General features: G+C 47.4%; 2 protein-coding genes across 7 annotated transcripts; one reads left to right on the top strand and one right to left on the bottom strand.

Moving 5' to 3' along the window:
- The first annotated feature begins 25445 nt into the window (after nt 1–25445).
- Nucleotides 25446–235465, top strand: RNF220 (ring finger protein 220). 5 transcript variants are annotated; one of them, XM_088169535.1, is made up of 15 exons: nt 25446–26186; nt 108737–108811; nt 155615–155744; nt 168892–168937; nt 178285–178380; nt 182388–182430; nt 189903–189946; nt 191025–191157; nt 206611–206707; nt 207725–207811; nt 209110–209165; nt 210881–210959; nt 225785–225893; nt 227025–227099; nt 234686–235465. In XM_088169535.1, the coding sequence occupies exons 1-15, from the start codon at nt 25562–25564 to the stop codon at nt 234755–234757; spliced, it is 1767 nt and encodes a 588-aa protein (XP_088025661.1). In that variant the 5' UTR covers nt 25446–25561; the 3' UTR covers nt 234758–235465. The 5 variants fall into 5 exon arrangements, with proteins under 5 accessions (XP_088025661.1, XP_088025660.1, XP_014727585.1 ...); XM_088169534.1 differs by having other exon boundaries at nt 189903–190024; XM_014872099.2 differs by lacking the exon at nt 108737–108811.
- A 6978-nt stretch (nt 235466–242443) lies between these two features.
- Nucleotides 242444–246873, bottom strand: TMEM53 (transmembrane protein 53). 2 transcript variants are annotated; one of them, XM_014872096.2, is made up of 3 exons: nt 246760–246873; nt 246159–246268; nt 242444–244348 (listed from the first exon to the last, which is right to left on the bottom strand). In XM_014872096.2, the coding sequence occupies exons 1-3, from the start codon at nt 246815–246817 to the stop codon at nt 243686–243688; spliced, it is 831 nt and encodes a 276-aa protein (XP_014727582.2). In that variant the 5' UTR covers nt 246818–246873; the 3' UTR covers nt 242444–243685. The 2 variants fall into 2 exon arrangements, with proteins under 2 accessions (XP_014727582.2, XP_014727581.1); XM_014872095.2 differs by having other exon boundaries at nt 246159–246271; nt 246760–246872.
- Between the last annotated feature and the right edge of the window lie 952 nt (nt 246874–247825).

Below are 247825 nucleotides of genomic sequence, written 5' to 3'. Positions count from 1 at the left end.
TACCTGCAATGACACCTAATCTTTAGCCTACTGACACATCCATAACTCCTGGAATCTCAGCTGCAATGACAAGTGTTCTAGCTGGGGCCATTCCCTGCATTGCTTCCTTCCTTGCTTCTCACATTAATTCACCTCCACATTTCAAGCCAGCAGCTGCTTTGCAAGCCCCTGGTATTCCTCATATGCATGATGAGCAAACTCAGAGCACTGACTCATGCAAATAGGAGTGAGGGATTCTAGAGGCCGCCTTACCCATCCTTTGCCTGCAGGCAGGAGCAGTCCTACCTGTCATCTTGCTCTCCTCTACAAATCATTCCTTAAGCCATTCTCTGGCTCCATGTCTTAAAATATCGGACAAAGGTAAGTACCAGAGTGCAGAGATCATTGACTGATGCTCCACAGAAGGTGGGCTGGCTGCCTGACTGAATCTTCCTGGTTCTCCTGCCTTTAATTGAGTTGCTGGCTCTTCAGGCTGGATTTCTCCTTTCCTCTGTTTGTGCCCTTGAACTTGAGAGGCCTGAACCATGAAAGTATCATGTCAGAACTATAAAAATACCAACAGCAAACCATTTAATAATAGTAAGAGTTCCTTTAAGCCCTCTTAGATTTGGCATCTCTCAGCTTCCCACCCACATAAGCAAGGATAATGTGAAATTTTACTTCTAAGCTTAGCTATATTGATGTGATTTGTCAAGTCCTTGGTGACTGACGTATGGTTTGCCAGGAGCCCAGGATAGTGAATTGAAGGCCTTTGCACTGTGGTATTCTTTGAGCAATCTGTCCCTGGCCTTCCCTTAGCAGGGATGGAAACTGACTGAAATTACACTGCAGCCCTAAAGCTTGAAATTTAGGGCTCACAGCCTGCCTGTGTTTCTAAGAGGATGAAAGAGAAGAGGCCTTTGCTGACCTCTGCATCTTGCACTAAAAAGTAATTCTTGGGTCTAGACAAACAATGAATGACTCATAGGTATGTGCATATCCCTTTTTCATCAGCCAAGCCTTGTGCTATTTTCCAGGCTTCCCAGGCAGTACAGCAGGCAGATTTCCTCCTGCCCAGTTTTTTGGGAAAACCCCTTTTCCCAGTTGAGTTATCTGTAGTAACTAGGGCCCACACCTTGGCTTCTGACAGCCTCCGTGACCCTTGCAAGACCCATACAAGTTGTCCACCAAAGACTGCAGGACAGCAATGAAATTCCCTTCAGCAACTGCACTTTCAAAGAGAGCCTTTTTTCTGGCACAACTATCAGCACCCAAAACAGTTCAGAGAGAGCCATATTTTATGAAATATTGTCACTGTTTCTGTATTGTTCATGTCTGAGCCTGCCTTATGTGGGCATGCATACCTCAAATGAACACTGCAGGCCACTGAAAATGTCACCTACAGATTAATCTGGCTCACTCCAGGCTTCTGGAAAAATAAATGAGGGTGATCGATAGATACCCTGTGGCGTGCCCATCAATGCACATGGCCCCTGTAGCATCCTCACTGGGAACAGCTCCCCTCCCCAAGGGACTCTGCCAGTAAAAGCAGTCAATTGCCATGGGGCCCTAGGCAAGGAATGCTGACAAACTGGGTCATGCAGGTGGGGAACAGTGGTCAAAAGGGCTGATAGTTGCTCATTAGGGCCACCTTATTTATTCCAGGCAGCACAGCCCATGTCAGTCCCATGACGCCATTGCCTCAGGACCAGCTCTATCCAAGAGCAAGAGAGCATGTTTCAGGAGTCACTCTAGTGTCTTAATTGCTTGTCCTACTTTAGAGATTTTGAGATGGCTAGAAGAAACCCATAGGAAATAGGGTCCATGCTGGGCAGTGTCTGCTCTGTCCTAATTTACGTGAAGGACTATCTTCAAACCTTGGCTGGAAATCAACTCAGATTCTAGCTGTGACCTTCTCTCCTCTGGCAGGATCCCTCTGCTGCTGCCAGCAGATGCAGAAACCTGGTCTACAGTTACCTGAAGTTTTATTTGTTTTAAAACCCCAACAGTTTTTTTCATTCATTTCATTCAGCACAGATGTTAAGCTACCACTGGACTGATGGATGGACAGAGCTTGATTAGAAAGCAGCAAACCAATGGGGCAGGGTAAGGAAGAAAATACAGAATACACCCCCCCGACCCCATGTGGCAACTGCAAGGGATCCTCTGTGTGAAGACAAGGCTGAGCTTTTCCTAACCCAAGATCAACTATCAGGTCTCTGCTTGCTGCTGAGTCAGCACAGAGAAGGAGGTACATTTCCCAGCCCTTCTCCCAGTGCCTCCCTCCCAAGGGTCCATGGAGCACGTTTCCTTTTATAGTAATAGGATTTTACATTATTATGGCACAAAGAAACATCAGATCATTTTAAAGGCAACTCTTTTAATACTGTTCAGCTGCTTATGCTGAGTGAAACTTTTAAATGTCTTATAATACACATGACAAGTAGTTTTGTATCACTGTTTTCTACTTAACAAGTTAATAACGTGCCAACCCAAATCCTTCAGTTACTAACGCCACCGGTGGGACTCATTAACCAACGTGAGTACATATTTAAGGGAATACTAATATTCACAATGTACATTTTTATATTCATGTTGTCATTCTTGAAACCACAGCTCAGTTCATGTATTCTGTTGAAACATTTGTTTGCAGAGGATTTCTCTCTCCCTTTTCCTCTAAACACAGAGACTATCACTGGGGTATCATTCTGGTGAATGATATTAATGACAGCCTGTCATCATGGAAAGCTATTTCTAGCTGTCAATTAAAGGGTGTTTTGAAAGAAAGCAGCTCATTCAAACCCCATGGGAGCCAGTGTGTCTCATTGTTTGACAGTGACCCCCTTGATGAATTTGGGAGCAACAGCAGTTCTGTGGGGCTTGGAGCTTTGCAGATGCAGCACAGGGCTCTTGGATGACAATGACAGGAGATTTTAAAAGTGCCGATGTCCTTAGCAAAGAAAAGGCAAAATAATATTTCAGATGATAAAAGCAATCCACAGGTAGGAGTATTGTTCAGAAAAGAAGTCCCAGGGATACTGAGCCATTCTCCTCCACCTTGTAATATAATTTCCTCTCCAAGATCCCAATTTATCAACCTCAGTCTTCAAATATGTCTTTTTATTTTCCCATGCTAAATCAAGTAGAAGGCTTCTTCAGCTTTTCTCTATCCAATAGATGGAAAAACCTCTAATTCCCAGAAAAAATTTATTTATAGCTAGTTTACTCTAATTTTTTTCTGGAAAAATGATCCTTTGATTTGACTTGTTGGTTTCTTTCCCTCTCCTGTTGTATTCATAGGCAGCTCTCAGATCCCATTTTTGCCATCTTTGCTTTGGTGGCCTAAACAAGCCATTTTTTCTTGTATCTCCTTAGCATCTTATCTTTCCATTTCCCACTCCATCTCAGTAGACTTCCTCTGCACCTGCTTCAGTTTAAATTAAATTTTCTTGAGCATGAGTGCCCAGACTGGTATGTGGTATTCCTGAGCTGTGCTCCAAGGCCTCATACAATATATGTCATTTGACCTTATAAATATCACTCATATAAACATGCTTGATTTCTACATTTCCCCCCTCAACAGGGTGGTCCACTCTCAGGGCTTTCTCGTTCCTTTTATTTTCCTAAGCACTCCTTGTGCAGTAATAAAAATGTACAGACTCAGTGGGGATCTGTTTTAACTTCAAATGTGCTGATTCAGTTCAAAAACCATTAATTCAGCCAGAATCAGGGCCATGGGGTGGAAATCCTTTTCCAGTTAAAACAGAGGTGAGAGGGACAGCCTTTGGCAGGCTAGGAAATAAAGTGCATTAGAAAAACATTGCATGGCATCAGAAAGTGGGTATTGACTGGTCTATGTTAACAGAGGACGAGGGAGTCTTGGACATTTCACATCAGGATGAGATGTCTCCATAGGAGATCTGCTTGGATTTGAACAAACTTCTGGGGTTTGATGCATTGGGAGCACTTTATTTCTCTAGTCTGTGCTTTGCTGGAATGGTCAGAATGGTCCCTGCTGGACGTTATATTGATTGAGCACACACACCTAGTCAGACAGGCTGCTCCTGTGTCCAAAAAAATCCCACTTTAATCACAAGTGCAAGAGGATGCAGTGAAATGCAAATCAAACATAAGCAACTGTGTTTCTTGGGTTGTAGATCAGTGTTCTTCCCCTTTGTGTGAGTCCCAGTGAATCCAGCTTTTCCCCCTCACTCCCACTTTGTACATGGGATGAGCAGAAAAGCTACACGTCAGGGAGGTGTCAGCACCAAAACACAAAATAAAATGACCCATCAGCAAAGGATTTCCCCAAGATATTTGACCAAAGGAAAACATAGGCTGAGCATCAGAAGAAATTTCCTAAGGCTATGATGCATTAAACTGTGGGATCACCTTCCGAGAGGAACGGTGGGAATCATGAAAGCAGTCACTTACAGCACTGTAAAATGTCCCATTGGTGCCAGCGTGATTCCAGCTCGAGGGAGCTGCACTGAATCATCTACCATGCCTTTTCCAACTCTCGCTCCTAAAAATCAGACCCAAGAAGTACAAAGAATGAAGGGCAAACAGCGATGTCAATTTGCTAAAGAAATACAAGCTCTTCTACATTATTGTATGTCGTAAAACCCTTGTGCTTAGACTGTATAGTTAATCTTGATATTCCAATGCCATCCACAAAGAAATTCAGGCTTAACCCTGGTAAAAAATACTGTGCAATTGGGTGCAGTTTATTCTTTATATTTTAATAGTTATAGCAAAGCTCCATTGCTAACCAGTAAAAAAAGAAAAAGGAAAAAAAAAGGAAAGAAAAGGAAAAAGCTGAATGTGTTTTACAGCTATGTCGTCATGGGAAAGCTGTGTTTCAAAGTGAGGGCATCAACAGCAGTGAAATGGGACATTTTAAAACATTTTAAACATTTTTAATGCGAGGTTAAAAAAAACCCACTTCACCAAAATCTCTTTGCCAGTATTTTAGCTAATAGGGTTGCAGTGTGTAAAGGAAGGGTTCTGACGCCTGCACAGGCCACCCAATACTGAGCTGCTCCTCAAGTGTCTTGAACTCTAAGTGTAAATGGAAAAAACATCTAAAATTAAGCATTTCTCCTGGAGGAACATATTGCTGATAAAGCAAATCTTCCCACAGGACAAGCACACCTGCTGGAAGGTAGAGACATTTTTATGTGTGGGATTTTAACTTGAGATAAAATACTTTTCACGGGCAGTCATATGGAAGACAGCTGGCCAAAAATAATAACAGAGGAATTTGTGTCCCTTGAGAAATTCTGAGGTTTCAAAAAATATGATTTTTGACCTAAGTTGGGACAAAAAGTTTAGTGCTGGAAATTTTGTTGTTTAATGACATATTCCCAAATAAAAATAGTATATTTCTTTTCACTTTACCACTTTGACATTTCTTTTGTTTTATTATTACATCATTCTAGAAGCCCAAACCATCCATTACACCACACTGTTTCCTTTCCTCATACTGTACATTACATTGACAGGCATAATCCCCACCCTTTTTTAAGATTCCTATTAAACCAGCTAAATGTCTTTGTGAAACTCAATATCAGGAACAGCAAGGATCCCTGCCCTAAGCTGGGGCAACAATGGGTTTTAACAATTATTTTTCAAATATGCCTTTAAAAGATGGACATAAGAGACTAGAGCAGGGGGAGAAGTGCCTGGCACAGTCTGAACAACTCCAGGGAACGTGACTGTTCCTGAAAAACCTGAACTAGCTCTTGGTCTGATGGCTGGCAGGCAAAGGGCCTGGCACAAGCTTGTCATTACTCGTGGTTTGATTTTTGCTGTAGGCAGGGAAGCAAAGCTTCACAAAGGAAAAATATTTGACCCAGAGAGCACTTGGTTTCCCCCCAGCTCAGGAGAGCCCATGCTTTAGGCCAAATACTTGGACCAAATGGGGTATAAATATATAACAGGAATAAAACAATACTGTCAGAAGGAGATGAGGAAAGGAAAAAAAAAAAAAAAGAGAGAAACCCGACATATGAATATTTTTAATAATTTTTCAGCAAAAGCTTGGGTAATGTCTATATACTCTAGTAAATGTTCCCAGTTACTCCAATCACTGTTTTCTGGTAGAAAATTGATCTGCTGGAAAAAAACTTACTTACTCTACCATGAAATCTCTTAGGTTCATTATTTATTTGGACTCAGTTGTGATGCTTTGTGGTATGGAAAACTTCCTGGATTCAGCATTCCTCTAAACTGCCCCTTTGAAACTAAATAATTACTTGGATAGCTCTAGCCCTTGCTGCTGCAAGTGTCCAGAGGCCAAGTCTTTGAAAATAGTTCCTAAACTCCTGAGCAAAGCAGCTCCTTTCACCAAAATAAAGTCTCACCTTTATCTCCAGAAACACACACCTCCAATGGACAGCTAAATTCACCAGGGAGGGGAGTAGGGGGTTGCTGCCTGGTCTGGGAGTCAGACCCTTGCCCTCACATACCTTCTGCCTACGCTGCTTTAATTTTCCCACTATCTCCCACTCTGTTTATTCTATTTTCTGCCTCTTTGTCTTTCCTCTCCAGTGTTTGGAGACCTTCTTTCCTTTTCCAGCCTCTCTCTTCCTCCCATCATTTCCCCTAGCTCACTCCTGCCTTCCTTCCTTCCTTCCTTCCTTTCTTTCTTCTTTCCTTCCATGTCAGCATTCTCCCAGAGTTTCTATTCTCGCTTCTCTCCTCCCTCTCTTCCATCAGGACTTCCCCTAATGCTGCAGGAGGTACCTAGTCTGCCAGGGCTAGAGAGGAGAAGGAAATGCCATGTCTAGAAAAATCTAAGACACAGACATCCCACTTGCCAGGGGACCATTCACAGACCCTGCTTCTCCTGCTGCTTTCACTCCACAGGTACGAGCTGTGTGGATTGTCAGAAGACTGGGAACACCTAAGGGGTCCTGGGAGACACAGCACAGAGTTCAAAGGCTGGAGACCTTGACCTCTGTGCTTGCAATTGTCCTTGGAAACTCAAGAGAAAGAGCTTGTGAAAATGAGTGGTGCATCCTCCCCCAGCCTCCTCCTTTGTTACAGCCCTGAAAGTAACTGACCTTGGAAATATCAAAATTCCTTTCCTTTCCCAAAATTCTCACTCACATTGGCTGCCATCAGAAAGCACAGCTGAGACCACTGAAATTTATCACACCTGTGACCCACACTGGATGGTAGGGAAAGCTCCTCCAGCTGAAGAGGCCAGCGTAGTAATGTGCTACCTTATCTCTACTGCCACTGACTTCAGTCTATTTAATTTTCCCTTTGATTTTAATATAGATTTATTGAAAACAACAGTTATCAAAACAAACTGCACTGGCAAATTGGTGTTCGTCTGTAGCTGTACAAGCACCTATAAAGCTGCCAGTGTATGAAATAAATGGTGCTATATGGGAGGTCAGTTATTGCAATAGAAGTTCCCCAAGGATTTGCACTGGGCAGTTTAATATTTTTCTTATTACCCTCTTTTCTTTTCTACTATTTATGCCTCTCTGTTTAAATTTAAAGCATACAGCCATCTGCCAAGGCAAGCATCTTTGATAAAATCATCTCTGGTAAACCTTTTCATGAGTGGGCTTCCCTCAGAGTACTAGCAAATACTGTTGTGTTCCACTTAAAATGCAGGCAAATGGAGACAGGGAGGCGAATTTTTCCAAGAGTTTGCCAGCTAGGCCAGCTCATTTTCCCCCCATGCTTTTGAAAAGATTTATCCTTGCCTCATACTCCTTGAAAAAACCCTACTGATTAAAGCCCTGCTTCTTGCCATGTTATTTAACCTCCATTTAAATTCCATGGCTGTATCCCACCTTATCACATCATACCTGGTATCTGTGAGCTCCTCCCTACACACAGTTCTAAAAAAATCAAATCCAATCATAGTCTAAACCCGGCCATCAGAAGAGATAAAAGGGTTTTTGCACTGATCTCCACATCAGGAGAACACAAATCAAATAACATAACTGTCAAATGAGGAGATGGGGTGTTTAAATGCCTATAGAAACAGGAACTCTAATTACAGAAACATCTATAATGTAACTAATATTATTTACATTAGAGCAATGCTAATCCAGATGAGGGTTAATGTCCCTGCTCCTAAAACATTACAGTTTAAATAGACACGAGACACAAGTGAGAGGATGGAAGGAGCATCAGTAAGCTCATCCCTGCTTGAAGATCAGGGTTGGAGGCAAACTCCCCATGATAAAAGAGGATGAAAGTGAGCCAAAATGTGCAGTAATGAAGACAAGTTTAGTTGCAGCCAAAGAGAGCAAGTGACTTGCTCAGCCTCACACAAGCTGCCTGGGGGGGTGGCAGAAAATTAATAGAAACCATGGATGGCTTATATGAGTCTCTTACTCACAACAATATTACTCGGCAGTGGGCAGTGCTTGGATCTTACTGAGTCTTGCATTGTGCCCTGCAAACATCCAGTTCGCTGGAAATGAGCTCCTACTGCCACTTCTTAAAGTCAGGCTGTGGGTTTTTAGACCAGGCTGCTCCACGTGGACCTTTTTCTTCATGTGAGAGGCACAAGCCAGCATTTTGGTGGCTCCAGGGAACAAGGCATCTTGCTTTGGTAGACAGAGAAAGTGTTGAGCTGATGGAGAGCTATAAAAGTGCTCCATCCCTTGGACTGATTCACTGGTCAACACATCAACATGCAGACAATCCACCACACGCTCAGAATTGAACCTTTGGGCTTTAAAGTCCACAGAGTGAGTAGACTCTAAAGAGTGAGTCTGAGGAATTCACTCCAGGTCAAAACTCTCCTACTCTTTATCAGTTGGTACCCATTGAGTGCAAAACATACAAGTGTTTTGTCATTATCCTCTGTGGTGTCCAGCTGTCCTGTGGCAGCTGTTTCCCAACTTCACAGAGTGCTGATGAGAGGACATACTCTCCTTCTCCTCCGTCCTGCCCCTTCCCAGCCTCTTCTTAGTGCAAAAGCTCAATATTCAACACTTGCAGCTACCAGCAGTTTAGAGAGCACTTGTGAATCTTCCTATCTGGCCCAAGATACCCCACTTCAACCTAGGGTTAGAAATTGTCTGTTTAGACCATATTCCATTTCATGTGAATTGCTGAATATGAAAATATGAGCTTCTCTAGATCAAGCTATTGCAATATTAAATATAGCCCTGATCTCTTAAGGGATCTCAAATATTTCTCATCCCCTTCAGAAATTTCCTGTAAGAATGGCAGTCCCACACACCTAAAATGAGACAAAATCTTCTGCATTTGGAGGGAAAGGATCCACACAATTTGGCACTGGACCTAGCAGATTTCCCAAGGCTCTGGTAACAGTTCATCACAAAAGGGAAAGACAGCAGGTGAGAAACAGAGCATTAACAAGTCTGAATGACACATGCAGCGAGATTGTCTGCTTTGCTGACAATTGATGCCATCCCTATTACTAGAAAAATCCTGTAAGCATGCTTCCCTAGTGCTCAGCAGCTTATTGCTATGGATAGCCAGTATCTTGTCATGGCTTACAGCTTCTGTGAGCTGGTGTAAAAAGGCTTGCTGTCCCCAAGTTTACTGGTGGAGGCAGTCACTGTACAGCCAGAATGTGCCTCTCCAACCATCTCACATGCTTTGGGACTCTGCACTGTAGCAACTGTATTATTAACACTCCTCTGGCACAGCTAGAGAGAATGTCTTCTAGAGAAGCTCACCATTATGTCTCACTGCTGAGCATCAAATACCAGACAAGGCAGAGAGAATCCCACGAACAAGACCTTCTGAACCTGCACAGGGGGAGCGCACTGATTTCAGATGTTCCTCCAAACAGGACCACTAGCAGTTCAGGACTGAGGTATTTAAGTTGGACAATTTATTCTTACCCTCTCAAGGAAGAGTAAGTGGAAGACTGGGGACAGTAGCCACTGGACAGCAGAACTGTGAAGTTTAGGACAGCAGCCTTGGGGCAGGCAGTGGATGGCTGAAGGAGTGGATCCAGACAGGGAGGGACTGCAAGTAAGGATCTGCTACAGAAACAGTTGACAGAGTGCTAGAGCACTCCCCTTGTTTCTGCTAATATTCCCTCTTCACTCTTGCTCTCCGTTTCTTTTCTTTTCATTCCTGAAGTGTCTCATGAGGAAAGACATGCAATTTGCCTCTCCTGACAGAGGAGATATGACACAAGCGTGTGGCTTCACATCTTTACATCCTTCTTACATCCTCCACCTACAGTCAGAAGTACCCTGTAGCTGTAATGGGTAGGCAGAACACGGATGGAAGGGAGAGGAAGGAACAAGAAGAATTGGAGGCTGAGGCAGAGCATCACTGTGAATCATTGCAATTTCCTCTGATCCTGTTTTATCATTGGGGGTGGAAATGTAAAAGATGCAGAACCTGTGTGAACAAGGTCAAATTAAATCACATTTCCAGGCTGGGGAAATTACTTTTGCCTGCAGCAAGAGAGGTGCACAACACGAATGAAGGAGGGGAGGTTCATGCCACCAGGCATGCTGTATCCAGCTATTGCAAGGCAGAAGGAATTTATAATTAGCCCACTGAAACATATCCCTGCAGGATTTCAGTGGAGGGGGGAATCACGCCAGTTGAATGTGTAACAGAAAGACCAACTGAGATCTGATTCCAAACCTTATGGGAGACAGCTCATCCTTATCTCAATGAACATGTGTTTCTGTCTAATGGGATGACATTACTCAACAGGGTCAACTACCCACATGCTCTGAAGACATAAGAAAAGAGACACTGAACATCTCCAGGACGATTCAAACCTGACAACTTCAAGAAGATCACTGGGAGAAAGACTCAGATGCTGCTGAAGTTCAAGATTTCCTACAAGAGCACACAAATTGTCAGGTCTATTTAACACCTCTTGGTCAAACCTCATCCCTGTCTCTCACTGCCACAGCCTGTGGAGGGAGAACAGTGCTGTGCGTGGGTGGCTTGATGACCTGATAGAAAGATGGGTGCAAAGGAGTCTCCTGAAAACCAGCCTAGAACACAGGACTGGAAGAAGTGACTTTCACATACCTCACATAGAATTTCTCAGGGAGAAATTAATACATGCAGCCTGACTGGATATACATGATGCATTGCAGGCACCTGGGAATTCGTGCATTTGCCTTAACCAGCTCACTGTCTCACTACTAACAAAGGAAAGTGGCTGACATGGTGGGTGCAGGTGAAGGCTCTCAGCTGTGAGATGTCAAATTTGGAGTGTTGCTGTCACATTTTTTAATTTTGACCGGAGTCAAAAATGCAGGAGTGTGGAGAAGGACCAGACCTAGAGCTCACCTAATCCATGTCTTGCCCCTGGTGCCAGAGGGCACAGCAGGCATTCAAGAAACTTTGCAAGGGAAAACTACACTGGCAGGTCAAGACATTCCCTGTGCCAGTTTCCTCTTCATGTCAGCTGCTGGTCCAACCTGTACTGGAAGGCCTTATGCCTTTTCCAAGTCTTATTGTTGTTATTTGCTCTTAAAATTTAAGCTATTCTTGTTATTGGAATAATTTTCTGAATTACAGTATTGATCCCATGGAGGGGTTGAGCCTACAGGAAAACTGCAGAAGCAATAAGATGTTCCTCCAACAATCAAGACAGGAATCTGAAGGGCTCTGCCCTACATATATAGGGCACTGGGACTGTATGATGGGATATGAGGCATTTGAACTGGATAGCAGAAAAGGCTAGCTCAAGATAAAGCTGGGCCAAGATAAAGAAATTTTGAGTGTATCAGTTTCTGAACAGACTCGTGTCTGACAGAAAGCTGGCTTGTTGCACGTATTTGCCTGCTTTAAATAATTTACTGCTAGAGTAATGTAAGCTGGATTAAAGGACAAGAGAGGGGCAAGAAAACAGAATGGGAAATGCATGTGAGAAGTGACTTGTGAGAAAGACTGGTAGAAAGAAGATAGATATTTCTCAGAGGAAGATGGGTAATTTCTTGGGAGGAGAATAGTGACAGCCAGGCACCAAGTCCTGGAATTCAGCAGCAGGAGTTTATTTCTGTATGAAATTTAAAAAAATAAATCCAAATTTTTAAGAAGAGATTGTGAAAATGGATGCTGAAGCCAGGTTTGGTGGCTGAGGTAAGGAAGAGCTGAAGCTCTGAAGCACATCAGCCCCTCAGAGAGGGAAGGGATGATCCTGAGGAGTGATGCTCTGTTGGGTCTGTAGCATCACCCTTCCTACTGCAAGTACCCTGAAGGGTGTTTCAGAGCTGAACTCTGCTGGGGCAGCACAGAGTGGAAGGCAAGTTAGGCAGGTTGGGTGCTGCTGAGCAGTGTGGCAGCCATAGGCACAGGCTTTCCTTGTGCCATGTCCCTGCTGGGGCCACACTGCCATGGGACCAGGATACAGGGGTTCACATGGAAGTCCTGAGCCTGACCCAAATCCCCAGAGAGAGACTGGTTAGGCAGAAATTCCTGCTCCCCCAGCCTGCCACCGGAGGGGTTTGCTTCACTGGAGAGGAAGCTTTGCACAGAGTATTCTGCACAGCACAGAGGGGATGGAGAGGGAGAAAGATGTTTTGCTCTACTCTCCTGAACAGAGACTGGTTTGTATTTCAGCTGGGATTTTTCTCCTTTGAGCTTTAATCTTCAACTCCTATTAAACAGACAGATCAGTCTAAAGAAATAAAGTATTTATTTATTTGGTTATTATTATTTTTTCTAGAGAGGAATACCATCTCGTTGGCATGACAACGGTGCTGTGGGCCACCATAAACACTGGATCATTAGCACCAATGCATTGGGCCATTATGTAGGCTTGGCCATCAGCACGGCTAAGGTGTGTGAGTTTATGGTGCAATCCCATTCATGTGACAGCACGGGAATTATCACAGCAGTCACAGTAGTGAGCACTACAGCTGATGCTGAGGTCCAGCCTTATACAGAATTACTTACTGCATTGGCAGAAAGCATTTTTCCTTTGAAAGAAGGCAGACACAAAGCATAGGATTGAAGTCACCTATGGTGTGTGGGCTACCTCACATCTAACACAGCTCCTGGGATGGACCACAGACATCATCATACTCCGCACTTTGAACTCTTAAACAACATCCTTGTGTGTTATGCAGTATCATGAGAAAATGCACATGCATATAAGATACCTATTGTGTATTTTCTCCTAAGAACAGGCAGTTCCCACCATTACAGATGTGCAGGGTGCTCAGCATGGCCCTGAATTACATGCACAATTTGTATGTTCTTAGGAAAGAGCAATTTGTCCTCCTTTTTACTGTAAAGCCCCATTTCAGCTTACATATCTGTAGTAGATATTAATAACAATCATGCCGCACTTGGCTGCTGCAAACTCTGACTGATGAGAGCAGCCCTAAGTCACACAAGTTTCCAATTGATTTTATCTCATGTTAAGCTCTAACTAATCACACCGGAGAGCTGCCTTAAAAGCTCACTACCTCTGTCCTGCTCAGGTTTGCTTGCCTGGCTAAAAGGAGAGGTGGGTATTTTTTCACATCCTCTGTTGAATTTGCCTTCCCCGCTGAACTGGGAAGGGAGGAGGAGGAGCCTGGAGCCACAGGTCCAGGCTGTGGAGGTAGAGTGCCCCTGCCCAGGCTATGCAGCTTGTTTGGGCCCCAAAAATGAACCCAACATCTTCCCTGCAGAACAGTCACATCAAACACAAATAAATAAGAAAATCAAAGTGTTGCTCACCCCATGCACTTTCCGTGGGCCAAAGCAGGAGCCACCACTCTGAACTGCTCTCAGACATGGCTCCAGCTTCCCCTGGCTTCTGTGGCACAGTTCAATAGCTCTGCCTTAGTTTTACTTGATCCCATTAATGACAAAAATGACAAACACATATGCGTTGCCTTTATAGCTATTTCACGCTTTGACATGATCTCGGGCAAGTTACCTATGCTGTCAGCGTGATGGATGGTGCACAGAAGGGGGGTTGGACAGGTGTAGCTCTTCTCACAGGGAAATATTTTTCCACACCATTACCCTGTGGAACTCCTAGCAACAGGATATTGCTCAGAGAGGGATTTTAAAAAGCCTTGAAAAAAGAGTGGATGCTTGCATAAAAAACAAGTGCCCAGTGCTGTAACCAAATTTTAGAAACAGTTGATAGGGAAGGGTTTTGCTGCATGCATGTGCTTAAATCCCACACTGTAGCTACCAGAGTTTTGGAGAGAACTTTCCTCAGGAGCCCATGTCCCAGAAGCACCTCTTTTAGGGCTCTAGCTGTGTCAGGCTTCAGCTGTAGAAATGATAATGTGGTTGATGTTCACATAAGAGCAGTCTTCCTAAAACACTTGATACAGTTACTTGTCCGACATCTGCCATCCAGTGTACAACCTCTTTTTCGGAGAAGGAATTTTCCAAGGGGAATGTTGTATAGGAAATTATACTGCAGGACAATTACATATAAAGAATACTTGTTTGCAAAATCCCAGGCATGGTCTCCATTCTGCTGTAGAGACTCGGTGATCAGCAAAGTTTAAAATTATACTGGCATCTTGCAGCGTGTTATGAAAAGCAAAACCAAGAGGTTCTTCTGTGTTAGTCAGCAGAGTTTGGAAGAGATCTTGGTGATGGTGATGCTGATAATGACAGCGGTGATGATGATGATGATGATGATTAAGAAGAAGTAGAAGAAGAAGAAGAAGAAGAAGAAGAAGAAGAAGAAGAAGAAGAAGAAGAAGAAGAAGATTAGTTTATCTCTCAGTCATAGAAAATTTTTGTAGGCTGAAGAAAAATTTTTTACTATTAGTCTTATGAGTTAACAAGTCATTTAAAGGACTGTTTTATTCATTCTGGGAAGACTAGTCACTGAGACTGAGCCAGCTCTAAATTTCTATTTTCTGGCAGATAGTATGATTTCAGCCCTGCTTCTGCCAAATTCTTCCTTTGAAGAGAGAGGGCTCTGGCAGAGGGCAGCCACAGATGGCTCAGAAGATGAAGAGATCCCATATTAGTTCTGAGCTCTGGGACAATCCTTATACCAACCACTAGAGTAAAGCCCAGATCAGCTGCTAAGACCAGAATAATGCTCCCAAACTCATAGGTCAACCTTCATCTCAGATGTCCTTGCTAATAGCATCAGAGCGAGACATGGCTAACGGCAGAGCCTCCAAACTCCTGTCCTTCTGGAGTGTAGCCACCAGCTTAGGGATGCTTAAACCAGGGTCACAACTCTGACAAAACCAGGGGATAAAATCATTTGGACAGCAGGGACTTCTGGCACTGGCAGCCCTGCCCAGCACCTCCTCCCCAGAGTGGCCGCGGTGGCAGCGGCGAGGGCAGGGTGGCGGTGGCACGGAGCTGAGACGCGCTGGCTGTAGCCAGCAGAGGGCATGGACATTACACACGGCAACCAGACACCCACACCCCGCTGGGAGCGACTGCAGCCTCGGAGACTGACTGCGAGAAAAAGTTTAGTTTTAATTAGTTAAGTAACTCGTTTGCCTTCTTTCTCCCCTCCACCCATACTGCAGATGAAGTGGTACGAAGAATGGTCTGGGTCTGGCTATAGGTGATAATGGTGCCAGTGACTTCAGGACGTGGTTCCATAACTGGAGAATTTCAGCACTTTCTTGGGGTGTCATTTTTGGGGGTACCAAATAGGGCACACAACAGGGCAGCTCCCAAAAAATGCAACTTCTTGTCATAAGATCCCAATGTGCTGCAGGTACACACAACACAGTCTGTCCTTGCTTTCTGCAGTTGCTGCTAAAGTTTATCACATTTCTCAGTCTTATTTTATACAATAGCAGCTAGAGGACATAATGATGGGCGAGAGGGTCTCTTGTTTTAAGGATGCACATTGGTACCGTAAGAATACATCAGATTTCCAGTCAAGGCACTGTTCATGGTGGAATTTACATGTGTACTTGACTTTATGTATTATTAGTAATCCTATTGAAATCTGTATGCATAAAGTTAAGTGCATCCAATCAACCCTGTAGGTTCAGGATTGTATATATTAACTTTGACTTCAGTATTTAGAACAGTGTTTGCAATGGGAAGGGACAGCACTGTGATAGCCTGCAACAATCTCAAATTTTGTTTTAATTTTAAGTGAAAAAACCCCCACAACTGGAGGTGTACTCTATTACTCTTAGAGATGAGCAACACAGTCAAAGTTAAATCAGATGTTCAAAGTTATTTTAAGGTCCAAATAATCAGTGTAGCATATATATTTCAGTGGAAAATTTTCCTATGGGCCTCTGTGCATATCACAGCTCCATAGTGGTGCAGGAGTCCATGTTTATGGATCCATTTTCAGGATCAAAATCCTCATTAGTAATACAGATTAATGGTAATTACAAATATAAATAACTTGAGTGTATCTTCTTATTTTCCTCTGAAGACATTGCTCACAGAAGCTAGCTAAATGCCAGATTTGTTCCCTGAATCCAAGCTGTATTAAGTTTGTGTGTGATGATGCAGTAACATAAAGTTAAATAAAGCTGCCTTTTTTTTCAAGCCTTAAAACACGGAGCTTGGTTCTCAGCTAACATAAATTGGACACTGGCGCAGGATTCAGATCCCTTTTTTCCATACTAAGAAGCTGAAAGAGTAAAAAAAAGACAAAAAAAGCTTTTTGGATAAGAACAAAAGAAAGAAGTTTAAATCTGAGGGATCATTTTTCATGATGTTGTAAGTACTGAAAATATAGCTTTATAATAAGAGCACTTTTTTCCCCTGGAATTCTGTAATTTTGATGAATCTGTAGCACAAGATGGGCTGAGACTGAATGTTTTCCCCAGGATCCCTAGGAGATAATGGATGGTTTTTAATGTGGCTTCCTGAAGGGTGTCAAACTCTGATGTTATTTAAAATGTGGCTTCTCTACACTACCCTGTGGAATATTTACTGAAGTCTTGAACTGTTTATGCTTTTGGTGATGAGCAAGCTGCAGGATGAGTGCCTTGGAAATGTGTGCGGTGCCAAATAATTCTGGGTCCCCAGACAAAATGGCAGGACTCAGGTGTTGAGACATGTCTCTATGCACAGCCTGTGGGGTAGCTGTTTCCAGAGAGGTGTTTGAAATCACCAGTGCAAAAAAATTATAACTTTCAGTCAGAGGGTAACTACAAGCTGTTATTGATGAGCAAAAATACACGCACAATAATGTTTGCTCCAATTTGTGATAGATTTTTACCTGAACTATCCAAATGCCAGTTTTTACACAAAACAGAAAAGGAGTTCCAGAATCCGAGCTCACATTTACCATTGTGCCACGGCCGATCCATGGCAGAAGGCAGCACTTGCTGCCTGCCTTGCCATCCTCCTTGCTCTTGCACACAGTGTGCAGGAAAGCAACAGTGGAGCGGATGCCTTCAAGGGAAGCAGGCTCTTTTTGGTGGCTATCATCAGCCTCTGAGTGGCTGAGCTGCAGGTGAGAGCAGGGAGCAGAGCTTCTGGTGGTTGTGTCAAGAAAGTATATGAAGCTCCTTCACCCCAGTACTTTCTTCCTGAGTTGAAAAGCTTGAAATGCACATTGTTTTATTTTGAAATTTAAGAGTGAAAATAAGGAAGGTGTTTATTGTTATTATTATTATAAACATTTCAAAAGATTTTGTCATTCAAAAGTAATGTAAGCATAAGATCTATCTGCATAAGACCTATCTCTGAAATTCTGCAGGAAAGATGGGTGGGTTTCAGTCCAGCAAAAAGCAAACCATCACAGTCTGCATCCAGTTCAGGCCTGAGGAGACACTTCATGCTGTGCCTGTGGACAGTTTTATAGGGGCTGGTATATTCAGTGATCCTGGAGTAACAGGTAAACCCAGTCCATACACTTTAGTTATGAGTCACTGCTTGCACAAAAATTGTTGGATGACATAAGCATGTGATCGCTCTTGCTGTCATATACAGAATACAGCCCAAGTGGTTGATTATGCTGACAGAGAGGACTTCTTTCATTGTATATCACACAGCACAGTCCTATTTTGAGAATGCCAGTGCAGGGTTAGAGAAGAGCCATAAAATGCTGCCCATACTATTTTTAAGAACAACTTGAAATTATTTAGCAGTTGAAGAAAAAAATGCAAAACATTTTGCTCTTGAGCAAAGTAACTAAGTCTCTTGGATCAATGATTGGTGTACTTCACAAGAAACAATGAGACAAGTGTTTCTTTTGAGTCCCCATCTAAAACTGGCTCTTCCATTTCCTACGACGGGCAGTTTTTGCTCGGGACACTCCTACGGCTGGCAGGGAAGTTGCCTGTGGCCGAGGTGGAGCGTGTGTGCAGAAGGGCTTGTGCAGAGCTGCGACGTGCATCCAGGAAACATTAAAAGAGCAGTGTGAGTGCCGTGCGTGCATGCCGCAGTTGGGAAACACTGGGAGTGTGAAGTCCCTAATTTGCTCTCTGGCTCTGCTGCGGCTGTCCGAGGCAAGTTTGGGGATGATGCCCACCAGCCCTGGAAAGCATGCCCATCCCATGCCAGAACATGCTGCAGGGTACTTGAGGGAAGGCTGCGTTCCCATGGACATCCCCGTGGAGGGGAGTCGGCTGCCTCAGGGCCGGAAGGGTACGGGGCTGCCCCGAAGCGGGGAAGCTGCCGCTCAGGGGGCCCAGCAGCGTCCCTCTGCAATTTGGGAGGGAGCTGCACGGTGGAAAATATGACCAGTGCCAGGCGGGTGGGTGAGGTCGTCACGGCGGGGCTGGGAGGAGAAGCGGCGCTCCCGGGAGAGGAGCAGCCCCCGACGCCCCGTTTTGGCAACTCCGGGGACCACGGCTGGCGGGCAGCCGGCGGGTGGGCGCCGGTCCTGGACTGCATTTCCCATACTGCCCGAGTGCCCTAATGTATGCAGTGCTCAGCCCGGCTCCGTGTGTGTGAGAGTGTATGTGTGCGTGTGTGTGTGCGCGCGTGTGTATGCGTGTGTGTGCGGCGGGAGCCCCTCGGAGAGTGGAGGCTCATTCACTGATGAGAGCCGGCACTGAGAGGCAGCACTGCTCCTTCCCTCGCACCCCCGCCGCCTCCCGCGCTGCTACATGCGAGCGGCGGGCGGGCAGCGGGGCCAGCACGCCCGGGACTGCCCCGCTCCCCGCACGCCGCCAGCTCCGCGCAGCGCCCGCCGCCAGCCGCACCGTGAGTACCGGCCACCGCGCCCGCCCGGCCACACGCAAACTTTGCAGGGCAAGTTTCAACCCCCCCTCCTACCTCCATCCCAGCCCCCGTGCCCTTTCCCTCTTCCTCCTTCTCTCTCCCCAGCGCCGGGGAAGCCGGGCGGCTCGGCGGCGGCAGGGAGCCGCGCCGGCCGCGGGGAGGGCCGGGTGGGTGGGGATCGGCATGGTAATGCCGAGGGGAAAGGCAGATAAAAGGGGGCCCCCCCGCACCCTCGGCGAGCCCCGAGCTGCCCGGATCCTCCCCCCCCGGTGGCTTTCCGAGGGGGACCGGTAGCCACCAGGGGGATCAGGTGCCGGGGACCGCCGCGGCAGCCCGGCTGGGGACCGCGCACGGCGAGGGGGAGCCCGGCCGGACCCGGAGACCGGCACAGATCTCTCGCTCCCAAATAGATACCATTTTTTAAACTCTTTTCCCCCCCTTTTCTTTTTTCTTCCGTATTTTTCGGTGGGGCAAGCCGGGCAGTTATTTCCTCGCTTCCCACCGCTGCTCCCGGCGCTCCCTCTCTCCGCGGTCGCTTTGGGCAGCTACAATTTCATTTCCCAGCCGCTGCAAAACAAAAACTTTTTTCAAAGGAAATAAGCAGATCCACGCATCCACCCAGGGGTTTGTTGGTTTGGGATTTTTTTTTTCTTTAAAATATACAAACTTAGTCTTTTATTTGCAATAAAAGTATCGCGGGAAAAAAAAATACAAAAAAGAAAAACCAACCAAAACCCAAAACACCCGCCAGTGTTTCTGTGCGTTCAAGCAACACTGACCAGACGGCAATTTTATTTGCTCCGAAGCTTTCATTTTTGCGATCGCGCAGTCCCCGGGTGAACTTTAGTTTTAAACCGTCCCCAAAATGCGCGATCCCCGCTCAAAGACCGATAATTTCTTTTTTGACCACTCGTTGTTAAGTCGCACTTAGCTTAATTTTGGACGCGGTTGAAGTTTGTCCAACATCCTCGCCCCTCTTCGGGTCCTTCATCTCTAAAAGATTGCCGCTTTTGCCCCTGGCTGCTTCCAGGTAGGAACCAAGTGCCTGGATCTCACATGCGATGTTGTTCTGGTTTTATTATTGCAGATAAAACAAAGGTAGAGAGGCGGTTTAAATTGGCAGCGTTTTTCAACGAATGAGCTAAAATTACTCCACATGTGAATGGCGTAGCTTGGAAAGCCAGACGAGGTGAAAGGAATTATCCCTGTTTTTGCTTTAGGTTCTTTAGAAAACTTTCTGGATCATCCAGCGATGCGATCGAGAAATTGCAGGATTTTCTTTCTTTTAACCAACAACCCCAGCTCTAGACCAGGGAAGTCTGTAAATAGGTTGGAAGCATGGAAAATAATTCTTCACCTTCAGATCTAAATACATAAAAACCATCTGGTTGACCACAATGAAATCATTAGGAACTGTCTACTTAAAGAGTTGTATTGAATGCTTATCCTTCCACACAGGAAATGTGTATGGTAAGTGATTGTTGCAATAAATCCAAACAACTCTGGGCATCTTCGCGTTTGATGATCTTTGTAACTCGGGTTTTAAAAAGGAAGAAAAAGTGGAGGGGTGGAAAGGCGACTTAACGGGCTGTACGGACAGGGCTGGCGGTGCCCCCTCCCGCTGCCCTCCCCGGGAGTGAATAATTCCCGAGGCGGCAGGAGAGGAGCGGCCCTGGCTACGTCCCGATCGCCGGTTCCCGGCGGGACGTGCGGGGCCAGGCGGTAGCGAGCCGAGCCTAACCGGGCCGGACCGTACCGGGCTGGGCCGTCAGCCCCGGCCCTGCCGAACACCTGTTTAATGCGCCGCCGGGGAGCGCGGAGCGGCGGGCTTGGCGGTGTTGGTAGGCTCCAGCCCGGGGCTCACCCCCGACGGATTTTATTTTATTTGGGTTTATTGAACAATCTCCTCAGGCGGGAGAGAAGAACCGGGAGCGGGAGGGAGGGGGAGCGGCGGGCGAGTGTGAGCCCGCCTGGCCGCCCGCGGGGGGCGTGAGGGGCCGGAGGGGCCGTGAGGGGCCGGGGCCCGGGCCCGGGGCGCGCCCGCCGCCCGCGCTGCCCGGCGGAGCGCGGCTTCCCCCGGACCGGATTTCGTTCGGATTTCGCCAACTCGGGAGCGGGGCCGGGAATGCGATCCGGGGGCGAAGCGGCAGCAAACCCATGGGTAGGCTGTGGGTTGTTTTTTTTTTTTTCTTCTTTCTCTTGTTTTCCTCTTCCCAAACCCCCGGTGCTTCCTCCCTCCGGCAACCGCCGCCGCGGGAGCGCCCTCCAGGCCCGGGGGATTTTCCCCGCATTTTTTTCTTCAAAAAAAAAAAAAAAAAAAAAAAAAAATTAAAAAAATTAAAAAGGTTTTTAATTTTTTTTTTTAAGAAGTTTACAGCCAAACAGAAGCGGGGCGCAGTCCAGGGCCGGGACTGGGACTGGGGCCACTCCACCCGGCCCCGCCGCCGCCTCCTCCGCTCACCGCGCTCCTAATTTTTTTCCTTTCCCCCTTAAACCGGTTTCCACGGCAGCTGTCCGGGTGTGCGGCTGCAGTTGGCATATTTCACGCGTTAGAAAAAAAATTAACTGTTTTTCCTTTGTATCTTAATCCAGTGATGAGAGCTCTCCTTTGTTGGCTTTCGAGCTTGCATTTGTTTTATTTATTATAAGGAAATCCAGTTTGGTTCAAATATATAATCCATTTGAGCACTTAAATCCCCAAACAGCTGGCATTATTTTGTTTTATAATCTTTGGCTTTTCTGCGCAGAACATATTTCTAAATTCCTACTTGACATTTATGGGGAAAAACTTTTTAATGTAAATGGATATTGTGATATTTTTTGCCTGGGTATTTCCTAATTTACATGCATCATCAATTTTCCTGGATTTCTAATGTTTTAATATTTTTTCCTCCCCTGTATCTTGTTAATTAATTTTTTTTTCCCCAAGAAAACTTTTTTTTTTTTTCCTGGAGGGAGAAAGACGTTAATTTGCCCCATTACTTTAATCTCTGGCATTTGGAAATGGTTGAGAGACCACAAAAATGCAACCTGTTGTAGAAACCAGAATGGTGTGTTTTATTTATTTTAATCGATAGCAGAAAGGTGATTTAGTAATAGGAACTCTGAGTAACATTTAGTAAAAGATTTGCAGATCTGGTGGCTGTGTATGGGGTGTGCATGTGCGTGCATATGAGCGCGTTTCTTTGCAGGCTGATTAGCAAGTGGGTTTTACACTTATAACCAGTGGTCACTGCTGTTTTCTTCACTTGGTGAGTTTTTGTGATGCCTGATAAATGCAGCTCTGTCATGGCTTCTCCTACTTTCATCAGACTTTCCTTTTAACTTATGCAGCACCATGCTACAACCTTTGTAAGCAGAGGATTCAAAACTAAACCAGAGAGAACTGATTACTACTTGTTTCTTGGTGAGAGATTTTTTTTTTATGCTTCGGAGCTAAACGCTCTTGATACAATTTGCCTTGGTCGTGGAGTGTTTTGCCTCGTTAATAAGAACATACACGATTACACAGGTAATTTGTGTACACCTTTAACAGGGTTGCTCTAAAAGCCAGTAAGTATGCATATAGGTAGCCATAAAAAAATACTAAAAAAACAGAGTTAGTTTTCAGTATGTCCATCTAACCTTCATACTTGGTAGACAGTTTATACAGCTTCCTAGATTGATCTCCACCCTCCCTCCCTCTACTCCTTGTTTAGTTAATTCCACAAAGACTTTTTGCAATCTGTTTGGAGTTTGTCTGATGCCGTGGAAAAGTAGCTGCTGATTTATTTGGTTGCTTTTCGATTTCTGTCTCTAGCCCGTCTTTTCTCCTCCTTTCAGCGGGGATGTCAGCTGTTATTACTTCCTATTGATCCCTTTGCAAAGTGAGAAGTGAACTAAAATTAATGTCAATTCCACTGCTCAGATCAATAGCTGGAGTTATTTTAATCTGGATTTGCGTGAGGTGCTAAATTAAAAAAAATCAGCATAGAGGCAGAAAAGTAGCAGCTCCTCACTCCACCTGTGCCCACTGCCTTCCCAGCACCCAAGTGTTCCCTCCAGCTGATTACCTTACAATCCATATTTTTTTAATTAAGAAGGTCAGTTAGTTTTCTTATTTTTGGGTTCTGTATTTAAACCTATGACATTTTGACATTGGGAGTGTATTAACGATAGATTTTCATAATGACTGGTCCGCCGCAGCCTAATCTGTCCATATTGCTGGGGGGTGGGGAGGTGCTGGGCAAGAAGGGAGCAAGAGAGAACGAAAAAGGAAGTGGGAGCTGAAAAAAATTAAATTTGGCTGGCTGAGATATTGTAATGTGTTGATTTATTCCTGGTGTAATGAAGTTTGCAAACGAATAAATGGCCATAGTGATTCACAGTATCCTACAGGAGTGTCAAGTGTTGCGGCCAGATTACTAATTTATGAAATACATTTAACGTAATGGTGTGAAAGCAAAAGTAAAAATAGAAAAGCACGCAGAGGTGGTTGCCTTCTTTCTTTTTTTCCCCCTGTAAATCTGTGTTTTTCTGTGATTGCTCAGTTTTGTTTCCATGTGCATGATAGTTTATTTCTGAGAGCAGTGGCTTATTTGCATGCATCTCTTTGAATATATAATTGTGTGTATATATATATATATGTATATGTATAATGTATTTATTTGCATGGCTATACAAGCCCCCAAAAACTCCTGATTTGCCAGTGGCTGCAGTTTTCTGACCTCCAGATTTTGATCAGCGTCATGTGAAGCAGCAGAGCAAGTGTACCCAGGACTGCAGTGCTGACCAGGCTGCCCTTGGCATCCCTCACTCTTCCTCTCCCCCTCACTGTCTGTGGCAAGAACTCAACGAGAAAGTTATTTAAAATTTGGAAGAGAGCAAATCCGTTAATGCGAGATACATAATCTGGTAATTTAGCAATGATGTCTGTAAGGATGAGTGCCAAATGAGGAAGCAGAGAGATGATGTCCACTCATCTTCACAATTCATAACAGTCAGTGGAGCGGCTGGGTACAGGATGGGAGAGAGGAAATGCTATCACTGAACTGCATTAAAGCCCCAGACTGGATTTCATACACTTTGTTAACCTAGGCTCCCTCATTCATGGAGTACAAAAGGCACTCCATTAGGGAGACACTCTTTCACTAAGTTTTATTTGAGATGTTTGACCCTCTGGATTTAAGAGGCACAATTTGTAACAGCTTTTTATTATTATATGATTTTTCTGGCCCTTTGAGCTCCAGCGGCTAGTATATTGTTTCAAAGTTATAGTCCTTGTATTTTAAGCTGGGTTGTGGGGCCTGAATGGCAGGCGGCGGAAGCTTAAAAGAAAAGGCATGAGATTGATTGGGGGAGAAAATAACACAAAAAGGCACTGCGAACTGGGGGAGATAGAGAGAGAAGGATTTTCCCTTCTTTCACCCTGGGAGGGGGTTGTGGCTGAGTGGGTGGTTGCAGCCAACCTGGGAGGCTCAGCAAGATGCAAGGCAGAAATTTTGTTAACATTTTCTTCTAAATGTTAATGGCACATCCAGGGCAGTTTACAAATCTACTTAAGAGTGAGTGCATTAGGAACTAAAATTACTGATCCATCCTCTCTTGTCCCCGATCCGAAAGGCAGATGCTTGCAGAGATCAGATGGCAGAAGCACCCATTATGATTTTAAATATTGTCAGAGACGCCAGGCATTTTACTGGGGAAGTCTCTTCTCCTTTGACTCACGGGGACCGTGTGTGCACACGTGGGTGTTTGTGTGTTACACACACACACACACACACACACCCAGACACAGCCACGTTCTTACATTCCAGTGGTGTGTATACATATGTACGATGGTATTGAGTACTGTGTGTGTAAGTATACATCTACCCATATGTACTGTGAGAGTGAGAGGAAATACCTGTCGGTTACGTACATCTCGGGTGTCGTGCACAGTTAAAACCATGTGTGCTGTCTGATTTGGGTAGCTGTGTACAATGGATATTTTTATGTTGGTTCTACACCCCCAACCCTCAAGCAAATTGCAGGGTGTGTGTATGTGGGGGCTTTCTTAAGTTTATGGCAGAGATATATATATACACGTGCCACTTGTCATATAAAATTCCACTTACAATTTGGAGTTACTACGTTAATTTTAGACTGAACATTTTTTATTAGTGCATTATTAAATCTGCATGTTATGATGTTTGGTTTGCCTTTCATCTCTCTGCAGTGGATGATACCCTTTCACCTGGAGAGCCAGGGCTGATTCCACTAGCGTGTGAAGTTGTCTATTGATTTTCTTGAATGAGAACAGTGGTGCATCTCCAGCCGGTGGCTTGTAACACATGTGGCCACTCTGCTGCTGGAGCATCCCAGAGAAATGAGTGCAGAAACCTAATTGGCTGTGTTTTCTTTCCCTTTCTGTTTCCTTGCAGTGTTCGACGGGTGATGATGCTCCAGTAATTTTCCCCGCTCCATTCCTAGGCATCGCTTTGCTTTCCTTCTGAGGAACATCGTTCTGCTTGTGATCCTGCTGAGGAAAGACACTCCGATGGACTTACACCGGGCAGCATTCAAGATGGAGAACTCACCCTATCTCCCCAACCCACTGGCCTCCCCAGCACTGATGGTTCTCGCCTCCACTGCCGAAGCCAGCCGTGATGCTTCCATTCCCTGCCAGCAGCCAAGGCCTTTTGGGGTCCCTGTGTCAGCAGATAAGGACGTGCACATTCCCTTTACCAATGGCTCATATACTTTTGCCTCCATGTATCACCGCCAAGGTGGGGTGCCGGGAGCATTTGCAAACCGTGACTTTCCTCCATCCTTACTTCATCTTCACCCCCAGTTTGCACCCCCCAACCTGGACTGCACCCCGATCAGTATGTTGAACCACAGTGGCGTTGGGGCTTTCCGCCCCTTTGCATCCACTGAAGACCGGGAGAGCTACCAGTCAGCCTTTACGCCGGCTAAGCGCCTCAAAAACTGCCATGACACTGACTCACCCCATCTGCGCTTCTCGGACACTGATGGGAAGGAGTACGAGTTTGGCACCCAGCTCCCTTCCAGCTCCCCTGGCTCCCTCAAAGTTGATGATACAGGGAAGAAGATCTTTGCTGTTTCTGGCCTCATTTCTGACCGTGAGACTTCATCCAGTCCTGAAGACCGAAGTGACAGATGTAAGTACCTCTGTTGACTTGGTAGTTCTTTAATTGTGCCTTGTTGAGATATGCGACAGGTGATTGCCCCAGAGTGCTGTGAGACTTGCTGGAGGCAGAGGCAAAGCTGCCTTTCCGTCTGCTGAGCTCAGCCATGCAATATTGCCTTGTTCTTCCAAAAGGATATTGACAGATTTTAAGGTGAGGTGCTCTTGAAGGAAACTTACCTTCTAGCACATAGCTGGAGAGGTGAAGTTGACCGTGCAGAAAGCTTTCCATGCACCAGTGTGAAGCCATAGGTGCTGGTACACGTATGTGCGTAAACAGGGATGCAGCTGGAATGTGTAGCCAGGAACTTTTCCAAAGCTTGCAGCAGGCATGTGCCCCCTGCTTCTTCAGGTGTTTCTTTCTGACCTTTTCTTCATGCACACCATTCTTAGAGCAAATGCATTATCGACCATCAGGATTCCTGCCTCAGCTTAGGACAAAAGTATCTTTTCCTCTGATTTACTTAAGAATATTGTTGGCCATTGAGCTCCCTCTTTAAGACAAACACAAATTGTCTTTACAATTGAATAAGCTGTTGCATCATGTGCTTTCTCTGTTTCCCCCATTTTGGTGCTCGTTGAAAGGTGATGTGCCCTTTTGCAGGCCAGTGATTGGACTGAAGGAACCCACTTGTTCATGACTGTAACTCCCTGTTCCCCCATTACCTTGTCCATTGTGGAGTTGCCTACACAGAGGGTCGGAGCTGTCCTTCATGAAGGGTAGGCTTCCAGGTTTGCAGAGCTGGGAGGTGACCTGCCCTGGGGAGTGGTCTGGGAGAAACAGAATATGGTACCCCAAGGAAAAGCACTAACTTATGATTAGACTTCTCCTGTAAACCCAGACATGTAGTCAAGGAGCGAGTGGTTTGCTTTTCATGTGGGCTCCTTTGTTCTGTTGAATTTTATTAATAGAAAACAGTTTTATTACTGTTGTTGTTATTATTATTACTTTTTAAAAAAACAAAAACCTGCTGCACTGTTGCTTCCTCACCCTTTCAGATGTGATTTTTCTTCTCCCCTTTATGATACCGAGGAGAGTAATAGAGACATTGTGGCTCTCTCTCCCCTGTCGGCGCTGCTTCCTCAGGCTGTCTCCTTGAATTAGGCACTGTGCTAACTTACCGGTGCTAAAAGACATCTGCCTAAACCCAGCATACCTTTTCAATAAAAGTCATCATAAAATCAACCTGCCTTTTAAATCCATCGCTCCTTGGTTTTGAAATATGCTGCAAGTGTGTCTTTTATTGTCGGCGTTTGTGAGGGTAGGACAATTCCCACTGATGGCAGGAGCCGTGTATTTCTTGCAGTACCAGTGTGATCTCTTGTGTCTCTCCCCCCTCTCCTTCTGATCCACCCCCGACCGTGCTACTTTTTTGTGCTGTAAGCTCCTTTCATTGCTCAGCATCTCCTCTCTCTCCTTTCGGGTCTGTAGGGAAAGTGGCTGTAAGTGGGAGTGCATGTGGATATGTGGAAGCTGGTAGTGTAATTACCCATGGGGGAGGCAGGTGAGATGGCAAGGCTTAGAGACATCTTTGTTGATGCTCTTTCCCTTATCGATATAACCTGGCTGGGAAAATGAAGCTTGCTCGAAAGAGTACTCCGAGAGATAGCGGCGGAGGAGAGGGTCCGCTGGCTAAATGAATTTAGAGCGCATCAGCTGCTATGGATCTTGCTGGCAAAATCCTGTCAGATACCACATTTAAAGAAGTAAATCTGTTAAATGAATTAGACCACATGGAGCACAGCTGCGGACAGACAGACGCATCCACATCCATCGCTGTGCCTTGCCTTTGCCAAGAGCGTGTGCCGGACGCCGGTCTGCTCCTTCTGGGAGCAGACGGGGCTTTGCACAGACACAGGCAGGTTGACACCAAGTGCCAGTGCTGCTGCCAGTGCCGTGGCAGGGGACTTGTCAGGGAAAGGAAGCAGAATAAAAACTTTGTAGGCAGCTTGGAAAACTTGGGCAGAAGTGGAAGGTGTTTTGTTGTATTTTTTTTGTTACCATGTTGAATTTGTTTAAGATGCTTTTTTGCACGATAGAGCTGATCAAATGCAACATCCCTGATACTTCACCAACATTAAAATTTTTCTGTAACTACCAGGGTGATGTACACTAAATATGTCTGTTGACTCTGTATCATATTCCTATCACGTGTAGATACTGCACCACGGAAACTTCGCTCCATTAAGACGGCGAGTTTATTTGGTGTGTGCATACCCACGTACGGGTGTGTTTGCTGGAGGCTGAGAGTGAGTTGTGGAGCTTTTAGAGGATCCTAATGGTCTTTGATGCTGACCATCAGAAAACAGAAACTTCTGAAGTGAAGAATTCAAGAGATCACAGTTTGCAGATAGAATGGTGATCCTCTTTTGCATTAGCATTTGCGATATATTTTTGAAGTTTCTGTAGGAATGTGTACTTTGGGGGTTTGTTGTCTGAGAAGTTTTATGGATTCCTTGTGTAACTTATATATAACCCTTTGTAAAAGCTGCCTATTTGTGCTCCTTATGGAGCAGGTAGGTGGCTGTAGCTTCAAGGTAAAAATGTAATTAGGCTTTTCTACAACTGCAAGGAAAAATTGTAAAGTTTTATTAGATCAGGAATGCCTTCCCATGTCTATCGGGTGCTTTTCAGGTTTGCAGAGCTTCACCGTTTTGGTGTGTTTTTCAGATTGCTGAAAGGGTTTGTGTTACATGCAAGCTGAATTACTATGATTGTCCTGTGTAGTCTTCTGTTCCACTGCACAGGAGCATTTTTTTAATAGACCATTAAAATACTTGTTTCACCTCATAGCTTAAATGATGATTTTCTAGAGAAATTCTCCTCCCTTTTCTATTTTTTAAAAATAAAAGGTAATCACTGAGTTTTAATTTCCCTGAAAAATAGGTTTTTGCTTGGAAGACTTTGCAAGAAAACACGGATCAAAGTGAGACATTTGCATGTCAAGGAGTGTTTGGAAAGTGCTTATTTTGTCCTCTGCAGCATGGGAGGAAAGTTTCAGCCTGCTTTCACCAGTGGAAGAAATGAGCCGAATTCAGTACAATTATTTGTGATATGTTCTGGTGTATTCCAGATTAGCACCTGGCCCCATAAGAGATGTGTTCATGCAGTAGAGGTTGCTCAGCCCTTTGCATAAACCTTTCCTTACTTTTAAAGCAGGATAATGCTTGGACCCATACCCTGCATCCCACAAAGGGACAACATCTTTAGGCTGCTTTTGAGTGGGACTACTCTCTTTATTAATCAGCAAATTGAGCTGAGATGTCTGCATTTAGGTAAGTCATCTCTTGCTGTAAAATGTGAGTATTTAGGACATCCAGAGCAATGGAGTATACAGAGAACATGTGGAAAAGTGAAGCCTTTCCAGGGATAAGCAGACATACCGTGTACTGAATGAACCCATTCCCTCAGGTGCGTGCTGAGAAAAATAATGCCATTTGTTAGAGTTTAGGAGCTTCTTGTAAAGCATGTGTTAAAGGCACTGGAAGATGTATTTTATGGGTTTGCTTTAATAAGCGTACAATAATTGAGATTCCTAGAAGGAGTGGACATAAATGGCACGTTCCTTTCTGCAAGAGAGATCTATAGCCCTATTTTAAAATCGGGGAAAAAAAGATTCCCGTTTTTTACTTCTAATAAAATCTGTCTCAGTGTCCTTCAGTCATAGTACCCAGTTCATGTGGCATTGCTTTCCCACAGAGTGACAGGCAGAGGTCGGTGCCGAAGCCAGGACCTCATCACAAAGAGCTGGACCTTGTCAGAGCAGAGACCTCTGCTATCTCTGTGAGGCAGCCCATGCCCCCAGCCTCCCTGGGACCACGGAAGATGGTTTCTCACTACTGTCTGCTGCTTGGTCTCCATCACGTATTGTCTGTGACTGGTGGTGGAGCACAGACCAATGTGTGAAGGTGATCCTCTACATCCTGGCCACTGATTCAGTTTCCATCCTCTGGCCAGAGTCTGGTTCTCCAAGTCTCATATTCCCTGCTCTTGGTGGTGGCCCTTGCCCAGCTCCTGCTGTGCCCAGGGGATGAGAATTTGGGTTGGGAGCAGACTGGAATCCTTGCTCATCCCTTGTGTCTGCTGAGTGTAGACATTATTTTGATTAATATTATTTTTGATAATCATATTTCACCTTGGATATAGTTTGTTGCTGCAACTGATTTCTTTTCTGCAGGAGACATCGTGTGATGTATTTATGAGCTCTTTGTTCCACTTTGGGGTTTTAAAGATCATCTCTAGCACAGAGTTAGTTTTCCTTTTGAAACAACTGGTTTGTTATTGATCAAATGTAAATTGCACTTCAGGTGATGGACATCAGGGCTATGATGACCACAGCATGAATTCCTGAATAATGTGGTACTTTGGAAATCAGATCGAGGGCTGTCTGTGCAGTTGCCCACTCGCTCAGACGTGTTGGGATTTGTGTTTTGACCTATGTAGAGAGCTGTGTGTGTCTATGTACATGTTCTGGGGGGAAGAAGGTTTGTTTTCTTTTTTTTGTGGCGGAACAATGGATTGGAGGGGGAATGCACATGTTTACATATCCATTGCTCACAGCTCTTCCCTCTGGGATGCACCACTTCCAAGGCTGGTAAAATCTGGGGTCTAACATGAAGTGATGCTTGGTTGCTAATCATAATCAGCCACGATCATGGAAAATGGCAAGCTTCACTCTGCTTGTGCAATAATGAAATAAATTGAGTGGAATGTTTCTTTCTGTTTTGCAGTGCCCTGCATGATGTAGGGGTGAAGAAGCAACAGTGGAATTTTGGAAGGGCTGGGTAGGCAGATGGGCAGTAGCGGGGCTGACGGCCATGCATCCATCCCTGTTGCTCCACCAAATACACACTATCCTTTGTGGAGTAAAGTGTGCTGCGTGGAGGTCTTGGAGCACGCAGCAATCACCTCCTTTTCTGGCAGCAACCTTCCCTCTCCCTCTGCAAACTGTTACCGAGAGTCCTTTCCATGCTGTTCGGCTTAATTGTCTTGTCGGGATAAAGAAATGTTTGAACAGTTAAAAGTGGGGAAGGGCTGGATGGGAGCAGCCCCTGCCGGCTGCGGGGCCATCTGGCCTCCCTTGGATCTGCCGGTCTCCAGTTTATATTTCTCTTTCTGTTATTTGGGGCTATCTGGCGCACTCGGAATACCTAATCACCATGGTGAGAGGAGGGATAGGGCTGCCTCCCCCGGCCTCCCCTTCCCATCAATTGTCATGCAGAGCCCGGCCGGGCGCTGCTCCTCGCAGCCCTCATTTGCTGTCCTCGCCCGCTCTCGGCAGAAGGATGGCTTTTAATTGATCGTTTGAGGGGGAGGGCTGGGGCTGTTTTCGCCTCCAAAATGTTTCCCCGTGCAGCCGCTGCCATCCGGCCAGCCTTCATGTCATCTCTGCCATGCCAGAGATGCCTCGTGCCCTCTCTCTTCCTTTTTGGACTCCCTGGGAGCTGGTGTAACCACTGTCTTCAGAGTGCTGAGCAACACCGAAATGTTATATTTATCCATCTCCTGCTGGAGAGATGGGCACGGATGTAGTAAATATTTATTGCTCCTCTTTTGCCCTGTGTGCGTGGATGCTGGCAGGAGGGTACTTACTGTACAATTGCAGGGAAACTCCCCCACCTTGCTCGGTATTTCCCATCAAAACCACGGCCCCCAAACCACTGGCCAAACCTTGCTTTTCGAGAAGGAATGAATCACATTAAATCTTCAGCCCCATCGATCAGACTCGACTGCTGTCAGAGGATTGCGGCAGGAGAAGTGCAGGCAGACTTGGCGGCTGCCGTGCTGTGCTGGGGATCGGGAATCCTGACCTCGGGCATGGCTTGGAGTCACGGTTTCCCGATCCCGAATGGGGGAGTAGTGATACCTCCCTCACAGCAGAGCGTGCCGCTTTGATACCTTCTGACAGAAGACGCTAGGCAAGGGCAAAGTATTAGTATTATTAATGTAGTACAGTTAGTAGAATATTATGAACTATTATAAATCATTACTACTAAACTACAGTTATTAAAGGAAATGACCAAAGTGCACTTTGTGAGCCAGGATCTCTGACAGTTAAAACATTGTTTTATTATTTTACTTGCTAACTTGCAAAATTCAAGAGTTAGCAACAGTTTCCTGGTTGATTGGTGGTGATTGCATAAGGAATTGGGAGAAGCAAGGGGAGGGCAAACATTTCAGGAGGGAGAGAATAAGCATTAGTGCCCCTGTGATTTATTTTTCTTTCCTTGATATTTTGAAGTTCTTGAAAGAAAGAGGCGTACTCAGGCAGGGGCCTAATCCTGCTCTGTAGGACTGAAAGTGTTCAAGGCAGCAAAGCCTTAATGTTTTTGGAATTCCCCAATGAGAAAAATAGAAGTGAAGGTGTTAGTGAATCGCTTCTGGTTGTTATTTGTTTGATATCATTTAGACAAGTCCCATTAAATGCCAGCAGCAGATTCATTTTTTTCTCTTTGTTTGCTTTCCAAGGAATAGAAAACAGACATAATTATATTTTACGTGAGACCGTAAGATTTCCTCTCATCTCTTTTTCTGGCTAATATCTGCAGCTATAAAATAAATTCTTTTTGTGCATACATGGTGCTAGACTGAGGTAAATAACTGTCATCTAAAATCTGTCTAACCTTAATCTGCATCAGGAGCACTGTAGAGAACTGTACCCATTTGTATAATATTAAGCTTTATTTTTATTATGGATTTCTAATGCAAATTCATAGTGAGAAACAAAGTTATTTCTTTTTAATACTATATTCCAAGAAAAGCAGCCGTTGACAGCAAATTGTGATGATTTTTGTCCTCTGATTCATGTCACTGGTGGTCTTCTATCATGTCAGTGTGCTTGATAGCCTGTGAATGTTTCCCTTCTCTTCAGGGTGGAATAGCAGATTTGGGGACTTTTGAGGACACTTTTCAGCTATGCAGAGCAATTGAAATTCTTCAGAAGTAATGAACTTCTATTTGGGAAATTTAATATAGGATAAGATTCCTGTAAAGCATCCTCTGAAAAAAGGCATGTGCACATTTGTAAGTCTATACGTGTAAGCTGTATATGTGTCTTTCTCCCGTTTCATGCAACATCACTGTTTGCCTGCTTGGCTTTGCTGGCCTGAGTATAGAAACTCACAGGTGACAGACATTTGGAACAAATTCGTCACCCCGAATTCATCTTTGAATTTCATCTTTGTTCTGTCTTTTAAAAACATAAGGGTGGTTGTGATAATCTGGAGGTTCTTCTTAGCCGTTGCTTTCTTCTCTCCTTTGACCATTTGCTGGCATCTTGAATTGCAGCAGTGGCCTGAGAAACAGAAGAGGGGGGAAAACAATGGTAGGGAGGAGCAAAGCAAGGAGAAATTTATTGTCCTAAACGCAGATAACAGGGGAGGGAGTCCTGCTGAATGCAGAACTACTTTTGGAGTTGGAAGTGTGGGACACTTCCATCATATTTTTCCTCACTTGGGACATAGTTTCTAATCAGTACTGCTTTAAAACCTTCCTTTTTTGCTAACTTCAGGCTGAGAGCAGCTTTTGCACTGAATTGCAAAGCAAGAATGTGTTTTATGCTTTTTCTTATGAATCGTGGGCTTCTCTCAAGTGGGAGAAGGAAGGCACCAAATGTCTCTGGATATTCCTTAAAGGAAGAGCTGGAATCAGCAGCACTGATTCTTAAGAACTGTATCTCACCAGAGTAACTACATTAAGTTTTCGATTTAGAAGGACGCAAGAGCTTTTGCGCTTGAGCTTTTCTCAGGTGCAATCCTTCAGTGTTACCTGGGCTTTCTACATGTGCAGTGCCACAGTCCTGGACAGGGTGAGGCTGGCAGGACACATCCAGCTGCAGCTGCTGAGCTAGCTGGCTCCCCAAGTACGGACTTGTTCTTTGGGAGGCAGGTGAATGCTTCCTGGCACTTGTATGAAAACTAAACCAGAAAGCACTGGGAAGAGCAGCTGGGGTGAAGGCTTCCTGTGACAGCCTCCCCAAAATCAATTTGTTTTGTAAACAGAGCAACAAGTAAAAAGGCACTGCCCTGAAGGACCTCTTTCTTTCTACTGGGATTTTTGGGACTTTTATTTAAATTAAGGTATTTTTAATTAAAAAGGACTCAACCAACCTTTTCATCTGATTTTTATATTGTTTCCCTGCGCTTTAGGAAACAACTTGAAAAGCCATTTAGAATGTGCAATTGTCCGTCCTGTAGCATCCCTCGCTATCAGGAGGCATAGGATAATCATCCCTCACTGCAGAGAGCCTGCTTTGGCAGTTGTGCAGGGATGGGAGGAGACCTGGTACCAGATCTGCCTTGTTCTCTAACCTGGCTCTCAATATTGAAGACTTTTTTGGTATCAGTCCTGTTCGAGGGGATGCTCCACAAAACTTCCTATGAGAGGCCCCAAACGAGCTCCCATGTTTTTCAGGAGGTGATGCGAGGGTGTTTGTGAGTGAGGAAGGAGGAGAGTGAATGGCACCCTGGGTGCTGCACCTCTGGCTGGGTGAGTGAAAGCCTTATCAGGGTGGCCTGGCCGTGCTGCAGCAGAGCTGCCCCGCACCCAGCCCAACCTTTGGCCCATGCAGGCTAGAGGGAACCTTGTCTCCTTGTCATTGTTTGCAGTGTGGGGAATCTTGCAGGGGCCATCTCGTGATGGCTGTGGATGGGTGGAAATCCTGAGAGTTGGGTATCAGTGCAGGTCAGAGGGATCCAAACTCAGAAGCACCATCCAGGGGGGCTGCAAAAGCTCGCTTCCTTCCCTTGTTTATTCTTCTGATTGCAAACCAGCCTCACTTCATATTTCCAGCACTATAGATGGGCGATAAGCCTCTAGCAAAGTCCTTTGCCAAGGTGGCAGCTTTTACCTCCTGAGCCCTTGTCTTCAGCCTTCCTGAGGAGGCAGCTTGACCACTGACACTTTTTTTTCTGATGGGGAGATAAAGGAGCAATCAGTGACCTGGATAACCCTGTGCTAAAATGGAGCAGAGGAACTTAATGGTTACAATCAAAAAGTTGCCAGCCTGAGTGGATTCATACATCAGGAGGTGCCCCTTAGACTGGAGAAGGGGAGAATGGGCAGTCAAACTCTTACAACCCTGCTTCTTTGCCCTCAGACTTGCACTTTGCTTAGCATGCAGCCTGTACAGGACAGCTGGCATTGCTCCTGCCAGCTCTGCTCCTTGGGACTGGTTGCTGTAGTCTGTGCTGCTCCTTCCTTTCTGCATATTTAGGTTCGTGCACAAAAGTGTTGCTCTCAAAGAGCTATTTTGATTATGGAAGTGGGGAGGTGATGGGCAGCCTGCCTTCACTCGAGATTTGGGGCTAATGTGTTCAGGGAAGCTGTGTTGAAGGCGTTGGGACATTCAGTAGTGCAAGAAGCAGGGCATCTGCAGACCAGAAATTTAATGTCAGCAAGAGGTGTTAGAGTGTGAAGTAGAAAAATGCTACAAGTTATTTCTGTCTTAATTTGGCCAATGTGTTGTGTCCAGTCCCACATTTGGTCCAAGACTGAAATAAGTATGATGATATTTGGATCAGGACTAGGATATACTGGAAAAAGTAAGCTATGAAAGTCTGCAGATCTCTGTCTCCATTAGCCAGAAGTAATGTTCCCACCATCTCATTATTTTCCCCTCTTAAAATGAAAACAATGCGTTAACTGTAGAAACAGGGGAGGATTGTATTAGAGCAAGACAGAGCTGGGCAGAGAGAGCTTGAATTGGCCTTACTTGCATGTAACAGAGATGTTGTGGGTGTAGAAGCCTGGGGAAGCAGAGTATGGTGTGGTCCAAATCAGCCCCATCTCAAGGAAGAAAGGAACTTAAATTAAAGGGGAAAGGAAAAAAAAAAAGCAAAAAAAAAAGCAAAAAAAAAAAACCCCTCCACCTTTGGTCATCTCTTTGGGAACACTGTGAGGACCCAATCTGTGTCTCCCACCTGGGCATCCAGCCTGGGTCGTGGGCACGTGCTGGTGCAGGCTGGGGAAGGTTATGATGTCAATGAGAAACATCTGTGTGTGTGTTCTCCCAGGTGTTGCCAGTTGTGTCTGGGTTGTTAGCTGCACCTGGGCAAAGAAAAGGAAACCCCCGGGTGGTGTGATGGATTTTGCAGAGCCTGGAAGGAGAAGGCAGTTAGACACCACTTGCTGATAGTCTTTCTGCTATGTACTCAGCTGGCTCACTGATATTGGGAAATCCAGGACCCACATTTTTCTGCACCTAAGGAAATGTGTCATCAACTTGTCACATACCGATTCTTGTGTCGCTCGTTTCTAGCCTGACTGCTGGGGGGGGGTGTTGAAGGACACTGTTACTGGAAGAGCTGAGCGTGCCTAATCCTCGCAGCCATGTAGAGCAGGAAGAGGGAAGGGCTGCCTGGGCAAAGCCCTGAGCATAGGTTCTGCTTATGTTGTGAACTCTATTGACCTTGGACAAGCAGAGTAATTTCTCATCATCTGTCTCTAAAGCAGGGATTATGATATTCTCCAGCTGAAGGTGGTTGTGGTCATATTTTGTAGTGCCTAGATCCTCGAGCAGTGGTCATAACTGTGGTGCTTCCCCCCGCGTAGGGGGAGGGATGGAGGCTTGTTTAATAAACATAACAACTGAGAATTTTTTTTCTGAGGAAACAGTTGCCAATTTTTTTTTTTTAATGAAACTTGGATGAAAGCTGAAAACAGTGGCTAGGAATGGTAGAGAAAGAATTGGGGGTAAAAATTTGGAATAAGGTAGATACAAGTGAGAGATAAAAGAAATAATGCAGGGAAGGATGAGTAATCAACATTCTTGGAGTGAAGCGCAAGCTCTGGCTTCCTTCCTGAGCAGTAAAATAAAATTTAAAAAAAAGTCTTTAGAACAACAAAACTCTGGACGCGCTGGTTTCCTTCCTGACAGGCCCAGCCTGGTGGTGTTTCGATGAGTCCTCATTGGCAACCAGGGCTGATCTAAAGGCCAAAGGCAGAAGGATGGGGGGGAAGGGAGAGAGATTTAACTCCTTGAGCTCTGCTGGAAAAACAGAGATCTCCTGCTTTGTGTGGGTTCCTTTTGCCATTGCTGGAGTATGAACAGTGTTCACTGTGGCTCAGAGGTCTGAGAGGTGATGGGGTGACAGAGTGATGGGTACATCTACCCAGGTGCTTGGTCACAGTCAGATTTTACAAAACAAAAGTGAATATTTTTAATCCTTGTGGACAAAATTCCTAGGTCTGCGAGTGGTACAATAGGACACAACAGCACCAGTGAGCAACAGAGGAGTGGACTGGTGACTCTGCTGTTGCCATCTCGAGGGTGCTCAGTTTACTTGTGGCACCCAGTTTAGAGTAAAGTGCTGCTTCAGTCCCTTTTGTCAGCATGTTTCTTGGCTGGGAAGGAGCTGCTGGATGCAGGAGAGTCTGTCGTGCCCCAGAGACTCTGGGCAGCTTGCAGGGAGTATGGGAGGGGAGGCTGTGTGTGTGTGCTAGACAGGTTGAATGGCTCAGGCAGAGCCTGTTTTGCAACTAACTCTCTGAGCCTCGCTGCTCTCTGCAGGGTTCCCTTCTCTGAAAGGTCGAAGCTACTTCTTAATTCTCAGCAGCTGACAAAATATTTATTTTCAGGTACTTAAAATATTATAATTTGAAGTGGAGTCCAGCCCCTGGCTGGAGCTGAGCTTTTGTACTAACAGCTTCAGTGAAATGCCTTTTTCCTCCTACAACTTGCCAACAAATGCTTGGAAAATACTTGTGGGACAGTCATCCTTTTAGTGAGCAGATCAAGAAGATTTGAGACTTGCCAGAGACTTTCAAAGGACAGGCCAAAGGTTCAAGTTGTTGCCAGTTCTATTTGTCTTAGCCTTTATACTTACTTTTGTGTCATTAATTTCATCAAATGTCTGTGGGTAAAAGGCACCCAGCAGGCTGCTGCTTTTGCCGAGCTCTCTGGGTGTATTTGGACACCTCTTGGGAAATAAGCCCACCTTTTTGACTAGAGAAAGAGATTAATCCCACCACAGCTGTAGCAGAAAGAGGCTTACCCACTAACCTGACACAGAGACAGCTGACCTTGGGGGGGCAGGATCCTGCTGTCTTCTCTGCAGCCTTTTTTTAACTGGTTGTGGCAGAGACACATGAATATGGATGCACATATAAATGATGCTACCTCGGTGGTACTGTACCTACAGCACATATAGAGACCTACAAACATAAAATGCCACAATTGGATTTTTTGGAAGTTACTGAAATGAGAGCTCAGCAAGAAGGAAGAGTGAGCAGAGGCCAGGCAGAAGGGACCTCAGTGTCCTGGGTCTCGTTCCTGACCCTGCTATTGGGTCCTTGGGATGATTATCTGGATTTTGGGCTGCTGGCAGGTCATCACTGTTGAGCTCTTTGCAAGGGCTGTTCTTGCTAGATTAACAACTCTGTTGGCACTGTCCTCTCCTGGGGGCTGTGCAGCAAAAAGAAGCAGGGAGAAGGCTGTTTTCCCATCAGGGTCCCTGCAGGCAGAGCTTCCTTGTCCTTCTCTTGTGCTCTTGTGCCACAAACCTCTTTCCTTGGTGCTCCCATCGCTGCCTGCATCCTGACAGCTGCTTTCCTACCTTTTCTGCCCCAGTGCAGACGGCCAAGCACATTAATTTTTCGGCAGAAGTGTTGTAATAATTAGGCAGCTCGTCGGAGGGTTCAGCAGTACTTAACCAGATGTGAGAAGACTCTTCCCATGGTCCCTGCTCTCTCGCTGGGCTCCAGCCAGCTGCCTTTTCCCGCCTGCTCAGGTTGCCTAGAAAGGGCTGTAGGAGATCTCCTGGCTGCCCTGGCTCCTTTTGCCTCTCTTCTTATGTTAAACACTCATTTGTAAAGGAGAAAGAGGGAGGGTGGAAATCCTTGGGCTGTTTGGGAGAAGAGCAGCAAAGAATTAAAAGCAGACACCTGCAGTGCTTGGATTTGAGACCTCCACCATTAACTCTTCCCAGGCTTGTGGCCCTTCTTTTGGTGCCAGCCAGGGACACATGGGGGGATGCAAGGGCTGGAGTGGATGGTGCTGCTCTCTGGGGCTCTAGACAGCTCCTTGTTACACATAATTTCCATCAAGTTTTATATATATGTAAATATAATATCTTTTTATATGTGTGAAAAAAATCTCCATATTCCCTGCCTCAGTTTCCCTCCCTGCCCTATAGGGATGATGCTATTTCTCTGCACTCTGTGCTCTATAACCATTTATACACAAGGCATTAGTATTATCGCTAACGTGGTTTTAAAACTAGGTTGTAGTAAACTGTATTGTCTGCCTAATCCATATTAATGGCAAAAACTGCTGCAGACAGGATATTGGCCTGGATGGCCTTTGGATTAAGTCATTCTGACAATTGTTACAATTCTATGGTAAAGTTTTATAAATATACACTGCCACCATATATTACGCTTAAGAAAATCTATATACAACCTATAGGTTTCTGGTTATAAAGAGAAAAAAAAATGTATTAAATCAGCAAGACCAAGGCAGAAGACAGGATATAAAAATGATACTGTATTATGCTGGAACTTATTGAAAATCCCAGTGCATCTTTTTTATGTAAATGGTAAATTCTTTTCTATGTTCTGAATATGTTTCTTAATGTGTGTCACGTACCAGAATAGTAGCATGAACACAGTTGCAAATACGGTGTGTGTTTTATTGTGAGTATTATACTGCATAGCAGAGTGAGGGTGTTGAATGCTGCAGTCAGTTATATACAGCTGTAAATGGGAGCTACCTGCTGTTCTGTATACAGCCAGCTACATATTTATTAGTAAATACCAGTCTAGGTAAAAGAAAAATAAAACAGGAAGTTGTATTAAAGACTTCAAGGCTTAAAACTAGTTTGTGCAAAGCTCCTGGGATCCCACTGCAGGGAATGGTCCAGCATTTTCCAGCATTAAGTATTTTCCATCTGATTTTTCTAGCTCTGTGAATTTGAAAGTCTCTTCTGAACTCCCCCTGCTCATCAGTTTGTGGAATAATTTATCAGTGTTTCAAAGAAGGGTAAAGATTGGGTTTGGGGATGGAGAAATTACAGGTTGGCTCCTTCCCTGGTGTCGCTGCAGCTGAACATATTGGAATCATGGAGTCACCGAATCACTTAGGTTGGAAAAGATCTGTAAGATCATTGAGTCCAACAATTTATTCAGCAGTGCTACATCTGCCACTAAAGTATGTCCCCAAGTGCCACATCTCAATGTGCTTTAAATACATCCGGAGGTCAGAGCCACTCTGATGGGTGAAGTTCCAGGACTGGTGGCTCTGGGCACATGTGGGGCACGTGTGTCACACACGTGTGTGTATGTCACATGCATAGCACGGGTGGCCAGTGCCCGTGGCAGGAAGGCTGTGTTGCGAGGGGAAAGCAAACCACAGATTTTCTGGGGTGCCTGTGGGCTTTCTGACTGACAGGCACTTCTCCAGAGAAAGAGATCAGGTCCAAGCATGGGATCCCAAACAAGCGATGGCTCTGAAATACCCGAGTGTTTGACCTAGAGGGAGCTCTCTTACATGAAGAATAAGACTTGGCACTGCCTGCCCGAACAGCTTTTAGCGTCTGTATTTTCAGCAAACTTCTGCTTCCTGTATTCTGAGCTCACACTGCTAGGTACTGTATTTCCCTGAGCGATGTACCAAGGGTTGGAGAAGTCCTCTGTGTAATTCCTGTGGTCCCAGCTCCGCAGGGAGCCAGAGCCTCACTCGTTCTTCAGAATTTGCTTCTTGTGGAAGTTGATAGAGATTTCTTCTGGCAATAGAAGTTTCTTCTAATTTTTTTTCTCCTAGTAGCACCATCGCACCTCACAGATAAGTCATGGCTCTTGGTGTGTCAGGTACCTGCTCCCTGCTCTGGTGGGAGGAGGAAGAGCTCCTTGGTGAGGAAGGGTCTTTTGTTGGCAGCCTGAATCCAGCAACTGGACATACTGATGTCACAGCCCAGTACGGCTCAGCTTTTCCCTTTGGGTCTCTTCTTTTAAATGCCTTCATATCCCCTCACCCTCCTCGGGTAGGTTCTTCTGCCTGGATACAAATCCATAATGTTTTGGATTTTGATGAACTGGTATTTCCTTCCCTGGAACCTGGGAGATGCTGGAGGTCTTACAGATGGATGATGCCAGGGTGCTTCCCAGTGCACAGGCAGATCTGGCTCTGACTAATTCCAAGTCCTTGAAATCCCACCAGTCCTGCTCCCAGTAGGTGTGGGAGCTCCAAGCTCCACGACAGGCTGTCTCTGGACACTGCAAAACATCAGTGAGGGGGATGATTGAGCTGACAGGGAGCTCACAGCCTACTGTACCCACTGGAGCAGGACAGAGGGGATGTGGCTATCCAGAGGCCACAGGTCTAGCTCTGCACCTCCAGGCCACCCACTGACTTAACAGAGTGAAAGAAAAACTTGTTGAAGTACTGGGGCAGAGGTCTGAGAGAGCCCACAGTGCCTGACAGCTCTTAGAAAGAGGACTGAATAAAAGCAGGATGGTGCCATTCTTTCCTGGGTCCAGAAAGCTGCTGTCTGGGACTGGGGCCCAAAGGAGCAGGTTCATGGTGCAAGGGTCAGGCTGGAGAGATTTAAAATTGGTTATGCTGCTCTATTCCTCCATTCCATTTCTGAGCAGTCCAGGTCCCAATGAGGCTGGGTCTAATTTTTCCAATACCTGATCCTTTGGCAGCCCCAATGTCTGATGGCTGGGCTGCTTTAAAAGAGGGTTGCAAGCTAATCTGGGAGGGAAATTAAGGACAGATGGGGTGAGGTAGCACCATTTTTCTTTGGATGCTTTTCTATTTTTTTCTTTTCTTTTTTTCGTTTTTTTTTTCCTTTTTTTGTGGAAGGAAAGAGTGTGTGTGAAGGTAAGGAGCTGTGTGGGAAAGGTAGCTGAAGGGACGAAATTGAAAACTAAAACACCTTTTACATCTAATTTTTAAATGAAGGATTTTGCAGTAACATTTTGCGGGCTTTAATTTTGTAGTCAGTCTGTGTTTTTTCTACAGCAGGCAAGAAGTGTGAGCAGCAGAGGCAGGAGAAGTTACTTTGGTTCATACCCCAGATTTGCCTTGAAAAATACCAAAAGAAAGTGAGAAGGATTAGAATAAGCACTTTTCTTGGGGGTAGCTTCTTGTCTCTGTGTCTCAGATGGTGGCCATTCCTTCCCCATCTTTCTGTCCTTGCTTTGGTGGCCAGCAAACCATACCTGAGTTTCCATGATATCCTTCTCTGAGTTGGCACAAGAAGATTATGGGAATCTGTTACAAGGCTGTCTCCCTTGGACCTCTAACAAGATTAGGGGATGCTGCAGAAGAGTGAGCCAGGTGAGTCAGCACAGCCAACTTTGGGATCTCAGCAAATGTGTTTTCATGTCAGTAGTGCCCAGGCCTCTCCTCATCCCATTTCTGCCTTCAACAGAAGGAAGCCACTCAGTTTCCTCCTGCAGTACAGCTCCCACAAAATTCAACTTTCTAACCCCAACCTTCAGAAATCCTGAAGCAGCAGCTATTAGATATAAAGGTTCTTGCAAGAACCTTGGTGAAATGCCTGAGGTAGCAACTATGGATGTTTTCATACAACAGAAATGCTTCATCTTCTCTTCCTTTCTTCCTTGTGGTCATAGGTTCATGGCCCAGCTGGGTTGTTTGAGGGCCTGGCTAGAGCAGTCTTTTTATTCTACATCTAAATTTCTTGAGAGTGGGTTCGCTATGGGTCTCTGTGCTTTGCTCAAAACAAGCAGCTCTTCTTATGTGTTTCACCTTGTTTCACCTTGTGTTTCACTTATGAGCACCAGGGCAGGTGGGTGGCTCTTCAGGTAATAGAGCAGGTCCTGTGCAGGGTGATGCAGAGACAGCTTTAGGGGTGCTGGTTTCTCATCAGTAGTTCCCACGTGTCCCCAGCTGTTTGGAATGAAATGCCTTGACTCCTGAGAAATTTGTGGGAATCCCAAAGGGTTCAAAACACCTAGTCAGAAGCAATCCTGGAACTTGAGTACTTCAAAGCAAGTACTGAGAATCTTGCACATACCTGTTAGGGACCTGTGTGTCCCTAATAAAAGTATACCTCTAAATGTGGGGGAGAAAAGGGATGCTGGATGTGTCCTGAACATGCAGAGAAAGGGGAGCAGAAGAACAGCTGTTTTCTCCTTCCGGATCCAGTTTGACTTAGAGCAGGCAGTGGGGTGATGCTCCGCTGCACAGTGCAGAAGCAAGGACACTGCTAGCTGCTACCCACTACCTGGTGGCCCTTTTGGGCCCTTTTGTGATGCCTAGTATGCGAGAGGAGGATCAGAGCATCCTAAACAAATCATTTTGAAAAGGCCTGTCTTTATTCACCTCTTACCTAGACTTTACACTTAAGACGTCCTTGCTTGGTAAGTCAGGAGAGATGCAACTTTTACTCGGAAACTTCAGGATTGATCTAAACAAGGACAGCACTTTAAAAAAAAATCCTTTTTCTCTTGATGCCCTAAGATACATCCAGGTAGGGTGTGCTCACTTCTGGCTTAATGCTCCAGTTTAAAGGATAATTTTGGCCAAAACCATCCTTCTGTAGTAGCCTATAATTAGCAATTAAAACATAAAAAATATTTCCATCGAGTGACTCCTAAATAAATGCTTGTCACTGCTGATCAGAGTTGGTTTATTTCCATGTGTGTTTTTCTTCTTTCTTTTTTTGTATAACTTACAGCCCTGTAAATGCTCAGCAGCTGTTAATATGATTCTGTCGATACGTTTACCATGGTGATTTGGCTATATTTGGCGAGCGTGTGAAGAAATCACTCACCGGTTAGAAGAAGGAGAGACAAGCTGTCAATATCAAGGGAGAAATGCTAATAACCCCGGTGACAAATCATTCCTGGGAATCTCAAAGGGTTAAAAACAAAGCAGCAGCACTTCCCAGAGAGAGGGGCCTTGGCGAGTGAAGGTGACTCATCCGGAGCTGCAGACACCAGCTGTCATCTCCAGCTCCTCCTGTGCTTAATCACTTCACTTTTCTAAAGAAATGTTTTGTTCTAATTCAAACAGACCTGGGCTTGTTTGTCTTTTATGAATTATTTACTGGTGAGGAGAACCTCTTGAGGTATCCATCTTCACTCAGAAATAAGTGGACTCTGAGAGCCTGCTGAAGCACTTTAAAGCACACAGTCCCCTCCGTGATGATATTTTTTTTTTTTTTTTTAACAACCACTTAAAATCAAGAATAAACCCTAGGAAGTCAGCTCTGGGCTTTGGACTATACTGGAGAAAAATGCACACGGACTTTGGCCTCATCTGGTTGCTCTTTGAAAGGCATCCCTGCCCATAGATTTGCCCCAAGTGACCCCTGGGACTGCCTCGAGTTTCCCAGTAAGGAGGTGGAGATCTGCCCCCATACCTGACTTGTTTCTAGTTGCATTATCATAGGAATTATGATCTCACTATGCATGGAGCAAGTGCATGAAGGAGATTGTGTGTGCCCCTGACCCCTGTCTGGGCACTGACGCCCTTCAGCTTCAGGAGATGTTTCTGTTACTTAATAAACCCAGAGCCAAATTCCACCTTGGCTGTTCCTGGCTTTGGCTCTTTGCACATTTATAGCTCTTCTAGTGGAAAGAGAAACTTGTATGATATTTTGCAATCCCAAAAGATCTGATCCAGCAGCCATGGAAGTAAATAAATGTAAAAATTTGCACTGACTGGACTGGGCATCAGATTAGTCCCTAAATGTTAGTTGATCTGCTTTGGGGTTATGACAGACAAATATTTCCCCAAGGTTACTGCTACAGGAATAATCGATCTACCTGTCTTGGATACGTCTGGGCTGCCTATCATCACTGTAGTGTCTAAGTGAGTGTTACCTCCCAGGAAGTCTGTGTCTGACCAAATAAGTTGGCTTTTCTTTGTGTGGTTTGAGACCAGAGAGTGCTGTTCTCAGTATTTTAGATCATTGCTATTTGGCACTTATCTGATCCACAGGATGTTGGTACTTGACTGCAATGCCTTTATTACCTATGTCTTCCATTTATTTTAAAATTCTGGTTTTAAATTAATTTTTTCCTAAATAAATAACATAATCTGTAAATAAATTACTTGATCCTGAAAACAATTTAGACAGACAGAGTGTCTTGAATGTGATTTAGCTTGAGTGGTGTAAGTCGCATGCTTATACAAGCTTCAAAATGATGGGAAAGATAATCCCATCAGGCAGTCTGTAAAACAGAACAAGCCTGGAGAGGGTTTTTCTTGTATGCAATTACACTTAGAAACACAGGTTGAGAAGGGATTCAGGACCTGGGGAGGCTGAAAGAGGCAGCTGGTTGTGTCCTCGGCACTTATTTGCACTAAGATCCCTCATGCAAGCCTCCACAGCTTGTGGAAGCTGGAAGGGAGATGAGCAAATGGAAAGAAGCTCATACCTGCATGGGTTTGGTTTTGCACCAATGCCAGCTGCAGTGCTGATGTACTGCAGATCTGGGAATGCCATAGGTGTGTGCTGCCTTTTCTCCATCCCATAGGTTTTGTGCAATGGGGCACATTTTAGCTTCATTTCAGGGCTGCCCTGGTGTGAGCCAGAAGCCCACAGCCTGCCAGCTGCCCCTGAGCACAAGAGACAGAAGTTTCCAAAAGTCTCCTTTGTGCCTCATTTCTGTTCGAAGAATGGGAACGCCTCCTGGAAAATAAGACACATCAAAGTGATGCCCTTCCCAAACTCAACAATATCTTTGCTTTTGATTCTTCTTTTTTCTTTTTCCTTGCAGAAGACCCTTTAAGCAACACTTTTTTTTAAGGGGCACTTTTGACACTCAGGCCTCTCCTTCCTGCCTCTATCCACCTCCTCCTCTCTCCAGCCCACACAATCTACTGGATTCCGTTGCTGCTCCCTTCCTGGTGCACAGATAAGACATTTGGAGTGAGAATTTTGTGTCATATTCATTAGTTATGTCTAAGTTAGCAGAACTTTTGGGGGATTTTTGCCACTTCCTATGAACTGTGGGATCCCACTCTTTACAAAGCAGCGTCTGGTAGAAGGTACAAGATAAAATAACTGAGGTTCATTTCCGAGCCAGTTTCTTGCCTTTCTTCTTGTGTGAAAAGTTCCTGATTCTGTGTTGATTTTCTTGAGATCATGTTTATTTAAATCAGGATAATAATCTTCCAAATATACCCTAAAATTATATAGCCATATAAATCCTGTCATAATATATTCAGTAAAACTGTCAGGTGATCATTCTTAATGTAAAATGAGACCTTTTCATTTTCATCCAGTCAGTTAGCACTAAATTAACTCCTTGGAGCAGGCTCAGAGTCGTTCATTTGAGTAAACACCCCAGTTATTTACTGAATATACAGCATTGCTGTCTGTCTTGGGGCTGGGACCGAGGGGCTCCTGTCCTTATCCCAGCTCTGGTACCAGTCAGTCAGGAGGCTTAAAAACTTCAACAATACCCACAGAAACATGCATTTTATTCCTAATCTCAGTGCAGCCATGAGATGGTTCCCAATGACAGGTTCAAGCTGGGAGCTAGGCTGCAGGCTGGACTTCCAACAGCTCGGGAGCAGGAATTGCCCCAGGCTGGCTCAGGTACCTGAGGATGTGGGCAGGAACTCTGTGTTGCCCATGCAACTGAGGATGCTCTGCCAGAGGGCTCCTCAGAGGCAGACTGACACCCCAGCTCTGTTCTCCTGGGTCTCCTCACTTCAGAGCATCTGTTCTGAATGGTTATTTCCCCCCAAATATTTGGTGTCCAACTAGGACAGATCTTTTAAACTTCCAGTCAGGAGCTGGTCTGGGCACATCAGGACCTCTATCTCTTCCTGGTGGGATGGAAAGCTGCCAGCAGGTGTGGAAGAAATTTGCTGTGGGATTTACCATGCATGGCTGTTTGGAAGAAGCATTCAGACTGATGCTGGAGTCCCAGGAGGGCTGTCACTGAGATAAAGACCTTCAAAGAGCTTCTGCTCATACTTCAGTAGGATGGGTGTGAGGTGTTACAGCCTCCTTTCAGCCCCCAGGAAGGCAAGGTCCCCTTGTCATCCCTCCTCTGACTGCCAGACCAGCGGGGAGCACAGAAGGTCAGCAGAAGCCTGTCCCAGAGACTGCCACAGAACAAGTTGGAAATTGAATTGCTCCCTGCAGGGGAAGACTCAAATATCTTATCAGCATATTTTGTTTAGATGTCTAGTTTCATGATGGAGCGGGAGGGAGAGATGAGCTTCTTTCTTTGCATTCTTACGCATACAGTGGAAGTATCTCAAGAGATGTGCTGGCACCCAGCCCACAGCCTGGAAAGTACAGACTCAGCCAGGTTCAGGGAAGCACCTTCCTTCTCTCGAACCTAAGGAAAGAGCCTTATTTGCAGCCCTGTATTCAGCTTGCCAAACACAAAAGCCAAATAAAAACAAACGAATCGATGAATCAAATCCTGACTGTCCGGAACTGGGCTGCCAGGAGACACACTCATCCTGCTCTTCTGGGAGATCAAATTCACTACACAGATCAAAGAAAGAAGAGGAAAAGCTCTTCAAAAGTCAGGAAACAAAATCTCCTCAGCCTTCCTTTAAAGAAGGAAAGTTACTGGACTGCAGCCTAAAAGATCCAGAGGAGAAAGCATCAAAGGGAAGCTCTTAGTCACACATGGCTCTGTGAAAGGTGAGGTCTGCCAGGTACTAGATGTCCAGTTTGAACTGGCAAACTTCAGCTCCCAAAGAGCAGTCTCTTATCCTGCCTACAGGAGATCTATGTCCCCTTTTCCTAGAAAAAATGAGAATATTAGAGTAAGGGAAAAAATAAATTAAAAGGCTTGCCGGGTTTATTCATAAATTCTTGGTAGTCTTGCAGAAAATTGAGGGCTGTTTGCTTTCTTACTTCTTCTTCTTGATGCCCATTTCAGCTGTAGCCTGCCTAAAACAAAGGTTCTGAGGGTGGTCAGGCTGGTCTCTCCTTGGGAGAATGGAAAAGAAATCCACCCTCATTTAAGATTGTGACAAGTGAGTATTGCAGGTTGAGGAGTAGGAGGATGTGCCAACTGCAGATAAGGCCTGAAATTTGGAACGTAAACTGAATCCCTTCTGTCAGCTCTTATTTTCTAGCATGGAGGTGACAGAGCAGTGCAGTAGACTGCCTAGGCAGTGGGGAGCACTGATAAGTTTCAGGACCAAATGAAGCAGAATTATTTCAGGAATGTGCTAAGTTTAGCTGTTTCTGCTTTTGGACAGAAAGAAAGAGAAAACCTCATGTTCACCCTTCTGCATGATTCTATGACTGTCCAGGTATCAGGTTCCCACTATTTGGCAGACACGAGGTGTAGAGCATCACATATTCTCTCAGAAATGCACTCCAGTTTCTGTGTGATCTCAATTCTGAGGTAGCCTGGAGGCTTGGGGAGATGAACAAGAGACACAGCAGGTTAAAGTGTGCGATCAGCAGCTGGCAGTGAAAATGGTTCCATGTAAGTTTATCAGCTCATGGTCAACCAGAAGAAGGGAAAAAACAGTTCCCTCTGTCAGAAGAAAAGGAAAGGAGATACAAAGGGGAAAGGTGTGGACAAATTGTACAGGGATTGGAAGCTGTAAAGATAGCCCCTGTATCCTTCAAATGGAGGAGCTGCAGGAGTGCAGTGACCTCAACCATCTAGTTGAGTCACTTGGACAAACTTATACAAACATCAAGACGCTGTGTGTGACTGCCCGAGGAGGACCACTTGTTCATAGGTACCAACGTCTCAGCAGAGAAAACTTCAGGGCTCAGTATGGCAGGATGCTTCAGCCTGTTATCTCTGTTTTCTTAGTCTGGCTGACCCAAGGTGATTTTGACACCTGACTGGGATTTCATGCAGTTTGTTTTAGTTTTGTATGACGTTGTTTAGTGTTTAAAGGTTAGCTGTGTTAAAAATTTTACTGTTCTATTGATTGACCGGTCTTTTCCTTGTTGCTGAAGAGGAGAATGAATTGAAAAAACATGTTCCAAATTCCCCCACCAAACTGGAGCACTCTTTGTTATGGATAGCTGGGAGTTTTCTTCCAGCATTTTTTTCTCTGCTGCCATCTTGCTATGTGCAAACATGCTCACAAGGCATGGGCTTCTTCCAGGATTGCATGATATGCTTGCAGCTCACATTTCCACACTGCTGTGCATTGCTGCCAGTGCAACTTCCACTTCTGCATATGTGCAGCAAGGTTTTAAAAAATCCATCAGTAACAAACATGCTCTTCTTGAAAGCTGGTCAGAGACCACAGGAGGATGCCCTGCTTTGCTGTAGCCTAAGCAGGGTCTTGCCAGCACTACCTCTCCTGCAGAGAGCAGAGCTGATTAGTGGACAGACCGTGCACATTCAACCGCTGGAAGGAGGTGTCCTTTGGAGGACTACTGTTACCCAATTCTGTCACAGCATCTGTTGCAGATCTGGTCTTTTTCTACTCTTTGGATAAATGGGCGATTCTTCACTGCCCCAAGTGCTTTCCACTAGGGTTGGTGTGTGTGATCCTGCCGAGGAGGATGCATTGATCCCACAAAGCATGTCTGGGATGCTGGTGCCATATTTCCTCTGTCCCCTTTACTATGTTTATTGATATCCACATTTCTCCATTTTAGTGCTTTAGCAATCATGGTGATAAACAACACCATAACAATGTCCTGTGGGCACCTCTATCATTGTGCTGCAAGGTGCTGCTTAAGTACCTGTGCTGTAGAGTATCTCCAGATGGGAGCTGGTTTGGGGGCTGTACCCCAGCACCGGGTACCTCTGGAGGTCATGGTCCAGGGAGGCAGGTGGGCAGCAGGCATGAAGTTCTGCCTCTCGTCTTTCACTCTACTCACAGAGTGCTGGAAAGCACAAATTCTGTTGAGATTAAGTTATAATTTAAGGCAGTGAACATGTGCTCTGCTGGCAGCTATAAAGATTCAAATCATAAAGTTTTACAGTGGAATGGTTTCTGTAAAAGCATCGTTAGAAAGGCGGAATCGTGCCTTTAATTCTTACGACTTATGGGGCTGCCTGGTTTGTTTTGGTTTTAGTGGTGCTTAGTGGGACATGAGGTGGGGTCCCAACCCCATCTTTCCATTTAAAGTCAGGCCTTTCTTCCCCAGGGCTCTGCTGTTCCAATGGCTTGAGAAGGACTGGAAATGGTGCACAGTTTTCTGTGCTCACCCCATCTATGTGAGTTTTGGGACCCCTAATATGTGCAGAGATTTTGAATTAGCAGGAAGAAAGATGATCTGCATCATCAGGTGTATGCTGCATAGTTGTGGTGTGGAGGCTGGGGAAATCCAGGCTGGGATATGAGTATCTTGAGCATGTTGTATGTTCCCAGCTGAACTGTCATTGTAAGATTAGGGTTTGGCTAGCCAGCCTGAGTGCTGTGAGGCTGTTGAAACACAGAATCGTAGAAAGGTGTGGGTTGGAAGGCACCTTAAAGATCATCTAATTCCAACCTTCCATGGGCAGGGACACCTTCCACTAGACCAGGTTACTTAATGCCGTATCCAAACTGCCCTTGAACACTTCCAGGGATGGGGCATCCACAACTTCTCTGAAATGTTCTTCCAAAGGACAGGTTAGCTTCCTCCTTTTTTCAGACTTTAAAAGTAAGGTAGACTTAGTCGTGTCCCATAACACTGGTTAGCATCCAAAAGGAGGCACCAACACACGTTGCTTTGAGCTTTTGCAACATGCAGGGTGATGTTCTCCACCTCTAATGCCTTTGCTCTGGTAGCACTGGAATGGAGACCCAATTGCTTTCAGCACATGAGGGCTCCCAGGTCTGGACTTCGGAAATGGTCTGACACAGATGGTGAAAATCTGCAGCTGCTGCATGAAAGGCAAATGAATTAAATCATAATATGAATAATACAGTCAATACAGCAGCCATGAGTTGTTTATTTTTATGTTAAATTCAATGCATTTTTGTCTCCCTCATATTTTTAGTGATCAATAGGCCAAAGATTTTCATATTAACAATACTCAGTTGCATTGTAGAAGCAGGGGGAGGTGGGAGGATTTGGCAGCTGGATAGACACCTAAGGTTTTTGTCACCTCTTTGGGACATGTGGAAAGTAGTTTGAGATTATGAATAAGCATCATAGATACAGATATTTGCTGAAAAATTAGCAGTGAAATTGTTGGAGGTATTCTCATTGCAATGGTAATCTCCAGCTCCCAGATTTAGCACCCCACTGGGGTGAGTTTTCTCTGTGCAGTTATAACGAGATGTTTACAGGGGAAGGAACACACCACTTGTGTGACTACTCTTGGTTCATCTTTCATTTTATTTATAAATTAAACCACAGGGTCTTATTCTTAATGAAAATTAAGGGTTTTGGTGCAGGTGGTGTATGTGCAATATTTAGACCTTTGACCTTGTGTTCTGCTGAACTTTGCAGCTGGACCACTGGGTGAAACTGAGAAGGGAATTAAGCTCAGCTTTAAGTCAGCTGGGTTTGAAATGGGGAAGTTTTACGGTCCCAAGTCTTGGGATTTTATGAGATTCTGAAAAAGAGCTCAAATAGGTCACATGGAGATAGGCATTTCCCAGCCTTCATCTTTAAAATGGAGGAGCAGACAGTTAGCTGAGGTGCTGTTGGTATCTTATGGATGGAAAGGAGGCATTTAATCTCTTTCACTGGGTGGTGGAAGTGACTTTCCAGCCTTGGCTGGCAGCTGGCGGCTGGCAGTATTGCCTTTAAAGCTGAGTGTCATGGGATTAAATTGAGTCCTGTGGCATTATGGCCAAGTCTTGTCCTGCTTTTGAATCGTTCCTTTGCCGAGCCCATAGATCAGCTCGGCTCAGGCTGTGCAGTGGCAGTAACCCGGCATTATTGAACCTGTCCTCCTTGCTCTCCCAGGCAGTCACACGAGCGTCTGGCCAGATTTGCAGGACTCAGCAATGGACAGCCTGGGCCCCACTTACTCAGAGGAGCAGATCGATAACAGAGGCGGGTGATAGATGAGGAGAGTTAGGGATGGATAATCTGCTGAATTTACATGACCCAGGGTGGTCCAGGGAAGGCTTGCAGCTTTGCTGAGAGACTTTCAATAGGAGACAGAAGTTGCCTTAGTTTCCAGCTGCTGACTGCATTTTAAAAACATTGCGGGGTCTGTTTGGGTGGGTGGACGAAGCTGCCAATTGTGAGCAGAAAATAAAGCTGCGTGTCCGCCTCTGCCCCCCGGGCTGCAGCCCCCAGTCCTGCCCAGAGCAGCCGAGCTGGCACTGCAGGAAAGGGAGCCTGCAGTGCCATGCACCCATCTGCCCATGCCATCAGGCTCCATCCCACCATGGAGGTTCAAGAAAGAAAATACTGTCAGGATGGGCAGGATGAGTTTTGAGATGTTATTTAGATACTGATTTGATACCTATGTTAAATTGGCAGTGCTTGGTAAGAAGCATAAAATTTCAGGCCCAAAGCTCTGTATTTCCAGTACCTGGTTAGCAAACACATCATAAAAACCAGCACCAGTAGGTAGAAAATAGAAGCAAAAAGCTTTGCTTTTAAGTAATAATAATATTAAAATAAAAGATACCAGCTTTTCAGTCCCATTGATACTGGAGAGTGGAGTTTTAGGGCTTAATCCTATAAGATGCTGTTAAATGCCTTCTGCCATTACCACAGAGCATATGCCAGTGGCCAGCTTTTGGGGAGGAAACTTCCCTTGAATTGAGGCTGCTCTGTAACTGTTTACAGTGGTGTCTTCCTTTTGTCTTACTTCGTTTGATCTTTCACAGAAGCATCTGGTCTGGCCTTTGCTGAAGACACCATACTGGGCTGGAAGGACCACAGGTCACTTCTTCTACCCACAAGTGACATCTCTGGTGCCCATAAAATTATAACCTTCCTGCTGGCTGGAGTGCACTGCTGACAGATCAGCACTCTTTGATTTAAGTGTTTTAGCTTTTTCTGTAATGTGTCTATCTCATTTGGTCTCAGGTTCAGTTTTTGGCAAGAAATAACATTTACAAAACCTCTAAAGGAAATAAAAAGCCAAACCAAACAGTTATTTGAAATAAAAATGTACACAAATTCTTTAAAAGCTAACCTTCCCTCTTTTCCTTTTATCTGTTCATCTTGGAGCTCAGGCCTTGCAGTATGCACAAAATGCTAAAAGATAAGGCACTGCAGAGCAACTGGAAGCAAAAGTGAGGACAGGAAAACTGTTTTCAATATGCAAACTGATAAAAGAGCCCAAATTCTGGGTAGTAGAAAATAAAATAGATTTTCACGATTCTTCCCAGTGCAACAATAACAGAAGTTTCTAAAAGAAAGATATTATTTTTTAAAAAATACATATGATTTTAATCGAAGTATCTTTCTTTATTATTTTACTGAATTAGAACCCAGTCCTGCAGTTAGATCCATTTTGGATGGAGCTGATTGAAAATCATCTTACTGCTTCTGATATGAGGAGGCCTTTGCTCTTTGTAGAGTCTGTTTCTCTGTATATCCAGCTGCAGAGTTGATGTCTTGTGATGAAATGGTCCACTTCTGCTTGCAAATGCCTGTCTGCAGGTAGAATTAATGTTCCAGAGTCCAGGCAAGATCTTCTCGGGGGGAGCAGTGCTGGAAAAAAAGCAGGACACTAAGAGCTGCCTTGTGCAGAAGTGCACGGTGCTGGCGTGGATGTAAAATTGCTCACCAGCTTTTTTCTCTTATTTTGCTGGATATTGTAAGTAATGAGAGGTAGACCATGGCTAAGGAGGAGTGGTTTTCATACCAAAAGTCAGACGCTGTCAGGGGGGCAATAAGGTGTCTTCACACCATGCAAAAATTGCTGTTCTAATGCAAAAAGTCCTTAAAGGAACTGATTTTAAAGGCTTTTTCCCTTCCCTTCCCTTCCCTTCCCTTCCCTTCCCTTCCCTTCCCTTCCCTTCCCTTCCCTTCCCTTCCCTTCCCTTCCCTTCCCTTCCCTTCCCTTCCCTTCCCTTCCCTTCCCTTCCCTTCCCTTCCCTTCCCTTCCCTTCCCTTCCCTTCCCTTCCCTTCCCTTCCCTTCCCTTCCCTTCCCTTCCCTTCCATTAGTAAATATGACTAAATGCTCAAGTTTTGCCCTAGGTCAGGCTGTCCTGCTGGGAAGGCAGGCACTGAGCAGGGATGGTGTGGGCTGATGGGCTGTAAAGGAAGGCTGTGGGGATGGGAAGCTTTAAGCTGGAGGAAGCCTGCAGCTCTGTAAATCATCTGTTTGGGTAGCTGTGCTGGGTGCCACAGCACCCCAGGTGATTGAAAGTGATTGAAAAGAGCATCCTGGAGAGGGAAAACTACCTGTGCAAGTGCAGGGAGTTTACAGGATAGCAGTGGTACCTAAGGGGTACTTGTATAATGGTGTTAGTAAAATATGTGCCCTCTAAAGCACTTGTAATGCTACTCTCTGTAGGCAAGGTTTGTATCTGAATTCTCTTCAGCACCTTTGGCTGCCCTGGCCTTCTTTCAAGGGAGCAGAAGGAGCATTGCTGGGAGCCTGGCATGGGGGTGTGAGCCCATACCTGTGAGCTTGGATGTAGGAAGCAAGGGTAGCCCAGCAGTGGGAGATATGCTCATGCCATAGCAAACCAGTGCAGCGTTGGTGCTGGGGACAGCTTCAGAGAGGAACGGGCTGTTCTACTGAACAAGTTGTATTTAAAGCAAAGAAGTCTTGAGAAGGCAAAACTTTATGTTTCAAACAATTCTGTATAGCAGTGAAGAAGAGATGCTCTTGCACAGCTGGGTCTCTGTGCATGTTATGTATATACACACTGGCATATATATCTGCATACAAACACAGCATATGTGTCTTCCAAAAAACCACAGGAATGGACGTATCTGGATACGTGTACATTCACCCAGAACAGAGCCTTTATACATTTGTGTTTATCGAGTGGGCTTTATACAGGGCAAAGTTCCCTTTGCTTTCTGCTTTTTGACATTTCAAGGGAGAAAAACGTCCTGCCATAGCCTCAGGAAAATAACTGAGCGAATAACTTAAAGGAAGAAAAAAATATCCAGGATTGCTCCAGTTAAGGAATTAGCCTGCCTTGCCTCTGCAATAAAGCTTCTCTCCCTCTCCCTGTCAGCCCTGGGCACCCTCCTTGCTCAAGTTTTAATTCTAGTCTCTAATCTCAGCCGCTCCTGTGATAAATTAATTGTAATGATAGAGGCCTCAGTTACGAGGTCTGCACCGTTTGCTTGTAATCTGAGCGACAGGTTTAGGGCCTGCTTTATTTAAGATTCGAGGGTAATTACATGGGAGTTAGCATATGCAGGCAGGGAGATATGATTCATTCTCCCAGCGACGGCCATGACACAGCTGTTTGTCGGATAAAATAGAGGAACCGTGTTGTTACAAAATGTTCCCCTTATTATACCTCATTAAAAACAAGGCTGCGATAAGTCAGACCTGGCAATGAATAAAATGTATTGCCCCCTGTAAAAGCTGATAGGAGAGAAAGAGGGTCTTCCGAGCAGGCTTGGGTCATTTATTTATTTTTTGTTTTCTTTCATGCTTCCTCTTCTTTCTTTCTCTCTGGTTTTCTGCCTCTCACTGGCTGCTAGAGGAAAGAAAAGGAATGTTTTGCCTTGCTTTCTCTTCTTTCTTTTCTTCTTTCTTCCTTTCTTTGAACCTGCCTGTGCCCTCCCCTTCTGGGAGCGATTGCCGATAAGGCAGGGTCGGGCCAACGGCAATTAGCGAAGCCTTTGGCAGGGAACAAAAGAGGAGATTTGTTCCCATCGGCCTAACACGAGTTGTGCCTCTTCACCTTGCCTGAATGCAACAGGCTGAGAGGGATGGCGAGCTCCCTCTCTAGCCCAGGGGCCGGGGTCTTCCCAGGCAGGTTACTAAAAAAAAAAAAACACAAAAAACAAACAAAAAAAATATTAAAACTTTCAGGAGAGAAAATATCTTTTTCTTTCTCTTTCTTTTTAAATAACCCAAGGAATGTAAGGTGTTTCTCTCTCCCTTTTCCTCTGCAGTGAAACAGTGAAAGTTTAAACAACAGAAGCCAAAAGTGGGGGAGAAGGCCACAAGTGACTCTGAGAGCCCATCAGGGTGAGATGGATAGAAAGGGTCTCTCTGAACTGGCATGCCGGAGCAGAAGCATAAATCCGTCGCCTCTGAGAGTACCGGGGCGCGGGAGTTCAAAGGATGGCTTTCACTCTCTCACCAGTGCTTTTTTCTTTGTGTACACTTTAAGCTGTCAGACTTGGTGGGTTTCAAGCATTCCTGCTTATTTATTTGTTATTTTGGTGTCCTAAGGATACAATTTTGTCTTACATTTTAAAAAATTATTATTATTCTGGGGAAGATAAGAGTAGTTTTAAAGTAGTAGGAGTAGTGAGAGGTCTTGCCCACTCTGGAGGGCTGTCAGTTGGGAGAGAGGCACCCACCAACTTGAGCAGAGCTCGAGGCGGGCAGCTGTGGCCTTTTGGAGCTGTTTGTATGGGTTGCATTAAAACAAATGATGTGTGTCTGGGTTTTTCTAACTTTTTTTTTTTTTTTACTCTGATCAATACGTTCAGCTGCCTCTTCTCAGACCATTTGCTTCTCTCTTGCGTATGTTGTTCTTTTCTTCCCACAATAGCTGAGATGAATGAATAAGGCTGATTGATAGATTGGCTCGTTTACTTTTAACTTAAGCTATTGAAGGAGATTTGTAAAAGTATCATAATTTCTCTGGATGGATATTTAAGTTATAAATACCATAACATTTAGCTAGCAAGATATTGAGCTGCATTCGATTTAAAAATTAGATGCAATATCTTAGAAATAACTTAATTAAAGTACTAGACACAGCAAGTTAGTCCCATTTTTCCCAAGATCTGTTCCCTTGGGAATGAGTCCTGTTGGTAAAAATGCATATCTGGTTTGCATTCAAAACACCAGGTTTTTGGAAGGGTAAGTCATTGCTTGCCTGGGTTATTGGCCTCTGTGCTGTACCCCAGTCCTGCACTGCCATGTGGCAGGTGGTGGGTGCAAGCAGTGGGCTCAGGAGTTACAGTGATAGCAGAAGGCATTGCAGTACCATGGGTGATCATCACGCTGTTAAAACAGTTAGGGACTTATGATGGTAGAGCTGGTGTCCTGGGCAAAGAAGAGCAGATTCCTGGGTGTAAGCTGTGTTGATGTCCTGTTGCTGCTCATGGCTTCTCCCATGCCAGCCAAAGGAGGCACAAGTACTTCTGAGTCTTGTCTCTGTCTGGTGGTAGTACTGTAGTGGAAACAGTGATTTCTGGATTGGGGCAGTATCAGCTCATGGCACTACTGGTACTGTGCACCTGCTGGACTTTACAAGCTTATTTTAGCTTAGAGAGATCAGTGCTGTGCACTCAGGAAGAGCCTATTCACATCTCCTTGATCCAAGGACAAGGAGTACAGTGATGAGAAGGTTTCTCTAGGCAAAACATCTCAGGCCCTTGTACAGCAGCCTACAGCATTGCAACGGATGGCAGTAGTGCTGCAAGTTTCAGGATGTGACTGAAGGCTGATGTTGGAGTGTTGGGGAAAGTTTGAATGCAGCATAGGCAGCTCTTGAACAGTTTTTTCCAAATTCCTGTGTTAACCACACTTTCCCAGACTGACTTGTTTGTCCCCCCACCTCCTTTTCCCACTTCTGTATTGATCCTCTGCACCAGTTCTCCTTTCTGGGTAGATCTTGTTTACAGAGATGTAATGAAGTGTCTTATTTCCAAATAAAATCCTGAACAACGAGGAGTAATGGTTCACAGATTCGACCACTCCCACACTGTAATTTACTAAAATTAAAACTTAATTAAGCCAGGCTCACTCAAAGGTTTTGCATAATTTAGTAGTCTGTCTTGGATAGCCACAGTGCTGTGCAGCAGGCAGCTGAGTTGGGAGCCAGGTCTGTCATCCAGCTCTGGAGCTGGAGCTATTGCTTGGCAGTTTGTACACCTATTTCTTCTCACTTGTAATATCTTAGAGCAGCTTAAAGGAGTGAGCTGGAATCACTGCTCCCTTCTACTGAAGGGGAAAATGAGATCCAGAGAAAAGCATAAACTGTCCAGATTGGTGCTGTGAATACTAGTAAAGAACCTGATGTCTGCACTCCCTCTTCCCTGTTCATGCATCACATCAGCCATTCTCAAGATGTTTTAAAATGGATTATCACGCAGTAGCAACATCTGAACTGGATATGTCTGCCAAGGGATGCAGCTTGCATTTTAAGGTCACATCATGCAGGAATATGTCACCTTTGAGCACAGGACCACTTAGTGTCACTTAGGGATGACAGCTTGGGACTGTGTGCAGCCAGGTCTTAATGAGGGTAAACATAGGACTTGCTGCTATGGATTAGGGCTCCTGTGCAGGAGAGCATGGAGCAGGGAGGAGAGCTGCTTCCAAAGACCTTACAGTCTAGGGAAGGAAGACAGGGAGCAGGAGCAGTATTGAAAGAAAAATGGAAAGGCTTGAGGTGTCTTGGAGCAGAAGCAGAAGTGCTGAGGAGAGTGTGGGAGAAAGACCAAATCGATGGGCTTCTATCAGTGTGTGTGTTAAGCTGTACTGTCTCCCTGCCCCAGGAGATGCCCTGTCAGAGCCTTCTGTTGAACAGGGAAGAAATCTTTGTACCCACAGTTACCTGGTTTCTTCTTTTTTTAATTCCATAATAAAAAGGGACAATTTTTATCACTGGAGCCTGCTGCCTCTGAGAGAGCTTTGGAGAGTCTTAAGAGCAGAAATGCCAAGACTCTCTGATCCTGTGAAATGGCATCGGTGGAAGCACCACTGTGGGAGATGAATAATGTCTGAAACCCATGGCTTAAGTCCAGTGCAGTTTTGCTCTTCTGCTGTGTGCAGGTACCCAACTGCATCAGAGACACCTCAGCTGTGGAGCACTAAAGCCTATCAATCTCAGTTGTCCCACTGACAACATGGGGACAATGGATGGGGCCTGCCCAGATGGGTCAGCCCAACAGGCCACAGGTGTGGTGGTGTCTTTCTAGAGCCTTTGAGAGATGTTGGCTTGGCTGCGAGGGTTGGATGAGCTAGTAGAGTTGGCTTCCTGCATAACCATGTGTGAGCAGGGCTTACAGAGAAGACATCTTCTCTCTGCAGAGAGAATATGGAACTAGGGAAGGTGTTTGAGAAGGAATCTGAGCAGCTCTTGAGCTGAAAAGGCATAGAGGGGAGCTCACTTCAAAAAGAGAACTCTGAAATGTCTGTCCCAAAGGTAAGGAAGCTGCAGAACTCAATGCCTGGCCCATGAGCACTAACTGGGACACCCAGCGCTGGTTTGGAGGGGAGGGACACCAGCGAGCTGCGAGGTTAAGGATCACCCAGAAGATGCCGGCTCAAGAGAAGGGGGGATCAGCAACAAAAGCCGTATGTGTGCGTGTGTGTGTGTAAAACCAAAGCCCTCCCCTCCCCCTTGCCCCATAGAAACCCACCGGGGGCCGGAGAGGCAGGTGAGTAAATCACCCGCCCGGCTCCATCAGCGCCGGTCTCTTCTTTGTGTGCGCACAAAGGCAGGAGCGGGTTATTTTGGGTGCGTGCGGGTGTGTTGTGACGCTCGGGACCCCCCGGCCGAGGACGAGCGGGGCGCGGGCAGCGGGAGCGGGGCCCCCGCCGGGCTGGGTGCCCCTTGTCGCTGGCCCGAACCCGCCCCGGCCAGACAATGCCGAGGGTGGGCTGGGGGAGGCTTTTGTCTCCCAGTTTTATACACTCTCTTTTCAAGGTGGGGAGGAGGGAGAGGAGCTGAAAAAGTTTTTGAATTTCAATCAGGTTGGGCTTTGAAAGCCTTTCGCTTTTGTTGCAGGGAGAGGAGGGGAGGTTTACATTTCAGCTGAGCCTGGTGGCCGGGCGCTGGGGAGGCTAGGGGGAGGGGGGGGCAGCCTCTTTAATGACATCAGTTTGGCTTTGGATGTTTGGGGCTAGGCATCCAAAAAAAAGTGTCATCCCAGAGCCTGTGGATTTGGCAGGCACAGGGAGAGGGTGTCGCACGGGGACTGTGAGACACTGCTGCGGTGGCTTTCTCAGTAGCTCCGAGACAGGCATGTGCGGCCGGAGAGCTGGGTGTGACACACAAGCCCGCCTGAATGGTCTGTCCTCCCGGAGAGACGGCCACCCCCCGCCCGGCTCGTCCCCCCCACATCGGTGGTAGCTTTGACTTGTGTAAGCTGGTGAAGAATGGACCCACCGATGCCTAGAAATCCGCCTCCTCCCTCCTTCCCTTCCCACCCCTTCTCCCCGTTGCTGGGAGGTGTAATGGAGCAGATCTTACAGGGAGCAGCTGCCTCTGCCCCCGTGCCTGCCTGCCCTGCACTCTGCTTTATAACCTTGGGGTGAAAGGGGGGCACGGGGTGATACCATGGTCCTCTTTCCTGTGCGGTGCCACAGCTGTCACCGCAGCACAGGCTTTGGAAAGGCTTATTCAGCTGGATGCTGACGCACCCCTCAGTTGAGCACCGTGCAGTTTCCAATCTCGCAGCGCCGTTTCGGGGTGAAAGCAGCAAGCTGTGATCTCCATGAGCTGGTTCATCTGCCTCCCCACCCTTCTCACCCCCCCCACAGTGCAGAGGCAGCAGGGGATTACCCTCTCTGCACGGCCAGCCCTGGGGTAGAGAGAGGAGCATCACTCATGCCAGCCTGTCATCATCTCCAGGAATATGTTCCTTGCACGTGTTGATGCCGTTCTTGTCCCCCATCTGCCCAGCGGTAGAGGGGCACTTGTACCAGCATCCCTGGTTGAATCAGATAGTGCAGATGGCCCTTCCTCTTTTGTGTGTGGCACATTTGACTCTCCCATTCAGCTGCAGAAGAGCTTGTTTCCTTTGTTTTGGGTAGATATAAGAAAAGCACAAATCCGCACTTCCAAAAGCAGATCTCAGCTCTCCTGAGGGACTGTTCAGGTGCACACCTCTGATATTAAAAATCAAACACTGCCCTCTTCTTCTAGTTGCTGCAGTTCTTTATGGGACAAACTTGGAGTCAAAAGTGTGGAAGCTCTAGTTAAACGAGGAGTATGCTTTCACATGATGATTTGCCATTTTTGAGGAAAATACTTAATCTTAGGATATGGATCCAAATTCTCAGGTCATAGAAAGAGTGGGACATTTCTGGTTTAAAGAAAATAAACTCAACAACCTTTGGATTTTGATCAGAAACATTTTGTGTCCCAGAAGTGTGTGTGCTGCCAGACCAGTGTGCCCTTGGCAGTGAAATAATTTCTTCCTCTTGTTCATCTGTCAGAATAGCAGAGCAAGGTGAAGAAAGGTTGCCAGGAGCAGGTCTTAGCTCTTAAAAAAGGAGGTCTCCTATTCTACAAATATAAAGAACCCATTTCTGTTCCTAAAAAGCCAGAAGATCCAGAACTTCGATCTTGCCCCAGGGGCAACACCTTTTCCCAAGCTTTATTTCAATATAATTTGGGAGGAATTCCCACAATACAAAAAATGGTTTGGAATTAGCGTAATGTAATCCTGAATCTTTCTTTTAAAGTTTAGTTTATTAACAAATATGGGCAGCCAATTGAAACCCCAGCAGAGAAGTGCCTGGGAGCATTGCAGCATCACAGTGGCTCTGTGAGGGTCAGGTGTCGTCCATTGCTCCACATTGTGTTTGTGCGTTTTCAAGAATACATTAGCTTTACCCCTGAACTGTACTTACTAGGTAGAAATTCAAAATATAAATCCTATTTCTTAGAGTAGTCTTCTTGTATGCCCTTTCTACCTTGTGTGGAGTTTCCATTGTCTTTATAACACTTTGAAAATTCACACTGGTTGCCATGAGAGTTATAAAGCAGCTTCACAGAATCACTGTGATGCTTGGCATAGAAGGACATGCCTGAATTTTTCCTGCTTTCTATCTCTGATGTAAGGCCAACAACTTCAGTTGGGTGACTGATATGGTGGCCCTGTTCACCATCTCAGCATCAAGCTGTAAGGGTCTGTTTTAGAAATCAGTTAGAAGAAGGTGTTGGTGGACAATGAAGACTGACCATCTCTTTCAGGAACATCACCATAACCCAAAGGTGTGCCTGCTGTTGACTCCTACGCTGGGCAGACATTACCAGCAGCTGCAGGTGCTTTATATCCCTCATCATCAGGAACTCTGGCAGTAATTCAGGGTTCTGTGGAAGATAGCATGCAGTGTCCTGCTTTCCATCTGTATGTCTGTCACCCTCTGTAGGACCACAGAGTGGAGGTAGGAGCTGCTGCACCACTTGGGAGCAAGTACCCTGTTGTGCTTACACAAGGCTGGCATGAGGGTGAAGGAAGTACCTGTACCTGCCCAGGCTGCTGGGGTTGACCAGGGTGGCACAGCAGCCAGAGTGTGACTCAGCATCGCTCAGAGGTTGAAGATTATCAAGAGAGGGAGAGGTTCAAAAGCGAAACAGGTTTGGAGAAAAGCAGCTAGACCTTGAAAACAGAGGTGTTGAGATGTTTATTTCTGAACCTAGTCAGCAGAACTTGAAGGGCAGATGTTGTTTCCTGATGGGGTTGTGTGGAAGTACAGTGAGAGGTGGAGATCAAGTAGGGTAAATGCCCTTTGTACATTAACCTGATCCACAGCTGTGGGAAGTCCTGCTGTGACCTATATTTACATCCATGTTTTATTTTTATCTATTTACCTCTCAATTTAAGTAAGATGGGACTGGATGCCTCCTCATCGAGGACCCATGTCTGGTCTCAGCTATGTCCTGCAAATGTTCAGGAGCTCTGGGTTCCAGCACCATTACACCAGGATTTATGCTGGCAAGGTGAAAGTCAGAATCTGGCCCTGCCAACCCTCCTTCTTTTTGGAGAAACATTTTTGGTTTGTGGCTTGCCCATGAACCCATGTAACTCCATTTTGCTTCTCTCTTCTTTGAAAAAATCACCACAATCTAATTTTTACTCTGATCCCAGGGCCTAAGGTGTCACCCCAAAATAAAAATGTGTCCTCCCTTCCCCAGGTCCAGGGAAGTTGTTTTCCTCTGCCTTCTGCAGTGCAGGTTAAGCCAATGCCAGCTCTGGTCTCGGGAGATTCCCTGCAACCCCCACTTGCCTCGCTCCGTCGCCGGCAGCTTTTTCATTATTTATTTAATGTCTTGTACCGTAAATAATGGTGACTTTATGGTTATTAGGAACGGGTTAAGGTACATGCGGGCAGCACCAGGCTGCCTTCAAAAGGAACAGGCCCGGCATAAAATGTTGCGATAATTGCTTTACTGCTGAGTGCTTGGTCTTTATTTTGTGTCCGATTTGTCTCTTAAGCCAGCGTAACATTCTCCCCGCTGCAGGAGAATGCAGAGAGCAAATTGAAGGTCTGAGCGTGAACAATGCAACATGGTGCACTGCTGGGTTTTTCTTTTCTTTCCTCTTTCTTCGTTCCTCTCTCGACCTCCCTCCAGTCATCTCTCCTCCCCCTCCCCCTCCTGCCTCCTCTCCCTCTCTGCTGCTCTGACTCTTCCACCTCTTGGCACCCTGTTTATGGCAGGTGAGATGGGAGGTGGGAAGCTGGCAGATCTTCTTCAAAAGCAAAGAAAAAAATATAACAGTGGAAAGTATCTTCTTACACAAAGCCAGGCATGTCCTTCTGCGTGAAGCACATGTCCCAACCCCAAAAAAATTATGTCTTTTCCACAGTGCTGAGAATACCCATGCTCACAGCAGCTAAGAATACTCCTGAGTGCCCACACCTGCATGGCAGCTGCCCTTGCACCAGGTGTGCCAAGGAGGAGAAGGGAACAGGTCATGGAGGCAGGTGGGCTTTTAAAACACAGCTCCCAAGGTACTGGGGTTTGTAGTGTGTTTGTGTCATCCTGCTGTAAAGGATAATTACCCTGTTGGAAGTAATTGCACATGATGTCCTGGTTTCATTTGTGATTTTTCCAAGGCGAAGCTCTGCTTTCCCTCCTCTTAACCATGAAAGGCAGCTGTGGTTGCACTGCTGACAATGAGCATTCTGGAGCAGGGCAGCTGTGGTTGGTGCATCAGCCACCCGAGGACGAAGCAGCACTTTTCCCACGTGTATGCCCTTTCCTGGCCTGAAACCATCAGAATTGCTTTTCCCATAGATTTATTTTTGGTGGAGGGGTAAGCCAAGTACCAACCTTGCTCCTGCATGGCCCTGCAGGTTGGCTCTGGGCTACTCCTGTGACTGTGACAAAGCTGTTTAGTTTTCCTTGACCTCAGTTACCCTGGCTGTGAAATGCTATCACTGGCCCAAATTTTCCTGATTCTGTGTCTCTGTTTAATAATTGTCCAGAAAGTGCTGTGCCAGAGGGACAGAGATCTGTCAGAGGCAGGTGGAAGTGAAGAATGCAGTTTCTCATCTAATCTTGTTGTAGAAAAATCATTGCTTATTGACATGGCCTTGTGGACTCCTCTGAAGTGCCTGAGTCTCCTTCATAATGGAGAAACTTCCTCTGGTTGGAAACTCAGCAGTTTTCTGGTTATGCAGTATGTGCTGGCAGGATGGGATGGGGTGATGGGAGCTGACCTGGTACAGAGCAGTTGAACAGTCCTTTTTTCATGCCTTCCTAGCAGTGTCGGGGACAGTGAAATACTTGTTTTACTAGGAGGAAACAGAGAAATGGGGTTCAATTGTAAACGAGTCCACAGCCTTCTCCTGAACTCTCAATCAGGAGTTTTCTGAGAAGTTCAGAATCTCTCTGTGATTGGACCTTTATGCCTTATATACCTGGAATGGAGAATTTAAACCAAAATATGTCCCCCAGGCAGATGTCATCTTCAAAAAAGCTTCAGTAATAATTTCACTCTGGATTTAAGATTTGGCTGTTACCCCAAGGGCAACAGCTACCTGCTGAGAAGTTCATGTGGGCAAAAATTCAACTTTTTGCTTTGCCCTCTCTTCATGTCTTAGCTAGAAATAGGATGTTTACCTGAAATTTAAATTGAAGGAGTTTTACCTTTGCTGGGCCTCTGGAAAATAGGATTAGCAGAGCAAATTATTGCACAAAAAAAAGGTTGTTGGGTTTTTTTCTTCACAAGGATCCAGGAATTATTTCACTCAGAAAGTGCAAATCATCAGTTTAACCTTAAGAATCAATGGTTTGTAGCTGTGGCAAAAGCCAAATCAATGCTGAAAATCTGACCCATGGATAGGTTTGGTCCCCTTTCTCACACTCCCCACCTGCCTTCCTTCCCCCACCCTCTGTCCCCTAGAGCAGTGATAGAGGAATTAATAAGGCATAAGGCGAAATATGAATGAATTGGGCTGAGCGAGAGAAGGAAGAGCAGGAGGAAGGATTTGCTCTTTGTAACTGAACAGCTTTAATTAGCTGTTTCTTAGTCTCTTTGGTTTGGTTGCTTGTAAGGGTAATCCAGTTAAAGAGAGTGCCTTTCATCTCTGTTAGACTTTTCTCAGCAGTGAGGGATGGGTGAGCTGTGCTGGAGCACAGGGTGCTGTGGGCGGGTGGGAGTCGAGGCCACCCCAAACCCCAAATGTGATTGTTCCTACAGGGCTGCTGCCTTTAAAAACAACTAAAATAACCCAACTCGGGTGCAGCCTTCTAGCTAGCCACGAAAGTCAGCGGTAAAATGGCCAATGTGCTTCTCTGGGCTTAATGTGTCCTGTTTTCTGACCCCGAAACGTTTTCTTTATGAAAGGATCAAGTTGGGAGCATTGTCCCAGCGCCTTGAAAAGAGCTGCACAGAATGCTCTTTTGTGTTAAGTTGCTTTTTTTTTCTTTTTTTTTTTTTTTGAGCCACTGCCTGCTGTGTTTTTTTCCTCCCCCTCCCTCCTGCATGATGGGGGGAGAGGCTGGGACGGACAGTGGTACAGACAGAGACTGTCTTGATGAACCATCTGTGCCACAGTGTAATCCAGTGGAGCTGAAAAATTAAACAGCAGTTTCAATTAACTTTGTCTCTCTGGCTCTTTTTTCTTCTTCTTCTTCTTCTTGGGGTGAAGTTTTATTTTAACCCCTTGGAAGCTACTGATAGGGAGAGGATATCAGTGTGGGCAGGGCTCATGTGCAAACATACACCTGAAATCAGGACAGTGTCCATGAAACCAGCATCCTGCCTGGTGCAGGACACGCTGGCTGCAGTAGAGGGTGGTTCAGCAGGGCATGTAGTTTTGGAATAAATGGATCACAGGGGAACTTTTTCTTACTTAGTTGAAAGTGTGTATACTCCTTTAAAAAATGATACTGACAGTTTTTGTTTACTCTTGTTGCTATAACCCAGGATGTTTCCATTATCTTGTTTAAGTGGGTTTTTTTTCTCTCTTGGATTGTAGCCTCAGCCTTGCAGCAGGGAGTCACAGGGGTTAACTGTGCATTGTCTGAAACTATTGCCTTTTTATCAATTGTAAAGGTTTTTTGCCATTCATATTTTTTATTTCCCTTCTTCCTTTACCAGAGGAAAAGTATAGTAGGTGTTATTTTATTAAAACTACTCCTGCTCCCTCTTTCATATGCCCTTTGTGACCATTTCTACTTCTCCTCTACAGAAGAGTTAATTTCATTCTTTTTGGGGAAAAGATTACTCCCAACTTTGGATGGTGGCTGTGGTTCATGTGAACATTTCTGTTTGCAGCAGAGTTGGCATCCCTGATACTGGTCCATGTATGGGTCACCCAGCTTGTGGTAACCATGGCTTTTTGGGGATGATCTTGCTTTTTTCCTGTTGATGACTCTGGCTGTCTTGTGTGCATTTAGAAAGCCCAAAAAAGTTGTCAGCCAGTCATTGAGCTGAGAGTATTTGCTTTTAGAGGAGGCTTCCTGTGAGGGATTTGTTAAATCATGGCCATCTGAACACAGTCCTTCGTTTAGGAACTGTTTCCAGCAAGTTGCTGGACACTGAAATGGGGCTTTGCTCATCTGTAACCCCCATGGCTGTCTTTTGGCCTCTTTGAGAGATATAACCAATGTTTTGCCCTCCAATCCTCTGGCATAACAGTTGTGACAATCCTCATACTATTTTGTTCCTACAAGCTCCCTTTAGATCCAAAGGACTCTCAATACTTCACTAGGGAAATGAACCTTGTTAGTACTTTATTTTGAAGGAGAAATAAAGCACAAGGCAGCCAGAGGACAAGCCAGAGTAACCACATAACCAGCATCATGGCAGAGTCTGGTCCATGAACTGGAAATCCAGGCTGCTCCTTTTTTTCAGTGGAGCTGAGAAGGATGTCCAGCCCTGTCACTCACACATTCCCTCATTTTCATCTCTTCTGGGCCTGGAAACTTGAATTCTTGTAACCTGTGTGCTTTGCACACATATAGGCAGTCCCTCAGCATCTCACTCCTCCAGCTCATCTCTTGCCTCCCCCCCTCAAACATGCAGCAACTTTCCAGAGCCCTCCCAGCTCTACACCCTCCTCCTCCTCAGCCTTCCTCTTCAGAAGTTCTCATCTCCTGCACTTGTAGCACAGCAGCAGCAACTTTTCTCCAGCAGTGTTCTTAGGGAAAGATCCATGGGGATGGCCCCACACCTGCTCACACTGGGGGCATGGAGGTGGCAGAGGCGTGGGGTGCAGAACCTGAACCCAGTTATTGTCCTTGGCTACTGAACACTCCAGGATTCCATCTACAGCTTTGTCTGCTGAAGGACAGAGAGGGAGGGAAGGATTTGCTTACCACCAGAACAAAATCAGGTGGTTCCTGGACCCAGGCTGCTCTGTCCCACTCTGTGGGAGTTGGGACAAAGGGTGGGTGACAGCAGAGCCATAGCTCTGCAGCCTGTGCACCTCTGCCTCAAGTTTGCATCGTGCAGCTGGATAGGTCCAGACAAAGCAAAAAATATGCCTCCCCAAGCCAATGTCCTCAATCCACTGACTCCTGCAGCCAGAAGGGGAGGTTGCTGAGGCATGTGGGTCCCCTTGAGTCCCCCATTGCATTTGAAGCTTGTCACTTCCTAGGCTGGCAAACAAGCAGGGGATGCAGCCACTGGCGGCAGCGTCCCAGTGCCCGCTTTGCCCTCCGCCCTTCACCCTCAAGTCAGCCGGAGGGTCTCCCCCTCCATGTGGGCAGCTTCCCAGTTACCAGGGGCTGCTGCTGGCATGACAGGGGGGAAGAATACTCAGCAAATTGCTTTGCTGCACATCTTAAAGCGACCCTTGATTTGATTTAAACAAAAACAAAAGGGGGCTGGTGGAAAGCGGGGCAATTGGCGGGCGCAGCCCTTCTTCTGTGTCTCACACACACAGACTCGCATAAGTGACAGCTCAGTGGGCCGCTGTTGAGCGCTTTCATTGCACTGGCTCAGCCTTTAGCTCAGGAAAGCCAAAGTGTCTGTCACTGTGTCCCTCTCCGGCCCCCCCACGCCTTTTCTTTTGCTTTTCCCTTTCTTTCTCTCCCTCTCTCCGCAGAGGAATGGGCGAGACCTTTGCATTCAGAAGGAGGATGGCTCTGTGAGGTCTCACCGAGGGTGGAAATCGCTTTAGCAGAGTTGATGTTTCTTTGTTTAGGGGCAAATTGTTCCTCTTCTCTGTGGCTCCAGAGTTGCCAGATGCTGTCATCTGCAGGGGGTCCCCAGAGAGGGGTGCGGGAGCCATGAGAGGAAGGACTCTGGTTTGGGAGGGGAGGTGTTGCCTTTTCAGTGGATACAGTAGCAAGGATATAAGGGGGAAAACATAAAGATTTGGGCGATTTGTTGTCGGTGTCTGGGGAACTGCCTGTGAGCAAGGGCCCAGAGAAGTGCAGCTGGTTGGAAAGGACATGTTCCTTCCTCACATCGTGGGGCTGTGAGCTCCATGCATTTTGAGTACAGGCTCTCTCCGGATGCTTTGGTCGAGTTTCTGCTGTTATATGATACCACATCAGATTCCCATGCTGCTTCTACCTCCAGCCTTGACCAAAATTGAGCCCTAGGACTGAATTAACTGGCACAGAGGGAGATGGATTGGGTATTTCATTTCAGTGTCTCTAGTTCATTTTATTGGAGCTGACCATATCCAGCTCTCATAACAAACTAGAGTAGATCCATTCCTTGGTTTTCACATGAACCTCACACAAAATGCAGGATAGTGGGTTCAAGCAAAAACAGTGAACAGCATCAAGGAACACACAGGGTGTTTGGAGATGTGATGATGAATGTGATGGGGGAGAGCCTCTTTCTACTCACCCTGGAATCACCCACTGCAGACAAGTGCCTCTGCTCTCCCTCTCTCAGCATCCCAGGGAGGAGCTGGACTCGAAAGCACCAGCAGAGTTTTGAGAACATGCCTTGTAGCCCTCTTCTGATGTCCAGGCATGTGGTGTTGCCCAGTTGTGGCCAAGTGTGAATGTGTTTTGGATGATACATTCTCCTGATTTCCAGGGCCAGGGCTGCTCTTACTTTGACAAGTGAGCAGCCTTCTCAAGCACCTGTCCCTCATCATCCTTCATGAGCTGTCGACACCCTTGCTGAGCTCTCCTCTCAGATGTACACACAGTCTTGTGTACTCTCATCCCTGAGGAGTCAGAGCATGGTCATCTCAGCTCTCCTCAGCTAGTCATCCTTCTTGGACATGATCCTGCAGGCTCTGCCTTGATGGCAGCAGATGTCAGGTCTGTATACCTCTGAGGATGTTCTCAGATCACTTCCAGGCTCAATGCCAACACTTTGGGTGAAGAGGCTGGTCAGTATTTGGAATCAGAAGGAGTGGGTGCTTTAATTGCAAATTGCTGTAACGCGTGGCATGGGGAGTATGATATGGAACATGAATTTTGTCTTGTGTGCTGCTCCCAACAGTCATTCCCTGTGTTCTCCATTCCCATGGGCAGTGTCAGGCTCACCACAGGTCTGCTTTGGCAGATGTGAAGGGAAAAAAATAGCTCCCCTGTGAGGGTTAAGGAGACTGGATTGTGGGTGATCCTGCAGAGTACTCCTGCCAGCCCTCGATTCATACGCCTTGGCTGTGCTGAACGTTTTTTCTTGATTCTTTTGGCAACCTCACAGTTAAAAACTTTACCAGTTTCTTTCTCTTTTTCCCTTCCTTCCTTTTCAGAGTTGACAGGGGCAAAATAAAGGCTTTATTTTTTTTTAAACAATTTTGTTCCTTCTGGGAGTGATGGAGCGAGAGTGAGTGAAGATTATAGCTCTGTGTGCCGAAGACCTTCATAATGGGGGGAGAAGCAGTGACATAATGGGAACCTAATGGCAGTAATTGGCCCTGGTTTTGACAGGGCCTATATCACAGCTCAGGAAAAAAAGAGATGTTTAAAGTAAAAATTTACACAAAATTATACGGTTTGGGGGGTGAAAACGGCTGTTTGGTTTTTATCTCTCCTTTTTTTCCCATTCCTCTGGGGACATTGCCTTGCACTGTGTTTGTGTGTCTGTGTGTTTTCATGTCCATCACTTAATCAAAGTCAGAATGCGGGTCCCTGAACAAGAGAGCCCTCTGCACGGCGCCCAGGTTTTTAAAGCTCTAGGTCAGATGCTGAAAGCCAGGACAGCTGTAGTCTCCTTCAGGAGAAGTGGGACATGGGGACCCCATGAGATTTCTCTGATGCTCAGCCATGCCAAGGCTAGTGGCACAGAAAGCAGGGAGCATGGTGGGGCACAATGCCAGAACAGAAAAGAGGAGCTATGTGCAAGGGTCAAGTCCTTCTTGTTGCCTTGTACACCATGCAGTGAGATCCCTTCTACCTTTCTCCACCTCCACTTGTAGAAGCTTGAAGAGCTTCTAAAAGCCTCAGTCTCTTGTAAGAGCCCGCACAAGCAGAGGACAGTGAAAAGGATATATGTCCAGCAAGAAGGATAGATGTGTAAAGGATGTACAGTGAAAAAAAATGTACACCCAGGGGAGGGCAGCCCTGTGTCCGAAGGCTGCTCTGCCTCTTAGCCCTCGGCTCACTGTGCTTCCTTTAATGTTTATTCTGGTATGCAGAGAGCAGAGGTCCGCAATATCTCACCCAACCTCAGACCCTTTGAACCTCCTTCCCTGAATGTAGCCACAGTTTTCCTAGCCCTAGGCAGCTCCTTGATTATCTCCCACAATCTCTAGCTGCTTCAGTCCAGGTCATCTCTTCCTCCCTCCAGCACTGTGGTACTTGGGGACAATGTTCTTTCTCCAACATAGCCATGTGAACACCAGCCAAAGTAAAATGCTGGTCCAAGCTCTGATTCCTTTGCAGGCTTGGACCACACTTGCATGTTTTTTGTTGCCATTCACAAGTCCAGCTTGATGTCCTCTACCGTGCTCCAGTTTGATGTCTCCAAACATCACCCATGTCTTCTCTGCTGTTGCAACTTCCATGCACATTTTCTTGCTCAACACATCTTAGTCAGCTTTTCCCTTGGAATAGGAAAGGATTAGTGTGTGCTGATGAAAGGCTCTGTACCAAGGGATTGCACACGTAGCCAGAAAGAGGCCACAGGAGCAGAGCTGTGACTGCAAACAGAAGTTTGGAAGTGTGGCACCAAAAGCATTTGTGTGTGTCTGTGAAATTTCTTATTCTCTGCTTGGGACAGGGACTCAAACTTGTACAAGATCCTGCAGTCGCCTTCAAGAAGTGAGTGCACCACACGTGGTTGTGCCAGCTCAGTCACAAAGTGCATTACTGCAATTTGGATCACAATGCTATTCTAGAAGATACTGAGATGTTTACAGACGGCACTGAGTAACAAATTCCTCTGTCTTTAAGCTGGATTTAGCACAAAGGGCTGGTGGTCTTACGAACAAAAGATGTTCACTTGGGATGCAGTCTGCACATTGGTTTGTTTGTTGAAAAGGTCCCAATTCTTTCACTCTCCTATCTTTAGGACCTCCAAGTGTATGTAGTAATCATCTCAAGGCTTACCATGTCCACCACCCAGTAGAAGTTGGACAATATTCTTCAAGCACTGACCCCAAGGGGGCAGCCTGAATGCACAGCAGGTACATTTATCCCATGGGAATAGCCAAAGGGTGCTTGTACAAATGTCTTGTCCCCATTCTGATCAAAATGAAACCAGTAGTTTTGTAGCAGTACAGTTTGAAAGATAGAAGGAGCTTAAAATGAGTTCTCTCAGTAAAAATGCCTTAGGGCTTTTGTTACTGCCATGTTAAGGGATCAATAGCCATTTGGACCAAACTCAGCAGAGGAAAAACTAATCTCAGCAAGCACCATAACCTTTGCAGCTGGGTTGGAAGTGGTGTGCCATGGTCCTGGAGAGTAACCTGGGCTCACTGAGCACTTGGTGAATTTGCAGACCTCAGGTCGCCCACTCTGGTGTGATGTTTTGGGAGTATATAAATTAATCTATCCTCTCAGCTGTGAGCACTTGTCTACTCTTCATTGAAGTCAGATGACAGTCATGACACAGAAGCTCTGTGTTGATCCAGGCCCACATAGATCACCCACTGCTGTGGTCTGCCTGGAGGAGGTCTTACCTTGGTCAACTCCTTCAGCTGTCTCAGCTTCTCACATCTACCAGAGAGGACAGAGAATTTGCTTAACTCCAGTTGAGAGATGGCACCTGTACTGCTGGCTGGTTGTGGGGAAGAGAAGTCCTTTTAACACTAAAGGCTGAACATAGCTGTAACTGTTCCCAGTGCTTGCTTTCTTTAGTCTGGGGTACCTCTCTGCCCACCCCACTGTCGAGCTTATGTGTGCGAGAATGTGTGTGCCTGTGCGCATGCACCTGACTGACCTTAAACAAGTGTGCAGAACTCGTTTGCCTTCCAAGCTCAAAGGCTGCAGAGCTGCTGGGGACCTTGGGGGCAGGGGGAAGGCAACATCTGTTCAAAACAAAACAGTGCCTCCTGCTAAATGGCCTAGAAAGCTCCTGCGAGTGGGGTGCTGGGTGGAGACTCCAACGCTGGGAATGTTTTGTCTGGAGGAGCTGGGATCGGAGGTGGGTGTCCATGGGGGCTCCCACATCCTGAGAATGAGCCACATCTGGGGAAGTCATTTGGCTGGTGCTGATGATTCCCCAAGCGCTCTTGGCTTTAATGACTCGTGATGCCGCAAGAAGTGGTCCTGTAATGGCCATTCCATGCTTGGCCGAGGGGCACGTGCTCTGCCCCCCCACCGGTGAATTTTCTCATTCCCACATGGGACCAGCACCTTCCGCTCCTCAGCTGCCCCAGGCAGGGCCACCTGGAGACCTTAGTGCCTTTTGGGAAGGGTCTGGGGGATTTGCAGGTTGCAGTAAGGTGTGCTGCTGGTGGCCATCCAGGTGTTTGTTCTGGCTCTGCTGTAGCCATCACCAGTGCTGGACTGGTGTTAATACTCCCTGCATGCAGAAGGTTCAGAGGTGCTGGCTAAGCTGGGAGGTGAATGCAGACCCAGGAGCTTAAGTCTGAGCATGGATCTGCTGCTAGTACTGGGAGGGAGTAGGGCAGCACCCTGACCTGGAGCAACAGTCTTGGCAGTTCGATTGCCTGGGAGATGAATTTTCAGTGAAGATGTTATCTACGTGTCATTGCCTATAAGGAGAACTGGCAAGCCCCAAGACACCAGCACCACATTTGCCTTCTGGAACTCATATGGGACCAAGCACCTGCAAACATGGCCCTGTGGTCACGTAGCTCTTCTTACTGTGCAGCTGAGAGGCAGTGATGGCATTTTTCCCCTTGTCCCTGCCAGACGTTCACAGATTTCCTTTCAGAAAAGTTCCTGCTTTTGGACTTTCACATTCCCTTCACATGGCCTGTAGAAATTCAGGCGATCTTGACAGCCCAGCATCTGGCCAGGCCCATCCCCGTGGCCATTTTCACTGTTCTCAGAAAGGAGAATTGCTCTGGGACTTGTCCTGCTGGGAAGCAAGTTAGTGATCTGTTTAATCCAGCACCTTGCCTGCAATGGTGAGCAGAGCTCAGTACTCCAGCAAGTCTAAGTACGCTGCAGTTGACAGTTTGGGGTTATTCCCCTCCAGCCCTTGTGCCACTCACTAATAGACTTCAGCTGAAATCCCCTGGCTGTATGGCAAAATCTAAGGTAAAGTTCCCTCAGCTGGAAGTTGCCTGCTTCTGACTTGTCCAGTCGTGCTCCTGTGGCTTTTCTACTGTCCAAGTACCATCATTATTCCTCCTTGAGAGGGTTTTGGTGGGCCTCAGTGTAGTTTCCAGTGATATGTGCACATGGGAGCTGGGACTCTGCCTCCCTCTGGTCAGCCTTGGCGCGGAAGCTGAAGCCCAAGAGGAACCGAGGATAATGGAGCTGGTGCTACACAAAGTGTGCATCCCAGCTCTCCTGCAGCCTCTCAGCATGGTGCTGAGCTTGCCAGGTGTGTGGGCTGCAGTGGGCTGATCCTGTCTCACTGCTGCAGTCTCTCTTAACCCCAGAGAGCGGAGTGCCATGGTTGAGTACCCACAAGTCATTTTGTGTGCAGACACAATGTTCTTCACGTTCCAGCTGTGGTGAAGGACAGAGAGGCAGGGACATTCTGCAGTGCTTCCATGGACTTTCTCCTTGGTTGCACTGGTTTGAAAGTCTACTGCAGTCTGTTCCCACTGTTGCTGTCTTGACAGTGTCCAGATCTGTTTCTGGAACAGTCAACCTGCACTGTTTACTATTTCCTTCTTCCATGCCTCCTGCCCTTGGTGTGGATCATCTTCCTTTCGTGGGTTCTCCTCCTTCCCACCCAGACCGTGGCAGAAGGTTTCTTTTCATGCCAAACCAAATGCAAAGCCAGGACAGAACTATCACTGAGCTTCACTTGTGCATTTAGGCCACTTGAAGGGATCAGACCCTGGTTAGCCCCAGGTTGCAGCATCCAGTATCCCATCCTAGCAGGATGGCCATGCCAGTGGGGAGCAGGGAATTCCCTCCCTCTGGCTGCTTTGCGCAGCAAGCGCTCATAAAGCCGCAGGTGTGGGATGTTTGTTATTTAGTCTACAGCCTGGTATGTGACAGTTTCTTTTCTACTCAGAGTGGTTTCAGATAATTAGTACATTATGATTCCACCACCTTGAGTGGGGGAGAGGGGAGGGGGCAGCCCACCCTCAGACTACTTGTAATTTCACATCCTGTGTTTTATGGACCCGAACTGTTCGGGGCGGGGAGTTGGATGGGGGGGGATCAGAGACCAAACAGCAAGTCCTTCCCCCACCTTCACCATCCACCAAACCCTGGGGTTGTTAGGGTGGCCAAATGTTATTTTGCAGAGTTGTAACCGGCTTAATTCAGGGATGTTTGTTTGTACTTTCCCCCCCCCCCCTTTTTTTTTTTTCTTTTCATTTTAAGGCTTGAATGCCTTAAAAAAGGAAGAATGAAAAACAAGATGCTCTTTCTCCCAGCCTATCCATGCTCCCCTCTCCCTTTTTATTACACGCTTATCGCTTCTTTCCCTCCTGCTTTTGAAATTGATTTCCTTTCCTTTCTCCCCTATTCAGGGCCTAAACGCTGAATGTTCGATATTTCATTTGAGGCCGCTAATCGCATTACCACCCTTGACGTTTTACAGATATCATATTATGGGCGCAAATTTGGCAAATTATTAGCGTTGTAATGTATAGCTTGTCAAAGGTATTTAAGACACTAAGAGCCCTGGGCTTATCAGGGTTCGCAGAGAGCTCTCGTTGAGCTTTTGAAATGCAGAGAGCCGGTTATAAAACACACTGTGACTCTCTTTTCAGCTTGTAAAAAAAGAGAGTGTGAGAGAGAGAAAGGAGGGGGGGAAAATATCATCCGTCTATCAGGGTCTTCTAGGGCTGATAACAAGCAAAATTCTTCTCTGTGGGTTTCACTGGAAATGTGAGAAGCTTTTAAAACATTTCACAAGCTGTCTGGGAAAGAGGAAAAAATCTTTATTGAAAGGATGTAGCAATCTTTTTACTGAGGTCTATTTATCTCCAGGGAATGAGCTATAAGTAGGAGTTCCCCTCCCCGTAACTGGAGGAGTTTGGAGAGGGAGTTTGGGGTGCTTCAGTGCTTCTGCGGTGACTCCTCCAGGCCCAGCCTGGGATGCTGGGGTTGGAAATGGGTCCCAGCAGCCCTCCTTCATCCTGATCGGCCAGCATGCTTGTTCCACGACCTGTTTGCCAGCCGCAGGAGAAAGGATGGGGGAAACCCCTTCCTTGGTGCCCCAGAGCATCTTTGGGGTAGGCAAAACAGGACAGAGACAGTGTTGGCATTTGCTCAGTGACCCTGTCCCAAGGGGAGGTGTTTCCTCTACCATCAGTTTATTAAAATGGTTTTAAGTCCTTTTAAAGCCCTGTAGGGGATTTGTGCCTTTCCTTGGTGTGGAGATGTGAGCGTGTGTGTTCCCCCCTCTCTCTTCAGACCGAGGGAGGAGGGGGCATGGCAGCTCTGGGTCACATTTTGCTCCCAATATTGTGATGCTAACAAGCTGCGGAGTTCGCCAAGGCGAAGCGGGGTGACAGGGTTGGCGTGATTCACTCCCCGCTGGCAGCAGAATGGATATCATGTGTCTTATTACGGAGTTAGACAGACAGAGCCCCACCACTGAGAGCTGTCAGTCCTGCCTCCGCTTGACAAAAACAAGCCATAAATAAGCAAATGCTTCACAGCAAGGGGGCGTGTGCGTGTGTGTGTGTGTGTATGCGTGTGTATGTGTGTGTGTGTGTGTGTGTGTGTGTGTGTGTGTGTGTGTGTGTGTGTGTGTGAAAGAGAGGAAGAATGGCTCTGTGTGAAATACCCATGGGAGGCTGCATTTGTAACCCCTGTTTGTAAGAGGGAAAATGGATGGGATTTATGCCACTGGGTCTCCACAGAAGAGAATGTCTGGCTTCCTATTGCTTTGTGTGTTTGGAAACATAACCTTGTGTACACCAGGCAGTGCACATCTGGGTCAGAGCATGCCAGCACAGGGGCTGTGCAAGCATGGTCACAACTGTTTGTTTGGGATGCAGTGCCAACAGGAGGGATAGCCGGGGGGTTCCTGTTGCAGAGGTATTTCACTGTGAGGACATAGGGGGATGCTGAGGTTGGTAGAAGCTTTAAAAGTACCTGTTGCACACTCATATGGGCCTATCTGCAATGCTGGTGTTCTGGGAAGATGCAAAGCAGTAGGTTAGGGGAGCACAGAGCATCTCTGAAAGGAGCTGAGCATGGGGGCTGGTTGTGCATAGGCATGGATGAAGTGCCCATCACGTTCAGCAAGCTCTGACAGTCCCATTAAGATAGGAGAACATGCAGCTCTCAAGGGCAGGGAGCCTATCTTGTCTGGGGCAGGAAGAGTCCATGGTCTTGTCAGAGATATTCTAAGAGAGCAGAAGTGAAGGACCCCGAGTCCATGCTCCTGCATGTGCCCTCTGATGGCTGCAGCCATGTCACCTATCCCTCCCGGTCTGAAACAGGGATTAACACTCGGTGCCCTGTCTCTTTTGGTGAGTGCAGCAGTTTTCCTGGCAGCCCCCTTCCGCTGCTGCGGGTGCTCTGCCATTCACATCCTCCCAGCAGCTTTCAGCCTCTTCCCATTTTGTGGTGCCCCGGGGGTTTCCAGTGAAGGTGTAGAGTCCACATGCAGAACACTATTTGATCCTCAGTTCACTTTTCTTGTTCAGCATTCCTGGGTAGCTGAGAAGTAATCCCTGGACCCCCGGGGGTCACAGACCAAGGGTTGCAAATCACTGCGCTCCACTTAAGTCTGTCAGGTTTTGTTACTGCCCCTGTGCCTGTGGGAGAGCAGGGGATGCTGTCCTCTGACCAACCAGATAAAGCAGTGAACCACAAGATTTCCATGACTTTCAGTGCCATATAGAGTTGGGCAGCAGCCCTGTGCCACGGAGGAGTTTTGGGGCAGTGGTATGGGCTGAAGGGGCAGAAACATCAGCCACAGGGCAGGCAGCAGTGCACAATCCAGGGGTGCTGGTTTGTGGATTCTTGCAGACTGCTGGTGCTGTAATGGGAAAGAGAAGATCCAGCAGGATTTGGGCAGGGATTCTGGGATGGATTTGGCTCCTCTGAGAAATTTGCCTCGTTGCTGGCAAATGTGCCAGGCAAGCCCTTTCCGCATCAAATGGAGCTACTTTTCTCTGGTCTTGGTCCTTCTACCTTAGAAGAAGACAGTAGGAAAAAGATACTGCCTCGTCCTCAGTTGGTTTCTGCCGGGTTGAAGTCTATCCTTAGGGCTCTGCTCCCATTTCCCTAACAGGCAGAAGTTTGTTTGATTTAAACGTGGAGCCCTGGGCTCCCTTCCCGTCTCAGCCTCCTAAGGATGCAGCATTCCCCCTCTCTCTCATATGAAATGGCGCATCGGTAAGTGCTACTTAAGAAAACACATGTTTTCCCCCTTGAAAGCAGCCCCCCCACTCCCCCCTCACACCAACACCTTTCTTTATTCGACCCAAACCTCACCAAGGGGAATTTGCAACAACTGCGGTGATAAATCCGCCCGCAGATAATTGGCAAGAAAACAACACTTGTGCAGTATATAACGTTTTATGGTTGTTTCATGTACTTTATTATAATACTAATGAGCAGTTATATATCAGGAGCTAACTGCACGCCGGATTAGCTTGTTAGCATGATATGAAACGGCAGAGCAAATAGTCCAGTCCCCCTCACCCGCGCGCCCTCCCCCTACCCCTCGTTCCCATTTGCACTGAGTAATTAGTATGCAAATTAGACCCTGGGACCACACAAGTTCTAGTATATTACAAGGGCTTTATTATGCTCTTGTGAGTAGATGATGGAAGCGGCCCATGACAGTGTTTATCTCACTACCTCTCTCTCTTTTTCTCTCTCACATACATTGGCAGAGAGTAAACACACACTGAGCCGGGCCCCGTACCATTATGACTCCCTGAAGATGCCACCAGCTTGCCTTTATCCCGACTACCAGAGTTAAGAGCCTCCTCTGGAAACACCATAACAATGATGTTAATAATAATAATAACAACCCTGATGATGGTGATGCTAAGAGCAGCCTTGGCTCTGGCAGTCATGGTGATGATTGCAGGAGCAAGAAGAAGGATCAGAGTGAGCCAGAACGAGCTCTTTTTCACCTGGATCATGCTGCGGAGGAGCAAGGGTTGGCCTCAGATTCCAGGCCTGCAGGGATATCCTGCTTTCTTGAGTACAGGATTATGGTGTGTTAACTGCTCTTGATGCGTGATGCTCAGAGCAGAGCATCCTTATAGTCTTTGGTGATTTCCAAGCTACTGAGCAATAGATCTCAGCTGAGGTATGCTCCTGGGCTCCTCTCCCCTTAAGTTTTTTGTACACCATTCTTGATGTACTATTTCTCTTTTTCCTTTATTTCTCACTGAGGTGGTCTCCAACCATGTATCTGATGATGGATAGACCTCCCTGAGTATAAGTGCCTTCCATTTAAATTAGACTGAAAGGCACCAGCAACATTCTCTGTCTCTGCTACCAGCATGACTCATGTCACTGAGGCACAGACTGAAGTCAGTCTGCATCATCCATGGGTGCTGTGCTGGGAGATTGAACATGGTGCCATAGGGTTGTATTCATGCCCATAGGAGCTGAACCTACTAGCTTGGGTGCCCATCACTCTGTTGAGCTATGAGTTATAATTCCTGGTTGTCGTAACCAGGGCTGATGCCAGTCTGGTCACCTGGGTGTGCATGCACACAGTATCTTTCCTACCCCTGACCCAAACTGTTCTCTCACTTACTTGGGGGTTGAAGCAATGAGTATTGAGGAGCTGGCAGGAGGAAGGAATGGAAGGAGTCTCAGTGAAACCTCATCCCTACTTACTGGACCTTTGTGGCGTGCAGTCACCTCCACAAACATATTGGGCTCCATTTCAGAAACAAGCAGGTTTTAGCCCATAGAATTTCCTGAGGTAACTCTGGCTGGTCTTTGACTAAAAGAAGATGTGTGAGTAGACATATGTACTCTGTGGAAATGGAACCTCCTGCAGTCACTATAGTGCTTCTGCAGGTGCCTAAGGTGTGGTAGAGTGGTAGAGTCAGATGTTGGGCCTGGGGTGGGGGCATAGAGACCAGGATCTGTTCCAGACTCTGTGCTGGGCTGCCCGTGGGGCAGGGCAAGTGTGGCAGACATCAGGTGTTAAGCTGTCTCTAGGGAGCTGCCTTTTTGAGGATCACTGCCAGCATTCACTTTGGTTTGTTCCCATTCATATGTTTTTTTTTCTCATCCTGAGAGCTGACCGTCCTGGATGTTTGCTGTTCTAGGGGACAAAGAGAAAACTAGAGGGATGGTTTGCTTTTCTAGGAGGTGTCTTCTCAGGGCTTAATGCTGAAGAACTTTGTGCAAAAGGAAAGAGAGCCTGAAATCCCAAAGCAAAAAAAAATTGGCTACATTTGTCCTGAGCATAAGCGAAGGGCAGAGGAGGATCTGTAGAGGCGGCAGTTTTTGTAAAGCACTGAAGTGCCCCACACATCATGCCCTGACAGGCCCTGATGTTAGCTCCCGGAATGGATCACAGGAGACTCATTAGAAAAAACAAATATTATCACACGCTGAAATGATTTATGGAGAAAAATGAAAAATTTTGTGTTGTTGCGTCCTCGCTCCCTGGCTCTCCTTTGCTTTCGCTCAGGGAAGTTATTTATGGCAGCAGGCCCTTAACAAGAGCAAGGCAAAGCGCCGAGTCGCTCGCTCCTGCAAACTGCCTGCATTTGATTTTTATTAGTGAGTTAAAACTTCCTTCTTTTCACCTCCCCCCTTCCCCTTGCGCGCCTTTATTATCCCGGACTAACCGAAATGCATTTTAATGCCTACTACTTGTGCTTTTAATAGTGATCCTATCACCACCCCAGCAGCAAATAAAGTGACATTGACAGGGGGAGGAAGGCCGGACAGACAGCCGGGCAGACAGGAAGGAGTTACAGCCCGCGTGCTCTTGCTCCTCGGCTGCTCGGCGCCGATACCTTCCCAGTAACCCGAGAGCTGTTTTATTGTCAGACCAGCAAATGCACACCCAACCTATTGCTGCCGATGTGTTCACAGCTCTGGCAGCTGCCGCTGTTGAGGCCAGGAGTGGGCAGTGCCCCAGGTGTGGCATTGGGTCCGTGAGATGTGGCTGCTCCTCTCCTCCCATTCATGGCCAGAGGTGGTGGGTGGGAGGCACCACAGTTTCTGTGGGAAATGGTGGACCCTTTGCATCCTATCTGTGACCAGATGTGGTGGGCACATCTGGAGCTTCCCCTAGGCTTTGCAAGTGTCCCTGGCTGGAGTCTCCATACCCTAAGCTCTGCTGACTAGGGGGAACAGCCCTACGACTTCCTGATCAGTGCTTGGCTCCTAGCCTCACACAATGCTCCTTTACCACGGCCTCAGTTGGAGGGTGAAGAGGGGCTGGTGCCTTTCCTCTCTGGTACACATTCTGGCCACTGGAGCAATTTTCCCAGTCTCCACTCCGCCAAATTACCACCCGGAACTGTGCCCAGTAGGAGAACCCTAGCAGGGGTCAAAGCCAGCCTCCAAGCTGCCATCCCCTCCACTCAGTTGCTAAGTGTCTCCAGGCCCATAGTGACTATGCCAGGCCTTGGTCCCCTCAGGAACTGTCTGGGTGGCTGGACTGATCTGTTCTTCCCTGTCCAAGCATCCCCAAAGCAACAGGATAAACTTTCCAGAGCGATGGTTATCATTTGGCCTTTCTCTCCTCTCTCTCTTTGTGTGGGTCTTTTCACATGAGCCCAGTCTGGGCATCCTCCCAGTCAAGGGGTCCTCCCAGCCTTGGCCACAGCCCTTGACAGTTGCCTTCTTCTTGGTGTCCAGGGCTTTCAAAGGAGCTGGGATCTCTGCACTGGCTAATGCCTGCTGACACCTGCAGCTCCTCAGCTGGTGCTGCTGGCTGGGGGAGGCGCAGGGAGAGGGGATCGTTGGTGGCATTATTATGAAGAGCTCAGCAGGCCTGGGGCCGTCCATTGTCCGGGTGGCAAATAAATAAATAGAAGAAAGCAAGTCTTTCCTATGGCTCGGCAACGGGAGGTTAACAGCTGGACATGACATGACAAATTGAGCATTTTTTTTCCTGCAGGGGCTGATCCCAGCAGCTTGGTGTGAGGAGGAGGGATGAGGGAGAGCAGCTGAAGGAGGGGAGGGAGAAATTGGCTGGCTGAGGGTCCCACTGCTTTGTGGAGAGGCTTTGTCCCAGGCTAACCACCTCCCTCCCCACCAAGCCAGGGCCCCAGGACAGGTCTCTAGAAACACACTACGGGGGAACTGTCCTCCAGAAGGGAATCCCCGTCCCCAAAACACCCACCTTAAACTTGCGCATCTGATTCACACCACGACAGGTCCCTGCAGCCAGCCCCCGTGTTGTGTCCCCCCTCTGGCGCAGCTCCGCTCCGAAATCAGGCAGCACAGTGCCTTTTAACGGCCAATAAAACCCGGAATTCTCCAGCAGGAAAAGCAGGGAAATTAATCAAATCGTGGATCTGCTGTGAATTACGTGCTCACCTCCCATCTGCCTGTTCAACCGGATCACCTTCCCCTCCCTGCCTGCAGCCCCTTCGGCTTGCGGCAGGAGGGAGCCTTTATGGCTGCGCCTGGAGCCCTTGCCATTTGTCGTGGGCTTAATAGAAAATGTGTTAAACATACAGGAAATGGCCCAAATGTTACCAACACATTTAGTTAGCTTGATTTGTTTCTTCTTTTCACGAGTGGCAGGGAGTGGTTGCTTTAATTTGGAAATTGTGGGATCCAATGGCAGCTGGCTTTGTCCCAAGATGGTCCTTCCTGAAAGACTCTGCTGAGATGGTGCCCCTGGCTGAGTGTGCTGCTGGTAGCAATGATGCCTGTGACACCAAATGCCATCCCTGGCACTTTTTTGAGCTATGGGTTTTTTTGAGGTTTCTTCTCAGGCATTTCCACCAAACTCAGTCTCCCTCCTTTTTGAAGGGCTGCTGCACTGCATGTCCATTAATGGGGTCTGTGGGCCTCTCCTCGTGCTTTACAGCATGTGGGCACCTTGAGCCTAGCCTGCCTCCATGACTTTTACTTCCACCCTTGTGCCTCCCAGGACCTGCCAAGGACCTTGATGCCTCCAGGAGGGACAGCTGCAGCTCTTTGGAGGGTCTCCATGTCCAAACACTATTCTGTCCAGAGTTGCTCCTCAGCCCTTTCTGTACAGTCACTGTTTGCGGTGCGTTGACTTGCTGAAGGCTTTGGGAGAGCAGGAGTCTGTTTTGTTCCACCTGTGAAAGCCAGGAGTAGTTAGGGACTTGATGTCACTCATATACAGGCTTCACTGAGTTCCCTTCATTGCATAGATGTGGCTGGAGAGGAACTGCAAGCTCTCGCCCATCCCAGCTGATGTGTCTGGGACCTGAAGAAAGTCCTCTAAAGCTACCCAGTCTACCCAACAGAAGTAGCCAGGATGATTTTTTTCTGTGTGGTGGACATCACTGGAGAGTCATTGCTGTGACTGTGGTGTAGACAGGCCCAAGGGAGCTGGAGCCATGGTGGGTGGTCAGGAGGGAGACTCTATAAACCCCATCAATCTCCTCCTCTGGCTCCCATACATTTGCTTGCAAAGAGAGGGGGAGGCATTAACCTGGCTGTCCGCTCACCAGTGGCGCTTTGGGAGGTGGAAGGGGGAGGAAGGGGGGAAACGCCAGCCCCGATCCCTTGGCAACTGCGGGCTGAAATATTAACTGGAAGAATGTGCCCAAGACTTGGCCCCCACACTGGCCTGCTCCAGCACTGCCTCCTTGGGGGGGAACAGGGAGGGGGCAGCCTGTTTGCACAGTCCAAGTGTCAACTAATTAATAGGAGTTTATAGGAACATTTCCAGGGCAGCTGGCTGAGGAGCAGTGGGGGAAGTGCCCCATGTTTCCTGAATCCCGCCTGTCACCCAGTGCTCTTCAATGCATCTTAGACGGACAGTAGCTAATTGGATGTGCTTGGGGGTCTGTATGACCAAAGCAGCACAGGTGGTCCCTGCATTGCTCCTTCCTGCCTGTGCTACCACCATGCAAAGGGGTGCCCATGGCTTGTTCTGTAGACCTCTTCATTGCATGCACACACTTCTCTTCCCAGAGCTTTAAAGTCTCTGTTGTATGACTCAAATGAGTAAATTTAGTTCCCTGAGCACCTATGCTCAATGAAGAGCAGCAAGTTTCACATCCTGCTCTCTGTCCTCCAAGGTACAGATGTGGACGTGTCCATGCCAGACCATAATTTCTCATGTTTTCTTACACAACATGAAAGATGCTTCTTGGGAAGTGAATATGCTCCCAACAGTGTATGTGCTGGATGGTTCCCTCAGAGCACAGGTGTTGCTTCTCCTCTTGTGTTGACAAAATGAGAGGCTTTGTTTGTAGATCTGTCCCAAAGCATAACATGTTCCTTGGGACAGCTCCCCTCCTGTGCTTTGCATGGTCATGGTAGGGATCTTACAAAGGCAGTCAGGATGGAGCTGTCCTGGGGTAGGGAAGGGCACAAGCTGTGGCATCACTCTGGGGTGCCCCACACAGAGCAAGGCTAGAGACCCATGCTCCGAGTGTCCCTGAATTTAAGGCCTACCTGGCTGTGATCTTTGAACAAACCAATAAATGAAGTGTAATAACCAAAATAGTGATTGTTTTCCTCACAGTAGCTGTGGAAATCTCTCCCGGGGGAGCATAAAGCTGCCAGCCTCAGGTTTTAGATCACAATCCCACTAACCTTCCTGTCCCCTGGGCAATAGTGTACTGCTGCTGCCCTCAGAGCTAGGCTCTATTTATTATATATACTGGCCTCTGTGTGTGGCGGTGTGTTCGTAAAGCCTGATTGAGCTGTAAGGAAAAGTGCACTCAAGGGGAAGGAGGAGACAAATGCCTGATTTGGCCTGCCCTAAATATGGGCTGATAACCTCTGTGGGTGCTGCAAGAGGGTTCAAGTTTTTAATTCAGATGCAGCTCCCACTGCACAAAAGTGTTCTTTGATAGCCATCTTCCACAGAAGACTACAGTTGTCCCTGCCATCGTAACCACCCCTGAGGTGGCTGAAGGGCTGCAGAAGCACAGCAGGACTTCAACAACTTTCTCTGAGCTGGTGGCTTGCCCTTTGCAAGGATCCTCAAAGTCTGGCTTGCAGAAATCGAGACCCCTGACCATGCAGATGCAGCTTGAAGCTGCCAGCAGATGGGACCCCAGCACTTCTGGGGATGATGAGTCCAGAGGCTGCAAGGTGGTGTAGCCACTGGGTGGTAATGAACCATTTTGGGAGTGTCTGAAATGTTAGTTACATGTAGCCTGGACCAAAATCACCTGCAGGTATTCGCCTTCAAGTCAGCATAGGAAGGACGGTGTTTTGATCTCCTGATTGTGAAGATCTTTGGCCCTGGGCTTGGCAAAGCCTCATCAGGATGGCAGACACTAACAGGGACCCATGTACCATGCTGTTCAGCATCACTTGCCTGCGCTGGAGACCTTTACAGTTACTGTGCTGGAGGGTAAGGATCTACAGAGAAAACCTTGTCCAAAGAGGGAAGAGGGAATTCTACAGGGATGCTGTAGTGGCTTGTGGGGGGGTGTGTATCTGTGCACAAGTATACACAAACATGCCCAACAGTGCTCACTTGTGTGTTACAGACTTGGTATTCCTCAACTCAGGGAGCAAATCTTCTGTACCAATGCCAGTAGCCATCTGGTGTGGATGGCTGAGGATCACAGCACTGCTTCTCCGTCCAGTGAGTCGCCATGGAGCTCAGCAGAGCCTTGACTGGACGATCCCATTTCACTTTGTCCAGTTTATCTGGTTTTGTACAAATGCGAACTGAGGCTGTGATAAAACAGGAGACAAGATAGACTGGGCTCAGTCAACCTGCTGGGGGGTGGCATGACCCAGGAAAGCCCCAAAGAACAAGCAAGACACTGTTCTCCATTCCAAAACCTCACTGTGAGTTGAGCATTGGCTGTAATTACTTCCAGCTTCTGGAAGCATTTACTCCTGTATCAGGGATTGGTATTTCAGAGCCATCTTCAGACCTACATCTCAAAGGTCACCCTCCTGGTATGGCTGGCAGCAGGAATGCACTCCAGCAAACAGTGTGGCTGGCAGTTGCTGGAGTGATCAACGTTTCCCTGCTTGTCTTGCTCTGGTTTCTATTGCAGTTTCTTTGCTAGCTGAGAGCCCAGTACAGACTGACATGGCAGCTGGCAAACTGAGAATGACAAGGCTGCCCCAGCCAGTCAAGAAGGGGCACAGTAACAGACATAGTTACTCTTCATTGGGGTAATAGAGAGCTAAAAGATCTTTCATTTTCCAGGAATCTGCTCCATCCCCCTACATTTAGCTTTCCTATATAATATTCCATGCTGTAGCCTATAAATGCTGCTCTGAGCCCACAGCCTGATTGAATTTGGAAGCCTTTGTTTACAGATGTCTGGCTGTACAGGGGTATTTATTGAATTTTCCATGAAATGTTGCTCCTCTAATGCTGTAAAGCACAAGCTGCCCACATCAGAGGAGCTGCGTGTTAAGGGATCGGGTTTCGCAGAGATGCATTGCTCTCTCCATTGCTCTCCCTCGTCATCCTTTCCCTGCCAGGGAAGGAAGGTGGGTGCTGGAGTCCATGCGTAGCAGGGATTTAAGGGGACTCTGGCCCTCAAGAAGAGGAGAGCTGTATGTCTTGTGCTCCAGGACTGGATGGTGCATTTGATCCTACGAGGCAGCAACTCCAGCCACATGCAATGCAGCCCAGCCAGTGCTGAGGGCAGAGCAACTCTGCAGGGCAGAGCAGCAGCCAGGCCTGCTGATGGGACTGCAGGTGGGTCTGACTTTGGGCTATTACAAGTACTGTACTGGCTATTGGTGGCTCTAAAGAGACCTTGATGGTAGGCAAATGTCCTCAGGGCTTTTTCTTGCCTTCCTTTGAGGTCTGAATTGTTGGGAAACACTTAAAATAGTGGATAATTTATTAAGATGTCTCTTTGGTCACTGTCCCTTCAGTCCATCTTTCCTTACTGATCTGATCCACTGGTGTCCCACAAGAAGAAGGCTATTTTCGGGAAAAGAAACAGGACTTTCTTACTTTGTGGAGCCCCTCGGAGCATCCTCTGACCTCAGTGTGTCATTTTTAACCTTTGCCTTGGGAGGGAAATGAGGGAGAGCCTGCTCTGTGAAGGACACATCTGGGACCTGCCATTCTTGCAGTAGTAGCTGGAGGAATGTGTCTTCCTTCCTCATGAGGAAAAGTACAAAACCATCTTGCAAAACTCTGGGTCAGGAGCCCCAGGATCTCTGATGTAAAATAAATGATTCTCGGGAGAGAGCATGTGTTCACCATGTTAGAAAAACAAGCCCCCTGCAAACAGCACATACCAAACTCTGCCCGGAGGACGGGACTTCAAGGGTGGATGGAGGGAGCAGTCTGAGCATCAGAGCACAGCCTGCCCCCCTCTCCCAGGATGGATCTTCACACTGGTCTGAGGAGGAGGCAGGAGGGATGGGGGCTTGTTTTCTCAGATTTGATTGGTTTATTTATGTTTGGTCCAGGCTCCCATCTGGTCTAACTTCAAACAGGGGCTGCTGCGAAGTGTGGAAGCCACCAAGAGAGAATCTGCAAACAACAGTTGTGCAAAAGTATATAAATATTTCTGGACATAAAAATTACTCTGTCTGAGGGGGGATCACATTGAGCTGTGGTGGAGGGTTCCCTGTCCTGGTTGAGATAAGTCCTGGAGAGTGGCTGGTGCAAGGAGAAATATGTGCTTATCTACAGTTTACATGAACATGTGCAAGGGCAGAACCAGGCCTGCTGAGTGCTGCTATGCTGGGGACTGCAAGGCAAGGAGAGGACAATGAGGAAGTCTGTCTGTGTGTTCCAGATATAATAGTCAGTGTAGAAAAATACCCACTGATTTGGGGGGCCAGAATTGGATTTCAGGCTTGTAACTCATTGAAAAATCCAGCATGATCTGTCTCAGCTTCCAAAATATAGCAGCTACATTTGAAAAGTTTGGTGTAGGTCCTGGACATAAACCTTTAATTGAAGACAGGGAGAAAATCTGGTTCTGTTCGCAGTGGCATTTTGTGCTGTTTGAACAGGAACGAGTTCGTGGGCCATCATCCTTGTGCATCCCCAAACAGTGCATCTATGGGCTTCAGAACTGGCTGCTGGATTCTAAATCAGATCAACTCAAATATTATAGTTTAGATGGCATTCCTTCACAGAGAAACGGCAATGGCTGGCATTATACCTGGCCTAAGACAATGTCAGAGTTTGTGATGCTGAAGAGGACATGAAGGCTATGCAGAAGAATTTGTAACTTTTGCTGCAATGGAGGGAACTGCAAACACCACTGAGGGCAAAGAAATAGTGTCAGGGTAGAGAGGGAAGGGATGCTCATGTGTAGGAGCAGTGTATGGCATTCCCAGAAGCACTTCTCAGTATACAGGTAATGGCCCTTCCTTATGTGAGGTAATGTGTATTTCTTTCTGGGATGAGGAGAGGAGCAAGGAGAGCACAGCCACCTCTGTGGACTCATTGATACATTTGGGAACATTTGGGGGTGATGGGTCTTATGTGTTTCACCAGGAGTGTTCCAGCCCCAGACAAGGCATTCTCCGTGCTCTGCAGTTCCGCTGAGGCTCAGCTGTCCATTGACCTCTGACCACAGGGACTGGAGAAATCCAACCAGGCTGTTCATTCTCAGATGAGATAAAGAAAAGCCCAAAAGCAGTTATTTCTTTAGCTGGGTCCTGGCTGTGGGATACAGGGTCATTCCAGATCAGTGAATTGAAATCTGAATGGTTTATGTTCTCAGGATTCAAAGGTTTTAATCTCTAAGATACCTCTTAGCATTAGCATACCCAGACGTGCCATAGGCAGCAGAATGCATTTGTCCCTCCCACAGGGAGAGCCAGGTGCTAACTGCTAACCATGGACAGGAGTGACATAGTGCATGGTTGGATGCTGTCCTTTCCTCTGCTATGGAGCTGCCTGGTTGAAGTCCCAGCCTTGCTTCAAGAGGAACACAGCAGCCAGAGCATAGACTTAGTCAAGGGAAGGCATGCAGCTCTACCAGACTTGGGGATTGTTAGAGACTACATCAGGCAACAGTCAGCAGTGAGTCAAAGCCAGGGGCCCCTTAGGAGCAGAGACAGCATGCTGGAATTCCCAATTTGCCCCTTTTCCTCTTAGCAAGGACCAGGATCAGCCCCATGTGAGCGCTAAACCCCATCACCCTACGGTACAGGTCTGCTTCTCCAGGAGCCGTGACTCTCCTGCTGTGCAGGCACCACCAGCTTTCCGTACTGGGGCTCCCCAAAATTGGCAAAGACCTGGGGAAGTTAGCTGGAAATATCTCAGAGTTTAATTCAGCTGTTTGAGATGGAGAGCGTCTAAAATACGTCCTGCCCACGCAGAGCCCTGGCCCAGCCGCCAGCAGCCGCTCTCTGCAGCAGCCTCAGTTAAACCTGATCCCTCGCTTTAAGGGGCTGCCTGGTACTTAGTGGAGACCATAAATAGCGATTTATAAACGATCTTCACGCCGATTCCTCTGCCGCTGCTCAGACATCAAAGTCTATAATTCACGCCCTCCCGCGTCCTGAGCCTTGCAAAACCGGAGCCTTTGATGTGAGCCCCCCTCGGTACCTGCGCGCAGGGCTGGCCCTGGCTGGGCTGCGGGCATGTGCGCTGCGTGCAGCAAGGCGCCAGGCCCGCTCGGCCAGGCGTTTTATAAGGTGTCTGCTGTCACTCAGCCTGTTCCTGAGCCTGTTATCCCCTTTGGCGGGGCTGCGTGGGACAGCTCTGGAACAATGGGAAAGGACTGGGGGGAGATTGCTGGGGGCAGCGTCCAGAAAGCACCTGGCCTCTCCTTCCCCCCTTCCCCCCAGCACCTGCAAATTAATGGAAACTTCTCCTTCCAATAGTGCTGCCTGTGCTGTTTAACAAGTCCAACCGCATGCTCTGAGGGCTAGAAACCAGCCTTGCTCCTCGGGGTGCAGATGGCTCCCAGGATCCTTGCCCAGCCCAGCTGTTCTTCAGGCAGGGGCAAACTCTGCTGTGAGAACAGTGTGGTGTGAACGTCAGTGATTATATGTAAGGTGAGGCTAAAAAGGAATTTCTGTAAGAGGAACAGTTTTCTCTTCCTCATACATGTTAAACTGTAAAATGGAAGCTCCATGCTGTGGTCAGGCTGACGTCTAAGTGAGCTTTGTGGGACAGGTGTCCCTGGGCACGTGTCACCAGCTTGGCAATCTCTTCCTCTTTCTTCTGCCTCTTTCTACCTCTGTTTTTTAGTTCATGGAGCTGTGGAGAGTAATTTCAAGATGTGAAACCAGTGCAGACTGGAGAAGACACATATCTGAAGGCACATATCTGTGGTCACATTCCTCTTAAACCAAATGATTGTTCAAGTGCAGCATGCTTGACTGTAGTAGCAAAGTGCTGTGAGAAGGGAGAGAGAGGGCTTAGGTCTGTATCCCTGATCATCCTCATCACTGCCAGTTCAGCCTCATGGTCCCCAAATGAGGACCTGCAGAGTCAGCCACCAGAGTTGAGTAAGTCACATGTAAAGCACAAATGAAACTGTCCATAAAAAAAAGCTGCCTGGTGTGGTGTGAAATACTTTGTCTTACAAGCCAGACATTGCAAAGTTGATAGAGGCATTTAGGGTATTGAGAGAATTTAAATGTATTTTGCAGCTGGGATGGTTGTGGTTTTATTTATTTTATTTTTTATTTTTATTTTATTAATTATTTTATTTTATATGAATGTCTGTAGAAATGTATTGAGAGTCTTGCATATGCTGTAGGCTGGGAAGTGGGGAAGAAAGGGCATGAATCATGTCACTCAGCTCTGTATTTAATCATATCAAACTGGTTTGGTTCTTCAACAAGTCAACATATATTATCTGTGTAAAAAAGGCATTTTACAGGACTAGAAGTCTAAATATCATTTATAAATATTTAATTCTACAAGTGATCTTTGCAAAAGAAGAATAGCTCTTCATTATCATACCTGTGTCTATTGAAATATCACCATTATTTATCATCCATGTTGGTGCAGTGTCCCACTTGGGCCTGGAAGAGTTATTTTCTACCACAGGAGGCTACCACAGGACTGGTCTCATCCTTCTCCTCGTGCAAAGCACTGTTTGAAATAGAACACACAACTGTGGCATGAGTCCACTCTGCCCTGGCCCCTGACTGCACCAGCAGAGCAGCAGGAAGGAGGTGTACAGTGACACACTGTCTAAGCTTGGGAGAGCCTCATGCCATCAGGCTTCTTAACCGTAGCAATCAGAGCTGGTGAAACCCTCTTGGTCAAAGAGCTTACCCGGAACACTGGTCACCCATCTAGCTGTGAAAATGCCCTGCTCTGCTGCAGTTGGACTGCTCCTATGGTTGCCAAAGTGAACCATAAAAAGCAGTGGCCTCCCCACTCATCCTGTGCTCATACCCATCCCTGTGGCTTTCTGCCTGTTTAATCTCTCTGACATTCAGCCCAGCTTTGCCCTGCTCTGTTTTGACTCCTGACAAGACTTTCAATTTGCTCTCCTCTCTGAAGAGCTGAGAAGCCATTGATAGCTCTCCCCCTGAATTATTGAACCTCAGTGTCGGGTTTCAGGCCCCAGGGAGCAGCCCCACGCACCATTGATCTGTAGGTCTCAGGTTCATCCTGCTGCTGGCATATGCCTGTCCCTGGATCCCCAGGCAGACATGGCTCCCTGCATTCATGGCTTCTTGCTCTGCTTTTTAGGGACAGGGCTTTAAAAGATGGCACCTCTGGAGTGTGCCTCTTGCACCAACATCTTCCCTCTATTGGACAAGGATGGGAGAAGACAGACTTGTTTGTGGCCATCTTCCCATATGTAACCATGAGCCCCATGTGTCCCCTCCTGTGAAACAGAGGTGTGCTGTCAAGGTAGCACCAACATCTTCTGTTGGAGCAGAAGGCCAGGAAGGGACAAATGATTAATCTGATTAGAGTAGGGGAACCTCTGACTTTTTCTTGGATGTGACAATGCAGAGCAATGCACGGTCTCTAGGCAGTGCAAAGGAGAGCTGGCTTATTGCAAAAACCAGGCCTTTTAAAGCAGTTAGCTGGTTACCAGTTTACATAGTTTTAAGGCACAACAAGCCCAAGTCAACCAACCACCATCCACCACTATGTGGACATGCGGCAGTCATGCAGCATGTCTCTCAGGTCTCCTTACCTCTATCCCAGCTAAATCACTCTCCCATAGCTCCCTTATACTTTAGCCTAAGTAGCAGGCCTGAGCCATGATTTTACAAGGTAATAAGGCCCTTACTTTATAAGGCTTTACCTATATGCAACACTTGGAGAAACAGCCCTCCCTGGAGAAGACACAATGTAAGGAAGTATCTCATTTAAACCCCACTGGTGTCTTGCCCTAACTGCCCAGGACTTTTTTCTTGTCTCTGCTGTGCAGGCTGATTAGAAAGCAGACACCTATTTGCACCAGAAATATCCTCAGTGTTTTCATATGCTGTAGTGAATTGTTTTCCAAAGACCACGGGAATGTTTCTTGACAGGCTACAGAAGACCGATGGTGTTTTTCACCATATTTTCAACAGGAACATTATTCATCTTTTATCACTGCCATCCTTACAGCCACTGCATCATGAAAGGAAGCAGGGAGCAGGTAGCCCTCACACACCATCCTGTGTCACCATGTGTGTCCCCTGGCACTGCTGGGCAGTGCCGATTACCCAGGAAATAACAGATTTTCCATCCCTCCCTTACCTAGACAGGGCATTATTAGACCCTGGCCACTCCATGGTCCTTCTCCCAGAGGCTGCCAAGATGCAGGGGCATGGCAGAGCCAGAGTGCAAATGCATTTCAGTAGAGAGGGAAGAGGAAGGGCAAGTGTGGATTTTATTAAGTGATAACACATCTTCAAATCAGATTATGGGAAATTTTCGGGGGCACCTCAGCATTGATTGGCTGGGCCAGCATTGGCGAGGCTGTGTGGGAGCACGTCAGAGCATGTGCAATCGGATCCCTTCCATTAGCCTGATCGATAGCCACCGTGTGGGGGGAGTGGGCAGGAGTGTGGATAAAACTGCATAAATATATACACAGGAGCCAAGAAATCACATTACAGCCAAAGAATCTGAGCACAACATGGGTAACCCTTTCACCCCAGGCCAGGGGGAGCATTAACGCTTTCACAGCAGCCCTCTGGCTCCAATGCTGGATTGGAGAATGACCAGGTTGTGTTTTGGTGTAGCAGTAGGAAGCAGTGAGGTACCACTCCCCTGTGCCTGGCTATCTGGAGGCCAGGTGTGTTTCTTTGGCTGCAAGAGGTCTAACAGCACATGCTCTTATATGCATGATGTGGTTGGGCACCAGGAGCTTGAGCAGCCTGTGCATGGTGTCTCCTCCAGTGGTGTCCCCTCCAGCAGCTTACCCTCTCTTTGAAATGGAGTGCTTGTGGATTAGTATCAGGCACCACATCCCTGTGAAGCACAAGGAAGAGCTGCTAAAAGGCTCGAGAGTCACCATAGAGCTGAGCCAAGCCCAGCCTGCAGGCCACATCTCCCTCTATCACTTCTCACCAGCAAGTTGCTGTGCAGCCTCAGGAAGGTGGGAGTTATGAGTCTCCCTTCTGCATCATCCATGGTACTTGCAGGCAGGCAGAGCTTGGTGCACCCAGTCCATGGCAGCCTGAGAGCAGTGAGGGCGAGAAAGGAAGGAAGAACAACACCATGGGACAGAGTAAAATTGGATGAGGGGATCTCAGAGAGAGAAAGACAGAGAGCTAACATTGAAGAGACAAATCACACATTTATAAAATCTTCTCTGCTTCTTACAATTCTAAGAATTCATAGGAAATGTGACAGAGCTTGTTGTCCTCTGACTCCGTGTCCTTTACATCTCACATTTAGAATTTCTGAACAAAAAAGTACCAGAGAAGAGCAATGCAGCTGCAGGAGCCTTCCCACTTTCACCTGCTGTGTGGTCTGGAGACCCAAGACTTCAGCTCCCTCTGCACCAAACCCCACTTATCACATTTCTAGGCCCTCCCCACCCATGCTGCCTTTCCAGTCCTGTTTTGACACTTCTAATTAGCAGACATTTAACACCTTGTTTTGCTTGGACTCTGCCTTCAGCCAGACAACACATCTATGGCCTTTGACTTCTCCCCTGACCTCGGCGAACCTGGCAGTGCAGAGCTCTTGGCATCGCTCTGAACACATCCTGTCCAATTTCCTCCGGCTGCCCTCTGCTCCCCAGTCCCCACGGCCCTCCCCAGCCGTGCTGGGGTGAAGGCACGGCAAGATGTGACGTTCAGCCTTTCCCTTCGTAAGCGCTTTCCTGAACATGATTTAAAGCACTGAAGCAAGAAGAGGGGGGAAAAAAAAGGACCTGTAATAAAGTCAGCACTCTGCTTATTAAGGGGAAAAGGCTGTGCTTTACTTACACTAACATTAATTAGATAGATATATAGGGAGCAAAGAGGCGTCTAGGAGATTTATACAGGGCCCCTAAAGATGGATGGGAGGACTGACAGACAGCAGCTCCCTTAGAGTGCCAGGAACGAGGTAACTGGGAAGCAGTGATGGAGAGTCAAACGGCAGTGGTCTCAGAGATGCTTGAGTATAGTAAGTATGAGGGTAGATGAGGATGTTTGGACCTGCCAAAAACACCTGGAGGTGCTATGAAGCTGTGAGGAGATGCAGATGGGGAGTTCTGGGGAGGTTTCTAAGAGCATCCTGAGAGAGGAGCGTGTCTCCCTCTCCTGTTCCCCTCTGCTCTACAGGCAGGCAGGCGTACTGGTAGCTGAAGCCTTTTAAGCAATACTTCGTCTTTCGTTCTCCAGAAACTTGTAGTCATCTGGATGCCATTACCAAATTAAGGAGACACTCAAAGCTGTTTATTTTCATTGTGAGACTTTTCTCCCTCTGCCTCCTTCCTTGCTGCATCAATAAAATATTTTCTTACATTTTAAACATTGGACAGACAGCAGAGCAGCAAACCCATCGTGGCCTTTCCATGATCCCCTGCAGAATAGTGCTCTGTTAGCATGTCTGATAAGAGCTGGTCCCATTTTTCTCAGTGCATCATGTCGAGGTGGAAGAGCCGTCCCTGCCCCGGCTGCCCCTGCTCCCATCCACGCAGTGGGGCAGAACCATGTGCATGCCACTAACACAGCAGAACAGGTGACCATCTTCTTGGTTCTTCTTCATCTTCTTTATGGCCATCTAGACTTCCTTTTCTTGTGTTTCTGTCTGGGGAGGTGACCACAATCAGTGGGTCCAGCAGGGGTAGCTGAGCCCATAGTACCTGTTTGCTCTATGCTTTTCACCCACCTTCCTCCTTCCTCGTGTGTCACGTTGCAGAGAGCAGAACTCAGTGGCCCTTTCCCAGAGGTGCTTCAGCAAGGACGTATCTGGAAGTGCCCTGTGACACCTTTGCAACTGTTGAACTTTCTACTTTGCCAAGATAGTTAGCATCTTTGGGCTTTCTTCACTCTTCTCTAAACATTTCTTTTACCTGCAAGGACAAAATGTGATTGAAACAGAGAAAGGGAGCTTAACTGTGTGTCCTTGCAGCCCCAATAGAGAGGCCTCACTCATCCTAGGACTGCCAGGCACTTGCAGACCAATGAGAGACTTCCCCAGCCTGCAGAGCTGGCTGTCTTGTTAAGTCTCTGTTCCCATCCGCTTTGCACAGAAGCTTCCACACAGGAAAGAGCCCAGGGCTACATGGGAAGGCTGCGACAGAGGTGGGAGTTCAGCTGAGGTTTCTTTGATCTGTAGCCTTGTGCTTCATCATAAGCCCATCCTGTTTTTGGATTAGGGCTTGTAAAAGGCTTGTGACTGCTGCTGATGAGTGGAGGGTGAAGGCTCTGGGGTTTTTATTTGCAATTGCTGAAGCAGGCCCTTGTCTGTGTCTGTGAGCTACGTCAGGGCCACTCATCAGCCTGTCCTGCCTTTGCTTTCTGAACTGGATATCTCCATCCTGCCCAGGCAATGTCCCCTCCCCTCTTTCCCCCAGCCTGGGTTAAATATAGCAGCTAACTTTGGTGGTGATTAGTAATAAAATTTTAACAAGCATCCATATGAACGTCGTTCTGTCACTTTTATGAGGCCATTTACAGCAGGGAGATATAAGAGCACCTTAAATCTCCCCCTAGCAGGAGGGGTCATGTCAGAAGGGTGAAAAGCAGAGGGCCCAATGTCCCATGTCACCTGCCTGGTGGCGCTAAAGGTACTCCCTGTCCCCTGGCACAGGTGGCTCCCCTTTGTGGAAATGGTTTTGGCTCGACCAATCACTTTCTGGACCAGTGGGTGGAAAATCAGAGAGAAGCTGTAGGCTACTGGTGCCCACAGGCACTGCCCATCTACAGAGGAGCATGGTATAGGGATTTTGCTGGATCTGAGGAGAGGCATAGTGGCCTGAAGTTAGCTCAGGCCCTGTGGTAGAGCAGAGGCCTCAGTTTTAAGGCATTGCACTTAAAAAAAATAAACTCCAGTAGGAAAAAGTGTTCACATCAACCATTTTCCATTCGCCTCCCAAGCGAGCTAACTGCAGAATGTGGAATGAACTGTCTCTTTGCCTAAGCCTAAATTTGGGGCCTGACTCTATTCTGACACTACCTACCTTTTTTTAAGAAAGGCTTGTAAAAGCCATATACCCTTCCTTGTTTCCGATCTGTTTGGCTGCACACCAAGGGCAGGGTTTGCTCCTGCTTCCAGCAGTGTGGATCTGCCCTGTTCTCAGCCACGTCACAGCCTGCGTAAGCAGGATTGGAGTCAGTCTCTGCTCTGCAATATACGTGTGAGCAGCTGAAGGGATTCTTTCCAGGAGAACAGTAGAAGGAATAAGCCTTTGTGTTTCCCACGTAGTTACCATACCAGCTCTGCTACTGTCTGTTGGCCCAATTTATGTCTCTGAAAACTTTCTGCCACTGGTGTTGCTCAGGATGGCAGCTGTATCAGGTTAGGACAGGTCTCACGTCTGGCCAGGCTCTGGGCAGAGCACCAGGGACAAGCACAGTTTCTGAGCAGTGACCAGCCAGCAAATTCAGGATGTGAGATGGCACAGCTGGTATTTCATGCTGGGAACCTCCTTCTACCCCAGATGGGAGGCAGCAGCTAATTTCTGCACTTATTGAAATCTCCATCCACCCAGAGGAGGGCAGAGGGGATCTGGGACAGGGAGAGATGCTGTGCCTTCCTCAGAGTCACAGAACCCTTGGAGTGATGGCAGACCCCAAAATAGAGCCCTTCTGTCCTGATAGCCACCAAACCATGTGGCTTCACAACTGCTCTGTGACACTTCGTGTGGGTGCTGTGCTTCCTGTGCCAGCAGCACCAGGTCAAACACAGCTTCACCAAAAGTTTTAATATTAAGAAAAACACCAAGACCTGTGGTCTGAGTTACGAGTGGAAGTTTAGGTTGTTCCTTTTTCTAGTTTTGTTTCTTGAAAAAAAAGGAAACTCACCTTTGAGTAGTGAAATCAGAAAATAAGGAAGCAAAAGGTTTCCAAAAGAAGGTCTTGCTTGTTGTGAGCACTGCCTGGTCATTATTATTATTTAGTGTAAATAGTAATGTCTCTACATATATATTAATTATGTAAAGACACCTGATATCCAACCTGATGTACACTACCCAAGCACTGACTGTGCAGGGCAAGTACAAAAAACCACCTGTCCAAAGGCAAGGAAGCAGAGCAGGGAGCAGATGCCTTGTTCTGGGTCTAGAGCTGGAGCTACAATTTGCTGATGTTAACTTACTTCTTTCCAAGGAGGTGAGACAGAGAATCCAGCAATCCAACCTATTTTTACATAATGATAAAATTATATCAGTGATATCATGGCCAATGGTAAAAGTAAGAGGAAAGGTCACTGTAGATTATTATGATTTTCTGGTGAGGAGGGCAGAAGTCAATAGGTGGCTAAATCAGACTGCTTTTTTTTTTTTTAATCAGGAAAGGTGAGTTTTCAATGTTTGAAAATTTTATTCTGGGGATTTATAGGACACAGAACCCTCTGGTTTTGACAAAGTGGGAAAGTGATTTCACTCTGGTGCTGTTTCCTGTGAAAAGCAAGGCTGTGTGAGCCAGCAGCTCAAGCAGACAGCATCTTCAGGATTCTCCCTGTATTGATTGCAGGCCACAAAGTGAAGCAGGGATGAGAGCACAAGACAGCTGCTGGCAGCTTTTGGGTGAGAGGAGGCAGTGGCTGCTGCCAAGCCAAGATGATGCTGGCACTGCCTGTGCTTGGCAGCAGCAGGATGACCCCATGTCTTACTCCCGCACCGCTCTGTTGAGTTTCACTTGGAGCCCAGGCTTCCTCTAGGCTGGCATTTGGGTGTTTTTCCTGATTGCTTCCTTGGGTCAGATGAGATATCTGTATCCCTGGGAGCAGGAAGGACCCAATTCTCCCTCTGTGCATCACTTCACATTGCTACTGAGAGAGCCTTGGTACCCCAGATGAGGTTAGTGAGCTGGGATGTCCCGCACATCCTTGGTGCTGTAAATTACATTCTCCATCCTCTGCACACCCACGCATGTGCCACATGTTCACTATGCATGTCAGTGCAGTTATTGATAAAGATTGTGATCCTGGGATCACCACAGTGACCTGTTTGCAGGGGCAAGTTGCCTGAGCTTGGCAGAAGAAGGTACCTCGAGGCCCCTGGTAGGTCAGGGAGGCAGGAGATGATGCTGAGGGAAAGTGAGCCTTTGGATGGTGGTATGCAGGGGTAGCCCTGCTCCATAGGGTTAGAACCTTCTCCAGCAGGAGGTCAAAAAGGCAAAGTTTCTTGGGAGGTGAATTATCAGTGGGAGCAATATCGTCAGGTCAAGCACATCGGTGCTGGGGTAATACAGTTAAGGTGCAGAGCCTTGGAGGGAGCCCGGCCGAGGAGTGCAGCATTAAAGCAATGAGCCCAGCTTAATCTGCCCCAAGTGAGGGTAGTGGGGTCTTTAATATTGTGTCAAGCTCGCAGGCCCTTGTTGGCGGGTTATTCTTCACGGCAGCTAATGCCACTGGGCTAACTGAATTAGCCCCTCCTTCCGCGGGGTGAGCGTGGGGTTGCTGGGAGGGCGATTGTGCCTCGCAGCTGCAGGGAAAGCGAGTGATGGCCTGGAAATTCAATCAGGTGAGGAGCCATTGCCATCCCCGAAGGACAGGGAGCAGCCCGACTGGGGAGGAGCGCCTGGACATGAATGCCAGTGACTGGCTCCATGCGGTCCCTGGGCAGGGTGGTCCCTCCAGGAATTGCTCTCTGCTCTGGATGGCATGGAGTGCTGTCCTGCAGTCTGCTGCTCTGCATCCGTCAGCCTTCTGGGAGTGCCTCAGTGGAGAGTTCATCCATACCTCTGTGCTCATTTCCAACTTGCTTGTGGCAAGGTGCCATATTCCCTTGCATATCCATAGGGAACCATGGCACAGGGACATGCTGGGTAGGACATGCAGTGTGTCTCTAGCCAAGGTGGGCATCCCTGGGGTCCATCCTCCAGCAAATTTGCAGCATTTCTGTTTGACTAGAGGTGAGGGTTGACCAGATGGCCTGGCCCAAGGAGCTTGCAAGTGGGCCTTCTTTCTGGCTTTACTGTTGGGATGAGGTGCTCCCCAAACAAGCCCCACTGAGTGATTGCATGATGATCTTTGTAAAGCCCTGAGGGAAGTGCACCTAAGGAGGACAGCTAAGGGGCTAGGACAGCAATGGCCTATCAGGTATCCTCCGCCAGGACTGAATTTCTGTCCTTAACAAATGGAAGGAAAAAAATAACCCTGAACCTTGTAAACATTTGCTTGCTGTCCTCCAAACCTGTCCCTTTTTTTCTTTCCCTGTCCCAGCAATAGCTTTCTTCCTCGTATCTAATTACAAGCACATTCCTGGCGAATCCTGCAGCACACCCTGAGTGGGTGATGGTGGCCCTGTCCAGCACTGCCTGGATGGTGCCGAGCTCACCTGTGTGCTGGGGTCCAGGACAGCCTTCACCCAGGTGGTGGCACTTTGTCAGCCCCAAAGGCAGGAATGACTGGCAGAGGCCACAGAGAATGCTGTGGTCTCAGGGACTGGGACAGCAGAGCCGTAGCAGAGAGTTGCTCCATTCCCATAGGATGCTCCATTCCCGTAGAATGCAGTGTCTTGCCCCACCACACCAGCCCTTTCTGCACTGAAGCCTTTGCTTTGCCACTACTGCCAAGGCAGAAAGAGTCTCCTTTGCTTTCCCAGATGCCCCTTTGATCTTCAAACCTGTCCCGTCTCTCTCTATCCCCTCTTCCCTCACATTATTATAAATGGAGTCTTTGGCTGCCTTTAAATAATCATATCTCTCAGACAAGCTCATGTCAGCCATAAATTTTACAGTAATGATGATTTTCTAAGTGGGTTGACTAGAGCTATTTCCGCTTCAGCCTCAAGTTACTGCACATGTCCCCCCCCCAGGGTCTGGCAGCCTCATTTGTTGTCCCCCTAATTGTCATTTCTCCCATACCCACTTGGGCAGAAGCTGGAAGGAAAACTGATTCTGCTGCTGGCCCTGGCCTTCTTGGTTTTCCCACCTGGGAGGAGGTTTCAGAGGAGGGGAGGGAGCTGCAGGGGTGAGACAGCACTGGCTGCCTCTGACACAGGCAGGGGGAATGGCTGCAGAATGCTACCATATGGATGCCCTTACTTCTCGCAGCTCTGCTCCCCTCCCCAGCTGAGTGGAACCAGCCCTGATGTGTGAAACCTGTAATTGCAGGTAATCCTCCTGCATTGTGCATGATTTGAATTTAGCAGAGCAAGAATGTGGAAGGGAGAAGGGAAATTACTGCCCAGATGTGCTGCAGGGCCAACATCTGCACGAGTCATCAGTGCACATCTGGCTGCAGCAGCCCAGCCAGCTTGTAGCCCAGCCGGTCACTTCTTAGCCCATTAAGGGCAGGACATGGATGCACTGGTACTGGGAACCTTAGATTGTTGGAGGAATTATTCCCTTCACCTGCTGTTGCTGTTGCTGCTGATGTTGAGTGGTCAGTCACACTTAATGACTTAGTTTTTCTATTTGTAAAATAGATTTAGGCTGTCTGACCTGCCAGACACAAGGGTACCCATCTCTAGCTCTTCCAGAGAGAAGAGTGCCTGTGCCACCCTCTTCCAGGTTTGCCTAAGGCTGGCACTGCTTTACAGCACCTCCAGTGAGATGCTGGAGCAAAGGAAGAGATTCCTGCCTTCATGTACAGCTGAGATCAATGAGTTTTTGCTTACTTTTTGTTTCTCTTGAGCATGATCCCAAGAGACAGCAAGCTTTCTGAAGCATTTCTGCCTTGCAGAATCTGGCCTTTGTGAAGGAAGAAACAAACCAGGATGTGCAAAGTAGGACTCAAATGCTGTCAGTACCAGAGGGCCTTTGTTGTGTCCAGGTGCCCTAGGCCCCAGTGATCTGTTTATACTGGATAAGGATGGAAAATTTCCATCACACTGACAAGATGTATTCTTGGTAATTCCTTACATTTTCTGGCTGTGGCTGCAAGCTTGTCCTGCACTCTAGGAAGGTTGCTGGGACCAAGGAGGAAGCAAAAAGAGTGGTGGACATGGAATGGCTCAGGGCACAGACTGAGGCTGAGGTCTTGGTGAGGGGAAGCTGTTTTATCCAATGATTGTTTTCTGTCGCTGAGCTTGATCTGATCTCCGGTGTGAGAGAGGTTAGAGAGACAGGAAGGCAACTGAAGATTGACCCATGGCTGTTCTATGGGTCAGGGCTGGCCCTGGAGTGGACTCTGGCTGTCTCATCCCTGATTGTCCCAAGCCTGCACTCTCTCCTTGACAGAAGAGACCTGCTGAACTTTCTCATGCTGACCCTTCATCTCTGAGGTTTTGTTGGGAATGTGCATTGTCAGGGAGTAAATCCTTGGTACCAGTGCGCCTCAATGTGCTGGGGGGCTTTAAGCAGCAGGTGTGTGTTGTGCATCTCCTCACAAATACAGCTGAACACCCTCCCTCATAAGGAGCCTGCTTGGGACTGACCCACAAGCAAAACCACCTTTTGTTCAGTTGCTTACACTCCTCCCTACTCTCCCAGCCCTCAGGAAAGCAGCCTGACCTCGTTCAGTGAGACAGCAAACACAACCTCCTTCCAGGCAGGCACGGATTCCCAGATAACCCCCCGGCTTTCTGAGGGCAGTGCAAGTTTCAGAAGCATTGTCTCTTTGGAAATTAATTTTCCTGTCGATTTCCTTATTTCTCTTAATTGATGAGGGGCAAGTCTTAGGCGTGTTGCCAGCGGCACCAGCCACAGCCTCCCGTAGGTATCAGTAGAGCCAAAAGCACTAGCGCCGAGGGTTGGGGAATGTAATGAACTCTCAGAGGACTCGTTGCAGCTCAGCCCATGCTCTAGATTAGCTGAGGAATCATCTGGCCCAGCTATTAACTGTCCCATTTAACATCATAAATTATTAACCTAATTTTGAGGAGGGTTGGTGACGGATCACGCTGATTTTGTCCGCTTTTCTGCAGCCTCTTGCACAGCCTGCTGGTGTGGAGTAAGCCGCGGGCAGGGCCTGAGGGTCTGTGCCTCCAGAGAAGGGGAGAGACAGGGCAGCACAGTCAGCTGGCTGCAGAAGGAGCAGCTCTAGCTCTTCCTCCAGTCCAGTGGAGAGCTCAGGGAGAAGCCTGAGCAGAGGGAATCCCCCACTATGTAAGGGCTGCCCAGGGAGGAGCAAAGCCACCCACTCCTCAACACATCTGCACTCATCTGGGGCACATCTGCACCCCTGTGCACGGGTGTCCAGGACCTCTACCCCTTGCTGGGTACTAGTATGTGCTGGCCACTCTCAGTGGAAGTCCTTACCAGAGGTATTTTTTAGCTAGCTGAAGCTCTTTAGTTCATAATGGTAAAGGCCTGGAGTCAGGAGTTTTTCTTCCTATGCTTGTTGTAGACTAGAACTTGTTTGAAAAGTTTCCTTCCTGGGAAAAGTTTTAAATAGAATTGTGGGGGAAAGTGGATTCTTTGCTATAAAAGTTTTAAACCTTTCAGAAGGTTTTTTAAAACCAATTGAAGTGTAATGAAAATTTAAGGGTTTCTTTCTCCTTTGTCTTTCTTTGAGAAGAGAGATGTGTGCAGAAGGAAGGGGCTAAGAATTGCACTCAAACCAGCATTTCTTTTAATTGAGTGGAAAAATTTTGAAATCGTTTGGTCTGTTGAAAAAAACATACAAAACTGAAGGAGAGCAAGCTCTGAAATCCTTGTAAAATGCCTCTTTCATTCTGGCGTCACCGAAAGGACTTTTTGTTTCTCTGCAAGCAGCTGTGCTGCTCGGTGCTGCCTGTCCGTGGTGTGCAAGCGCATGGCCCTGGGCTGGCCTCGTGTGTGTCCCCCGGCTCTGTCCCACAGAGGGGGAGGGGGTGGATTTTGGAAGTCAGCATTGCCCCTAGCCCCACCTCACTTCAAGGCTGCACAAGATTCAGTGGCTCTAGGACCAAGCATCACTGCCACACATCTCCCTGGATGGAGGTGTTTGGAGGTCAGGATTAGCAGGCTGAATTGGTGGTAAAACACATCCCAAAAAACCCCAAACACAAGCTTAAAGAAGTGCTTTTGGTTATGGTGAGAATATGGAAATGTGTCGGAGTCTGTATTAAATTCACAAGAGCCTGTACCACTAACCTGCTCATCCCTGAGTACTCACCTACTAACCAAAAGTGCCTGTAGCTCATTGTTTTGAGCACTGTAGCTCAGTGCTTCTTGCCACTCTTTCTCTTAAACAGGGAAACAGGGAGTCCTGAATTTGCAGACTCACAGCATTGGTGCTCTCATACTCTCTGTACTTGATGTCAGGTTTTACACATAGAATAGAGGAGGAAATCGCCTTTGCCAGAGGCCCAAACCTTGTTGTGCACGTGCAGTACAGACCCACACAGGACTGATGGCCAGCACACGGATATGAAATACAGCGCCCTGCCATAAAACATGCACTGCTAGTCTATATATTTTGCAATCCCTTTAAAGATTTTTTTTCTTTAAACCCCTCACCCTAGCTCCCTCCCCATTCTCCCCCCAAAAAATTATTATAAAGAATTATTGCCATTAGTACGTCTTTCCCAGTGAAAGGAGAAAATCGCCTCATTCATAATTTATACCCTCAATTACTATTAATAAAGAAATATTTCAGCAGAAAATCGCCTGGGAAAATTACACGTAACATTGCATTAACATTCTATTTGAACATTTTCATCACATTTGTTATAGAGTTAATAAGAGGGATATGCTCCCCTGACTTCTTCATGAAATTATGGGCTGCCTATGATAGTTTAATCTTTTAGACTTTATATAATATATTCACTTTACTAATTGAGCTATCCAAGGAGCAGTTAGGGATGTTCTTAAACGTGGAAGACAAAGTAATCAGGGCCGTGACTTCCTGACAAGAAGATCTTCTTCCGGAGATGAGGAGCTGCACGTGTGAGGGGCACACACATATGTGTTTGTGTGCAGACGTGCCACCCCATTAGCCTTTCCTTTAATGTCCTGCCTGTATTTGGAAATGAACATGAATGAAGAGTGGAGGTGATTTTCTGACTTTTGAAATATTTCCCAAAACTTCCATTTGTATTTCAGAATGAAAGAGGGTCTAGTGAACTTGAGCAAACAAAGTAGTGGAGGTTGCCCACTCAATAAGCCTAGGTGGAGGTAGCCCCTAACAGGTGCAAAGAGGGATTCATCACTTCAGAGCAGTGGCCCTGCCACTGAGGACGAGGTGAGCATCTGTTTACTGCCCTGATGAAGGAGGCTGCAGTAGCACAAGATCAGCTGCTCCATTTCATAGACGGAGGCTCTCACATCCCCTCTGCATCCACTGAGACCAGGTATGGACCTAGAAAAGGTGACAGGGCAGAAGGTGGCACATAGGCTCCTAGGTGAGAGTTTTCAGTCACTCCTGAAACCACTCTTGTGACTCCCAGCCTCTCCAAACTTGTGGCCAACGCTGACAGCAAGCCAGAGGTTTAATGAAAACCTTTCATGTGTTTGGATTAATTAGCTGGAACTCATTAGACAGCAAATAAGAGCCTGGATGTTGCCAACTGAGTCCTGCCAAAAGGAGCTCCGGCAGGTGAGGCAGTCTGGGATGGCAGGAGACCCCCATGCTGGAGGGCAGGCAGGTGAGGTCCCATCACATCGCAGCAGACCAAGGCCAGTGCATACCAGCAGAGATGGGAATCAGTGTGGGAAGAGTGCAAGGGGGGTTGACAGTGATTACCCCTCCTCCAGCTCCCCAAGATTAGTCTGTTCACAAAGCCTTCAACCCATCATGTCTGTCCAGGCTCAGCCGTTCAGACTCCTAGAGTGACACCAAGTTCTGTCATCCAGAAGGGGAGCTAAGCTCCTGCCAGCCTTGCCCTCCCATGTGAGCCCACCAGGAGGAGAGGGATGGATGAAAGACAGCAAGAAGACAAAAGTGACTGCAGTGTAAAGTATGGAGACCAGAGCATCCATGCATGGCTGCATAAGCCATACGGCTCCTCTAATGCTTTCATGGTGGAGCACGGTTGTTCCCAGCTGGCTTCACACGGAATGAGCTGCACCCTCATTGCTGAGCTTGCAACCAGTTTTTTCCTGGGTGGTGGTTTGCCACCAGCCAGCACCAGTGGAGGCTGTAGCCACCTGGACCACCACAGAACTATGCAAGCCCACATCTCCTCATTGCTTCCCAGATGGGCAGGGGGCCACAGAGCTGCCATGTGTGCAAGTACATGAGGAGAGCATGGAGTTGGGCATCTTTCCAGGGACCACATGGGCAGCCTGGGAACAGCAGAGGCCAAAGAAGGTGAGGCGTGAACTGTCCACCCCAGAGATGGCCACTGCCTAGCCCTGGGCAGGATGGACCATGCTGTAAACAGGACAAGGCTTGTAAACAGGACTCCAGCTGGGATAAATTTAGCCCTTTGGGGTTGCAGCCCTGGTGCGGCAGGACACAGTGTCAGGGTATTGTCGAGAGGAGAGAGGGAGAAAGAAGCTGAATAAACAAACACAGCTTGTCCCTTTTTTTTTTTTTTTTTTTTTTTTTTTGTCCCAGCCAGACAATTGTTGTTTCAGCCAGACAATTGCCCTGCAGATTGAGGGAACAGGCTGGAGTTCAAGTGAATTTGGCTTCTGGTGCCTCCCTTTTCACATTGTGTTTTCACATCAGAGTGTATCCTGATATATATGGGGAGAGTGTCCATACCTGTGCATGTGGGTAACTCCATGGATGCTCTGCACACATCTTTGGGGTCGCCTATAGGGATAGGGGCTGCTTTGCATCCCAGGTGAGGCTGAGCAAGTTGTCATTGTCTATCATGCAGGACTTGGCTGTCTCTTTATGCACCAGACTAACACTTGTGGGTGTCCAGGAGCACACGTGCAAGTGATCTGTGCTCCACATACATCTGTATGTGCCTCTATGGGTAGAGCAGCTCTGGAGGTGTACCTCCACAGCTCAGTAGAGCTGAAAGTCTTTGCAGAATTTTAGAAACAGAGATCAGGACTCGAGTTCCTTTTTCTCGTTTTCTGTCACAGGGTTTGGACAAGTCATATTCTCTTGACAAAATCATCTGTGATCTCTCGAGCAAAGGGCATGGATCTTTTCTTCCAGTCCTGCTCTGTGAGGACCCAAGTCTTCTTCTAAAGGCCATGTTTAGAGGCAGCCTAATTTTCACATCTTAATTTTATTTTCCTCACATCTTTCTCTGACACACACATACACATGCATGCTTCTATTGGAAAAACGATTTTAATACCCATGGTACATTGTCCTGGTGTGATATAAAATCCAATGACATGTGGCATTTGGAAAAGGTCACTTCCCCCATCAGGATTCATTATCCTACCTCATCCTGGGAAGCCATGGGGTTGCCCCCTCCTCTGCAGACCCTTGCCCCCACCCCAGCTACAGGAGGCAAGCAGGGAGAGGGGATGAGGCATTGGGTGGCCGTGCCATGGACCTTGGCAGTGTCAAGCAGTTTCTGCAGAGAGGGCTCTTTTCTCATTTGATGTCCCTGCACTTCCTGATGCCTTAGTTTTCCTCCTGCCACACAGCAAGAGGACTTACAGAGATGTGCTGCTGGCAAAGCTCTCTGGGGTGCATAGGGCTGGGTTTGGCTTTTGCTTGCTTCCTCTGCTTACTGCTCCCTGTCGAGTCAGAGCTGGCACTTGTGGAGCCTTTGCTCTGCTCAGTTTCATAGGGGAAATGCTCCCTTTCCCTGTTTCACTTGTCCAAATTTTTGGCTGGGTTGACTGGGAAGTGCCTATTTGTTTCGGTGCTCGCTGCCACCTAGACAGAACTGAGAAGAGAAACTGGAGAACACATGGAAAGCCCAGCTCCTAACCAGCTTCTCCACCAAGCATGGGGATGCTCACAGCAAGGCACAAGTGACAAGCTCTCCTGGGGTTCTTGCATGTTTTTGCCTTTCCTTGGACTCATTTCTGCCCATCTTTGTCCAAGCTGTTTCCAGCCCAACCTGGAGCTACTCCCTGGAGGGCACAAGGGAGAAGGTCAAACTTGCTGTGGAGGTTGTCTAGGGATTCTCAGGGGATGCAGTCCCTTGGAGAGCAGAGCATGGACTGCTCCCCATGGGCTGTTCCATAGGAAGGGAACTGCGAGCCAGGACTTTTCCACTTGTTCACTTAACTACCTTGAGGCTCCTTGGCTAAGTTGTAACCCTGTTCCCTACCTAGAAGGAAGGGGAGAGGTGAGGGTGGGTTCACTGAGCATGCAGTGGGCTCCAGGCTTAGTGGGAAGAGCAGGCAGAGGGAAACAGGAGCAGTTTTTACTGGTGGGAGGATTGTATTTGCAGCGGGGTGTGGGATTTAATGCTTGATGAAGATGGCTTCTCAGAGTGCTGAGGGTGATGGTGACTGAAGCCCCTTCCTACCATATAAACGCCTATGAGTTATGGGTACCCCAGCCTCTAATTATGCAGTCAGCCCCAAATAGGCTGTGTCTAACAAGGCTGACAGACTAATATCTCAAGAGCCCTTAATGTGTTATCATCTCTTGCTGTATGACCTCATATTTATAACTGCTCTGGTGGGAGGTTGAGAAATGTCCTTCTCTTCCCCAAGCCCCCTCCCCAACTTTCCCCCCACCAGAGCAGCAGCTCTACAGCCTCATCTGTTAGGATCAGGAGGAGAGAGGCGACTTCTCTCCATCCATCATCAAAAGAGTTCATGCTATTAGATGATTAAAGATATTTTTTATAATATTTGGAAGAGGCTTTGAAATGTCTCTCAAACAATGTGATTAATGCCTGCTTAACCCTTGCCTGGCTGGGATGGCATGGTGGGGAGGCAGGTGCTTCCCGGGGCAGGACTCCTGGGCATCTCAGTGGTCACCCAGCCGTTGGGCACCCCAGGCCCTGACATGCTGTGATTCATGAGTGTGGGGCACCTGCAGGAAGCTCCAGCCTTCAGGCAGTTCCTAATGCACCCGGGGACTTTGTGGTTTCTGAGGCTACAACGGTTGGGGCGGGAGGAAGCCCTGTCTCCCCCTCTCCAGCACTTACACAGGAGGCCCCAGGGCTGTGCTGGTCCAGGTCTGCAAGCTGAGCCATTCTACACTGATGCTGTGGGTTTCAAGGAAGGGCAAGGAGAGGGGGTGAACAACTCGTGCCCATTCCAAACTGGCCTGAGCTGGTGGAGTGCTTGCTTTCCCCATTTCCTCTTCTTTTTTTTGAAGTCTCTCACAAAAAAATCATTGGCATCTTAGATGCTCCAGTAGGATCTACCTTTAGGGTGTTGCAACCTTGCTCCAAGTTTGCCATAAAGACCCATGGGGCTGGTGGACACATTCACACTAAAATTGGTGTCAGCATTGGCTCATACCTGCCAAAGACCAAATTACTGGTGTTCCCTGCTGTTGGTTCCCATGGGGGAGTGGAGATTTGGCCTCAGATGGGGGAAGTATGCCCACCTCCTTTGATTATAGGCACAATGTTTCATAATCTCAATTTCTTGTCAATTGATTGCCAGATAGAAGCGACAACCAAAGAGGGCCCCAGGCGTCTGCAACTGCCACTCATCGTATGATTTTAACTCTCCCCCTCTGTAAGTTTGCATTATTTTCTTCTTCTTGTTGTTGTTATATAAAGAAATCTCCTCTCCCTCCCCCTCCGAAAAGCCTCTTAGAAATTCGAACACCCTTGTTGATTTTGTATTCAATGTATAAATAGCTAAGAAGGGTTAATGCATGATTAATAGGTGTTTTATTAAAATGCTTAATCTGTCATTATAGAGTCAAAAGGATCAATACAGTTCTTATAATCATGGCTTAAAATCATCCTTAGCACCAATGCTTATGGGCTTAAAACCCTGGACAGGGCATTTAGAGGACCTGGGGGGGTCTCCTGTTGACTCCTTCCAACTCTTTTGTCCTCTGAAGTGTGACTGTTCAGATGGAGAAAAGTCAACACAGGGCTGCACATGCTGTTATGGTTACCATCCACCTTGTTATTGATGGGTATTAAAATTGTCACACCTGAGTAACAGGAAAGGGAAATGGAAAGCAGGAGAAACTGGGGATGCAGCTGGATAAATGCTCTTTGTTGTAACAGTCAGCAGCACCTGAGAGGAGCAAGGTTGGGGCATGGGCATGGCCAGGCTGTCTCTGATCCATTAGATGCCTCTGCAAAGCAGCAAACGTTGGCCAAGCATTGCCCACCACAGCCTGGCTCCTTCTCTAAGTTTCTCTGCCTCTACACCAGGGTGAGGTGGGGGCATTCCAGCCTTGTACAGAGGTGAACCCACTGGTGCCTGTTGTGAGGCAGTGTGCAGTGGCCAGGGAGGACTTGCCCAATGCCACCTGAGTCACCTCAGCCCCAGGGGCTGCTTTTCTGGCAGCTGGATGGATGATGGTGTGTTTGGTTGGCCCAGCCCTTTGGGATGCCTGTTCCAAGCTGCTGTTTAGTAACTCCAGGAACACCGTGACAAATCCCAGAGATGCTGAGCTGCCAACCCCCAGCACAAGGTCTCTTCGGGAGGAGGTGCTGTTTAGACAGGTTGACGTGGGAGCATCTGAGCCAGCCCAGGCAGAGGGAGTACAGCCTCCCTCTGCCCCCTCACTGCCTGACACAGCATCCTCTCCCCCAGCAGAGGAGAGATCCAGAGGTCATGCAGGGGGTCTGTGGACAGCAGTGCAGAGTACTGCAAGAGCAACTGGTGCGGCAAATGTTTCCTAAGTGATTTTGGCAGCCTTGGCTGTTGATGTTGGCTACACCACTCATGCAATGGAGACCTAGATGTTGGTGTGCTGGGACCAGTCTTGGTGGCCTGAAACCCCTCCCCGTGTCTCCATTTCTTCCTCCCACATGCATTTGTGCCACTTTGTGTAGCCTGCCCAAGGTTGGAGTTTCTCAGTCAGAGGCTGCTGGGAGATGGTGCTCTCTGATGATTTGGCCATGCAGAGTTACTCTGCTGCAGCCCCCTTTCCTCACTCACTTGCCCTGCATGGGGCCTCAGCCCCACTCCCCCCCAGCTCTGCTCCCTGCCCAGCCCCACAGCCCAGACCAGCCAGCTGGATTCAAACTAGTCAAGGTGAAATAAAGGCAAAGTCATCCTGTTACTTTCTTTTTCTCTTCCCTGCCTGTCCTGCACCCAGCTGCTTCAGGCTGGCTTGAACAACTCCTGCCTCACAAGAAATCCCAAGTTTGTCCCATCCAGCTGGCAAGTGTGTACCTGGCAGAGGGATCTCAGCCTGACCAGGAAGCTATTGCTGCCTCCACGTCCCACCCCCACCAGTACTCTGCGTGGGGTTGGGCAGAGATTTTCCAGACTCCCTGCATCCAGCCCTCCCCATCCCTGTCTCATTGCTTGTTTCTGGGCTATTATGTTCGACAGGAAGAATTTGTTTCTGGCCTGAGCAGATCACCAGACAGTCTCAAACCTCTGAGGATTTATCATCTTGAGCTTTTGTTTGTGGGTCTCCAGGACCCTCTGCCCCACAGCCAAGCCCAGATATTTCTCTGTCTTCTCCATGGAGCCTGGTGGCCCCCAGGAGCACTGACCCTTCTCTTTCCCAATGGATGTCCAGGCATGCAGCTTCCCCACACCCTGGTCATACAAATGTATGCAAAGGCTACTGCTAGGGGCAGGATGCTGCAGTCACAGAAGCAGGGGACACATCCATCCTAGCTAGCAGGAAGGTGATGGCTGTAGCTCTTTCTGGCTTTGCTTTCCAGGGCTGCCAAGGGAGGTAGCCCAAGGTGGAGCACACTGGGCACAGGAATCTCCTGGGATCTTCAGATCATGTTCAGCCCACTCTGGGACTGGTGGGGGGAGCCTGGGCTTGTCCCCTTGCAGCCCCCAAATAGTATCCCTGCTTGCATCCCTGCTCCACAGCAGCTAAGCAGCTGGGAGGGCTGGGCACAAGCAAGGTGTGACCCCCCTGCTTGTCTCAGGGGCCAGCAGGGACGGACCGTCATGTCTAGTACAGCTGAAACAGCAGCAGCCGCCTGTTCTGAGTGACAGCAGCGTGACAGGGCGACTCTTCATCTAAGCAGCTGCCCTGTGACCAGGGTGAGGAGTTTGGGGTCCCTCTCAACAAGTTCAGGTCTGTTAGGACAGAGCTATTGACTGGCATAGCTAGCAACTGGGGTTGTGTTTCCAAATCACCACCACTGAAATGTTAGATGGAACCCCGCTTGTCAGCAGCCCCTCGTTCACTCATCCTGTCCCAGAGGCCACTGTGTCAGTGACAGAAAGCTGCTCTGGAGGGCAGTGGAGTGTGACAGAGAAGGAAAGGGGTGCAGAGCTGGTCCACCAAAGCACCACCCTTGCAGTCCCATCCCCTCCCTGGCTGCCCACATTCCTCTGCAGCAGCGCCAGGAAGCGGGGGGACCAACCTTTGGCATGTTTATTGACACTCCCTGAGTTCATACTGTGACTCTACAATCTTTCCCTGAGATTATTAAGAATTAATTGATCACTTTTATATTCCCCCCGATACCCAGTGCTGCTTTGCGACAGGCGGCAGGAGGAGGGAAGGGAGGCGGGAGGAGGGTGGGGTGTGTGTAAAAAACACACTGATAAATGTTAATTACTCTTTTACAGCCCTTGTCAAATTCCAGAGCAAGTCGTAAATTCATTAAACTCTAACGGATTAAGCACATGCAGCTTATTTAGTCGCCATAAACAAGATCATTTGGATGTTGATTTTCCCCTTTTTATTGCTGCAGCAGAAAAGGGGAAAAAATCAAATGAGGGAAGCAGTTGGTGGTTACAGGGGAGTCAGAAAAGTTTGGATTTATTTCATATCTTGTTTCCTTGCTCTGTGGCAGCTCTTTGTAGTGCATCAGTCCTTGGGTTGTGACTGGGCAGCATCTTTCCAGGGAGTCTGGCCATCCCAGGAGCCATGTCCATACCCCAGGTGTCATGGACTGCCCTGGGATGGAAGGGCCGTGCTGTACTAAGGGTGTCCATGTCTCTCCATGCTCCAGCAATGCCTCTGTAGTGCTGAGGCTCTTAAAGACCCAAGCAAGACCTGGATGAGCAGAGGTGGGATGCTTGAAGATCTTTCAGTGATATTTTTGGTTTGATTGCTGCTCTGCACTCCATCGTGCTGGGATTTCCAAGGGTAAGTTGTCTCCAGCAAGGCTCATTCAGGCTCCTGGGAGGCAGGAGTCTGCCCTCAGCCACTCTGCAAAGGACTGTGTTAGACCAAGTTAGCATAGAAGCAGCTTTGCTCATTCTGGGATGCTTCAGCTCATTGAATGCTGTCCCCAAAGTGCTGACTGTGCCCAAGTGAGTGAGATGACCCCTATCAACCCCAGCTAAGAGAGAGAGGAGAGAGGAGAGAGGAAAGGGAAGTGCTTTTGGGCAGGGACATGGTAACTTTGGCTGTTCTTAACATGGGAACATAGCCCAAGGTCTGCCAACCCGCCCAAGGAGCTTGCCATCCTCTCCTTGCCTCCTTTAATAATCCAGGCTGACCTCCTGACCTGTGGGAGTGGTGGAAGGAGAATGAGAGGAGCGTCATGGGGATTAATTAATACTCAGGGCTCTAATTACGAGTTTCTTCAACACTGGACTTCTTATGAGGAACAGGCACTGAGGCAGCCCTGAGTTCTGCTGCTCCCCAGCTTGCCCTGCTGAAACACCTCCTGCCACCCTGCAGGGGTGGTTTTACTGGGAAAAGGGTATCAATTAGCCCCTGGGCACCAGCATCTCCCACTGCAGCTCAGGGCTCCAGGCTGTGTCTCCAACAAGTTGCCTCACTGCTGCATAACTCTGTCCATGCCTTGGGCTGAATGTTGGAGACCTGCTGCCATCATTTGCATGCCCAGCTCCCTGCCTTGTTCCAGTGGGACAAAAGTGGGAGGTGGCTGGGGGACCAGAGGTCCTCGGTGGGTGTCACAGTGCAGTGGAGGGTGCTCTGTAGATATGGTGCTGGCGGGAGCCGTGGCACTGCTGGTTCTCTGGTGTTGGCCCTGGGACACAGCTCTGCTTCTCCAGCATCTCCCAGGCTCCAGCAAGGCTGCGCTTACCAGGAGCTGCAGGCAGCCATGCAGTGCAGGCAGCAGAGGGAACTCTAAACACCTCACTGGAGCTTGCTGCCTGGCTACTGCCAGAAAAATTTCAGGCTTTTACTTTAGAGTCTTCCAACAGCTCTTCACCTAAAGGAGGTGATCTGGGAACTGGAGGGGTGGCTGACTTCCTCCCACTCCATCTCTGAGGCAGGTACACACCCAGAAGGTCTGAACTATGAGTACATGCCTAACTGCCCCAGCCCTGCTCCCCTCTGCATTTTCCTCTTGAGAGACAGAGGGAAGAGGAGCTGCCAAAGCACTCAAATAGGACTGCAAGGAGCTGCCAGCCTTCAGAGCCCCATTCCCAGCAAGCATTTCCCTCCCATAGCCCTTGCATCGAGTACAGTGTGCACAGATGCCAGCAGAAGCATCCCTGCCCATCAGATCCCTTCTTGCTTTTCTGCTGTGTGGAGGTGCCCTCGGAGATCTCCCTGGGGTTCTGAGTGCAGGCAGGGCATCCAGGGGTTAACGGAAGGAGCATATCCCATGCTAAGCAGTAGCTAACAGCCACCAGCTAATAACTTTATGGCTTCAAAGCAGGGCATTTATCATGCTGAAGTTTGTTTATGCACAAGTTATATAGCACATTATACCAGCACTGTGTTTGGCTGATAAATTCTCCCTGACAAGCAAGGCTACCAATGGGGACTCACCAAGTCCAAAAGACCAGTAGCTTTTTCCTGAACTCTGTTTTCCGAGATAAGGGTGTTTTTCCCCTCTTTTGTTTTGCAAGGAGGAAAGAAAAAAATTAGACAACCTATAAACTTGGGGGGGAAAAAATGGAGACTTGTATTGGATAAGTTACCCAGTGTTGTGATGCCCCAATGGGGGCAGAGGAGAAGGTCCTGGTTCTGGTGAGAACCAGGTGAGCTGTGTTAGCAGCAGATACTTATCGGCCTGTGGCCTCATTGGGCATATACTGAGTGGGCACTGACAGGCTCTGGGTGTCTCCAGAACAGCCTATCTCAGTCCTGTCTGCATTCATGGAGGGGTTTGGGGGTTTCTGTGCAGAAGTGTTAAAAGTGCTCTGGCAGCTCTCTGGTTCTGCACGGTGTTTTTAAAATGAGCCATAATCGTAGCATTCATCACTATTTTGAGGTTATGCATGTATGCAATTTGTTACTGCTTCGACACAACTGGTGTGTTCCCCTGAACCCCTTGCTCTGGATTTAACTGCTTTAATCCCAGTAATAATAATGACCTTCACATTTCTGGCTTGCTCTATCACAGGAGCCAAACCCACTTTGCAAACATTATCAATCTCGGCCTCCCTACTCCATGCAAACATGATAGGTCGGGATTATTTTTCCTGCTGCAGCAGCGGGGAAACTGAGGCATAAAGTAAGGAGCGTGTTGACCTGAACCCACTCAGAGGGGCACCCTTTGCTTTAATCAACAGACCTCACTCAGCTCCAGTTTGGACCAGTGTAGACTTCTGTAGGTTTCACCTCTGGAGCAAGACCTGGTGCTGGTGGGATGCAGTGGGACAAATCCTGATGCCAGGGCCTACCTCTGGAGTACCACTGAGGGTTCTTGAGGCAGCAGCTCTTCCTCCTGCTGGGGAGTGGGAAGCTCACTGTAGGAGTTGTGGTGTACTAGCTCATCCTGGCCTTTTCCTGTGGAGCCATGCCCACAGTGCTTGTCTGCCTGCCCTGCTGCAACAGGCAGAAAGCCTCCACCATGGTGCAGTGTCTAATGCCGAGGGAGTGGGTCTGTGAGTGCCCAGCTGCCTGCATGAAACATGCTCTGATGTGTGTGGGCTGCCTGGTGAGGGCATCTTGGTGCATTTACCTGTGCACACACACAGGTGTGCATAAGCATGGATTGATGAGTGTACTGGGTGCATCTCCACCTCCAGTGCTGTGTTAGGATCCATCCATGACTTCCCATCCACGTGGCCAGCCCTGGACATGCAGCCATCCTAGCCTGTGCATCTTTGGCTGCATCTCTGTTGCATCCCCAGCTGTGTACCTGTGCCGGCCGTGGATCTGCATCGGTGGCTGCGTGCAATGGCCCCTGCAGGCTGTAAATACTGGCAGCGTGGCGGGGAGGTTGAGCGGTTTATGGCTCAAGGTCAGGCCCGTGAATCATAAAAAGGTGTCGGAAGGAGCATTAACTCCTAGCCTTCGCTTGGTCTCTGTGTGGTTTCAGGCGGGGCCCCGAAGGCAGTGATTAAAGGGTGCACCTTCCCCTTTCAGTTTTATGGTAAAAGGAAAGCAGTAAATTAGAAGCCCACAGGCTGGGGCAGGCCAGGTCCCGCCAGCACAACAGCTAAGCAAGTACCTGCCGTGCGCCCCGAGACTCCACCGCTGGCTCTGCACACCCCCCAGCACAGCCCCCACACAGCCCCTTCCCATGGCAGTCCCTTCACGATGAGCAGTGTCCAGCCACGCTGTGGGTATGACAGGGACATCCCTCCATCCTTGCCCAGCAGCAGTTTGGGGTGGCCGGGGCTGTTCAGTCCTGCTCACCCCATAGAACAGCAGTGCCTCTTACTCTGCACCTTTTTATGACTCTGGCTGTAATTAACTCCAGTAATAAATTTTTTTTAATCCAAATAGATATAATTAACGTTTAATGCCCCTGTTTTCTTGCGAATTGTCAGGACTGTTAAGAGCTGAGTATTGATTGAAGAGGCACATGTTTCTGCTGCTGAGGTGGGACTGCTTGAGACAGAGGCAGAGAGCCCTGATAAAATGCTGAGTCCTGTCCCACATCTGGGCCTCAGTACAGTGAGTTGAGGCTGGGGAGAGTTGGGGCAACATCTAGCACTGCAGAACTGACCCTGGCCCAGGGGAGCAGGGAGGAAGGGATGAAGAGTGTCTTACTTTTTCCCACCACTCAGCTATAGGTACACTCCAGCTCTGTGTGGTGAGTGCTCAGTCATGGGGTATTGCTGCCAGCATATGCTCTAAACTCACCATCTCCTAGAGAAGGGCTTTCAGGGACACAGGTGTGAATACACCCTGTTCCATTCTCATACCAGATCCTGCAGCTGACTCAGCTTGCAGCTGCCCTGGCACCCTGGCTCGTAACCACCACCATCTGCCATGAGACACAGGAAACAACACCTTTCCTGAGCTGCTGCTGCTGCAGCCAGTCCTGATAAGGCACCATATGAAGGGCTGGGCCACTGCCAGACTGATTTCTCCCAGCTCCTGACAGCGCCAGTGCACATTGCCCCAGGATCACTGCAGGTACTGCAGCCCTTCTGGCCCTGGTTTCCAGAAGGCTGGGGCTGGCCTGAATGAAGAATGCAGTCACATGCTGTGTCCCTGTCCTTGGGCTATACTGAGCATTAGATGTCTCTGAGGAGAGGAAGGGAGCTTTGCAGGGAGCCAGGAGAGAAAATACTTCTCCTTTCCCTTAAAAAAATGTGTTTTTTCCCCTGGGGAATGGCATTGCGGAGCCCTGGAATTGACGCAGCTGCCAGAGGTGATGGATGGTGCCAGCTGATGGAGCAAAGCGGGTCAGCAGAGCAGAAACCAGCAGGCACAAAGAGAGAGCATCCCTGCTAACCAAGGCAGGCGGTGACACCCTGTGCTGGGGCTGGACTCACAACAGCCTCGTCTCTGTTGGGCTGGAGAGTTGGCACAGCTGGAGTACCTGGTGTGCCATCCTGCGATGCCCCCGGCTTCACCCCAACTGCACCCACTAACAAGAAGGGCCTTTCTTCATCTCCACACAAGCCCTGATTGTTCAGATGCTTCCCCTGCCGCTGCCTTGTGCTTTTGCCCTTCCCAGAGATAGTTATGGGAGGAAATTGAGAATTCACAACATCTGCATGACCAGAGCTGCTGGGACTTGAAAGTTTCAAAAGGAACAGAGACTTCTCGTGTGAGTCCAGACCAGGTTGTCTCGGTCCCCTCAGCAGCTCTGGACCAGGACATCTCAGTTCCCTCAGCAACTGTGCTATGTGGCTGGGCAAGACCAGAACCCACCCTATCTCAGTTTCCTCACCAGTGGCTGAGGTCCTGCTTCACCTTTGCAGGTGTGCAGCAAAGAGTGGGTGTATGCATTTGAGCTAAGGCAACCCCAAAAACTGGGGAGCTGCAGTGCCAACTGCCCAGGGCAGTTGTGCTGCCAGGTCCTCTGCCTTCCCTCTGGGCAGACAGGACTGTGGTGACCATCTCGCAGATGAGAAGGGGGAAACTGAAATGTGGAAGCCTGGGCTGCTGTATAGGAGGGGTCTCCAAGAAGGGATCTGGCCACCTTTTGAGACTGGTGGGAGGGACTGAGTTTTTCTAAATGGTGGAGACAGTGGCTGCAGAGAGACATCAAAAGACAAGGCAGCTATGTAAAACTAGCCCAAACATCACTGAAACTTGTGTGCAGTCTCTATTTGCTCTGGGACACACATAGAGAGCCTCTGGGCAGAGGATGGGACAGCAGCTTGCAGTGATGCCAAGAGGATACTGGCAATTTTGCTGTGACTGGGGCTCCAGCCTAGAAGCCCCTTGCTCTGCCAACAGGAAATGTCTTCTCCCCAGGTGTTGTCCCCATTAGCTACTTATGGGAGGGCAGGATATGTCCCCCTCAGGCGTGGGTGTGTGGGTATGATTGGGAGGAGATCTGAACAAAGTCAGGCCACACTAAGGTGAAGAAAGTAAGAGCTCTTTGGAAGGCTGGAGTAAAACAGCATGCAGTGAGCCCCAGGCTTGAGACTCAGGACTGCGGGATGCACCGTCTCTATCGTGGGGTCAGCAGGATCTTCACCTTCCTTTCACCCAAGCACAAGGAAGAGAAAAAGCTCCTGTCTCAGATGGGAGGCCATACTTTTTTCTCAGATCCCCTTGGACAGAGGCTTACAGTGTCCTCCAGGGATGCAGGGCTGCATTGTCCCTCCTGCAGCCTGGGGATACTGAGCAGGTCTCCCCCAGATGTGTGTCAGGAAGGAGCCCAGGCATCCTGGCTCTGATCCAATCTCTGTCTCCAGCTGAGGGGTGTATGTAGCTGAATCTGCTAGGCTGATGGATGTATCTCCGGAGGGATCTGAGCCCTGAACTGTCATCTTTGCTCTCCAGCAAACCCAGCTGCTGAGTCCCTGTGCAGCGCTGACTGCTGCTCCAGCAGATGTGAGGAGGAGTGCAGGAAAGGGGCTCAGCTTCAAATCGATTCTGAGCACTTCGATAAGAATCTCTTATCACCCTTGTCATTGTAATGGCTGGGACTGAAATGTTGGGCTGAGTAAGAGTCAAGTTTTTGCAGACCAGAGGTGAGGAGGAGACAGGGCACAGCAGGGAGAAATTGTGGCTCTGGAGTGAGGCTACAGGGCTTTGAGAACCTTCTTGCTCTTCAGTGACACTCTAAACCAGCTTTCTTTTCCTAGCCTTGGGGCTGCCCCCAGCTTCTTTCTCTAGCTTCTTCCAAAGAAAAGGAGCTCCTGGTGACAGATGAGATGCAGTGTAGGAATGGGTCCAGCACATCCAGGCCATGCATGGTGGTAAGGGGCACCCAGAAGAGCAGTCCTGAGGGCTGAATATTGCCAGAAGAGACCAAGAGTGAAAGAAAGAAATGGGAAGTTTATGTTCCCACGTCTGCAGCTTCCTCTAGCCTCTTTCCATCTTCCCCTGAGCTGGGCTCAGCTCCATCCCTTTAAGGGGTTCAGCACAGGAACCCAGGTTCCCAGGAGCCAGTGGCACTAACAGGGATCAGGCCTTTGGGAATTCTCTCTGTTCCTATTGCTGTTCAAAAGCAGTGGGTAAGGGAAAGGGAGCTGCTAAGCTTATATGCTCCAGATGGTATTAGAGTACATAGTGATAGCACCCTCATCTCTGAGAGGCTCCCTGCATGCCCTGCTGCATGTTCTGCCTTTAACCCCTCATGCTTCTTCCCTTCATTTATTAACAACTGTTGATTGGGATTCCAAGGTCGTCAAGCCTTGCAGAGGTGCAGATAAAATCTAAGGCTGCTGCAGTCCCCTGCATCTCTGGCCCCACCAATCCCCTTGTCTGTCTACAATCTCTCTGCTCCTGCTAAGCATTTGTCTGGCAGACAAGCCCCAGAAGGTTAAACAGCAGCAAGGCCACTTCTCTGTCTTCCTCCAGCCACTGTGCAGCTGGGGGATGTGTCAGCTTTCCACCCTGTCTCCCTGTTCCCTTTTGCAATGGCTTGCAATGGCTTGCAATGGCTGTGTGGGATACCCTGCTGCCAGGTAGGGATGGCCAGGCAGGAACCTCAGAATTGAGGAGGTCAGCACTATTCCAAAAGGCTTGCAGAGGATCTGCAGCTGCCTGGGAGGTTCTGCTGTTGGTTCCACACTATTGGTGTCGAAAAAACCCCTTCTTGAAAGATCCCATAAGCCTCCTGCACATGGGTACCCTGCTATTGGGAGCTCTTGGCCAGAATGAAGTGCCCCAGTGCACGGCAGAGCTGGGGACTTGCTCAGCAGGGGCTTTGTTGGGCCCAACAGTTGTTCTGCTGGAGAGGACCACTCTGAGCAATGGACTAGTTTTTTCCTGTCATGGACCAGATCCAGGTTTCATGGCTGCTTGGCAGTCAGGGAACTGGCTCACCAGTCTCAAGAGACACTTTAGAACTTGCACATTTAATTCCAGGAGGAACAGTGTCATGTCAAGAGAAATTGGCCTCACCAGAGGATTTATTAATTTCTCCTTCCCTCTGCCTCCTGACAGGGGCTGTGCCGAGATCCTTGAAGTCATCTCGCTAAAGCCGAGGGGAGCTTAGTGCTTAAATGGTTTTCATGCCACAGCGAAGTTTAGTGCTTGTCAACAAGTCTGAAGTCTTGCTGAAATGCCTCAGCAAAAGAGCAGCAGGGAGACAAGGAGAGCAGGCACCAGTGCTGGGAAGGGGGGAGTACATGAGCCAGATCTCCAAAGCACCTGCATACCTGGGAACATCGCATTCCAGCTCCATGTATCCCCACTAGAAAATTTGGCTGCCCCACACTCAAGCAAGAGTTGTATTTGGCCCAGCTCTTAAGTTTAAATCTCATGGAAAAGCCTTCTTTAAGCCTCATTAATGTGGACAAGCAGAGCTGGACTGTACTTTTCAAGCCCTTGCTTTTGTAGGCTCTTGCAGAAATAGACATACATGTATATTTTGTGTGCTGTATTCACCAGGATGCTTTTCCTGCTGAGGCGAGCCTGGAGCTGGTGGGGCTGAACAATGTTGCAGTAACGTGCTGGCTCTGCAGATGGGGATAGCAGAGCTCAGAAACTAAATTCAGCTCCAGATGCCACTGAGAAAGCTTGCCCTGCCTGGGGAGGACAAGGAAGACACTCTCACCTCCTCAGGCATCCCAGCTGCTCTGCTGGGAGGAGAAAACCTTAAAGTAATTGTATTTCCTTTTGGGGAGCTGGATTTCCTGGGTATTAATTAGTTTGGGCATGGCATAGCTCAGTTCAAGGTCTAGGACACAGATCTGACATGGTGCAGATCGGCTAGGCACATGTCACAGGCAAGCTGGCAGTGCCAAGGTCTGGAGGCCACTCATTCTGTGAATTCCTGGGAAGCCACCCCACACCTTGGGGGCAGCACAAGGAGCAAGGAAGCACAGATAGCAGGGCATGCTGTCCCTACCATGGGCATGCTGCAGCAAGAGCAGCCCCCAAGCCTACTCCTATGGGATCTGTGGGTGCCAGTGGGTTGCTTGAGTCAAACATTTGAGCAGATTTTGGAGGAGAGCTGGGTAGCTTTATGGGCAGTAATTGTACTTACAGCCCTGCTGGCTGAGGCCCTGATCCACAAGGAAGGGGGACCCCCCCTCAGCAAAAACAAAATTGCAACAGTATCTGGCCTCCAGCCTTCCCAAAGGCAGGATTGGCCCCATCCTTTTATTGAAGCATCCTTGGTGGACTGATGCTCCATGAACCTATTCGTCAGTCCCACTTGGTACAGTGAGCATTCTATGCTGGTGAGGTGTAAATTCACCTGGTGTAAACTCATGCTTCTCCATGGATTAATTAAGCCCTTCATTTTCATGGGAAGTGTCAAAGATTCCCTTTCCCCACCCCACTCTATGGCTTTATCCTGACATCCACAGTGACTGCCTTCCTTGGCAGCTTCCCTGCCTAATAGGTAGGGATGGCAGGCAGCCCTGCACTCCATCTTGTTTTCCCATCACCTGCCTTGGGGTCTGTATGTTTTCATTTAGACAACATAGGGAAAAGCTGTAAAACATATGTCTGCTTCCCGAGGAAAAGAAAAAAAATTACTCCAACAGCTTGGTCCAGTTAACAACTTGGGCTCTTGACTCTGCAGTTGGCTTTGCAGGCACTTTGTTTCATGCTCCACATTAGCTGGCCCCCATCTCTGGCTGCATCAAGGTGTGCATCTGTGGGGAGGGATATTTGGGGGCAAGGATGCTTGTGGGGAGAAGGACGCCCCCAGGATCTCGGGGAGCATGGTGGGGCTGTGCTGCCCCCTGAGAGCAGGCAGGCAGGAGCACTTTCCACCGCACCCTTTGTGGGCTTCTGCCAGCACAGCTCCCCATCCATCCCATACATTTACCTAACGCTAATGAGACGTATTGATTGGAATGATGGGATTTGTAAAGGTCGCAGGGTTAAAGTACATAAAACCAGCCTTTCTGGAGCTGCAATATCAGGGCCGATGGGTCTGGTGGGAGAGATTAAAGGCCTCGTGCTGCAAGAATGGAGAGAGCTGACAGCAATTACATTTCAGATGTGTGCATAGTTATAACCCCTTCTCCTTGCAAGACAGGCAACCATGTCCCCACCACTGCGGAGCAGGTCTCCAACATCCCCTATCTCCCTTTCAAAAGCACGATTTCAACAGAGCAAATCAAGGAATGAAAGAATGAGAGGAAACGTGAAAGAGAGAGAGAAAGATTGAAGACCCCATTGGAAAGGTCATGCCCAGCCCTGTCCCTCTGGTTTGTGCCCAGTTTTGGGTTTCTGAGCTGAGTTGTTGTGGCACTGTGGTGTGCTGAAGCTGGTGAAATGTGAACTCTGAAAACACCATGGTTCCTTTTGTTAGGGCAGGACTCCCACTACTGGTAATAAGATCATCTGGCAGGTCATTAGAAATCTCTGTCCCCTGGAAAGGCTCATATTCAGTGGCTGGAGGAGTCCAGATCTCCAGAAGCACAAATACAGTTAGCTGGAGGTTTGTTCCACATCAGAGTTAACATGTCTTGGAGTAAAAGACAAATCTGGACACCACTTTTTCTAGAGGTGTTTCTCAGCCATATGGGAGACACACAGGAGCTCTGTCTCTTGTGTTCTCCTCTGGGCTGTGCCCATAAAAGTTTGTTTCTAAATTCTCAGAGCCAGCCCAGCTCTGGTGGAGCCATCTTACTTAATCATCCCTCCTTTCAGGCCCCTCTCTACACCACGTGTTTGTTTCTTGGGCCAAAACAGAGAGGAGCCACAACCAGGAGAGCTCTACCACCTGGAAGTGGCGTGCTTTTAACATCGCAGGTTCTTGTGGTGGTTATGAGGTGCAGGGGAGTAAAATGTGCCTCAGGGTCTTTCCTGGGTTTCCAGAGGAAACACAGAGGGAGACAGGCTAGGCTAAGGGATGTGCTGTGTTAAGGATCAGTGTTGACAATATTACTACACACAAAAACAGCTGAATTTTCTCCATGAGCGACCTTCATTAGCCCAGCTCCAGACAGGAGGAAGTTCAGCCCAGGTACCTTTCAGCTCCAGCTCATCTTGACTTCACATCACCCACCATTCCTCTCATAGCAGGATTAACACCAGAGGCACCTGGGACTCAGGAAGCCTGGCTCCATCTGGCATCACACCAAACCAAGAACATGAGCAGGGGCTGCATTTCCTCAGGGATGAATCCTAGAAGGGAAAAGAAGCCATATACCATGTAAGGAAAAGGCACATTGCTCTCTGGTAACTGTAGCTCTCAGAGTCAGACTTACGGCCTTTGCCAGGTGCCAAGGCAGGACTTAGAACTTGGAATGAAGAACCAGTGATCTTCACAACTCCTGCAGGGCACTTCAGCACAGCAGCATTCCCCTGCTGTCCACCCACACTTGCTGGAGATTTAATTTCTTCCCCGGAGCCCTGCCAAAGGGGCTGCCTTGGGAGGCAGGGACTTCCCCAGTGCTGCAGCTCATCACCAAGCACTCACCCATGCAGCTTGGTCTTTATTTATCCCTCCCGAGCACTCTCTTTCTCTCTCAGATGGTAATGAGTGGTTTGCACTGGGAACTAAATGAAGTTGATTGCCCACTGGTGTCTGCCATTAGTGGTAATTAGTTAAAACATCAGAGTATAAACAGTAAATTGGCTCTAATAATTAATACTAGCACTCAAGCATAGAGAGATACAGAGACTGGGAGAGAATCAGCGGCAAGCTTGTAAAATCAGCTGGGGCTGCTTTAATTAAAAAAGAAGGAATGTGAGTAACACAGTATTGGAAAAAGAACAAAAGCCATCAGGATCTTGCTTGTTAGGAGTGTGGTCGTGTCTCCTCTGGAGTGCAGCAGGGCTAAGGACTCACTTCAAGCCTTGGGTACCTTCAGTGCAGAGGTTGCTGTATCCCTGAAGTGCTCGGGCACCACTGGTGTGATGAGTTTTAGCCTTGTTGCCAGTAACCTGGGGCAACAGGAAGGACTGTAACATGTGTATGTGCTCCTACAGATGTGAGGATGAGGCAGACAGGTGAGATAATCCCATGGGATTTGTCAGGGAAGACCTGCTTGTATCAGAGGGGCTGGCTTACTCGGCTGTTCTCTGCTTATTAATAAGCATCCTCTTCTCTTTCCTTCAGTGACAGATTTGGCCTGAGGTACCCTTTGGGGAGCAAGGGGTGGTAGATAGGTTCTGGAACGTTGGGTTTACTCTTAGAATACGTTTTTCCCCCACAGGTTTTCCCAACCTGCATCCTGCCCCTTCTTCCAGCCCCCTTCTTGCCCCTGAGCACCTTCCCCTTACCCTGGGAAGGCAGGGGCTTCCCATAGCCCTCCCTTGACAGAAACACCTTTGCCCCTGAGTGCCTTCAATACTTCATCTTAACAAAGCAAAATAAAAAAAAAAACTCGCAAAAATCAAAACAAAACCAAACAACAACAATAAAAATCCAGCATAATGCAGTGATACTGGTGGTGCTGGGGTGGTGCTGAGCACTCGGGGCTCCTAGTGAGGGGTTACAATGTGGTCCTCCCTGCGAAGGCAGGTGAGCTGGCCATGCCCCTCGTAGCCCCTGGAACCAGGCAGAGGTGGCAGAGCAGCATTTGGGGAGGAAGGGGGAGAGGCTGCATGTATATTGCTATTAATCATCCCCACGTATGTTAACCATGCTAATGTCCTAAGTGACAATAGCCCATCTCAGCTCATGATTTAGGGTCTGTGAACGGAAGCTGGGCTCCTGGGAGTAAATGTGTGAATCCTCCGCTGGTACTAAACCTTCTAATAAATCTAACGCACACCAAAAAGCCCTGGGCACTAAATCCCAGGATCCGGTAATTGAAACTCTTACAGCTCTCAGAAAAAGGTAACCGGTGAGTGGAAGTGAGTGTATGTTTCTACAGAATATATATCCTATCTGCACCTGATTATCTCCAGCAGAGACAAAGGAAACCTGGTGCCTCCTCATAAAGCACCTTGTTCCACAGACTTTAGATAATACCTTTGAAAATAAGAAAACCAAGCAGCCTCATGCTGCAGGGGCTGACACTGTGCTCTGCAGACATGAGTAGGCAGGAACAAGGAGCTGTGGCTCTTTGCTGGATCCCACTGCTGTCCCAGCTGTTGGGAAATGCCACTGGGACTATGGGAGTCCATCTACCTGCTGCCCTGGACTGTTGTACCTGTTGTATCATTGGGGTCATTGGGCTGGCACACCTAGGGACAGTCACCGACCCAGCCTGGTTCAGGTGTGCAGTAGGCTGTTAGTACTGACAGAGGAACATTTGTGAGCTGTCTCTGCCCTACAAGTTGTAGGGGCAGAGGAAGGGCAGGACATTCTGTGGGGCTCAGCATCCCAGCTGATGTGGTGTGATGCAGGGTGGGTGGAGATTTTACCCCTCCAGCTGGGTCTCCAGTGCAGGGAGCAGCTGGCCAAGCAGAAGCTCCAGTGCAGGTAGGTCTGATCCCACCTCTGAGAGCAGAGGCACTAGTATGTCCCTGTTGTGGCAGCAATGAATTTGGCATCCCTCCCATGGCTAGTGTGTTTCTGATAGCCAGTGCTGAGGCTGTTTATTGTTTTGTTTACTAGAGAAAAGATCACGTTGGTGTTTTATTCTGCTTTTAATCTCTGTTACAGACCACTCTGTAAGGCCTTGACAGGGGACTTAATAAATACAGTCATTTGGATAATGAATGGTGATGATAAAGGCAAGCTGGAGGGAGGATGCAGAGGAGCAATGCTGCACTGGGCACCTGGTGGCGTTTGGAGGCAGGAGGATCATATGCTCGTGGGATCAGTCCTCTGCAAGGTCCTACAGCTCCAGCTGGTGACTGGGACATAGGAGTTGTCCTGTGGTTTCCCAGCTCAGCATCTTTCATTGTGTGGGGAGGGCTGAGACTGGCAGGATCAATGCAGACCCCGGTGTCCTGCCTGGCAGGAACCACGAGCCTGTCCCCCACTGGGGTTGGGGATGTCTTGTGCCCCTGACCCCCGAGGAGCTAGGAGCTGTTTGTGCGTGCTGCAGCATCATTTCATGCAGCACTTCTGTACAGTGGCTTTCTATGGGACATTTCTCAGAAATGAGAGAATTGGTACTTTTATTCACTCCCTACCTTTTGCTTCACTGCTGCCCGACTGTCTGTCTATGTTACTGTGGATCATCCTTGCAGCCCCTCTTGCAGTCTCCCACCCATCAGAATCCTGCATCATTCTGGCCATGCCTCTGCACACCAGCACAGCCGTTTTTGAGTGGGCCAGTGCTGGGCTGCAAATGAGCCGAGATGGCTGCCCACCCACATCTCCCATCCCAAGGCACTGGGGCTGTCCCCCTGGGACAAAAACAGGACTGCCATTGCCTTTCCCTTTCCTCCCTACCAAACCTTTGGGATGCCTGAGCACCCTCATTTCTCAGGTCACCGCTTGGCTAATGGTCTATTAATTTGTTCAGTTGTCCCCTGTGAGGCAAACTCAATTTCTGGCTGAGATTCCTCCCTGGCTGTCGACACGGTGATGGATAGGATGAGCGGCTGTCACCGCCAGCCCCGGCGCCTGCTCGGCACGCTGGGCACCCGCTCGGCTCTGCCTGCACCCTGGCGTGGCTCCGGCGGGACCAATCCGCCGCCTCGTGCCCAAAGACCTGTCTCTGGCAATGAAAAATGACAGAAATATTTAAGGACAAATAAGGTTTACAAACCCAATTTAAAATTATTATGGGAGGCCCTGGCTGCAGATGGGCCCAAGCTGATTCGTGGTGGCAATCAAATCGAATTTCCTTATCGTTGTATTATTTTAGGGCGTTATCTGGCCCCATAATGCAGTTATAAATTCAATTTCATCTGCGAGCATTCATTGTTTACTGTCTCCTGTTTGCTGGGGAAAATGTAAACATTTTGCAGCCCTTGGCTGCAAAATTAATTTCTGGTGGAAAACGGGAAAGAGGAAAAAAAGCGGAAGGTGCCCAAATAAAAAGAGAACACAAGAAAGGTGGTGGCAGAAGTGCTGCTAAGCATGGCACAAGAACAGGGCACCAGAACCATCTGAGCTGCTTGTACCAGTCAGCTGCCATGGCTGGCTACCACCTTGCTCCATGGATGGGAATGCAAGGGGATGGATAGAGATGGACAGGGATTGATGGGAAGCTGCCTGGGTGGCACTGGCAGCTCTCGTCTCTTCTCCCTGCTGCCACATTTCTCCTCTGTGCAAAAGGAGGAAGAAAATACTCAGTGACCTGATAGGGCTGCCAAGGGAAAGTTGAAGGTCTCCCATTAATTCCAGACTAAAAATGACAAATTCATCTTCTACGACAATTAAATGAAGTCAGTAATTGATGCTAATTGATCTTCAGATGAGAGGGCTCTTACTGCTTTGCTGTGTTCTCCCTGATGCTCTGGCACTTTCCTCTCTTCCCCACTTCCCCCTGCAGCCCCAACAGCTGCTCCTGCACTTGCCCAGCTCAGCCAGCCTCATGCATCTTTTTTGGCTGCTCACTTCTTGGAGTTTGCCTTTTTTCTTTTTTTTTTTTTTTTTTTTTTTTTTTTTTGAGGCAGGTACCAGGCCTGGCTGTGTTAGCGACAAAGGATTTATAGCCTACAGCTGTGTAGGTTTCCACTTAATTTTTATAAGCCCAGCATAAGAGCCAGCAGGGGGTAAAGCACACTTGGATTTTCTCTACTTAAAATATTACAGTGTTAGCACTTTTGCTTGAGCCCTGAAAAGGGGGCGGTGGGGGGGCTGGATGCGTCTGTGTGTGTATGTGTGTGTTTGGGTTTTTTTGGTGTTGTTTTTTCTTCTTTTTTTTTCTTTTTTATGAGAGCCCTTTAATCTCGAGCCAATATGTCAAAATCAAATTAAGCCTTGGAAGGGGAGCGGGCTCAGCGTGCCAAGCCCGCTCACTGGGTTGTAAATGTACAATTGTTTCTGGGAGCTGTTATTAGAGCGAGGTGACTGCTGCCTGTTCAGGGACCCTGACGTCACATCCTCCAGCCGAGCTTGGGAAGCAGCACAGGCAGGAGGGGGACAGGGTTTGGCCACATGGTGACCACAGGGAGTGGATGAAACCATGGTGTCCCCAGAGCAGAGAGAGGGTGGCAGCAGCCCTTGCATGGATGGGCTCCATGCTGACCCTGGCAGAGAAACCCCTGGGGACTCTTAGGGACCCTTGGGGACATGGCTTTTGTTTCCACACAGAAGAGCAAGTTGAGAACTCCTGAAGGAACCATCAGAGGGGATAGGTTTGGGGCTTGCAGCAGGGTATGGGTTTTGGAGGTAGAAGAGTTTACGCAACCAGAACATCCCATGGCCCTTCAGGAGAAGCTAAAGGTGTAAATCAGGGTTTCCTGACTGAAAGATCGTAATGTGCTTTGGTTGAGAGGCCCAGTTCTAGCCCAACGTAAACCATTTCAGCAGGGTGGGGAGTCTGGCCAAGAGCCTCACCTGCAGAACTCCATACTAGATATGATACAGCATCACTAATTTGGCGTAGCCAGGCCTCTGTGGGACCTTGGTTTAGTGGCAGAGGGAGCAAGCCTTACCTCTGTGATGTGGAGGTAAGATTTGGGGTACTCTGCTGTGGGGTACACACTCTGCAAGGAAGTAATGAGGCACTTTCACGGGGTCTTACTGTGGTGAGGTGCTGCCATCAACACTGCCATGAGTGTTTGGAATCCACATTTCTGCTCAGCTTTGCTGCAAGCAAAGTAACAGCAATGAAAATAATGTAAAATATCACTGTTCTTCACCTGAGACAGTTTGTACTTATCCATAATGCTGGTATTTGACATTATATTTACACTGTGTAGGTCTCTAAGGTGGTCACTTACCACTTATTATTTCATGCAGTGGAACTGAAACAGGCTGTAGAAGCATGGGGGGCAGTGAGGATGTGTGTTGGCACACAGATCCGTTCACTGCCCTCTCCCTCCGACCTGGCTTCAACTCCTACAGATGCCAAGGCAGGTGGTCCCTGCTCCATATCCCAAATCCCTGATTTCAGTGTATTGCCATGGGTAGCTTCATGGGAAGCCATAGGGGACCGGATGCTGTGGTCCTAACAGTTTTACCATCAACACTGGGATGAAGACCCAGCACAAGGACAGCAAGCAGACCTCACAGCTCCTCTTGGCCATGCCACATTGGGCAGGAGAGACCAACTAATGTTTAGAATAATTAGTCCTGGTTTGAGGCAGTGGTAATGAGACGGAGCAATACGCTGCACTAACAGGGCTGTCTGGCCATGAGCCAGGAGCTCCATGCAGTGCTGGGCTGTCCTGGGTGGACACGTGAGCTCATTAGGAGCAAATTGGGAGACACCAAATATGATGCTGTGGCAGGGTGTCTCACCCTGTGGTGAGCATTCCCTGGGGCCCCAAGGGCCAGCAGCAGCAGTTCTCCATCAGCCAGGCAATGTGGCAGAGCAGACGTGCCCGCTGCAGGCCACTTTCACTGGTCTTGCTAGGTCACCCCTGGGAGGCAACAGCGTTGGGGAGTTCTGTTCTCAGGTCTTTATTGCTCCCACTAAATTCTATGAAATATACTGTAAATAAAGTTTATGGCTGAAATTGGTGTTTTACAGGGACAAACTGAAGTCCAGCTGCAAAGCTGCAAATAAGTGAACTGTATGCAAAGGGATGATGGCACCAGTATCTCCTACTGAGCCCCAACCTCTTTTCTGGCCATGTTTCACTGGGTGTTAGGGAGAAGGTCGCTTGCACCAGCTGCCTCTGGTTCTGGTGCTGCTCATCAGCTACACATGGCTCCCAACTCTTTGCCATAAGTAATTGAGACCGAAAGTCACTTGCAAAGTGAAAATAAATTACTTTCTACAAGGCACACAGGGAATTATCACTGAGGGCTGAGGTAAATATAATGCACAGGGAAACTGAGGCAAGGAATTGTGCTTCAGGTTATGTAACAGTGGTGTGACAGAGCTAGGAGGAAGACTGAGAGCCTTTGTGTCACCTTCCTTGTGTCTCTGCAGTTGGTGCCTGACATATCATGCAGGGACTTAACCCTGTGCGTGGGGCCATGGAAACCCCAGTATGTCAGTGGTACCCAAAATACCCCCATCAGCCCTTTTCCCACAGCTCTGCAGCTGGACCAGTGGGCAGGACTGCGCCTGTGAGAGCACATGGTTTGCTCAGCGATTCCCAGATGTGCTGTGCTCGCTGTTTTCCGGGAACCTAGCGGTCTGAACAGAGATAAATAAGTGATACAGACATCTCTGCACCAAACACACACGACGCACTCCCTCCCGTTCCCCCACCCCACGCACACAGTTCTATTAATCCTGACAAATTATGACGTACAGACGTGTAATGCAAACTGATTCATCATACATTCAAATCTGCTGTGTGGGAGCAGCAGGAGGGCAGAGGCAGACAAGTGTATTACACGGATAATGTATTTGACGTATTAATAAAACCAGCCGCATTGCTCAATCTGGAGAGAGGGAGGGATGCCGATACATCATGACAGATCACATATTGATGGAATCCAGATGTTGGGAATCATAGTCTTGGGGCCTTTCTTGTATTGACTAAAGGTAAAAAATGCAGGCTGTCAGCACATTAAATCTCTGCTCTGCTCACGGAAGCTGGGGGATAATTATTTATTTGTGGAGGACAAGGAAACTGCTCCCTGTATCCCCTGTCCTGTTAGCCCAGCCGTCTGCAACTGAAGGTCAGGGAAAAAAATTTTAACCCTCTATTTTGTTACCTATGGACTGCAATGACCCACTGGAGCACATGTTACTATGGTCCCATCATCTTGAAATCCTTGGTTCAGCTGATAGAAATCAGTGTCAAAATGATCCTAGCTCAAAAAGCTCCCCCGCTTTGCTTTGCCAGCTATGCTGCTGCTTCCTGTGTTTTGCTCCTTTTGGAGCAGGGATGCGCATTCTGAGTGATTTTGAAGAAGCATTATATTCATGCTTACACACACATACATATGTGTATCCATAAGATAATTTTAGTGTTTTTCAGGGAAAGATATTCCATTACTCACACTTTCATGGGTAAAGGTCATTGTGCCAATAACAATTCCTACTTTAATTTTACCTTGCTAAGTCCTTTTAAAATGAAGCTGTCTTGTTTCAGATGTATTTGGGTTGGACACCCTTTTAGGGCTGCTTGTGTTAGTGAAGCCTGATTGACTTTGGCTTGTGTGTGACAAGGCGTTAAGCACATGGTAACATTATCTATTAGGGGACACAAATACATGAATGTCCTGGTTTGGCTTTGTGCTCCTCCACGGGAATAGTGCCTTTCCCTCAAGCATCTTTTTGTTGCAGTGTGTTAAACCCGTTGCTGGGTGCCTGGCCACTACAGCAGGATGAAATGACACTGAGAAGATGACAGAGCTTTGTGCTAATGCTCTTCCCAGGGTTATTGCCGGCCTGGAGAAGGTGCTGTGCTGTGTACTTTTGGGTCCTGCATGCTCATGTTACCTGCAGACAGGAAGGACCAGGAGTGGCTGGGACACAAATGGACATTACCTGGAAGGCCAGGGCAGCTCAAAGGAGAGGTGTGGATTTCAAAAGTAATGAACATGCAGTAAAGAGGGAGAGATATTTGAGCATTAGGATGTGTTCAAACAATTGGGGCATAACTTTCTGTGATGCAGATGACTGGGACTTACATATAGAAGCCTACAGAACTATTACATAGACTCAGAGAGACAGCAAGAGAGAGCAACTCTATATTGGAACGATAGAACTATATGCATGTATTTAACTATATACATAAAATACAGAAATACTGCATTATATTATATAGAGCTAATATTTGGAGCCTATAGAACTACTTGCATGGTATTTCTCTCCTACCAGAATGGATCAAAAAGCAGGAATAATGAAATTTAGAGAAATACAAAAGCAGACATTGGCATATTAATGTTTTCCCCAGGGAAGCCCAGTGTGTATCTGCCATGGGCCTGTGCCCATCGGAGGGGGATGCAGGGACTTCTGTGGTGTGTGGAGGGGCAGATGCCCAGGGCCACTCTGGCAGCCTTGGTGCCCTGCAGAGCATTCCTCAAATCCTCTGCTCCTGGGGAGGGTAGCCCAAATTGGAGTCATGCAGAGGGATTAGTCTCACAGAGCCTTCCAAAGCATGTCCCCAGCCTCCTCGATGTCTGGCAGTGGGGCAGTGGGTTTGCCTTGTGGGAGCAAGCCTGTCTCATGCTCTGGGGTCAGGGCTGCACTGCTATCTCTCCACAGCTTTGCAATCTCAGCCGATTGAGTGTGAGCCAGCGCTGCCCAGAGACAGCAGTGGCCCTGCTCGCTGTCCCCAGAGTGAGTGAGACGTGTCCAGCCCTGTCTTTGAGTGTCACCGTGGGACTGCTGCCCTTGGACACGGCCGGGGCATGGGGCTGGCAGCAGGGCAAGCCTCTGTCCCCTGCTCAGCCACCGACTCCCTCTTGAGCTGTGGGTGACCTACACCATGCAGGGCTGTCAAAAGCAAGGACACAAGTCCCACGGAGTCACAAAGTGCCTTTAAAACTCATTCTTTAACCTCTGGAAATGGTTTCTTTGCATGTGAAATGGAGACAATAAACACCTGAGGTGAAAGGGCAGCTTTACTCTGCTAAGATAAAGGGATTGCTCTTTCCCTGGACTCATTCGGTACAAGTGGGTGAGTCTGGAGCCTGAGCTACTGGCAGGGAGAGCTCACCAGCCCCAGAAAGTAGCAAGGTCCTTTTTCAAGTTGGAGAAAAGCAGCTTAGAGGAAATATAAATTGTAGTGAGTGAGGAGGACTTGAAGGCAGGGAGGGCTTCTCAGATGGGGAGCTGGAGAAAATGATGGAGGGAACGTAAGAATGACAAAGCATGTCGTTCCAGTGGAGTGCAAGATGATTTGCTTTAGCTCATTAAATACTGCAATAAAATATTAATAGTTATTGTCCCTCTATTTTTTGTAATTATCCTTGCAAAGAAGGATCTGCTGCAAGTCACTAATGTATTCCCAGCAGCGGGTTGCTTTTTAATACGGTGATGGCAGTCAGGGGTGAGGAGGGGGGGGAATGAAAGCGTTTATGTGTGGCCAGAAAATAGTTGTATGATCAGGGTCATTAAAGAACCAGCACTATCTACAGAGGGAGAGACAGAACAAGGGGAAGAGGAGGCTGCAGGGAGAGAAAGAGGGTTCAGGTCAACCTGGGAGCAGTGAAAAAAGGATGAGATTTGAGGACAGTCTGGTGTCTGCATCCCACCTGATCCCAAGGAAGAAATTTCTGCTGTGCCTCTGCAGCCCAGTGTGCCTGGATGTTTGCTGGTGAATGTGGTGATTTCTCCACCTGATCAAGCTGATGCAGCTGTAGAGGACCCTGGAAGTGCCAAGCTCCTGCTCCAAGTGCTGAGATGCTGTGTGGGGTCAGCCCAAGCACATGGGAGGAAGACCCCAGGGTGTTGCATGACCTTGGAGGGTCCCCTCCCTCACAGCCGTCTGCAAGGCAGACCTAGTGAATATTAGCTGTGTCCCTGCCTGTCAGTGTCCCTTTTCCTGTGCCTGTCCTTGAGGCTGTCCTTCTCTGGTCAGTGCCATAGCTTGTGCTGTTACCTCCAGGATCTTGGACCTCAGGATCTCTCAGTGGTCAGAGGACCCTTTGCAGGAGTTTCACCTGAGCAAACATCCTGTGAGAGGGTCCCCCAAGTGGCTGGAGACCAAGATGATGACTGGTGGGTCAGACACCATCTGTGTCTGAGCTATCAGGCTCTGACAGAAAACTTTAAAAAGTGAGGTGGAATGTCTCCTGCCAGAAGCAAAGAGCCCCTCTAGGTCTTGAAGCTTCTGCAGCAGCACCAACATCCCATCCCACTATGTTCAGGCCAGGAGAGACCTCACTGTATTTCCATCTCTGGTTCCTGCTGCATGAGCACTGTGGGATGCAGTGAGGCTCTTTGCTGAGCCTGGGCAAAGCTATTGGCTTAAACACATCACACAGTGCAGATGGGTCTTTTCCAGCTGGGGACAGCCCATGGTATCTGCGGTTGGTGAGCCAAGGCTGAGTCCCAGAAAAGGGCTCCTGGCATGTGAGACCAGGCTTGTGATCACCATGATGTGGCTTGGAAAGCTTTGGCTGGAGGAGACAGAACACACTCTGCCATCAGAGGTGGAGAGAGCAAGGATGGGGCATCCTCTGGCTCCTGGCCCTAAGCAGGGAAAGCCCAGGAATGCAGATGCTGGTTGGTAGCATGAGCAGCAGCAGCAGGACAGTGCCATGAGCCCACCTCAGGGAGCAAAGCCTGTCCTGGGGATCTGTCCATCTGTGTGTCCAGGCAAACTGAGGGCTGGGCAGCCACATCCATGATGCTCCTGCTTCTTGAGCTGGAGGAGCGAGCAGGTCTTTGGCCCCTCTCACATCCCATCAGCTGACCCTTGGAAGAGAAACGGTGCTGACAGGTATCTAAGCGAGGCAGAATTAAGGGAAATGATAATAAATGTAGATGGTCAGGCAGGGGAATGAAATGATCCATCTTTTGCATGTTAGTCAAGAGGTGCTCACAGGCTCCCCCCCTCCCTGCTCCCATTCAATCAGGGCCTGTCAGACCTCCAGCAGGTTGGCATTTTTGTGAAGAATCTCTCGGCTAAAAATTGTTGTCATTCCTATTTCCTTGTTATCAGTTGGCGGCACCTCGGCGGAGCCCGGAGATTAACGCAGAATCGCCGGGCGAGCATCCATTCCCAAAGAGCCCTATCCATTACGGCGAGCTCGGCGGGTCCCTCCCGCCTCACCTCCCACATTCATCATCTTTAACGCTGACAGCCCGGCGCAGGCCTTTCAAATTTATCTCGCCGCGTCCCGGGCAGGCTCTATCCGTCAAACTGCACGAGAGGGAGCGAGCGGAGCGCCATCTCCTCTCCCCTGTACATCGGGGAGGGAGCGGGGGGGAAACAACCTGCCCGTGTGAGGGACTTGGTAAAAGATTGGTCTGAGATACACAATTAATCATGGCTCGCATCAATTTGCTTGATTTACTCCCTGGAGGGAGAAGGGGCGTAAACACGGCGTGTGCAGAGGCAGTGTGGAAACATAATGTGTCTGTCTATAGGAAAAACATTAACACATCATCCCCGTTGTGGGTGATTGATGGGGGAACGGGACAGGGACAGCCCAGAGCTGGCAGGGTGACAGAGAGCCAGGAGCTTGCCAGAAAGATGGACCCAATGGAGATGAACCTCAGGGGCCACCGGTCAGGGCAGGTGGCACTTGGCACATCTGACCCACCTTCCAGTGCTCTTCACGAGGTGGCAGCCCATTCCAGGTATCTCCCCCCACACCGCCAGCCTCTAGGTGGGGAAGGGAGGTGGGAAGGGAAGCTTCTAGCCATTCTCTGTGTACAAGGCAGGTGCTTCAAGGTGCAGATGTGTGAAATGTCCCCATCTTCAGGGTGATGCGGAATCCCAAGCAAAACTGCTTTTGCACATAAAAATCTCCAAGGCATATTTTGTGTTTGCTACCATATCCTAAATAGGTGTCCATGCAGCTCACTCTGCCTTACCCCCCATGAATTCTTCCTGTAAATAATGTTTTTTGCCTGTCCCTGGAGGTGGGTGCATTTCAGTATGAGATCCAAATGTGCAGAGTATGCTTGTGAAGCCCTTCAGTAGCCTTCAGGGCGGGAGATGCCGTAGCAATGAAAGATGCTGTTATTATTAGATCCCAAGCACTGGGTTGTGCCATCCCTTGATGGCTCTGGCAAAGAGGCTGACTTTTATGGAGAAAGTTACTGCTGTATTTACAGTCCAAATCTCCTTGTAACCAGCTGCAGGGTGGAGGAGGAAATGTGGAGAGCATTTGATGATTTAATGTGACCTTCTTGTGTGCCTTTCAGCCAAGGAGCCTTCTTCCTCCTTCACCAGCCCACACTTGGCAGGGTTCTGGCTCTGTGATCACATCCCCATGGGCAAGGAGAGTGGGAGGAGAGGTTTAACCAAGGTCAGAATGGGGGACCAGGAGCTGGAGACTCAAGTCCCAGACTTGTGTCTTCTTGGGTGAAATCTTTGTGTAAATAAATGGTACCCTGATCTCGTTGGGGCAGGTACTGCACTTCTCACTAGCTTTTAGGAATGTTATCATGTTTGGTGAATGTGGGGGTTCATGAGAGCTCACTGCCACAAAGGAAATCTGTACGTGATACGTGTAGGGAATAACCAAGGTGGTAGGAATGCAGGAATATTGAGGAAGCAATCCTCAGTGTGAGGGTTGTGCAGGATGAGCTGATGTGGTTTACCAGCTCTTAACACACAGACATGTCTCCCCAGGCAATTTGCAGACCATGGGCCATTCCTATAACACCATTTCTGCTATGAGCTGCAAATGCTTCCACATTTTCTCCCTGCTTAGCTAGCAGTGATAGTGGACAGGTTCACTCCTCCCCAGCCATGTGTGGCCCTTGGCTGGGACCTTCCTGCAGGTGCAGGACCTGTCATTTGGGATCTGAACACACACCAATTTCCATATAGATGTTTCTTAACATGCCTAAGATGATGTTTAAAAGCTGATCTTCCAGCTCTTCCACTGCCTTCCTGCATGGGGTTTCCTTTAGCTGCACTCCAGAATTTCCACCTGGGAGGAAAAGATGCTAACACAGAGAAATCTGCCATCCAGAGACCACTGGGCAGTGCTTTGTAAGTCAAAAATGGGTGAAACTGGTGTAATCTGCCTGAAATGAAACATGGAGCTCTGTGGAGTGATTTGAGTATCCAAATAGACTGCCCATTAATTGTCTTCCTTTTTGCAGGTCCTTAGGAGAAAAGCCTGCCTTGCTACCATCTTGTCTGTCTATCAGTCCAGCTATCAGTACACTGCTTCAGACTGTTCCTATTTCTGATTCATGGAGCATGAGTTAAATTCTAAAAATTAACATTCCTGCTGGGGGCTGTTCCCATCCTCAGGCAAATTCCCATCCCTTCTCTATGATATGCAGCACCAGCCCACACCTGTGTGTCTGATACACCCAGGAGCATCTGTCCTAGGAGCAATTGCTGTCCCCAAAGCAGCCAGGCTTAGCTCAGGCAGGACCAGCTCCATGACCCCCATTGCTTATGGTTTAAATGTATCCGTTTAATTTAGTTTTGTTCTCCCTTGATTTAGTTGCATTTGAAGAGGGGTTTTGTTTCACTTTATCTTGTGGAAATTACTCATAATTTTGTAGCGGCTGTTTTATATATATATATGTATGTATGTATATGCTGGGTTTTACAGCCCATTTTTATCACCTTTTTATTATCTCGGGTCAAAAGCTTTACTGGGTTGCATTCAGGGAATTATGCAAACTAAGAGAAAATACCATAGCAAAACTATAGATTTTCTCATTAAACTCTGCTTGGACATGTAGTTATTGTAGTAAAACTCTAGTAACTATTACAGGCCCTAATATAAAATTATAGTTTGACACCTCAGCATGATTGGCCTTGCACTGTGGTTAAATTAACCCTTTCCATCCCTTGCCTGCTCACGCTGAAGGCTTTTGCTGGAAGCTGGCAAGCTGGACTCAGTGGGCAAGCTCCTGTGGCTGTATGAGGGCTTAGCCTGGGGCTGCAGCCACGACTCCTCTGTGGTCCAATTCTAGCAGCTCCAGAGTGGCTTTGTCTGAGCTGTCAAAAAACCTCACTCCAGCAAGAACTGAGAGAGGAGTGATGGTTGAATAAAGGAGGGTACTGCAAGTCCAGGTGGATAAAGTCCAGCAAGGTGGGAATTTGCTGAAGTTTGCAGCAGTTTCTCATCCCATAAATTGCTTTGTTCCTGCCACCCGAGGACTGTGTAATTCTCCCTGCTCCGTGCACAGTGGATTTAAGGAGCGATAAGCATATTCAGCGACTTAATTATCTCAGACGAGATTTTCTTCTCAATTACACTCAAGTAAATCTGAAGTGATTCCATTCAAGGGGATGATCTTAGTCCACCCTTGTAAAAAGTAAAATCAGATAAAACATTGTCCATGCATGTTAGCAAATCTCCACGCCTCTGCTGTATCACTGCAGCAGTGGTGGGAGGTGTTGAGACCATCTGACGCAGTGACAGTCTGTGTTTAAAACAACCTGGCTGGTCCAAGTTGGGATGGGGACTATTTCCTTCTGATTGCCTGATTAACATTTTAAAACCATGTTGATAATAACCTGGGGTAGTGTGACAGTTCAGCAACTTCATTCCAGGGAAACACTTAATCATATTTATTATGTAAACACAGCTTGCCATGCCCCCATTAAATTATTAATAGTACCATTAACATATTTACATATAAATCTTATAGCAATTGATGGAAATGGCTCCAAGAACCTTGCCTTAGCTCTCTTTTTATAATGGATTCTCTCTTGCAAATACCCATTTATTAAAGAGAAGAAATATTAATTTTTTGTTAAATGTTCATGTCAAAAATGTCACCTTCGCAGTTTTGCAAATTGCCATTTATGCAACACCTACTGGTTGGTATTTTCCTGTCTTAAAAATGGCCTGTTTAAAAATATTGCTTCAATAGGAGCAATTAAGGAGAAAAAGAATAAAGTTATTTCAGTGATCTGGGCAAGTTTTTTGCATTTTCATTAGTGATAAATTTGGTAACTTGAACAAGATAAAACTGGGGGTTTATTCCATCTCTCCACACCTGGAGGTACCTTAAAATGCCCTCAATCCCAATGCTCCCTGGGGCTTAGCCACTGAGCAAAACATACACAGTTCCTTCAGTATCCTGAAGGGAATAGGCAACATGAGGGAAACAGAAGAAAAGGTGTAGGGGGTACAAAGGATTTACTGGACAGGATAAGGAGAAGAGGTTGGAGGGTAGGTTAGTTCTTCTCTGGTTTCTCCTCCGAATTCTGCATCTTTCTTTATCAGCCCTGTTCTGCTAATAAGCCTAATTAGGCTATATATTGTAATTCCTTAATACTGTAATTCCAGGTAGCAGTATCCAAGAGTGATTCATTCTCAGGACTGCCAACTTTCACGAGTTCATCACAAGACTCTCAGGATTTCTTTTTTTTTTTTGATATTTTACTTCTTAAATTTTCAGCCTCTGCAATCGAATGATGGTATAACAATCTCAGCTTTCCTTTAAATAAATAGAATATGCACACTTTGAGCCCTGCAGTCAGGGCAGAAAGCTTGTGTACATGCTGTGGGCCTGGTCCTTAAAGCATAGAAACCAGAAAGCAAAGACAAAGATAACTGCAGGGTGGTGGAGTTGTAGGATAATTTAGGTTGAAAGAGGCCTAATGAGGTCACAGTACACTTAATTTCTGGTGCATCTCATACTTAAATGGCAGTTTCCATTAGCGTTATTAATATTACAAATAGTAAGACATAGCTCACAGTTTCATGTGAACTGTGTATTCTATACACCTCCATACAGTGAAGTATCAGCCTCCACCGAGAGACCAGCTGCCCCTTGCCCCTCTCAGACATCCCACGCTGGCAGGTCTGAGCTGAGCAGGGAGGGAAAAAAAAAACAGTTTGCTGGGAAGGAGCCATAACTGCCTGAACTGGGACCTGCAGGGGACCCAGCAAGGGGCTCCTGTCCCAGCTCTGCTCAGGATGCATGACCTTGGCAAGTTGTGTCTCCCTTCCACACCACCCTTCTCCCCAGCTGAACACAGGGCTGAGCAAGGCTCTTTCCCTTCTGGAGAATTATTGGAGAATTAAACCTTATTATGGTAATGCAGGAGCCAAAGAAAGACAGACGAAGCATTACAAGGGATTTTTTTCCCTTTCTCAATTAAATGAATGTTCTCCTAACCCATCGTGCCCAGCCCTCGTGTGTGCTGTTACAATTGTCTCTAAAAACTCTGTCTGATTTTTCAAGCAATTTCTCACGAAACAGGCACTTTCAGAAAAATCATAAGAAAGCAATCGTTTCAAATTGGTCATTTGGGACTCAAATTACTAATCTAATACATTTTTTATTGAGGGTTCCTGAAAGGTTCCATAAAACACAGTCTTTGAAGCTGCCCAAACTTGCCAGCCTCCCAGTTTGACAAATCGAATCCAACAATCCACTTTGCAGCTCAGGTTTAGGGCTCAGGAAGCTGCCACCGAAATAGCAGCGTTTATATTTCTCCATCAATAGTTCCTATCTGGTTAGATTTTTAAATTCCCTGGGGTGTTGTGTTGATTTTCTTTTGCCTATGCTGGATTTTTGTGTCTGTGTCCAAGCTGCAGTGCTCATATTGGGGATATTGATGGGGGCGGTTGACCTGGAATCTGCTCCTGAGCATCATCTCTGGTCCAGCTCAGAAGAGCAAGCAGGACAGAAGTTGACCCAGGCAAGGAGAGAGCTGGGAGCCAGAGAATGACTTTTTTTTCCTTTTTTAAATTTATAGAACTTGTATTATTTATTACATTTTCTTGTTTTTTATTATTGATAATGTTATTTATGTTTTTATTGAGGCTTAGGTGGGACCCCTTTAGCAGCAGACCACTGTGCACAGTCCCATTGATCCTAAGGACTGAACAGAGAAAGAAACAAAAACATGGGACATACATGGAATTCTGATCTTCTTTCTAGGAATGAGGGCTTAAAGCACAGGAAAACTAATGAGATCAAACAGACAACCTCTGGTCCCGAGTTCCTGTGTCATGTCATGGCCACAAGGCTATACTCACCTCTTTGCACCAGTTTTTTGGGTAAGAGGGATAGTGCTGACCCACTTGCCAGTGGCCATTCATGGTTACAAAGTACCTCCTCACACATGAGGAACTAATCAAATTTATGTTAATTATTATTTTGGCAAATGTTGAGGGGCCTCTGAGTGCCGCCTTGAGGTACAACCCCAAAAAAAGCGCCTCTCTGATCAGGTCTAATAAAATCCAGAATAAAACTCTATGGATTGAGAGCCAGCTTCTTCTTGAAGCTGGAGAGACAGCATTCAGCAAGGAAAATCCAACAGTTCGAGGCCAATACCAGCTCAGCCTGCCAATAGCCCAACCAAAATTGTTTTTCCCCTTGAAGGGCTAGTGGCAGTTTTTCTTTTGCAAGATCTGCCAGTTGGGAGCAAGGCAGAAATGTGGTTTTGGGAAGGATTTTCAAGCAGTGTCTGCTTCTTGGTTCAGCCTGCACAAGAGTGCAGAAGGGAAAGGGAAGGAGTGAGGGAACTCAAGACAAAGACACAGAAAAAGCTGCTTGGCTTCAGGCAGAGATGGGGATGGAGAATTTGGGAAGAGAGGCATTACCTCTGCTTGCATCTCAGCACCCATAAAAGCACAAGGCTCACGGAGCAGGAGTACAGCATTGATACTCAGACCTGGCATCTTGGTCTGAATTTCCCCCTCTGAGAGGAGCCATGCAAGTAAGAAAGTGGTCTTCTCTGCCAATCCCATTGCACCCGACTACTATTCCCTTTGCAGCCTATAGCATCCTCTGGCTGTGTGGCTCCCTTGGTACTGATGTGGCCAGCTCAGTGCTGACACGCTCCCTTCTAACACCTCCAAGGGGTCCTGTTACTATTTATTGGGTTAGCATATAGCTTTCTGCTGCCATTACCATTTTTTATGGGAATAATGCACAATGTGTAGTCAAACAGTAGACCAGGAGTTGCTTTCAAGCCAAACATGGTCATTTTGGGTATCAACTGGGACTGCATTGCATGGGAGGCTGTTTTCAGCTGATTATTACTGAGGTGGTCACCCTTCACTGGAAGGTTGCCCTACCAGCCCATCCTTGTCTGCAGCTTTCTGAGGAGTTTGACACTAGCATCCTGCCCTTATGCAGGTAGGGAGCATGTGCTCCCAGTGCATTTCCTTTTGCTCTGCTCAATCTTCTTTTTAGGCTTGTGTGAGCAGCAAGATGCCACATCTCCATCAGAGGGGCTGCATGACTGTCACAGTTTTCAGCCCAGCTGCAGATAAAAGACCACGCACCACCCTCCCCCTGCCATTCTGGTGGAATGGGGAGGAGAATCAAAGTAAAACTTGTATGTTGAGATAAGAACAGCTCAGTAATTGAAAATAAGTAAAATGCAAGAATAATCGTAAATAATAATGATGATAATAAAAGGGGAAAAACAAATAATATACAATGCAATTGCTCACCAACCACTGACCAATGCCAGGTTGGCCACGCTTCCAGGTAACTCCTCCCAGTTTATGTACTGGGAATGGCATTCTGTGGTGTGGATTATCCCTTTGGTCAGTTCAGGTCACCTGTCCCAGTTATGCATCCTTCCAGTTTCTTTTGCGTACTCCTTCACTGTCAGAGCATGAGACAAAGGGGGAAAATGTCCTTGACTTAGGATAAACCCAACTCTGCAACAAACCAAAATATCAGTGTGTTGTGAACACTATTCTCATTCCAAATACAAAACACATCACTGTAACAACTAAAAGAGTAGAAATTAACTCTACCCTAGCTGAAACCAGGGCAATGATCCATGGAAATACATTTCCCAAGCTCAAATCTGTCTTTTCCCCGTGCATCTACACGTTAGTCAGCACAGGACAGGTCCATTTCCCTCGAAACCTTCATGCAGCAGCCTGCTCTCCCTCTGTTCCTGCTGGGTAGAAAAGCTATCAGGACCAGGCACGGGGAGGTGTCAGACTGTGTCTTGGCACAAAGTCCCTGCACAGAGACACATGGAGCCCATGACAAGTCAGGACCATTGCTTCTTGCTGTGCCAAGCTGCAGGTATAGCTCTGCTCCTTCCCACCACCCTTCCCTGCATTCCCTCCAGGTGCTGCATGGCTTTGCAGGGTGTGTGTGCTCTCTGTCTTTTTACCCAGGGGATTCTCTCCTGTCCCCACCACTGTGTGCCACAGATGCCTGCCCAGCATTGGGATGGTGTCTGAGGAGCTGTTTGCTTTAGCTGGAGGGAAGAGGCAGCCACGGGCAGGAGCAGCGGGTGGCTGTGACGGAATGTCTCCCAGCCCACTGCTCCACAGACTTGGATGTCGAGAGGAGTGGAGGTGCCAAGTGCTGATCTGGCTTTTGAACTGTTGAAGTCCATGATGCTGCTTTGAATTTACACCCATGGAAGCGGGATGGGAACTTGGCCTGGATCTCAGTGCTGTCATAAAGCTGAGGGAGTCTTTGGACCCACTGCCAGACCTTTAATTGGAGTGGGGGATGGAGTGGAGGAGAGGAGGGATGAGGCTCAGGGCAAAGGGAAGACAGTCCTGGTCTTCATAGCCTCCAGGAAAATAAGTGATGGCTACAATGACTGCCCGTCTTGGAAGGGAATGGCAAGGGTCTGAGCAGGTCAGGACTCAGAAAGGGCAAGAAACCTGGACTTTCAATACCTTTCTCATGCTCCTCTACAACCCCTCAACCTAGGAAAGACATTTTCTCGTGCATCAGCAAAGCAGCCCGGGGTATGGGGATGAAGTTGTCCCTGTGCCCAAAAGCTGTGCCTTTGTAGGTCAGGACTGCATGTGAAACACCCAGCAGCAGATTAAGAGGCTGAAGCATCAGGATGTATCCCCACTTTGTGCTGAGCACCTCTCTCTGGGGAGGGAAGGCTCTTAGGGCAGATTTCACCTTGTGCTGAAGGGTCAGCAAAAGACTCCCATGCCACTTAAATCCCACTTAAGTACTTTGCACTGGGGTGAAATTAACTCTCTCCACAGAATAAGCCATCAGGAAAAACTGATCTAAAAATCTACGCTGGGCCACAGCCGAGCCACGCTTCTATTAGCAGGTAAAAAAATATTTCCCATCCTTAGAGTTAAATGAGCCAAAAGTTCAATCACAGAGCAAAAAGCAGCAATAGAGACAGGGATGCTGAGTGCCTCAGGTATTGGGAATCTATGCTAGAAATCACAGTAAGCAGGATTCGCCTGTGTTCTCCGTGTTTAGCAGCAGTGTTATTCAACAACCTATTTGCAAATGCCATCTTCCAAAGTCCTTTTTTCCCCCCTCGTTAAAGTTGCAGCGATAATAGGGCAATTACAGTGCAATAAGCTAAACGCAATCCATTAGTGGCATCACAGCCATTTTTAGATCTTGAGGAAAAAAAATCAAAGCTGTTTAAGTTTTCTTATTATGCACATTAAAAGGCAGGCTGCAGGGTCTGATCAAAGACACCACCACCCCTGTGCTCCCCCCACCAGCCTCCTGTCCGTTCGTCTTGCCCCCCCTCTGTTCATTAGTGGTCACAGCTGTGCAGTCGGCCAATTACTTGGGAATAACAAGTACATTTTGCAGTAAATTAAATATTAATTAGTCCTTGGCAGGTTGTTTTGGGGTTTTTTTCGTCATTTCCCTCCCTCCACCTGAAGACAGTGGAAGGGATGTGACACTATTACCGCCTGTGTCGGCATGTGGGTGAGAGTAGGGGAAGCTCTCCTCCATCCCTGTGCTCCTTCTCCTCCAAGCTGGCTTGCAGCAAGGTCTTTCCTGCTCTTCCTAGAGGATTCACTGCTGCTGGACCAGGATTTGCAAACACATCCTCATTTTGGATGGTACCTTCTTCCAGCCTGGGCATATCCTGTCGCTGCCTGGCTTCCCATCCTGCATGCTCCACTTGAGCACTTAGCTCTGCAGGCAGAGTAGCATCCCTGATTGCTTGTGATGTGTATGTGAGGCCTCACCCTGCCTTGCTCCTGCACAGCAGGACCCCGATCCAAACAGTGTGTGTTGTGCCAAGTAGTAAGGAAGAAGAGTAGTCCCTGGCCAGGGGTTCAGCAGGTCCATCCAAGACTCCAGGGACAGAATGACCAGTTTGGCTTTCTCAAATCCCCTGGAAGTCAGACTGCCTTGAAAAGGTGCAGACCATGGGACAGGAAAGGAAGGGCAGATGCTCTGGTGGCTCATGCATTCCCTGCTGGGGTACTCCAGTTAGAGCTGCTGTCCCTGTCTCCTGGCCTGTGCCTTCCTGAAACGCAGCATTACCTTTGCTGCCTGTGGCCAGACAGGAGGCTGGAAACAAGAAGATGGAGTCTTAGCATCTGACTCACCACCCATCCTTCCTCCTTGCCACCAATGTCAGTGTGAGCAGAGGTGAGGGTATTTTGTGCTCCTTTTCCTTACAAATCCATTACCAAGAGTTCTTGGAGCAGAATGAGCTATGTTAGCAAAGGCAGAGTAATCTGTGCCTGTTGGCAGATCCCAAGGTAAAAGGTTCCACTTGTTCAGCTCTTGGATTTACACTACTAAACAGCTCTGTGGGCTGCCTTGTGATGCACCATGCATGGCTTCACCCCTTGGTGCTCTTGAGTGAAATTAAGTTGTGGGCTTTTTTTAATGTATCTTGACAATATGCAGGTTAGGTTTGTATTTTATTTACAGCTTTTACTTGGGGACCAATAAAACCCCAGCTGGCTAATGTGAGAGCTAAAACTTGCATCTTATTCTTTGCCTTGGATATCTTTTCTATGGTAAACTATTTATTTGTGTTTCATCTTGCACAAGCTCCTCTTTCCATGCTGAGAAGCCAAGAGCTCCAGGGGCTCTTTGAAGACTATTTGCTATAGAACAGCAACTGGAATTCTCTTTAAACATCCGTGCCTGCTTTGCCCTATAACTGGCCTCTTGGTGTCAACACGCAGTTTTGTGCGAGTTTCCTGTGCAAAGCTAACATTTGCACGTTCCCCTGGCAATTGTGCTTCCAGATCCCTCTTGTTCAAGCATATCCCATCGTTTATTCTTGCAGGAATGAGCAGCAGTTACTCCACGTGCCAAATCAGAGGCAGCATCAAGGCCTCTTTAAAAAGGAAGATTTAACTGGGTTGAGAATGACCACTGTGCTGCTGGGGTAGGAGGAATGTGCTGTGTGACTTACGGGTCCAGTCAGAATGGTCCACATTTGGATTACAAGTATGTGGTCCCCCTATCTCTGAGCTGCAGGCTTTCATCACACAATTAAAGTGCAACAAAATCTTCTTGCAAAATCCCACTGCAATCTTGCATTTGACTGTCGAGCCATCAGACATTTCCACCTATGAGCATCCCCTGGACATTGACCCTGGCATGCTGGCAGAGTACATGCAAAGGGTGAGATGGCATCAGAGTAGTGACACAAATCATGCTCAAAATGCCAAATAGCTGTGCTTACATGCATTCACAACCCAAGGGTCATGCTCTTGCCATAAAAAGGGAGATGAACCATGGTGAGATGGGAGTGATGCTCCCGAGGATGCCTCTGGGAGGGAAAGATCAAGAACTGTTGCTCATAATGGCACTGGCTGCTAAAACAGTCAAAATAATCAGGGGGTGGGGAGGATGCTGAGGGGACAGATGCAGCTGAGTGATGAGTGCCCATCGTTTGCTGGTGCATCTTCCCAGTGGCACCCCAATGTGCCCATTCTCCCTGGAATGTTACAGGGCTTCAGTGGGCGTCCCCTAACATCCAGCCCCTTTTTAAACTCCAGCAGTGGTTTCTGTTACATGGATTAAAAAGGCCAGCACGAGCTCTATGAAGACACAGAAGGGAAAATATTTTCTTTCTCTCCAGTGTTATTTTTCACTCCTTCTGTTTCCCTTTCTGCCATCTCACGACTCTCTAAATTCATGGGAGCTCTTCCTCAAGGTGAAATGAAGGCTCTGGGCTGCATTTGGTAGTGCCGACAACAGGGGATGAGGGTCAGGGAGGGTTAAGCAGGGAGGGGGCAGTGCAACAAGGCGGCCTGATCTAGTGATTAAACAAAGGGATTCAGCCAACATGTGTAAAATTAAGTGATCAAGAGTTGATTACAGAGTGCATTGATTGTGTACTGATGGATTAAACAGAGTCGTGCTCGGGATGCGATTTTCCGAGCTGGGCACGAAAAGCACAGGCAATTGACGTGTTGGCCAGAAGGACCCGCTTCTCCCAATCCCTGCCTTTTATACATTCTCTGGATAAATCTGCAGAGAGGCCCGTGGAATTATAATCGATTATCCATTTCTCAAAGTCACTTAAGGGCCCTGAGCTACAAGCTAAAGTGCCAGTGCTGCGAAGAGGCATTGGGTATGCGCCGGCATGTGCAGGTGCTGGCGCGAGGGGAAAATGTGGCAATGACCCTGTGTGCTGCAAGCTGATGAATCTATTTTCTTGTAGGAAATAGTTTTGACAGTTCAATATCTGTGTTTTCGATATGTGCCCCACACATCCCCAAGGGAGGAGAGGAGAGGACCTGGAACGTGGCAGGGAGAGAGTGGGTGGGAGGTAGGGAAAGACTACCACATCACCCCTTCGAATTATAGTTATATCAGTATATCACCAACTTAACAGGCTGCCCTCCAAGTCAAGGGCATGGGAGCAGCATGGCTGTGTGCAAGTGTCTTCTGCAGGGCCAGGATGGGGCTGGAGCCCCTCTTGGGGTGCTTTGCTGGGCTCTGGGGTTGAGGACCCTCAGCATGCCCCAGCCCACCAGCAGTGGGGTAGTTCCTAGGCTCTTGTTTCACTGCCAGTAGTGAACACAAAGACCCATTTCCAGGCTGATCCTGTCTCTCAGGATGCAGTCAGGTCCTTTGACGAGGATTCAGAGGAGCAGGCAGGTGGGGCTGAGACAGCTGAGCATCTGCAGCCTAGTGCAGGATCATCCTGCACATTTCATAGGGAGCTGGATGTGATGGTGGAATGGGGCCAGGGGGAGAAACCCTTGCAGGTCTGTCACTCCCACTCTCAACTGTATCCCTGTTTCTGCTACAGATGAAGCAATCAAGGCCCAGAACAGGCCCCAAATGCGTCCAGATCTCAGACCGCAGCTCTTGTACAGTCTCCCAGCCAGATACGAGAATGTTTCTGTGAAACTCCCACCTTTTCTAGTTCCCACTGCCATTATTTTTTCGCATTTAAAGAAGGTTCTTTGCTCCAGGTCTTTCCATCCCAAGAGCTGATGCAGAGAATGGATAGTTAAGGCACACTTTGGCAGTGCAGCTACACAGCTCCTTCTCTCCACCCTCTCCCACCGAGCCAGCAGAAACTCCAGGTTGGGCAACTGGTTCAACAAGGGATAAGAAGTGACCCTTGTAACAGCAAACAGGACCAGAAGCCAGGCACATTGATGAATATTGCCTAGCTGCCAGCCCTAGGTATGCAGCCCCAGGCTTTCCAGGCAGCTGAGGAGGAGGAAGAGGGATGGTGTGGAGCAGAACCATTCCCCACACTCTGTCTGGCTATGATGCACACATGACACAGGAGCTGAGAGAGCCCGGGGCTCTTCTGCCTGGCTGCCTATGTGCTGGGAAGTGTGCTGCGTCCCAGTGCCTCAATTTGCAAGTACCACTGAGGAAGGACTGGCCATGGGCCATGGAGTCTTCAGAACTGCAGGTATGATCCCTGGGTTCCACTGGCTCTGGTTGTTTTGTCCACAGCCTGGCCAGTCTTGGGTGCATGGTATAAAAAGACCCATGGGATGGAGGGCAGCTCAAGGATGGGGGGGAAGGAGATGCATCATGCCCCAGGAGATCCCCCAGGATGGAAGGACAGAGCTGTAGGATTCCCTCAGCAGTGTTTCTGCCGTGCCATGTTCACTGAAGTCAGGGACCCGTGACTGATGCTGGGGAGACCTAGCTGCTCCCCAGGACTTGCGTGTTTAGGAGATGAATCCGTGGGTTGAAGGAGACTCCAGTTTCATTCCAAGAGCAGAAGATGAATAGCAGCAAGAAGATCCAACTCCATGGTCATGAGCTTTTCTAGACCCGTACTGGCACCCATCAGAGAATCTGGAGCAGAGAAGGGTTTGTCTTTGTCCTTGGTCCCTGCTGACCTCATTTGGTCAATCTCCAGCCAAGTGAGGGGTGTGGCTGGGAGAAGCCTGCACGGACAGGATGCCCAGCTGTGAGTGGAAGAGAGGAGGACAGGGATGGAGGCAGTGCAACACCTTCCTTGGCTTGCTCTCAGTGTTTCTCTACCTTCCTCTTGTGAAACCCGGGGAAGTGTTTCTGCTTAGTTCAGCATCCCCACATGGAGCAGCACCATCAGACTGTCCCAGTCCTCCTCTTCCCTTCTCCCTTCCAGGTCCCTGTCATGCTTTCCCTTTCCACCTCTCCCAGCAGCCTGCGTCCCTCTCATCGGGGATTCATTGTCTTGTCAGCCTCTAGTTAGCCAGCATGCGTACGAATCATAAATTACCCCGCCCGGGCCTCTGCTATGCTTCAGCACAGACAAAAAAATTGCACTCCATCACCGTGTCTCCCGGCTTTTAGTGGTATTGATCAATGCTGCTCCCTTCCCGCCCCCCCCCTTTTCATTTTAACCGAGCTGGTTAAGTGCAGTATCTTATTTTGTGCTGGGACAAATGAAAAGAATATTAGCAAGGGCTGAAATATATCTCTTTTTTATCTCTCTGCTACTTTTTTATTGAATCTTTCTGAGTAGGTGGCTTTCCGCAGGATGACAGCCTCATGACAGGCTCCTCATTAGAGCTGAGACAGTAATTGTGATGCATTTCCCTGCGCGGCCTTTTCACTTCTCCCCCCGCTCCTGCCTTTCCTCCTCTCTCCCTTTTCCCTGATTTGTAAAGTGATTGGATGTACAGACTCACTCAGTTTCTTAAATTATTGCCCAGCTCAATCCATCTTCCACTGCCCCACACCGGGCAGCCATGATCTCCACAGATGGAGAGCCAGGGTCAGATCACAAGGGGTTCCTCACCACTCCGGCTGCCGGGCTGCCACTCGCCATGAGAAACATGGTACTAGACCCAATGGGATGTGCAACAGCCTCTGAAGAGCCCAGGGTGCTGTTCAAACATGCCTTTTTACTGAGAGACCCATGGGATCATCCTTAGCTGGGGTTAACTGCATGGCAGCAGTGCTGCACCAGTTTACACCAGTGCTCTCCAGTATCCAGCTTGTCTGGACAGGCAGCTACAAAAACATCTCTTTCTTTGGAAGGAAATCAATATTTTAGCAAGCTTTTCTGCCTCAGATCCCTCTGTAGTTTTTAACTCTCAGGAGAAGCAAGTGTATTTTCTAAGCTGTTTGGCCGCCTGCACCTTAGCAGGGAATAGTGTTAGGGATCAGGCTCTTGGTGAGGATGCAGCAGTCTGAGTATAGGTCTTGTCTGTGACCCAGTTTGTTCATCCTGTCTATCTGTGTCTCTATGTGTTTTATACACCCTAGTTGTATAAAACCAGCTGTCACTCATCCCCGTGCCTCTCTTTGCTGGATTCAAAGCAGGACTGGCCCTGTGCTGTGCCAAGCACAATCCAAATTGAGCTTCTGCTGGTGCTCTGCAGCATATTTGCACTGTGATGCAGGAGTGATTGCACAAAAACATTTTCTTACCTGAATAGCAATTTTTTCAGACCTCTGCCACCTTCCTGCCTGCACAGATCTCCAAAAGGTGCATGCTCCAAGGGAGGTCTGCTCAATGCAGGGTGATTCCTCAGTGGTCTGGATGTGCTTGCTGCTCAGTACGGTGTCTGCAGAGTTTGCAGGTGTTTTGCCACAGCACACAAACCTGGAGTCACCTCACTGCCTGCCACTGCCTCTGGCACCTGGATCTCCACTGCCCTGTGCAGACCAACTGCAGCAGGGGTCAGATCCAAGGCACCTCATCCTGGGCAGCAAGTTGAGGTCTGCATCCCCCAGCCAGGCAGGAGCCGTAGGGATGGGAAGGCCCTGATGGAAGGAATGGGAGGTGCCCTCAAGTGCAGGTTTTTGGGGGCCTATACCTTTTGGTACCGACCAGCAGGATCCAAGGCAGTGCCCAGCAGGCAGGATGCTGCTCCATGGGGACAGCGCTGGGACCACACCAGTAAATAAAAGGGAAAGCAATGTGCAACATTATTTCTGCTCCCTCACTTTATGACCAAATATTTTTTGCCTCTGCTGTTATTCTGGGGTGCTCTGCACTGACACATGAACCATCTCTGCCTTGAGCCACTGTTGTCACCTCCCCTACTTGGCTGCCACTTACTGCCAGGACTCTGTGAGCCTCATCAGTTGTGGCATGGGCTTGCCAGGAAAAGAGTGAGTGTTTTGTTATTTCCAAGCTAATATGGGGCTTTCTTTGAATTATTGTTTTTTGAGCTGTAAGGAAAGGAGGCTTGTCACATGAGATACCTACTATCAGTACACAAATAACAGCAAGCCCATCATCGAATGGAAAATAATCGCCGCGGAAACCGAGTTGCGGAGCAGCCGGGAGGGATTATTACAGGGACTGGCAGTGGTGATGCTGTCAAGGAGCCTGTGTCAGCACTTCCATTACCATCCACCTGGTTTCAGCACAGCCCCCAAAGCAGGGCACAGGGCCACGAGGCTCCAGAGTGGGGTCATTTCTATTCAGAAGAGTTTCAGATCAACTGGCTTTGATTGGGTTTAAATGATGGAGTGTTTGAGAGGGAGAGAGCAGAAATAGGAGGGTGAGATGGAGGGAGACATCTCAAGGAGGGGGAGTTGGTACTCAGAGGAGCAGAAAAGAGTTTGAAATAGGAGAAATCACCTAGGAGTTGGGACTGAAGAGCTTCAGCTGCTCACAAGGAAGGACGGCATGGGGAAGCATAGGTGGCACCGCCTGTACCACCCATGGCAGCAGTTCCTGGGGAGGCACCTGACTGTGCATCAGTGCAGATGAGTAGTGGAGTTATAGACAATTTACTTCATTCATTTGGCAGTTTGCTGAGCTCCTGTGCAGTGAGCCCTCATGCCTTGTTCATGCCTTGTAAACTTTGCTCATTGAGAGACTTGGGAGCATTGTTTACTCTGTGCTGCATAGTGGTGAGGGGCTGTATACACCCCGTGCTGTCAGCACTGTTGGTGGGCTGGGTTCCTTGGTTTTTTAACTTAAATGCTCTCCAAAACAGTAGTTCGCATTCTGCTGGTGAGGGAAAGTTCTGCCTTCCAAGTGACACATTGCCACCCTGCAGTGCTGTCAGGGCACAGGTGCAGAGCAGGAGCAGGGATGACTTCATGGCTCCATGCCTATTCAATATCATGCTTGTGTCCCCAGAACCTGAGCCCAGCTCCCAGCCTGGAGCCCAGGTCCCATTACCAGCTGCTTTGCAGTGAATCAGACCTTTCCCAAAGAAATTATTTTGGCTCTGTACCAGTGTAACTGAATGAAGGATCCAGCCCTCTATCCCCAGTTGGGATCAGGAGGGTTTGGTCCAGTCCCTACCTGGGCTGGGATCCATTTGCAGATGCACTCTGAAAGAGGCTGTGGACAAATTCCTCCACACAGGGGTGCATCTGCGTATTGAGCACTCTGCTTTCAGAGCAGGAAATATTCGGTTTCAACACTTGGAGTTAAACATTTCCGCGGAGCCCAGGAGACCGTGCAAACAGCGGGAGCACCGAGGCTCTGCCTTTTCATCTCTCTGGCACCGGCGAGCGGGGGGTCGGCAGCAAGGGAAGCACGGCAGAGCCGCGCAGGGTAAACACTGGAGCCGAGCCTACCGAGTAACCAGAGAGTGAAGGGGAGAGAGAGGGGCAAAGAAAACAAAAACACAGCTGCCAAAAAACAAAAGCCTGAAAAGAGCCATTCAGTGTCTCCCAGGAGCGGGTTTGGCACAGGGCAGGGAAGGACAAGCAGGGAGCAGGCATAGGTCCCTCCCGCTCAGGCGTATGGGCCCTTTGTTTTGCCCGGGGCAAATCAATGCCCTCTACTCCTTCCAGAGGGGTAAGCACTTACACCCCAGCACGGTCTAGCCACACACATGATGCAGCATCCTTTGTTTGCTCCTGGATATCAGGATGTCCCCTCCTCTGGAGTGGAGAGGTGGGATGTATGCATCTCTCTCCACCCTGGCATTCACAAAGCCTAAGGATTTGCCATGCCCATCCTCTCCCTCTCTTCACAACCCAGCATCCTACACCATGGAGATGGGTACCACTGCCTGGAGCGAGACACCACAGCGTGGGTGTGTGCCAGGCTCTGGGCATGCTGCAGATGTGGATGCTGCTGATTTGGGGAGACGCATTCCAGGAGAAGCCTCTATTGCACTGCAGGCATGCAGCGTGTTCCAGAGACCTGGGGAGGCTTGCGTAGGTGTCCTCCTGGCACAGGAGAGGATCCCTCCTTTCTGCCTGTCAGTTGCACTTAGCTCTGCTCCTGTGAAAGTGCAGCTGTCAGCCCCCCTGGGCCAGGAGCCGGGGCTTCTTCTGTCTCCTGCTTTGCAATCTGTACGTCAGGACTTGGCTGTATGTCTGGGCTCCTATTCTCTTGCCCCTCTGGAAGCCCCTGTTTCAGTGCAAGCACCGGCCTCCCACACTTACCAGAGCAAGGGGATCTTCCCTGGCTGTCATGGGGATGTGGAGTGACAGCTGTCACATCCTTCCTTGGCACATATTCATCACTGTATCACTGGTGTAGCTGATGGGTAAGGCCAGTGCTGCTCATTTCTCCTGCTGGCCTGGGCTGGGGTTGGGAGTAGCTATGGGAGACAGCAAGGCTTCTTCCCATGGCCTGAGATCCCCCCTGGTTGCTCCAGCCATTGAAATCTGAAGTCGCCTCTGCTTAGGAACATGCACTCCATGGAAGAGTACCAGAGAACAAGCAGGGCATGAGGGCTGCATGGGGTGTGCAGGAGGTTGAATATCCTACCAGTCTGGTGTACCAGCTGGACTCCAGCAGGGGACCCTGGCTATGCATCCTGATCCAAGGCTGCCAGTCCCAGTTCTGTGGTCTGGGACAGTCCATCACCTCCTCCAGCAAAGAAACAGCTCTGGGCTCCCCGTAGAGCAGAGACACGGGGATGCTCAGCCTCTGCTCCACCCTTTGGTGCTGCTGAAAGCATCCCAGCCCCAGCAGCCAAAGCTGTGGATGGCAATGGGGACTCGTGGGCCCCATGCTGGTGGCCTGGGCCAGGAGCAGGGATGCAGTGCAGTAGGGCAGAGGGCAGCCTGTTTACCCATCCATCTGCACACCCCACAGCGGGGATCCAGCAGGATTTCCCGTCCACTCAAAGGCTGCCTGTTTATTTTGGGAGGGAGACTCAGACAGCTCCATTGTTTTGCTGTGAAGTTGGGGTTATAAATAGCAGGTGGTCGGGGACGCTCCTGGGCTATTTTGGGCCCCCACTAGACAAAAGTGGAAAAGCTCCAAGAGGAAGGTGGAATTACTGAAATGCCGACCTTTCCCGCAAGGGTCAGCAGGAGCTGGGTGTTTGGGTTTGAGTTGGATTCTGGGCATTATTGAAACATGAAGGAAGGAGAGAGGAAGATGTTCCAAATTGCATGGGCTGCATGCTGCCAAAAAACAGTGTGTCCTCCCTGGCAAAAGGGTGGTGGGAATGAGGGGCCAAGGCACCTGAGACCTGTGAGCCTCTGGGAGTGGCCAAAGTCCGGAGGAGGGACCAGCAGGGTTTTCCTCCTGGCTCTACAAACGGGAGAGTTCCTAGAGGAAAAGGAAGCTGGGAAGGTAGGGAATGCACCCTAGCACTGGCCTGCCCCAACTTGCCCCTTATGCCTCAGTTTCTCGCATCTCCTATAGAGGTGCTGAAGGAAAGGGCAAGTAATATCCCAGTGATAGCCCTGCTTCCACCAGGCACATACACTTTGTCCTGCTGGAGGGCAAAGATAAGCCAAGGTGACTCTCAAACTTATTTCAGACCCTTTCTCTTGTTAAATGCTTGTGCCAGGCAGTTATACAGGGAGAAAGAGGGACCCAGTAAAGCTGCTCACACCCTTTGAGAAGGTCTATTCCTTTAATGGGGATTCATTTAACTGGATTCCGCCATCATTTAGGAACCATAAAATGGCACCTTTTGGCTCCTGATTGGAAGGCCACATTGCAGGCAGCCCCCTGGTATCCAGCACCGGCTGCTTTATTGTGCATTACTGCTTCTGACTAGGATTTAGCCAATTTGATCCATGTCTAATGCATAAATAAATAATCCAGCAGGAGGGTTCATGTTGGATGACAACAGGCAGCTATAAAGCACGTTTCTCTCTGCCAGAGCCATCTGAGCCGGGCTCCGCACGCCCTCTCATGAGCAGAGCTGCTAGTACAGCTGGGAGAGGGGGCCTGGGGACCCGCGGGCTTCCCTCTTTTATGGGAACTTCATTGTTTGTTTTAGAGTTTTATTTTATGTTAAATAGACGCTGTATATTCCTTACAGAGGGGGCAGTAAAGTTTCTGAGCTGGAAGAAATTGACTTCAGAGCAGGGAGTGAACCAGGGAGATATGGCTGGGCAGGGAAGCAGAAGACAGGATTGAAAGTAAGGAGAGTATGAAGAAATGTGTTGCTTGCAGATCTGCCCCAGAGACTCAACCCAGCTGGGGATTAAGGTACACAGGCTGCCCCAAATCTCACCCAGGGGTGATACAGCCCCAGGGGGCCCAGAAATCCAGCAGCTGTGGGGGTCTAGAGCTGCTGGTGATGCAGGGAGGACAAGGGGCCCTGGGCCAGGGTGAGCAGTCCTGGGTGACATCTAGACCTGCTCCCTAGCACATCCACAGCCTCACACCATGGGTTCTCCTCTGCCTTCCAACAATTGTGTGCCCATGGAGATTTACTCTGCCCTTCATAGGGAGGATCATTCTGACCCACCCAACTTCAGGAGTGTCAAGGAGGATGAAGATGGCTCTTTATAATGAGTTAATAGGAACAGTGAGCAGCGTCGTGTCATCCATCTACTTCAAGTTACATCACCTGAACCTCAAATGGGAAGCTGGGTTTGCACAGGGGGTCACTTCCAGAATGTGGCTGTTGCTGCTCTCCCTGTAAGACTGGAGGGCACACAGCCAAGCTTGGGATGCTCTCGTGTCAGTTGCTGTGCCACTGCAGAAGAGAGCCAATCCCTGTCCCAGGGACTGTAGGATGGGGAGAGAATTAGGGCTATACCATGAAAAAATCCCTGGATTTCAGTCCTGTGCTAGGGCAGGAACCAAAGAAGAGCACAGACGATGCTGATGGCAGCCGATCTGAGCTAAAGCTTTTTCCCTTATTTTCCTTCTCACAGGCAAAAAGAAAGCAACTTTGTTTGACAGCCAGGCTCCGATCTGCCCTATCTGCCAGGTCCTTCTTCGCCCTGGGGAGTTGCAGGAGCACATGGAGCAGGAGCTGGAGAAGCTCACACAGCTGAACATCAGGTAAGCAGCTCCCTGGGGTCCACCAGCATCCCTGGTGAACTGGCTGGGGCACCTGCATGTGGCAGAGAAGATGGTACCCACACCTACAAGATGTGGGTGAGACCTAGTGCTAGCCAGTGGGGCAGAAACATTTCCCTGGAGTTCACTGCAGTGGTAAAGTCAGGCAAAAATTCCTCCAGGACGTCACAGACATCCCTTTCCCTGGGGGCATGTGTTCAGTGAGCAGTTCCCATGTTGCTGACATCCCATGATGGAGCAACCCTGCAGCATTGGTGCATGCTGCTCCTCAGCTGCCTCGAGCTCCCTTCTGCTACCCCCAGTGCAAAAAAGTCACCTATTTAAAAAAAATAATTGCCTTTTAACTGCTAGCAGTTATTTAGGAAATGGCTGCAGCCAAGGGTTGGCAGATCCCTGCCCCTGCCTTAATAAAAGTCAGCAGCCTTGGGAAAGAGCGTGTTTATTTCAATTATTAATGAATTCTCCAGTCATTAAAAGGTGAGAAAAGGAATCAAACTGCCTACTAGAGGCAAAGTTACATCACCAGGTGGTGGGAGAGGAGGGGCATCGTGTGTGTCAGTGTGTGTGTGTGTGTGTCCCAGGGCGAGGGATGCACATGGCTGTGCACAGTGTAGAGGATGCAGAATCCATCCCTGCTTGGCTTGGATCTTCTTGGATTCAATGATAACCATTGCAGATGGAGGGAGCAGGAGGGAGCTTTAGTTAGAGAAGGAAGGAGAGACTTCCCAGAATGGATCTGGTTTGAGATATCCCAAATTCAGTACCCGCACCCTCAGGCTGAGACTCATGCCCCCCGTGTGTTGCACAGGAAGATAGGGAAGGGGGGAAGCAGGGAACAGGCAGCACATTTATCCCCTGCAACACCCAGTCCTCTTGCAAGTGTAATTTATGGTGTAATTTGGGCCACATCCAACTTAATAAAGGGCCACTGCAAATTAGTGAACAGGTTTAAATGAACAGAAGCAATTAGTGCTCAGAGGAGCCCATCAAAGAAGTTGGGCCAATATCAGAGTGAAACTGAAACTGCAAGCCAGGAGCAGAGGCTGGCTGGCGCGAAGTGGTGATGGGAAGGTGGCGTTTAATGGGAAAGGAAAGGAAACCCTAAATCATAAAGCGTGACAAGGGCCATTGTGGGCCAGCTGACAAATGAAAAAGAATGGCATTATTCCTTTAAATAACAGCAGCAGTTAGAGAGGAGACAGCTCTCCCTGGCTTGCCCTCACTTCCCTGGCCTGCTCCATTCAGCCACGCAGGCTGCAAGGAAGAATCAGAGGTCTTTATTAATTATTAAATAACGACTCCCTCCGTAGTGTGATAGATAACGTTCAATCTAGGCAATGGATTCAGGCGATGGAGGCTAATCTGTAACACAGCAGCTCCACAGAGGGATGGGCTCTCTCAGTCCCAGAGGAAACCAATGCAGGGACCAGGGGCAGCAGCAAGCAGGAAGGGCAGGAATAGTGGGCAGGATTAGCAGACAGCAGGGTGTGAGGGGTTGAAGTCCCATGCACTGCCCAGCCCCAGCAGGCAGCTCGCTATAGTGGGTTGCTCCGTTTCCCATTCCCCCACCTTTCCTGCCTGGAGAAGCCAGGAGCAAGAACACATCAACAAGAGAAGAGAGAAACTAATAATGATCTCAAATAACCCAATAAACATAAAAATAAAATGTAGGCCTATAAACGTGACGGGCACCGGCAGCCCTGGCCGCTCCCTGCCAATACTGACTTGTTACCGAAATGGCCGAGCAGCTGTTACTTATCAGTCTGATGGGGAGAAGCAAACCAGGGGGCTGCTTTCCAACGTTTTTTTTTTTTTTTAATTTAAAGAGGATGCAGCCAATCATGGCTTGTGGTGTTAAGTTTTAATAAACCTTAATGATTTGCAACAAAATCATAGATTTCCTGTGCTTGGGGTTAGGAAGGCCTGAGCCTACAGCACTGGAGGCTTGGTAGGCACTGGAACAACTCTCTGGAAAAGGGATTTCTCCAGGTGGCTACGGGAGCTTCTTGGGGCTGAAATACAAGGAAGCTGTAGGCACTACCTGGATGTCCCAGATCACCACAAGCAACTCACCCACTCCAACAAACCCCTTTCTCAGCTGGTGGGAATGGGGTTTGCTATCCCCCAGAGACATGGATGGAGCTCTTTCTCCCAGTGGGCAGCACTGATGTGACCATCCTGGCCTCAGGACAGGGACGTCTCAAGGTCAACCCAGCTCAAGCATCATGCAGTAAGGCAGGAGAGCCATGCTGGCAACAGGGCAGCACCCACCCATGCCTAGGGAGTCCTGTGCATGTACCAGGGACAAAAACCAGCTGTTGGACCAGTGATGAACATCACTCAGGAGGATCCAACCCTGGCGCAGAGTCCAGCTTTCCCTTGAAAAAGCTATTTTGAGTGGGAATGAGGTACCTGGGTTTCTAGTTCTGCTGCCTTCTTGGTGTGTCCAGTCTCCCAAAGCACAGGGAGAGACCTGCTTGTGCTGCCCCACTGCTCCTCCACCCTGTGTGGGTCCAGCCGAGCCTTGTGCACAGCTCCACGCAGAGAAGCAAGGCTCTCTGAATGCAAATTTCATTTCTGAGCCACTGGCGCTGTTTCAAGAGCCGGCAGCCTCCGAGCCCTTTTTGGTGTTACATATGTAACAGCCTCATTGAACTTGACATGTCAAATTCAGGCCATTTGTGCAAAATCTCCCTTTAATAATACCGTTTCATTTCGCTCAAATGAGACTTGAATGCATGTAAAATGGAAAAGGATATTTAAGCGCTAACATTAGGCAGATGTCTTGCCAGAGGCCGATTGAATATATGAGATTTTGAAGTGCTTAACACGTTTTCGGTGCTCCTTCTTAGAATATGTCACCTGGCTTTCTTTTTTCTCCCCCTCTTTCCCTGCCCACCTGCCCCCCCTTTAAGTGAAGGGTATAAATTGAAAGAAAACAAAACTACAAGCCTTGGTTTTATGGGGTTTAACTCTTGCCAGGCAAGACTCTTGGTATTCCTCCTCCAAAGAGAAATTACCTTGGAGCTCACCTTTGCAGAACACAGGCTCAAAGCAGCAGAGAGTGGAAGGGGGTTGAGGGGTGGCCCCATGATGAGGGGCAGAAGGGATGCTCTCCTTGCTCTGCCTGTATGGTCAGAGAGCAAAAGGTGCCCATCTGAGCAGCTAAGTGCCACCCAAGGTAAAAATAAGAAATAATAACAAGCAACCCTTTGTATATGTCTATGCCCTGTGCTTCAGTCGGGCTGGCCGTGAATATTCCTGGTTTGTATCCATGAAGCTGATCTGAATGTGAATCCCCTATCCTCACTCAATGTATATTCACTTGTTTTACACCTTATCCGTGTTAAAGGCTCAAAATAAAGCACACTGAAATGTAAGACTTTCTGGAGCTGTCAGTGCCCCCAGCTCCAAGCTTCAGCTGGTGCTCTGGCTGCAGCTGCCTTTCCCCAGCCTAGAACTACCTAGAGAGTGCAGGTGGGCACAGCATTCTAGAGCAGCACCCAGGGGTGTCCCTCAGGACACACACACACACACACATGTCCCTGTGTGCATTGCTGTGTGTCACCCTGCAGTAAATACTGTGAGCAGAGGTGGCATTGTGCAGCGGGACCCTTAATCCCTGCCTGCTGTCCCCAGGCAGTGACTGAAGAGCACTGCTGATGGAGGGGAGGCTGGGTGGAGAAGAGCAAGTTTGGGGCTCTGGTTTTGAGTTTGAGGTGGGAGGAAATATGAATTTGAGTACAGAAGGAGGAAGTAAGAGCTGTAGAGCCTGCTTCAGCTGATGCTCCACAATGATTCTTCCTAGAGTTTGGGGAAGACACATTTATTGGCCACTTAATAAACCTTAGGAAGTCACATTACAAATATTACAGTTGCTGAGTTCAGCAGTTTGAAGGTTGGAAATGTGCCTTTGGATGCAGTGGTTTTAATAACATAACAATCTGTTCTTGAATATATAATGCTCCTTTAAAAAAAAATATATTTGGGGGTGGTTTTATTTCACTGTGTGACAGCTGCCAGATTCTCCCCTGCATTACCAGCAGCAAACCTATGCTTCAGTGCTAGGATTTCATCTCCTCAGAATGGATGAGGTGTATCAGTGTAGCTGAGAGCTGTCCAGAGGGTGGAGCAGTGGGGGTGATGATGTTCTCAAAGTGCCCCATGGCTGAGCAAACTCTCCCCTCATTCACTTTTCTTTCTTTTTTCCTTTGCAATCAGTAATTATTCTGAGCATGTTTGTGTTACAAAGCCTATGCCCACCTGTTGGCTGCTCCCCTCCTGGGCCAGCAGCTCTCATTGCTCCTTGCCATTCTGCTGGGGGCATGGGGACACATCCCTGCACATCCAGCATCTCAGGAGCTACTGATTTCCCCTAATGACCTTTCTGTGTTTCCAGGAATAATTTCTCTTCTGCTTCTGTGATTACGAAGCATTTCCCAGAGCACAGAGGGCGCTGGGGTCTCGCACCTTGGTGTGAATGCAAAGTGCTGCAGGCTGTTTTCTGTGACCTCAAAGATGCTGTCACAAAGAACCAAATAGTGTCAGGCAAAGGAGGGCAGAGTAAGATGCAGTGGGAAGGCCTGTGTCAAAGCAGGTGAAGTGCCTAGATGAGGGATTTAGCTTGACTTTTGGAGCCAGCTTTGATTCATGTCAGAGGAAAAGAGCCAACCACAGGACTATAGTGCTCCAGCTCCTGCAGCAGCAATCAGTGCACCTCGGCCCAGACTTAAGTTTTCCTTTGGGTTCCATCTGAAGCTTCCTCTCCCTTGTTTGCACACATACTCTTTTCCTCTCACTGTTCTTAATCCTCTCTTCTTTTGCAGCTGGGGTAGAAGCATAAAGTGCTTCCTCAGTTCCTGGCACTGCACAGAGTTATCTTTACCTTGCTATGAGGAGCTTCAGCTCCAGCTTTCTTCATGGAGCGAGGCACAGCAGTAGATCTTCTCAGGGGACAGAGGCAGCTCTGGGCCCAGTGGGATAAGAAATAATGAGGAAACTGGCAATATAGCTGAAACACAAAGGCTATCGGACCTTGGGAGATAAACTGGTCACAAGTCAAGTTGACTGTTCTTGAGAGATGTCTCCAGACCTATGGAAATGCATCCTGCTTTTCACATCTTTCACAGATTGCTTTCCCAGTGTTTCATGGTCTTTCTGATTAAAGTCATCCCATGCTATCCCCTCAGAGTCTGCACTGGAGACTTCTAATGAACTAGTGGGCAAGCACATGATCCCTGTGGTCCCTGTGTGCCCAAATGACAGGGGCTTGGTGTGTTTCTCCTGCTCACGATAAGGACCCAGAGCAGGTTATGAGATATGGCTCACACCCCTCTCCTGCTCAGAGAGCCCTCTGTTTAAATACAGCTGCTCCTCGCATTGTCCCAGGGAAGTGTTTGCTTCATTTCTGTGGATCTGCCAAGGGCTGTGTTGTTCCAAAGGACCTTTGGAGGAGACCTTCCCAGGGCCAGCGTGGGTGGCTGTTGTGGGAAGGGCGAGTGGCTGTGCTGCCAGGCCCAGCAGGATAAATAGAGTGTGTAAAACCCGAATTAGCTCTGTTGTCATGTGTCACATCAGGGTCATGGCTCTCGCCTCAGGTCTCCTTGATTTATGCCTGGGGACTTTAACTTGATGACCAGGTACTTCCCTAGACTTCTTGTGCAGCAAATGCTGCAGGTCCCCCAGCCTCTCAATGGAGAGATGTTAGAAATGGAGTGAGAAGGTTTTTTTCCAATGCTGTGTTGGAATACATGATTCCCTTCATTGCACACAGTAGACACCTGCGGGCTCTCCAGAGAGAGGAAGGAGCCCTGACCAACAAGTGAGATTGCAAGCAGGCATTGCAACCTCCTGCTCCTCAACTTATCCCTGTCTCTTCCTTCTTTTTCCCTCTTTTTTTTCCACCTTCTTCTTTTCTTTCCTTTTCTTTTCTTCCCTTTCTTCCCCCTCCCTCCATCTCTCCCCACCCCCCGGTATCAAGGCGACATCTCCAAGCCAAGTACTTTTAATTTCGCCCGTGGCCCTTGCTGACACGGTGGATATGCACAGCAAGTTAAATTCCCGCCTGATCAATAAAGCAGAAGCAGTGTGTCCGACTGGTCGATATTTTTTTATCTGTCTTCAGCCCAGTCCTGCTGATGACAGCCCCCTGCGCTTCAGCAAAGGCACTCAAGGGCATCGGGCTTTGGCAACACGGCTCTTTTTTTTATTTAAATTAAAAAAAAACCCAGATGCCTACAAAAAAAAAAGTTCATGGAGTTTGGCCTTTGCTTAATAACGTTTTATGATTTATCTTAATTTTTAATTGAAAAAAATTTGCGAATTAATTGATTTCTGGGACTTGCCAATTAACATTGTAATTGGGTGCATGATAAATTTCGAGGGAGCATCATTTTTCTCCCTCTCCTCCTTGTCACAGAGAAGGGGAACTGCGAGGGCAGCTGCTTCCTATCCATCCGACCCCCGCTCTTTTCCGAGGTGCTGCTGCCCTCCTCCCCCCTTGCTACTGTATCTTAAAGAAGGAACAAGAAAGCTAATAAAGTCGTGTTATTAGAGTCTCGCCAGAGGTGACCCCTCGAGGCATAAATCCAGGCCGGGAGATGCTGGGGACAGGTGCTATTAAGTGCCTGAGCATACTTTGCAGGTTGGACTGGGTACCCTCCTGCAGCACCCTCTCCCTGGCTGTGCCCTCCCAGTGCTCCCGGGGGCTTTCCCAAAGGGCTCTGGTATCCCCCATAGTTCAGTCAAGCAGTTTATAGCCTGTGATGTCTCCTCAGTGCTCCTCCTGGGTGTAAGTCCTCCATCATTGTCCTGCAGCCAATGTTCACCGGCAAAACCAGGCTGCGGAGACAGGCTGGGAGCTTGGGAGCTGCTCTAGGGACACAGAACGGGTTTTCACATCCTGTTCTGCCCTGATTCCCTCGGGGAGAGAGTCCTGCCCCACAGCAGCAGTGGGGCATTCCATGCCACTCACAGCAGAGGTGTTGGTGTTTGGGACAGAACCTCAGCCCTGGAGTCAGGGGTGTCCAGTTTCAGGCACAGATGCATCTCCAGCTGGGTGGTATCACCTGAAGCTTTCTCCAGCAGGTTGACTCCTGTCAGATTTAAATTAAACTTGCTAGAAGTGTCAGCTTCTTGATGATCCTCAAGCAAGGCCAGGACAACCTGCCACCACAAGGCAGCAAACAGGGTCACATCCCTGTGTGGGGTGCAGAGAAGCGGGTGAGCTGACTGCTACCCAAATGACAAGTAAGGACAGCAGTGTGGTGTTCTCACAGCAGGGCAGTGAGAACAAACTGCCCTGGGGCACTGAGACATAGAGTGAAACTACCAAGTAAATTGAAGCGTGCTTTGTGTCTCTAGTGCTTCTCCCACCCACTCCATGTGCTGATATGGATCACCTAGCCACAGCCACCTCTGGTGTCCCATGCATCCTCTAAACTCCAGTGAGCTTGGATGGGGCTCCATTGTGGCATCCTGGTGCTCCTGCTGCACCCCAGTCTGTGCAGGGAATGAAGGATGCCAGACCAGGTGGAGGGTCCCAGGTTACCTGGCAAAGCCACAGCTCTTCCACCAGCCAGGACACCAGAAAGGCCAGGAGCAGGCCAGTTCCAGGTGTGCCAGTTGATGGCAGGGAAACGTGGGAATGGAGAGAAATTTATGAGGAGAGGAGTCTGTTTATTATCTAGCCAATGTGGTGCTGCTGATACCATAGATTTATCCTCTTTCATTCCTCCTCTGATTTGTGTCTCTGCCCCTCACTGTGGCAGATTAATCATGGACAGAAAGGAAAGAGAGAACCTCCAGCTTCCTCCTGTGCGTTTAGAGGGTGGCAATGACAGCAGCCTGGACCCTTCACCCATGGCTTTTTATACGGAGAAAGCATAAGCCAGGCAGCTGCCTGCCCGGCTTAGAGATTCCCTGTTCCTCTCCTCCTTGGCAGATCCCGGGGAAGGCAGAGGCTGCTGTCCGTAATCTGTAGGTGAGAAGCACTTCTCCTGGCTCAGAACTTCCAGGGTAGCACAGCAAGTGAAAAAATGTGTGGGTCATGTTTTCCCTTGCTCATGCAGTGCCCTGAAAGGGCTATGAACTCTCCTTAAATTGCCTTCAGACCTGTGGTACCTGCAGTCCGTTCCCTGACTCCAGGGTGTGGACTTGAAGACTGAGGTTTGGAGGGCAATGCCTTCCTTTGCTGCTAACTCTCAGGCAGCAGGAGGCCTGGAAAGGGGCGTGTGGAAACTCGAGGGTGAGAAATAAATCTCCGGTCAGTTATTTGCCCTGGAGCAATGCATGTCTTCTGCAGAGCCTCTTCTGAACTGCCACATGAGCTGGGAATAATTAAACAGTCATTATAGCTATGGTAGCAAAGAGTCCCCCAAATCAATCTGATGCATGACCTTTCCCTCCGATTTTCCTTTTTATTTTTCCAGCCACCTCCTTTTCAAATAGTGGGAGAGAAATGAAACTACCCCTCAGCCACAGTCTCCTGTTTGGCCCTATATACATGGGCCATCACATCCTCACCCAGAAATCTCTTATCCAGTCTGAGCAGGGACATGGGGTACCCGAGGTTGAGAAAGGAAAACCCAGCAAGGCAGAAAGAGTTGGGGATGTGAACAGGACAGAGGAAATAGGGGATTTCAGTGTGATCAGGTCATGCCACAGTGTTTTATGATTATGGTGCTTTTCATCTCTTTAGGGAAGGTGGGTGACTGCCCTGTGAGTCAGATTTGTCACAACTGACTGTGTTGGTCACTGAGGTCTCACAAATACTGACTGGGGGAGCACGTGGGAAGCATGTCTGGAACTGTAGGTGTAGAACATTTCTAGCCCTGACTGCAGCCTCTTCGGCAATTTTTCACCATCACTCAGCCCCTTTTCCTGTCATGGGATGCAGGTGCCACTGGGGGAGCCACAGCAAGTTAAAAATCCCAGTGTGCTTCTTGTGATGGCACAGATCTCACCTGGCCATGCTGAGGGCTGTCACCTGCAGCTAGGTGTAAAATCAAACTCCCATTTCCTTGTTTAAGCATCAAGTGACACTTCCATTTATTTAAACTGGCATTCACAAAAATCCAATTCCCTCTCTACCCAGCGACTGCTCCATTACAGCTGGCATTGCCATCCACATGGCTCTGCTGGAGGCTTTCTCTGCTGCCAGGACTCCCATCCCAAGGCTGCATATTCAAGCCACGAGTCCTACAGATAAAAATAAATTGTTTCCAATTGTTTGATTTTCTTGCTTTTTTTGTGAAATACGTCTATTGGCTGCAGCCTGTAGAAATCTTTTGGTTTTGCAGGATCTCATGTGGGAGCTGCACAGGCTGATGCCTGTCAAACAGGGAGAAGGGATTCTGTGGAAGAGTGGCAGAACTGGAAGACTCCAGCTGCATGGCAGCAGCTCTTTAACCTGCTCCTTACTGGTTCAGTGTCCTTCAGGGACAAGCAGAAACAACTGTAGCTGCCCTAGCTCAGGGAACTTAACCTTCAGCTAATGACCTGATTTTTCCCTGTAGGAAGAAGCAGCAGCTTCCATTCATGGAGGTGATAAGGGACCACTCCTTGCATGTCGCCTTTTTATTTCCCATGACAAGCACACCCCAAAAGGCAAGACCAACAAAGTAAATAGGTTTTGAAGGTCATTGTGTGTGATAGCAAGCATGGCAGGGGTAGAGGAAACCCCAAGACTGTGGATAAGGAGGGCACATACTTGACTTGTGAGCTTCCCTTTGGGAAATCATGACAGAAGCACTGGGCCTAAACAGCCCCTTGAGGAGACTCCCAGTTGTACTTGGGGATGGTTCTAACCAAATATGTGCCTAGCATTAAAGGACATCTTCATGTCTCTGGTGTAGCCTGCTTTCATTCTGAAGAGCCTTACTGAGAGGAAAGGCTCTTAAAGCTGATGGTCCCTAATCTAAAGGAGCAGTGTGTCCTGGAGCATGTGGAGATCTGGCTGTGCTGCTCCCGGGTTATGCAGTTGCAGCACTGGGCAGAGCCCTCTGGCCACACCAGGGCAGGGGCCTAAATTTGTCCCCATGGGGACATCCAAACACATGAGGATGCATAAATGCACTGGTAAAACTGGTGTCTCAGCCCCAAGAAGGGGAGACAGTGAGGAAGCAGCCTTGTATCACTTGGAAGTGCAAAGTCTTCAGGAGAGAGAGAAGGATGCTGCCAAAATCCCTGGGTCTTCCCAAGTGTTCCTTGCTCTTCTTTGGTACTTTGGGGGGGTTGCCTGCAAGGTAAAGAAGTTGTTTTGCTGTAATGAACTAGATAAACAATTCCCCAAATAGATTAAAACTAACTGTAACTTAGAAAAGCGGGTAGTAATTATATTTTATTAGCTAGCAAAACACCATTTTTTTATTTCGTAAGATAATTCTGTGTAAATCACCTTAATTAGAAGTGTCAGATGAGCCCGTGAATATCGTACTTAGTAACTAATTTCCTATGTACAGGTTATAATTTAAAACACATGGATCACTCGCTGAGTGGAAATATGCTAGCCATGAAATAATGTGAGGAGTGTTGGGGTTATTACTATGTAAATGTGTAATCATTTCAGACCACTGCAGCCTGGCTGGGTGATTAAAGAGAATCCCAAGGTCTCCAAAGATTGTGCTGTCTGCAAGGGCCTAGAGCAAAAAAACTTTAAAAGGCACTGAAAAGTGTTTGAACTTTAAAGGTCTTGATTTCCCTTTTACCATTTTTAATTTGTCTGCGGTGTTTATGGAGGGGAAGGTTTCTCTTTACTGACAGCCTTTCGATCCTGAGCCTGCTGCCAGCATTCTTAGAGGTGCAGGAGGCTGCAAGCCTCGTAATTCAGGGGGCTCTTCAGTGGGATGGGGAAAAGCACCCTTCAATTGCAGGGTCTGGGTGCTTGGATGACCTGGGCTTATGCCTAACCCATCTCTGGATAGAATAAAAACCAAATTGAAAACTCTTATTAGCGATAGAGTAGAGCTACATTGCAGGAAAGGGGGTGAGTATTAATAATCCTCCAGATGAAGAATAAAATAAAGTCTGCCAAGTTATCTAAAGCAGTCCCCTTCCTTATCGGTCCCAACAGCAGAGGCTTGATCTTTTGGCTGACCAGAGAGACTCTCATTCTGAAAATTTCAGTTTCTTGGCCCCAACACCATTTCTAGGAGGAATTAATTATATTCTTCCTCTTTCCCTTGAAAATAAATAATTTTAAACACCTTTAACAAGAAAAGGAAGGAAACGGCTTGGTTTTTTAACAAGACATTTGGATTATAAAAGGAAAAAGAAAGTTTTTTCACACTTTATGTGATTAAGAAATTCAGGGTAGAGCTGGGGGTGGAGAGGGGATGGAAATCTCTCCCATCGTGCTTGTTCTTGCACAGGCTTGAGGTGGTGCCAGGACTGTGTCTCAGTGGGCAGCAGGAACTAATTCTAGTCTGTGACATCTCCTGAGGATAGAGAGCAGAGCTGGCGGACAGGACACAAGAGGCATCCTGTACCCTTGGTGAGCACATTCACTCAGGGAAGTGAGGCTGTGTGGGAGGTGATGTCCCAGCCCATCCATCCGTGGTCCCCAGGAACCATAGGTGCAAGCAGAGCTGTGGCGTATGGAGTGACCTGATGGCAATGGATAACTGTGTGTTTCCACCATTTCAGGGCAGGGGGCAAAAGGCAGTGGCACTGGGAGAGGAGGGGGGCCATAGCCCCAGGAGAAAACACCTTCTTCCTCCATCCCTGCTCATTTCATAACACCCAGCCATCTGCCAAATCAAGGCAGATTAAAGCCAGCCAAATTCAATTTTTCCCTGCTGGCACTGCAGCTCGGCATCTGGGGCTAAAGTGTCCCCGACAAAGCGAACATGACAGGCACATTGCTTTTTTGTCACATCTAGTACCGTGTTGATCTTCTAAAAGTCTCATAAAAATTTATTGATGTCTCCCATATTGCTGTGATTGAGAAGAAAGGAGCGCGGGTGTGCGGAGCCGGGTGCGCGCGCGCGGGCGAGCGTGTGTGCGTGTGTATATTAATGTTTCTGAAGTAGATCTGATTTGATATGTCTTGTTCTATTGTCAGCATCTGTTTAGCGAGGCTTTTTAATACTTTCTGGCTGCCGATCACTCATCCTTAGCCTGGGATGCAGGCTTGCATACAAATTTTGTTATTAAACACAATTCCATTCCCCCCCCTTCCCCAGCCCCCGCCTCCCCCCACTACCCTCCCCCCTCCACCCACCTACCCACCCATCCATCATCTCCCCGGGGCTATGGGGAGCTGGGAGCCAGCAGCCCCACCAGTGTGTGCTTACAAGCACAGGCACTGGGCTTGGCAACATATTTCAAGAGCTTTTTGCCTGCTGCAGGTGCTTTGCATTGACAAATCGAATCATGGGGAAATAATTTATTTCTTAATGCTGTTTGCAGCATGTTAGCAGGAGAATTTACATGAGAGAGATTACTTTAATAACCAAAAAATTACAGTGCAGGCCTCCCCGCCATGTCGGCTTTGATATGTAATTGTTTCAAGTTTAACCTGTCTGGAGGGGGGAAGGTGTTATTAAATCTATATCATCTCCCGCTGGCGAGGGCAGGCGAGGAGGAGCACCAGATAGGGACCTCCTTCCCTGCTAAATGGGGAACAAGCTGAATTAACAAATCATTCCAGCCTCCAGCAGAGCTGCTGCTTCCCCAGTGTGCCTGGAGCCGAGGAAATCTTTTTTCCCTTGCTCTTATACCGATTTAATCTCCTCTTTCCTGTTCTCCTTTTTTTCCGTTGTGCCTGACCCTTCACAGGGCTCACCACCTCTGCTCCCCTCTCCCTGCCTTTCGTACCTGTGCCCCTGCAGACTTGCTCTCTGCTTTTTCCCAGTGCTGGGAGAGAAGCTTTGCAAGCCCCAGGCACGGGGAGACTCGGTGTTTGACTCATGTGGCTGGTTTGGGGACTTCCACTCGTATGACCATTTTGTTACAGTTGGAGAAATTGCTGGCACTGCCCCATGCCCCTCCAGTCAGCGTGAGGAGGCTCTTGTTGGTCCAGGGAAGAGGAACAATGTGCTTTGCTATTTGACCTTATGAGATCTCTCAAAGCACTCCCATCCTTGCCTGCCAGTTTTGTGACTGACCTCGTTCTCTTCTCTCTTGGCAGCAAGAGCACCATCCTGAAGGATGCCATGGCAGCAGGCACTCCCAAGGTAAGTGAGCAAACCTCAGCATATTTTCCTTGTCCCCCAGGGGATGCTCTTTATACCCATTCACCTTCCCAGCCTGCTCCCTGTCCTGCTACTTGATGTCTCCCGGGGAGGTGGCAACACTTTGGAGACTGGTGACACTGGGGAAAGCTGCTGTCCCCACTCAGCCACTGGGCTGGAGCAGCCAAGTCCCTGCACAGGGCTCTGCATTCCTTGTGCAGCTGAGGAACAGTGGAGCTGAAGGAGCTGCTGGGCTCTGGGACTCCAGATTGTGTCTAATGACAGCTAATGAAAGCTGATCACACGCAGCCTGAGCTCAGCCTGGGAAATCACATGTGGGAGTTCCTGTAGCCAGAACCATATGCCAGTTTTGGAAGGGGAGAGTGGGCCTGCCTCAAGGGACTGAAGCACACCCAAGGAGAAGCCCAAATCGCTAAAAGACCCCATCTCAGCCTCAACCCCCTCCCCAGGACCCACCTCCCACCCCCTTGGCTCAGAATGCAGAAATACAAAACTCACAGAGCATCATGGCATCACTGCAAAGGGCATCATTTACTGATTTGCTGTCAGCTGGACTGTCAGTGACACAGGGTTTGGAAGGACCAGAGTTTGGGCAATTGAGCAGGTGGCAGGAAGCACTGCAGGGCATTGCACAGCCTCTGAAAACCATGCTGTCCTCTCCAAGGTGTGCAGAGGCAAGTACTTCAGGTTCTCCTACACTTCTGATGACACAGTCCAAGTGAGGGAGGCTCCTGGCTTCCAGACAAGTGCAGGGCATCTCAGCATCTCTCACAGAAGATGTCTTCATGCTTGTTCTGTTAGAATTAACTTCCAGTCTCATTCCCCATTGGTTTTTCTGGAAGATTATGGTGATTTTTTTGGCATGTGATGTCAGAAGCAAAGACTGACATTTTAGCTCTAGATGTTCTCCTTGGTGCTGGGTGTCTTGCCAAGCACATCAACACCTTGCCTGCCCCACCAAGGGAGAGGCCTGGGAGCCACTGTGCTGGCCTGAGTTCCTGGCAGGTAGGGATGACTCCAAACCCTTCAAGAGAAAAAAGAAATTGCAATGATACTCCACAGTGCTCCACATCTTTGTCTCCTGCATGACTATACTTTGATCCTGTGCCCTGTCCCAGGGACATTAGGAGGAGAGTGGAGACCTGACTATTTCTCCCATGAAAACAAGCAGAGCAGAGAGGAATCCCCCAAACCCACCACTGCTGATAATTCACAGAGTGTGAGGCTGCCTTGGGATGTCTTGAAGGAGCTGGAAAGGGCACCAGCAAAATAAAGCATCTGGACAAAAATCTTCCTGTTCCCTCCTCATCAGGACTCAGTGTAGATAACTCAACAGTCCCAAATATATCGCCTGTGAGGGAGAAGGACGGCTAGGAAGACAGATTAGCTGTTTGGAGGCAAACACAGTGAGTGACTGACAGAGACCAGATAAAGAAGAAGGTCCATCTCACGGCAGGGCCGGGCTTTTGAAGTTTCCATTGACAAAGAATCCCATTTGCCTTGAGCGAGGGGATTAAACTGGGACTGGAGCGTCGTTCTATGTAAAAGAGATCAATCGTCCCCTGTCACCACATGGATCTTTTCCCTTTGCCCGTCACGTCTGGGACTAAGAACATTAACTTCAAGAAGCCAGGAGAGCAGGGAGGGAGAGGGTGAAATCAGGAAATCTTTCATTCCCTTCTCAGAGAGCTTGAAAGCTTCTCAGCCCAGGAGAATTCATTATTTCTATGTGGCTTTTGCTGGGAGACAAGTCCTGTGTGGTATGGGAAGGCAGAGTGCTGTCACCTTCACCTGAGATTGGTATTAAAGACCCCTTTATAACCAGGTGGGATTGAGGAGGAGTGCAGTGGGGAGATGAAGGCTGCTCTTTTCCTTTGTGTCCACTGCATGTTTGCAACATGGGGTGTGAATAGTCCATCAGGTTGTGAAGTCCCTCTGATACAGTTCCATGCGGAGGGATGGGGTACAGACCCCCAGAGTGGGCTTGCAGTCCATGTCCAGGCACCCAGGCATCACTGGAGGTTTGGCAGGCACCTCCAGGAAATATCTGTACCACTCTGGAACTGGTGGAAGGGGACTTCTGCAATGTTTCCTGGCTAGTCCTTTTCGTGGTGCCAACAAAAAGGCCAGCAGCTCCAGCAGCTCAGCAATGGGAGAAGGGGCTGCACCTCTCTATCCTTCAGGAGTATCCAATGGCAAAACAAACAAGGACAAGCTGATTTCACTCAGGGACATGGAAACTGGGATGACTGCGAGTATTTACTTCTGTCATCACCAATGGCGTTAACTCCACTTTAGGGCTCATTTAGGACCTTTGTCTATAGCATCGCTACCATTGCCACTTCTGTGCTGGCCTGAGGCTCTTTTTGGGACTGGGGATTTAATCTTCCCGTGCTCTGTGTCCTAGCTCTTCTCCCACCCCTTCCCCACAGTTGTCCCAGCAAACATCTCTCTGGACAATAAAAGCCCAGATGTAAATGCATGTTCTTCACTCACTGCTCCCCTGCCCCTGAAGAGCTTCACTCACTGCACTTGGTCAATTTTCATGGCAATATGTCAAAGAAAATCCAATCACTCAACATGGGATGTGATGAATGCAGGATTATTGTATCAGATTCTTCTATTACCAGAGCCGACTGAGGCAGTGACAGCCAAGCAAGGGCTGCAAGCTGGGACTCCAGCCAGCACCAGTGCTTGGTGTCTGGTCTCCCTCTCTGCAAAGGCAGCTCAAAGGGCAGTGCTGAGCACCACAGGTCTGCAGCATTGAGGATCCTCATCTGCCATTAGAGACCAAGCCTAACAGATGGTGATACACCAGTGTAGACAAGGCATTGGACAAGCAGATTGTCACTCAGAAGGTCCTTTCTGAAGGTCTGCCCAAGCCAGCCATGCCCCAGATCTCTGTGAGGCCAGAGCTTCCCTGTAGCACTCCCCAGCATGGCCAGAGCCTGGGTGTCAGGTAGAGCAGGCAGCAGGAATGTCTCGCAGAGGCATATGGAGAACACCACAGACTCCACTGGGACTGGTGGCTGCCCAGGAGTCTGTACATAGCTGTCAGCAGCGAGAGGTTCCCTTTGGAATCATTCCTGGACTTCATGCTCTCCCCTTGCCTTTCTCCCCTTGCCTTGGCTGCCTCTTGCAAGGCAGGAGAGGAGCATGCATTGGGTTGAACCCATGTTAGTGAGGTGTAAATCCAGCTGTTCCCACTCTTCCTTGAGCAGCTGGTGGTAACTGGGAAGTCAGCATCCCCGAGTCCTCCTTGCTACCTAAGAGCACTTCACTACTGCCTGTATTTCAGGGTATTAGCTACAGACTGCTACCTGTCACCTAACAGGTAAACTTACATCCTCTTTGGAAGAGCTGGTACTCATCACTGAAGGGGAAGAAACTAGGTTCCATGAAGCATCCCAGCTCTTGTGGTGGGTTCAGCATTCGTTTTCCACTGCTGCTTCCTAATACATGGCTGCAAATTGCCTTTCCCACTTCCAGTCCTGGTTGTGCTCTTGCGCAATGAAAACACTGACGTGAGTGGCCATGAGCAAAATCCATCCCACGCACGCAGCAGATGCCTGAGGCTAGTTTGTTTAGGTGTGCACCCAGCTCCATGGAGGGTGCCCGCAGGCAGGCAGCCAGCACACTGCTCCCAGACCTCCGGCAGAGCTGGGAACCAAGCCACAATGCCAGAGCTCTTTGCTTCCCCCATCCACCCCTGTGATTTTACAGCTTCACTGAGCAGTTTGAGAGAGAATTACAACATCTAGTGGGAAATTTGACCACTAAAGCCCTCCAAGGAAAAAGAGCTTCGAAGCAAGCAAGATTTGGAGCCTTAAACCTTGACAGAATGTCTGTATTAAGCCCTTCCCAGCTGCCTCACTTGAGATGAAATTTCTAGCACAGTCATTTAACTTCTTCATATCATGTCTGGTGGTAGGAACAAGGGATGGGTGTCAGTGCCCTGGGGTTTTAACTCCTTCTCTTGTGTCACTGACAGACTTGAGGTTGGTAAAGTCATTCACCATATCTGTGCTCCCTCCCTCTGTAACTGTGATTTACAAGGAAAGATTAAAAAGCTAAATCTGGGTGTTGTGGCAAAGCTATGGCCAAACTGGGGACATGAGAATAGCCCACGGATATGTAAAGGAGAGGAAATTATGTAGGATGAGTGTTAGCTGGCTGTGCTTCCTGCAGTTTGGGGTGATGAATACCAGAGTCACTCCAAAACCACATATCTGCCAGGATTTATTCCATGAAACAAATTACCCTGTGACCAAACAAAGCCCCTCACTCCCCTTAGGCCAAACAGCTGTACCCTCCCTTTAGACCAGGGGAAACCACTGCATTTGGCAGAAGGAGCAGAGAGGGGCAGACCTGGGCCAGACGTCTTTCCCCCTCCATCTCCAGAGTGCTGATGGGCAGTTCTGCTGGAAGGGGCCCCTTTTCCCTCCATGTAGCTGATGTCTCTTCCAAGAGGACGCAGAGCTCCATTACAATCCCAGGTGTCACTGTAACATGCACAGAAATTAATTAGTGGCTCACATTTCTGTAAGTTTATTCTGCTTGTGAACCACTGGAATTTTACAACCAAGGCCAGAAGCTGCTGATAACATTGTTTCTATTTGCCATTCACACCCTTCTCACATTTAAGCCTTTCATCCCCGGCTCCATCCCACCTTTCTCTCTGCCAGCTAAAAGCCACTAGATAATTTTACCTCTAACTTTTCCTGGGAGCAAATGTGGACCCTGCAAAAGCTTCTAGGAAACTCAGCTCTAATAGTAGCATCTTTGTGTCGGGGATCCTCCAGCAATAACATAAAAAATGGCTAGCAGAGTTAAGGGGGAAAATCACAGCAAGCCCTGGTATCACTTATTGCTTTCGGGTTACAGTTCCCAAGTGATAACAGCTATTAGCAACACTTTGACGTCTTCCCTACCGTGGAGGGAAGGGCAGGAGACAGAAAACATGTCAAGCCATCACCTCCATGTTAAGTGATAAGTACCTATTTAGACGGCAGAGTTAAGGCTGAATGCATCAAGCAGGGAACACTTTGTGCCAAAAAAAGAAAAAAAGAAAATTTAAAAAGGCCATATAGATACATAAAAAGCAGGGTTAGGGTATTTGTTCTGCTGACAGCAGCTGTGATGGATTGTTTAAGAAAAATAGACTCCTTATGTTTTTCCAGGGCTCTCAGAAAGCAGGAGTCCAGCACTTTAATACTCTCAAATGACTGGCCTTGAGAGGCAGCAGAATGTCAGAGCCACCAGCTGAGCTGTCCCCACACTGACACCTGCCCCGGCTGCCGGCGAGAGGCCGCGCTGGGAGCTGGGGGCGGCGTGTGCCGGCAATTTCCATCCATTTCCTTGGGCTGGCGGCTGCACCCTGACACCCATCCCCTCCCCTCGTGCTGCCCGGGGCCCACGCCTGGCGGGCCTGTGGGTCAGAAGCCGGTGGCGTGTTGGCACGTGTGTCCTTGCCGACATTGCCCCAGCACTGCCCACGGCTCCTCCACAGGGGAGGGAGGAGCAGGTCTGGGATCCATGGCCTGGGATCGCAGCAGCTGGCATACAGGCCGCAGGATGCACATTTGATTCATACGAAACCCACCCCTGTATCTATATACATAAACTAGGTGTAGCTTCTAGTTCCTGAGCTGCTGAAACATTCCCAGGTGATCTCTGCAGGATTGCAGGTCCATGGAGCCTGTCGGGAATGGCCAAGGTGAGCCTTGCAGCATGAGCAAGGCTGATGTGCCCTCGGGATCTGCGCACACAAGTGGGCAAAGCCATACATCCAGACATATCTCTCCTCCTTGGCACAGCACAGCTGGGCTCCAAGGGGCTGGAAGGAATCGCTGAGTGGGGCCATGGCTGCCTAGCATGGCAGGAGGACCAGGAGGAAGGAGGGAGTACAGGGCTGGGACAAGATTGATGGCCTCGTTGCCATTAAGAAAAAAATTAGCCGGTGGCGGCTATCATATTAAAGGGTGAAGAAGCCGTGAATTATTTTCTTAAAGATCTTATCACTTACAATGATAATTTTACCTTCCAAAAGGCCACTTTTAATGAGGCAAGGCAGGCAAAAAGTCATGATTTAATGCCAGATTTTTTTTTTCAAACACATTTTACTGCTTTTTTGTCCATGTTTAAAAAGCGCCGGTGACCTTTTTTTATTTAGCTTGCCCCAGGTGTAATGCTCAGTCTGATCCTCTCAGGGTTTATAACCTCCACAGAGAGTGCCTCTACCCAGTGGAGAGATGATTTAAAGGGGAGGGAGAAATATGAAGCTGCACCACCATTCCCATACAGCCCTTGCTCCATCTTTGATGGTGGGAGTTGTGGAGGGGAGACCAGGGAGGGAGGAGGGTCATCTTTCCCCAATATCCTCACTCAGACACACTCTGAAGAGCAGCTGGGATGTACTGGCAGCCAGGCATGGATGAGCTGGCTGGTGGCCTTTCCCCAAGGGAAAAGGGATATCTCAGCATCAAGACTTGCTCCCACCATGCTGAAGAACCTGGTCCCACAGTAGAGAGCATCTCCACATCAGGCCTGTCTGCACACAGAGCACCCATCACCATGTTTTTGGGCTGGGATGCCAGAATTTGGATCTTCCATGCATGGGCATGCATGAGGGCTGGGAGAGCACCTTTTCCCTCCACAGCCATCTTCCCAGAGCACAGAGGAGAGAGGAATGGGAATTGTATTGCTACCCTTTCTCTGCTTGCCAGGACTAGTGTAGGAATGAGCAGAGTGGTGCAGGGAGCAGCAAATCCTTGGCTTGATGTGCTGTGGTCAGGCATCCTCACTGCTTGGCCATTGGAAAACAGCCTCAACATGACAATCTGGGGTAAAAGAGGCCAAAATTGGGACAGCGGAGGCTGGCCTAATGCAGGATTGAAAGTCACCCTGATGATGAATGCCTTTTGTAATCCCTTAGCCTCTGAGCCTGCATCCCTGCCAGCCCCCATTGCTGCCCGAGAGGCAAAGTGTGGCACAGCACAGGGAAATGAGAAAAACAAATGAAGTCAAGTTTCCTGAGAGTGAAGGGGAAGTGTGACTTGGCATCTCTAACACTGTGTTTAACATGCCGGCAAGGTATTTAGAATTGAAGTGCTTGCACACAATTTAAAAATAGACAGTTTATTAATCTAAACTGCAAGTGTATGTAGAAGAGGCCTCAAGATTGACATCTTTGGGATTAGTTTAGCCCTGCGTTTTTCCAGAGGTCATTGCCATGGTGCTCAGGAGGTTTGTGGAATAAATGGGGCCAGCATTCTTCCCGGGACCACACGCTAAAAACTAATACATAACGTTTAATTTACTGTCTCCATAGCTAGCCCAACCATTTTTCACATAATAATATTGGATTAGAGCTACCAGAAGCTGAGGGGGGAGCGGGAGGTGGGCAGGGTTTGTCTGTCTGTCGTCGAGGAATGGGGAGATGGGTATTTTTCCCCCTTTTCTAGAATACATTGGAAGACAAAACAGATTTAACCCTCCCAGCTCCAGGGTGCTTGGTTTATTAGGGCATTTACACTGCTGCAGTCAGAGCTGCTGTTCTGAGTCACAACTGAAGGCTTTGAGCCTCATCAATGTGTTTTTTAGGACATGTGCAATCCTGCTTATTCAAAAATGGTCCTCACTCTCTATTTAGAAAATAAAGAAACTAAACAACAGCAGGAGCTTGGGGTGTGCACTCTGCAGAAATTCTGCAGAGGGCTTTTCCAGAAATAAATGAGCTGTTCACCAAAGCCCATTAGCAGTTAGATTTAGCCAACACATGAAGCCAGAGAGCCTCACTGCTCTGCCCATCCGTCCCCTGGAAAGCAGAGGCTGGGTTCTTGAGGCAGCCCTTGATGGGTGCTCCCAGCCTTGTGGGCTCCCACTGGCCCTCCCAGTGCCTGGCATCCCTGTTGGGCTGAGCTGAGGAGCAAGCCACCCCCAAGATGTGGTCAGCACAGCCCTCAGTTGGCAGAAGTGTTTTTTTCCAAGAAGATAACTGAGCACCCCAGCAGGCAACTCCTCTGTGACCCCTTCCAGGACATCACATCTCCCCATAGCCGGTACAGCAGTGCTTTATGGCAGAGATCACCACTGCACACTGGGATGTGCCTCTTGCCCTCGTGGCAGGGCTGGCAGCTCATACCCATGGGGTTGAACTCAGTATCCCAAACTGCCCTCCTCCATCACCACCCCAAGCCTGCCTTCCCTCCATGCCCCTGCCAGCTGCACTGCTGTGCTGTTCTCGTGGAGAGCTCTCCAAGTCTGGGGGATTGCTTACTGCTGACTGAACCGATTTGTATGCTGAGTCATTTTTCCACTTTCTCATATGTTTCCAAAAAAATGCACATTTTTTCGCGTTTCATTTCAGCCCAGAGGCAATATTTCTGGAATACTTGGCTTTCTCCAAGGTATTATGCTTTTTAATAATGTTGTCACCACACTTGACCTGTCCAATTCAGATGATATCTACACTTCCCTTCACAAACACACACATCTCCAAGCAGTCATTTATTGTCAAATTTTGCCAGCTGATTCTCAGAAACAAACATCTGCAGAGCTGCATTTCCAGTGTACATTTTTTCACAATGCAATGGGTTATATTAAGCCTAGTGTAGCTAAATTATAATTTTAATTAGAATTTTAAATTGTATTTTTCCTTCAAAGTACTCTAATCATAAAGTTCAGTTGTAACTCAGTGTACATTTCTTTAGATGCTGTCAAACTCCCACACTAATTTTCCTTCTAGAGTTCACTGTGTGTAGAATTTAGACTTACCTACTATGGACTTAAAGTTTATCAGTGATCTCTTAGGTCTCAGATATCACTGAGCTTTTTAACCTTCTAAAAGGCCCTTTTTTTTTCTGTACTACTTATTAAAATAAATAGCATCATTACTGAAGGAAGAGGTAGTTGCACTGCAGAGGTGCTGAGAGCTTTAGAGCAGTTTACAAAGCTATTGAGAGATTTAGTGGCACTTAAAAAGGGCGGATGAGGACATGTAAGCACTGCTCCACCTCAGCACTCCTGTGTCTTACCATGAGAATTTCTGGTGTGGTCCTCACATATCATTTCCAGCAGGGCCTGATTCTGCCCCAGCCACCAGACCTGGGGTAAAAATGACTGTCCCGTTGTTGCATGATTCATTTGTATTTTGCTAGACCCAGCAGCCTGATCCCCCTTGGAAAGAGCAGAGCCAATCCCACAGCCCAGTATTCCATCCCAGCAAGTCTCACAGCTCAGCAGACGCTCTCCATGGCTTTGAGGACAGCTTAGAGACAGGCAAAGAGTGCAACAACGCTCACAACATGAATTTCTCCTTTCTCTTGCAGTCAATTTTGTTGTCGGCCTCAATCAAGAGGGAAGGAGATTCTCCGACAGCATCACCCCACTCCTCAGATGACATCCATCACTCAGACAGATACCAGGTAAGCAGGTAGATGCTGTTGCTGGTCTTAGCCTTAGGCAGGGAGCCAGCACACCCCAGTGCCCACAGCTCTCTGTGTGACAGCCTTGCTCTTGGCTGTGCAATCACTGCCCTCATCATCTTGTTCTCCTGCTGGCATCATGGGGACATGAGCACTTGTCCCCTCACAGGACTGCAATGGTCGACTTCAGTCTGCAAAGTCCTCCCAGCTCCAATTAGAAACACTGTGGTATTTAAAAATGTTTTAAAATCTTTGTAGAGGTTTCTGTTGCATTATATTCACCATTTTGGTCTCATTTCTGTGGCTGTGTTTGTCATCACTCATCCTATGCCACTAAAGAACTTTCAGAGAAGTGACATTTTTTGCTCATGACTCTCATTCAAGACAGAAATTAGTTTGGACAATCCACAATCATGCCAGCCTGTTTTATAAAACGCTCTCTTCCCAGTGGAGCAGCAGTTCTTAATTTGGGTGATGCAATGAGTAAAACCTGAGGGAGATGGAGCAAGAAATGAAGAAAAGGGCAGTAGCACAAGTACAGCTTGGCTGGTTGTAAGTCTGTCTGTATTTTTGGGGCAGGCTGGCACACTTGACTCCAACTCAACACACATATAAACTGTTTGGCTGCAAGCCTGTACTCAGCCACTGGCTTCAACTAGGCTCTGAAAGGCAGCAGATAAATTAGTGTTGGTCACCAGCACAGGCCAAGCATGTGCCCACCTGCTATGTGGACAGGTTGGGTGGGCTGAGGCTGTACCAGTGTGGCAAACGCCTATCACCCTCCATTCTGTGGTGGTTTGCAGCCATAGCTTGTGCTCAGGGTCAGGCAGGCACTCATATCTTTCTGCATCAGCCTCTTTGCACATGCCAAGTGTATGTTTGAACCTGCAGAGAGAGGTTGATGAGCAGTGCTGAGGCTCTTATTGAGCCAGTTATAACATGCTCCTGAAGATGAGTCCTGTTAGTAGCAGATTCTTACATTTGTTTCCCATTATTCCATCCTCTGGCCTATTTATTGGTTATATTATCAGTTGTGGATCATATTGCCACATGGCTTTGAGTTATAACTTGATGTCACATTACAGCCACTTTACCTCCTATGAACAATAAAAGCTGGTGCAAAGTAAAAGAAGCAAAAACATGCAGAAGATACAGAAATGCCTGTTTCAGATAATCTTGCTCTCTTTCCTGCCTGTTTATTAAGGCTAATAAATAAATTACGTTCATTTCAAAAGGGCATGGAAGAGATTTTTGCCATGGCCCCCTTTGTTGGAGTACTCCCCTGCCTTCCTACTCTGCCAGACATCAGTCTCTGTGAGATTGGCAGCCCCTTGCAGCCCTCTATTCCTGTACATTTTATTATGTCATACTCAAATATTCTTAGCAGAAGCCCCTCTATGTGCTGAGTCCAGCTACTCTCTAATGTGCTTTAAGTTTGTGAGCATATTTTATGGAGGGTTGCAGCCCTTAATGCAAATGTGTAATGGGAGTTGTAAGTCTGTATGGCAGGGAGAAAACACTTCTGGGGTCTGATTTTCATTTACGCTTGTGCTGGCTGCGTTATGCTGCACTGGCAGTGTAAAGGGACCTCAGAGTGGGTGCCAAGGGTGTGTAAAGCCTCAGTGTATTCTTAATAAAGCCACAATATGAACGAGAATTCAGTCTGCCTGGCTTACCAAGGGAAAAAGCCCAGGAAGCAGAGCAGAAGACTCTCATGGTGGTGATTTTAAGGGCTGCAAAATTTAGCTTTCCATATGCAGAGGTGTGCTGGAATTATGACTGTCCCTTGTGTTGTGATCTAATCATGATTATACACTGTATTAGTAACATGCTAGAACGTGAGTTATTGGTGTTCAGGTTTTCAGAATTCCTGTGGCTCAGTTTTCCTAGTCTTTGTGCTTATATACCATGGGACTACTTGGGGAAGGAGATTTATGAATAGAAGTTCTACGGAAATTGGGGTTTGCACAGAACTTGGGCTGCTTGCATTGCTCCCCATGCTGAAAGGGAGCTGCAGCAAAGGCAGTGGGGTGGCTCCTGGATGTGGGGAGGAGGCATCCTCCTGCCTCCCCTGTGCCAAGACTGGTTGCTGGAGTTTGGTACATGGAGACTCATGAGACTGAGGTAGTGGCAGCCGATGGATTTGGTCAGTAGGGGCTGCTCCTCTTACAGTATGTTCTGTCAGACTGAGCGTTGAGTAAAAACAAAGCCATTTTAGTTATATATAGATAAAACCCTGAATACCCAGTGGAGAAATCAACAGCAAATTACAAATGATACATTGTACTGCAAAGATGGCATTTCAGGCTTGGAGGGAGCCCACAGAATATTTGTGACTGAATAGCAAGTGTAGTGTAGCCAAAAGCCTAAAATGCTTGTCCAGGGAAGGCTCATCTCCCTCCCCCCGAACTCAGGTAAGCGTGCCTCTCAAAAGACAGCTCAATTCATTAAAAGGGTAAAACCAACAATCGGCAGCTTTGATTTTGTAAGTAAGCACATGTATGAAAATCCAGCTGCACATTGAGCAGGCAGGCAGAGCTGGGATGTGGAACAGAATGTGCAAAGCTCACCAGCCAGCACCTGAACTGTCCAGCTGCCCATCATCATCCGGGACAGCAAAATGTATATCAGGGTGCTTTTTGTTTTCCATCTGAAGAAGCAGCAACAGATTGTCAGGTGCCAGAGAGGAGACCCAAAATGTAGGTTTGATTCCAGGAAACAAAGTCTGAGGAGTCTGCAGAGAGGGGAACAGATAGGATTTGTGTGTAGGAGCCTCTGCTGCCCAATTTGTAGCCGCCAGCTCTGTCCCAACTTCAGGCCAGTCTGCTGGGGCCATCCTCCACCACAACTGTGCAGCAGATATGGGAAAGAATCCCATGAGACAGCTCTGACCACCCAGGTTTGCTGAAACATGGAAAGGAAAAGGGGGAGGAGTGCCTGGAAAGCGCAGGCTGTGCCTGTAGCTAAGGTGTCCCCGTGGTAGGGGCCATGCTTGGGTAGAGAGTGTTGGAGGCCTGGAGCTTAGGTGGATGCTCAGCCTGGCCCAGCAGATGCAGATGGTGGCAGTAGGCAGGAAGGATGGGGCTCCACTTCCCAGGGCTCTGCTTCTCCAGGGCAGGCCCTGGGGGTTCCATGGCAGGGCCAGGGCAGGGCAGGGTACACATAAGAGCCCACTGGCCACCTGCCTTTGGGTCTTATTATGCCGGACCCTGATTGGCCAAGAGCCTTTGGGCTCCAGTCCTTGACTGGGCAGAGGAAGTTGGAGTGTGCCACCCTGGTGCCTGATTGGCCAGTGCTTTTGGGATATTTTTGGGACCAAATTGGTCTAATTGGTCAGTGATGTTGGGCCTAAAGGGTGCTCAATCACTATTGGACACGGAAATCTGCTTCCCAGTTGCTTCCAGGCTCTGATTGCCCGGGACAGCAACCTGCCTTTGGGGTCTGATTGATCATGGCCCCCTTGGGTCCAGTGGGTCCTGATTCCTGATTGGCCAGGCACTCCAGGGTTTCAGTAACCCGTCATTTCTGATCGGCCAGGCACCCCAGGGTCCCCGTAACCCCTGATTTCTGATTGGTCAAGTCCCCCGGGTTCCAGCCGCCCCGGGACTCTGATTGGCCGGGCTCGCCAGGCGCTGCCGCCCCCTGTCGGTTGTCATGGGAGCTGCCTGGTGAACTCTCACCCGCGCGCCGCGGGTCACATGACCGGGGCCAATATGGCGGCGGCCGCCGGGGGCTGATCGGCGGCGCCCGTCGGGCCGCGCCGCATCCACCCGCATCCCGGGCCCGCCGCCCGCTGCCCGCCCGCGGCGCCCGCGGCTATGCAGAGCGGCAAGAGGGGACCCGGCGGCGGGGGCCGGGAAGAGGTGGGTGCTGCGGTGGGTGGGAGGCCCGTGGACGGTGCGTTGTCCCGGGGATGCGGGGGGACGGGGCCGGGCCTTGTGCACGGGCGGGGGCCGAGTTGTTTAAATCCGAATCCTGACGCTTCTCCGCTCTTGTCTCCTCTGCAGACCTTCCTGCGGGTGCGAGCGAACCGGCAGACTCGGCTGAACGGTGAGTGCGGCCCCCATCGCGCCTGCCCCTCCGGAGAAGTTTCCGGAGTTGGGCCGAGTTTTGTGATACCCCCACGCCCCCCACACCACAGGCCAGGAGCCGCCAGCAGCCTCGATGTGCCGGAGGAGTGCAGGGGGCATTCGGGTGAAGCCCTCCACGCTCACTCCCGGGTCCCCAGGGAAGCGGCTCCCACCTCCGGGATCCCCCCAGCCGGTACAAAAAAGGCCCCAAAACCCGTGCATTCTGTGTGGGGCTGCTAAGCTTTCACAGCTCACATGGCTGAGTCGTGCAGTAAACTTTTAAGAAGCCTGAGTGTCATCTGACGTCATGGTTTGTTTTGTTTGGGTTTGTTTTTTTTTTTTTTTTTCAAATCCACAGATGCTGGTGCGATACTTTATTCTTGTATCTGTGGGTGCTCCCAACAAGTAAGCAACTATTTCTAGGGAACAGTAGCCTGGTATTAAACAAACCAAATCAGATATCGCTTTATTTCAGAGAGAGGAAGCCTACCTCTCTGCTTTGAAATTGGAAAGAAAAGATGAAAGGAAAGTCTTCTTATTAGACCTGAAGAAGTTGAAACTTTTCTCAAAGTTCAGAGGTCAGAACTTACCCTGTAGACAGTAACAATGTTCTGTCATCTGGTTTTGTACTGCTTGTAGCTACTTTAGTATGTAACATGTAGTCGGAAATTGGTTATTCAGGCTAATACAAGTCTCATGAATCTCAAGCTTCCTGATGGTAGTTCATGATAACACCTCTGATGTTGTGCTTTTGGAGTTTATTCAGAAGAAAATCTACTGAACAAAGTAGCAAAAGGGTTTAGAGTGTGCTGACAGCAAAATAGTTTGCTTGAATTTGAAGCCCTCCATGTTTAGTGTGCTCTTAAGCAAATAGAAGCTACAGATCCAGATCTTTGGTAAGTTAGGCATAGGTGAATTCAGAGCTATCCTCAGGATTTTTAAATATCGACCCAGAGGGCCAAAAATCTGAACTCTAGAAAGTCTGTTAAGTCACAGAACAAAGAAATTATTTGCCTTGTACCAGTTGCGGGTAACTGCTGGCAGGTGCTCACTCTGCACTCCAAGATGAGTGCAGAGAGCTGCCAGTGCTAGCAGGCAGAAACAGAGACTTCAGATGGCTCAGATACACCAAGATGTGCTCTGTGGTGACTTGTTTTGTATGACTGAGGTCTCTGGAGTCAAGGATGTCAAACTGTTCCTTTATCATAGTTGGATAACTAGGGCTAAGCTCTCTCCTTCCACCTTTTTCAGGCCAACAATGTGCAGTCACCTTATTTTAAATATTTTTTTTTAAGTCTGAGCCAGACTTGTGAAATTCTTGGTGTTGTGGAGTCCTTCAGTATGAGACGAGGCTCTTGGTGAGAGCATGCTCTGTTGAACTGGCTCAGTAGTGCTTCGTGCTTTTGTCTCCATCCCAAAGCAGGACTGCAACACAAGCTGGGTAGAATGTGATCTCCTTTTGGGAACTCTTCTTGGCCTATCTTGTTGGATGCTTTTGTTTAGCTTATCTAAAGGGAGGCAGGTAGTTTTGTACAGCATTTACATTTTTTTTGCTGGACGTTTTTACTCTTTTTGTATGTACCTTTTGTGGTACAGCCATATTCCAAATGAAAGAACATATATGCTGCCGTAATAATGCTGGGGTTTCCTGTTCGTTCTCTTCTTCACCCTGAGGTGAAGAGGGTCCAGATGTCAGGGTGCTGGCTGCAGAAATTCAGGTGGAGTGCTTTGGATCCCAAAGGTCAGATTAGATCAGAACTGATTCCTTTTGACTTTGCTTTTTTGTGACTGATTACTGCTGTTGCCAGAACATACCTGTAGTGATGTCTGGTCCAGTCTGCACCCAGCCAAGTGACTGAGTGGGTTCTACTGCTCCCTTCTTTACATTTGTACTTATAAACTCTGCCTGCTTTTTAGTTTCTTCCTCCACATTAGTTTGCACTGAAATAACTGCAGTATTTGTAAGCTTTGCCACCTTATTGTTGAAGAGTAATTTGAGCAGTAATGCTTTAGATGGAGAACACTGGAGTGCTTCAGGGGGAAAAATCCCCTTATTTATCTATATCTCATATTTTAATGAGCTTCTAATCAATCATGCAGCTTTAGTTTCCTAATCCTGATTATTTTACATGAATAGAAGTTGTGCAGGACTTGTCCAAAGACAGGTGGCTCTTTGTTTCATATTCTCATTGACACAGCAGAAACTTAAGATATAGCAAATACAGTCTGTCAAAAAAATCTATTTCATTTGTTTTTATTATGTTTTATGTGTACTTTTCAATATTGTTGTAACCAGTTTATCTTCGCATTTCTGTCAAGCTTTTACGAGCTGAGTTCTAGAAGCACTTCTGGAAACTCCTCCTATAAAAAGGGCTCACAGTGTTTGCTCTTCCTCCACATTGTCCTTGACTCAAATCTTGGCTGCTCAGGCTGTTTGTGACTCAGTTTTGTTTGGACCTTGATGTTTTCCATCCTGTTGTGTTCATTTGAGAATGTGCAAAAGGAGCTAAGGGAAGAGAAGGTAGAGAGGAAAATGTCTTCTGTGAGCTGCTGTTGGCCTGGCTGCAGCATGATTAGGTCCTGATAGTAACACGGTTCACACGTACCTGACTGGCCAGAATTTTAATTCTGTAAGTCAAACCAGTGACTTAAATTGAGCTGCAAGTAAGGTAAATGCATTTTCAAGCTCAGGTGCAGGAGATTAATGTTCTGTCTGTTAGTCTCTTGGTTGAGTGTTTGTATCACAACTTCCCTGTTAGCCTCAGTGAGTCAATCCTGCACTTCTCACCTGTGCTAAACTCACTTTACAGAGGTTGTGTCCTTGTGAACCCAGGAGTATGAGGTGCTGGTTCCTGATGAACCTGTGTGATAACGGAAGCATTTCTTTAATTTGCCTTATTTCCAGTGTTGCCAAACTGGAAACTTTAAGCCACCCTGTAAATTGATGCTTGTGGAGCTTAGCAGTGCAGAGCAGGTTATGTAGTCATTCAAAATTAGAGGCACAAAGTTTGGCTTAGTGTATCAGAACATGGGTTAAGTAGGTGCCAACCTCAGAGAATAGTGTCAGATTGAAGGTTGCTGAAAATCATCTGTGTGGAACTTTGGCCATGCAAATCTGAAAGCTGCACTGAGACCCTTTTGTGAATCTGGCCCTTAATGTTCTTTTTCAAGCAGATGAGCAGCAAATCGTACTTAAGGTCTGAAACGGGTTACTTCTTGACCATCTGTTTTCTTGCTTTTGCTTATTCTTGAGATGGCTTTTTGTGCTCAGCCACTACTGCTATTATTCCCTTGCGTCAGATGTAGTGGATGAGTTTGATCATTCACAAAAGCTTTTTGTGACAGATTTAACAAAAGTAGGTGTAACTACTCCTCAGGACTCCTCTAGTAGATTGCAGTAGAGCAATCTTGTGCTTGACTATCTCTGACTCAAATTTAGGGTTGTTTCCAAAGTTTACATTCTCAGGTGAGTTGTGAAATAAATAGGTCCTTGCAAAGCTCTATTTGTGCCTCCCTGAGAAGGTGAGTCCAGTTTTGGTGGTTACCCTAAGCCTGTCTCTCCAAACAGACCATGCAGTTTGTTGAACCACCACCGTGTCCCCTGCTTTTGTAGCTCATGGGTGGGGGAGGAATAAAGATGGATGATTTTCACTGGAAAGGAGACAAAAATGTTTCCACTTAATTTGATTGGCCTGCCATTGCAAGAGCTGCTAATGATGTCTGCATAGGACTCAAGGGACCACTCAAACTGGTGGAGGGAACCATAAGATATTCCTAGTAACTTAATCATCTCCTTTGATGCTGCAGGAGAGGTTGGTGCAATGTCTGCTGCTAGATGCTGTGTAAGAGCACTTCTGAGGTAATTAGTGCCCTGTCCTGAAGGTGAATTTTTGCCTGGGGAGGGGAGTACCAATGAAAACTAAAATCCATTAGCTGTTCTCACAGGAAGTTTGGCTGGACTAGAGAGTAATATGATCTTTAGGCATTAATAAGGCTCAGCCTTGATGAGGAGAGCCCATTGTTAGAAAAAATCCTCAGTCTCTTCTGCCAATAAGGCAGCAATGGTGGGTTGGCTCCTCGTCTCTGCACCTGTGAGAAGGCAGGGACCAGTGTGCCTTCAGCAGCAGAGGCCTTGTCAAGTGCAGTTTGGCTCCTCTAGTGCAAGCAGACTCTCTCACCTTGCATAGCCCCATATTAGAGAACTAGATATCAGTGAAGGGAAGAGCAATTCCCTTAGCCAGCACAGCTCCTAGGTTAAGTCAGAGACCATAACACAGACCCCTTGCAGAGGATCCCAGTTCTTGCTCACCTCCATGTGCTACTTTCTCATTCATCTCCTGTGATCACTTTAAACTCCCTGGGTACCTGATGGTTTCATATAATCTGAAGGAGAACATGCACTTGCAGCAGGAGCCGTGTGTAGGGTAATGTACGTCTTTAAAAGTGAGGCCTCGGAGGTGCTGGAAGCCCTCTGATAGCCTAATAATAATTATTAATGCTAATAAAAATTGGTGAACTCCTCACCTCCTGGCAGAAGGTTGGAATAATAACTATGGAGTCTTTGTTCAGTCAGAGGTAAGAATGGGTTAGGCTTGTGCAAAAACTTCCCTCCCTGTTCTGCCCTCTTTGTACATCCAGTCCTCAACTGGCTGCATTTTTATCTTCCTGAATTACGGGAGGGAATGACTTTTTCTTTTTTTTTTCCCCTCTCCATGCTCCTTCGACAGGAGTGAGGGGAGAGGGATTAGTGAGCTAATTAGAAATGATCGCATCTATCAACACTAATTAGCAATCCTGTGGTCTCACTCGAGTGTTCTTTTGAGATGCTCCCCTTCGGGACAGCGCCACAATCAGCCCCTGCCTTTGGGGTCGCTCTGTCCCTGCCGCGCTGATTGGAAGTGATGGCCGGGCTGCGTGTGCCGGGCAGGGACAGCGCCGCTCGGATCTGCTTTCCAGGCTGCTCCCTTTCCATTCCTCCTGTCACCAGGGGCACCCTTGGCGTCCCTGGGCACGACACTGCCACTGCTAATGACCAGAGAATGAAAATGGCAGAGACATTTGTTTTCAACACCTCTTTCCTCCAGTGTTTTTTTCACTTGTGGTAACTCAAAGGCCTGCTTCTCTGCGGAGCTAAATGAGCTAAGATAGGGACTGGCTGCTGGGTCTGGTGTAGAGCTTGAGCAGAGTGAGGTTCTCTTCCCAGCTCTGCTCTAACATTTCAGCAGCAGATCAGGTGCTTGTTCTGGTAAAATAGTCCCAAGAATTTATCAGCAGAAGACCCAAAATAAGTTGTCTTCCTTTTGTTACTGCTACAGTGCATGGACTGGAAGATGGCAGTAAAAAATCCCTAAAAATGCTAATAAATTCACTAGACAGACTGCTCTAACTGAATTGTTTGGCCATGGGGAGTCCTACCAGAATAATTAAACTACATTTCCCTGTTAAAAAAAAAAAGGTGAGTTGAGAGAAATTTGTGTCTGTGATCAGGACAGAGAAAGCTTTGTTTTAGTGTTTCTCTCCAGAGGGGTGTTTGCTGAGGAATGCTCAAGTCGTTTCTGATTCCAGCCTCCATCCATTTTTTTTTTTTTTTTTTTTGGCTCTACAGAGCTAGTGAGGCAAGGAAAGAGTATCCTAAACTTACATGAAAGAGCTGAAGGATATAGGTATGCAGTAAACCAGAACTTCAGAAATCTCTTGGGTGTTAAAGTACAAGCCAGAAAGAGTGTGGCTTAACTCTGCCTAAATGAGAGAGTTGTGAAGCTGTCACTGTGGTATACCCAGCGCAAGAGAGGGTTGTGGAGCTTCAACAATTAAAATTTAGATAAATAATGAAAGCTGTGTCTGTTGAGAGTCTGTGTTGTTCGAAGTGCCAGATATCAAAAACATTCTTGTTTTGGTCTCAGGTTGCTGTCTCTTATTCTAGAAATGTCACATTTACAAAATCCTTTCCAGGATGTGAGGAGTGGAGATGTATTTTTCAGGGAGTTTTCACACATATGTATTTCAATGAGGAAAAACAGTGCCCATGGAATAATTTTAAGCTTTCTTAGTGCTGGAGCATGACAGAGTATAGGGGATGATGAATACTCCTAGTTCCAGATTGTGGGAAAGTATATCCTAACCCAGAGGGTGCTGAGTCCGGGGAAGCCAACAACGAAGTCTTGAACGAGGCCTTTCCTATCTGTGTTGATGTGTTCAGTTGAAACTTTATCATTCACTTGATGTGTGTGCTCTAAATTGAAGTACTTGAGAAAACAATTGATAGAAACTTTCCTGCACACTGGTCCTTCTCATCCTGGCATTCCAGAAGCTTTCTCTGACTCCTTGGCTGCAGGGAGCTGTTGATCCCATCGTGTTCAGGCATGAAGGCTTTCAGAGCATGCTGCAGTGCTCACGATGTCAGTAACGATTTCTGGCTAATGCAGCTTTTTGGTGGTGTCATCTCTTATTATCACATGGGCTTTCCTTGGGCTTTTTCTTGTCTCTCATTCAGAATTTTGACCTTCCTTATTAATTAAACAGTGACTTTCCTGCAGCCAGTGATTGAGTTATTCAGTAATATCTGCCTAAAGCCATCATAATAAAAGACAGAAGTTCTTTTTAATGCAAATGATTTGGTTCCAGATGTTTTGATCACATTAAACGATGGCTCAAATTAACCAGCTATTGGATTAAGCAACAGGCTACCTTGGCTGCTTTTTCTAATCATCGTGATTCCTAACATATTTGTTTCCCAGAGCATGTTCTCAAGAAGGCAGTGTAGCCCCTAGTTTTCATGAAATAAAACAGTAGAGAGACAGAAGCTATCTAGCATGGGTCTTGTGTTTTTTGTACCAAATACCTTTCCTTTCCATAGTATTACCTGCTACCAAGATGGTGCTCTGACTTGTTTGTGGTGGTCTGAGGGGTTTTTCAGGGTGCACAGGTGGCTCTGTGGTCGGAAAAGTAATTGTTAAATATCTCATCCAAGGCTATCAGGTGATGCATCATCCTTCTGCATTCTAAGCAAGTTCTTGTAGAGGGAATAGACATGTTAGTGGAAGGGCCTCAGGCTTAGAAAGTAAAATCCAAAACAGGGTTCAGTGGCTTGATACGCTCAACTTTGAAAGCAATTTCAGGTTTCCAAAGGAAAGATTTTAACCATTCTAACAATTTACCATGGGATGTGCAGCAGATATTCCTTCTCCTAGCTGTTAAATTGTGAATATCTGCCTGTGTGGAATCAGAGCACTCAGCTACAGGTTATAGATTTCCTCTGAAAAGTGCCAAGTAACAGTCTCTGTACTATTCATAGAGGTCAGAATAGGGAGTTACAGAGGGATTTTCTGGTGTGAAATCTTACCATTTCTGCTGCGAGTTTATTTGTTGGAGCTGAGCTAATAAAGACTGGATCTACAAACTTGACATGTCTTCCTTTTTTGTTTGTTTTCTTTCCCTGGTTTCTCCATGCAGCTCGGATTGGAAAAATGAAACGGAGGAAGCAAGACGAAGGGCAGGTATGTCCCCTCTGCAGCCGACCTCTGTCAGGATCCGAGGAGGAGATGAGTAGGCATGTGGAACAATGCCTTGCAAAGGTAGAGGCGCAGCAGGATGACCAGCTGCCATTCCCTTCTCCCTACTCCCAGCTCTGCAGTTGGCCTAATGTGGGGCAAAAACTAACATTGCTGAGCTTGCAGGCAATGCTAACTGTCTCCCTAAGATCTGTAGTCACTTCTTTGTCTGGGAAGATGGATTCGTCTGGATTTTTTTGTTACGTTGCATTAGTAACTTTTTACTTCGTGCACCCTTCTGCTGTTACAGAAGTCTAATTTGTAGATTTTAAAGGTGGAGCTATTGAAGTTTATGAACCTTCTGTAGGACTTCAGGCTACAGGCTGTGTAGCACAGGAAGAGCAGTTCATTCCAATCTGTGCCTTTGACAACATTAGAATTATTATTTTTTGGGTTCTTTTGTGACAGACTGGGATTTGTAAAGGTTGCATGACTATCTTACTCCAGGGAAGTGCATTTAAGCAGAATTGTTCTCATGCTGTTCATCCCAGAGACAGCAAGGAAGAAGAAACAGGCCCTGGGGAAGGAAGAGAGTTTTGTCATAGGGCTTTTTGTTCGTGTTTCTCAGGAAAAACCTTCAGTAGAGGACTTGTTGCCTCAAGAGGTGCATAGTATAAAGAGAGGTGTATTTTGATCAGTATGCCCCAAAAGTATGTTACAGGAGACCACTTCTGCTAGGGGTCAGAGGATTCTGTGGTATCATGTTCCTCCATGATAGAGGAATTTTGCACACAAGGCAGGGGAATGCATGTTGAAATGAACACCAGTATTGCTGTAGGGACCTTAAATTTCCTTGAGTAGAAATTATGAAACTTGCAATTTGTTTTGATCTTAGGTTGTCAAGTTCTTCAAGTGTCTAGTTTAGGTTAGTAGGAGCAGGGATGGGAATAAAGGCTACTGTATGCTCTATACTTAGCTGTCCTGGGAGCAGTCCAGCTTTTCTTCCCCATCCCACCATGAGTTATGAATGCCAATGAGCCGTTTTGTGCATCTCAACACTCTGCCCCTGATTTACCCCATGCAGAGAGAAGGTTCATGCATGACTGAGGATGACTCTGTGGACATCGAGAACGAGAACGGCAACCGCTTTGAAGAGTACGAGTGGTGTGGGCAGAAGAGGATACGGGCTACTACTCTCCTGGAGGGAGGATTTCGAGGTGCGCCAGTGTTTTGGGTACACTAGTAAATCATTCTGCTGTGAAAGTTGATCATTACCTGTCTTTAAAGGGAGGGACACGGGGACTTCCCTTCCAAAAAAGGTAGAATCATCAGCCTTTGCCAGAATGTAAAGTGGTTTCAGTTTTTTGTCCTTCTTAAATGATGAGAGTCAAAATTTGTGCAAATCTTGAACAAAGCATGGGGTTCTTTCTTTCTCAAAGAATGTGGCTGAAGAGGGAATGGGTAGATCATATGGGGAAAATAACGTTTTATATCTACATAGTAAGAAATACATGGAAATATGTAAAGAGAGGGAAATAGAAATGAAATTGTAAAAATTCTCAGCCTGGAGTGACGAAAGCTGGTGTATCAGCCTCTGGTGATGTATTGGAGGTGACAGCTAAGTCGCTTTAGCACCTGCATAAAATATTAAAGGGCCAGTTGTGCATTTATCACTCCATCCCTTTTAAGGTTGATAAATGAGAATCCAGGAACCTGCTCTGCACCTCCAGCACTGCAAGCCCTTAGGGCTCTCAGACAAACACATTTTATTTTTCCTCCTCCTTTTGCTTCTTCCCCAGTGACGGGGAAATCAGTTACCAAGGAGAGAGTGAGTTATGGCAAAATTTGACCTCTCGTGAGCTTTATTGGTGAATGTAATTTTAGCTAGAAACCAGGCCCCTTTCTTACATTCAGCCCTTTGGCCTCAAAGAGGAGGATTTACTAAACTGTTTGTTGGCATCAGCCTCAGGCACTCACGAGAGTTTCTTGCAAGCAATCCACGTAGCGCATACTTAATGAGAGGAGGAATGCTGGCTCCCTTCGTTCAATAAAGAGGATGGGATGTGATCTCTTCCTATATCAACTTGGATTTTAATTTAAAATATCTCAAGGGGAAAGGCTACTGCATAAGGGAGTTGGACTTAAAAGCCAGCCATGTGCTCAGCTAAAACCAGGCACTCCTGATCTGCACTTGCTTTCCTCTGAAATTAAATTGTAGCTGGGTTATAGCAGAGCATATGATCAGGAGCACAGAGCTGAAGGAGTAGTTTCTTTGGGCTTTAAAGGACCCCCAGTGAGTCTCACACTATTACGTGCTGTGTCAGTAGCCTAACTTTTTTTTTGTGACTGCATGGAGAGTTGTGTCTGTGCATGATTCCATATAGAGGCCTGATGAGAGCATGCAGGATCTTAGACTATGTATATGTAGCATAGACACTACAACCTGTAGCAGGGAAGCATGAAATGTCTGTGTGCCTCTGTTGTTATCAATGCTAGTCCTGGTTAGAAAAAGCTGTTCAGTTCATTCCTTCTCTTTTTGCATGGGTGGTTTTTTTCTTCACCCCCACTAAACACCTGCATTTGAGGAGAGCATGATCTTCACTTCCTTTAGTGTGGACATGGTGCTGTCTTCTCCTGGTAAATGTTTCCAGTTGTTTTTGAGTTAACTCCCTGAAGTGTGATCTGAACCTTCCACATTGCCTTGGTTATATGGAGACTCTTTCAAATGAGGCTTCAGGTGGACAAAATGCGTGTAATTGATGTAGTTAGGCTGGGTAAATGTAAAGTACTTGTTCTTCTTTGCATTTTCTTCATTATTTTAAGGAATTCTCAAATGTGTTACTTGTCACTATGTTGATCATCTGCTTTCCTCCACCAGAAGTTAGATAGGTCCTAGCATCAGTGAGTGCTGTAACATCTGCCGGATGGCTACACACACGTGAACAGGTACTTGTGCACGTCATTCATACTTGGAGATGGCGTTGCTTCCATCAGGAAATGTAGGGTCTGTCTCTTTTTTCCTTTTGGAGACCTTCATTACACCTTCAGGAATTACATGGACAGATCCAGGAAAAGATTGGAAGTCCAGGAGAAAAGCAGAATACAACTACATAGAGTTCTAAAATCCTCCATAGTCACCCTGCTGACAAGGCTTTTGGGTTAATCTTCCTCCCTTGGTGGTGCTGGATGAAAGGTGTCTGTAGATCAGCTCACAAGCACAGGACACTCCCTGTAGTATTAGTAGTGAGAAACATCCTCCCTGTGCAGCATTTGGTGGCTGAACCACTGCTGAAGAAGGGACTCCTTATATTTGAGCAGCTAGCAGGTCTCTAGCTCCTGGCCTTCCTCCTGCAGAGCACACCTCTGCTGGCAGCTAGATTCAACAGCTGCCAAGGCTTCTCTAGAGAAGTGTCCTCTTCCCTAAGCAGGGGATTTTTTTTTTTTCTAACAACTTTCTACCTAGTATTTTGGGATAAGCAGACAGTATGTACAGGGTACCTACCTACTCTGTGCAAGAAGTGGTAAAATTTGGAAAGCCAAAGCAAAGCTGGAGTGATATCCTACAGCTGGCTGATTGCATTTATTTTTAATTAAGTTACACTTTTTCATGCTCTCTTTTGTGGCTCTCCTATTGTCTCTGACTACTGCATTCACAAGTCTCCATCACTCAGGACTGCTATGTGCACTCTCAGGTAATCTTAAGGTGACCGTCTTTTTTCTTTTGCTGCCAGTGTTGGGTCTTGCTAGACAGAATTCCTAATTTACAGCCCTGAAGCACAGCACAACGTTTTGTAGATGCTTTCTAGTGCTTAAAACTGCTTTGTCTGGAGCTGGCAATGCCCTCGTTAACCCCTGTCACCTGAGGCTTTGCATTTGGCTCCGTTCCCTTTGCTGAGAAGTAGCAGTGATGTGGAAATCAAATGTCTTTTATAATGCCAGACAGCCTTTGCCAGGCTACAAGGATGTCACCAATGTCTAAAGAGATGACATGGGGAAATACATAAAACCGGAGGGGAAAATAGATGGTCATGTGTCTCATTAATTTTGGTTTTAATGGTGTGTTGCTTTGAGGAGATGTCACAGCTGGGTGAAGGGGGACCAGTACACTGTGGCCAGTTTGTGTTGTACGTAAGTCCATTGGGCAGCATTACAGCAATGTCTCAAACTTAACACAGATCCTGGCTTCTTTTTATCATTTTTGGTTAGGGGACAAGGATCATATCATTCTCAACATGAGGAAAATTCTTTGCCAATTATGTAGAAAATCCTGACAGATTCTCAACTGGAGTAAGGTTGAGAGAATATGGGGATTTTCTTCTTAAAAACAGAAACATCAGGGAAATGAACAGCCTTGTTTGGATTTTCTAGAAGATGTCTAAAACATGGAAGCAACCACAGGCTGAAACTTTCACTTGTAAAGTTCCTTGGATGACACTTTCCTGCTTCCAAAGTATTTACACGGAAAACTTGCTCTTCTAAACTGAAAGGCTGTCTTAGAAGCTGGGAATTCTTTGTCTTCTTTGTTGGTGTTACAGCTGCAAGCCCCCAGTCAGATCTAGTGCAGCAGGGCCAAAGCACACCTACTTGGCTGCCACATCTTGGCATGCAGGTGGAAAGAGGCAGCAGGTGGAAAGAACAGGCTGTGGCAGCAAGTAGGAATATGACCTAAGAAGTGCAGGGACCAGAGTGTTGTCTTTGCAGCTGTTTGGTTTGGTGAAGGATTTCAGTCAGGAAATGTTTGGTACTTCTAACTGTCCTCCTGGTTTCTTAAAGCGTCATTTACCATGATTCAGTTTGCTTTCCAAAACTGGAAGGATGCAGGGTGTAAATTAAGATTATTGGCACTTATATAGAGTTTGGAACCACTTTATTTCAGTAGAGGCCCTGCTTAAGTAGGGGTTTGTAGGAGAGTTTGTGGTTCTGTTTGGGGGTAGGTGCAGAAGAATACCAGCATGAAATACCAAACTCAGTTTAAATCAAGCTTGTACTTCAAAGTGTGAAACTGTACAGATAAAATAATCAAATATTCCCCTGCCGCAGTACAGTGTCACAAGACTAAAATTTCTCTTGAAATACCTGAACATTCAGTAACTATCTCTCCCCATGTCTCTGAATCATCTCTCTCTGAAGCTCTTTGTTGCACAGGATTATTTCATGCCGTCTTTAATGAGTTTCTGTGTTTAGGATGCCAACAAGGCTTCTCAAGTGAAAGCGTCAAGTGGCTTCCTCTCTGATGTGGGGTTTGTTGGGTTTTTTTTAATGCTCAACATATTTGTAGCAATTCTTCTATTCCAGTCTGGAATGGATGCACGTTACCCTCAGTGTTTACACTGTAAGGTTATCCTTTTAAAGAATTCCTGGGGGAAGTTCAAAAGGTTTTTTTTCTTTGAAAGATTCAGTGTCTCTTTTTGTATGTATGTTTCTTACTTGAAAGAAGGAAAGGGAGAGGGGGAAGTGGAAAAAAAAGTGCTTTATCTGAAAAGAATCACATCAGCTTCACACTGATAGAAGCTGCTGTCATCTCTTAAACAGCTTAGCACAGTCAAAAGGCAAGAGGACTTAAAACAGTGTCTTACACAGGGATCGATGGGTGGAACACATAACTCGTAACTGCAAAAAAAAAAGCAACTCAGGGGGAGAGATAACGGTAATGATTGCATTGAGGGAAGCTTGAGGGAGGCTTGTTCTTTGTAACACAGCTTCAAAGGTGTCTGGACTGGTGCCTAAGCAAACTGTCCTGTGAAGTTGCTGCCTCTGTAGGTCTAGGGAAGGCGGGGGGGGTGGGGGATGCTTGCACCCTTCTGTTTCTTAACAGATGGGACAAAGATTAGTAAATGCCAGGTTAGCGGCTCCCTTCTGCTGCCTCAGATTTGAGGAGAGGATTTTGTCACTTGGTCTCTTTCCGTGTGTTCTGGGAGGCAGCTTGCCCAGGAGAGGGGATGGAGGAGAGCAGGGCTGGGGCGATTGGGGAGCTGGGTGTTGGGCGGGATGTCAGTTTATCGATCGCACCTCAGTCAGGAGAGCTGCAGGCGCAGTGCTCTGAGCACGAGCGGCAGCGTGCTTAATGTGATTGAAAGGCAGTTAAAATGGCGGTGACCTTTTCAGGGGGAATTAGATTGCCTGCCAAGAGTGGTTAGAGGGAGTGATAACGCCAGCTTGAGGAAGCTGTCCAGTCTGCTTCAAAGGGAGAGAGACAGGGAAAGCAAGCTGGCAGCAAGTACCGTTTAAAGCACGAACCGTGCGGTCTGATAGAACAGAGGTTGCTGTCCTCTTTAGATATGAAAGAATTGAAGAATTGTAGCTAAGTTCTCTCCACCCACCCCGTCCTCCTCTTCTCCCCTCCAGTTCCCCCACGCAAAAGCCTTCCTCTAGGTGCGGTAGCAAGCTAGTCACCACTGCTCTTCTCAGTTTCTTTTGCTTCAGCAGATCGTTGCATCAAAAATAATACAGAAGAGAGAAAGACTTTGAAAATGTTAAAATGGCAAGCAGGGCATTTTCAGGGAAGGATACTTTCTAAGAAAGATCAACATGACAAGGATCTGTCTGATAGATTGTGATACTCTTGAAGAAGGAGAAACACACGGGGATTACTTAACTCTGAAGTTTCTCTTTATTTTTCTGGTATTTCTTTTTATTTCTCTATGCTGCCCTTCTCCCAAGCTAGCAAAGGTCTTGAATCTATTTGCTAATGTCTTACCAAGGGAAAAGAACAGCAGAATTAAGTGTATGCGTAGAGGGACTTGGTAAAGCCTTTATAAGCTGTAACAAACTACAGTTATCCTTGGGTGTCCGTTTGCATTGGATCTCATGTCGTGTACAATTAGGGCAGCTGCCTGGAAAGCAGGACTGTATTAAAATGTTTAAAAGTTTCTTGCAAATGGCTGCAGTCCTCCCACTGCCAGCTTTCTATTGACACAGAATCAAGATATGTTTCAGTTTGAGCAGCAAGTGTTGTAGGCCAGCCTTCATCCAGTGTGGGTTTTGTCCAGAAGAAGCATTGGGGCAGTAGCTGTATGCTCCTCCAGTTTGTTCTCCTTCCAAATCCATGCAGCACATTAGAATCATTATTTCATGTGCAAGGTCCTGGCCTCAGAATCTAAACAGATAATTTTTAGTTCTCCTACCTCAACAACAGGTTTTTGTGATTACAGTGACTTCTTGGGTCTGGTAACTGCCTGGCAGAAAGCTTCAAATAAAGAAGGAAAGCTCACATGTGCTTCTCTATGCAATTTCATGAAAATGGAACTCTACAACAGAACTCTTAAAATCTGTGTTTGACATGTGTGTGGAAACTGAAGCATGGAGAAGCATCTTCTCTAGTGTTACAAAGATAGTAGCAGAGCTGGTGACAAATCTTAAAAGGCTTGCTCTAGAAATCTCACCTACTAGCCAGTGTGCCCTCTTTTTCAGATAAAACATAATGAGATATACAGGAAAGCTTCAATAGGCAAGGAGACTTCCTTTTTTTTTCCATGTCAGGAGATTCAGGCTGCATTTAAGGTTATACTGGTAAGAGGGTATAAATTGATCAATTCAAATGCAGCAAAAATATTTTTTGCTGAACAGTAAATGTGCGATTTCTCTTAAGAGACTGTGTGGGAAATGGAAGATGTCACTGGGCATATTTTGGCCTTTTGGAAGAGTGGTCTAGTAACTGGAATTATCTTTGCTACTGCTGTGTAAATGAGCCATAATTCATTCCTTTTACTTTGGCAGGCTAAAACAAACTTCAGCTTGGATACAAGAACAATCTGTGGTAAGAGTACAGGGAATCTTTGCTGAAATTAAATTCTTAATGTTCCTCCCATTTAGCAAGAGCTCAATTCAGTGCATTTCTCTGCCGTGTTTCCAGTGTCAGCCTCTCTCTCTAAGGTGAATGTGTCTGTACATCTGAGCATCTTTCGCAGCCTCTCAATCCTTGAATTTTAGCCTTCTGATTCTTGGGTTGCTACCTTCTGCTGGTTACTTCTACCTGCTGTAAGCTTCCAAGTGGGCAGGATCTATAAATACCATTTTTCTCAAGTGCTTATTCCCCTAATAGAGGGGGGCCTGCTGAGCCCCAGAGCACGTGTATCCCTTACCTCAGCCCTTGTGTAAAAGTGGTGATCTTGGTAATCCCTCCATTGCAGAAGCACAATAATTTGGACTGGTCTGATGGAGTAGCCCAACCACTTCTTAACATTTACACCTCTCTTCTTTGAGAGCAAGTACTTGCCCTTAAGGTAATACTTGACCTAACAATGCTAACACAGTCTGTTTGCATAGTGTTAGATACGGTAATCACATGGGCTGCACCTAATTCTTTCTCTGTAGTTTGTGTCTGCGTATAGAATTTGAAGGATTCTGTAGTTAATAAGTATCTCTTAAGTATTGTCCTGTATATTAATACCGTAAGTTGGCTCCAGTGAGCCAGAAAAACAGGTTAGAATAGTATGTGATTTAAGAAGAAAACGCCTCTTACTTTACATACAAAAGCCAGCATGCCCTGCCATGTAATTGGTGCCCAATGTCATGTGTGTGTGAAGTTTACATAATTCTTCAAGGAACACCATTTTGTTCATTTTGGAACACAAAGTAGTCAGTGGGACTTAGCAAAGTAAAAATCGTTTTAACTGGAAAAAAATAAACTGGTGAGGGTAGTCATTAAAATTTCTCATTGTTGATTTTACATTTTCTTTAATTTGAATGCATACAAAAATGTAAGAATCTAATTTTTATGCTCAAACTGCTAGAATGCATTAGCTGAAAGGAGTATAATCAACTAAACCTTGGTGGTTGATTTATGTAGCACCCACAGCCATTCTAACCAGGAGAAGATTTTCTGTGGGAAGAAGTGGAATTCTCTCCATTTTACAGTATTACCTATCCTAGTTGGGGGATGAAAAGGGATGCCTGTCAACCCCTTCCTAGAGGAAGGAGGGGGAAAAAAAGAAAACAGAAAATGCAGTTGTAACACCATGAAAATTAGCAGGGTGAGCACCTGGGAGCAAGTAGAGCACCTGAAACTACTCAATTTTTGAAGTAGACTGGGTTTCAGTTCACAGTTCCTTTAAACTTCAGGTTTTTTGAAGATCTCAGACATTAGTTGCTCCGCAGTCCAGTTTTCTACTGGTCTGTTAGCTGTGGGTTTGAAAATCTCAGGCTTTAAGATAGTAATCTGATAAATTTTTAACTTTTTTTCCCTCAAGGGTGTGCAGTTTTGCTAGAACTGCAACCTACTTCTTGGACACTCAGGTCAAACTTGAGCTTTAAGCACACAATACTTGATTGACATGATTTTAATAGCATTTTAGAATACAGTTGTTAAGTCAGGGGCAGTGAGATGTTTCTAAAGAAAAAAGGGAGCACAGGTCTCAATGGCTCTAAACAGCTCCTGTCTCCACATGTCGTCTCCTACACGCGGCGGTGAAACGCATTATCGAGTAGTGCCCGGAAAGTGGCTAACTGCGTTTGACACGCGCCAACTCCCTGCCTCCACACTGGATAATTGCATTGTCAACTGTTCAGCAAAGTGGCAGGTGACACTGCAGCCGGATTGATTGTCCTACTATGGAGGCTCCCAAGACTGTCAGCCACCCAATCGATGGAGTTTACACAAGACACTGTGACTGCATCTGTAACTAATTTCAGTTTGAACCTCGCAAGATGTGGCTGTCCCTGTTTCCTGGCCTCTCTTCTTTGCTTGCATCCTTTCCCTGAACGAGGAAGTTGTTTTTTCATGAAAGCCCAGTTTTATTTCTTGTTTTGGAGCTGGTAGTGAAGAAATCAATGGTGTGTTTTGTGGTTTCAGAGTTGAGGGCATTACAGCACATGGCTAACTAGCAGCTCCAGTTTTGCAATCAATAGACTGATCAATTGATTAAATTAGCACTGATTTTTCTTTCTTCTTTCTAACCTAGAAAAGAATTAGTTTGGGAGGAAGAGCACATGTGTTTGGTCTATGAAATTTAGCCCTTGGTTTTTCCAGTCCTTGGCTGCCTTTCCCCCATGAATACAATCTCTGTGCTCATCATTATTTAAAGCAAACTGCATCGAGCTCTGCCACTGGCAGCAGCCCACTGTAAGCCAGGGTGTCACATTCAGCTGTTCACCAGCCTTGCTGCTTCATGCTCGGCTGCCTTAGAAAAGTCATCCTCCGAGCTCTGCTGTGCTGCTTTATTATTGGCAAACTTGCGACATTCCTGTGATCCCTGTCAGTGGTGCTTATTGATCCAGTGATGTGAATCTGCTTAGTGATTCAAGATTACTTTAATTCTCCCTCTTCCTTTTTTTGTTTGTTTCCACCCTCTCCCCAGGGGAACAAAAGCTTTCAGATCCACCTTTCCCTAACTGTGGAAAACAAGCTGTAGCTGCAAAGACCAAGGCTGTTGCTGCTGCTTTTGTACTTCAGCTCTGGGTTTTGAAGAGCAGCCTTTGAGATACACGAGGCTGTTCTCACCTTCCTGTATCATATCAGCACAAGGTTCTAGGAGGCAGCCATGAATTGCCAGAACAGATCAGACCTTTGCTTCGGTCCGAGTGTATTTTCCCCTCTGCAGCCATAGTCTGATGGGTTACAGGAGGCATAAAACACATCTCTGGAATACTTCTCAATACTGCAAAGGGTAGGGAAGCCTCTTCCTGAGCCTTGCAGCAGCTGGCTCTTACCCTGTACAGCAGTGCTTGCCTGCCCTTTGTTCAGCAAGCTGCTGCAAAATTATGGTAATGGTCATAAAATTATATGGCCCCTTTCCTTAAAGGCAGCTGTTTCTGTGATCTGTTAGCAAAGATCACTGTAAGCATCCACACTGGTAAGCAGTCAGGTCTCTGACAGCCCATTTGTGCCTCTGTGGGAGCTAATAGCATCAGATGGATGCATCTGCTGTTTCAGGTGTGTGCTGTAACAACACAGTTGGGTGTCAGTTTTCCAGGTAAATCACTCTTTACTTTTAAATGGATCTGCCTCCAGAGAAATAAAACCCTTGTTTTATAAGCAGCTTTTCTTGGGTTCTAAATGTCATTTTTCTTCTGCAACAGGCTGGGAACATCACCAGAACTATTCTATCCCTGTTGGTGCTAGGAGAAAGTGGGGGAACAATTTCACTGTTGAAAAAGAAGGCTGGAGAGGCATTATGGATCTATGGAAAGACCGATGTTCAACATGGCCTCATCTTTGCCTTCCTCTCATTTTCAAGAATTTTTAGTGGCTTTCTCTGTCTTCCCAGATTTCTCTTACAATAAAATGGCATCCATGCCACCTTGTCATCTTAGTACTAGTTTGGGATACTTCAGCAGCTGATGAAATAAACCCAGTTTAGAGCCATTCTTAGAAGTATGTGAGGCCTGGCCATGAGTCTGCATAAACTACTTTTATTGCTTCATTGTTTTTACCTTCCACGAAGCCAACGAGTGACATTGTTATAAGAAAATAGACTGAACGTGCTGGAAAGGGAGGTTGTACAGAAAGGGGTCACTGCAAGGAGTGTAATTAGAAAAGGATGCAGTTCTGGAGGTTCACAGAATGAATGCCTCTTCCCAGCCAAAATAGTAGAGCTCTACGCCTCTGAGATGGATTTGAATTTAGACCCATTTATGGAATTTACACAAAATTTGGGTCTGCCTAGATAGTAGTTGAGGAGCAGGGATGAGGCACAGTAGGTCTGTGTTTTCCTACCTGCACTCATTAAATTAGGCTGGGGTCGTTTGGGTCTGCCATGGTCTGGTTGTGTTACCATTCTGCCTCTAGGACGCCAGTCTCTCTGAGCTCGTGCCTGTGCAGGAGACAGCAGTGCTATCAGCACCTGAAGCAGCATATGTTGTCACTTGGACCATCTGCTACTGAGTGTGAAGGAGAAAAGGAGGGACTCGAATGTAGAGTCCTTTTATCTGTTCTGTGAATCTGCTTATATCTTAACCTGGGCTACCATTCACTGGAGGGTTGATCAGGTGGCCACTCATCAGGAGGACTGCACAAAGGAAGTAAGATTTGAGAAGCAGTGCAGAGGTCAGAGAGGATGCTTAGGCATAAGGGACAACTTAAGAGAGAGAAAAGTGCTATGATAACTTACAAGATGGGGAAGGAAAGGATTTCTGGTGAGATTTATCTGCAGACATTATTAATAGGTACATGGAAAGAATGGGAAGTATTTTCACCTTCAAGCTCAGCTGATTCCTGTAGCCTGCCAGTGCTTGAAGCTGGCAGCAGTTAAGAGGCATGCGAATTTTCCCTGCTTTTCTGACCTCTGAGCCAGTATTTCAGAAACACTATTGCTTGTGTAGAGTACCTAAATTTTTCAGAAAGTAACTAGAATTGATGCTCAGGCAGACTGCTCTGAGACCAGCCCAAGCAAAGAAAGCTGTGTACACAGTGCTAGGTAAGTGATGTTGATAGGTACATTCTGATTGATGGGCGAGTTTGTCTCCCAAACTGTCACAGGGTTTATAGAGGTGCCACTCAATACCAGCGCTGGAATTGCATGTCAGAGCACCTGGCTACAAGAGCAATGGGGATTGGAGACAGAGCTGTAACTTTGTTTTTTCTCTGCCTAATGGCCCCAGCGTCTGACCTGCCTGTTAACTCCTGTTTGTCTGGTCCTTAAGGAGGCAACTGGGATTAAGACTGTCAGAGAATTGTGCTGCTTTAACACCAGGAGGCTAATTGTATTGGGGCTGGCAGCATATGACAAGGGGTTGCCTTCTACCAAATGTACAGCAAGGGACAGGAAAGGTATAGAAAAGTCTGCACTGAGTTTGTTCTTTTTTCATCTAAAAGCAGCATTTTCAAATTCACATGTGGAATTACATTCCTCAGGCTTTGAGTGACTCCTAAGAGTCACAGCTGCTTCTGTGAATAACAGATCACATCTCTTATGAATTCCTAGGTCAAACTCACAAGTTAGCATTCAGTTGTCGGATTTCACTTTGTTAACACATGGGAATAAAGTTGTGGTTCCAAGCACTGACCTCTGGATAACACACTGGCTTTAGAGGTCTCTACTCTAGGCAGCATTGCTGATGGCTGTGAATTACTGTGTGACTTTCAAAAGAAGAGCCTTGCTGGAGGAACTCTTCCCTGATCTCAGTGCACACTATTGACTTGTGAATCATTCGAATGGAGTTGGTAGGGGAACTTCTGGAAGCTCTTGTCTTCTGTACTCCATTTCACATTTTCCTTTCTCTTGGATGGCACTGTACACCACCTGGAGCTGGAAGTTGTGAGCCCTCTTTACATTTGGGCTGAGTTAGTGAGAAGCAGGTGTGATCCTTTTGGGCCTTCCTTGCATTTAGTGGTCTTCTTAATCCATTTATAACAGCACTTGTCCAGAAATCTGGTTTGAATGAGCCTGAGATGAATGAATAATGTCAAGCAGTTCAGACGTCAAATATTTGAACAGCTGTGTGGGTGTTTTCACTGGCTTTGTGCATGGAAGCAACCCCAGGAAGTTCGACAAAGAGGGTCAGGTTGAAATTGTGGCACCAAACCTCATCCCACTGGACCTGGCCTCAAAATCCATCCCTGCTGCAGAATGAAAAGGTATTATAGGATACTGCTTGCAAGCCGTTTGTACCCCAGGTGATGCTGGGCCACACTTTGCATCCCATATTTTAGTGTTTTGTTGTATGCAGGAGCAGTACTGGGATTTATGAATATTTTGATTCGTATCAGTAACATATTTTGTGACTTTCGTTTTTCCTTTTTATTTGAGGCAGCTTCTGAAGTCCTAAAACTGATAGCACAACTCATATTCAGAGTATTTTTTGGATTCATGTAGGTTACTTTGTTTAGCAGTTTCTGAATGATTTGGTTTACCATATTGCAATGGACTGCACTTGGTCACATAAAAAAATTCCATATTAAGCAAAAAACTAAGAGTTGGATCACCTAATCGCACCTTCCTTTAGGTGTCAATCTGGGAGTCCTTGTTTGATCAGAAAAGAAAATTTACCATTCCTGTGCCCCTCTTTTTAACCTATGAACTTCTCTGCAGTGCTGTCCTCTCTGACTGAAAGGCTCTCTCAGATCATCCCAGTGTATATTTGCCATCATAACACATACTGTCCAAACTCTCCCCTTGTACACTCTCTGTTTAGGGAGTAGTCTGCTGGCAGTGCAGCTAGGCTATAGAGCTAGATTCAGACAAAGCTCTGGAATATTTTCCTTGCAGACTTAAAAGGGATTTTCTTAAATACAAAGGTCTTGAGAGCAAGGACACAAGGATTCTGAAGTCAAGGTGCCTTAATATTTGTAAACTGTATTGCACTAAGCAGATCTTCTCATCTTAAGCTCTAGCCATAAACCACCAGTTGGCTTGAGTCACTTGGAAACAAAATTGATGGAAAGGTACATGTCTGCTGTGTGCTTGGCATGCTTGCAGAGACAGTAACACGGGGGGTGGTCCCACTTATGTTCACTCATTTGGCCACCTCCCCCCCACCTAGGCACTTGCTCCAAGTATTCATTGTCTGGCTAATGTTCAGATCTCCTCCTGGGACTGGCCAAGTCACAGCTCCAGCTTTGCATGATTTGTGTCTCCCACAGCTACAAGAAAAATGAAGACCTGTGTGTCCAAAGTTTATGGCCTTAGAGAAGTGATGGGCTAAAGTAATGCCAGGTGCAGGGATGGTGTTACTGCAGGTTAAATGCCATGCCTGTAAATTACCACCCCATCACCCACTCTTGACTTTTAAAGCAGCTTTGAAAGACTATCCAGTTTCTTTGACAGGTCTCTCTTGCCACTCTAAATCTTTTCCCAAACATTGTGATGAACTGAATGAGTCAAGATTTACTAGATGAGCCATTGCAGCAAGAGGAGGCAGCTTGTGGCATGTGTTGGCTGGCAGTGTCCAGCCAGTATGTGAAACACTTCCAAAGGGGTCTGCTGGAAATGAGCTACCCCAGTGACACCATGGGGATGACCTGCAGCCATGGCTCCCACTGTACCTGGCACAGATGTGAGTGTGGCATTGTTGGTGCTATTTGTGTTACCTTTGCTAAAAATTAAGGTTGGTGATTGCTCTGAAGCAAAAGGTAGTTTATGCTTTTAGGGAAAGGTTAGTCTTAAAATCATTGTCATGCTATAGTTGTCACTCGTTAAGGACCTTCTTGATATTCAGGGAAGAGAAATATCAAATCCATATAAACAAATTTTATTGGGTGCTTAATGAATCAGTGAGAGCATCCGTTCCTAGAGAGTGGTAGTAAAGAACTGTGTCTGCATGGCGTCCTTGGAAATGAGACCTTTGCTTTGCCCTGCTGTCTGCACAGATGCAGGCTGTTAGAAATATAGTTCACGCTTCTGGGCTTATGTTAAGTTTGCTGGTGAGAACCCAGTGGGATGAACAGACTCAGACATCTGAAGGCCTGAAAAGGCTGTCCTAATGCTTTGGAATGTCCTCATTCTTCAGACATGCATATAATATTCAGTGCTTCTACAATAATTTTAGCCTATATTTTTTATTTAGAACCACAGTCGCCCTTTTGGGGCATTGGTGCAAGGCCTAGGCAATACCTACCTTACTCTTTCAATCTTTGCAGTTGGGATTTGTTCCCTGATCTACAACCCTAGACCTAGGTCACCAGCCCTCTGGATGTGCCTTGAGGCTCTGTCTGAGCCAGGTGTCCAGCTCTGCTCTCTGGACAGGGGTTTAGATGAAGGAACATCTGCATAGCTAACATACCCAAACAGCTTACATCTGCTGCAAAATTGAACACAAATGAGGACCTTGCAACCAACACCCTAGAGTTCAGGAGGTCTTTGCTTAATATCCAGTCTTACAGGAGAAAGCATATTCAGTGTTAGCTCTCGTAAAGAGTAAATACACTTTCTGTAGTTTCCCTTCTCTTAATAAAACCTGCGCAGAAAATACCATGTGAAGATTCATCTTTGTAGGTGTTTGTGCAGATTCAATTAAAAGAAGCCTGGTTACAGTTTACAAAATACTTGGGACTAAAGTAAATGTATAAATTGTTAGAAAGTGGGAGTTGATGCACAGTCAGCCTCAGGTGGAACTGTAAGTGATTGCTTCCTGCTGGAGTTGGAACTGGATGTGTGCCTGACCCTCCTGTGCTGGAAGAGCAGAACTCTTGAGGAGTTGCATTGCAATTTTTTCATATAAGTGCTTGTAAGAAGCTGTTAATGACAGAAGTCTGTGGTTTTTTCCCCCCTCTTGTAGAAACAGGTTTGCTGTTCTTATATGTTTTAAATTTTAAAAATTTAGCCATGACTAAATGTATTTTAAAATGGAAAAGATGTTTCTAATTGTATTTTAGCCTCTGCCTGCCCTCTGCATCTGAATTAAGTAATTCAGAACGTCCTTTCTCTTACCTGCTAGTAGTGTGAATTTTGCATTAACTACTTCTGTGAAAAATAATTCTTTCCTATTTAGCTTCATTGCTTTTTCTACCTTTGAGAGAGACCCTTACAGTGACTTCAATTCTAAAATAATTCATGTGGAGAGCTAAAAGTCAAGAATGTTCCATTTTCAATGTTGGGGGCATTTAGAGCATAAAATCTAGGAAGTTAGACCATTTCTGAGAGTGTTCTTGTGCAGTCTTTGGAGAGGGCACCTTTTATGAGGCTGTTAAGAGTAAAGGACAGCCTGCAAACTGGTGCTGTAGCACCTTTCTTGGGAGATCTCCAACATTTCATTTCCAATTCAAATGCTCATCCGTGTGTTTTATTTTCTTTCAGGTTCTGGGTTTATCATGTGCAGCGGGAAGGAGAATCCAGACAGCGACGCTGACCTGGATGTGGATGGAGATGACACACTCGAATACGGGAAACCACAGTATCGTTTTTGAAAGGCTCTTGCCAAGAGGGAACCCAGAGGTGCAGCTGCCCTGGGAAATGGTGGATAATCTGTGTCCAGCCCTATTGGAAATGACACAGCCTTGTACAGTTACCATGTTATTTGAACTAGGAGGGGTTCCCTATTATCTCTTTTGAGATCCTACTGTTGATACAGCACTACTTCAGACCTGGTTGAAATATATAGGAGATATTGCAAGGGATCAGTTAGAGTTTCTCTATTCTGTTTCATAAACACTATGTTGCCTCCACCCCGGTTTGTTCTATATGGACAGCTTTTCCTATTTCATGAGTAGGAATTGAGTTTATTTTCCACAAGACACCCTTTTGTTTTCAAGGAGTTTGTGCAGTAAGCGCTATTCACCTTCCACTCTGAGAGATTTGATTTTTTTTACCCCCTTTCATTAGACATGAAAGTTCATGGGCAGAACTGTCATTAAAGGCGGATTTTGGGAGCTTCTCCATCTGGGAGCAAGCTTTTTGGGCACAGCTCTGGGAGACCTGTGAGCAGACTTCTTCCCCACAGCAGTTGTAATAGGCATCAAGGAAGAATTCCTGTAAGGGCATTAGACAGACACTACCTTAGCTGTGATGAGGGGCTATATACAGTATAGAATGAGGTTTTATTGAAAACTGTACCAGCCTTTAGGATCGAATCTCCAACCCTCCACTGGTAAAAGAACTCTATACTTCAAATAGAATTTGTGAAATTGTGCAGGTTAAGTTTTCACAGGTTCAGGAACTGGTTTTTCCTTTCCAAGAAGCAGTATAATCATGTTACTATCAAAAGATTTCTGTTTCTTTCCACCTAAAACAAAACTTTAATCCAGGATTTAAAAGCAGGCCCCTTCGTGGGTACCATTCCTTCTCTTTTTTTAAGGTGTTCCCAGTTGGAATTAATTTGTTCTATGTCCCAGACAGTGTCCTAACCATCTCAAAAACCTTTCCACTGTCTGCAGCAGGCAGGGCTGTATGTTCCTTAACCCTTTGTGCTCAGGTACACAGAGGCAGACATTATTCCTTGCACTGGAGAAGAGCCAGGTGAAGCCAAAGAAAGGGAGGCGCTCCGAGGTGCTGTTTTAAAGTAAGTATCATGCCTTTCTAAATTACTGCATTCATGACTTTTGGGAAGTCTCAGTTCATGGAAAATACCTGTTCACTTGAGTGCAAGGGTTGCAACAGGAGACTTAAAAAGAAGCACAATCTGACAGGTAGGTCTCCATTTCTACCTGTGCAGCTTCAGTAAAGCCTCCCTGTACACTCTCCCTCTCTGAGCCACCCCACGGCCCAGCCAGTGCCATCTTTGCACTGAACAATGCTGGACAGAGGATGAATTCTAGCAATGAGGAAACTATGCTGGACTAAGGCCTTATGCATCATATTATTCATGATGAAATGTGGCCTCTTAGCAGTATACAGTATGATGCCATGAGAATCTTGGAATCATGGGAATCCCACGTGTAGGAGGAGTCTGGCACCCCACACGGGACTTCACTGCATCTGATTACGTGCTGTGGGGCATGCAAACTAATCCTTCTGTATTCAGCTCTGGGTTGGGGCAGGATGTGTGCCCTGCCCACATACATATGTGGAGATTGTAGGCAGCCAGCATTCAGGTCACTCAGGGAAGCATTCCAGGCAAATAAAATGAGTCTTAACAGGGAGCTAGGATTGCTTTCTAAGCCCTCTGCCCTGCATAAAACAGGACTTAAATTACCCCTGTATCTCTTTCACTGAGTGATCCTGTGGGGTCAAGGTTGATAGAGCAGTGAAATGAAGTTTTCTTACTGCTTAGCCTGTCGCAAACACTAGTTCAAAATTAGGTTTCACTCCATAGAAAAGTGGCATTTGCCACACTGGATCCAAACCATTGGTCCATTCAATACTTTGCTAACCATGCTAGTCCAAAAGCACGGTCTCAAAGACGCTGAAGCTCCTTCACAGCTACAACTCTGGTGTTGTAGCAGGAGGATACTTGGTTATCAGTTGATACGGACACTTAGTGCTTGGTGAGAGAACTGAGGACCTGAGGCCAGGAGATCCAGTCATGTGGCTTGCACCTAACACATTGTTTTGCTGTTTGGACAAGGTCCTTCTTGCACGTTTCTGGGACTTGTTTGCCAATCTCTGCAGCTTAAGAGGTGATGTTGGTTGTAAAAACACTTTGAAATTCTGTCAAGTTTCTGTAGAAATGCAGTAGTGTCACTGATGCCATGAAGATTGAGCATTGAGATTTTTTGGCTGGCCATCTGCTCATATTTTGAAACTTAGACTGATGGATAGAAGTATTAAGAGAGAAGTAGTTGGCGGAAGGGGTAGCTTTTCCTGAGCACCAATATTTTTTTAATTCAACCTTTAGCATATTGTCCTTTTCTTTTTTAGTGGTGGTACACCAAGTACTCGAATAACACCGGAGTTTTCTAAATGGGCCAGTGATGGTGAGTGTTGAAACTGTAAATTGTTAATTTATGTACTACAGGAGGGCAGGTAGATAGTCTATGTCTTCTGCTTGCCAGTACTTAGGAGAGGTAGTTACTAATGCTCTTGCAGAGTGTCATCAGGTGCGCATAAAACCACGCTATCTTTTTGAAACTTTACAGCACAATTAATTGTCAATAATGGCACCTGGGGAAGTTCCCAAAAATGCCACCTTAACTGGTATGGTGATGAGAGATAGAGTTTGGATTGACTTGATGTCATGTCACTGAAAGGCAAACTGCTGTATTACAGAGAGAGCCAGCAGAGCCTGACAATGTGATGGTGATGTTCAGCTGCTGGATGTTTAAACTACACAGGTGCACCTATTATTGGGTGTTTTTCAACTGCTTTCTTATCTTCCCTTCTTTGAGAGGATGTGCTAAAAACTTGTATCTTTTGGATAGATCTTGTCCTTACTGGCCTTTGTATGGCAAGAAAAGCCTACTGCTCTGAAGGCTTCACCTTTGGAGTGGAAACTCTAGGATCTGTTCTACTTCATGACCTATAATTGAGAAGGAAGAGTGAATGAGTTAATGTGAATATATATATGCATACTTTACCTGAAAGCTCACCAGATTGAGAAGGAAGAGCGAAGCGTTACTCCCATTTGACTGCTGGGGGGTTTTATTCAATGTCAGCAGCACTGTAAGTGTAAGCAGCAACTTAGTGGAAATATGAAAATAACAAAACCTGGCGCTTTCCAGCTGTAGATGCCAAATCCATTTTCAGAACTGGGCAGTGCTGCTCCAGCTCCCTTAGGAAGGAAACTGAAGCTCAGCGACCTGAAGAGACATGTCCCAATGATTTTGTTCCCTGTTCTGTTCCTGTCATGCTTTGGGCATTTGATTCCCAGCCTTGAAAGTACCTACAAGACGTAACTGCTTGCCGGTGGGAGTGGGGGAAGGGAATAGAACCAGTTTTGCCAGAGGCATGATGGTTAAACGGAGAGCATAGGATATCTATCACAGGCATTTCCTTCTGTGGGATAGGCAATCACATTTATTTTCTGTGATGTAGAAGCACTTGCTTGTAGGTATTATCAGCTTCAATAGCTACAGCCACGGAGGTGATGAGGAGGCAGCTCTGATGGCATTTGCTATGAGCTGTTTTCTTCATACCTTTTACCCAAATCCACGGTGATGAACCTACAACCCTGGGGCTGGTTCCTCTTCTCATCTCCAGCTGGTGTCTCACACCCTCTCGTGTGCTGGGAGCAGCCATGATGAGCAGACTGTTCGTCATTCTACTTACCTGGCATGTGTTTTTCTGCTTGTGTCTGTGAGGTCTCAGCAAATGAGAGAGGCTGAAAGCAGGGTCTGGGCTGAGTGGATTTACTCCGAACCCACTTTTCTAGAAGTACACTTCCATATGGCAGCTGCATGAACCCTTCTGAATTAAATCCTGTCTTAAACAATGGGTACCTCAGTGGGGGTCAGATCACTGTGAAGTGGGGATGGAGCAAGGGTTGTATTTTGAGCCCTGAATCATAGAAATACACCGTCCAGAGGGGCCCCCCTGCCAGACAGGGACACTTAGCATCAGTCACTTCTCTCTCTTACCAAGAACTGGCATGAAAGTGACTCATTGAGGTCCTCTGAAACTGTGACTTGCTCAGATTATTTCATTGCAATGATCTAACGTTTTCTTACTATTTTTTCTGTTCTTCTCTCAACAGAAATGCCCTCAACGAGTAATGGTGAATGCAGTAAACAGGAGACCATGCAGAAGACCTGTAAAAACAGTGACATTGAAAAGTGAGTGTGAAGTGGGTAGTTTCCCTTTTTCTTGTTTTAAAGAACCAGTGTCCCACCTGGTGGTAATCTGAAGGTAGGCATATTTGAAGCTTTTACCACTAAGAAGGGAAGTTGTGCTGCACCACAAAACCTGACCTTGGAGCACTCACCACTGCTATGTTCACAGGAGGCTTTTGGGGAGTTCTCCACCAGATATCTATGAAGGGCAGGTACTCAGTGTCATGGAATTTGGCACAGCTTCTGACGCGCTTCTCCACTGCAAACTGCCTTCTTTTAAATTATGTAAATAAAGATATCCATGCTTTCTTTCTGTATGTTCCACCTTTCATCTCTCAACAAAAGGAAATCTCCCCCTAGCAGTACTGTTACTTGGAAGAAGTCTCACAGAGGGACTTTCTTTTTCCTTAAGATCTATATTGAGCCTTTATATGGTTCCTAACAGAAATAATGTCTCAGTTTCTGAGTTTTTTCCTTGCAGCCCTTTCGTGGTTCAGAAGTTTAAGTCCCATTGTTTGAATATGCAGTAGTGGAGGGACTGGTGGACATCTCCTTTCCTGTCCCTTTCTCCTCGTTGAATGTGCTGCAGTCTAGTCTGAAATAGAAATAAATGGGTTTATCTGCACTATTCATTTAACAACCTCTATTCTAAACCTTATTCCACATGCTGCTAGGGTAACTTACTGCTTGGGCAGATTTGATGGTCCAAACCTAAAACTACAGGCTGTTCTCTGCTGCCATGGACTGCATTAGCTGGGATGGGACAGTGTTTTAAGTTGATTATTGCGTGATATAAAACATTGCCCTAAGGTCAAGTGAGATACCAAACAACTTGAATGAGGTGGAAGCAATTACGGTGGGTTTTAAATATTACATATTAGAGTGATGTCCATGGATAGTTTGGGATGGGGGGAAATCTAGTGGTATAGCATTAAGCTGACTTTACAGAAAGTTGTCATTTTTCTAATGTAGTTTGTTCTTCTCCTGCCCATGATCCTGACTTGAGAGGTTGCGTCCCTGGCACATTTTTGGATCTCTGACATTTCAGGCAGCCTGACAGAGCGTATGTTCATAGTCAGAGTTAACTGGGGAAACTCCCTGCTGTAGAGGGAACTTTTACATTGCTTTGCTGTCTCGGCACTTTCCTTTCTATAAGCCCTTTTGTTAGCATGTCCCAAATGTTGGCTGTCTGCCATTTGCTGCTTCTCGGTCAGCAGACTTTGGCCAAGGACCACTGAGTCTGGGAGGCTGCAGGTCAGTGCAGAACCAGCTTTGTCCTTAGAGTGAGCCAACCATTGCATGATGTCTTGGTGGCAAGGACTCATCCCTTCTGCCCTAATCTGTCAGCCTCTGTCTCAGCTGCTGCTTGGCTTCCCTTTGGGCCTCCTGCCTGTCTGCCCAGCAACCCTCCATCCTCCCAGATCCACTCCTATTGAAAATCTTTAAACTGTAGGAGCTGAAAGGATTTGACATTTTCCAGAACACTTGAGCTCAAGTGATAAAATTGACATAGCTTTAATAATCTGATCAAAGAGGCTTTAGCTAGCACGTTTTGAAGGGTCCCAGAATCCTTTCCAAACAACTCTCATGCTAACACTGCTGTGAAGTGCAGAGAGCGAGTGTGTGTGTGCGTCTGTGCACACACACCTTGTTCTGCAATAACCTTGCCTGCTAAAGCTTCAGTTCTGCTAAAAGTCAGTGAAACTCAAAAGAAATTACAGGAAATTCCTTAAATGTCTTGTTCAGTCTTTCTAATAATGTTAATTTTTGAAAGTAGCAGAGGGACCTTTTTGTTTAAGGTACTTTATTTCACCGGGGTTCAGAAAACAAGATGGTGTTTCAGGTGGAGAATTCCTAGCTGCCTTTTTTTTTTTCCTCTCCTTTCCTTTGAGATTCATGTGTGATAAATAGTTTCTGTCCTGCCATTTAAGGAGTCTGAATGCTCTGTGTGCTTGTCTGTGTAGAGGGGTTCTGTTAAATTAATTGATAACAGGGATCAGAGCTAGAAGCCTACAGAAAAGGAGGGGGAAGGGTTTCTCACTGTCTGGCTGCTTCCCACTCCACTGCTGAGCCATGATATATGGCAACCTAGCCCAACAGGCTAAATTGATTCATCTCTAGTTCCTGTTTCTTAATCTGGTGCTAAATTGGTTTCATTTTTCTTGTTTTGGGTGGTGCTTACAGGAAATTTTTGGCAGCATCACTTTACTCCATTGTTTGTAACTTAAATTTTTGCCTTTAAATCTGAGCATTATTGATTGGCATGTTAAACCTTGTGTAGCACCTGATTAGCATTTTTTAAATTGTCCAGAAGCACATGGCTTAGCACCTGTGTCAGCCGTGCTCTCTGTTTAGAGCAGTGGCTAATAGAGTTAGCAGTGATCTGCCTATTGATCCTTCTCTTATAAGAATGACGTTCCTTCCTCCCCTCTTCCAAAAATAAGTCCAGGCAAAGAGAGTAGTGTGTTTTTGTTTGGTTTTTAATCCATTAGTACAGTACTGTGAGCAGTTCTCCTTTTGGCACACAGCTGAATTTCTTCACTTGAGTAGGTTTAAATTAATCTAAACATGGGGTTTTGTGGGAGAGTCTCTTACATGTAGAACAGCTAGATGGGGTTTGGGGTAAGTCTGTTTGTTGCTCTGCTCCTTGTGCTGTGCCAGATGATCAGTAATTTGGACAAGTTGACCTCATCTGTGTAGTGTTGAACTTCAGGTGGCAGCCAGGGGTAGTGGGAGACGTGGTGCTGGTCCCAGCTCTCCTTCTCAGCACTGTGAGGTGTCTCAGTGCTGCGCTTTTCTAATCTTGCCAGTGTCTGGAAGAGACGCTGGGGTGCTGAAGCCTCTTGGGGAGAGTTGAAGGAGCATCACACCATCTGAGCCCTGCCTGTCTGCTGAAGACCCCAGCCATTGCCAAGGCAAAGCTCAGCCGGTGCAATGTTCCTTTAGCTCAGCTTGAGATGCAGCTTTTCTCGGAGAGCAGCTGGTCCCCAATTGCCCAGGCACCCTCCACTGACGTCGGACTCTCAGCAGAAGTGCTGCTTAGAGAGCTGCAAAAAGCACCTTCCCCATAAAAAGTCTTTCTCCCTGCCTTGTGAGGGTCTGATGCCATTTTGAAACCGAGGTTCCCCGGGGTTAAAAGCCAGCATCTTAATTCAGAGTGCCAATGTTCAATTTTGCTTTCTGCTACCAGACTAGATTGCAGGCCAGCGAGAGAGTCTGGGTTAGTGGCCCACTGGGTCACCTCCCATTTGTTTTCCTCAATTTTGTGTTGTCATAAATTCATTCCAGCCCGTTGTGGTTGATCAGTTTATCTCCGCCGGGGCAGGGAGCGCTGCGAGCATGATATATGGCACAGAGCATTGTAGCCAGCCTCTCCATGAATCACTCCAGCTGTTTGGTGTCAGCCCCAAAGCAAACAGGGCCCGGCCGCTGAGCATTGACTACGATGAGCTCAGTATGGGAAGAGACATGACGTATGAATGTTTATTTAATAATTCTCTAATATTTCCAGCGGAGTGTGGCTGTGCCTTCTGGGAGGGGTGAAAGGGGGGGAGGTTGAAGAGGGAAACTCTAATCTGTTGGGGTGGGTCATAAATCAGGCAGACAACATCATTAATCAGGTATGGGACAGAAGTGGAAGGAGGTGGGACTGAAACTGCCATCCTCGTTGGGAAGGAGGCTGTGCTTTTTTTTTTGCTTTTTTTTTGCTTTTTTTTTTTTTTTTAAACAAATCTTATTTCTTGTTTTATTTCTGATTTCGCTTGGCCCCAGCCACACTACCCGCATAATAGCAAACCCAGACACAAGGTTGTTTAAGTGAGTATGCTACCTCTGCTCTGAACCTTGCAATACAAGCCTGCCAAGCATTAAATCCCTTTATAATTATCTTCTTTATATAACACTTCATGCTTATCATGCTTCATTGGATGAGACGCTTGTTGGGTTAAAAAGAGGGTTTTAGAGACAAAAAGCAATTGTATTTGTTTTATTTTTCCGCTCTCCTCTTTATTCCCCTTCTCCCCCACCTCACCTCTTTCCAATCCAGCTGTTTTGAAATGTTGGCTCTGGAGGGGCTCTGGTGCAGCAATATAGGGAGGAGCATCAATTAAACAAAGTTTAGATTGGGGTCCTTATGCAAAGAGACAGGCATGTGAGAGCAGTCAGAGAGGTAGCAGTGTCTGCTGGGGAGACCCTATTCCCAAGCAGACACGTCCAGATGGGAGCGGAGTGTGAAGCCAGGGGATTAGCAGAGGCCTGAAAGAGAAGGAGCCACGTGTAAGCTGGTATGTCAGAAGGAAACAGAAACTGTTGAGAATTCACACCATAGGATAAGCACTACCCAGCCCTTCTCCACAGTGTTACACCATTAATAGGCTTTGATGGGAGACAAGAAAATCTCATACCAAAGACAGAACTAAAAAATTAACCTGAGTCATAAATGAAGTAACCCTTTGTGCTCTGCTAAGCCAAGAGCATGATGCTGCTGGTGGGTCCAGTACTAAAGCAGCCCACGTGAACTTGGGAGAGGATTCAGGACACTGTATTGAAGTGTGGGATTGTCAAAGGCTGAGAAGGCTGCTGGGCTGTGCTGCTTGTGTCCAGATTTTTATCTTTATTAGATTTCACTCCTTTTCAGTAATTCAGTAGTATGTAATACTGTGTACTATATCTGGTGTTCAGTGTTGAAAGGGTATGGAGATAGATGCTTCATTTCTTTATGAAGTGAAGCGTTGGCATTACTTCTTCCTCTGCCATGTGACAGTGGAGAGCAGGCTGCTTGGCTGTGTTTCTTTATTCTGCTCCCTCTTTTAACTGTTGGAGAGAAGTTGTATGTGCTAATAATGATCTCAAACATTATAACCACTGTGCAAACTGAAATTGTATCAGTGCTCAGTTCTTCACTGGCCAGTGGTTAAGGAAGCTCAGCGAGGCAGGCTATGACTGTACAAGCTCAGACCTGGGGGTAGGTGGTTTCTCTGTTTAGTGCAGCATTGTCCAGAGGTTTGGTCTAATTTCATGCCTTGAGGCAGTTTTCTATATATTTTGACATCTTCATATAGGAAGGGACTCTTCATTTCTGTTGAACCTGTGATGTTTTAAAGCTGAAGCATCTGCAAACCCAAGGGATCTGCTGACTTCAGGGGCAGTAGGTTCTGCATCCCTATCTCATAACTGGTGAAAAACCCAAGATGGAATTTTTTTCCTACGTTGGGGGTGCGGTTTAGGTGTCTTGCAATTTATGTCTCTTTGCCTGCCCCTTCTTTTCTTTTTTCTTTTCTTAGTTTCAGAAATGCTGTTAACTTTAATTTGTAGAGTTGCTTCCTGGGAATGAAAAATCGATGGGGGGCTATCGCAGTGTGAAATTCGACTGTCAGTATTGAGCTATAGAGTTACCAAGATGTCTTAGAAGGTAAAAAATAAATCGTGGCCCAGCAAGTGCTCAGCTGTGCTATTTCAAAGGGGATATGAAGCTGATGGTCTGTTAGAGGGTACTTCAGTTAGATGGATGATGATTCCCTGTGAAATATTGGAGTTATTCCATAGGTAAGAGAAACTTTAGCTTATAAAACACAAACAGCTGCCTTCTAGCAGACGAATTCTGCCCTTAGATATGTAAGCAGCTTGTCAGAGAGAAGACTCATCCCTAAAATTAGCCTGTTGTGTTTAACATTGCCTCAGATGGAGCATTGTGGATCTTGCCATGTTCCTTCTGAAAATACTTTGAGGATGTGACTGTTTATTCACATCCTTTAGCTATGCTGCAAAAATTAAGAGTCAGAGACTGACACTATTTTTTTAGGAAATGTTTGTATGGTGCTCAGATGCTCTCAAGAGAAAAGTAACAATTATCTTTATGTAGGCTGCACTCCCTGTTTGGATTTAAATTTTCATTTGCAGAGCAGAAAAGGGATCATGTTGTCCCCCATCCATTGCCAGTTTGCTGTCTCTCTACTGCATCTGCTAAGGGGCAGCTCTGGCTGCACAGGCTGGCTGTTTGCTGGTGGTGATAGGGCTGCTGCTTTCCTTGGCACTCGCTGACTGTTGTGACACAACTCGGGAAGTGTTTGTGCTGTGCCAGCTGCTGTATGACAACAGGATGGTTGTAATTACAGCTTTTGGTAGTTTATGCATTTCTTAGGCTACTGTTAGTAAGCATAAATATGAAATAGTACTTTAAAAAGGACCAGTTTTTTTAGTTCTCATTAAACCACGCCTGGGACAACTGTAAAGTGGGTAATTATTTGTCTTACACTTCCATGCACCGTTGCAGTACCACTGAGGGGGGGTGGTAACTTCTGCAAGGAGGAGTGTTAAGTCACATTTAGTTGGAGCTTGGTAAAAATTTCCCAAATAATTTGATGACAGAAGAATTCATTGTGCTTTCATGACTCCTTCGCCTCTGTGACACGGAACCCTACACTGCCTTTACAGAAACAAAGTAATAGCAAGTAATGTAATTAAAGTAGTTTAATATCCATGTTGACTTTTTTGTCCTCATTTGAGTGTCGATGCTTTTTCTAGCCTTACAGCCCACTGTTAATAGGCGCTTCATCCTATTTCTCCATCATCCTCTTTCTTCATTTTTGGTGGTTTTATCTGCAAAAAGCTGTTGCTTCCCACACAGTTACATAAGCATTCCTGCTTTTCCCTCAGCTGGCTCATGACCTGTCCTTCCACTGCGCTGCTGGTTTCCTTTTCTAGCTCTGGGATCACAATTGGTTATATGATACTAATGTGCCCTGGCCTACTTTAATAGCCTTGTGTTTCTTTTTGAAGGCATGATTACCTTAAATGATGCTAATTCTGATCCTTTCTTTCCCTATAAAGGAAACAGCAACAGTGTAAAAGTTCTAGGGCGGCAGCAGCACTTGTAGGAAGCTGTCCGGAGGATGTGTTATCGCACTGCCCTTGTGTGCCTCCAATCAGCAGTCATGAATGGAGGTTCTGGAACGCGTATCACCTCCACAGTAAAGCCCTTAAAAGGCTATAGATGAATCTTAAGTGCTGCTGTAGTAGCATAGATATTTCCTGTTTATTTCAGTCGCTTGGATGGGGGCCATGGGAGTAGAAGACATTTATTTAATTGTTCACAGAGGCTGGCTGCAAGAGTCAGCTGCGTGTCCAACCTTCTGAGCAACTTTCAGCCCTAGAAATTTGCTATTCCTCTTTCACTTCATGGATATTTTATAATTTTGTGCCCTGATCATCCAGCCAAAGCTACCAATAATCCCAGACCAGCTCCAGGCCACAGTAAGATGACAAGTTACAGCTGCCATAAGTCTTCCAGTAGAAAAATAGACCTGCCTAGCTATACATGGAGCATGGTCATAATCCAAACATGTTTACTTGTGGATGGAGGCAAGTGTCCATAGTCTGGAACCTTTAGCCTGCATGTCTCAGCAAGGAGAGGAGCTGCATTTTCCATTTCCACCTCCTGCCTTTTGTGCCTCTGGCTTATACTGAGGTAGAGACCACAGTGCATCTTTGCAGATCTATTAGAAATACAGTTGGGGTCTCCAGGATCCAGGATACATTTGAAAAGTGAATTGAGATATTAACACGTTAAATGAGTAATTATTTCTCTTTAGGAACATTGTTTAGAGAATCATTTTCTGATTCAGCCTGTGCTGCTTCAACAAAACCTTGCTGCAGCAAACCACTTTTCCATAACATGGCTTTTTTCTTTATCGCCAAAGCTGCTCCAGTAAAGCAATGGGATTGCATTTATTTTCTCTTTGGAACAGGGAACATAGTCTCTAAATCTAATCAGAATGACCTATGCATTCTTTCTCCCAGCTTTCATGTCGAACCATAATTGCTCAAATGGCACATTAAAAATTTTGGCACAAGCTCAGACTTTCACTCGCCGCCTTTTTAAATCAGTCCCAGTGGCCAGTGGATACTGCGTAGCCCTACAAATGCATCTAAACATGCTGACTCTGAGGCTCCTTCTATTCTGAATGATCAGCGCTGCCATCTGTCTCTGTTTTGATTGGGGCTGGGCACATGTGTCCCAGCAAAACACAGGCCAAAAAAAGGGAAGGGAAAGAGCCAGCGCCTAAATTTACTTCCCGCTTCTGTAAAGACATTGTTGGGTTCTGTGTTATGGAGGCGGGGAAGATATGAAAGCAAAATGAATTCTTCTGTCATTAAATTCTTCAGGGAATCTTTACCCAAGTCCCTCCTAAATGCAGCTTAAAACGCCTTCTTGCAGTGGTAAGCTCCCCTCAGTGGTATTGCAACGGTGCATGCAAGTGTAAGAGAAATAATTCCTCTGTGAGGAAAAAAAGACACAACGTTTTTGGTTTACATCAAGATGAAATTAGTCAGAAGCAAACTCTGAATTTGGCAAGCAGATGCCAGTATTAACAAGTTGTGCAAGCAAGTATAAAATAGAGGCACTCGTGACTGAGAGCGCCTCGGAGTCGTGTGTGTGCCCTTGCATGCACCCTGCTCCAAATTCACAACTTAGAACACGGAAATTAGAATGGGGAACATTGCATTATTCATAACTTGGCAACGAGAAGCCAGGGCACTTTGCCAGAGTAAACTATTCTCTATAATTACAGGTGAAGCAACATTCTTTAATATCTTACAATACAAAAACATACATTAATCAAGGAAAGAGGGCTTTTTTTCCTAGAGGACAATAAATTAGCATCCTTGCCAATTTCCTCAATACATGTGACAACATTTTACAGGATTATAAGTCAGCCTCTTTAAAGGAGGTTAGTCTAAAAACAAATAAACCAAATAAATGAGATTTTTAGCTAAATAAAGGGGAAGCCAACTTCTAAAACATTGATGTCTTGCCAGGAGATTTGCTTTTAGCATTGGCAGTCTTGCAGACCCTTTAGAGGGTCTAAACTTCACTTGGTGTGATTTGACATGGCTCTTCTGTAAACAGCTTTGCTGGGCAGTTTTCTACATCAAGGCATGCAAACCCCTTCTGCTATAACCAGCTCATCTAGTGAAATAAAATCTCAGTATATTGTGCCAGTCTGGTAGCCCACATGTTGTGGGGTGATTCACAGTCAATCTGCCACCACTGCCTGGCACGAGACTTCTTCCAGAGACTTAAGATACTGAAAATGCCTGAGCTGTATCTGTTTTCCTTTAAAGCCACCTGTCACTTATCGTTATAAAAACTTACATATCAGTTAAAGTGTTTTGCTTGTTAGTAGCAAAGGGGCTTTTTCAGCTTTTAAGTTATGTTCTTGCACTCCAGAAAGTGTGAAAGTCCTTTCTTTCAGTCTGTGGATCTCCCATTGACTTCAGTGCTGCTCACCCACATCTGCCAAAATAAACTCCCTGTATCTTTAGCTCTTGTACTTACTGCAGGTGATGCTCATTAAATTGAAAGTAGGGGCAGATTATTTCATCAGGTTGAAAACAAAAGCAGTTCTTATTCCAGACAGCATGAGGAGGGTGTTTATAGTTAGTGTTTGAAACTCAAGTTTCAAGTGAGGGAGTTGTGTTGAAGATGATGTACGAGTGAGAGCTGAGACAGCATCACCGTGCTCTGCCATTCTGCAGTGCTCCTGGGTGCCACAGAGCTGTGACAACATGTTACAGGCTAATAAAGCAGAGTCCCTTCTCTGAAAGAGTTGCCCTCCTCACCCAGATGTAAATTGGCTATGAGAGAAGGCTTGCAATTGCATGCTTGTGCACTGGTGTTTGGGTCCTTTTATCAAGTCTTGAAGATTTGTGTCCCACAAAGCAAGGACTGCACCAGGCATTCTCTCCTGCAGTGTAGCAGTGTTTATGATAATTGTCATCTACAGCTGAGGTTGGATGTGGCCTGGGGCAATTTCTCTGCTCCTGGAATATTACTTTAACTTGACTTTGCCTTCAAAACATCGACCAGTCTGTTTCTAATATTTATGATATATAAGCTGCTAGTGACATGACTTCTGCCCTTGGTGCAGGGAGGTGGCATGTATGTTCTGCTGGGTTCTCTGCTTTGGACAAGGGAGGATAAAGGCTTTGTTTAAAAATAAATACATCACTTTCAGATTTGTCAGTGGTACTGTACATTTTCCTCTCTGCCAGTTTGTGTTTACAGGCATAGGAAAGCAAAAATAAATGTATGAGGAAGAGAGAAGGTCAGAATATCAAGTGTCAAAAGTAGCCCATGAAATTTTATTGGTGGTGCATTTAATCAGTGCTAAGTGTTTTTTACAAGGTACATACAAACAGTGGAATTGTAAAAATTTATGGAATGCTGTGTACAGTGTAGCCATTTATGAAGAAAGGAAAATTTATATCCAGATGAAATAAACCAAAGGGGAATGTTTTATGGACGCACCTCAAGAGCAGGATTCATCAAATGAGTTCTGGATGAGGATGGGGTATTTGCAGAGGCTTTTTTGAGGTGTTTTCCTGCTTCTTCAGCAGCTAACAGTTTGCATCTTTCTGTGGCTCTTAAATAAGCAGGATGCTGGATGCAGGGACAGTGTGGTGTTTGTGTTTTTCTGTGCAGTGGAAAGGAAACACAAGTGAACAGCTGCTACTGGTATCTGTGGTACAAGGCTCTCGCTCTTGGGCTTGTTCCAGTACAAGAGTTTCTTGAGCAGCCCTTAATACCCAGCTGGGAAGGGTTAACCAAAGCCAGTCACACTGACATCAGCATTTTTTTGTTTCCTTTTTGGTCCAGTATTTTGTTGATGATAAAGCACAGACTTAGTCAATTGAGAGATTCCAGAGCTGCAGAATCAGAGATAATTTAATTAACGGAATTGCTTGTGATTGCCCACTGGGACAGCGGGTAGGAATTGCTCGATTTAATTTGGAGAAACAAAGATCACATGCATGCTAATGTTTAACAAATAACCAGTGTTTGGGTTAAAGTTTTTTAGCAAAGAAGGAGGTGGCTGTTTCCCAGAAGAGATTTCTCAGGAAGCGATTGCTGCTCAAAACTACAGATAGGTCCTTTTTCCTCTCCTCTAGTATTTCTGTGTACTTCTTCTGGCCTTTTACCTGAACAAAGTAAGGATTTTCTCAGAGAAAAAAAAGTATTCTTATTTTCAGTGCTCAGGGGGAAAATGCTATGAATAGTAGAAAAATATGCACTAGTCACAAAGACTGAAAATTATCACATGCTGTCTGCCCAGTCTCACAGACTTGCTTCTTGATACCCAGCATCCTTAGCTGTGACTGCCAAGGTGTGGAAAACTTAACCACGAAGTCCAGGGAGAAGTCCAGGACCCATCTTCTTCCACAAGGAGCCCTCCCTTCCTGATTTTGTCCTTGTATAAACATTCTCACTCAGGCTGCCGCGTGTGTGGTGGTGTCACAGCAAGTCTCTACTCCAGGATGGAGGTGCCCTCTTGGTACATCCTCAGCCAGGGAGGACAGTTCAGGTGAGGCCTCTCACACCTGCTGGAGAAGCATGAGCACTGGAGCTCAAAGTATAGCTCTTGGCAGCAGTTGTGCTCAGCAGGTCTCTCTGGAGGCTGATAAATGACGTTATCCAAACACGTCGAATCAGAGTGCTGAGGCGCAAAATTGCTAAGAGTCGTCCTGCATCCAGCATGAGGTCAAGGCAAAGCAGAGAGCCAAATCCTTCTCCGTAATTCCCTCTGCCTCAGTTGGCAGGGTAGCTTGTACACAGCCTTCCCCTGTCCCTGGCACTTGGCTTTCTGATCCTCACTCCACCCTGGCGTTACCCTGTAAAAATTCTGCCCAAGGCTGCTCCCAGCTGCGTCCAGGCAAGCGCACAAAAGGTGCACACACAAGAGGGAATCCTGAGGGAGTTCCTAAGATTGCTGCTGCAGGAAGAGTTGCTCCTAAGCGATGCTTATCTTTAGGATACAAGCAGCAGGTTGACGGTAAAATGACACTAAATGGAATGGCATGTGTCCCAAGTGCACTGGCCACCACGGGAGCCAGACACATGGGAAGTGACTCTCGTCTTTATTCCATCCCTGGAGGTAGTTTCAGTTTCCTTTATTTACTAATGTTCTGCCTATTTCCCTTGACCTCATTTCCTCCAGCTTTTCCAAAGCAACCGTGCAATTATCGCTCACTTTGGGTTGACCCTTGGCTGCCACATCCCTTGTTGCTGCTGCTCCGAGAGGTTTTCCTGAAATCTCAAGTGCAAAATATTCAGTTACGGCCAAAACTCCTCTCATGTGAAGTAGGAGCTGTGTCTTCAGCACTGTGCTGTGCATCAGGATTTGTCCTGTGAGTTTGCTTAGCAGGGAGAACATAGAGTTTAAATTCTGTCGTAGCTGAGCTTTGATCAGTGCTGGGAGATAGCACAGTGGCTAAAGATCCCTCTCTTACCAATGCACCCCAGTCTTGTTAATAAATGTATATTTAACAATGTCTGGAGCGTATGAAGTGATAATAACTAAATCAATACCTCCCACATTGATTGTCCAGGATCCCTACAGCGTGACGCACGCAGCGGTGCGGTAATTTTCCAGCTAACTAGCACCCTGATCTACAGCCCTCCTATTGATTGCCCATTGTATCAGGCAGCCTCTGAGCATTATTGCTTATACCTCTATTCAGCCTCTTTTTCTGATTCATTCGTTTATTACTAGACAGGTGCGATTATCTCAGAGACTTTCCGAAATTGGCCAATGGGGGTCAGCTGTTTAAATTTCTATAAACAAACCATTTTCTATCTTCTCTAGTTGTTGCAGTGGCACATTTTTCCTTTTCAGGTTTTGACTGTTACTGGGCTGGGACTGGGGATGAACAGGCATTTGTCAGTATCTGCTTAAGGAATCAGCTTTTTCCTTTCTGAGTTGCCCATCCATCTGAGGAGGACAGGTAGCTCCACAGATGGTAAAAGTAGAATTTAGCAAGGGTTGAGGTTCTGCTTGCCACCTGCTGTGGGCAGGAATCACACTCGCTGTCTTTGCAGTTCCAGTGCCCTTGTGCATGCAGAAAGGAGAAATTGATTCCATGAAGTCAAATTCAACTGCGGTCTTCAGCCAGTATCAGTTCAATGGTGGGCCAGACTGGAAGAGAAACAGTTTTCTCAGCCAACAATAATCTTCAAGCTATAAATAAATAAATCAGTTTCTTCCTTGGACAAAACTAACACCTTTCTAGACTTTCTTTGAAAATGCTAGCAACTCTTCCTTGAGGGTGAGAACTCAAGCTGGGATATAGCAATAATTTATACCAACAAGCAGGAGCAAGTGGGTGTTTTCACAGCAGGGAGAATTGTCTCCTACTGAAACTCTTTCATCTTGCTCCAAAGCATATTTATGGATTCCAGGACTTGAATCCACAGGGTCCCTGTCCCCAGACAGTCCTCACCCACTAGGCTATCATGGGACATTTGTATTTCTTTACCTTTTTTGCAGTTTTACAATTGTTACCGTTTTCAGGCAGCTGTCACTTGCAATGAAACTCCTTCTGATGAAGATCTCAGCTCATACAGAGCGTGTCTCAGTACAAAGGCGGGAATAAAGTTGAAGGAGCTTTATAACACTGGTAGTTAACTATATACATTCCAACAGCTTCACTTTCCTCTGAAGTGTCATAATTAGGAAAATCATCCAGGATCTCTTTGACTAGTTCTGTTACCAAAGCCTTGGGAAAAGCCATCAGAATCAGCTTGTGGGAGATTCCCCCCAGCTCCCTCCCTGCGTGCTAGTGACAAGTGACTAATGAACAAAGGAGTGAGTGCCTGCCTGCAGTGAGAGTGCTGAGATTGCAGCTCACTTTACTGGTTGTAGTAATTCCACTAGACCTGTGCTTTAGCCACCTGTTGATGAATCATCCTCTAAAAAGGTAGAAGACATAGGTGCCACCATGGGTTACCTTGTGATTGATGATGCAGCTTCTGATGTCAAGATGCTCTTCAGATTCTTCTGAGCTGGAGTTTGCTTGGAGATGCCAGAAATTCACTGACATGTGTGAAAATTGTTGGTTTTCTTTTTATTTAAAAAAGTAAGAGCCTTTATGTCAATGCTGTAAATCTTTTCTGGGGAATACTTGAGGGCCCCTCCCTATGTCTGCCTATGTAGAACTCAGATTTTGCAGCATACTGGAGTGATGCTTCCTGGTCTGTAATGCTCCCTACATTTCATTTGCTAAGCATTGCTGTCTGCCCTTGCTTTTAGGTTGGCAAGTTGCTCTTTTCACCAGCCTTGCAGAACCATGAAAATACACTTGCCTGGCCTCAGCACAGTGCCTCTGTGACAAAAGAGATAATGCTGCCCATCAAAAATGACCCTAGGAAATGGGAAAGCTGAGATTGTAAAGCTGCCTTTATAGCCACCCTGTTGGCACCGTATCCAGTGCTTTTGGTTTCTCTGTTCTTTCAGTATTAGGATCAAAAAGCTGGGGCTTTCATTAATATAAGCCATTGTGTTGATCCTGTGTAATGAGCTGATTTTGCATTTCACGAGGCTGATGGCCAGCAAAGGCCTCCATTCTCTAAGGGGAAGAACAGCTCCTATTGCCCACAAAAAGTTATCTAAGCAGCTTTAAAGCAACATACAGAACTTCGTCTCAAGCATGTGGTCCTAAGTAATCTCTTAAGAAAGACAAGAAAAAAGGCAGAAAACAAACAAAAATCCCCAACAAAATTATCTGTTCTTTGAATGTCTGTGTCTTGCTCTTCATGAAGCTTGCAACCTCAGCAGTGGTTGTGTTCTTTTGTGATGTGTTTGGAAGTGTTTAGAAAGACACTTCAAAGAATTCACACTAGGCTTTTCGGGAATTCGTTTTTAACCCAAGTTGGATGTATTAGTTTGAAATACGATGCCGTTTCCTGTGCAGTACCTGTTGTGAGATCCTTTTTCCCCCAAACTCTTAACAGTCTCAGAACAGTGATCTTCACTCTTCATCATCTTTTGCAGAATTACAGAAGACTCTGCAGTGACAACATTTGAAGCGTTAAAGGCTCGTGTCCGTGAGTTAGAAAGGCAGCTTTCCCGTGGGGACCGCTATAAATGTCTCATTTGCATGGTGAGTAGCACTCCACTCCTGGTAATGAATCAGAAATGTCTTGGTATCTTTGCCGAGGAGGGGAGAAGCTTTTCTCCTTTTTCAGGCAGACTGAGGGAACTCATCACCAATTAGCCTTCCAAATTAAGGTCTTAAGAACTCAAATTTCTGTACGAATTACATTGTACACTGGTATTTATAGCTGTCTCTCTGTATCAGGGGCAAGAAAGGCCTAACTCCAGATGTCTTTCTGCCTTCCTGTAGAAAACTCCCAGATATACCAGCATACTTTTCCTGCATGTGCAAATTTAGGTACATAGGAGAGAGCAGAATCTGTCATCAGAGGCTCACTTTCTCTGATTTGGGAGCAGGGATGTTGCCTGAGCATTTAAAAGTTGCCAGCGTCCTTGCTCTCTGGTAATGCTGTGGCCTTCCTCAGGAAGGGCAGCAGCTCCCTCTGATGGTCCAAGCCTGCAGGGCTCTACATCTCCTTTTGGGTTTGTGTTCTGCTGAGGGCAGAACATTGTGTTTGGTGGAGAGCTCCCTCTGCAACTTCAGCTTGATGCACAGGCTTCTCTCTCCCAGCCAGCTCACAACTTGGAGGTGTGGGAGTGCAGTCCTTGTCACTCATCCCACAGAAGGGACAACAGCTTGGCTGCTGATTTCCAGAGGTTTGTTAGCAAAGATAGAAGATACTTGAGAAGGAATGTCTGCTGAAATAGCAGCAGCATTCCTGGAATGTAGTTTAGCTGTTCCTGCAGAGCTGAGTTCTGATACGGGTTGATCTTACCCTTTCACTGATTTTCATATGATCTGGTGACCTTTCTGATGAGAATAATGGCAGGTGGCCAGAGCAACTTCAAATGCTTTTGCAATAGCTCTGCTGAGCCAGGTCATCACTTGAGTGGATTATGGGCTTCCAACAGGACTTCTGGGAAGCCAAGAAAAGGGATTGAGGGAGACTTTCTGACACTTCTATACAAACATTACAAAAATACATCTTACATATTACACAAGTTGGTTCTTTTAACCAACTCTTTTAACAAAATACAAGACAGCATTATCCACAAAGAAAGGCACTGTGATGGGTTTGGGAGTGAAGAATCACTAGATCACGTCTATGAAAATAATCTGTTTGCTTCTTTTCCTCAGGACTCCTACACAATGCCCCTGACTTCTATTCAGTGCTGGCATGTGCACTGTGAAGAATGCTGGCTGCGGACTCTGGTGAGGCTCTTGACTGCTTTCTTGTTGACTTACAGCCTTTTTCCTCTCTTCTCAGATACTTTATTCTAGATTTGCACAAGGAAGGGTGCTTTTTGTTTTATTTTAAACAATCTGAGTGCTGTGCTTGCAGATTTCCCAAGCCTGGCTGTTTAACACCCCACTCTAGCTTTGACATGAGAGAGTTTTGAGTCAATATGACCCAAGTTCTGTCCTGCCTCTTGCTTTTTCCTCCACTCCTGTGGGAAGAGCTCTGTGCCAGGGACTACCTTGCCTTTCAGTAATTTCCTGTGGAGCATCCATGCAGAGAGGTAAGCCTGTGAGAATGGAGGCCAAATCCACTGAGATTTCTTGGAATGGGTAGCTTCTGAGAAACATAATATTCCCCAGAAGCAAAGGGAATCATCTTCAGGAGAGAGAATATGGAAGGGAGCTTTTATAATGTGAATCTATATTTTTTAAGTTATTTGGAATAGCACTATGTAGTTTTCAAGCATATGTCATTCTGTTTAAAAGATTGGGAGCTATCTTGAATATTGAATAGGTGACCCAGTAGAGTAATAATTCATACATTTATTAAAGGACATCAGGTTAAAATTTAAGGTGTTATTAAATAAAGTGTTTTCTTTTCCTGTGTTAAAACTGTGGGCTTTATAATCAGCCTCTAACGTCTCCTCTACAGTTGATTTTCAGGCTTTCATTTTGTTCCGGCTGGGGAGTGGAAAATAGTCAATTGTGCTTTCTAGTTCTCCCATTAGCAAGATGATACAGTGTTGGGATGTAAGGGAATGCCACTCCTAAAAACTTGTTCCTGGAAGGCATTACTCTACTTTATAAAACACGTTGTGTGCTTGGAATTACGATTAAGCTGATCATGCTTTAAATCCTGCCTTTTAAAAATCTCGTCCAAGAAAAGTTACCAGGATGGTGAAGTGCCTGTGGGCTTGAGTACTAATAGCTTCTCAATAACTTGGCTATCCCTTGGGCTGTATTTTATAGCTCTTCAGCTACACCCGTCACTATTTACATTATACAAGCTTTTGTAAACATTTTAGCAGCATTTATAAAAGACAGATGTCTGGATAAATATGTGCTCTGCCACCTTTGCTAAGTGAAGTGTAATCTTGTCTTTCAGCGGTGCTACAAGCACAGGATAAAACACTAATTTCCTTTTCATATTCTTTACTCTGAAGTCTTTGTCCTCTCCCTTTCCCCTAGCCTCAAGTCATCTTCTAAATCTGTGGCACCAATTTCAAGCTGTTCTTAGGCTCAGCAGCAACTTAGTTCAACTTCAGTCAGGTCCCTTTTTGGCATGTTCAGTAGTCACAGCCACTCATGAGATCAGGTAAAGTCACTCCAAGGTGCCCAGGAATTTACATTTCCCTTGCAGTGGGGAAGCCATCTCCCCCTAGAATTCCGTGAGAAAGGTGGTGATGAGGCTGGCTCTGTGTGCTCTGTACACGGCTCTTCTGCTGACCAGGCAGGCAGGATGGGAATAGTCCAGCAAGACATCGTGTTGGAACTTGGCACTTGCATAGGGGAAGCAATTAATAAGTGACTATTCATGTGTTCCCCAGCCCTAGCCTCTCCCTGCAGCCCCCAATTTATTAAACCAGGCCTTTTCACAAGGCATGCTTGCACTCCCTCTCCCATCTCAAAAAAATCTCCCAGCCTGTGTTCGCATGTTTCTAATGTAACCATTAAAATGTAGCCTGAAGACAGCAATAAAAACCCTGGAACGCCTTGGTGCTTTTGTGTCTTGATCAAAGTCAATGTGTGTAATCTCGTTAAGACTGCCCTCCTTCCCCCCTCCTTTTTTATGAATTTAATGGCATACAGCAGCTGGGCTCAGTGTTTAATGCTTACCAACCTGCATTGTTCTAATTAAGGTATCTCCTTTTATTTCTGGCACAAAAGAGACTCTTGTTTTTTTTAACAAGCGAGGAGCTGTGGGATAGTGTGTGTAATAATCGCTGCTGTTACCTTTCCTGGGTATAAAGCTGGCTCCCCAGTGGGGTTGGGAGGAGGGAGCCTGTGCATGCAGCACACATGGAAAGACTCGGCTGGGGGAGAGGGGCAACATTTTTCTTCTGTTGTGCAATAAACAATTTGTTGGAGTTAATAGGAGTTGGAGCAGGCGGGTTGTGTCAGGCTTCCGGCCCCTTTTGAACAATCTGGAGATCTGCCATCCATGCTGGTGAAAAGTCCCCTTTCTCCTATGTGCCTTGGTTCACATGCCCAGCTAAGATCTAATATTAACTTAGAGTGTGAGTGTATCTGAGAGAGCAAGGATCGTGTACTGAACAAGGCCCTGGAACTGAAGGCTCAGAGTGCCTGGTAGCCCTTCTAAACCTCTGCAGAGTGTTGAAGACAGGGTGAAATTTGATGCTCACATGTGTCTGTGTACCTAAGGTTTAAATATTTTTTAGGATACAATAGTACAATGATCTGAGCATCTGACTTGATAGTGTTTAGGGCACTGGTGAGGATTGGATCTTAAAATGCTTAGACTTTATGAAAATGAAATTTTTGGACTTTTGGCTTTTGATGTTCAATTCCAAATTATAATTGTTCTGTTGGTAAGGGCAAGGAAGTGACTTTAATCACTAACTCTACAAATGATTGCTGGACTCTCTAGCATAGGTGTAATTGTATTGGAGCTCAGCACGTCAACAGGCTGCAAGTTCTGGGGTTGAAACATTGACCAGAGGAGACTCCATCTCTGAAGCAAAGGCTGGGTTTGCAGAAAGGGACCCTGGAGATTCCTTAGGAGAACCAAGATCATGGAGTGATTTACCTGTGATCCCTTTTGGAAACCCTGAAAGGTTTCCTGAAAAGTGTGCAGGTTCTTCAAAAATAGGAGAGGAAATGGTATTGCAGGAGCAAGACTTAGCCTGGGCAGCAGCAGGTGGAGTTCCTTTCCCTGAACGTTGACAGTCCTTAACGGTGGGTGTCCATCCTCAGCTTATTGTTGGACTGCAGCCTGAGTCAAGGGGTGGTAAGGGATGAATCTCCCTCTGTAAGAGTCTGCCCCATCTCCATCCTTCCCCATTAACTGAGAGGGACCCTACAGCTAATGGTGGGTGAGGTTCATATTTTCATTCTCCTGAGGAGAGTTCTCTAACAGAAGAGATTGGCCATCTGCTGTACTGATTTGCTGGGGAGGTTTAGAGCCTCCATCCTTGGAGGTTTGTGAGAACAGGTGATCTTGCCCAGGGAATGGGTTGGTGAGTTCTTGACGTCTCTGTGAGCTGTAGTTATGTGATTTCCCAATCTCTGTTATCCTTCTTTACTAAATAAATGGAGCTGGAAGCTAAGTCAGGCTCTTGTTTGTCAGTGATGGAGCTATTGGTGGGTGCAAGGGCTGGAAGAGAACAGGTTTATTTCAGCAAATGCAGTTTCTCCCATCACCTGTACAAGCCAGATCCAGCATTTCCCACATGTATTTGCTGACTTCAGGCTTGTGCCTGCCTGTCTTGGGCTTATTTGAACATGACAACTACAAGAGCAGGAAAAAAATCACTTCTAAAAAGCCTTTTTCATCACAGAATGCTTCCAGGGGATCCATAGATATATATGTGTGCTCTGCAGTTGACACATTTATATCTTTGGTAATTAGTACGTTCTTAGCTTTGTCACTCTTTCTAGGCTCTAGTACCATTTGTGCCATGTGGGCTGGAGTGTTTTTTTACAAAACAGCAGAGATAGAAAGCAGACCTTCTGGGTGGTTCCTCAGTGCTTCAGCAACATATAGGGACCTCCTGAGTCAGCAGCTGCATGGATGCTGTGCTTGAGTCTTCATAATGTTCTCATCTGCCATGAGGTCCTCTGGTTATTAATTAGCATTCTTCAGTCCTGGCCTCTAGCAGCCTGTGGGGATGAGCTCCACCCTTTTAAGGAGGCTTTGTGATAAAAGTTGTTCTCCTGGTGGTTTAACCCCATTACCTGGCAACTGGAGGGAGCCCCATAATGGCAGTGGAGGACAGCTGTTTCTCTGGGAATTAGTATCTGCAGAGAGGAAGCTCCACATTTTGTGTGGAGGCATGGAGAGGAGGCTGATGTTTTGGTTGAGAATTGGATCTTGGTATTCAGTTCCTTTCCTGGCAAGAAGCTGGCTCTTGGTTTGGGTCCTTCCTGTCATCTCTCTGTTTCGAATTTACTTTCTTTGCCTGCTCTGTTTGTGTGTCTCTTTATTCTGTGTGCCTGGTAACATATTCTGCTTGGAAATTGCCCATTTTTAGACCCACAGGACAGCAGGAAGTGCCTAAATCGAGTTTCCTTGCTTTAGCCAATTTATAGCAGACATCATACCATTTTTTTTAAGAGGCAACTTTAAGACAAACTACTCCAATCCTTCCTGGCACCATGTAAGCCCTAACGACTTTTCAACATCTCAGCTCTCGTTAATGCATTTTTCAAACTACCACCCCAAGTGATTAGCCTGTATTGTGGATCAATCACTTGCCAAATTTTAATTAAGAAAGGAGGAGAAAAAATAAACTCCATCCTGGTTCCAGCCCCATTTCTTTGCTTTGTAACAGCCCTGGAGCAAACTTCTTGCAGCAGAGTTTTATAAACCCCTCAAAACTGGGGTTTATAATGGAAAAGCTGAGGTGGCCTTTACTCCAGCACACACAGCTATAACACATCAAGGCTTTTCCATGTAGCTATGATGAAAGGAGCAGAAGGACCTGGAAAAAAAGAAAAAGAAATGGCCGACAGGTGGGACTTATTATTCCACAGCATTTTTATTTCAAGGGAAAAGTTTAGTAACCCCAGCTGGCAGGTGAGCAGTGGGGGAGCAAACGCTTTTTCATTGTGCCTGTGCCAGCATGTGTGTGTGTACAAGCTTATGTGCCTCTCTACAAGAGAGGAAAGCTTAATCACTGGTGCAGATAAATGTTGTATACCTACACCGAAAAGTCAGATGTAAGGAACAAGGTTCTGAGCAATTTCAATCTAAAAAGTAACAAATCAAGACTTAGTTCTGAATTTTCCACACGTGCTCTTTTGTGCAGAGGAGGGCAGTTTCATATAATATAAAAGAAAAATGCATCCCCTAGTGTCCAAAGTATTAGAGGGACCCAGAGCCCTGGGCCCAGCATGCCACGTGCAGCCTGCACCACATTCAGGCCAGGCTGCTGAAGGTTTCGGCTGCTGTTGTTCCCTTCAGTGTACCCAGGCTTCAGAGCTCAAGGATGAGCTGTGCTTCCCACGTGCAGGTGAAACAGTATCCACCACTGCCCTTAATCAATCCGTGATCATGTGGCTTTTGCAGAAAATAGGTCAAGCTCCATGTGGCTGGGTTCTGCTTTATGCCAGGGTTGAAAACTTGTCCCTGGCTATGCATGTGCAGCTCTCAGGCTGAGGGGAGAGAGTGAAACCCCCCTAAAGCCATCAGCATATAGTGCAGAAAACAGATCTCTGGGACAGAGATCCCAAGGTCTGGCACAATAAATCCAGCAATCTTCCCTTTCCCTATAGTGTGAGGGAACTGCATACCTGGCCTTGCTTTGCTATGGAAGAGAACAGCAAGGATGCACTTGGTTTCATTGGGCTTGTTCTGCCATCCCTGTGGGCTGAGTGCAGAGGGCTAGTGCTTATAGTGAGCACCTGCAGCCTTCGGTTCAATGCCTTGCTGCCTCTTGCCAGTAAGCCTGTCTTAGGAAGGAGAACATGGACACAGATGTGGGCACTAGTCACATCTGGAATACTTAAAGTACCCATGCACACTTCTGCTTCTCAGGGCACACAGGAAAGCTTGAAAAGGCAGCTGCCAGCTGTTGTCCTTCGATAACATGCTGTGAATTAATTCCTCAGCACCTCTCTGCCACTTCCTGTGGGACCCCCTCCAGCTACAAAGATGATGCCAAGAGGGCAACTAGATGCAGCAGGTGCCTCCAAGGAAGAGGGAACTGCATGAAACTGAGCAGAGACTCAATTGAAACAGGATATTTTGTGGCATTTGCATCCAGATTAGTGAGTCCCTTGGGAGTGCTATGTCACCACAGTGGCAGAAGGGGCAGATGTTCAGATTTTTCTCTCATGTTTTCACCACTGAAGCAAGTTTTTACGGGGACATGAAGAGTAGAGCTTACAGTTTCTAATTCTGGAGATCCAAAGCTGAGGCATTGAGCATAAGCAAAAAGGCATGTTGAATAAACAGGCTCTGCCAAAGTCCAGTGCACTCAAGTGTTCATTTCATCAGCATTTTAAGCCTTTCCTTTGAGTTACAGTTTGCACTTGCTCCTCTCAGAATCCAGCATGCCAAGTCCACTCAGTGAAGACCACTGCATAGAGCTGCATGATGTATTGCACAGGCACAGTGGGATGGTCCCTGCCCTGGAAGGCTGAAAATCTAAAAGGACACAGTAGTTGTCCCAGATAACTGGAAGGATATGCCCACAGGCATCAGCACCAGCATTAGGTGTGCCATCCAGACCACCAGTGGTCTGTCCTTCAGAATGCCAGCCTGTCACTCACCCCTAGAGCAATGCCCAGGGTGTTTTGGGTGTCTTTTACACTTCATTCAACTCTAGCTCAACAGAACTTTGTGTGTGACTCGTTTAGATCAGGTGTAGGTGCCTGTGGTCCCCACATGTGTTTCGTCAACAGCTGAGCTACTGGCAGTGAGGGCTGTCAAATAGGACCTGATTGTTCAGAAGTGCAAAGCTCAGGAATGGCAGGTGTGCCAAGTCCATGACTGCAAGGAATAATGTGCAGTGGGAGCAGGGAGGGCCATCCCAATTTCCCACATTGCTGGTGCTGTAGTTGGGAGGCTGCCTTACAGCAGAGCTATCTTTCTGCCATTTTTCCCATCAATTGTCTGTCACATCTGCCAATCTAATGATGACCAGCTTAGGTTGACCCCGATTCTGAGGCTTATTAACACCCTCTTGCTGTCAGGCTTGGTGATAGATGGCACATCAGCCATTGTTTTATTTCGCATAGTGTTCCTGTCGGCCACCCATTACCCCACCCCAGCTCATATCAGTTTGCTGTTTCCAGTTCACCTTGGCAGAACAGATTCATCTCTGCAGTATCTGTGTGAGCTGGGGAGGATAGGATGGAGGGTTACTTCAGGCCAGCAGCTCTTAGGCTTTTGCAGAATGGACAAGGCAGTGCCCCACTCTGCTGCTCTCAAAGGGCTGGTCCAAGGCCCCCATGAACCAGCTCAGTCATCCCTGCTGAAAACTTCACTTGTTCCAGCTGGGTTGATTTTCTCTCTGTTCAGTGACCTGAATTGGCTCGTCAAGGGCTGCAGGTGAGCAAGGGAAACAAAAAGCAGCAGATCTCCCTGGCAAACAGTAGTGACAGTGGTGCTGAGTTGAGTGATGCACTTTGGCTCTGGGTTTCATCCCTCTGCAGAGCTCCTGCTTGTCCAGCTGCTTCATGCTAGGGATTGGAGCAGGACCAAGGGGCTTGCAGGACAGGCAAGGAAGGCATTGGGACGCCCCCTTCACACATCTTGTGCTCACTGTTAGAGGCCATGGTCCTGCCTGGAGGGCCTTACTGCTCTTGCAATCCCAGGCCGAGGGCAGGGATGTCCTTCATGCTCTCACACTGTGCATCTCATCTGCTGGTTGCAGGGTGCCAAGAAGCTCTGTCCTCAGTGTAACACCATCACGTCTCCTGGAGACCTTCGGCGCATCTACTTATGAAGGACCCAGCAGGAGGGCGGGACCCAGCTACTTGGCTCAGCTCATCACACCCAGGGGGAGAAGAATGATCACAACAACAAAAAACCCCACGTTTTAAAATTTAAAGAAAAAACAAACCAGAGACTCCAGACATGGACTCAAGGATAAGGAGCAGTGGGGAGCCTCGGCTGCCAGGTCCCACAGTTTGAGACCTCCTTCAGCATCTGCAGCAGGCAAAACCGAATCCTTTGTTGTGAAGCCCCCTTTTTTAAAACCAGTGTTCCCCATCACCCGTTCCCTGGAGCTGGCTTTGCATTGCGGATGGCTCGTGAGCCCTCCTTTGGACTGTGTTGTTGACCACTGCCCCCAGGAGACTGGGGAAGGGACCCTTGACAGAAAGATGTTCAATAACCTGTAACTTGTGTTCCTTGATCAGTTTTTGTTTTGTTTTTATTTGTTTTGGTTTGATTTTTTTTGTTTGGTTCTGTTTTGGTTTTTTGTGGTGTTCTAGTGATGACTAAAAGGTTTAAAAAAAAAAAAAAACACACCCAGGCAGAAATGAAGCACATGTAATATAGATTATATATGTTTACAATGTTGTGTATAAATGGGATAGACTCAAACATTACATACTAATAAGTTTCCCTTTCTTTTCTTTGGGTTGTATTTTTTTTAAAGAAGAAAAATGAGCAGAGAACATTAAACCCATATTTTTCTTGGTTCAGCAAAGTTTTGGCATTAAAGTCATTAGTTTAAAAAAAGTATATATATACATATATATAATATAAATGGTTTAATGTTCTGTGGTGTATATTTCCTCATTCAGATATGAAGTTAACAGCTTTTAGTAATGGCTGTAGCATTGCCCATAACTTACAGAACTTATGGGGAGTAGAGGAGGTGGATTTTTGTCATTAGTTGTAGCTAATGGGGCTATTTATAATAGAATCGTTATCCCCAGAAAGACACAGCTTTTAACTCCTCACCGGGGGGCCAGGCAGGACAGGGGGAATCTGGCTCAGCCCCCTTTATCTTTGCCAGCCGGGGAACGGGCAAATGGTAAGGAGCTGGAGGGAGGGAGTCTGTCAGAGCTGCCCTCTCCCCTGGCTGGGAGTGCCTGCTCGAGGGTCTGGCTGATACCTGTGCTCCTCCAGGCCACAGCCCCTTCCCTGCCCTGCCTGGCTTTGCCTTCCTCCTCTGGGCAGCGTTTTTTGGCTGAGGATGCCTAGGCAGCTCAGGATGATGCTGGGGCAGGAGACGAGATGGTCCCACTGGTGGCTTTGCCCAGAGAGACTCAGCCAGTTCCCTTGTGGGGCTGCCTGGCAAAGCCATGCAAGCCCTGCAGAACCAGCCTTATCCTGCTCTCACTTCCCCCAGCTCCCACTCTCCTGCAGCCTGTGTTTTTCCTAAGTGGTTTTGGCACTAGGGCAGAGAGCCAAGCCAGCCCTGTCTCATCCCCACTGCCACTCCCAGGATCCAGCAGGCCCCCAGGTTCCCCCACAGCCCCAGCTTCTTCCATGCAGTCCTTCATGCTTGTCTCTGTCTCCCATATCCTCAGCTTTAACCAAAGCTGCCATCTGGCCTGGTTTTTTTGTTGTTCTTTCTTTTATTGTCAGGATCCAAGAAACAGATACTGACCCATTTCCCAAGACCTTGGGACTACTCCCAGCCCCACACTGTGCATCCCTGCTGCGGCTCCTTGGGCAGTTGTGAGGTGCCAGCTCCTCATAGCCAGAAGACAGGGAGATGGGAAAGCTCATCTGCCCCACTCCTTTCCAAGCAGATCCCACCTGGCAGCACAACATAGCTGGGGAATTTTAAGACAGTCTAGGAACAGCAGTGGATGAGGGGTTTGGGGTTTGGCTTCTGGGCTGTTTCCGGAGAGGGAAGGGCTGGATAAGCAGGATATGTAGGGGGTACAACAGTCCCAGTGCCGCTTCCCTACCCTGAGCTCTTCTGCAGAGAACAGCTGCAGTTTTGGCATCTCTTGACTGATTTCAGAAGGATCCCACTGCACCCAAAAAAAACCCAAGTGAAATTGACGGAGCTCTTGTTTCATAAACATCTCATCAAAAGGTGACAGTTCCTAATTGGGAGTTTCTCTTGTGTACAAGCTCATAGCTGTGTGTGGCCTCTGAGACCAGAGAGCTGCTCTGTGCCAGCAGAGCTCCCGAGGACCAGAGGAAGCCAAGGCACCCTGAGGGTCCTGCCTTCACAGGGAGACTGTGGGCAGGGGCTGTCACTGCAGGGTAACCCTGCAGCCAGCAGCACAAGGCAGGGGAAGGGCAGGTATGCACAGCTCAGGCAGGATTTGTAAAGGGAGAAAAACTTGAAGGGCACATGGCTCAGCTGGGAGTGTGCTGGTGCTGAGGTCTCAGAGATGGAGAGGGTGCAGCCAGATGGTTTTGAGAGGCATCCAGGAAGGGCAAGAGGGTAGCACACCCCTACCCAGCACTTCCTTGGAAATAGCCTGGCTCCCTCCCAGGGCTTTTCTGGCAGGTGTTGTGGACCAGCCATGTGCTTTATGTGTAAAACCATATGTAACTAGTCATTGGTTCTTCGCTTTGGGGTTTATTTTTGGTTTATTCTTTTTGTTTAAATTGTAAAGCCATCCCCTGTTTCCAAGGGGGAAGCTGCAGGGGGAAGGCTGGGGAGAGAGGCATCCCAGTTTATAACAGGCATCTGCCACTTCCCCTCTTCTGAGTTTAAACGATTTAAAAAATTAAAAAAAAAAAAAAAAGTGAGATATCAAGAGTTACACCTATCTTTGCCCAAAGAATCCCAGTTGCACAAAGCGATATTCCGGTGTGTCAATGATTGTGTGTCAGTGTATACTATACAAAGAGGTACTTGTCACTCCCGTTTGTAAACTACATTTGACATTAATTAAACAAGTATAAATCTTCTCGGGTGCTTTCTGCTTCTCTGTGTTTCCCTTTGCAGGCGAGAGGCAGCAGAGACACCCCCCACACGCTGCAGCCCCTGGATGTGAGTAATGTCCCAGAGGGGAGTCCTGGTTCTATTTGGGATGCAGTAACAGATGCAGGGGGATGCTGGGACATGCACCAGACCCCACCATGGATGGGTTCCCCCAACTGGTTCCCCCTGTAGAGCCAGGAGGGCAGGGCAAAGGGCACCCCTCAGGGGACACCCCCATAATGAAGTCTCATCGGCTGCGGTAGTTGGGGGCAGGAGACGCCCAGCCCCAACAGATCTATACGTGCTGCATTAGGGGCCTCTGGTGCAGTCTAGGGTTACCCTGACACAGGGACCGGGAGGCTGCTGGGGCGGGGGGACAGAGGTCAGGTTCCCCTCGGCACGCGGCTGGCGCCGACGCTTTTGGTTTACAAACATTTTGCAGATGGGTCAATGGGCTGTTTTCAAACCCCTCTCCATGACTGTGTCCCCCAGGGATGGGGTGCTGGGAGTCCCCAGGCTGGTGGGAGGAGGCAGGAAAGATGTCAGAGACCTCTTTCCATCTGCTGTGGCAAGCATAGGGAAAGGGTGGGATTTAGGCACTTTTCTGGCTGGCAAGGAGCAGTGAAGCATCTCAGCCAGTCTCCCACCCACTTCAGCCCAGAGGAGGCCTGAGGCCAGGGTGAGGGGCAGAAACCCTCCCTCCCTCTCCACCTACCCCACAGCAGGCTGCTAATATTTTATTTAAAATATCTTTAGGAAGCGGAGGACCATGATGTATCGCATATATTGAGAAAATGCTAATGTGTAATAGCGTGTGTCAGGGGCCTCGTTCATCACCCCCAGCCGCCTTCTGGGGGATCCATATCTAATTAACAGTAATGAATGAGGGAGCCCACCTAATGACAGCCCGCCAGTTTGTTATGGAAATGAGGCAATCCCATTAGGCAAAACACTTAATTAAACAAACTGCTCGGAGTGTAGGCCAGTGCAGGATGGGCACACGCCCTTTAGGGACAAGGGGGGCCCTGGTACCCAGCCTTCCACATGCCAGGTTGGGGGCATAGAAGCTGCTGCAGCCTCTAGAGCTGAGTGCCCAGTCAACTCCAGTAGCAGGGAGCTGGGGAAGCTGAGAGAGGTACCCTTGGGGGGGGGTCCCATCTAGGGAGGGGGCAGCAGGGCAGTTCACATCCCCCTCTGTCTCTCTCCTTCGATGGGCTCAGAGGCAGCAGAGGCCAAACACAGATTTCCAATCAAATGTGTGTACTTGGCTCCTGCTCTATTGACACTGAAGCAAGAAGGGCTCAAGGTTAATTCCTTATCAATACCCTATTGTCAGCTCATCCATCACTCCACGGGGGCAGGGGCTGCCCAAGCTCTCCCTGCCCCAGCCCCCATAGATTTGAGAGGGTGACTGAAGGATGCTATGTTCACCTCTGCCCATCCCAGCTGTGCCCACATAGCCTGTCTCTGATGGTGCTGGGGTGCACTTGCAGCCATGTGAGGATGCAGAAATGAGAGGATGGCGGGGTCAAGTTCAAAGGGAAGGAGATGGAGGGATGCCCGTGCTCCAGACTGGATGAAGGAGCTGTGTGGGTGTGCTGGACAAGGGGGCATTAGGAGACGGATCAGGTGGTGGCTGTGGGGACCCATTTGTGCTGTCCTGTTTGTTATTGCAGCCTAAGCCCCCAGCCCTGTGTGCTGGGGGCTCCTGCCAGCCTTTTCAGAAGAGCAGCACTAAGCTCAGCTCCTTTCCCAGGGCTTGGAGACTACCGGGAACCCAAGAGAGCTCCGGAGTTCTGATACGTGGAGCTCTCAGAGGTTGGGCTATGATCACATTACACAGATTCACTTAAAAAACAGAAAGCCTTCCCTGGGTGCTGGAGAGGGAGGTGCTGTGATCCGGTCTGCTGAGGTGAGAAGGGCAGGAAAGCTATTCCTGCTGTTAGGGTTTTGGTTTTAACAGTCAGTTGAAGCTGAGGAATGGAATCTAGTACAAATTCCAGAGGCAGGCAGCCCTAGGGAGAGATGCTATTCCGTATTAGCTCACAATCTCTAGTTCTTGTCATCGGAGTTAGTTCTTGCTGGTCTTTTTCCTTGCCCCAAGAGGAGACTTTTTGCAGGGAATGCTCTCAGAAGCACTGGGCTGAGCCATGCTGTTGGGGTCCTGGCCAGGATCTGCTCAGCTGTCTCCCGGACTAGAAACCTCTCCATACAGGAAAGAGAGGTCCTGCTGCCATCTCGTGGAGCTCTTCCCGCCCAGCACGGGGCTCCCGCGGGCTCTGCACAGCCGCTTCTGCCGGCTCCTCCACTGTCACCTCCACAGGCAATGGAGACCAGCCTCCCTCCTTCATTTTTTGGGATGCAGGGGTTGGATTGTTTGGTTCCATCCCATTCATTCCCACATTTCCATCAATGGCAGAACTCCCTGCATATGCCTGCAGCATCCCAAAATGCATGAAAATGGAACCTCAGCCCACACACCTTTAAAACACCTTTATGAAGTGTGGGCATAGGTCAATCTGCACCCAGGAGCCTAATTTCAATTCCTTGTGCTGCAAGATGTTCACCGAGCTCCAAACCCCTGGCTGGCTGGATTGGGCCCCTGGCCTGCCCAGTTCTCCATCACAGCCTCCCCCAGTGCCACAGGGAGCTCTGGCTGCACAGACACCCTTCCAGTCCTGTCAGGAGCAGCTGAGCACCCTCCAGCCTGGCCACACGGGTTACCCTGACCACTAAGTGGCTTTTTGTTTTTCAAAACCATCCTATAGCATCACCACTGCCTGGGGAGAGAAGGCACCACAGAGGAGCAAGCCAGTTCCCTCAAAGGAAACACTTAAATAGATTTTGTTACTGAGGGAAAGTTAATTTTGCTTTACCACAACTGTGGCACACAGCTGTGAGCATCCTCCTCTCCCACCACTGCTGGTGTTCCACCCACATTATTTCACAGTCTGCACATAGGGCCGGACTGCAGGAAAACAAGCTCTGGGCCACATCCCACTCTCTACCCTCGAGGCAAGCCCAGGGATGCTGCATTTTTTCCTCCCAATGAACAGATCTGCAGTGCCCCTCCTCCCCACAGCTCATCTGAGATTTACCTGGATTTGCCAAGATAGCACAACCTTTGGGCTTTCAGTGTTCAGGCTGAAGCTCTTTAGGAACACCGGCTGCGCCAAACCGTGACAGTTTAGCAAGGATTAAGGGTCTGAGGCTGGGTTTTTGTAAATCCAGTAGTGCTTGGATCAGTTCTCAGCCATGTGCTTTCGGGCTCCAAGTTATTAACCTTCTATTTCAAATAAGCCACAGAAATACAGAGGGCAGGAAAGTGGGGGCACACGCAGTACAGGAGGCCAGCATATCACACGGTGCTCACAATCGGAATTAAAACTTGCTGGGACTCAGAAAACAAAACCCACTCAGAAGACTGGTGCTGTAAATCACTGGCTTGCCCTAGATCATCTTGCTCTCAGAGAGCTGTGTAATCAAACCACCTCCAAATTTCAATTCACTTTTGCAGCAGTGGAAATGCCTGTGAGCACATTCCTGTTTGCAAAGCTCAGGACACTCTGACTCCAGAACTCCAGCAGGCAGCACCTGCTCCCTGCCTGCTGCCCTGGGCTGAGCTGGGGAAGTGGCAACACCGTGGTGGGGAGGTCAAAGTGGGAAAGGAAGGTGCAGCTGACATGTGAGCCTCTTTCCAGAGGAAGCCTCACCATCCTGTCAGGCAGGGGCAGAGGGTTTAGCTCCCGATCCTGCCAGTCATGTTCTGCAACAGCCCGAGTCTTTAAACAGGAGTTCAACACCCACAGCAATAAACAGGAACAGCAGATTCCCAGGAACAACTGTATTAATTCAGAGGCGTATACTATGGAGTGTTTAACTGTTCTGTAAATACTGAACCTGTAGAAACCAGTATGAGGGCAAGTGCTGGTTAAATAGCCTTTATCACCTCTGTTCCCCAAGAATGTTCACAGTGCCACAAACAGGCTGGATGCTGAGAAGCCTCAGCCCAGATCTCTGAAAAGACAAATGAACACATCACAGCTCAGGAGACAATGACAGCACAAACCAAGGGCCTGCTTAAAAAAGCTGAGAGATCTCTGATGGGCTTTCTGGAGATAAGGGACCATGCCTGGATTTTATGGGTCCAAACTCTAGAAACAAGAATTTCTCAATGAAAAGGGGAAGGCTGAAGGCTCTTACCACAGGGTAGCCCTCACACCTCACTTTCACAGTGGGAGCTGGAACTGGGATCACACCCACATAAGACTGAATCAGAGCAACAACAGCTCCTGTGCCTGGAGACAGCTTTTACTTTTAAAAAAACCAAAGACAACCCAGGTCATCAGGCCCTTTTCAGTTAATTCTCACTTATCCCATATACAGCCCAACCCTACCTCAAAAATCATGAACATGAGGGGGTTATTCTGCTGTAAATGAGTGTTGTCACAATAGTCTGCTACAAACAGCTGTGTGGTCACCACTGCCACTCAACCTGTGCTTTCACTTCTGTGAGGTGTTACAGCTCTTGGTTTAAATTTCCAAATTATTTTAGTGCTTCCAAGGACTTCCCCCTCTGTGTTTCAATCCAGAACAGTAAGACTTTTGTAGCTGTGGATCACAGCACCCCAAGGGTGGGCAAGACCAGCAGAGCCACCCGCTTGCAGAACCTTTTGCAAAACTCCTCCTGCTTTTTAAGTGCCTACCTCTCTAGGGCAGCTCCTTGTTCAAGCAGGCCCATGTCACAGCCGTCCAGAGCTTCTTCCTGGCAATTTAAAGTTGGCTAAATCTGTTCACCGTTTTATTAATTAACTTGCTATGCTGTGACAGCATAAATATATCAGCAGGCTCTCCTGTGTCTTTATCCCCGCTTCTCCCCCAAATAAACAATAAAACCTAAACCCAAACATGGATCAAGTACAGTGCAATGAGCTACTTTTTCACTAGGTGGAAAGAATTAATTTCCTATACACATTGCATGGACTGCAAAGACTGATCATCTGAAGAGAACATTATGGACAAAACCATCCTATTTCATGGTCATTTGTAGGCTGGAGGTGATTTAAGAAATACCCAGTATAAAGCATAGTTCCAATAGACAGTTCCATTTTCTTCTGCAATTCCACCTTTCTGTTTCTGGGGTTTGGCACAGGTGTAATCCAAAAGTTTCCCCGAATATCCCAGATGCAAAATATAGGCCGCTCAAAAAGATACAATAACAAATAAGTAGCCCTCCAAGAAAGCAAAACTACTCAGTAGAACACACAAAAGACTGGAAGGAAGAGAAACAAAATACTAAGCACATTCAAAAATGTTAATTTAAACCTCTGGGTTGAAGAACACAAAAGTTATCACAAACATTTGAGCTCCCACCAAGTATCAAAGAGCTTTGACTGTTTTATCTCAGCTATTTAATGGAACCAGATAACAGTCTGGTCATACTGCCCTACACATACCTTTTCCTGGTCTTACACTTGGTTTCAGAGCCTGATCTCCAGCAAGGAGAAAACAACAAGAGCTGGGATGCAATGAGAAAAGCAAAAAGTCCTGCAGACTTGTCTCTGTTTGCTCATTGCAAGATGAAAGAAATGGCAGAGAGAAAAAAAAAACAAGAAGAACAAAGACATGGAAGAGCTGTACTGTAAAATTAGTACAAGCAACAGAACATGCACACTGGACATCAGGGATAAGGAGACAACATGGAAAGCAGAGAACAAGAAGAGACAGGAAGAAACAAAAAATACTCAGTATGAGCTTCTGGTCTGTGACACCTTGGTAAAGCACATCAACATGAACCATGACAGGATTTCACCTTCAGGACTTTAAATTAATCCATATCTACTTTCTGCTCTAACGTGGCTGGTCCAAAGGCCAAGCTGGAGGCTTTCAGACTTACAGAAAGTAGGGGAAAAAAACCAAACCAAACAAGAAGCCTCTACTTTCCTCGCTTCAAAGACACAAAAGCAAAGGGGCTGACATTTTCCATAGGAGCTGAGCAAGCAGAGGCAAACACGGAAGGTCATTACAGCACTAAGGAGCTGAGCCCCCGACACAGTCAGAGAGGAAAGTCGTGCAGAGGTTGCAGTAATAGCTGGGGTACACCCGCATGTGGCTGACGTGAGGCGAATCTGAGAAGTCCACAGCTTTCACAGGAACACCGAGCTGCTGCCGGGCATCGGCCATGAGCTGAACCTCGCTGGCCCTGATGATGAGATCGGCCTGGGAATAGAGGTAGAGCTCGGGCCAGCGCGAGGGCGCTTTCAGCAGGGCATCGTAATGGCTCTCGTGGATGGAGCGGGTCAGGGGGTACAGCAGGATCCGCAGCACCACGGCCGTGCTGGCAAACGTGAACAGCAGGAAATACTTGAGCAGCACATTCATGGAGGCCAGGACAGTTTCCAGGGCACGAAGGCCTCCTCGCAAGTTTCTTCTGCCAGGGGCGCTATCGAAAATGGTGCCAGCTACTCTGAGGTTCTTAAACAACTTGTGGGTGTGGAGCGCCTCCATGATGTAACGGTACAGCATGGCACCACCATTGCTGAAAACATGGAAAAGAACCGGTCTGTTCTCAATACTGTAGTCAAAGAGCAGCTCCAGGAGTTGCCTGGCTGGGGTCTGCAGGGATCTGATGCCAAAGGTCTCAGAGAAGAATACCATCCTCCATGGAGCCGTGTAACGGATGACCGTGCACCCCTAAGAACGACAGAAAGAGACCCCACAAAGATTTAACCTGTGCTGCAAATTACAGAGAGTAGGCAAGCAGCAGTACAAAGAACATGAAAATTTGGGACAGTTTTCCAACAGGAACCACAGGGCCAGAGCAAAGTCGTTAGTGTCAGCAGCAAGGCACTGACACGAATACAGATTACAGAAATCATTATGAAAAGGCCTCTGCAGTGGCAGAGGCCTGGCTTTGGTCATGTCTGAGATCCTTTCAAATCTTGTGCTAGCTGGCACAACCCCTGGAGACACTGTCACCCATTTTTATAGGTCTTAATCCTCACCCAGAAGACAACCATCTCCTTGATTCACAGTCCTTCAGTATCAGGCATTTGGTATGAGGAGCCTGCTCTGGTATACATCCAGCTCATCACACTGAAGCAAATATAAGGAGAAAGAGGAATTTCCTCCTCTCCTTGGGTGCACTTGTTTGCAGCTGTCTCTGAGACTCACCACCAGCCAACACCAACATGATTTTTGTAGATCTTCCTGAAACACTTCAGCTGTACAAAGAAAGAGCTCTGGCTCAACGACTCGGAACTCCTGAGCAACTGCCTTCAAGCTTAAGTCCTTACATTTAGGTATAGATTTGGAAACAGGATCTTGGAGGAATTTCAAAATAAAGCAGATGGAACTACATTTATAAATACTTTAGGCCTTTTCTATCATCTGAGCTCACTGACATTACACACTGACAAGCTCAAAGCTAAGGCACCAAAACAATCCCCCCAGAGCTCCCTAAACAGTAAATGAGGAAGAAGAGGATACCAAGTTCTCAAATCAAAGCCTCCTCTACCATCTTGCCATGGTTACAGCCACTTCCTCTTAGTGAGCTAAGAAAACCCATCCTTTCCTTTCCCATTTCTATGATCTTTCTGATAGAAAAGTATTTTCCAAGAAGTTGTCATGCTGCCCTGTAACGTGCTCCTCATCCGCTCAGCAGCATCTTAAAGCCACTTAACAACTAATTCTTCATTAGATCAAGCCAATTAATGACTCTTACACTGGATTACACATTAACAATAGACTTGTTAATGTACAAACTTTACCACCTATAGTTGGAACAGATTTGGATAAATACAAGATTCCCTGTATGCTGACCAAGAAAAAAAATCTAATGTTTCACTAGGTCCCCATGCTACAAGCTGGGGTCATTCCAGTAAAATACAGTATTAGAAAGGAAAATATGATAGCTTAGGGAACTGGAAGTAGAACAGATGTCTCTAGTTCAAACACAAGGAATTCCTAGTGTGCAGCTATGACTATGACAGGATGCCTGTTTCACAGACAGGATAAAATTAATTTGGTTTACAACATTTAAATGAATCATTTTCACAGGAAGGAAGAGCCAAAGGCACAAGAGATCCCAATTCTGTCAGTTCCCACCCCAGCCTCACCATATCTGTGCTGTGGCCTAACAGCAAGCAGTAAACACAGAATCTTTCCCTGCATGTTTATCTGCTAGGAAAACTAACACAGTTCACATCATTCCTGAATAGTCCCACAACTTTAAAAGCCTTAAGATACTTCAGTGAGTCACACAGCAGCTGAAAGTTTCTCCAAGGAAGTATTTCTATCTTAGCTGCATACACAAAGGTGACATCAGCAGCTGTTAGATAACACTGCCCAGGCTGTGAGAGACAAGGAGCTTTCAGTGACAGGAGAACTCTCACTCACTCCCCGTGAGTGAGACAGAGAGGCTTCAGAGAGACCTTACCAACATGCAAAAATAAGGTAGTTTCACAGCATGACAGTGTCATGAAAATACAGACAGGCTACTCACCTTCTGGCTGTAGATTGCGCTGTATTTGGCCAGGTATTTGTCCTGGCAGCCGGCCCAGCCTAGGAGGATCACCACAGGCTGGCCGTCGGCAGGCTCTGTCTCTGCACTGCCTTCTGAAACAAATCACAATGTTACAGCAACTGCCCTCCAGTCTACCCGAGTCAGAACTTAGAGCAGCCTGTCCGGTTAGTTAGTTTAGTTGGTTAGTAAAGTTTAAAGGCAATGGTGAAGCAAGTATAAGCTTGACTTCTCGGTCAGTTACGAGTATTGCCTCACCCCGGTTTCACTACGTGGGCGTGCCCTGCAGCACAGCACAGCTTCAGCCCCTGCAGTTCTCACCGCTCTCCAGCGACGCAAAGCCAGCACCGAACTGATCCCTACGGGGGGCGAACCGCACTTCCCGGCGAGATAGCTGCTGCCACTTCCAAGGGGAAAAGGGAAGCGTCCTGCCCTGTCCTCCAGGGACTGCCAGACACCTGCTAGAGCACCAGTGCCCCACAGCTCCTCCTCCCATACCCCAGCCCGCTCCTCCCTTCTCCGCCCGCAGAGACCCCCCAGTCCCAGCTGTCACTGGCGTGCCCGGTCCCGCTCGCCTCCGCACCGAGGGCCTGTCCTGGCTTCAGCTCCACCACGGCCTCCTTTAGCCCGCGGGTGCCCATGGCCGCGCTTCGCGCACCGGCCGCCGCTTCCGCCCCCCCGGAAGCTCCGCCCACCGCCCTCCCCGAAGCCAATGGGAAAGGAAAGTGCCCACCCCGTCTCATCATCCGCCCCGCCCCCTACCCGCCTCCCACTTCCTTAGCAACGCGCCCTTAGCATCGGCCCAGCGCCCCGCCCGCTGATGACCTATTGGGCAGGGGGAGACGGTCGGGCAGCGATTGGTTCAGCCGCGTGTCAGTCATTCTGCGGGGTAACCGCCCCCTCGGGGCAGGGGCGCGGGAGCGGGGGCTGAGGCGGGCGGGGGCCGCGGGGCCGGGATGAGGGGAATTTTAGGGCCTGGAGTGAGGATTGCAGTCAGGGGGGCCTGGGGATACGGCGGGCATGAGGATTGAGAGGGGTTGTTGGTCCTGATCTGGGTGTTTGGGTCAGGAGGGGCTGGGCACGCGTGTCACGGAGTGTGTCAGGGACTGTAGGGCCTGGAGTGGGATTTGGGTGTGAGGGAGCACAGGGCCTGTGGTTGGGCTGGATCGGGCCTGTGGGATGATGGTCTGGGGCAGGGAATGCTGAGGTTGCAGTGGATCAGACGGGGCAGGGGCTGGGATGGATGCAGGGGGCAGTGCAGGGCCTGGCAGGGGGTGGGGCAGTGCAGGGTTGGGTTTGGGGCTGTGGCTGCCTTAGCAGTGGGGCTGGGGGACAGGACATGCAGGAGAGAGAGGTTGAGGAGCTGAGTACGTTGAGGTGCACTGTGCACGGGAGGACTTGAGGTGTGCCAGGAAAGGGTGAAACCTGCCAGGGAAACAAACCCTAAGTTCTGCCTGAGGCTGGGCACAACCTTGATGTTGCAAGATGCAAAGATAACACCAAATCACTGCCACTCTGTCATTCCACGAGTCCAAGGCTATCATTCCCTGGCACCTCACACTCGCTCTGAGGCTGAAGCAGCACCAGTCTGCCTTTTGATCTCAACCTGATGATTAAGCAGTACTCTGGATTTAAATAACTGCTGAATT

Source organism: Sturnus vulgaris, chromosome 9 (genome assembly GCF_052056855.1).
Source record: "Sturnus vulgaris isolate bStuVul1 chromosome 9, bStuVul1.hap1, whole genome shotgun sequence".
Classification (NCBI taxonomy): Eukaryota; Metazoa; Chordata; class Aves; order Passeriformes; family Sturnidae; genus Sturnus; species Sturnus vulgaris.
The sequence above is the reverse complement of the archived record's forward strand: the minus strand, read 5'-3'. Positions and strand labels throughout refer to the sequence as shown.

What these genes read in the sequence shown, in the direction of transcription:
- TMEM53 (XM_014872095.2), bottom strand. Translation starts at nt 246,817, where the DNA reads ATGGGCACCCGCGGGCTAAAGGAGGCCGTGGTGGAGCTGAAGCCAGGA. An exon ending in GAAGCCAGGACAGGCCCTCG is followed by an intron (nt 246,272 to 246,759) that starts GTGCGGAGGCGA and finishes GATTTGTTTCAG; the next exon opens with AAGGCAGTGCAGAGACAGAG. An exon ending in GCGCAATCTACAGCCAGAAG is followed by an intron (nt 244,349 to 246,158) that starts GTGAGTAGCCTG and finishes TGTCGTTCTTAG; the next exon opens with GGGTGCACGGTCATCCGTTA.
- RNF220 (XM_088169534.1), top strand. Translation starts at nt 25,562, where the DNA reads ATGGACTTACACCGGGCAGCATTCAAGATGGAGAACTCACCCTATCTC. An exon ending in TGAAGACCGAAGTGACAGAT is followed by an intron (nt 26,187 to 108,736) that starts GTAAGTACCTCT and finishes ATTGATTGCCAG; the next exon opens with ATAGAAGCGACAACCAAAGA. An exon ending in TGGCAGCAGGCACTCCCAAG is followed by an intron (nt 168,938 to 178,284) that starts GTAAGTGAGCAA and finishes TTTCTCTTGCAG; the next exon opens with TCAATTTTGTTGTCGGCCTC.